Source organism: Semicossyphus pulcher, unplaced genomic scaffold, assembly GCF_022749685.1.
Source record: "Semicossyphus pulcher isolate SPU_LCO1_2020_fin unplaced genomic scaffold, fSemPul1.0.p SCAF_2, whole genome shotgun sequence".
Classification (NCBI taxonomy): Eukaryota; Metazoa; Chordata; class Actinopteri; order Labriformes; family Labridae; genus Semicossyphus; species Semicossyphus pulcher.
This window is the reverse complement of record NW_027211693.1, coordinates 9230037-9518394: the sequence shown is the minus strand read 5'-3', so window position 1 is coordinate 9518394 and position 288358 is coordinate 9230037. Positions and strand designations below refer to the sequence as shown.

Here is a 288358-nt window from a genome sequence, read left to right as displayed (position 1 = left end):
AGTTGCTCTTTGTCAGTGTTTTTCACACATGCTGCTATTAAAAAAAAAAACATCCAGTACTGACACATCTGTGTACTTGTCCTCCTACAAACATAATTTATGTTGATGTATGATTTAAGATCAGGTGTGCAGTATTTAGGTCTAACACTCGGGTTGTGTTTTTTTTTTTCTCGCCTGCCGTTTTCTCCCCGTGGAGCCCAGTGTGTGCTGAGTTGTAATGGTGTGCTCTTGATTGGTGCACATGGAGAATATAGATGAAAGAAGTAGTTGACAGCAGTGTCCTCTCTGAATACATAAATGAGGCTATTATCACATAGAAGATGGAGGAGGAGGTGTTACTGGGATTTTATGTTACACTGTTTATAAGTTTGACAAGATATATCATTAAACAAAAAAACACTTCTGCATGTTAATTGGATGCTTGATGCTGACATGACACTGGTGCCCGTTCTGTTTGAAAGGTTGGGTTCATCAAAAGATAAAAATAAACACTTCTTGGGAGAACTTTACTGCACATTGTGGCAACTTTAGGTTTCAGTATCGACAGAGAAGCAGACATGATTCTGGAGCCCACATTAATTTTTCACTTCTTTTACTTGAAGCAATACAAAGATGGAGGTTAAAAATGGTGCAGAACTCGCTTTTTTTCTGTTCGAAAGGTTTACCTTCCTGTGATGGGCTCAGTATTATCGGTATTATGTGAACTTGTTTGGCAAGTTAATTTCTATGTAAAAAGTGCAGCACTCAAGCTTCAATGCTTCTGTTAGTATAATGTGAAAATGTCCAACTTTGATGCCCCCTAGTGGTATATTCTCCAAGAAGTCAAGGTGGTACAGTAACCTGGTGGTTCAGCTTAGCTAAACTTTGGTTTAAAGGGTTAGACCATCACAGATAATCCAGAAAGATTGATCTTGTTTTCACTGAATTTATTAATACGTTTCTTCTCAATAAACAAATGATTTGAGGTGTGTTTTACCTTGACATGTTTCAGCTGCAGTCTTCCTCAGAAGAGTCGCTTGATGTTACTGTATCCACTGAACCTCGAATTGCTCCCAAAGGCTTAGCCATCGGTGTGAGTGGGCATAGATCCTGATTGGAGATTGGCACCTAGGCCGTTGCCATCAGCGTGCGTGAATGTGACATGTAGTGTAAAAGCACTTTTTGTGGTCGGAAGACTAGACAGGCGTTTTATAAGTACAGTCCATTTACCATTCCCAGTTCATGACACGATTTTCCCTTTTGCAGTGGTCCGATATCGCTGATTTTAGGTTCTCCTGTTCTGCTTTGCAAGATCAAATATGACAGGATGACCAAACCTGCATAAACAACAGCTAATAAGACACGTCACAGCAACATCACGTGAATCTTCTGAGGAAGACAGCAGTCGAAACATGTCAAGGTAAAAAACACCTTATCATTTGTCTATTGAGAAGAAAAGTATTGATACCATCACAAATATGTGGTGACCGTGAGAGGTAATTGAAAGACTGAGTCAATCATGTTTGTAATTATTTATCTTTATGAATGAGATTAAGGAAACTGTTTTTATAGCACTATATCCCGTGTAAAACTAAATCCAAAAAGCAAGTGGACTCGGTTGAAGTTTCACCTCTCATCAGAAAGGCTTCCTCACTTCTGAAGAAGCTTACACTCTGAAGAGAGGTGAAACGTCTTCAAGAACTTCAACCAGGTCCAGCTGCCTTCTGGATTAAGCCTCGAATAACCGTGACCTGGATGACGGAGAACCTTCAGACGTGCTGTATCCTCAGATTCCCCTTCCATTCTTGAGCTGCCCTTTTTCGAGAAAATATCTTGGCATTTATGCTTCAGTAGACTTGCCACTGTGACAAAAGACTGACATAATAGAAATGAGAAATGACAAGTTCCCCAGACAAGATGCGTTTTCACAGGAGACGACATTTGGCTGGAACTTTGTCATGCCTTTGTCTTTCGTATATTAAAAGATGAACATAGTTTGAAACTGCTCATCTGTTGCTCCGCAGCAGCAGATAAAATGTTACAGAATGTCCTTATTTCAGTCGTGCCCAAAGACAGTTCTGCATGACTCCTGATCCTTAAATTCAGTCAAAGAAAAAAAGGACAATCCAAGGTTTTATTTGACACTAAATGAAACAGCAGCAGATATCATGTGCAAAACTTTGCATTCATTTCAACAGCATTAAACACAGTATTCATAATCAATGATTACATATATTATTATATATAATATATTAGTATTAAATGTTTCCTTGAGGTCTTACCAGGAGACTAGAGTCCTGTGGGTTTGAACAAATCTCTTATCTCGCACAAAATGAATTTTTAATTATAGTGAAAATTATCTGAAATAGAACTGTTTATGCTTTGTGAAATATTTCTGCGTGACGCATCCAGCGACGCACATCGCCGTGAAATGAAATGTTGTCACAAGCAGGGAGTGAGTTCTGAGCTGCTATTGTCAGTTGTATTCATCCAAGTTAATCCAGATCCCATTAGAAGGCAAACACAAGTAAAGTGAAACAGCTCCTCCAATGGGAGTGAGGCATGAAATCAAAACACTGTCCTTAAAACCAACCAGCCGTAATTACCAAGCTGCGGGATTTTTCAGCGCAGAGCTTTAGGTTGAAAGGAAGATCTGTCATAATGGTCTTATTCTCTACAACAGGATTATCACACAGAGAGAATGCTGACCCATTAGTTATGTAAATCTGTCAGAGAGGAGGTAAAATGCTTTGTCGGCTTGTAAAGGCACCTTCATCTCCACACACAATGAAAGCGTGCAGGAGGCATGATGCAACAAGGACTCTGATTATAAATTAGTCACATTGAATTTAAGGGCTGTTAACCAGGTCCAAGTAGTGGTACCAGAGCGGCTTCCATGTTTTGAAAACACATTTGGCATTTAAAAACTCGCACCTGCAAATCCGTCCAACCTGATGCTGCTCTGTGTATTAAGACCAAAAATATTTCTCTGTAATCAAGATGGTTACATATTTTGGATAAAGAAAACCATCCGACTGACTTTTGTAATGTACTTAAATGTGAATGTTAGGATATTAACAAGCATGCAAATTAAAACATTAAAGAATTTGCTTAAAGAAGACTAGCCTACCACCCACTCTCATGTTGACACAGTACACTTGAACCTGCAATCATCAGCTGGTTAGCTTAGCTCAGGATAAATGCTGGTGAGAGGTAGCCTAAAGGAAACGGCTAGCATGGCTTTGTCCAAAGCTAACATCCACCTATTAGCTCATACAAAGCTCAGTCATATCTTAACCACAATGTAAAATGAACTAGTTTTGGTTTTACTGGGGGTTATTTGACAGGCTAATGTTCTGATGTTTTTTTAGGCTTGTAATCACTGTTGTTCCATATAACTGGCTTAAACTAAAGGAAGTCTTAAGTTTTAACCTTGTTTTTTGCAATAATAAACAAATAAATGAGCAAATAAACAAAAAATAAATTGTTCATAACTTTGAAGCTGCTAAAAGATGTATTCTGTTATCTTTAGACGGTAACAGGCTGGTTGGTCCCCATGTATCCAGTTTTTACGCTAGGCTAGGCTGACCAGCTGCTAGCTGTAGCTTTATCTAACAGAGAGATATAATGTAGGGGTCAGTCTTCTCATCTGACTCTTAACAAAAAGGCAAACACACACAAACGTACAAAATTACAGTTAAAGAGAATGGCCTCATCTTGCGGTCTGACAGCATTACAGAAGAAGAAGTAGGTCAAGAAGAAGAAAGGATGGTGTCAGGAACAGATGCAGGAAAAGCATATGTGTCAGCCAAGATGGCTTTTGAAGATCAGACCGCAGATCAGAGCCTGATAATGTTCTTTGCTGCTTACTGCATGCCACTCCATTCAACTGGTGTAGAAAATGAATCAGAGGTTGAAGCAAAATTGTAAAAATGTCACGACTTTTGTAGCGGCTGTGTGTAGTTCGGATGTCTCAAAATGATCTTTTTTATCTTTCTTCGTGACTCTCAATATCCCGTAGGTGTGAGCGTTAAAGGTCGTCTTAACAAAGGTTGTTGTTTGGCGATCAGTATGATTGACAAGTCCTTCAACCCTGAATAGGATAGGCAGTATAAATAATGGATGGATGGATCTTTCTTTGTGATGTGAAAACTTAAGAATAAATGCAGACAGCAGGATTATTTGATGTTTTCAGCTAGCAGTACACTCAGCATAATGTGATTTGTTTCATTGTGGCACCAGAGTACAGCAAAGTACATGAAAATAGCCTCTATATGGTTAAAATAATGATGGCTGAATACAGAGTCAGGCACACAAATCATGACAATAGCCAAAAGGCACGATGATGGGTGGATAGACATCCTGGCAGGACGTGACTGATGGCTGTCCTCTATACCTACAGAAGCTGGACACAACTGAGGAGAAGAGGGGGACGCAGCAGCTGTCACTGTGGCATAAGGAAATGTAGACATGCTTGGATCATTCACTGTAAAATTGGGATAATTACGCACTCTAGCTACAGCAGGCACAGGGACATTTTAACATATGAACCCATTCCCACTAACCTGGGAAGACCCACTGTCCATTTTCCCATTGCCAGTGAAGTATAGTCCTGTCTGTCTCTTTTTCAGCATCAAATTTCAATCAATCAATCAAATTTATTTGTATAGCTTCAAATCATAACCAGAGTTATCTCGAGACACTTTACAAAAAGAGCAGGTCTAGACCGACTCTTTGTTATGTTATTTAAAGAGAGGCCCAACATGAATCACCATGAGTAGCACTTAGCAACATTCAGCACATTGGCAAGGAAAAACATCTGCCTCGACTGGATGGGCCGAAAATGGGATAGAAGGAGATGCAGGATAGAGACAGGCAAAGAGAGCAACAACAACATATGTCCTTGTTACAACAACAACATATGTCCTTGTTACAACAACAACATATGTCCTTGTTACATGAACAACAACAGACACATACTTATGGTTACAATGCCAATAATAGTGGTACACTAGTGTGAAGATTAGCAAAATAAATAAATTAGCGAGAGAAGCAGAGTAATGATAAAGGCTGAGGTAACTGTAATTGTAACAGTTGAAGTCAACAGGTCTACTATTAGCATTAGCAGCAACAATAATGATACTATGGGGAAGGCTGATATTAGTAGTTGTTGCAGTCGAGCAGGTCCACAGCAGCAGGTTGAAAGCAGAGATGAGCGTGTCGACGCAGGTTTTGTGTTCCCATCAATGCCGATCGGAGCCGAGGCGATAATTACCCGGGTCCACTGCAGAGTCATTTGACCCGGGTCAGAAAGCCGATTGTAGACTCTCCCACTGAGCAAAATGCCGGCTGTGAGCGGGTCTTCTGACCCGGAAAATGTGGAAATAACTCAAAAATAGATCCACACATGAAGTTTTATGGTTCTCAATCTCTATATGTTTTTTTTTGCTTTCTATGAGGTCTAGATTAAAGCTACACAGAACCAACAGTATAATTAAGATGCAGTTCTGTAAGAGGAAAGCATAAGTGTAACACAGTGTCCCCCACACATCATGGCCTCTGTACACGACAAAAATAACATGAGTCGTGTAATTAAGGTGAAAAGCCATGTGCTTTTAAGGGACTATCATCCTCATTGTACACCGCAATTCTAGTAGTAATTGCGCTATTTTTTATTTCAAAGGCTTGTTCTATCTATTTATGACTGTCTTTTATGTGAAATTGATAGGAAGAAAAAAAAAACACCCTTTCAAAGAACTGACTCAATGTTGGTCTTTGTGCTTAATCGCTGTAATATAGTACTTATATATAATTTGAATTCACATTTTATCAACCCTAAACACATGTCGGGCTCATCCCAGATCAGGAGGCCATAAAAAGCATAGTGTCGTCGAGTCTTAATGCAGATACCGAATCCACCCAGGCTCGTTACTATCTAATAGAAGCACATGCCTGAAATAAATAGACTGTTGGTGCATAATAAAGAATTTAGTGTCCTTAATTAGGCCCTGTGCTTGCTATAGATCTAGAAGCTTCTTCAAGCATACTTAAATGTAATTCATTGCATATATAACTGCTTTTAAAGACCTCATGAATTCATCTTAATACATTTAAATTAGTTTAGTGAAGTTAGGTCAATTAAACTCAATAAATGTAACAAGGCTTTTATTAATGTTCTTAAGAAGTTTATTAGTGTTTGATATCAGTGCTTATAAAGGTTTTAATCAAACAAACATGTTTATGTTGCTAAAATCAAAACTTAGTCACACCATCTGGTGCATCCCTCGTGGTCCAACGTATCCAGAGATTCAATGTGTGCCAATTCAAACGAGATGGCAGACTCTTAAGCAGCCGAGGAGTAAACTTTAAATGTAAAAGTTTCTGGATTAAACCCAATCGAACAGCTAGCGATAGAAATGTTAAGCAAACGAAAAGGGCCTTGAAACAAATGATCCTGTAAATAATAGGTTAAAGTGATAATCTCAAAGATCTCTGTTTCCTTCTCTTTTGCGGCACCTATGGGTGGCACCTAGGTAATCGTGCACACTTCCCAGGTTCCCAGCACACTTCCCAGATATCCAGACAGTGTTGCATGTGCGACGTCCACGGTTGGCTCCGGTTGTAACTCTTGCTTTTCCTCGCTGACAGTCGCTTTCCTTTTCAGACTGTTTGCCTTCATCTGAGCGTCAAATTTGTTTCTTTTCTTTGGATTTTCACTTATTTTTGAAATTGTATCTGTAGTCATCCATCTTTTCTTTGTTTGTTCAGCCATAGTAGATTACTGTTTACTCGCAACACTTGCAGAGACTGGCTGGAAAAGCAGTCACTCCGTGTACCCTCTCTGGCAGACCAACCACTGTGGGTGATGGAAAACGCGTCACTAACTGGGCGCCACCTGTGATTTTTTCCGCTAAAGTCGCCATAGACACCCAGTCTGTAATACTGTAAAACAAAGGCTTTCATCAGTGGGCCACAGGCTCAATCACCATTGTGTTACCTCATTTGGTGATAGATAGTGACTTAACAGACATTTATTAAAATGAAAATCTTCCAAATTATCACTTTAAGTTACCTGACCTTAGTTAGCCCGCTAGCTACCTGTTGCTAGGCGACAGTAGCCACGTTTGGTGACGCAAGGCGGGAAAAGCTGGTGACGCAAACAGGAAATCCTCCGTTGAGCAGACCGTGTCATCTGAGTTCAGCTTTAGCAGTCTACGCAGGATACGAATGAATCATCCTCCTGAGACCACGTCCTTCGAAGGATGCAGCCTCTGAATTCAGACACAGCTATAATAAGCATCTAACACAGACTTATTAACCTTGAACGAGTGCTTATTACTAGGGCCTGAAAAGAAAATGTACACTTTCTTTGTATTTACTTATTTACTACAGAAATCCTTTATGATTACGATTTGGAAATTCATGTTTTATGCCTCAAACAAAACAAAAAAAGAGTTGTGTTATTTTAAATTACATAAGCAAGTTGTCTCATGGTCTCTAATATTTCACAAACTCTGCGTCACACAGGACAGAAATCTGTGCAGCGCTGCTCTCTGCGTGTAGCTTTTTAACATTTCTGGCAGGTCTCCAGCCAGTGGATTACTGTTGGCAGCTGATGGATAAATATTTGTTTTCACATCACTGCACTGGTCATAAGTGCCTCATTCATGGGAATTTCACCACCTCCAGTCAAGTGAAACAGCTTTTTACTTCAGTGTGAAGAAAATCACGGCTCCTATTTTCAACTGCCAACACTTTTATTATGACATTCCTCCAAGAACGTTTGATTGGTCAGCCGGCTTATTCACAGTCTCTGATTTTGTATAGAATAATAATGGTTTGAAGTTGAGGTGTGAAAGGACATCTCTATGCTTTGCAATTATCACAGCAAGCGGGCAGATTGTTTTATTGGTCACATTTGGGCAAACTTCAAAAAGGTGCAGTTCAGAGAGAGTCTTGATTAAACAGCCTCCAAGCTTCTCGTGTTCTCTTTAATGTGACTTTACAGCACTTTGAGGTATATTTTCTGGCAGTGAATCAAACCAACAGAGAGAAGCAGCTTTGTTCTCCTCCGTTTATTTCATGAGGATCCGAAGCCATCCTTTTCAAGTCGCCACAGGACTTCAAGCTGTTGCTAAATCTGCTTCTGAGTGTGTCTCAGCGGAAGCCGCGACTGTTCCCGGGGTTAGATTAAAATTATTACGATTTTATTCCTCTCCCCTCAGCTCCTGCTCTCTTCCTTAATTTCTCAGATAAGACCAGACTCCACTCCCCTCCTGTGCTTTTAATTAGGCCACTTAAGTGGGCAGGACATTATTTCTGAACTGTAGTCGTAGTGTGAGAATTGTTGTACCCTCATTTCTGCACAGCGGCTGGTCATTGGGGTCAGTTTTTTTAATTAGGATGACTTAAAATGATGGTGACGTAAAAGCTAACAGCGGCTTTAATTCCCTGATCGACTATTTCTCTGCATAAAGCCTTCAGGTGGATATTTTAGCATAAAGTGCCTTGTTATGGTGGGACACAAATGAGGATTAAGTTTTTAATTGGACTAAAAGTGTTATGTGGGTTTGGGGTTTGACTTCCTCTGTCTATGTTTCTGCTTCCCTCTTAGTCTGTTGAATGCTCAGAGGATTTGACGATGTAGGTAAAGAGCTGTAATCCCTGTGTTTGTAATGAACCAATCTCGGATCCCATCAGCTATAGTCTGACGACGATATAGCCTCTGGGAGGTGAACATGCCGGGGCGTGTCGCCAGCGGTAAGCAAAAACGTTTTTTTCCGTGCGCTGCATTATGCATGCATGCTGCATTACGTGTAAAAGAAGGAACCGTTTTTCTTGTGATTTACTTTAATTAACGTGCCGAAATTTCAACATCACGATGCAGATCTGTAAGAAGTAAAAATGAAGCTTTGTCAGGTCTGTCCTCGAGGAGAAGGAAACTACATTTAAAATGCTCATTTGTTGAATGGAGGTCGGATCGATCATTTCTGATGCATTTGAGGAAGTCGGGAAATCTGAACGCTGAACGGCTTTCGTGACGCAGCGTCAAGCAATTTATCTAAAGTTACATTTTTGACCGAGAACAGATTGTGAGCTGAACTTGCTGTAGACGTCTGTTTATAGAGATTAATGAGAAGCTAAATCGTCGTCAGATAGCCGCTGATGTGAGCCGGGGTGTTATTACGGCGCGTTACATTCCGCCCGCTTTTGCTCTCCTCACGGACTATTTTTCCTGCATACGCCGCAGCCTGCTGAAATTACTCAGTCTACAAGCTTAGTACAAACGGAAACCATAACACTTGCCATCCCTAAAATCCACGTCCCTGCCTCCATCTCTATGTAGAATCTGTAAATAGAGATGGAGGCAGGGACAAGGCAATTGCCCCTAGAGGGATGAATAAAGTTGTACGATCAGAGGATGGAGGTCTTAAGTCAAGTGTCCTTTTACCATGTTTTGTAAAATGGTACATTACTATTGGCTGAATAGCTCACATACAACGTTTACAGTTTGTGATCTCTCTGCCCAATCTTTGTTTTACCAACATAACGGTAGGTCTATCTGGTGGTCTGTCTTCTGGGGCGACACCACACCATTCATCAAAGAAGTAGAAAGAACAACTAACATCAGATGACATCATATTTTGGTGCAAAGCGAAAGGCAATTTCACTGGACAGCTGGACTTGACGTGCAGAAGGCAGAAGGCAGCATTCAGCGTGGTTTTTAGTCCTTTGAGGAGACAACCAATCACTGCTTTTCTATTCACTGAGGCTGCGACTGACCTGGTTAAAGTTCACTAAAGTGCTTACTAAATTTGCTTTGCCACTGGAAACATGCTTTATTCACCCCCTTCACTTGCATAGAATTTAAATGAACAGGAAGGGAACATCACCAATGTGTCCCCTGATGCATAACCCCCTTTTTTGTTAAGAGTACAACCTTAGCAGTCTTCAGACCCACAAAGAAACGCAACAAACTTCATATTTGAAAAGTACAGCAGAAGCAGGAAGTGTACGAGGTTGAATGGACCCGTCAGGTCCGAACCACATTGATAGCAAACATTTCATACAGCGTCTCAGTTTGACAAAAGCAGCAGTCGTGTACGCAGACTTGCAGGATGTAATCACTCAGAGCAATAACAGCACAGCAAAGTGCAGTCCCTAAAAATACTCATGAACAAAGAATGATAACAACATGGTGCTTTCAAAAAGGACGGACCTTATCTGATCCTGTTCTCCTGGGAAATTCTCTCAGCACACATAGAAAGAGTACAAGCTCTGTAGACAGTTTATTGGAGAATAACATCAACTTTGCAATTCGTGGTTTGAATAAGACACTCGCTACAAAAGTGAATTTTGTTTTTCCTAAACCAAAGCCTGATATCATGTTATGTTACATCATTGAAACAATATTAGCTGTTAATGTACAAAAAAACATAAAATGTGCAACCTGTTTGTCCAGCTGTCTGCATGTTGGCATAAAAGCTCTCAGGTCCAAAGGTTATTCTTGAGGTTGGAATCGTGTCACTATGAGGCCAGTTAGCTGAGCTTTTGTTTGCTGCATATGATCTTTATTAGCAACTTAGGTTAAAGAAAATTGCTCTGAAAAAGAATATTACAGCCACCCCCGCTCAGCACCGTGAGAGTAGTGCATCCTCTGGGGTGGAAGCCTCATGCACCTGGCGCTGCCGCCTGGAGGAGACGGGTTGGTGTCTGCTCAGAGCGACGCCCACACTGCACTGTCGACTTATGGCCAGCTCGTCATTCGGGGCACAGCTTTTGACTGAGTTCAACTCACCACTGTGCGTCTCATTTATTTAGCTTCACTTTTGTTAGATTACTGTGTATTTGTTTAAAAGCACATTTGTTGTTGTTCTGAGGCACTTTATGTGCCTGGACTGGGTCAGGGATTTGATTCGTTTAGTTATCACACTCACACTCACGTTAGGATTCATTTGTTAGGCACACTGGGTGCAGCGGTGCTGTTTCACTTGTTTGATTAGTCTAGTTTAGTTAGTTTTCTTTTTCTGTTGTGTTCACCTTAAGAAAGATTAGTATAGGTCTAGTTTAGAGCCCTCTTTTGGTTCTTAATGTTTACTGATTTGAGCAACACCCACAGAGATTATACATTATCACACTTTGTTATGTTGCTTTTACCAAGAACAACTGGTTTCATGTTACTTCCCTTTCCCCTCACGAGACAGGCCGTAACATAACTTTTAATTTGAGGATACTGGGCATCAGTCCACCTGCTCATGAAGATCACGAGACATAATCAAAACCTCAAGAACAGCTACTTAATGGACCTCATGGTTATTTTCAATAGTTGTTTCAAGGTCAAGAATGAACTTTGCATATTAGTGTGCCTCACAACCCTCCTGTCGTGTTCGTTTCTACCCCCTTGCTTTGGTGTTGCTGGTCTGTTTTATCTGCTCTTACATGAACACAAAAACCATTAATCATCAACAAATACCTTTTTAAGCTGTCATAATGTCTCAGACGAGTGGTTGACATGAATTAAATGTATTCCAAAATACATGGTCGTGTCTTCCATGTCTGAGACTTCCTCCTCTGTCTCTGCTTCAACTTCAATCTCCTCTTCATCTGGTTCAAATAATCGGTCCAATTGTTCAGTCTGAAATGTGTGGTTCATGTGGGGGCATGTGTGGGTGTGAATGGTGATGTTTTCCATCTGATGGATGATAGTCTGGTAGTTAGTCTAGTGTTACCCATTTCCTATATAATAACAATAATAATAACTTTATTTATATAGCACCTTTAAAAACAGAATGTTTACAAAGTGCTTTGACAGACAAAGCAAAGGCAGGAACTCAGGAGGATTACGGAATACAAAACAGATTAAAGGAACTTTCAACAATGAGGCAAAACCGAGGGTAATTGACAAAACAGGAACAGAGGCATTTCGAGGAATAAGGAAAGCAAATTAAGAGAAAAATAAATGAAATAAATAAATAAAAAATAAAAATAAAAGCAATGACCATAAAGACCATAAAAGGTTATAGAAAATAAATAAATAAAAAGCTGACATCACATCAGAGGAAGAGAGATAAAAAAAAAAAGCGTTGGGATCAATAAAATGAAAAAGAAAAAAAGTAGAAAAATTAATAAAATAATTAAAATTAAATTAAAGCCATAATGATGGTAGGAATAGGAACAGATGATTGCATATGAAACATTTTCAAAATGTATTTATAAAGGTAAACATCACATTAAAGGAAGTCTCTAAAAACAAGTGATTTAAAAGAAGTCACCGACTCTGCACGCCTCATCTCCTCAGGCAGGACGATCCGTAGCCAAAGGGCTCTGACGGCAAAAGCACGGTCACCTTTAGATTTGAGCCTCGACTTTGGAACGACCAGAAGGCCCCCATCTGAGGATCTAAGGGCGCGAGATGGCTCATAAGGGGTCAGCATTTCTAAAATGTGAATCGGGGCAAGACCCAAAGGAGCTTTAAAAGTGATCAGTAAAATCTTAAAATCATATATGGTGGTCATTTTTGACCAGGAACACCACAGATGTTACAAAGTTGACTAAACCACTGAAATATCAATGAAAGGGGTGATCAGCAATTTTATGTGTTCAAATGCCTCGTGTGGAGGATATAAGACCTTGATCATTTAATAAAAATAAACGTGGTCAGATTGTGTCGAGAAGTAGTGGAGTGGTATCACTGGACATGTTGTCTCATTTTTAAACAACCATCATCACCAATGAAAATCAATCAGACGTGACTTAGACAAGAATCATGTTCATGCTCATGTATGTTTCATTCATGTGTCGTTTATACATGTTTTGATGCTAATGGAACAGCAGCAAGCTACGTCAGCTAGCGTTAAAAGTTACTTCCTACCTCTTTAATGTATCCTGTGGTGTCGCCCCACAGTTTTTTTAGACCTTTTAATGTGGAAGTAGTTTACCTTTAACTGCAAAAACTTCAAACTTCACTTTTTGAAGCCCAATGCTTGAAATAAATCAGATATGTCCCAGCTCACTTCTGGTACAGAGATAAAGTTAATTAAATTGTCTGCCTCCTGAGCACCTCTGTTTCTGTCAAGCTCCAATCTGCTTTACAAGCTGCCACTGCGTCACAGAATGATGCCACAAATGTTTTATGCATTAGATGTTTTCAGTTTGTACTCAAAATGCGTGCTTGTGACGGAAATGGGGACTAAATAGGGACCGCAGCCTGAGGCAAATGAATGAGGTCTGATACTGACAGTCTGAGAGAATAGTAATGAGTAAGCTTGTCACAGATTGAAAGCTTAATGCTCGAAGCTTCAGAGAAAGTTACACACCACCAGCACTGAGTGTTCCTGTTTGAGAAGTGAGGCTCTCTCAGGGGATTTCACTGGGCAGTTTATGCTACTGTATTGTATTTCATAACGCATCCATCTGCTGAAGCTTTTTATCTGTCTCAACAGAGAGACAGAAGGAGAAAGCCGGAGTCAGTTGCTCAGCAAACACTTTGGATTTGAATAAGCTGAGTTGACAGCCTTCATCCGTCAGCTCTTAATAGAATGTAAACAGTTATTCAGAGTAGTCGGCAGCGCTGCTTTACACATTTAGAAGCATTTTAATTTAAGCATGAAGCATTCTTACAACCGTGTGCTTTCTTGGACCGATGTCAAACCTCCCATTTAGCTCGCTACAATTAACTGAATGCTGTTCGGATGGTGAGGAAGCAGTGGGGCGTAATGAGCTGACTGCAGAGAACAGGAGATGAAGATACAACACAAAGCAACGCAAACCTGGTGTATTGATTTGTGAAGTTAGAGGATGTTTTTATAATTGGATTGCGAGAGTGAGCTGAATGTCTGCTCATTTACTCGCTCACTATATTATGGTGGGCCCTGTTGTTTTCTAAATCAAGACTTTCCCCTGTGCTTTCAGCAGAATGCTAACAAACTAATTTGCATGTTAACAAGTTAAAGAACTTTTAGGACATCAGAGCAATGTTAGTTTCTGAACACTGCATTTATTTGTATTTTTCATGTTACTATTTTCTTACAGGCTTCAGGGAGGTTGGGGGTTGGGTTGACTGATGTGTGATTTCATGTCTTGTAAGCTACTGGATGCCTAAATTTCCCTCTGGATCAATAAAGTATCCATCCATCCATCCACCCACCTACCTACCTACCTACCTACCTGAATTGCACAAACGTTGTTCTCTGGTAATATAAATTAGGTGCTGGCAAAGTAAATTACATGCCCAACAGTTGTAACAAACACAAAAAATGCTCTCATGTCCCCATCGTGTTCGCATGTGGCAAATGAAGTACAAGGGCTGCAGGTTTGTTGGTTTCCCCAGGAAATTGGGCTTTGTTTGGGTTTGATTTTTAATCCACAGGTTGGGAAGAAATGCCATACATCCATTATCTACCGAGGCACCTCCTGACAGGATGCTTCACCACCTGGTACATCAGCTGCACCAGCATGGACCTTAAGGCTCTGGAGAGGGTGGTGCACACGGCCAAACACATCCAGTGGGTTGTGAGCTGCCCAGCCTGCAGGAGCTGTACGCCCAGCGCTGCCTCAGGAAGTCCCTGAGGGTCACAGCCTGTTGTCCCTGCTGCCCTCAGGTCAGAGGTACAGGTCCCTCAAAGCACACACCAGCAGACTGAGAGACGGCTTCTTCCACCAGGCCATACGGCTTTTAAATAGATAATACTTCATAAACACAGAAGTGCAATTATACCTCCTTTGTCGAATGTATATTTTGACCATTTAATGTATATTTTTATATTTCCACCTTCTGCCTTAGTTGTTTATATTTAGCTCTACATGTTCATCTTTTTAAAAGAAAGGGTAAGAGGTGAGGTACACCCTGGACAGGTTGCCAGTCAATCACAGGGCTGACACACAAAGACAGACACCCATTAATACTCACATTCACACCTACAGGCAATTTTAGAGGCACCAATTAACCTAATGAGCATGTCTTTGGATGGGAGGAAGCCGGAGTATGCAGAGGGAACCCACGCATGCACGGGGAGATCATGCAGACTCCACACAGAAAGGCCTCAGGTGGCCGGAACATCAGAACCAGGAACATTCTTGCTTTGAGGTGACAGTGCCATCCACCGCTGCCCCCAGGGAAGCAATTACATGAATAAAGAGAATCTCTCTCCATCAAAGACTCTGTATAATTTTGTCACATTAGATGTCTTCTGCATAAGTTGTGATTGCTGGATGTCTCGTGTCTGTTACTGAACACACACAACCATGCACTCTGTCATTTTGACCGTACCATTTTGATAATAAAAACATTCAAATTATGTTTTTTATCATCAAAGTGTAAATCAAATATTTATGAATAGACATTAAATATGTGGCTGAGTGGACTTGAAGTTTATGATATATTTAAATATTCTTCTTTTCACAGATATAGATGATAAAGTGTCGACTGAAGGTCCAATCTAGCCCAGTTTTTAACACTTATTACTTTAAGATATATTCTTGAAGTTTTTAATGTAAATAAATGTCTGTTAAGTCACTATTTATCGCCGAATGAGGAAACACAATCGTGTTTGAGCCTATGGCCCACTGATGAAAGCCTTTGCATTTGCAGTATCACAGTCTGGGTGTCTGTGGCGACAAAAAATCACAAGCGGCGCCCAGTTAGTGACGCGTTTTCCATCAGCCAGCAGTGGTTGGTCTGCCAGAGAGGGTAGGCGGAGCTAAGCGGCTGCTTTTCCGGTCTCTGCAAGTGTTGCGAGTAAACAGTAATCTACTATGGCTGAACAAAGAAAGAAAAGATCGATGACTACAGATACAACTTCAAAAAAAAGTGAAAATCCAAAGAAAAAGAAACAAATTCGACGTTCAGATCCCTTTAAGTTTATGCTTAAATCTTAAAAATGAGGTGTGTAAAAGCATAAAAGTTACACTTTTCTTCACTTTTCTTTTTGGGACATCATTTATTTCTCATGATGTTTTTCTTTTTAAGTCTACATAACACATTTTAAAGTGCGTATAATAATGGGTAATGTCAAATATGTAGCCTACATAACTAAAAAGTCAAGTTAAAAAGGCAATATTTTGCACAGTATGCCTTTTTATTTTTGACGTCTCCCTTCTCTCCAAATTGCAGTCAGATTTGTTTATTTGCTCTCAAGCTGTGCTGCATGACTGTTTGTTATTTGTGATTGAAAGCTGAGAGGAAATAAACTCGAGGGCGGTAGCTCATCCGTCCCTCATCACACTTCCTGTGCTGTGCTCATTTGCCCTTGTGGACATATTTTAATATTAAGCTGTTAGTGTTTTGCTGCCATTTTGTTACTGTACACAACCAACAGTGCACAAAGAGCTGCTGGGTACAGCGTGTGAGCCATGATGAGTCTGCCTTGAGTGAAGAGGCAGAAGGTCGGTGTTTCCTCCCACATACTGTGTGTGGACTGATTGATTTTACGTTTCACCCTGAAGGCCATACTCCTTTAATTTAGCTTCAGCTTCTGCACAACAAGTGAATTATATATTTTTTGTTGCTTGTTAGATTTATGTAAGTTTACCGAGTTACACAATGGTGATACTGATAAATAAACTGCAGCTTGGGCTACTCTGTCAGATCTTGGTGCCTGGAGGAGTTTGTTTGAATGAAATGAATATAAAACATTGGATGCATGTAAAATGAAGATACAATTGGGCTGTAGGTGGCACCAAGGCCCTGTTGTTAGCTAAATCAAAAGGGTTTATGCCATACACAAAAGATGGACGACATGACAGCTCCCTAAAAGTGAAGCCAAAACGTCTCTATCGCCCCCTGCTGACTGGCTGCAGTATAGGTCAAAACCTCCTCCATGTTAACAGACGGGACGTGAGTCAAAGTCTATGCTTCAGACCAATGCAAGAAGCTGCTCTGTTAAACATGCTTGCGTGCGGGATCCTTGCTGTTTTTTCCAGTAAGTTAACTCTGTGTTTTGTTTAGCAGAAGTGGCTCCATCCGCCGATCTCTACTGCACAACTGTGGCTCCAAATGACGTCACTAGCACAAGATGGCAGCGCTTGTCAAGGGGGCTAATTTGGCTTCAATCTAGTACAATGAGAGTAGCGTCTGCTTTCCTTTGGTTTATACTGTGCTTTCAGCTAAATGCTAACTTACTAATTAGCATGTTAACAAAATGATTAGCTTTTTTACACATGTATATAAAGTAATGTAAAGCTCCTTTAGACATTAGCAAATCAAATGTAGCTCCTAGCATGTTAGCTTGCCATTCCTCTGGCTTTGGGTCATTACCTTGAGGCTAAAAGACTTGCAACTCTGGTTCACGATGATGGAAGCTAAAGTGAGTCAGCCTTTCTGTAACAGTGTTTAGATATCACACAATATGACTGAGCTGCAGACCTGAAGCTGGTCAATCAAAAGAAAGAAACCAAGAGTCACTTTGTCTGAACAAACCTTACCAAAGCAAGCAAAACATAAAACAGTCAGAAAGAACCAGAGATGCTAACGGTCAGGTCAGTTCAAGCTGTGTTTTTGCCGCCTGCTGCGACACCTGCTTTGTACATGATTGATTACTCTCTGTACTACAAATTAAAATATCTTGGAGATGTACAATGATAGAATACATATGAGGCAGGTGTTCATTCATTCTGGGAGGCGATTCAAATCAAACATTACCAGAAAGAAACAGGATGTCATAACATTCAGCGTTAAACTGCAGTTACACAACCTCTGATGAACACAGTATTATTTATGCATCATGTCATATATGTTTTTTGTACACTCACACAAAAAGAAATCTCTATGAAGACGGATGCAACCTTAATGCATGCAGCTGCAGGTTTCCTGTTTATATCCTCTGTACTCAATAATCCTGAACGGGGTTATTCAGCACGTAGTAAAGATGGCAAAGATGGAGCTGTATCCAGTGCTGGGTAGTGATTTGCTCCATTGCTTTGCTTTCTGTTGATACAAAGAACACCTGCAGACAGATCCTTACTAACTGCACCCAACATTATCTCCCTTTAACTCCTTTAACATTTAATTTCCTCTCAAAGAACTTTAATATTTAAATAATCTTCTTCTGCATTGTCTGGCAGTAATGTATATTGTGTATCAGCTTATTCCAGCCCAGAAAATATATGATGTGTATTCTGGGGATATAATTTAAATCCTGATCCTGATAGTTCCAGTGAAAAACTCAGGAAATCAGCTCTCACTTCTATTTTAAAAAAGGTCTTAAAGTTTACCAGATATTTTTACTGGAGAAAAAAAGCTTTTAGTGGGACAAAACAAAACAAAATATATAGATTACAAACTATTAAGTGTGTTTTCAAGTGTTAAAATAAGCTTATTGTCCTAGCCCTGTCCAGGGTCGCCCAAAGACAGCTGGGATAGGCTCCAGCCCCCCACCAACCCTGAACAGGATACGCGGTGTATAGATAATGGATGGATGGATTCCCCATGTGGCCATGTGGGGGAAATAAACTTCTCACCAGTGGTTGTCTTCTGCCCTCCGGCCTAAGGGGGCAGTAATGTGTGCGTTATGGTTTGGCCTACAACAATAAAGCAAAGAGGAAGCTGCACAGGGAAGTTCAGTTGGACAAGAGAGACTAAAGGTAAGATTTATGTTTGATCAGAGGTGTTTTCCATCAGTATTTTTCAGTTTTAAAAGAGGAAAGACTTCAAGGATAAAGACTTTTCCCTGAGCCATTTCAAAAACCAAAAGTACCTGCCTTTGACATTATTTTAAAAACACCTCCCAAAAGTCTGCCTGGTAATGTGTGTTTCTGCTGACTAGGATCTTTACAAGAGTTCAAAGTGAAGTTCTGTCGCTTTGAGCAATGTTTGGTTGCACAGCATGAGCGCGTAATGACTCTACTTGTGTGCGTGTTACAGAGACTGACAGAACATATATAACCCAATATTGTGATGATAAATTGACTGATAAAGTTCTTTTTAGAGAAGCGTTGATGATTTTCTGTCTTATGTGAATGCAAATAAGGTTTTGAACCATTTGTTGATCAAAAGACGCAATTGTTTGAAATCAATTCTGACAGCTTTTTCCACACTTTTCTGACTCTTCATAGGCTGAACAATTACTCCAATTTATGATAAAAAATGAAGTTGAAAATAATCAGAAGTTGCAGCTCTTGTCTGATGGTTACAATGACGAGAAAGAACAGAATGACCCAATAAGAAAAGTCATGGCATATCATAACTTCCTGCTCAGGAAGCGAGGCAGCACAGTTTCCCTCTCACTTTGTACCAGCCACGAGCAGAACACAGTTACATGTGTATTTTTGGTTGCTCTCACACCCTTCTGTCACAACCTAACCTTAGTGTAATTGGCTTATACAAAAGGGCGGATTGTCTATTATGTTTTTGCTGTGTGCCTTTTCTTTTGAGAACGAGCTCTTTGCCAGCACTGTCCTGAGGACTCGGATGACCTTCTCTGCAACCTCTCACAAGACTGTTAACATTTCAGTACAGAGAGGCTGACACAAAAAAAATGCTGAAATAGGTTTTAGAATGGCTATTTTGTATTTTGGCTAAATTGTATGGGACAATTGGTTTCTTGTATTTCAAAAGGGCCCCATTCACTCTATACAGAACAGTGACAGCTCAACCTTAAAAGATATAAATATGAACAACACACACAATGTCTCCAGGGAAATAGAGGTCTAAAATATTGTTTGAGCAATGTCCCAAAAATAATGGGACATGGGCCTGTGGCTCAGCAAATAGAGAAGGCAATTTACAAGTAGTAGCATCGTTGCTTTGTTCCCGGGGCTACTGTAGTGTTTGAGAGTGTGGTAGAGCACTGTCTACTGCCAAACCCGTGGCTTCAACTTCAAATAACAAACGCAGTGAATGCCTATAGCTCGTGGTGGCTGCAGGTGGTTTCCTACTTTGTTCAGAGAGGGAAAGAGACACAGTGTAACTGCTAAGATGTTGGAGTTAAAAAGTCCTGACTCTGTAATATGAAGAGGAGGAATAAGGACCGTGACTTTGCTCTCAAAAGCTGCTTACACACATTATCTGTGATTAAAGGAACAGTTCACCCAAAAAGGCAACTCTCATTATCACTGTATCAGCTAAACCTCAACAAGCAAAGAAAACTGTTTACTAGCTCCAGGTTTTCTTCAGTCGACTCATCCTGTAGCATTGTACCGTGACGCTCTGTTCGCTTGCTGCAGGCTGGATGACCTTTTTTCTGTAACTCAAAACAAAGAGACTCCCTTCTTGTTTGAGATAGAGCCTAAGGTGGATTTGCGGGGGTGAGTTGTGACTGGAGGTGAATGTATAAATACTCAAAAACTTTTAAAAGAATACTTTGCCATTTTTGGAAGTACGCTACTCGGTTTCCTTTCCAAGAGTAAACATAAGAAAATCGATAAAGAGGTACAAAGCTTGGGCAAGGAAAAGATATGCTAAGCTCAACAGAAAAGAACGGAAACAGGAGGGAACAGCACGTCAAGCTTTGTCCACTCATGATCACAAAAATCTCCAAGATAACTTATGTATATGTCTTGGGGTTTATTTAAAACATACACGACTAAAAATGTAAAAAGGGTTGAGGACATCCAGGGAGTTGTATCGCCGTGTTTTCAATATATAGACAGAGCCAGGAAAGATTATAAAAGCTCCACCCCTCTCCTAATGCTAAGCTAACTGCTGCTGGAAAAGCTTCATACTTAACAGAAAGATATGAGAGTGTTGTTAATCTTTCCATCCAACTCCCAGAACAAATGGAAATTTCCCAAGATGTTAAGCTAGTTCTTTAAATTACCATCTCAACACAGAGCTCTAAGCTTATAGAAGATCTCTAACAGCTTCTTGTTGAACACACTTGTCATTAACTAATTTTGTGTCTCTAAGCTCAAATCAATCTCCCATCCTGACATCTCACTCACACATGTATTAATGAAAGATATAATCTCGAAATTGTTATGTAGATAAATGTCTGTTAAGTCACTTTCTATCATTGAAAGAGGTAACACAATGGTGATTGAGCCTATGGCCCACTGATGAAAGCCTTTGCATTTGCAGTATTATGGACTGGGTGTCTGTGGCACCATTTGCCAGAGAGGGTAGGTGGAGCTAAGCCACTGCTTTTCCGGTCTCTGCAAGTGTTGCGAGTAAACAGTAATCTTCTATGGCTGAACAAGCAAAGAAAAGACCGATGACTACAGATACAACTTAAAAAAAAAGTGAAAAGCCAAAGGAACAGAAATTTGAAGCTTAGATGAAGACAAACAGTCCGTGAAGGAAAGCTGCCGTCAGCGTGGAGAATCAAGAGTTACAACCATAACAAAGGGAGCCAACCGTGGACGTCTGGTTAAATTAGGAAGAGTGCTCGCATAATTACCGATTATCGCCAGTTGGAGGCGCTCAAGAGCACAATAATTTCAATCTTCGAGATTGTACCTCTAAGAGTAGCATTTTAAGCTAGTTAATTGTCAGGAATCAGTGCATTCATACCACACAGTTAAAGTAAAAGGTGAAAAAAAAAAAAAATCTGATACTGTCCACTGAGAAGTTGGGGGATTCAGAACAAGCTGACCTGAGCTGGGTCCCTCTGGAGTTGGTTGCAGAGCTTGAGGCAATCACATCAGAGAAAGTTCCCACAACTTTATCCTCCACTGATTCCTGTCAACTTGTGACAGGAATTAAAGTGAGGTCGCCAGTAACGGTGGAAGACGTTAGAAATAACACTCCACCAGGACCTTCAGGTCAGGATGGACATCTTGCACCTTTGCTGGTACCCCTTGATGGGTGGTGTCTCGATACTGTCCACTGAGAAGTTGGAGGATTCAAAACAAGCTGACCTGAGCTGGGTCCCTCTGGAGTTGCTTGCGGAGCTTGAGGCAATCACATCAGAGAAAGTTCCCACAACTTTATCCTCCACTGATTCCTGTCAACTTGTGACCAGTACCAGCCAACCATCCCCAAGCTTTAGCTTTCTAGAAGTGGTGGACGTAGAGGATAAGGACTTCACACCAGAGAAAAGGGAAGGTGATGCCTTAAAACCATCTACCAGCAGCTCACCACCAGCAACAGAACATCAAAAAGAGATGTATTCTGTCACAGAGAAAGAGCTGGTCCTGTACAGGAAATCAACCCCAGTACCTTCAGGACATGTGATATTATAGAACCCAAAGAGGACGATCTAGCAAAAGCAGCCGCCCAGCTCAAGGTCCTGAAAAATAATTTCTACGACATAATCCAGGGATTCTTCGACTGCCTTACTGAAGGGTATGCTATTTAGTTTCCTCACTCAAACTACAGCAACTACATACAATTTTGACATTTGTTGTATTTATTATTTTCTTTTTGGCTAATACCATTTTTTCTATGATTCTTTTCCTCAGGCAAAGGATGGATTTAAGCAGTGGTGTACATGATGTGGATGTAGAGGAAATGCTGACCAACTTGTACACAGACGTGCTCAGGCTTGCAATAGAGACATTAACTGATGTTCTGTCACAAGCCGACAATCATCTCTTTCCCCAATATAGTGCTCTGCCAACAAGAAGTCCCTCTTTCCAGTTCTGCCAGAAAGATATGGTTGACAAGGAGTTGCTCACAGAGCTTATCAGAAAGGCCATTTACATCAGCGAAGACAATATCCACCAGGGTTTGAAAGAGTCCTTCGGCGAGACCTTCTGTGACGTGTTTGCTGCTGACACATCTATCAGCATTACACCTCTATTCACTGCGTACATCGAGGATATGTTCAACTGTGAGATCAACTCAATTATTTCAAGGACAATCGAAGCTTCACTGGATACAGGATCACCCATTGTCTATGCTGAGACCTGCAGCAAAGTCATTCAGACAATGAAAGACGTTCTCACAACCCTTGTTAAACAAAGAATCAACCCTGCCAGGATGCAGAAAAATACCATCAAAGTCCAAGTGAAGAAGACAAAGTGCTGGAGCTTCTTCAGCAAAATGAGGAAGACGAAGGTCCAGCCAAGTTCCAGTGAACAAGTGGAGCAGGCTGTTAGCCCGTCATCCATGAATTCATCAACTGAAACATCTCCTCGTGATATACTTAACACCTCCTCCGAGTGCACCAGTAAGAAGAACCACATCCCTCTGGTGTTAGTTGAAGTTGAAGGAGACCCCACATCAAACGACCCAGCCTCACACTCCAACCTCATCAGCTCAATCCCTTGTCCGGCTTGGATTGACTCTGGCAATGGGTACATTCAGATAAATGTGAAGGCGAAAGAGGTGGTCCTGGCTGCTACTGAAACTGATGTCAATGAGACCCAGGCAAAGACACAGAAAGGACTCTGCTACATCTTTAGAAAGGTATGGATGATCTCACCTGAGAAACCAAATCTATTAGACCAGATTTAGAGATCAAAGTTAGAGAGGACGACTAGTTTAAACAAGACAAAACACAAAATATATATATCATAAAATATATTTCCTTTACTTTAATAGTGCAAGAAGAAGCGGGAGAAGACCACCCTGCGAGAGAAATTCAGGAATTTCTTCTGTTGTTTTAGTTGCTCTAACTGCGACGATGTCGTAGAATGAGCTTCTAATCCCCCTACTTTACCCCCCCTTTCCTCCCCCCCTCTTACCCCCACCCCTCCTCCTCCTCCTCCTTCCACCCCCCCCTCCGCCTTTTTCTTTTTCCTCCCCCCTATGTATTTCTTCAAAAATATAAAATAAATTAAACTTGCAAACAAATGTTACTTGCATGTATTTTGACCGTCTGGTCAATGGTAATTGATGCCGTGTAAGGTACTGGTGGTATGTAAATATCTGTCATAATGATGTTAACTTGACTTTCTGTTAACGCTTTTCTATTACAATATACTCATGCGCCCGCAATTGCCTTTTATCGCCATAAGGTGTCGCCAAATAGATGCTTAACACATTAGATAAAAAGATTTGGATAAGCCATGGCAGCATGATAGTTTTAGCTTGTCTCCAAATTTTAGAACCCATTGGCCATTCTCGGACGAGGATATAGCCTGGCCTCTATCAGAAAGGGTATAGCCTCTATCAGTGACTGCCATGGTCCTTCTTTACAGAGAAGCAACAGGAGATGCAAATTTGAGTTGGAGTTTAAGGCTGTTTCACCCAGGTTCAAATCCAGTTGTTGCATGCCGTCCCCTCCCTTCCCTGCATTTCCTGTCAAGTTCAGCCATTACTAGCCATTTAAGGCGAGTATCCCCAAACAATATGAATCTTGGAATGGGATAAATGGCATGTGAAAGGTGCTTTGAATGGTTGAATGTCTAGAAGGACACTGCAGTTCATCCATTTACTTTACTCTCACATGACTCTTATATTAACCAAAAGTAGATGAATTTGGTATTTGTGGTATTTTTTGGTATCCACCCCGCCTCTCGCCAGGTGACAGCTGGGATAGGCTCCAGCCCCCCCTGGGATAAGCAGTATAGATAATGGATGGATGGATGGATGACAAAGCCTGCTTATCCTCTCGTTGAATGCTATTTCTTGTTCTCAGTCTTAGCTTGCTAGCGTTGCAGCATAGCTCTGTATGCACTGAAAGGGTTTCGCGCATACATGCAAGTGGCTGTAAGACTGTTTATAGCAATATATTGACAGCAGTGTGCGTGAATCAAATCTGACCTCCAGGATTGTTACATGCACGGATCTGCTACGCTCCAATTGTCTTGTTTTCTTAATAAGCAAAGCACAAATAGCAGCTTCGTGTTTGTTATCTGCCTTCAACAATTTAAACATGCACAGTAGCTAGATAGGAGGCAGATTTTATCAGCTGATGATTCATGTCGGGTGTTTACCACACTAAATAGGACATACTGCTGCAGTGTCTCTTCATCTGGATCTTGCATGAGAATGAATAGTGATGGCTGGATACAGAGGACTTTTCTGTTTTTGTCTGCTTCAAAAATGTCAGTATTTTTAAGGCTTACAGAATGCTGGCCTCGTCTCTCACTCACACAGGTAAAGTTCAGCATTCAGACACGATCCATTAACGGGTTGTTTATTTGGTTGGTGGGAACATAGCCTTCAGATGAATGACTCGGCTTTAAGCTTTATGGAAATGTCCTTGGTTTTATTTTTCTTATTTTAATGTTTATTTGTATAGGGACAAGTATGAAGCAAGTAAACCGATGCCACACACGACAGCATTTATAGCCTTGGCTAATTTGCAATGCCCGTCAACAACAAATACACAAGAGACAATACAAAACAGACTCAACAGCAATAAGACAGATAAAACAATACAGGATACAAAATACACTCCTCCAAATCCAAATGTAAAACAGGGAGCACAAGATCATACATGATTACAAGACTGAGCCCTCTTCAAAAACTGTTTCAGTTTGAGTTTAAAATGCTCCAAGTCAGGATCCAGTTTCAGCTCTGCAGGTAACACATTCCACATATTGATCCCCTGAACAGAAAAAAACGCTTCGTCCAAGTGATAACTTACGAAAGGGCACCTTACGATCTCCATTAGATGCTCCACGTGTTATAGAGCCTGATAGTCTCAGTGGCACCACGAGGTCACTGAGCACCTGAGGAGCCTGATGATGTAAGCATTTATGGAGGAGTTTTAGATGAGCAAATTTTATACAATTATCAAAACTTAACATGTTTAATTTAAAATGCTGCTGGCTCTGGCCTCCCATGGCCAGGCGTGAAGTTGCAAGTTTATTCTGTACACCTCGCTTAAACTAGTGCAGTTCAATACAACAGACAGCCTCTAAATGCACAGACTCTAAAATGACCATTATAGTCCTTATTGGTAGTGCAGGCAGGAGCTCCGGACCCAATTGTGCCGCGATTGGCCTTGAAATCCGTGCTTCTTAGGCTATTAAGTTAAGCTGATGATGTAGAAACGGGTGGGCGGGGAAGGTCAGAAAGCTTCAGATGGAGAAGGGGAGAAAGGCAAGGGACTCGGATGGATGAGCAGGGACATGAATACCTTTTCAATCACATTCAGAAAAAGATGAACATGACTTTGCTGCAGGACTGATGTATTAGACTGCATTTGGTTAGCTTGGTTGAGAGTTGTTTATTTACATGGATCAACAAGTGAATTTTTCAGCGGCTGTTCCAATTTTCCAAAAATCACTTAGCATACAGATTCAGTAGAGCAGGGCTGTGTGCTGGAGGAGCAATGTTTCCATAGTTATAAATCACCAAGTAGCTTCCAGGTGTGTTGTTATACAGAGCAGCAGGCACTGGGTATTCATTATCTGTGCCCTCTGCTCTGCAAACTGCTCACATACATGAAGAAACCATTCCCTGAAGAGGCACTTTTATCATCAATTAAGAGTGAGATTGTTTAATTATACAAGGAGTTGATTTAGCTTCCTCCTGATGCCCCTCAGCAAACACGACATGTAATGACATCTTTTATGCATTTTGTGACTTATTTATACTCGTGCTACATTCCATCTGGGTACGAGTTGTCTCGTTAGCCTGCCTTCCCAGAACATTGCAGATCCACATCTTAATGAGGTGTTTGCTTTAACACGCCGTACAGCCTGAGGGTGAGGCAAACAGCAATAGAAGGGCTGAGGGAGCAGATGGTTAATGTCGGGGAATCTGTGATGGATGCCATTATGCATGGGGATGTTTTGAGGGAGTCTCATCGGCTGCGTGTTCTTTGTCTCTGATGTCTTCCCACAAGTTTTGCTCCCAAAGCCTCGCTGTGTGTTTTATGCGCTGATCTGAGTGTGAAAGATCTAAACATTTTACATTCATAGCTCCTCTGGGTAATTTCACACTTATGTGCCCTCCAAAGGCAGAAAGTATGAAATGTTTGAATTGACTGTATTACCTAGAAATCTTTACAGAAAAGCACTTAAATGTGCATTCACAGGAACTATAATTGACTAGTGGGGATGGATTGGTTGAAGCACTCACATGCCACAGTGAGTTCCTATTTTATTTTCAAGTTGTTATTCATGACTCCTGTGTGACAAGTGGGTTCTCCAGTAATGATTACATTCCCAAATAGCACAAATAAATAATTAATGTACATTGAACTCAAAGCAGGCCAGTCACATGAGACAGGATGTGCAACACTTTTGCAGTCGATTTCCTTGCTGGGCAGGCTTTTGGTTCAGGCCTTTGCCCCATAAACACATCGTGTGTGCAGATTTAAACGCATCTTCTTGGGAAAACAAATGTAAACATTTATATGCAAATATCTTTTATGGCCTTTTTTGGGACTGAAAGTGGATTGTGATGGTTGCATGTTTTTTGTCAAATCAAATGGGCTTATTTACATTTTCATTCATATCAAAGCTGAATATTTTTGTCTTCTGCTATCGTAATAGAAAAGTCCAGATACGTCACGTTTTTTGTAAGATTGAAGTTTGGAAAAGGCTCATCGATGCGCGTGGGGAGGCTGGCCCGTGTGGTCCGATCCAACAGAAGAGCTGCTGTAGCTCAATTTGCTGAAAAAGTTGGTGCTGGTTCAAATAGAATGATGTCAGAACACACAGAGCATTGCAGTTTGTTGGGTATGAGGCTGCGTAGCCGCAGACCGGTCAGGATGCCCATGCTGACCCCTGTCCACCACTGAAAGCGCCAACAATGGGCACGTGAGCATCAAAACTGGACCACAGAGCAATGGAAGAAGGCGGCCTGGTCTTATGATCCTGTTTTCTTTGCATCCTGGTGACATGACACCAGGATGCACTATGGGAAGAAGGTGAGACGGCAGAGGCAGTGTGATGCTCTCTTTGCCTGTCTCTATCCTGCATATCCTTCTATCCCCCTTTGTGGCCCATCCAGGCGAGGCAGACGGCTGTTCAACATGAGTCTGGTTCTGCTCGAGGTTTCTGCCTGGTAAAAGGAAGTTTTTTCTGCCAATGTGCTGAATGTTGCTAAGTGCTACTCATGGTGATTCATGTTGGGCCTCTCTTTAAATAACATAACAAAGAGTCGGTCTAGACCTGCTCTTTTTGTGTGTCTCGTGATAACTTTGGTTATGATTTGGCGCTATACAAATACAATTTGATTGATATGGAGCAAGGAGGGAAACAATGAGGAGGAAGATTAAAGGGAGGATCGTGTTCTCCATATTTCAACATAAATACACGTAGATTACTTTTGCAACAAAAAAAATGCAACATGATGCAGAATGTTATTGCAAACTGCACGGCTTCGTATCCTGTCTTCACTAATGAAATGTTAAGGTTCAACACGTTTGCATAATGTAATGTCCTTTTTCTGTGGAAAGTCGCTCATAGATAATATAATCAGGGAAGAATGAGTGCTTATGTAACTCTGAAACTCTGAACATAACTCCAGAGCATGTTATGTGATCATCTTAAATTAGAACTGAGAGCGAGGCAAGCTATTAAATAGCTACTTCCGTGACATTGAAAACTCTGGCTTTAGTCTCTATATACCTCACTAACCCATTAATCCATCCAATCACCATTAACTATGCAGCTTATCCTGTTCAGGGTCACGGGGTGGATCGGAGCCTATCCCAGCTGTCATTAGGCGAGAGGCGAGGTTCCACTCTGAACACCAGGTCACCAGGAATTCAGGAGCCAATCTGTCAGGCAATTTTAGAGTCACCAATTAACCTTTAGACCAGAGGTGTCAATCTCATATTAGGTAGTAGGCGGGATTTGTTCAGATGAGACCTCATAGGGGCCAGACTATTTCATGCCAACATCATGATGTCTTAACACATAGATATACAGGCTACTAGCAGTTTTATTATTTGAAATCATTCAACAAGAGCCAACAGATACTTGTACCAATTAGTGAGCATTTCATGCTGTTGCATAAACAACAAAAATCCAGCGTGTCGTGAGAAGAGAGAGAGAGAGAGAGAGGAAGAGAGAGGGAGGGATTTTGCAGGTTTGTGGCCGGCAGTATATGTGACACTGATGGAGGAAAAGGAACACTCACATTTTCACTTGCTGGTCAGCACCCGACACTTTTTGACTTTTACCAGCCTGTCAACATCAGTGAGTGACTCTGTTGCCCAGCCCATTCTGTGCATCATCACCCAGCGATGTTTGGAGTCCACGCACAGCCGAGAGTCCAGAGGTATCGAATGTGGGGGGCTTATATAGAGGAGATTAACTACTTTCAGTTTTGGAAGAAATAGTTAAATTAAGTTGAAAGTTTCGGACAAAGGAGTCGTCCACGCCGGAACTGAAGACAATAGCTCTTTTTGCTCCCATTCTTGCGCTCTGACAAACCTCACAATCAGAGCCCGAAAGACGCACTCAGCCCTCCATCCAGCTCTGGTCACAACACGGAGTGACCTGCACATCGTCGTTAAGAGAGCTTGAACTGGGTGTGTGGTGCTTACCCGGGGTCAAAGCCCAGGGCACCAGAAGCTCCAGACCACGCTGGTCCGACGTCCTCCGCTTGCCTCACCTGCACCTGTTGACACTCTCTCCCTCATAGTAGGTTTAACTTTGATTTTACTGTATATCGGGGTTGATGCGGTAGTTATAAGGATTAGGGATTTTAGTGATATACCTCCCAATATCTCAGCAGCTGCACCGTGCTCCCCTAACAGGTTTCATTTTCAGACCATCTTTCCATCATAGTCATCCTGTGTTATTCATTGTTTTCATGCTAATCACAGTCATGCATTTATCCCATGTGTATTTGTAAAGCAGACTTTGACACCCGAAAATATTTTATATACACCTTTTAAACTGAACTATAAAAAAGGGGACTGGTCAACTGGACCGATGGAACTCGGCCCAGAGTCGCCCGGGCCGAGGGAGCTGGTTGCGGGGAATATGAACGGGGGGCCTGGCGGTGAGTCAACTGCAAATAACCCCAGATAGGAAAGCTTGCATTCACCAAGGGAATTGTAGGTCACATCTCCAAGTCTAATGCAATATGTAGGGAGACGCACTCGGAGAGGCAGTCTATAGGATTTACCACAAGCCTGGTTTAATGTAGTCGTGGAGCAACATCTTTCATCTTCAGTTGGGTCCAATGCCTGTTTATCAGCTCACACAAAAATATTCACTTCATTGCATTTTTACTTTGTAAATAAAGTTGATGATGATGCTATCCCTTCCCAAGTAACATCAACATCAGCAGCTGCTTCTTTCACAAACTTCACACCAACAGCGGGGTCCTTGAACTTGTTCCTCAAAAAGGACAGACGTCGGCTCCCCTTTAGTGCAAAGTCAGCTTATCTCCCAGGAGGGAGACGCAGACACAGATGGTGAGGGAGCACATAATGAGCAGCAGGAATTAGAGACGGACGGCCTTCCCCAATATAACGAATCACAAAGACAGCCGGAAAACTTGAAAGGACGGGCTTTGGTGGAAGCTGGAAGAAGATCAGTCCCCTCAGTTTTGATAAATCTAACCCTCTGTCGACGTGAAATATTCACGACTGCTCCTGGAATGGGTTGTATTTACATATTCACTTATGGAGTCTTTATTAAACATAATGATCAGCAGCGCGGGGGAGGTTTTCTCAGAAGAATCAATCATGTTGGGTTTTTTAAGCAACTTGTAGTTTGAGTTTCTTCCTTTCAGTGTCTCTGACTCGACTAGCATATCGATGCAGCAGAAGATATTTCACTGCTGAAACATCACCATCTGTAGGTCCACTATCACTGCAGGCAAGGGGCTTGTGTTGTTAGGGTTGTTGTCTCATGGACTACGTTGCATGATACACACAGCACATGAGGAGTAACCTTCAGCCACCTTCCCCGGAAAGTGGTTAGCCTTAGCATTAGACGTACAATAGACTGTATGAAAGAAGTGGTCATAGCCACCATGATGGCACCCATTGGTTCTTTTAAGCTTTGAGTTTGGCACTTTGGCCATCACCATCTTGTTTTTTGGAGCCAGGAGTGCCTGTATTTGGACCACAAATTGGATATTTATTGCTATAGCCCCTTTTGCACTGCAAAGCTCTGCCGTCATGCAGCCTTCGCCATTTTACATTGAGCCAAGCAACACTGGCGTAAAGCAGCCCCAGTGTGTGTTTTTACGTAGTGCTCCAGTGTTGCAGGAGCTAAATGTGCACAAGGTGTAAACAAACAGCACATGCTTCAAATACACACACAGCGCTGCTCCGCCCTGCCGGCTCTGCTGTTTACACAGACGCAGTTTCGCCTCTGTTACACCTCTGATGCTGGCTCAGAAGCGGAAGTTGACTTGTGGCAACTTATTTTCTAAAAAGCAATTAGCAACAACTTTAGCGACTTTTTCTGACCAGTGAAATATATTATATTGTACTTCATTCCCATGCATGCGGCTCAGAGTACATGCAGTTCCTCTGCCACCTGCTTCGAGTTGCTCTCTCATCTTGTACCATGCGCAGCAGCACTGCGCAGGCAGTCGGGGACGATGTTCTGACAACCAATAAATGTTATGCAAATGAATACGTGATGACGTCACCTATATGTAAAAAGGCGTATGACGTCATCTGGCGACTTCTAATGACTTCTTTCATTGGAAAGCAGTTGGCAACTCTGGGAACGACTTCACCCCGCCATTCCGCCTCCCTGCATTCTACATAGGAGACGTAACGTAACGGAGGCGTAATAATCCCGCCTTGAACTGGCAGTGGAAAAAGGGCTTGTGTCTCTGTCCTGGCTGACAGGAGGCAATGGTTGCAACTTGTCAATCCCAGGTAACTACGGTAGCCGACAAGGGCAATCACGCTGCAATGGCCCAAACGGTTAATATTAGAAAAAACAGGCTGTAAACAGAAACACGATGTAAATGGAAAAAAACGTGCTGCAAAGCCTGAAAGAAATGCATTAACATCAAATGCACAGCAAATACAGCAACAATGCCACCATCGTGCACGCCCTAAAACATTCACCGCTCTATCACCAGTTTTACTTTTAATGGGAGCAAAATTTAAAACAAAATGATGCTCTGTTGGAGGAGACTGGGAACTTTTAATTGAGATCATAACTGATGAATCAACTTCGAATTAAGCTCATTTTCTCATGTGGTTTTACCCCCTGCTGGCCATCAGAAACAAGGCATGTTTCGGCACTTCCACATTTACCTTTTGAAACCAGAAGGCTCAACCACATTTTACATACAGTCTTTGCTGCCTGCCTCTGCTTGGCGTGAATTGTCCTAGCCTTTTCTGCACTCTTCTTCTCTTTTACTTTTCTTTCCTTTCTGCCATAGTACTAACTGGCTGATGGTAAATTTACCTGACTTCTTTCTGCAGATAGCTATGATTGGATGTGAACCTCCACAGTCTGCATGTTCTGCTATTCAGATCAAATAGCAGGCCATGATTATTTTTAGATAACAGTTTGGTGAGCGTCTTTTAAAGGAACTGAATTTCATTAACGTAAGATCGATTGAGCACATATTGTTTGTGACACGTCCAGTGTGTTTGTGCGTCTGGGAGCTGCCGTGATGTATCGTGACTGTCTGTTTACATTCATTTCAATGCAGCTTCCTTTGTCTGACAGCAATGATTACACAACTGTTAGAGTTTCACAGCAGTTACCGTCAGAGTTTGACACAGAGTTCAATACATTTTAACTTCTGCTGGGTGATCGACCTGACATCTGAAACTCACAGCTGTTTGTTTTATCCGAGTTAAGGCCTAAACTACGGAAGCCCTAAGCGGACATACATCCATACATTTGATTTTTTCCATTTTCCCATCATAACGAGTCATTTCCGGTTGTTTTCTCAACTTATTTTTCACGTTATCTCAGGATAACAATGCTGGTTTTCTCATGATAATTTTCTGCCGATCTAAAAAACAAAACAATAGGCTGCTCACTGTGATATTACAGAGCAGGACATGCCATGCTGCCATTGCCCACACTAATGAGGTAAGCTCAGCCTGCTTCTATATTTGTTCTGCAGCTCTGGGGATACGAGTTATGATCATCTGATGTTATATTGGTGCAAGTGAATCAACAACAAATAAATAAGTCGAGATTTCCGTCAACTGGAAATTGCTCGTTATCTCGGGAAAACTCAATAATACAATGTATGGATGCATGTCCGCTTGCGTCAGAAGCACTGTGACGATTAGGCATGACTGCTTTCAGAATCAAATTTATTACCAAGTAGGGTTACACATTCAAGGAATTTGACTTGGTGTTTAGGTGCAGAACAATTACAACAGAACTAGAATAAAAATAAGTAGAAAAAAACTAAACTATTAAGCTATTTAACAGTAGTACTTCTACTGTCCTACTTGAATAGAATAAGACAAAAATAGACAATAAGAAATGATTTATAAAAAAACAATATAATACAAAATATGAACAACCGGTATAATTAAAGAGCTGTACAGATGTGCAGGTTTGTGCATGATGATGGTAATGTAAATAAACATCAAGGCTTAAAAAAGACCAAAAAAAAGTGCTTAAATAGAATAAGCACAAGAAAGCAGAAATGTTTGCAGCCTTTATTCGTCGGTCTTTCAATCTGTAAGCCTGTTTTGTGGATCAAAGTCTTTCTTCACGCAAACAACTGCATTTGCACCGATACATAAAACTAGTCCTGTATCTGCATGCAGCATGAAAAAGTGCTGACTGTGCAAGTGTGAACTGCACTTGGCCTAGTTTGCACAATGCATGGAGAACAATACAGCACATAAACACTGACATGCATATTCAAATACATCAATGTTATTTAACAAAAAATAAATCAGGTTTTTCTCTGAGATGCCCTTCAAGTGGAGAAAATGTGATGCCTGCATTAAGAGATTTGGTTATATTCTTTAATAACGTCTGCACAAACATTTACAAAGATTAAATTGCCTTTGTGCAACATGTAGACGCTCAGACACACATCACCATTCAAAATCATCTTACCAGTCTCATTAATAAGATCCAGTAAAAATTTCATATTTCCAATAAAAAGCTCCGGGCACATTTAAAGGGAACCTTGTTGTTTTCATAATCAGGATTTCATTTTCATCCTAAATTAAGTATTGGTTCGGTTTTCCTTCCATTTCACCGAACAGATTCTGCTTCATGTTTGAGTATCTATGTCCAGGATGCCTCGGTGCTTGTCCATGCAGTTCATATCATTCTGCATAACACCGAAAGATTATTTCAAACAGGAAGTTCATCAGTCCTCCCTCATCGCTTGTATCTGCCCTGCCTGCTCTGACCGCAGCGGCTCCATTGAAGCACATCATTAGAGTCTCCTCGCTGCCTGCCGTCTCACACACATGCCGCCTGGTGTTGTCAGATATCTTTTGGGACGTCTCTTATCATCTCAGAACAGAATCATGTGTAGGCTGATGTAAGCTCATAGATACGCTGGGTTTCCCCTCGTGTTTGAAGTCTGCTGCAAGATGGGAATAAAAAGCTTTCATTCTTTCACAGTTTGTATTCAGAACGATCCCACACGCACACACAGCTCGCTTATTTGTTACAACTAATGTCTCGAGTCGTGATTCCAAACGTTTGCCGCTTTTGTGCATGTGATTGGTTCAGCAAACTGCTGCTGTTGACTGTATTGATTTATCACTGACTGCAGCTCACACTGAAAACAAGGCACCTTGTCAAAGAATCCACACTTAACCCTGGCCACTTTTGGAGAAAAAATCCCAAGCGGCGCCCAGTTAGTGACGCGTTTTCCATCAGCCAGCAGTGGTTGGTCTGTCAGAGAGGGAAGGCGGAACTAAGTGGCTGCTTTTCCGGGCTCTGCAAGTGTTGTGAGTAAACAGTAATCTACTATGGCTGAACAAACAAAGAAAAGATCGGTGACTACAAATACAACTTCAAAAAGAAGTGAAAATCCAAAGAAAAACAAACAAATTTGACTCTCAGATGAAGCAAACAGTCTAAAAAGGAAAGCGACTGTCAGCGAGGAAAATCAAGAGTTACAACCGGAGCCAACCGTGGACGTCACACATGCAACACTGTCTGGATATCTGGGAAGCGTGCTCCCGCAATTACCGTTCATCACCATAGGTTTTTCTAGCAGAGTTTTCAGCAGTTGTGTTTTGCTTCAGAGTAGGAGTTGTGCTCCGTCTTTTTTACCTCTGATAGGTTGCACAGAGCGTGTATTGAGGTGAAAGTGCACTTTAAAGCGATGTCGGATGAGCTCCACAAATTACATTCAAACCCAAAAATCGCTTCACTTCTACAAAGGTCACTAATATCCTTTTTTAAACCCGTCCGTCTACACACAGTTTTCCTCGCCTTACATCAACATCTGTTTTCAATGACGGAGATGTTCTCAGGTCATTCTTCTTGTGGAGGTTAGACCACTGTGTGTTAAGTGCATGCAGCGGCTCTCTTCTCAAGAACACTTCTCTTCACATAAAAAAAAAACACTTTCAGTTTGATGGTTGATATTGTGTCTGACAGAAACACTGAACAAACTCAGAGCAGCCTGCTGCCTTTATCTTGAGGGTACTTGGCCATAGAGGAGATATTTTATTCATGGAACAAGTTAGGATTTCTGCAATTAAACACCTCTTTGTGTATTCTCTTCTCTCTCCTCTTTTTGTATTTTTCTTTCATATTTATAGAGTGTTCTTTTCATTAGAGCATCTTATTCTGATTTTTCTGATGCAACAATGTCATCTAAAACAGTCTTAAAACTGAAATCAGCAAGTGCATTCTAAGTAAACATGATGGCCATCAGATTATTTAGGTAGAGGATGGTGAGGGAGGTTCATTTATATATCCTTGTAGAAATGTGTTTTTGTGCTTCAAACCCTTCACTGTCATGAGCTGTTCTTGTTTTCGTTGTATCATTTTACTGTTTTATTTTGTCATTTATTACCCATGTTATGTTCTACTTCCTGTCTGACTTGATTTTGTACCCTGCCCTTTTTGTTTTCACCTGCCCCTTGCCTGTCGCCCCTTGCCTGTCTCACCTCACCTGTGCCTGATTAGCCTCACCTTCCCAGTGTATTTAGTCTGTCTTCCCCTAATCTCTATTTGTAGGCAGGGACGTGGATTTTAGGGATGGCAAGTGTTCTGGTTTCCGTTTGTACTACGCTTGTAGTCCCAGTAATATTGACCAATCGCGTATCAGCAGGCTGCAGCGTATGCAGGAAATACAGTTTGTGAGGAGAGCAAAAGAAGGCGGAGCGTAATGTGCCGTAATTATATCCCAGCTCACATCAGCGTCTTTTTAGCTTCTTATTAATCTCTATAAACAGACATCTGCATGCTAACAGCTAACAATCTGCTCTAGATCTAAAATTAAACTTGAGATAAATTCCCTTAACACTGTCACGAAAGACGTTCAGCGTTCAGATTTCTCGGCTTCCTCGAATGCATCAGAAGTGATGGATCTGGCAAACGAGCATTTTAAGTAGTTTTTAGTAGTTCTTTTTCTGTAAATAATTATTTTTCTGTAAATAATTCAGCACGCGGAAAAGGAAGTCTTGATTGTCGTCAGACTATAGCTGATGGGATCAGGGATTGGTCTCTGTGCCAGTTCGTCATCGTCTTTCTTAGTGAAACCTTTGTCAAACCCATCGTCTAGTCACCCGTGTTTTCTCCTGTGGACTTAGTTTGATACCCCCTCATGGCTCATTGTGTTTCCTCCCCCCCTTGTTGGATTTTTGATTGAACCGTATGTTGGATTTCTTTGATTCCCTGGACTCTAAAAAGGTAAGCCTTTTGTTTAGTATTTTTGGGTTATCATCTGGGCCCTCCCCCTTTTTGTCAAACCCGAAACCTGACATGCATTTTCTGTCTCTTGTTTTGTATTGTTAAATTATTGTGCCGGCTCGATAGAAGGCAAAACCAACATTTCGTTCACAATAACTGAGAGATAAAACAAAAGTCCTAAAAACAGGAAGTCTACTTGTGAAAAGCTGAACAACGCCACGATCATTTGTTTCTTTGTGTCCCTATTGTAGTATAACTCATTTCCTGATAGCTAGATAAACTATTATGCAAGCTTAGAATAGCACTGCCAAATAAAGGGTTCTTTTCCCTGTGGTTGTTTGGGTTGTGATAAAAATTGAACCCAAAAGCAGAACTGACCAGAGGCCAGTTAACAATTTGACAAAAGGAGATTTACTGTACAAAGAAAATGTTGAGAGCTGAAGAGCTGACGGGCAGGTCTGGAGTCGTGGTGAGAGCAGGGCTGAAGGCAGGCAAGCAGGCAGGCTGGAAAAGCACCGAACAGACTGAGCACACGGGATGTTGCACCTGAAGCACAGGATAAAAAGCAAGGTCAAAATAACTGGAACAAGCAAAAATACAAGACCAAAATACTTGTATCAGGATTAGTAGGCCGTAGCGCTGGTACCACGTAGGTGACGGTACGATCTTGCGATGAGTGGAAGGAGCGCCGGAGTTCATATACTGCAGTGTTGATGAGATGATGAAAAACAGGTGTGCCAGGCAGGTGGAGCAGGAGGGAGAGTAGCCATGTCCACAGACACACACAGCACAGAGAGAGACAGACAGGACCACCTAAACGGTGACAGTAGTAGTTTATTGGTTTCACACAGCAAACAGCTTCAATACAGCCATTACTTCTGAACAACAACAACAACATGATAGCCAATGAAATCCTTTAATGTGAAACTTTCATACCTTGATGCTCGCTGTCAAACATTGATCCTGCAGCAGCACGTTGGAGGAGGGAGACACACAAAGACAAGTTATTACATTACTTATGATTTCACTGTGTGCACTGAAGTCTTTTGATAGAGATGAATCTCATTTTTATTTCTTAAAGCAGGTTTGAAAAGTGATTCAGAAATCAGCTAAAATGAGACATTTCTACAATTCATCATCATAATCTTCATTTCATTTCATAATCGTTTTGCATATTGGGACGTTATTTCCATCTCTTTCTCCAACTCTATGCGTAAATCTAAATTTGTCATTTATATATCACTTTAATTTGAATGCAAAGTAAATGGGATTTAATGTATTTGAAAATATATATGTGGTTAGAGCTGTCGCCCCACAGCTAGAAGGTTCCTCCTTGAATCTTGGGTCAGAAGAAGTAGGCCTTTCTTTGTGGAGTTTGCATGTTCTCCCAGCCAACGTGCTCGTTAGGTTCACTGGCGACTCTAAAACTGGCCGTAGGTGTGAAAGTGAGCGTGAAAGGTTGCCTGTCTGCATGCTGTTTCAGCCCTGTTATTGACGGCGATCAGTTTAGGGTGTACCCAGCCTCTCGGCTAGGCTACAGCCCCCCTGCGACGCTGAACAGATGAGCGGTATAGAATGGATGGATGCGTGTATCTTCTCAGACATTATCTCAGGTTTTATAATATATGAAAGTACTTTTTTCCATGAGAGCGCTCCCTCTGAAATGTCTCTGTTTGCCTTAAACTCTTTATGATTTCTCGTTCAGTCGTGTTGCACATTTACCCTTAAAAGGGCTTAATCAAATACTAACTTCAACAGTCCTTATTCTTGTACATCCTGCCTTGGCCTTTATGAACTTCTGTAATCGGAGTGCTTCATTACGTAAATGTAATCTGTCTGTCAGCTCTGCTGCAATGCTCTGGATCACTGCGTAAAGATAATGATACAACTGCAACGATTCGGGTTGTTTCAATGAACTCCAGTCGCCTCCGTTCGATTTAGACACTTCCTTTTCTCTGCAGTGATTAAGACATTGATCTCCCTGTGTTTATGTTCCAGCTGAAATATTCACTATGTTCATACATTTACATATGTCTGCATAGAAATGATCTGTGCATCTGTGGGAACAGATATGCAAAACTTCCATGGATAAAACATGTAGGCCTCTAGTTGTGCATTAATAACTCCTTCACATTTACTCCAGTTTTCATTACGCATAATACACAGTGAGAATGTGCTTTCATAAAGCTCTTTTTAAGGAGGGGGTATTATGCTGTTTCAAACATATATTACATTTTAAAACATATAATGTTACAATGTTGGATGTCCAGACTAAACATGGGTGAAGTTTCAAATCTGTAGGTAAAAGTATGTTGGAGTAACCCCCAGGCTTTTCAGCTCAGTCTGCAGGCTGCTGCAAACGCCAGGTTTCCCACAGTTTTTTTCTACATGCTCACAAACTGCAGCCTTAGCAGGCTTCAGAGAGCTGGCCAATCAGAGGAAGGTGGGCTTGTAGGGGCGGGGTTTCTTAAAGGGACAGAGCTGACTGAGTCGTTTCAGGCAGAGGCCGTATGAGGGCCTGCACAGAGCACCAGTGTGGGAAACATTATGCTGAGCTACTCCACAGGTATCACAGAGTGAAATGTGAAGCTTGAAATTAGCCCACCTTTAAGGGTTAGAAATTAAGAAGCAAAGAGGATATGACTCAAACCCCTTACCATAACCCGTGTGGTCAAAATATGTACAACTGCAGTCATTAAGAAAATGTACTGATTATAAAAAAAGAGGCAAAAAGAGATGAGAAAGAACAGGACAGTGTCAAATCAATCCAAAGTGACTTCACAAATATGACACAATAAGTAAACCAGCATAATAATGACTTAACACATTCATTTCTACCCATTATAAATGTGTTCCAGCTAACATCGGTTTAGTTATCTTGTCAGACTCTGAAGCCCTTACAACAATCACCTGCGAGGATTCACCCAGCTTTCTCTCTTCCCCTCCCTTTCTACTATATGCTGTGTGTCGTTCTGTCTGTCAGTCTGTATCACATGTGGGATTAGACGAGAAGGGCGAGCTAATTAAACAACAGAACATACATTATATGTATGACAAAAGAACCTTACCCTCTCTTTGAAAAGATCGAGTTTTGAGTTTTTCCAACTGGACCTGAACGCACCTCTCCTCTCTTGTGTCATGAAGTGCGCACTTAGTGAGTGGTCGAGGAAGTAATAGAGAGAGAGAGAGCGGCAGAGCGACGGGTTAATGTGAGCGAAGCAGCGATAAAGGTTGTGAGTGAAGGTGTGAATCGTGCAGTAGACTTTAATTTAACATTGAGGCTTCATTCCAAATGTTTGAGTCTCAGACCTGCGCCCCCCAGAAGGTGGCGCCCCAGGCGACCGCTTATATTGCCTATGCCTTGGGCAGGCCCTGCTGGGAAATAAACACATAGGTAACAGATTGAAGCTTGGTAATATTCTCCCCTGGACAGTGTTATGAAATCCAATACAACCATCCTGCAATGAAAACGACCTTTATGAAACAAAATTGAACTGACGTTCGGTCTGAGATGTCAACATTCAGGAGAGCTGGAAGCAGAAAGCAACCATCCATATTTAGAATCTGCAAATGTGGCAGGTATAGTGAAAGGTCAGAGGTCGGGCTGCTGCACAGGCAGGAGTGGAGAGACAGAGAAAACATGTCGGTACAGGCATCAGCACAGGGGATAATCAGATACGACAAGAGAAAAGCAGCCACATCAATATCATCAAAAAGCACAGTTACACCCTGGTCGAATAAGCTTGCATGAAATGACGATGGCTTTAGAACATGTCTGTCTTACAAATACAGCCTCAAAACTAGGTGTGCACCGCCTCTGATTCTGAAACAAAATGTAATAAAGCGAGCTTTAAGTTTTGATCTTCTGAAATAAAACGAGGAATACAGCTGTATGAAACGTCACAAAAGAATATACCAGAGCAAAATCAATTTGATGACGCAAGAGAGACTTCAACTGGAGAAATATCAACTTGACCTTTTCTTTTTCTAGTTTTGATCCTGTCCGTCTCAGACATCTGTTGGAATTTTCTCTGTTAGGTAGGAAATATGCTCCATCAAAGCCTGCACTGACATCAACTTAGATATCATTGGTCAAAATGTTTGCAAACTTCTTCCTTTTTACTCATCCTGCAGATTAGAGCAACATTACCGTTTATTCTGATTCTTGTGTATGCCCAGCAGAAGTCTAATATTTAATCCTCGTATTTATTCTCCTTTTAGCTCCAGTTTGGTCTCCACCAATTGCCTAGGGAAAACCATCGCTCTTTATCTGATAAAAGTTCCACAAGTTCATGATCGAGTCACTGATCTTGACACCTATGTCAAGTATAAAACATTTGCTTTTTGCCTTTACAGGACAGCTGAAGATAGACAGGATATATTGGTAGGAGAGAGAGTGGGGAATTACATGCAGCAACCTGCGGCTGTTGCATCGAGGGCTGTAGCCTCTGCCCACTGAGCTAATCCAGCACCCCGCAGTTACTTTTCCTACCTGTAGGGGCAAAGGTTGCACTGTTTGCCTGTTTAAATCAGAAGGTCAAGAATTGCTGAAGGAGCAGACAGACTGTATTTGATGACTGATGTCAAGTTCAGAAGTTTTATCCCTTTTCTATGGAACCAATGGTGAGGCCACAAAGTGCACGATGAATACGACTCAACTATTTGCATAAACATAATTCCGTGTTTTTCCAGAACGACATTTTTAAAAAGGTTGCCTCTGAAATGGGCCGTTCAGAACAACTGCAGGTTTCTACGTAGAACCTTGCTTTCGCTGAAATCGACCAATCGTCCTTCACCGTCATTCACCTCAGGCTGCCTTCTTGTGCTAGCTTGTAGTCAAGTCGAAAGATTTCAACTTAGCGTTCTGATACCTCCTGGTGATTCGGGCTCGAACTTATAAGGCAGAATAACCAATCCTAGAGCATCCATGTTTTATACAACTTTGGAGTGACAGTGCAGTGCAGCCGCTCCCCCACGTGTGCGATCCCACGTGAGGGGCTATGCGGTCACTGCAAATACTGTCAGCCAATCGTGGCTAAGGTCTGACCTTTGAATGGCAAAACGTTTCAGGAGGAAGGAGAGGCTCCGAAAAATAATGAAATAAAAATACCAACGTGATTCAAAAACACTACAACAATAGGTATAGGCCACCAGCATTGAGTGTCCAGTGCATCCAGATGCGTCCTTTATTGTGCTATTTTAACAACCCTACATTTCTCTTTTTGCCCTTAAACAGTGGGAGGAAAGAGGAAAGAGGTTGTGCAAGCTCTAGCCTACTCCCTCTGCTGCCACTCAAACATCAGTGTCTTAGTGTAAAGCTGCAATAATCAGAGCCACACTACTGCAGTTACATTCCTGCTATTTCTGTGACCTTAAAGTAATCATTATCAACCCGGAGAAGGTGAGAAATATGAGCCCTGGTGGGACTAACTCTTCTGTACACCTGTCTTTACAATTGTTCTTTAAGTAGCAGGATGTTACAGTTCAGTCAACACAATGCAGCTGTCCAAGATAAAGACATTGTCTATTTATTTTTAATAGAGGAGAAGAAAAGCATATAACGACTTCATCTAGATTCGCTGCAGTTACACAAAAGATAAACTGTCTGTGCACGTGGACAGTTTAAAGCACAATGGGTCTCATTCATGAAACGTGAGCAGAACGAATTTGTGTGTAAACTGTTCGCAGTTCCGATCTTTTCGGAGCTACTAACAAAATCTACACATGCTGCTGACCACGCGTAGTGCTTGTGTAAATTTAAGAATGCACATAAATAATGCTTGTCACTATTGGAAATTACAATTTTAATTCATATTGCGCTCTGTTATGTACACAATATGCAGATGCCTTTGAAACACGTGATATAGCCTAAACATGACAAACGATTAAAATATAACACATTTAGAAAATTATTTGAGACAACACGTTTGTTTTTTTGTGTGGCTCTTTGATCATTTGAAAAAAACCTTTAATAAATCTGATTTGAAAAATGTTTAATTTATGTTGGCTGCAGACTGACTTATTTGGAGCTGTATAAAACAGAGCTTTAGGCTATAAAGATTCAAATCATTTGTCAGGTATGATTCAGGTATAATTCCTGACAGAGAGGTCTCCCCAATTATGCCAGCGAAGCGCTCGTCTGCAGCTGATAGTTGTGACTGTGAGCCTCCTCCTCCTATGGCTGATGTATTTTTTTTTGTGGGCGCTTATGCGTTTCTTTGCCTCCAGTTTCATGTCAAACCATTTACGCTTCACCTCGGACATGGTTCTTTGGACTACAGAGACAACATTAACGGCATCTGTCACCTCCCTCCAGGCCTTCGCTTTGCCTGTCCCTGTCACACCACTGCTAACAGATGAAAATAAAATGTGTTTTCTTAACTCCACTTCACCCAAAATTATTTCTATCTCCGCTTCGGAAAAATTCTTTTTTCTTTCTCTCTCTTTCTTTGTGTGCGCCATGACTGACAGGTCGACTGGATGCATCTACACCTCCTTATATGTTGGTCATTGGCAATTCATGGGCATGGATTCATGCTAATAGCTGATTATCGGGAGCGCGCTGTCACTTTACGATGGATTGGAAGTTAAGGAGCAAAGAGGATATGACTCAAACCCCTTACCATAACCAGTGTGGTAAAAATATGTACAACTGCAGTCATTAAGAAAAAGTACTGATAATAAAAAAAGAGGCAAAAAGAGATGAGAAAGAACAGGACAGTGTCAAATGAAAGTGACTTCACAAATATGACACAATAAGTAAACCAGCATAATAATGACTTAACACATTAACTTCTACCCATTATAAATGGTCAGTGTTACAGCTAACATCGATTTAGTTTAGTTAAGAAATAAACGGTTCTTTGGACTACAGAGACAACATTTACGGCATCTGTCACCTCCCTCCAGGCCTTCGCTTTGCCTGTCCCTGTCACACCACTGCTAACAGATGAAAATAAAATGTGTTTTCTTAACTCCACTTCACCCAAAATTATTTCTGTCTCCGCTTCGGAAAAATTCTTTTTTCTTTCTCTCTCTTTCTTTGTGTGCGCCATGACTGACAGGTCGACTGGATGCATCTACACCTCCTTATATGCTGGTCATTGGCAATTCATGGGCGTGGATTTATGCTAATAGCTGATTACCAGGAGCGCGCTGTCACTTTACGATGGATTGGCATTCATGATCATACACGTGTTCACGAGCAGATCTGAGTTTCCCGCAGTGTTCATGAATCCGGAGTAGGTTTTTAGTAGCGTAGGCTTTTATGTGCAAATCTACGCACACATTTACTAACGTTTCATGAATGAGACCCATTGTCTATTTGTTTTTAATAGAGGAGAAGAAAAGCATATAATGACTTCATCTAGATTCCCTGCAGTAACACAAAAGATAGTCTGTGATAAAAGACTGTCTGTGCACGTGGACAGTTTAAAGCACAATGTCTGCAGCGTTTATCTCCACTCTTATGTGTCTTTCCAATTTTCATATTACAAAAAAACGTGACACAAAAGGCCCAAAGTGACTTCAGATTGCCACCAATCATAACAGATTAGCCCTGACCCAGGTGGAAGGTTATATTCAGACAGCCGTACGCTTTCAGCACAATAAGTGCTGTAACCCAGTGAGGCCGCCCACATTACTCTACATCTCCATGGAACATTAACTGGTGTGAAACAAGGCCTCCAGGCTTATGACCTTGTCTATATATTAGTGCACTTAGATTGTACGGCTTTCTAATGGAGCAGCAATGACATTTTCTTTATGCTATATATGACCTCCCTCTCTTTGCTTACTGCTCTCTCTATTCATATCTTACACAGCTTATCTAAGTGTTATTTTCATCTCTAGCACACTGGAAGAATTCGCAGGGATTTTTCGTGATAATGTTTCACTTTTGCATGGAGATTTTTCTTTCTGTGCTGTAAAGTCTTTTATATTTTTTGAAAGAAAGTCAAATGTTTTTAAAGGGATTTTAGGGCACGCCTACATTATATCTCTTTACAGCACACGTGCATTTGTTGATCCAGGTTGATGCTACTTTTTTAATTCCAAATGATCCTACCTTTTACTGAATCAGGGTGTGTGGTCTGACGTTTATTCGTGTCGTAAGCTCAGATTTGTGGCTATTTTTACATGCACACAAACAGAAAAATGAGGGAACATCGACTGCCTGATCACTGAAAGATCCATGTTTAGATGTAGCTGATCTCTTATAAGACAAAACCAAATAAATAACTTGTTGTTACTTATTCTTATTAGATTATTGTGCAAACTCTTCTATGTGCTACTTTTCCTCGTTTTTCTCGTCTAATTTATTGATTTAAGTTTAAATTTAATTTAATTCTCTTGAGTAAAATGGTGAACCTCTCATATTCATCTTATCTCTCACCCCAGTTTTCTTGTTTGAAGTCTGTTTCATGCTTGTGCACATGCACTATAAGTGTGGCTAAACGCGTAAAGAACCCTGTTTCACCTGCAGAAATCTCAATGTGTTCACTAAGTTTTCTTAAATTTGAAACCCAGCTACAGAAAACTGCTTTAATCTTTATGTTCGTGTGTATGTAGCTGCACTGACTGAGATTTTCGGTATTTACACATGTTGATCTACAGCTCCAGAAAAAACGTTCTTCTCTTGTTCTACTCTTTATAGGTTTGTGTTTGTGTAAAATGAACTTTCGTTTTATTGTAAACAACACTTTTACTTCCAAATAAAATAATCTCATTTCGGTCTTTTATGAGCAGAAAATGATGACTGGTTAAGAAAACCACAAGACCTTGAATAATGCAAAGAAAAGTTCATGTTCATGTTTGTTTTTTAAAGACATAATCTTGAAGTTCTCAGTTTTGTTCTATTTGGCGCCACCTATGGTGATAAAAAGTAATTGCGAGCGCATACATCACATCATCCATCTTTTCTTTGTTTGTTCAACCATAGTAGATTACTGTTTACTCGCAACACTTGCAGAGAGCAGAAAAACAGCCACTTAGCTCTGCCTACCCTCTCTGGCAGACCAACCACTGCTGGCTGATGGAAGCGCTTCACTAACTGGGCGCCGCTTGTGATTTTTTCTGTGAAAGTCGCCACAGACACCCAGTCTGTAATACTGCAAATGCAAAGGCTTTCATCAGTGGGCCACAGGCTCAATCACCATTGTGTTACCTCATTCGGCGATAGATAGAGACTTAACAGACATTTATTTAAACAATCTCAAGATTATCACTTTAATAACAGCCTTCATGCATCTTGGCATGCTCTCCACCAGTCTTTCGTTGAGTGACGTTAGGCAGCTCTTGGCACAAAAATTCAAGCAGCTCGGCTTTGTTCGACGGCTTATACCTTCAATCTTCCTCTTGATCACATTCGGGAGTTTTTCGACGGGGGTTCAGATGTGGATTGGTTCTGGCCGTGACATGAAGAGAGAGATACTGATTTAAGGGAAAATTGGAGTGGTCTCTTAATTCTTCCCGGAGCTGTTTGTCAGAAGTTGATACGTTTCTTCACAAGTTTCTGACAAAAACTTGTAAGTGAACTTTAAGTTAGTTTGTTTTGCTTATCAAACGTCCATGGTTGAAAATGAGAGAGAGAGGAACTGTTGCATTGCCAGTTTTGGATTAGTTGACAATAACAAAAACGTAAAATCATTCCAGCCTTATCCTTATTGTTCAATAAATATTATTGCTATTTTTACTTCCTTTACAAAGCTATTTCTTTCTGTTTCCCTTTTTATTAAGAGTATGATGGCTGGACGACACATTTTTGAAAGTGCTATGCGAAAAGAAAAAATACAACGATTGCATTTTTGATTGAGTCCCACTCACTGACTGAGAACCTTGAACACAAACACTCCACCCAGACTGTGAGGCGATGTTTTAGCTTTAAATCCCTGCTTAGAAAGTTTCTTACCCACGGACATTTCAGCAGCGACTGCCTGCACCACACGAGCTTCAGCCTGCATCTTCCAGTCGATAAACTTTTCATGGCAACGCACAGCTTGGTTTTTTATTCTCAAATACTGTTCGGGTTCACACTCTTGCATATAGCCGACCTTTCCTTTACCTCCAAGTGTCATGTAGTGATACTTTATATCAGTCATAAATGTCAAAGTAGCTTCTACTTTCTGGTTAATGCAGTTTATAAACCTGAAGTTCTTTCATGACATTTAACATAATGAGAGTATTTATTCAGACGTTAAAGGCTTCCCTGTGAGGAATCTTTATGCAGCAACTAAAATCTGAAGTAAAGGATTACTGAGGCCTAAGAAGAACACAGGCGTCAGCAAAGTCTCATTATTTTTAAAAACCCCTCTTCAAATGAAAAAATAAGAAGATTACAGAGTCTTGTCCGCTGCCTTTGTGTGTGTGTGTGTGTGTGTGTGGGTGTGTGGGTGGATGGGTGTAAGGGCTGGTTTTAAAGACACTGACAGTTACGGGGTGCTTCAGAGAGTTTACTGAGACACTGATGCAAACAGTTTTTTTCTGTGTGCAATTGAGGTTAAGTTATACATTCAATAACCTGCATACAACATTAACAATAACTGACACAAGCTGTGTCTCAATTCAGGGGCTGAAACCTTCGAAGGAGGCGGTCTACGGAGGATGAGTCATTTATAGCCTGTGTTGACGCTAAAGCCGAACTGAAATGAGACGGTCTACGGAGGATTTCCTGTTTATGTCACCAGCTACTCCCGCCCTTACCTTTGTGTCACCAAATGCCGCTCCTGTTACCTAGCAACAGGTAGCCAGCTGGCTAACTAGCCAGCATAACTAACGTCTCGTAACCTAACCTTTTATTTTAAAGATAATTTGTTTTGAGGGCCTTTTCGGTTTTTCAACATTTGTATCGCTAGCTGTTCGATTGAGTTGAAACCAAAAACTTTGACATTTAAAAGTGTATTTCTCGGCCGATTAAGAGTCTGCCATTTCGTTTGAATTGGTGCACAATGCATGGATATGTTGGGCTGCGAAGGATGCACCTGATGGATCCTTCGTGCCCCGGGAAAAGCGTTAATTGTCCGCATCTGAAGGAGCCTTCGAATTGAGACATCCTTTTACGCGCCGCTGTGACACAATCAGCCTTCAAATACGTCCTTCCCAGGATGCAGCCCCTGAATTGGGACACAACTAATAAAAAAATGCCCCCTGAAATAGTAAACACTGCTTAGTGACAGCTGTGTATGTGCCTGGGGATAATTTATTGTTAGTACCTACTTGTTACACATGTGGACAGCTCTGATCAAAATATTAGTACAAGCACAATAACTGATTTATAAGGAAGAGGGTGCACACCAAAACTGCCGTATAGCTGTATAACCTAAAATAAGACTGTATGAGTTTTGATTGTGCCTAACACAGGCTGGCGGTTATGTAAGAACAAAAGTCTGCAGTGTACCAAAGTGTGCATGACGTACTGACAAGACAGATTAATATTGAGGTCGACCACAGACGACTTCATTGCTTTCAATTTGTCCTCCCTCACTGCCCTGTCTGCCTTTTGTGTTTGCTTCTTTTCTGCAGACTTTTGAAGGGTCTTACATAACCAAAACCACTCACTTTGATAATTTGATTTGTCACCATGTGAAGTCGAATGGAAAAGCAGTTGTCCAACATTGCAATAAAGTAGTGAAGAAGTAGACAGGCAGAGAGATGTGAAGAGTGATTATCAGAGCACATCAGAGGCGCACTCTTAGATATTAGGGGTACAGTGCTTCATACGCTGTTAGACGACTTATTTTTCCAAATCCTCAGACTACTTTAAAAGTGGGCCTGACACTTGTAAGATTTGTGCAATGAATTCTCATCCCAGGTCCTCAAACACAATTGCTTTGTCACAATCATTTGGAGTCACACAGATGTACATGTCTGCATCTGTTTTCTTTCCATCTGAGATGTGGTTAACATCTGTATGGTTGGTTTAGGGCTGACACAGTGCAGTTAGTGCTGTCGCCTCACGGCAAGAAGGTTCCTGGTTTGAATCCTGGGGCTTTCTGTGTGGAGTTTGCATGTTCTCCCTGTGCATGCGTGGAAGCGTCTCTCCGCGTACTCCTCCCACAGTCCAAAGACATGCTCGTTAGGTTAATTGGTGAATCTAAAATTGCCCATAGGTGTGAATGTGAAAGGTCATCTGTCTCTATGTGTCAGCCCTGTGATTGACTGGCAATCAGTCCAGGGTGTGCCCCGCCTCTCGCCAAATGACAGCTGGGATAGTCTCCAGCCCCTTGACCCTTAAAGTGCTAATCTCGAAGATCTCAGTTTCATTCTCTCTGGTGGCACCTATGGCGATAAACGGTAATTGCAGGAGCAAACTTCCCAGATATCCAGACAGTGTTGCATGTGTGACGTCCACGGTTGGCTCCGGTTGTAACTCTTGATTTTCTTGGCTGACGGTCGCTTTCCTTTTTAGACTGTTTGTCTTCATCTGAGCGTCGAGTTTGTTTTTTTTCTTTGGATTTTCACTTATTTTTGAAGTTGTATCTGTAGTCATCCATCTTTTCTTTGTTTGTTCAGCCATAGTAGATTACTGTTTACTCGCAACACTTGCAGAGAGCGGAAAAGCAGCCGCTTAGCTCCGCCTACCCTCTCTGGCAGACCAACCACAGCTGGGTGTTGGAAACGCGTCACTAACTGAGCGCTGCTTGTGATTTTTTCAGCGAAAGTCGCCATCGACACCCAGTCTGTAATACTGCAAATGCAAAGGCTTTCATCAGTGGGCCACAGGCTCAATCACCGTTGTGTTACCTCACTCAGCGATAGATAGTGGCATAACAGACATTTATTTAAATGAAAATCTTCGAGATTATCACTTTAAAGACTAATTTACATTTGCCGGTTGGTCAAGTGATGCCAGGCTCTGCTGCATGTAGGGCCAATAATGATTGATGATGAATGATGAGAAGCCTGCCCTGATGAGTCCTTTTATTTTGAAATAAATCAATGTCCATACATAACCATGAACAGAGAAGTGGCTGACAATCTAAATATTATGTGTGGTCAGTTCATTTGCATAAATAGAGCAACATCACTTCCATGGATGAGGAATTGTTTTCTGTAGAGCCATTTGCTCCATCACTGCAGTTTGAGTGAATCTTTTTAAAGTCTGGTGGGGAAATTGCCGCTCACAGTCTTCAGGGTGCCCTTCTTTGCAAATGTCTGTATCTGCGCATGTGGGGGCCCCATGGAACACCAAAGTGTGGGTAGTTTTATAAGTTATATAAGCGTCAGTATTGATCCATGCTGCACCATCTAGCAAACACAAGTGTGTTAACCACAGCAGGCATGATCAATACCTGTGATGATTTTATTCAGCAGGTTATCATCGATCAAATTATTAGACGTGGCAGCAGAAAAATTGAATTTTCTTTTTTTTTAGATTTTAAACAGTTTTGTGTTTTCTGTTATAAGGTAAATGCATGATGTTAACCTATTAGGCTATAAACCTGACATTGTTGTGGAGATATAGCTACTCCTAAAAATTCAATAAAAAATGTCCAGTTCTTTCCCCCAAATAAATTAATTTTAGAAACAAAAAGGTTTCATATTAGATTTGAACCAATCTCTGATCCCATCGGCTATAGTCTGACGACCATATAGCCTCTGGGCGGTGAACATGCCGGGGCATGTCAGGTCTGTCCTCAAGAGGAGAAGATTTTAAAATGCTCATTTGTTGAACAAACAGAAACCAGAACACTTGCACCGTCTGAAATCCACATCCCTGCCTACAGATTCTACATTTCTATGTAGAAAATGGAGCATTAGTTGTTAAGGTGCTGTCTGACATGACCACAAGTAGACAGAAGAGCTACAGAGCTGTTCCCTGGTAGTCTGCGCTAACCTAATTAAGCTAACCCAGATAAGTTGCTCTCTGTCCTTATTTTGACAAAAAAATATTTAGATATATATTTCCCTCTTGCAGTTAAACTGTCATAGTGTCTTTTGAATGCTAATTTTGACATAAGGAAAGTACACAAATACAAAATGCATGACGGTTTACCAGATGTCCGAAAAGGCTAACTCTTGATGTTAGCCAGAATACTAAAGTTAGCTGTCTTTTTACTGATTCAAACTCCTTAGAATTGTAGATAAACCAGGCAGCATATGTTCAATCGAATCATGAAAAAATAGTTCCATGAATTCCTTGTCTCTTTATAAAAATATATATCAAGACAGAAGCTTGGCTAATAGTTATGCTAGCTAGCATTACCCATCCCAGTAAGCCACAGAAGCTGTGTATCATGTGTGCGTTCACAAAACTTACAGGTTTTTTTATTGTGACTAAATTAAGACGCATTTGGAAAATACTCTTTAAAAATATGCTTAGCATGAAATTTAGCTTGTGTAAGATCTGGCTACATAGCTTTTAGTCAGAGGTTGACAAAATGTAGGCTACCGTTTCAGTCAATAAACGCATGTGTCTTGGTTTTAGCCTTCTCCATGCATCACTTCTTCAGTGTCCTTGTTTGGAGTTCAGATTTAGTTTAAGCTTCAAAGAAAAAACATGTACAGTCTAACTACATTTCCTTTTAGGGCAAACAATGTTGGGCTTTATGTGTGTTTGCCGCATACCAAGTTTAAGCACTGGATGAGCAAGTTGTGTATCGTTGAGTATAAAAATTATGACTGTTTGTGTGTATCAAAGATTGCCAAGAATAAGGAATTTTTCTTCAAAGCATGACACACAAATTTACATTTACAGCTATTTGTTTAAACCTTTTATGTACTACATTCATTACATTCAGGAACAAGAGCCTGCTGGTTCATCACAGGCGACAAGCCAACAAAGACTTGAAGCAAATACTGCGCTTAACATACATTAAAATGCAAATTACTGTGCATCAGATTAAGATCGTATACTGTCGCTCTTGCTTGAGGTTTTCCACATAAAACAGAGAGAACAAAAACATACAGAAATTAATATGGATAACCTCAGATGTTTGCGATGACAGCTGAACAGCAGTAAAGTTCATGACCACAATTAAAAAAACGACACCACAGAGACTGAAATACCGAGGAGCTCTGCTGTTTACGGGACGATCATGACAATCCTCCCACACAGAGCGGCCCTGCCTCGACGCTTTTGCTCCCACTCAACACTTACATACTATTTTTGCTATACATCAGTTTAATATTCACAAAACCTCGAAACCTTCCATCATTTATGGATTTAGAGGTAGCTGAAATATAGAATGTATCATTTAAAAGTAGGCTATGTTGATGGGTTTTCAGAATCACTGCTTGTCCAATCAGTAATTAGATTTAAGGCCGTTCAAGCTCTTCTTACTCCTGCAGAATGTATATGCAGGCAAGTGGAAAAACAATTAAATTCACAGCTTCAACTTCAGCCAGCCTGATATCTTACAAAACTGCATTACTTTAATTCTTTAATAGAACTTTTAAAGCCATTAGATACATGATACTTGTGTGTTCTACTAACTATAATCATTTTCATCTGTAATAAAGGATTCAACTTAATTTGCATTCACATTCAGACGGCTTCTGAATATTTTCCAAATAATTAAAAAAGTCTCGTCTGTACAGAATGTCAGGGTCTGCTACTATTCTGCAAATTTTCCGGTGTGGTTTTTTTAACATTGAATTTTGTGCATCAAATACATTAATCAAATAAAAAGGTTACATTTTTTTTTACCCTCAAACAACTTTGTAAGCTACAAATGTTTATCAAGGAGAGGAAAGGAACCAAACAGGAGAGAATGAATAACTAAAGCTGCAGAAATAACGAGGTCGTGAGTCTCATTGCCACCGAACTCATTAGCTTTCAGTTACTTTGACTTTTTCATATATGATTAATCTCAACTCATTTAAAAATTCATTTCCCAACATGAAGTTGTACTTTCTGTTTCAAAGCATTTTCAAACCAGTAAATAAAATTGGGTCAAAAAAAAAGAAGCAGACTTTCAAAACTGAAGTCAAGTGCAATTAGAGCAATATATAAGGCCACCCACTTTAGATGTTATAAGACCATTAAATGGCTCATTACATTCGAATCCTTCAGATGAGGCCATCTGCAGCTACACTAGAAAGTCAATAATCATCTACATAAAGCATTATCAGTGACATTCAAAGCCTCATGCCTTATTAATCATGGTTACATTAACGAAGACGTTCATGTCGTGAAATGGCCGCAGTTTGGTTAGGATAGGCACCAAAACTACTTGGTTAGAATCAAGGAAACTATGAAAGAAGTAACCGTGCTTTAGACTTCACGTCGATTTTGACTTTAGTCACACACTGGACATGAACCTCGTTGGTAACAGTCCTGTATTTGGTTGCCCCATTCATCTACACCAATGACCTCCTAATGCACACTTTCTTTCTCTTTACCACGTCACCTGTCTATATGTACGATGGCCAATAGGCATCACTTAAGTAGTCAGGCCTAGTCAGCAGAATTGGAGGTACAGTGGGGCCACTTACAATCTTAGTTGACAACTGATTATGGCCATTTAACAAACTGTTAACAATGGATTATGCTCAAAAGGTGTTTCGGATCTGCTTCCCCAACGGACATTAAAATCAGTTTGATGACGCAACATCCCACGACTTGGTTTGTTTTTGGGAAAGATCATGGTTTGAGTTAAAATAAGTATTTTTTCTAGGTCAGGGAAACAGCTGGGTTTTGGTTAATTTCATTACTTTGTTAAGGTTAGGGGACCTTCAAGGATCTATCCATGATGACTGTCATGATTTTAAGGACCCAACTGACAAGAAACAATCAGCAGGCTCCCATATTATTTCCAATATTTGGTTGAACCCTTCCATCATGATCTCCGATAACTATGGTCTTTTTTCTTTATATCATCCTACTCTGTCCTGACATCCTATTTTACATGGAAATAAGTCAATTTGGGGCGGTTTCTGAAACAACAGATTCTGTACATTTTGGGTGGACAATCCCCAAAAATGGTATCAAAGTTGGCCTGTAATGTTTGATTACATTTTTGGGCTTATTATTGGATCAGCGACCATGGTCTTGGTTCAATGTTGTAAAGGCCATCAGGACACAAATTAATCCAAGTCTGTAAATGTCTTGCACTTTTTGCAGCCATCAAGCACACAAACCACCTCCAAACAACACCCATACAGTGTGGAAACACAAGAAGTGTATTTGGCTCAGCCCACACTGCTTGCTTGTCTTCCCTCCCTTTTTATCCCTCTGTATTTAAATCTGAGCTGTAACAGGCATCCATCAAAACAACTGACAGAAATGTATTTATTTTCTAAAGCAGCAAAAGCCTAAAATAAACATGTAATCCCCTTTTTCAAAAACAGGGAAAAGATTTAAAGATGTGTTGGAGGTTGCCTTGAGTTGTATTCAAGTCATTTACTGACTGCCAAAACATTGCAAGCTTGCCAAGCACTGACAGGGCTTGCTTGTATCTATGATGTATCAACCCCAGGCTTGTCAGAGACTCCCCTCTGCTAAAAAACACACAAAGATTAAGTGGTCTTTACTTTTGTAAGTCTCCACCATCTCCTGATAGAAATATGAGGCTCTGGAGCTGCTTTGTTTGACTGTTGTTTGGCACTTTGAGATATTGAACTGCTTTTGTTGGTGCCAGCGGCTGCAATGAGAGCAGTAAGTGTGAACCAATACGGTCAAATTACAGGCTGTAAAACCAACAGCTGAAAGATGCTATGCTCTGTACAGCGCTGTGCGTATGTTACTATCAGTTACTCCTTCTTGTTTACAATATTAAATATAAACCTTAAATCAATCTTCACTTTTTCAGGACAGTAACAAATCAGTAAAAAGCTTTAAGGCAGGGATGTGTAGAAACATTTTATGGACATGGGCTCAAATTAAAGAGTCTCTGTTACCACCCTAATGTTGCCACATTGTCGTTCATAAGGACACACTATTCATAACATATCAAACCCTTTATTACTTGAAAGAACCACCAATTTGTCATGTTTAGTTGTTTAAAGCTGCTGTGAGGAGTGTTTCCCTGGTTATGACACGGACTGAAATTAATTCTGATGACTCTCTATGAGCTACAAAAGCAAACCAGACCATCAGCAACAAGATTGATTATTTCTATATAGTTCTTTTTAATGCCCGAAACTGCTGACGGGGGGTAGGTGTCAGACGAAGTGATTAACTGCATGCTGCCTTTGTTTACATTTTCCAGGGCAGAAATTTAAAGTGAGTGATACATATGACTGTTAAAGAAAGCAGAATGGGATTCTTTTGTTAAAAACCACCACTTAAGCATGTACAGGACAAAATCAGCAAAAAGATCAGGGGTAGGGCTTTGTCCACAGGGGGCGCCAAAACAAACCGACCGTTCCTCACAGCAGCTTTAAAACAGTTTAGTCACGCTACATAATGTCTCCTGTCAGATGGAAAATTGATTTTTTTTAAATGAAAGCCAACATGAAACAGATTTTAGGGGAGAACAATATAACTTTTCACATATGGAGGAAGTAAATTTCTGAGCTGGAATGAAAAGAAAATAGACCTATTCTATATTATGCATGGCTTTTGCACACTATGCACAATATGACTATACAAAAGTATAGTCATACATTTGTTGTGCTCTCCCATCTCAGCACCAGTGCAATGCAAAATAGAGCCACAGTTCTGCATGAGCCCCTGTTTGAGTCTGAAGGTAAAAAGGTAAAGAGACTTCTGCTCTCTTTAAAGGTGTATCTGTGCACTTGCCTGATTTAGAAGCTATAAGATGCAGGCATACAGGCTGAGTGAATCGATATTGTTAAAGTAGGGAGGAGAAGATACAATGAGCCACTACAGAGGGAGCTAGTAGATTGCAGACATGAATCTCAATCTGTCAGACCAAAGCCTCTGCCTGCCACTGATCTTTTCTGTGAACCCGTACGTAACTCTACGTAAACTGGGACAGAGGATAAAAGCTAAACACACAACATGCCCTGGAAAAAGTCCGCTCTGAGAACTTTTCAGATTTATCATTTATAGCACAGAAGATAAATCCCTCAAGTAATCAAGGATTGTTTTATAGTGTTTGGAAAAAATCGTGAAAGCTGTCTCGGTCTAAATGCAACTGATGAGATTTTTCGCCATGCTCCTAAACGCACCAGTCCTGTGATCCCATTAACAACACACAGTGGGAGAAGTGCTTCTGTGCAGCATGTTCAGGGTTGACACTACCCCGTGGAGAGGTGACACCAACAAAATAGCATTTAATGAGTATAAATCGGTGAGGACAATGTGTGCATGTCTCCTCGAGGCTGGATTTCCCTCCTCTGGTGCAGAGCTCCAGAGAGACACCTAACCCCTCCCTCGAACCCGCCCACCGCTCTGCACGCTGCACCTGTGCTGCTGCCGCTCGTGCGTCAGCTGGTGATGGCAACTGAATCTTTACCCCTTTCTCCATCTCTCAGTCAAGCTGGCTGCAGACCGAGTCGACCTTCCGTAGCGGATACAGGCTTTGCTCGTGCATGCACTCCGCTCCTCCACTCGCGTGTCTTCTCTGCACGGACAACAATCCGCGCGCGAAGAAACTTTTGGTGCTTTATTTTCCCCCCCCCCGCACACTTTTTTCCAATTTGGACAAGCAGCCGAGATGAACGCTGTGCTTTTCGAACAAAAACTTCAGCTTCCAAAAGGAACAATGCAACTTTATGTGGCTGTGATATTCGCCTATGGAGTGTCAGGTGAGTTCAGGAACTTCTCTTTTTGACGTAATTCTCGAAAGCACAATCTGTGCACAAAACGTGCACAATATCTGTCTTCACATATGCCCTGTTTGCACGAAAATATTAGACTGCAACGACGATTTACAGAAAGAGGAGACTCTGATACAGATTGTAAGATTAAGATACTTTGAGATGGTGTTTTTTGCACTGTTTCAGCAGGATGAGACGCGCGCTGTATACTCCTGGTAGTGGTTTTGAAACACGAGGGAGCTATATTAATTTTATAAAGTAGTTATGCCACCCACGATGTCATAACTGCCTCGGTGTTGTCAAATAATCCCGAAGTTTAAGATATTGTAATAAGTGGGAGTCACTTCACAGCATATGTTATTTTTCATGAATGAAAATATACTAATTTCTAGCTTCTCTGTGTGTGTTTTAGTTGTGTTTTTTTCCATACTGTGTGCAGCCTTATCGGGATGATTATCTTTGAGTTTTAGTCTTTGTCAGTAATAGATTCCCTGCCCTTTTGGAGCTCGTATTAAAAGCGATTGCGTTGTATGAGCAATTCAAAGCTGCATCCATCGCTCTATGTGGGAGCTATTGTCAGTCAGTGTCCAGCAGCTCTGTGCAGCATCATGTATTGAGGGCGAGTTTAGAGTGTAGACACACTGATTTCAAAGTGCCAATTCTGTGTTCACTAAAAATACACCAACACTCTGTTGGGTCATAATGGCTTACTAAGAGCCTGTCAGGTCGAAGTATTGCTCTCTAACTGTAGAGTAGAAGCTGTAATTAATTCAGCACACAGCCAGGTAGATGGGTCGATCCATAAATAGATCCTTTACTGTCCTATCAAGGTAAATGTGTTCCCATGGTCTGTTAAAAGCATCCCATAGCCTTAATACAAAGTGGCATAAAAACAACACAACATAACCGCGTGAAAGACATCAGATACTTCCACATTTATACACACACCTATACACCTAGCTTGCTTGCATTACAGCTAATGGTGTGTTTTGTTAAGAGCCATAATTTGCCCCTTTTCAGGTGAGATCCAGTTTTTGCATATACTTTGAAGGATATAATTTGCAGTGGTTCTGCGGAGGATTTCAAAGATAAAGTCACATTAGACTTTAAAATGTTTGGAGCATTGGAGGCTGATGTTTACTTTGAGCATCTTAAGTGGTAATTTCACCCTTTAGTTGGGCTGTGGAGCAGTTTAGTAATTGGATTTGAGTTTCTCAAAGTTTCTAGTTTGGTGCACTCCTGATTAACATTTTCATACTGCTTATACCCTCTTAAATCTTTAAGACAGTGGTTAAGGTGTTGGAATCTGTTGCATACTGTAGCTCTGTTTGCTTGCCCTTTATGGTAGCTAAAGTCACGCAGCTGCATCCAAAATCAGAAGGGGGAAAAAGTAATGTAAAGTCTTAACTGGCCGTGCTGTGTGCTGGGAAAATGGATCTTCTGCTGAAATAAACACACCATGTGTATTTTCATGTTGTCAACCAGGAGAGGATAGTATGCTCTTTAGAGGATCGCAGAGTAATACCATGAGTAATACTGTTGGACCGTGATGTACACTGCTGGCTCACTAATGTCTGCGGTTTTTGTGATTCCCTCGGGCACAGCTGCTTAGCCGGTCCTTATCATCTTCTGTTTGGCTGACGTTGAATCTGTGCTGGAGGCAGTCAGTGAGAGAAATATCAGTGTCTGTCCAGCCTGGAGAATCAATGTTTCCGATTAATGTGCTCTATCTCGTATTTTCCTTTTTTCTCCACAAGCAAAAGACCACATGGGCTGACTATCTAAGCAAACTTTACACGCCTAGTTTGAGCATTTTATCATATTCTGTTTCATACGCCAAGAGAAAATGTTGAAAATTTATGGACGATCTTCAGTGCTAAAGATGTTTACCCAAGTGGGTAATAAAGTGAACTAAAATAGCTTGTTTTATGTGTTTTTCCATGATGTTATGGGGTTATGATTAGGACAAGATATTTCCTCTCACGCAGGCATACAACACATATTTGACTTTGATTGCAACTTTTAAATAAGATGCCAATCGTTTGATTTCCAGTCTGGTGACCCCACAGCTCCTGAATGCCACATCAGCATGTCAGCTGGGTGTGTCATGATATTTAGTTTTTTCTTTAACAAACTTTAAAGCAGGAACAGTCAAAATGTCCAGAAACTAGTGTCTTGCCCATGGACAGGATCAAACTCACAACATCATAATCAGTGGACAATCAGCCACACTATCCCTATTTTTAGTCACAAGTCACCTCTGCCCCTCTTAACTCTGACGATGTAAAGTAGCTGGCTGAGAGTGGAGGCGTTTGTGGCATTGTTAGACAGCTCTCCTGCTGAAAAGGATCAACTTTGATTGGCAAGCTTTAAAAGGAATGTATCCACAGCCGTGGTTGTATTCAAAGCACACCCGCAGGCTAAACTACAGGAAAAGATCTAAATGTTTTCTGGCTACCCTTCCCGTGATGGACTACCGATTTTTAATTAACAATTATTTTGGTTATAGCTGTTATTTTTTGGAACTTAACTTAAATTAAAAGTATCAACTGTTTTTTACTTAAACCAAGAACTATCCGCGTTCTTAAGACTGAAATCATTTGTCTTGCCGATGTAATGGCATGCATTGTAAACCCCACACGTTAGAGCACATCTCACACTGAAATAATTGCATATAATGGTTGACGATTCTTCCAGAGGGAACGGTGATTTATTTGGCATTTCTTTTAGAAAACAGACATCCTTAGGCCTTCTTCCATCTGGCTTGGAGTCATGGTGTGATTCACTCACACTGATCCTGCCAGGCGGGAATTTTACCCTTTAGTACCAGCACTGTAACCCAACTGTTACCTCACCATCGCAAATGTGAAGCATGTCAAACAACGAAAACATTTTCTTTGGCATTGAAAGTGGTTATAAACTGTTAGCCTACTCCTCTTTCATTAATCACAAGTATATTATTAATGCGCTTTAATTGCTTTGCTTCAGACGCTACTGTAGGTAGGAAACAGACCTCCTGACCATCAGATATCAAGCTAGGCTAATCCTGTTAATGCCCGACTGATTTATTGGTCAGCCATTGTTATCAGTTGATGGGGGCTTACAATTATATTTCTGTATCAGCGTTTTACTTTTTTTTAATTTTACAGTAAATATAAAGCAGTAAACAATGCTTGGGGTGATTTTAAAATGCTGTCATCACGTTTGTCCAGCAGAGTGTCAATACTGCCTGTGTCCCAATTCAGGGGCTACATCCTTCATCCTACTACGTCACAGCGGTGCATCAAAGGTGGTCTCATTTTAAAGGCTCCTCCAGATGCGGCTGACAAATGCGTCCTCCTTTTCAGGGGCTGCATAGGATCCATCTGGTGCAGCCTTCGCCAGCCCAACGTATCCCGAGATTCATTGCGCACCAATACAAACGAGATGGCGGACTCTTAAATGGCCTTAAACGTTTAAACTCAATCGAACAGCTCGCGATACACATGTTAAAAATAACAAAAGGGCCCTTGAAACAAATTACCTTTAAAATAATAGGTTATGGTACGTGACATACGTTATGCTAGCCTGCTAGCTACCTGTTGCTAGGCGACGTTTGAGTAAGGGCGAGAGTAAGGGCTGGATCAGGAAATTCTCCATAGACCAGACCGTCTCATCTCAGTTCGGCCTTAGCGGTCTACGCAGGCTACGAATGACTCATCCTCCATAACCCGCATCCTTCGAAGGATGCAGCCCCTGGATTGAGACACAGCTACTGTCTACAAAGAGACCAGCATGTTCTTTGTGAAAAAAGCAACATGAACATGTGGCTGCAGTTACTGATAGTGATTTTTGACATTTGTTATTGTTCTTGAAAACTCACCAGTTACTTTAACAACACAATCAATAATAATTGAAACCTTCCACTTTAGGCAGGTCATAGTTTAAGTACAGTATTGCCCCATCTAATAATAGTTAAACTGAGAATTTGGCCAAGAACGGAAGCCAATACTTACACTGTCTGTGGACATGTGGGCAGAGAGTAAGTAGAGAGCACAATTTAAAATTGGCACGGACCTCCTCTGGTTTCACTTTGTGAAATATTATGCTCCGAGCATGGCAGATCATGCTGAGTGTTGATTATGTGGTACCTCAGCAGCGCTTCATTAGGAGCCTGGAACATGGGTCAAAATTACCTGAAGGGATTACTCTGTGCTGCTAACACGATGAGCCATCTTAAATTACCGTGGGCCAACATGTCCTGTGGCTGCACATAATTGTGGAGTAACAGCTGCTGGAGGTGGTGCACCTCTTCAATGATGGATTTCTCATTATAGCACTGTTTGTAGTAGAAGCTGAAGTAGATTGATTTTAATACAAAGAGCGCACCTCGAAAACGTAATGTTTTTGACCCAAGAGGATCCTTCTGAATTTTTTTGTGTATCCAACTTTTATTGTTCAGGATGTGGTGGTTTAAGTCCCTGACCACGATCCTCAACATTCCCAGTTTGAGTCCGGGCAGAGATCTCTTTCCTCATTTCCTGTCGTCCCTTCACTGCTGTCTCTAGAGGATAAAAATCTTAAAATATATATATATATATATTGTTGATTCTGGAAATATTTCAGCCTGTGTTACATCATAGATGTTTGACTTAAAAAAATCATGAGAGACATAACTTTACGGTGTTTGATGCGTAGTAGAAAGTAGAAAGGACAGGAGTGCTTCATATATGTGGAGCTTTACCATGATGGAAGCAATCAGTTGGTTGCCATTAAATCTGTAATTTTATTGGATTGTATCTGTACATCTGCCCCCAAGGGACGGATGCACCGCTGAGGGAATACCATTCCACAGATGATAAACGTGTGGTATTTTGATTTAAAAATATTTTGAAATGCATGTGTTATGGGTATTTCTTGCAGAGTAACACACATTGCATAACTGGAGACAGAAGTAAACAGCACAGAAAAATATTTTTGATAGGATTAAATCTTTACTGTTTGAAGTGCTTTAATACACAGAGGTCAAATGCAGCCATCACATGTTTGAACTCCGTCAGGATTTCAGGGCCCTGCAGGACGATTAATTTTTAATTCACTTTTAACATATGTTGTATAAAGATGATCTTGAATTTATGTAGCGAAACTCGTAGTTAGTAACTTAGTTTCGAAGAGGTCATTCGATGGACAAGAGGTGTGTGCTGATATAGACAACAGTACTGGGACTTTAAACCATATACTCAGCGTCAGGTGTTCTGAATGCTGTTATTTGACATTACAGCTCTTTGTCGATTTAGCTGTTACTAAGCAACTATCAAAGCAACTATCAACAGACGTATTTCACAGGTTGTATAATAAGTGGAAAAATGTCAAAATGTCATTATATGATTGTCTTGCCTTATATCAATTATCGCCGTATCGTGATATATTCGTTATCGTGGGCCACGTTTCACTTATTGCAGTGGTTCCCAACCTGGGGTCCTGGCCCCCCTTAGTGGGGCGCCAAAGAACGCTGGGGGGGCACGAGGGTTTGTCTGCACTGCGAATGTCAAGATTAGATCTGCACATGTTAAATTAAATCATAAAAAAAACACTTACTTGAAAATCAAAAGTCTGTTCAACTATTAAAATATATATTTTTTTGGTCCTCATGCAAATATAGTAGCTACTTTGTAGGCCACACCTCAGCGAACTGTCGGCTGATTGGTGTTAATTTCTGCCAAAAAAGATTTTGCATGAATCACTTTATTGTTTTGGTGTACGTGTGTGCGGGCTAGGGGGGCTCAGCAGATACAAGCAGAGGGGGCTCCAAGGAAAAGAGGTTGGGAACCACTTGGGTATCGTATCGTAAGTCATCCCTGCTATTCCCACCCCGAGTGTTTAGTGTAGACTTTTAGAAGATTTTTACCTTCTAGTTAGCTACTATGCTATGTTTTAATGGTCAATGTAACCACTTAGGTGGTATCCCAAGATCTTTGTGATCATTTCTTGACACAGTTTCTTTATAAAAGGCAAATATATTGTGAAGAATAATCATGATATTTATTCTTATTTATATAATTGAAGAAGAAGGCACTGTTCTCTCGGGTTTCTAATGAGGTGGCAAAAGGTTTTAAAAAGTCTTGTTGGGTACATAATAACATGATGAATTCAGTAATTTAACATGAAGCGATGTGGAGAAATTAATTGGGTTTCAGTGTAGGGATGCCCATCAGGGTCTGTGTATGTGTAATCTGCAGCTCATTGTCCTGTCTGCTGTTTGTTTGAACTAGAGGCGTGATATGGCAGACTCCCTATGGCACGTTAACAAGCAATTAAAATATCAAGGCAGCATGAGATAAAGGAATGACTAATTGTGTCTCCCAGCTTGCATGGCATGTGAAGTTTTCACCTGTACTGTTTGTCCTGTGTCTCTGCATAAATTAGACTCCAACAGTAACAGTGTAACAGTAGCCTCATCAGCAACTCAACGTGAACTGCACAACAGAAGTGGCCTGAAGCACAGAAAAGCCCACTGACACTTTGGACCAATGCATACAAAAGCTTCCTTAATGAGATGCTTACTGAGGACAAGGGCTCTCAATACATCAGAAATTTGACATGCATATTTATATCAAGGAGTTTCTGCTTTGTTTGCAGCACTCAACATCACCGAGGAGAAGGCACCGTGCCCTCTTGGATATTTCCCCTGTGGCAACCTGACTGTGTGCCTCCCTCAGCTCCTGCACTGCAACGGCATCGATGACTGTGGAAATCAGGCGGATGAGGAGAACTGTGGTGAGTCGTTGTTTCCACTTGAGCTTATGCTAATATGACCACGTACTTTATAACCCACAGCTACCGTGTTCCAGCTCTGTGGGGCGCCTACAGTTGACACAAACACTGAAGTTTCATAATAGCCCCATCTAATTTTAAGTAGCGTTACACAAAATCGAAATATGATTGGCCTTGCTCCTTTATTTGATAGTACAGTGAAGAGTGACAGGAAATGAGGGGAGGAGAGAGAGGGGATGACATGCATCAAGGGGCCACGGTTTGAGTTTAACCAGCTGCCGGTGCGTGGAGGACTTTGCTCGGTATGTGGGCCACCTGCTCTACAGACTGAGCTAAACCAGCGGCCCTTACTGTCATTTTTATTGTTTGATCAGTGAATTCCGATCCCTGGTTTTGTGGTCATGACCATAATAGTTATTCCCTTGGCAGTACATATGCTGTAGCAGAGCATCACATTTGAGCAGATGGTGGTGTGCGCTAGAAATTGAAAACGTATAATAAAGTTTCATACTCTTTATTGACGTTATCTGTTTAAGAAAGCGTCCTTCTGGGTACCTTAGCATAGTCATATCAGTGTAAAATCCTCAAATTCAAAGGAAAACTTCCTTCTTGGGGATTTAATTGTCCTTAAAAATCTGTATCATAATTGGTCAGTACAGTATAAGTAAGGACATCTTCTATGTAAAATGCGCAGAGGCGGAATGGTGGGGCAAAGTCGTTCCGCCTCTGAGCAAAACAGCGTCTGTGTAAACAGCAGAGCTGCCAGGGCAGAACAGCGCAGTGTGTACTTGAAGCATGCACTGTTTGTTTAAACCTTGCGCACGTCCAGACCGGACTTGCATTCATCAGGGGCTCATAAACAAAGCTTCAAAGAAATGCTAGTGTTGCTTCATATCTTCATAACGTTTGGTAACACATTCACCATTTAACTAATCTCTATTTACAGATTCTACAAAGAAATGTAGAATCTGTAGGCAGGGATGTGGACAGCAAGTGTTCTGGTTTCTGTCTGTAGAACGCTTGTAGTCTGAGTAACATTGACCAATCACGTATCAGCAGGCTGCGGCGTATGCAGCACAAACAGTCCGTGCGGAGAGTAAAAGCAGGCGGTGCATGTAGCCGGCATCCTATAGCCGATGGGATCCGAGATTGCCGTTTAACTGACCATAACTCTAACGGTGAATAAAGCGTCAATGTTGTCTGCAGTTGTCAAGTTGTCCCCAAATGACGCCAAAATAAAGTAGCTACTGTCGCTTTAATCAACATAACTCTAGAGGTCAGATTTTCATAAAACTCTTCACAAGGTTTTATAACAACAAATACTTGTATTAAGCTGCTTTGGTAGCTCCTTTTTTGTTTGACAATGCTTTTCAGCTGAAGGTTGCTTCCTCACCTCATGTCCATCATCATTCACCTCTTCTGAAGTTTGCTTTTGTTCAGCTTTTAATCATTCCGTTATTCATTTTTTACTGCATTCATTAGCAGGAAAGACTTTTTCAAAATGAGAAATACTTGATCAAATGTCAACATTTCTTTTGGCAAGTTATGGGAGATGATCATTTGTCCTCACAAAATCATTTTTTAGATGTTTTCAGCATTTAAAAAGAGCATCACATGACTCCTAACTCCAGATCTGTCAGAAGGAACACATTGCCCACCTTAGACTTTGAGGGTCAATGATTCTCATAGAAAACTGTCACGCATTTTTTTAAGCATCCCTGAACAAAGAACCAAGCCTACGAATCCTTCTTGATGCATTCATCTCGTTAAGTACAACCAACTTCCTCCAACCCTTGAACCTACGGAAAGAAAAACTTGTTTTTGCTCCATTCTTCTAAGCTAAATTTTAGTTTCCGAATGAGGCAGCAGATTTTAAAAACAGAAGGAGAGGATAATTTTGTCATCATGAGCTCGTGCTGAAAATAGCAGCCTTCCCCAGGGCTCTGAGAGGCACAAAACAGTCATCCCACTTGAAGACTGTGTGATAAGCGGCATGCATATGGTAGAAAGTTTACAGAGAACAAGTACAAGAGCCAAGGGTTTGCCTGAAATCACGACTGAACTGCCATTTCATTACCTTTCCAGTATTCAGTCTGACAGCACTTTTGCTCGCTGTTTTTGGGGATAAGGATTTGATGTCCAACTGGTCTGATGCGGAACTTCCTGCTGTCCTGACAGATGATTATTCTGAAATCCCAATAGTTACAAAAAACGTCCCACTGGACCCGAACCCGTTTCTCCAACGCTAAATTGTCCTGAAAACAAATCATCTTTATTCTAAAACCCCAGTTAGAGACATTTCCCTTTGGAGTTGTTAATCAGTAGTTCGTATCGGGTCCTAGAGATCAAGAGATCAAGAGAGACTTGTTTTGAATTGGTGCTAGCCCCACAGTTTCAGCACCACGGACAGTGCCGACAGCCACCTGCACAAACAGTGTATTTCCAGCAACGTGGCTTCATTCCATTCAATTTTTGGACTGTTGGTGTTTTGAAGTATTTGCGTTTTTGTCTTCCAAAATAAAAGGTTGTTGGATAAATGGGCTCTTCTGCCACCAATAGAGTTTGAGATTTCGTAATGAATGGGGTTGATATTGTGAAACAATGGCTTGACACATCTCATGGATGAGAGATGTTGCGATGATGATCACTATCGGCCGCTGATACTACCTAAAATGCAGGGATCGGCCAGTATGCCAGTGAATGCAGTTGTGTTGGTCTGTTTGCAAAGCATGCTAAAAATATAATGGTAACTATTCGCTGCTATAGGCTTTAGATTTAAATCCTGATTCCTTGCCTCACAAGCTGATTGCTTAAGGAACAAGAAAGTCAACAGACAGTTTCAGCTCTGCCGCAAAGGCTGACAAGATATTATGTCGGATGTTATAATGTAGCTAAAAATTCAAAAATCTAGTAAAAAACTAAAGTATCCCCTCCTCTTCTTTGTGCCATATGAAAAAATTCCACTTATCCATAACATTTAAGGACATAATGTCATGAATGGCGACTTTTTCGCCACTAGAAGTCCTTAGATTACCTTGACTCTGGATGTATTATCCTCAACTGATAAATAACTAAAGGCCAACTGACCTTTAGAATCAGGAAGAGGCAGAGAGAGGTGAGAGTTTGAATTGGATGGCAAAGGATAAAGAATAAAGCTCCTATTTTGTCTTTTTATTTTTGAGAAAAATAAGGAAGCAGATTGTCATCAGAAAGAAACCCAAGCTGATCTGGCCTCTGGCTGAAAAGATCTTCATAAGCATTTAAAAGGACTTTAAAAGGAAAACTCCATGAACATCACAGATTGTCTAAACAGCAGGGGGCCGGAGTGGCATATTTCACTCAGAGGGAGGGAGGCGTGTGTGTGTGGGAGTAGTCAGTGTTTACATGTGTAAGGGATGGAGGTGGATTGTAATTTCCAAGCTTTTATGAAGAGAATAAACAAAGTCTCACAAAAGGAGGAGGGGGAGAAAAAAGCTCCTATTGGTTTAATGAATTCAGAGGGATCACTTCATAAAACAAGACAGGTAACATCTTAGTCATCAGTGCAGCTTAATTATTGCTAATGGCATTTTCTCTGTTCAAGAGACACAGGGACTCTTGGTTTATGGTGTGACCCAGTTCAATAACGTAGTTGCTTTTCTAATAAAGTTAAAAGATCCACAAGCAGGTAGTCATTAAAAAAAACACTTTTTATTGTTGCAAAGTCCACCTTAAGTGAGCCGTGTGTTAACAAACACTGTATGGTGTTACTGAATTTATGTTGTGAAAAGACACTTATCAAAGGAAACCTCCTGTCACACAGTAAGATGCTCTTTCTATGCCGGGGGCGTTATGTTTTCAGGTCTTCTGATCTGCCCATCCATCCACACATTCTTCCTACTACAGTGTGTACATACGCAAGTCTATCCTTTTCTTGTGAGCGAGATATCTCAGGAACGCTTTGAGGGAATGTGGCACAAACCTCCACTTGGACTTTAGGATGAGCTTACAACATTTTGACAGTCAAAGTGTGAAGGTCAGGTTAAGTGTAATCTCTCACTCAAATATGTACCAGGAGGAAATTATGAAGTCAGGTAAGGTAAAATGTGTCATCATAACATCATAGTTAACACTTTTCTGTCCGTTCTTTCGTCCTTTGTAATATCTCAGGAACGCTTTGAGCAAATATCTTCAAATGTGGCTCAAAACTCTGCTTGGACTTTAGGATGATCTTACAAATTTTGGTTTTTTCAAAGTTCAAGTTAAGTGTGATCTCTCACATGTGTTTCCCTCAAATATGTAGGATGAAAAAATGAGAGCAATGGCATTTTCTTACCAAGAAGGTCAGAGGTCAAATTTGACATCGTAATGTAGTAAACATTTTTCGGTCCCTTCTTTCGTCTATTTCCGTCCTATCCGGTTCTATCTCAGGAAGCGCTCAAGGGAATATCTTCAAATTTGCCACAAATGTCCTCTTGGACTCACGGATAAACCGATAAGATTTTGGTGTTCAAAGGTCAAAGTCACTGTCACCTCAAATCCGTCGCCTTCCTGTGAACCCAATATCTCAGAAACACCTGGGTGAATTTTATCACCTCTGGTTCATTTTTTTCCTTTTGATGAATCGGAGAGAACACAATTTTAAATGGCACCAGGTTCATATTTATCTTTAAATCTGAACTATTTATCTTTCGGTGACCTCTGGGTACTCCCGCTTCCTCCCACAGCCCAAAGACATGCTCGTTGACTGATGACTTGTGACTCTAAATTGCACGTAGGTGTGAATGTGAGCGTGAAAGGTTGTCTGTATCTACATGTCAGCCCTGTGATTGACTGGCAATCTGGGATGAGCTCAGCTCCCCTACGACCCTGAACAGAATAAGCAGCATAGATAATGGATGGATGGATGGAACAGTTCCTTATGTGTTTTGTAAGCCAGACTTAACCCTATGATCTACCATATGTTTTCTACAGAGTTAAGCCTTTGTAAAGGAACAAAACTGTTAAGTCAAACTGTCATGCATAAAACATGCAAAGATAGCTACCAGGCGCAGACGACTTCTGCAACCATCAATCATCTAATGACACTTCTCACAGAAGGTTTCCTTCCCCGCACATCCTCCCCACCATGTGTGAAACCGGCATATGCATCTGTGTTTGGCCTACGCTTCGTCGCCGCCGCCCCCTGACCTCCACAGGCTGATATCCTGTCAGCTTCGCTTTCATTGAGCTGACGTAAGTGAGAAACTGACAGAATGTATCTCAGGGCGCATCTGATATGGTTTCCATCTTCTTTTTGTTTTTTCACAGCTCCTACCTGACAGCGTTTCTCTCCAGGTGCTTGTTAGCGAGGTGAGGCGAGGTGCAATAACGTAGTTCTTACTGCTTACATTTTCACTTCTTCCCGTCCGAGGTTTAATCAAACATAGATGCGCCCTCTTCTGTGTTGTTGGCAGAGGATTCGTGTGATGTTTCACAGGATTTGGCCTTGCCGTTATCCTCTGCTGACTTCATTCGGTGTGAGGTTTTTGTAGTGTGTTTGGTGAAGGGGAACTATGATTTAAAGGGGTGGCAGCTGCTCAGTCACTATAATGTTGACATCTGGTTGGTTGGAGGAAATTACTTGCACAAGTTCCCAATTCCACACACATGAACGCAGAGTGTCATTTGATTGATGCGCTTACTTGCAGCGATTTTTCACAAGAATGAATGATTCTGACTGAGCTTCTTTCTTGCTCTCATCAAACAGAACAATTTCCTATTCCTAATCTTGTAAACTCTACACGCCTGTTATTTTCCTGCGTGTTCCTGCTTTAAAAGAGATAAGGATGGAGATTAAAGCCTTCAGCCTTGGTTCCTTCATGCTCCAGCTGCTGCTTTTCTTGAGCTACTGCAATTCGAGTTAACTCTTTTGTCCGTTTCCCTCTCCACTTGCATTGGCACAGTTGGTTTAAGAAAGAAAATAAGCTGTCCTGGGGATCCTGATTCCTTCAATCCTTGAGGGTAGCGACATAACAGAATAGATGAACAGTCAAAGAGGTATCCACTTTGTGATCGATCAGCTGAAAATGAAATACTGTATGACTGCAGGGAAAGACATGACCCTCTATGGAAGAGCACATTATTCTCTCACCACTTTTCTTCCTATTTTATATCTTTAGTAGAGACGAGTCTTTAATACATTTTTGGCGCGGCTGTGGCTCAGTGGAAGAGTTGGTCGTCGCTCGATCAGAAGGTTGGCAGTTAGATCCCTGACTGCTACAAGTGTCCTTGGGCAAGACACTGAACCCCAAATTGCTCTCAAGTTGAACCCCTAATTGTTTGAATGTGCATAGGTGCTGCTTGGAGATTGGTAGTATCCTCTGCCATCAGTGTGTGAATGTGAGTATGAATGGGTGAATGTGACATGTAGTGTAAAAGTGCTTTGAGTGGTCTGAAGACTAGAAAAGGGAAACTGGACTTGGTTGAAGTTCCTGAAGACCTTTCACCTCTCATCGAAAGGCTTCGTCAGTTCTAAACTGAGTGGTGGACGCAGCTAGAAATATAAGCCTCTGTAGGTCATATGATTAGTATGCTAATAGATGTGTAATCAAGGGAGAGTCGTTAAGCTGAGCTGTTGGCCTAATGGCAACGAGCGCTGTTAATACCCTCTGGCGTTGATGGGTCGTTAGGCTCACATGGTCCTGAGTGTGATCTCAGCTGTTTGGGCAGAGAATTCAACACTGCATCGTAAGTGGGTGATAGGTGGTGTCTTGCTTCCATGACGCCTCTTTCAAACCAGTCTTCGCTTGCCAGGATGTGAGCCTTGCTTTCTTCAAACGAGTGTCCTTTGTATAGCGCCTTTCTAGTCTTGCAGCCACTCAAAGCTGCTTTCACACTCTCATATACCTCAATACCATCTGACAGCCTCTCTTAAACACTGTGACATAAAACCGATACCTTAGAAACGTCTCTGCTGTATATAGCATCATTAAGATATTGATCCTTGCCCACTTCTTTGATATATCAACAATAACAAAGCATCAAAAACCACATAACACTATGATGTGTTTTAAGAAGAAGCTCAATCATACAACACTTAGAATGAGTTACAAAAAGACCTGGAACCTGTCGTATTCGATGCTTTTAAGAGGATCTTGAGTAACTTGGAGGCAGGCACATCTCGCGGTAGATGCTCTACCTGAAATGATTTAGACAGATTTTGATGGTTTTTCTTGTTATTTCATGTCTTGTATTATTTCATAGTCATGTATCCTGTATTACCTTTGTATGTATGGCTGCTCATGTTTGTCAGAAACCTTGTTAAATGTGCTGCTGCCTGTCTTGGCCAGGACTGCTAAAAAGAAGTTAAATAAAAAATAAAATACTTTTCTTTCACTTGTGCAGCACTGACACCCTTCATATACATTTTCTAAATCTTCTAAACCTTTCTATCTTTCCTCCTTATGCTCTGCACACTGTCTGATAAGTGAAGCCCTGTAGGTAGCAGCAGCTATTGTAACCAGTTTAATTCCCCGTTGAGCAAGCCTTTTTTTTTTTAACACTATACCATTCTACGCTGCTTTTATGAAAGCTTACCCAAAATAATAGATGAAGAAAAAGCTTTTAAGACGATTGGCTAAAACTGTGCCTGCCGGGAGATATTTAGTTGGAATCATTTGACACACTGGAAACAGTGAGGGAAGGAGTAAAATAAGGATAGGAGATCAGACATAAGACAAAAGGCTTATCTTTCCCCTTAAGGATTAACATGAGTTATGGAGCTGTCACCCTGTTAAGAGTTCAAACTTTTCTAAATATTTAAAAACTATATATAACATTCAAATCACTCTGCTTTGTTATCAGTTGGTCCTGGACTGCAACTGCATGCTGCTGTTTGAAGGGAAAAGACGATGTTTGTCACCTGGTAGTATGTGCCTCTGAATTCACAGTTCACCCCATCCCCATCTGATATATACGGAAACTGACATTAGCTGTTTGGGGTATGATTTGCACACAACCAAAGGTAGAAGCACACAAGTGTTTCTGGTTCTGACTGATTATCTGAATGTGTGAGGGTGTCATGTCATGCGTGTTAAATGTATGTAACAACCAGTAATGTTTTCCTATGAAGCTGTTTTGTCTGTAACGTGCACATGCATAAGGACATGCATGCTTGTTGACATGCAAGCCATGTTTCATAGTCTTCCACATGTCAACAGATGGTCAGAGTAACATGCACATGAACACAGCAGTGCAAAAAAATAAGCAAGGAGAGAAGAAGATGGCAAGCTAGTAAACACGAATATAAAAATGCGAAAAAAAAAGAATAGCCTTAGGGGCGTTGGTTTAGGTCAGCGGTTAAATCACATGCCCCATGAATAGAGGCACAGCCCTTGACGCAGCGGCCCTGGGATCAACTCCAACCCTCTGCCCTTTGCTGCATGTCATCCCCTCATTTACAGCTCTATACACGATCCTTACATGATAAAAGCCAAAAAATAATAATCTTTAAAAAAAGAAAAATTTTAGACCGTAAACCGGAGTCTGTTTATACTTTCCCAGGGTGCCTTTAATTTGCACTTCGATTAAAATGAATTTGGCAAGTGTAGTTTGTACCTCTCTCAAGGAAAACAGATTATGTGGAGCTTCTCTCCAGAGGTCAGAAACACACTTCCAAAAATGGATTAAGCTGCCAAAAAAAGATGTCACCCAAATATAAAAATGTGCCTCTGTAATTCAGGTTTTGAGCATCAAGCCTCCTAACCAAAGCATAAGCTTTATCAGGCGTGGCGTCGTAGGCGATACTTGTTAACTTTTTGTGGAGTACTTATTCCTATCAGCATTAGCCTTAAAGTGGTGAAATGAATTGGGAGAAATGACTATCCAGGTTGTGAATCCTGCAGGTTCACTTCTTACAGATATATGTTAAGCCTGTGTCTGTGTCGAAGTATCTGTCATACAGCCTCAAGTGAGAGTTTTTTTCCCCCTCAATTGAATTCCACTCTCCTGCAGGAAATTACCTGGAGCAGACTGTCAGGCTATTTATTGTGTTTAATAAGATTTTCCCCAAATAGACTGATGCAAGCCACACAGGCTGTCTGAGCAATGAGGTGACTGTCAGGGATGTCTGTAAAGTTTGCATGTCCTCCTGGTGTGATGAGGTTTCACACTGGAAATATTGAAGTTGTTTCTAACCCCTCCTTTCGGTATGGGCTTTACGTGTCTTTTGTGAAAACTGTGTGATAAATTTCATTTTGTCTTTTTCATTATACTGAAACAGTAAAAACCTGTTTACTTTTTGTTTCTCCTCCTTTACTGGGGCCCTTTCTCAAACATTCTGCTCTGTATGATTAATGTTAGCTGTGAGTTTATGTGCTTTAATGAGACATCTGTTCCTGCAAGAAAAATTGCACCAGTCGCAAACAAAAGATATGAACACATAGTAAATAAGTATGTAGTCCCAGAACAAATTACTGTAGAAAAAGGGATAAATCATTACACTGAACCCTGGATGTATGAGGCCGTCCAGTTCAGCCCTGCAGGGTTTACATGACATTTCGATGCAGTGTGTTTGAATGTGCTCTGAATTTTCACTGCAGGACCTCCTGACTCTGTGCAAACAGCTGTGTTAAAGTTGCTGTTGAAGAAAGAAAGTTTCTCTAATTTTTACTTAACCACACATGAGCTCTAAACTTCCATTTGAAGGGTTTCGCGGCTGTTTGCAGAGTTTGCTCGACATCAAAGCCCAAAGATTCAGGCGTGAAAGATGAAATACCGCTTTCAGGCCGGAAATTGCTGAGCCAAGAGTGCTCCACATTGGCTCGAAGTGAGAAGGGATAAAAACAAGTTTGCATTGTCGTCTTTTTTTATGCGTTGACACAGAGATGGAAACACTTTGGAGGAAAGGAGCTGGGAGGGTTGTGTAAGAATCAGAGGGAACATCTTGTCACCAGCAGGCTCCGGGGTTGATTGTAGCAAACACAGATCTCTGCAGATTCCCTAAGAAGGACATTGAAGCCCTTTTCACTCAACATTGGGAAAACACTATATAATATAACACATAACAGTGTGTCAGGAGACCACTCTGCTAGATCAGATGTAATCAAGGTTACAGACACTCCATCACTGATACAGTCACTAAAGGGGAACTCAGATTACCATATCAGAAGAGCATGCTCTGAATGCCTTTTAGTGAGGTAAATTCTCCTTGACAGTTGCATTTCAAGCAGCTATAAAGCTACTGATTAGTTGAAGGGCCTTGCGTTGTCTCAGTAGTATGTATTTTTTCAAGCTAGAGCCAAAGAGTGGTTTTCCCGCCCCCGGAGAGTGCCATCACAAAGGCTGAAATAATATGTAAATTAAAGTCACTGCTGTTGTTGCTTAATCAAGTGTTTGTTCAGAGATTGCAAAATAATGAAAAGGCGATGCAAACATAAATAGTCTCTGAAGTCAGTCCTCCATTTCCATAAGCACTCATTACCCCACTTTCATACAAACGTGCAGACTGTAATTGCACTGATCCTTTAACCGACAGGCTCTACATAATGATTGCAGCTCATGTGAACAAATGTTGTTCTAACACTACATGAAAGTGCGCCGATTGATGATATTAAACCATGCTATTCAAATGTGAAAATTAAAATGAACCCCTGTTTAGACGTGCCAGAAAACACAGTGTACCGGCAGGAATCTGAGTTATTAAAAGGCCTTTATTTGACAAAGTTATGTTAGAATTAAAGATGCCTTGTGGAGTTTTTCATGCCAATAAAGAAAACTTGTGTTTACATTTGTTGTTACCCAGACTCATTAAGTGCATCCTTTTACAGTTTAAGAGCATTTGCTTCCTCAGAAAAGTTGCAAAGTCAATTTTTTAAATAATTTTGAATCCAGGATTGTTTTTATTCATGTAAATGAGCTTTTTGCCTCAGGTGACAAATTGGTTTTGTTTCTTGCCACAGCCACAAGTGGATCAGGGGAATAGTGTAAGACCATAGGCAGGAACAAGTTTTTTTGTGCATGTGCACAAGATAAATAAGTGGGTAAACGTCTCAATAGCGCAAGCAGAGGTCAAAAGCTCCACAGGGACTTTCATTCTCCATATCTGCTTTATTACAGTATTACAGCAAAGAACAGGTAAAGTCAAGTCATAGTGATTTGTTATTGTGTATAACATGTCATGAGCTTTGGGTAGTTCCTGAAATAAATTGCACAAGACACGTGAAGCGTCTGGGACTGGAGCAGCGGAAGAGCAGAGAAAACAGTGATCAGTAGCTGTATGAACAGAACTAATGTACAGTTTAGGCTGTGTGTGCTTAATAAAGCCTACGACTCCTCAAGACTCACGCCGCGCTCCCGTGTCTTCTTGCTGCTCGATTAAATCGTTACAGTTCGAATGATATATTGAATTTATATTGAAAAGTGGCAGCCCTGCAAGTAGCCGAAATGAGTGTTCTATGCAGGGTGTCTGGGCTCAGCCTTAGAGATAGGGTAAGGAGCTCAGACATCTGGAGGGAGCTTGAAGTAGTGCCGCTACTCCTTTGCAGCGAAAGGAGCCAGTTGAGGTGGTTCAAGCATCTGATTAGGATGCTTCCAGGACGCCTCCTTGTGGAGGTTTTCCAGGCACGTCCAACTGGAAGGACCCCCCCCGGGTAAACCCAGAGCCTGCTTGATTATATACCCAACCTGGCCTGGAAACACCTTGGGGTCCTAGATGTCGGGCTAATTTGCTTATCCTGCTGCCGGCGTGACCCGACAACGAATTAATGGAGGAAAATGGATGGATGGATGTTTTAGTTGCACTTAAGACATTTTTTTTGCTTCATTTATCAGTCCAGACATACTCTATCAGTCCAAATCAAGCTGACTGAAATTATATACATCTCAAAACACAAACATGTCACTACAACATGAAAGAGCTTCAATACTTAGACCCTCTATTTGGACAAGGAGACAAGTCCAAATGCTGAGTGCTGCACAGCATCTGAATGCATTAAGAGCGACAGTGTAAGAGCCTCCATTATATTAAAGTGATACTGACCCAGCTGCATATAAAAAGGACAAACCAGGACAATGTAATATGTTGCTCTTGCCAAGCATTAGGAAGACAACCATGATAAGCCCAGTGACAAAGTCTGTCTCCACTATCACTTACATTCATCTCTGCCCTCAAGTCACAATCCTGCTTCTGCTGACAGATGTGTTGGATATGGAGCCAGATAAGGCAGTTAATTTAGGCAACTTCTTTTGTGCCCATCACTCCATGCTGGGGTGTATCAGCACTGTATCACTATAGATCTCCAATATATCCAGCGTGTGAGTCTAGCTTGTTCTGCCACTTGCTTTTCTTTGGTTGATCTGTGATGTATTTTGACTCACTGTTGTCAAAGTCCTGTTTCTGGCCTTCCAGTTACCAGCAGTTTAATAAGTAGGAGGTGTATCTATATTTTAATATTTATCATATAACTAGCTAGAGTTAGCCATGGCGTGGCATTAAAGGAAGGATGCAATGGGCGACTGAAGATTGAAGTCTTAGTGCAGTTGGTCTGTTTCTATTCTTTCCACATAACAGGAAATCTTGGAACAATCTCTAAAGTCCTCATTCAAAAACCAATCATTGCAGAGTTAAAGCCTTTCAGCTGTCCTATTTGTCTCTGATTACTCTATTAGCTGCACACCAGGGTAGTATAGCCAATGCCAAGGCCGACCTGCTGCACACTCACACAACCATCCACATTTATACCTGGGAGCTATGCAATAAAACGCAGCCTGATTTGTTGTCCACTTATTGGTAGAATTTCTGAGTATAATGTGCTCAGACATAATGACAGCATTAAACAGGTGAGCCGAGGCCACATTTTGCACTTGATGCTTTTATAGGCTGAATATCTCATCCTCAGTAGTTTGCTTGTTTTGAAAGCTGTAAACTCTCGAAGATCCGAAAAAGCATCCGTTTTCAAACTGAAGTACTGCTTCAGACAAAGAGTGTTCTGAGAGAAATTTGTCACACTTTGCCAAGAAGTTTCAGACCTGTATTTCCTCATATGTTGCACAGGATCAACCAGGGAAGGAGTCTGGTTGTTGCTTCTTGTGGTACATCAGCTCCAGTGTAGACACGACCCTGACATGCATAATTTCACTTAATTGTGAATCTTCTGTGAAAAGGGCAAACCTGAGCTCTTTAAGTCAACCTTTGCGACTGTATCATTTCCTCCAGATGCAAATCAAATGAATTTCTTTTTTGTACCAAACCCTAACTCCAGTGGATCAGTGTGCTGGTGTGACACTGGTCGTAACAGGTTAATCCTCTTAGAGAAGATCAAGTTCAGTGAAGAATGAGGAAAACCACGCAGAGTCGACTGCAAAGCAGCTACAATTTCTTCTTCTATGTTTGATCACAGTTGCATCATTTCATGCCCTCTGTGCAGCACAATAAAACTGCTTATGTGAACACTTTATTTTCTGAAAATTGATCCATCAACTGTCTCAGGTCAGTGTGTTCCAGTGAAGCATTTACAAAGGCGTACTCCTGCTGCTACAAGAGTGTGAATATAACAGTAAAGACAATCAGTACGAGTGCTTCATTCAAAAATACGTCTTTTAATACAATTTGCTGCTTATTTGACTACTACTGATGCTGAAGGTGAATAAAAAATCCATTATCAGGTTTTTGTCCATTTAAAACAAGGACAGACAAAGTGCTGATATAAAAAATACATCTGTTTATTCTGCAAACCAAGCACAGGCAAAGCAGCAGCATTAAAACCAAACAACAGCTCCTGTGTCAAACAAGGTCCGCTTTACAAATCCTGCATTCAATCCTTTTCTTTGCAGCATTGAGGGTGAAATGCTCCCAGACTTTTAAGGTTTTCAGACACAAGAGCGTTGCATCAGCCGCTGGCATTTTGCCATGTTTTGTTTACCGGTCACTTCCTGGTTGCTGTTTTGCATGCGTAACTCTCAATAGAGATAGTAAGGATGCGAGATGGCTCACCCCTCACCCTTATGTTTTGACCGCGCACAGCATGAAAGACAAGCACGTTGACGTAACCAACTAAATATCGACAATTAAATTTGTTTGCAACTAAATTTGTCATCGATTTTAATCGTTGCACCCCTAGTCCAAGTAGCGTTGTTCAGATACAGGTACCAGTATCGGAAATGCCTCACAAACCACCTCAAATGCAGTATGGTGGATGGGCAAGTCCTCCTTTCTATGCACCAATCTGATACCATGATTTATGAGCCAACCCAAAAGAATGCACTCTGCTATCACCATGGATGAAATATGGTTGCAACTGGAACATACTGCTCCATTCTGATTTCAGGTTATTTATCATGTGATGTTGGCAAGCAAGAACAGCACAGGGCTGTTGGAGAGTTTAACGTGAGTCAAAAGTAGCAAAATGTCAGCAATTAAAACAAGTCAAACACCAAATTAAGCAGTATAAGATTAAAAATCTTCGAGTCTCTCTTGTCTCAGAAAAAAGAGATAAAGAGATGTATGTTCTTTCCCTGTTATGACTGACTGTGAAACTACAGAAAAGTTACTTCTATTAATTCTCTGCATGTATTCGTTTTAGAAGTTTTACAAAGGGTTTAATCTGAGCCGTGTATTCATGTCCGGTACACGAGATAAGGTTTATAATCACACTGGGAAGGGAAAACAATGGTATCCAATCATCTCTAGTTGAAAGTTTCTTGGTTTAATAAAGATGTAAGTTTTCCCAGTTGCCCTGGAAATACAAGTTGTTCAAGTCCCCTGCAGAGGAAGTTACATTCTGTCTGCTGTAGAGAATTGAGCCTATATAACAACTCTCCATCCAATTACACTTGACATGTTTCTTCTTTAAGCTCCATGCTCCGAGCTCCATGCATGTCCCTTACGAAAACCCCAGAACCTTTCTCTACATCTTAATCATCTCAAACATACAATTACTATAAGAAATGGTTCCACAGAGCCTCTGTAGTAGCAGTAGTCAGCCGCAGCCCTGCAGGACACATTGTGCTGCCGCTGTTCTGTCCTGCCAACTACATAATTACATTTACTTGGCGCCCCAGGTAGCACCTGAACGGATGACTGGAATGAAAATCAGCAGGGCCTCAGATTGTACGAGCCTCAATTCAATATTGAGAGCGGCCTCTTCACTTTGTAATTGTTATTCAGGGCTGATGTCTGTTCAAAATGAGGTCAGATTTATTGTTAGAGATCATATTTTTGTGTTATTTTTATGGATCTGACGTTTGTTCCTTTTCACGCATTCAGAGCAAAGTGTTCCAGGCCACCGAGGAGTGTGTAGACTAATCCTACCGCGTTTGAGGCCATGGCAGATGAAATAAAGGAGGGGTTGTTATCAGAAAGAAATGTAATCAGTTTTCTTCTAAGTCCCGTCTGTGTAAAGTTCGAAAGTTCGACCTCAAATGGTATGCAGAGTGCATCCTCCTTCCCCTTTTGCATCACCGTGACTGTTGATCTCCGAGCCCTAATGGCGCCCTCATGTTTTCCAATTACTGGTTTGATTGAGCCTCAGTCTGTTTGTGCTTCCTAACTTGTGTCTGTCATCGTGATTATAAAATGAGTTAAAAGCTTATCAGCCTTTGAAGCCAAAGTTCAAAGCTACCAAGTGAAATTCTGTTCAAACATCAATGTTTCGTTTCCACTCTCATTAGACTGTTGACGCAATATAATATTGCAATGGATGGTGATGTCAGTCAAGTTTTCCTCTTTAGCAGTGTTGGGTAACGCTTCTTTTAACTTGTTACGTTACTGTGTTACCTAAAATAAAGATTCCGAAAATAAAAACCCCCTTTGCTTCTCTTTGGTTATATTATCAGGACGGCGTGTAGCCTACTGTACATCTACCTTTGAATGTGTTGACTCTACCATCACTGTATAGCCTCCCTTATGGCCCATAATCTGTAACTCTACAGCCTAATAACGGGTATGACTGACGCATATAACCTTTACAGCTCTTTATTATGCTAACAATCTGACAGGGAACTGGGCAAAGGCATGAAAACAATACAGCACAGGCTCTTAGTCCCACCAGTGTAGCGGAGCTGTGTTTAGCTGCCTAAGGAACTCTGACTCGCTACATCAGTATCATCTTTTAAATCACTTTTGAAGACATGTATTTCTTGTTTCTTCTTGTAATTTTTTTTCTGGGTGTTTTATTTATTAATATATTGCTTTTTTTTATTCAGCCATTGGTTAAAGTTGATCCTCCTTTACTTTTGTACTCAATCATTGGTTTTAAGTTGTTCCTCTTTTATTCACTGTGACTTCCTGTCTTATTGTTCTGTCTTTTATTGTTGGGCTTTTATGTTTTGTAAAGCCCTTTGTAACCTATGTTTTAATAAGTGCTGAACAAATAAACATTATTTATTATGGGGCTAATGCTAGCTTAAATAGCCACCAAGCTAGTTTAGAAAAAAGCTGCCAGCAAAGCTAATGTTATGATTAGCAAACGGTCAATTTACAACTGACAATTTAGTTACTTTTAGCATCTTTATTATCTCAAAAAACAACAACCTTATTGTTAGGTAGTAACATTTCAACCTCACTACAATAACTTTGTGCTCCGCATTGACCCAAAAGAGAAGAAACAGAGGAAGCCTAAGCTAACTCATGCTCAGAGCCATGCACTTGTTCAGCAGTCTGTTTTTTGTTTCTCTTTGCTTTAGAGAATTGTCATGTTTTGGGAGTTTGTGTTTTTTTTTTTGTATTGCTGCGTTTCAGGAACATTTCTGTCCTCTGACCTTTTCCCAGGGGTATCTTAGTCCTCTGTTTGAGCTGCTTTGAGTTTTAAGTGCTTAAAGGTCTTTTTCTTTTGCTTCAGTATTGTCTGGCACATTCTTGGCCAGATCAAAGGGTTCCTGTAACCCTCAGCTTGTGTTTTTTTCCCCAGTGCTTGGTGTGAGTCATATTCCTGTAAGCTTTGATAGCCAGGCTGCAAGTCTCCTTTGGTGTGCACTCCAGCAAACCACTCGTGTCCTGTTGTGCTATCATGATGTTGGTGTCCGCTGAGTTATTGTGTTCCAAGAGGATGTCAAGGATGTGATATTCACATATCACTTCTATTGGCTTAGTGCTGTTACCTGATGAGGAAATATGCACATTCCCTTTAAGAAGCAAACTGAACTACGAGGAAAATTGACTCTTCCTGTTAAACATTGATCTTCAGTGGTGAGAAAATGCTCCTCTAGTAGATGAAATAATCAATTTAAAGTCACAGTGATTAAACCTTTCTCTCTGCATGCCGTATCCAAACCTCGTTATCTCCATAAGTGTAAAAGATGGTTTACACCCTCACTGTCACATAAAGGAAGTAATCTCCGGATGCAATCTCACAGGTGAGCTCAGTGACTCATATGTGACATAAGGTGTAAACAACCCATTTAGGATTAAATAGAGGCCCTGTGGCAGTCTCCTCTGTACATATTTATTGCTTCCAAACACGGGACCGGCATGACACAGATTCCTTATGGACATTTAATCCTAAAGACTTTTCAGGTTCTGACAGAAGCAGGATGACAGAGACAACATCAGAGAGCCTCTGATGTATTTTCAGTGTTAGGTTTGTTTGAAGCTTGTGTATCATGTGTCCCCTGGCTCCTACCCTGTGCTCCCTCAGGAAAGAAAGTGCAAACACTGACTAAGGTGTAAATGAATGTAACAACTTTCTTGTTCAAAGAGAATGAAAAACATCACTCCTAAAGCTGAGACATTTTTTGAAGTGAAAAATGTTAACTTTTACATTAAACTTGATATAATTTTCTGAATCACAAAAAAATTCCAAGGCACGTCCTTTTTAAACAATTAAAAAACCTTGATTGTTTTATTTACGGTCCACTCATGCTGCAACACTCATTTAAATCCTGGAAGCGCTCCTTTATTTGCATTTCTTTATAGAATTCATTTTTGCGGTTACTCAGGTTCGGCAGAATCAAGTTGTGAGCACATTAAGCCAAACTGGTTCGCCAACAGGGACATTGTCTTACACATTCAGCTCTTACGAAGCAACACTGCCGTTCATACAGAGTGGGGATTTATGGCCACCTGTAGAAAAACTGATGTTAGCAATGTTTTTGGTCTCTGCACTTTCTGGAGGGAAAAATCTTGCTCTCTAGCTACTTCATGAAGGCAGTGATGACAACTGTTTTCTCTGTTTTAAAGTAGCTAGCACTAGTTCCAGAAGTCGCTAGAAGTTGCCAGATGACATCATACGCTAATTTGCATACTGGTGATGTCATCACGTATTCATTTGTACAATGCTTATTGGTTGTGAGCACATGCTTGTGTGGGGTGAAGCGAGGGAGAGCTTAAGAGATCAATATTTAAACAGGTACATCAAGAAATATTCAGCCAAAAGCTCACAAAATCCCCGGAGGGAATATATTTGAAGTAGGGATGTCGATGATAGAAACTCATTACAACTGAACTCCCTGTCCTCTTCCTGCCCGCTGCCACAGGCCAGCTCCTCCCGCTGTGCACGGGTCAAGAGGAGAGAGAGCAACTCAGAGCTGTTGGCAGAGGAGCTGTGAACTGCGATTACTCTGAGCAGCATACATGAATGAATTACAATATAATATATTTCACTGGTCTGAAAAAGACGCTTAATTTGTTGCTGGTCGCTTTTTAGAGTCAAAGTCGCCAAGAGGGCCATCAGCTAATTGTTTCTGTCGGCTGTTTGGTGCTGTGCTAATCTCTATTTACAGATTGTACATACATTTGCCAAATCTGTATGTGCAGGACTGAATTTTGGTATGGGAAGTGTTCTGTTTTGTTTGTTTTTTGTAGTGCATTTGTAGTGCGAGTTGCATTGACTAATCATGTATCAGGCTTTGCATGCAGGCAAAACAGCCCATGTGGAGAGCAAAATGGGTGGAACGCAATCCAACGTGATGCCAGCCCCACTCCCATCCGTGGTCAGCTAATGACGATGTATCGCTATAAACAGACATCTGCATTCAAGTGCAGCTAACAATCCATTGTTTGACATCGTATTTCAACTCCATTCTCAAGTTGCTAGTTGGACTGTAAAAATTGGAGTACACGGAAAGGAAGTCTTGGTCAGAAGTCCACCTTACTTTCTCTAAAACCGACCAATCATCATTCACCGTCATTCACCTCAGGCTGCCACTTGTAGTGAAGTCGTTGTCAAGATTTCAACTTACCATTCCGATACCTCCTGGCGATTCTGGCTCGTACATATAAGGCTGAATAACTGATCCTAGAGCAGCCATGTTTTCTACAACTTTGGAGTAACAGTGCAGTGAGGCCGCTCCCCCACGTGGGATCGCACATGTGGGGGAGGGGCTATGCGGTCGCTCCAAATTCTGTCAGCCAATCGTGGCTAAGGTCTAACCTTTGAATGGCAAAATGGCTTGTTTGTTTCAGGAGGAAGGAGAGGCTCCAAAAAATAATTAAATTAAAAGATTTTTTAAAACGAAACAAACTTTACCAACGTTATTCAAAAACACATTTGAATAATAGAAAATGATTGCACAGGTAAAATATGTCCCCTTTAACCGGTGGGTTCCAAGATTGGATTGAGGAAAGCCAGACGAACACTTGATATCACTCACACTATTCTTTCCCTTTTTGTACTCTTCTCCTTCCCATGTACTGTGTTGCTATAACCTTGTAACATGGATGTACACATGCACATCATATAGGGTTGGTCTGCTTTGCCTCAGTGCAGAATCCAGCTGGTATTTCTGGTACTACTTTGGGCATGTAAACCGCACGTAAACAAACGGCTTTAGCTACATCGCAACTAGGCAAGACAATCTCCCTTTCATGTTGCAACATAAAAATACGGCTTATAAACCAGTTATGGCATGTTGCATGAATGTTTTACATTTTTTCTGGACATATTTAATCTACTTTGATACTGTTAGATCTCTATGTACAGCAGGCGCTTTGTTGTGGTGCTGCATTGGATTGCATCATAAGGTGTTTTATTTATTCTTTAGGCAAAATAACAAACATGTCATCGCTGAGAAATCACAAAAATAATCTGCAAAGACAGGCAAGGTGTTACCTGCCTGTGAAACCAAACTGTAGTAATGCATACTGCTCTCGCCATATGAATCTTAGATTTGTTTTTCATGCAGCATTATGGTCCATTTGTCATAGCAGTCTCCAATGGAGATAAATGGAGAGTCCTTATTCACAACACCAGTCAAATATGAAAATCAATGCGTGTTCCAGAGCGCTATCTTGTCATGATCAAATGAAAAGTAATCATTAAAGGGAGAGGTGTTTTAAAGACATCAATCATCAGAAAAAAAGTTGAATCTAATTAGCCCTGTTTGAAAATCCTACATGATCAAATACCTGCCCAACGGGGGAGGGGAAGGCCGGGATAACACGGCATCACCAATTACGGGCTTACTAAATCAGTTAGTCAATTTAGTCAGAAATTCCCCTCTGAATGTAGGTAACATTTTCGATCAGAATTAGATTTGTGTGTGTGTGTGTGTGTGTGTGTGCGTGCGTGTGTGTGTGTTTGTAAGTGGGTGGATACGCTCTTATATTTCGGCACTTAGTAAGTAATTGCGCTGAACACAGTGGAGAGACAGACGGGGAAAAGTTTTCTCTCCAAGAACAAACACAAAGGTATCTCCCTTTGAAACTGATACGTTATCTGAATCTTAATTGGCTCTTCTTTGAGTTAGTCGTTCTGTATTTATGTCAGTGGGAGAATCTATTGGCAGGCGTTCATAGAGGGTCAAAGACATATGCTCATAAGTTAATTTGCCTAATTTTAATTCAGTATTTGTGTGCAAACACACTCACATTCATGAAAAGCTTATCACTTTATGCCAGGAGCTCTTTCCTTTCATCGTAGCCGCTCTTATCAAAGCTGATTGAATCGTACCAACTGAGCTGTGGGAGATTTGCATTTCACAACCAACCGGTGAATGTGAATGTGTGAGGAACCCCCGCACCGACCTCTATCTACGGATTTATAAGAGGAAGGGCATGTATCAATGCCCCAGGAGGCTCGGTGCCGTGGCTTTGATCGTAAACTGCAGGAAAATGTTAAGACCTCCTACATATTACTGATATGATAATGTGGTGAACACTGTGGGAATACATGTTCACAGATTGGTCTCCATGTGGGCAGAAAAACAGCAGATAAAAATAACTAAAGGAAGATTTACAAAGCAAAGATCAATGATTTAGAAATTAACCCCCCTTGTTGGTGTGAAAGGACGCTATATCTGTATTTTACTCAAATCTACATTCTAATATGATGTCAAGGCTCTGCGTAACATTCACTTCCCAAAGTTACTTTTATTCGACTCCAACATAATAGCTGTTAAATAATAGAAAGCAGTTCCTTACCTCACCTGCCATGCATATCATCAATCTAGTCATTTTGAGATCACTGTGCTGATTAGGCGTGGGAATCGTAGGCCAACTCATGTTACGATACGCGACACGTGGCACGCGATAATATCAGGATACAGAGATTCTGCGATAATCGATATATTGCAAGACAATCATGTAATGATACACAGAGATGTGGACTTGAGACTTGGTGACTTGGACTCGAGTCGACTTGAGTCACTGTTTTGATGACTTGCGAGTTGACAAAAAATAAATGACTTGAGATTTGACTTGAGGCATGATGACTCGGATGACTTGTGTGTTCATAAGTTTGAATGTTAGCTGTTAAATATAAAATGATAAAATTCTCTGTTGTCAAGTTTCTGTCTAACTATCAAGTTTGTACGCAGCACAAACTGGGAATCATGATTGGACGACTCAAAAAGCTCCCCGGTATGTGATTGTCATGATTGGATGACTGGCTGTCAGTCAAACTCCTTGCTATGGCAACACGCAACATCAAAGCCCCCAAAGAGAATCCTCATCAGTCGTACTCGTTACTACTCAACACGGTTTCAGAGCAGACCATCATCATGGCTGCGTCTGTGCCGAGATAATACAGATACAATTCATTGTCATACTTTTTGAACAGGTTATATAAATTGGCCAATAATATCATTATTAGACGGGCTGCTAACACCTTGTCTTTTCTCTTTATAAAGACCGGATACTACAGGTAAGAGTGTGCCATCCTGGAATGCAAATTCCTAATCCTTCATTATAGTGTATGCACATGCATGCTTTAAAGGGAGCCTGTGGAGAACAAACACTGCTTTGTTTACGTTCAAAATGTCCCACCATGCCACACTGTGTGGGTCCTAAAGACCAAACAAACACACTTAATGTGTTCTGTAGCCCATTAAATGTTTGAACAGAGGCGTTCTTCTGATCATGACTCATGCTTGAGGTATGGACATCCTCGTGTATTTATAGAAGCCTTGATACAAACAATACAGGGACCAACACGTCAAAACAGATCACCTCAAAAGTAGCGTTTAGCCCTAATCGTTAGACTGGTAGTACTTTGTGTGCTCTTGTGATTTGGAGTAAAAGTGTTGTCTGCTAAAGATACGCGCCGGGTCTATTTCTGACAGAGGCCGCTTCAAGCACGCATCAAGCTGAACAGAGCAGATTGGTCCAAACAGGAAGTCACACACGAAAACAGCTTACAGCATCCAGTCATTTAAAAAACACCATGTACAGACCAGCACAGACTCAACTGAAATCTTGAAAAAAAGAACACTTTTAATTAAGTAGTGTAATCAGCCATTGTAGAAGCACAAAAATCATGGAATGATGCCATGGGCCAGCTCTCCGCTGCAAGGCAGATCAGACACGCTTCCTGTGGGCGAGGGCTCGTGCCATCTGACCGACCAGAACCACGGCACAGACGGAACCCGCCGGACACGGATCCTGTGAGATCCAGGCGTCAGATGAGGGTCAAACAGTCTAAAAAGGAAAGCGACCGTCAGCGAGGAAAATCAAGAGTTACAACCGGAGCCAACCGTGGACGTCACACGTGCAACACCGTCTGGATATCTGGGAAGTGTGCTCCCGCAATTACCGTTTATCGCCGTAGGTGCCGCCAAAGAGAACGAAACTGAGATCTTCGGAATTTCCACTTTAATGTAGCCCGCTTTAATAACAATAATTATAATACGTTTTATTTCTATATCAACTTTCCTACAAGAAGTGCAGCTCAAACTGCTTCACAATAAGGACAATATGCCTCACATGGAAACAGACATAAAAGCATGGATAGAGTGGGACAATACAACTAAGATGGAAAATAAGAAACAAGTGATAGTTGTAGTACAGTTGATGTGAATAAATAAAGATAAAAATGATGCATAACATAAGTTTGGAGATGTAGATATACATGTAAATAAAATATTTTGACCCTTACACACTGAATACTGAACATGATATTAAAAATGAGTGTACATAAAGTGAGAAAACATTAGGAATAACGCAAATTTATAAAAAGCCTTTAACATGAAAGAAATTGCTCATGAAAGGCAGAAGAGAAGAGAAGTGTTGTAGCTTCTCTCTCATAAAGCTTCATCCCTGTGTAGGCAGAGTCCACATGAGCCGCCTGTCATTCAATGTTAATAAACCTGGAGGCTGCGGCAGAGACCTTTTTCACTCCATATTATCCACGTTCTTACTGCAGGCCTTGGATGACATTGACGTGCGGCTCGTGTGGACTCAGAGGGAAGAAGCTTTGTTCAAGGTCTGTTGTGTTTAAATCAACAGCCCCGCATTGATCCTTAGTAAATGTAAATGCTGTGATGATTCCTTTGTGTTTCACTGTGAGCTCTGAATGTGAGTGTTTCATTTATCGTACAGATGTGTAGATTCATTCAAATAAGTTAGACAAAGAGACAACAAAGAAGAAGAGGGAGCATTGTGTAGGCCACACAAGAATGATAAGAAGAGTGTCATCACCGCTGTACTCATGTCCTATTTCTTTTTACATTAATCAAAAGCAGAGGTTATGATTTAGAAATGGCTGACTTCAGTTACCTGAGAAACAGCAGCAGCAGTGTGACTTAAGGTTGCAAGTTGCTGGAAAGCACCAGGGTCAAGAAAGGTGATGGATAATTGGAAGAAATACTTGAAAGAAGTTATCAGATCTGTGCCTGGATGAGTGAGTCTGCCTGAGCAGGTTAAAGGATTTGTACTGGAGCTGATCTGACCATCTCAACCGCTGAGTCGAAGCCTCTTCAGGAGAGAAGTGGAGGCTGAGTTGCTTGTTACCTGTCCTTGGAGACGCACACCTCACATTAGAAACAGTTTTTATCTGCAGGAAGTTGTTTTCCTGATATTTCTGAGCGAGGGTCTGACATGTTACTCAGCATGTGAAGGTTGTTTTTCAGGACTTTGTTGCTTTTCTCAATTGTATATTTTTGCAAATGGGTATGTGTAGGATTTGGATTGTTGTCCAGACAAAACAAGACATTCAAAGTTACATTCAGTAAATGTTTTCTCAGACTATTTCCATTTTCTCTTACACAAGATGTCTTGAGCTTCAAGTTAGCAGAGCAGCAGCATCTTCTGTCACAGTTCAGACACAAAACCCAAGCGCACAACTCAGTAGGTAGAATAAACAAAGTCCAGGCAGGCAAACAAAGTAAAAGGGGTAAGGCTGAGGCAACATCCGAAAAATATAGCTGAAACACTTCCTGTTTGGAGACAACTTAAAGCTCCTGTGAGGAGTTTTTCGCTGGTTAGGAAAAAGACTGAAATTCATTCTTATACCTTTGTTTGTCCCTCAAAAACAAAGCAGACCATCAGCGACAAGATTGATTATTTCTATATAGTTATTTTAAATGCCTTAAACTGCTGGCGGGGGGGTAGGTGTCAGATGAAGTGATGAACTGCATGCTGCCTTTGTTTACATTTTCCAGGGCAGAATTTAAAGTGAGTGATACAGATGACTGTTAAAGAAAGCAGGATGAGATTTTTTGTTAAAAACCACCACTTCTGACAAAATCAGCAAAGAGGTGAGAGGTACGGCTTTGTCCACAGGGGGCGCCAAAATCAACACAAACTCACAGCAGCTTTAAGGCAACTTAAAACAACTTGTTTTGTCTGGTCGTTTATACACCAATCTGTTCATCAAGAAAATAATTTGCAGATCAATTAAAAATGAAAAAAGGTCTTATTTCCAGCTTGGTCAATAACCCTGAAACTTAAGGATTTATGATTGTTTAGTTCCTGATAATGTCCAGAAACAGAAGCTTTCTCTGTGCATTCACACAGGGTACACAACTGCCCTGCGGAAATACTATAAGTAACACTGCAACTGAATGTATGTGGCCCAGTGGAGAGTCTTGTGTACCTAGAGTACATGTAATTCTTTGCTCCTAATCTCTTCTGTGGGTGTCAGTGACTACGACTGACCAGTTTTTTGTTGCTGTTATCCTTGTGTACTTGAATGAGGTCATTTTTAACATCCGACATCAACATGGCCGCTGTCACCATCCCTCATGCCCTTGATCAAAAATGTTCAGACCATTTGTGTGTTTGTGCCAGCTGACCTGCATCTTATTGTTCCCAGGAGTTTTTGACAGTCAATGACGCACTGATGTTTCCCACGTCCCAGCATGCTGAGCAGCTCGCAGCAAGTGTCTTAACTGAGACGATTGAGGTCAAAAATCAGACGATACACCAACAGTCATTTTGATAAAAGCACTCTGCTGTGATGTGACCTCAAAACTATTTTTCTTTTGCCAAGGGAGGCACAGTAGACGTCGTGTTAGAGATTTAGTGTAGATTTGCACTCGAGTTTCACCTCTTTTACTTGCAAATTTAAAGTCCAGCAATCAGGGTTGTGGATTTGTTTGTCTGGGACCCAACTATAAACTTTAAAAAGTCCTTTAAGTAACTTTGTCACATTTTTCATCTAGAACACATTTAACAGGACATAAAAATGCCATGTTTAATGCAACAAAAGTCTGCTCTAGGCTACATTAATGAGTGAGTCTAAAAGGAAATGGCATTCACAGCCGCTTTAATAATGTCCGAGGCCGATTGCTTAATGTTTATTCAATATCTATAACCATCAGAGCAACAGGGATGACCTTGAGCTCGCCTATAATAACACAAAGGCACATCTGTCCATCACAAGAGATTGAGGAGCATTGTACTGTCTGCCCTGAGGTCTGACAGAAAAGAACATTGGACAACCTTACTTTAGAGAAGATTTTAATGGACAAATGACGGGTTGTAACCCTCTGTTTTCTTCTTTTCTCTGCAGGAGATAATAACGGATGGCCTCATCTTTTCGACAAGTATTTTGGAATGCCGAGCTCCAACACAGGAACCAAGTCTAATATATGCTGTAAGTACTGATACTCTGTTTCTCAACAGCAAAGGTAAAGATACTTTATGTGCTTTAGTGCTCATATACAGCCTCAGAAAAAATTACGCGACCACTGCGTTTGAGTAAAATGAACTTTTGTTTTATTGTTTACAACATTTCTCACTACTTCCAAACAAAATATTCTCATTTAGGTCTTTTAATTGCAGAAAATTACTTTCATACTGCCGTTGGGTGACGTTAGGCTGCTCTTGGTGCAGCTCTGCTCTGTTCGATGGCCTGTGACCATCCATCTTCCTCTTGATCACATTCAGGAGGTTTTCAATGGGGTTCAGATCTGGATAGGGCTAAATGTAACTATGTAAAGTCATAATCATGAGCAGACTTAACTTGAATCATAAAATAATGTTCACAAATAATGTTCACAGCCTATTTCACATGTTGTGTGCATGTGAAAAAAATGTGCATGTAAGTATCTGAATTTGTGAATGTGTAAAAAAACTTTGTCTTCTCACATTCAAGTTTGTGAATTTGTGCCACAATATTACAGACATTTGCCCATTTCTTTACGCCTCAGATAACCAGCCAATCAGCTCGTCTCCACATTGTACACGGACCATCTAATCAGAGGAAGCTCAACTGCCCAAATTGAAAATATTGTTGCACAAATTTGTAGTACACAAACACAAATAGTTTCTACAGCTACAAAAACTTTTTACACATTCGCAAATCTTATCTCTGAGCACAAAATGTTTCTACGCCTGCAACTTCACAAACTTGAATATGCGAGGACATTTTTTTTTTAAAAGCTCAACCTTCTGGATTCATAGCGTCAGCCAGCCACATAAAAGAATAGCTAAACTTATTAATTATTTAAATGATTATAACATGAACTTTATTGTCCCTGAGGCGAAACTTTTCTTACAGCCAGGTAAAAACAGAAAACATATAGAAAACATAGGCATGCAGACTCAGATACAAAAACATAGTAAGATAGATGAATTAATGTTTTAACATGTAATTGTTAAGCAATGCAAAAACGTAAAAAATGGTAGAATAAAGGACAATTCTAGTGAGATCACTTTTTTCGTCTTCAATCTCTAACCAGTCCTTTCATGCTCATCCTCCTACTTTAAATGCAAACAGCTGTGATACTAATGTTTTGCAGCGTAAAGGTAATTTGTCACTGCCAGAGAGGAGCCAACAATCACATTTTGCATCAAATAGATAGATTTTAATAATATCAGGTTAGGACTGAAGGGGATTGTTTTTTGTTGTGAAGAAAGGAAAAGTCAAATTTCAGCTGCCTACTTTTTCAAACCTATTTTTCCTCTCTGCTGATTATAAACGTTTGAGTTATAGAAGGCGCCGTAAATGAGTAAACGCCTACTGACAATCACAACCCAGTCAGTCGAAGCCACAAGTAACAGATGGGTTATACTGAAAAGAACTCATTTGAGCAACACTTTGTCAGACCAATGTTCCGAACGCTGCAGTCAAAGGCAGGGAGATTGGCCGACCATCATAGAGTGAAACGACATAACCACCTTACTGGAATGCATTCATGGTGCTGCACTGGTTTGTATGAATGAAAGTGCTGCAGAGAGTTGTATACCTCAGTAAAGAAATAAAAATAAAAAAGAGAGCGCAAGAGAGGGATTTAAATCCTGCCTCTTATCTCTCCTCTGCACAGCTGGTGAGTCACAGTGAAGTCAGGGTGGATCTGGATTATTGGTTTCATAAAATTGACACAAAGGAAAATAAAAAGCCCAGCGCTGAGGAAAGATTTCTGAAGGTGTACTTTGAGGGTTAGGATGAAATCTGTTTTTGTACTTTATAGTATTACCTACCTATAAAACTGCAGGTTATTTCTTACCCCACTGTACGGTGTTTTTGCAGTTAAAACACAACCATTTTATTTTCTTTTAACCAGTCCATCGTCTTTGTGTCTCCTATTTACTTATTTATTTACCTTTTTATTCATGCAAAAATGCTAAATAAATTATTATTGCTACCACCACAAGTTATGCTACCACCACACTACACCATTTTAATATAAACTACTCTTACTTCAATACATATTATTACTTACACACTGTATTCGTCACAATGTCTACATTGGATAAGCGCACATGTCCTTATTTGTTTGTCTGTTTATTATGTTGTTATGGGCACTATTATTCTTTGCACCTGGTTCATGAGTTCGTTTCACCTGTGTACCTTGTATGTGGACTAATGACAATAAAGTTGACTGGAAAAAGCAAATGTATCTGTTAATATTATAGTAAGTATGTATAAGGTATCAGTGTTATCACTTTGTTTTAAGTGAATGCTTTTTGTTAAGTAATTACAATTACATGCCTTTTATTTTGAAAGGTGTATATTAAGTTGGCCACTGGTTTGTCCGACCCTGTAAAGATGAATAATGCGTGAACGGCAGAATTGTTGACAAAATTATACTTTTATGTTGCTTCCTGTTCTTAAATACACAGTCCTGACCATGACACCCAAACAAGTCGGAGGGAATCAAACCAGGTTTTCTTAAAGCCCTGTGGGACACGTTTCTTTCAGAATAAGCACCTCTCTCATCTCCTGCTGCCTTCCACTGCCATATATCTGACAGCAGTTTGAAAGCTAACACCTTCACTTTGTTGACTGAGGATCTATAACATCCTCTGAATCTTTATTGTAAAAACAAAAAACATCCACCTTTTTATTTCCAAAAAATAAAGTCTAGCAGGTCCTGCCTGGTGTGCTTCTTAAAGACAAAGGATCAAAGATTTGCGTTCACGGGGATCTGAACATGACAGCCAATGACAGCTTTTGTGAGGGGAAAACTGTTTTCTCTTTATATATTGCAAGCATCTCCCATAAGCTGTATAAAAGACGTGGATGTAGCCGCTTGTTTCAAAAGTAAAGCCAATGTGGAAATGCCTCAAACATGCATTCTTTCCAATGGCCAGCAGGGGGCGACTCCACTGGTTGCAAAAAGAAGCGATTGTATTCAAATCGAAAATGACCCTAATTTTAAGATGATGATTTATTGAGTGTTTTCTTAATACATTTAAGGTCAATTGCAAGTTATGGTCCCATTTAGAGTAGAACAACTACCTGTCATTGTCATTAAAAAGTAGCAACCATGGCGCCTGTTCAACCAGGATAGATGTAAAGCAATGCATGTCCACCCCCTATCCACCCTAAACAATGTCACATCTGGCTCAGACAATCAAGTTGTTGACTGCCTAAATGACCCAAACTCAAGGCTTAAAACGGTAGTTCACAAACCGATGGGTGATCTCACAGTCGACTTATACAGAAATGTCAAATTGAAATTATATGTGCCGCAAATGTTAAATCATCTGTGCGAATGCAAATGTGTTTGTCTGTCAAAAGTGATCCTTTCATCAACTGCCCCTTGTGGATAATTCTGATCCTCAAATATAATTTGCTGTCATTGGAGCTCACTGGAGGGATGGCCTGGTTAAACAATCCCATCTGCTCCATTCCATCACATCTCGCATATTCAAACTGGGATTTAATGGAAGTTAATAACAATAATCAAAGCTGGCTTAGCTTAGGAATATTGAATGAGTAATCATGAAAGATCCAGTTCTGTTATTAACTAGTGCTAAGCTGTGTTGACCATCCAAGTCAGGTCAGGTTTCATCATCTGCTTTAATGTCACGACTTGCCTTCTTCCGAGTAGCTCCAGTCTTGACACTCCAAAGAATAACCTCTTGATTGACGTGTCCTCTGACTCCCCTTCATCTCCCCAGTGCTGGGGGTTGTTCCTGAGCTCTGCCAGTGCCGAGACCTGGAGCTGGACTGTGACGGCGCTCGGCTTCAAGACATCCCAGTGGTGGCTGTGAATGTGACCATGATGTGAGTGGAAAATAAAACCCCCTTTTTTTTTTTAATCTCATGCAGTCCACAGGAAGCCTTAAACCTGGCTGTGACTGTTATGAGAAGGGCTATGGAAGATAAGCTCACCCTGCCACTGTGAGCACCTGTCATGGCAACAAGTGAGTCACTTGAAGACAGAATTAAAGATGAAGGTCTGTTGAAGAGGAGGGGACTAATGCAACCCACATTCGCATGCGGCTGATGTGAATAACCTCTTTCATACATAAACTGCTCTCTTGAATACTTCCTGACATTGTCCGGGAGGGGTGTATGTGTGAATGCAAATGTCTGCATCTGTCGACCCAGACTTTAAGCAGACTGCCAGCACTTTGGTGTGAAGTTCGCACAATGTCGGGGTGGGACGATGTGTGAATGCAGCAGGTAATACTGTGGAACATTCAGGGCAAGCGAGTGGGCAGGGTGATGATATTCACGTTGGAGTTTCGCTGCTTATATTCTTTATTGCTCGTCTCAGTTGCCAGCAGAATCTTTTCTACTAATATATTTGTACTGCAAAAACGTCATCATATACAGAGCCCCTCTGGTGACGTATAAGGGAAAAAAAATAAGTCGTGGCCACGGGATAATAATGTGTGGCCACGGGATAGTAAGGCATGGAGGTGCAATCAGACTCAATGAAAGCAGAAACACTTTATGGTCTTGTTTGCGCTTCATTATCTTTAATACAATATGCTTTGGGAATCGGACCTTGAAGCATAGCAGATAACCGGAGTAATTGATGTGCAATTCGTGTTGCTATTAGTGGCCGCAATTAATTCTTAGTGAATTCATATTTACAGCATCTCGTACCTATTTTAGAACATTTTACACTTACACCACAAGTTCCCTCAGACGTAGCCTATGACCAGTTCTTAGTTTATAAATGACAGAGCAGTGAGGATACAAGCGAATGCGCCGACATCGATGCGTACTCAACCCACATTGGAACTGTTTGAATGAGACACAACGTGTAATCAGTGGCCACGCATTATTTTTTCCCCCTCAAATGTCACCAGAGGGGCTCTGTAATTATACATGTCATGGTGATGTAAAACCGTGTGTGAAGGACAATTTGAGAAAATATCAAGGCCTGAATGTCATGGCCTTTCATGTCTGAAAGGGGCATCTGTCCTAGATATTCTTGAAGCCATCATCACACAGACAAAAGAACTGGGTAGTTAAGTTTGTCAATGTTTGATTAACGCAAATTGCTTTGCTTTAAGGCTGTGATTGACCTAGACTATAAACGCAAGTACACGCTTGTTTGTCTGCCCTCATAATTTCCCACAAAGTGTCTGCTTTGTCACTAGCATGACATAATTTTCATGGCATTATTTGGGTTGTATGGTATTCTCTTGTTGTCCCACTTTTTTCTCCCTTCAGAGCCTCACTACCTCAACATTTTCACAGAGCCTGTCTCTCCTTGTGACTTGAAAGTACAGCCAACTAAAGCAAGAGGTTTATGTAATCCATCTCAATCTCAATTTAGAACAAAAGAGCTAAGTTCAGGCCTCCACCACTGACGGGTAATCCTTGCAGTTATTTGGTACTTTCCTACTTTGTAACACATGTTTTTACTATTTGAAATCAGTAGTCAGACAAAAGGTCTTGGAAATCAGTAGCTTCTCATCTTTTAGGGCCAGGTACTGGCTTCAAGGATACCGAAACAGCGTGTTGGATAGCTTGCAGCCTTGATGTTGCTCTTTAATGATTTGCAATCTGTTTGTCCAAGGTTTGTTTTGCTAGAGACAAATTCCCTGATGTGTTGGGTTCCATATTCTTGGAGGCATGAATTTCCACATCAAATCTTTTTGTCTGTCAGTCTGCTGGTGCAACACCTGGGTTAAGACTTAAATACTTCAACCACTGTCGGATGAATTGCCATGACATTTTGTGCAACCTTGAGGATGAATCTGTCTAAATGTGGTGACCACCTGCATATTCCTTCAGCGCCAACTTGAGCTTTGAGTGACCTGCATCCACCATCATTGAATGAATTGACATAGAAGTTTGCACACACACTGTATTAATGTCCTCCTCAGAATATATTGTAATACATTTGGTTTACACATGACAGTATTGGCCAAGGAGTTCAGTTTCCGATTGTATGTAAATGCAACATCACATTTAAATACAAAAAGCCTGTGTGCCTGTATGTCCCCTCTTATTGCACAAGCTGTAGTTAGATTGCAGTTTCTGTGTGACCTTTTGGCTTCATTGTGTTTACATCCTGACTAAAGTGGAATGAACTCAGTGGGTGGACAATGACACAAAATGATGTCCATTACAATAATGATGGACATTTTCACTGCTGCTCAGAAAAGACGCTGTGCTGTTTGACTGCAGCAGGTACAGGCTTCAAGGCTACAAGAACAGCATGTTGTGTTATAGATTGTCTGCAGCCTTGATGTTGCTCGTTAATGATTTGCAACCTGTTTGTCCAAGGTTTCTTTTAAATCAAATTAACTGATGTGTTAGTAGATAAAGACAACTAAAGAGAGCACAAGGTGAAGTAGCATGGCTGCCACAGTGTTGTCAGACACTTATTAAAACCATCTGAGCCTGTCAGTAGCAAAAACAAGCGCTTTTAGTGGCTGTATATTGGCGTATGCCCGGTGCCCTGTTAAGTTACATTTTATCTCATTTCTCGGCTGCCGGCCGGTGCTCCCTCCCTGAATACTGGATCGATTTCAATTAGGGATCGGCCGGTATTGGCTTAAAAATTGGCCAACACGCCGATATCCGCGGATATAATTAACCGATAAAATAATGGGCTGCTGCATACTTAAATTAAAATAAATTATACTTAGATTAAATGCCCGACCTTGGCGCAATGTCCCCAGCGCGAAGAAGACCTGCGCGGCGCAGCGTGATGACGTCACGTGTGTCTATCTGCAGCATGAGAGAGTTAGAAGCCAAAATGTCCGTGGTGTGGAAGTTTTTCAAAGTGTCCGAAATAGACAGCAAAACTGCTATTTGCAATGACTGCTCAGCTTCGGTGATGTGAGGAGGAGCCAAGGCAAAGTCTTTCAACACTACAAACTTGATTAACCATCTCAAGACCCGTCACCCCGACCGTTGTAACAAATGTGATAAGAGTATCACCATTATACTGTACGCTAATTCCAATACAGAAGAGAGTTGATGATCTCTGCAATTAGGTGTGCGGGAAAAAAATATCAGTATTGGTATCGGTTATCGGCTAAATGAGTTGTAAAATATCGGCATATCGGATATCGGCAAAAAATCCAATATCGTGCATCCCCAATTTCAATAATTGTTGTCTCCACTAGTCACTCACACAGAAACACATGGGAAAATCCCGAAGTTATCCTTTAATAATGACCATGTCCAGAAGTCAAAAGGGATGTCACTCCGTTTCATGCTGCTGTTCAGATCAACAGTTGCTTGTCTCTTGCCTCTTTAAGGACATCAGTGCACAGATAAAATAACAGATCTATGATGGCTACTGGTACAATGCAGGTTAAAATACATTGCTGGACATGAGCATATAAGTACATCTCATTCAAACACAGTCTTTCGTGAATAGAGACTATGTGAAAATCCACTGAAATGTAATATATGACCATGACAAATCTGTTCACCATCATCGTCATCATCATGGCTCGACATTTTATCCGGAGATATTGGGGAAGTCTCTCACACTGACAGCTGCTTCAGGATCTTTGTGCAGTGCGACAGTGTTAGACCCACTGTATGCCACAATATTATTCCATCAAATGTCTCCTTGATTGACACACGACTTCCTCTAATATTAGTCATGGCTGCTTTTTTTCTTAACTTTTTGTTAAACATTCACTATTGATTTCTAACATTGGATGCTGCTGATCTTTAGCAGTTGTACTTCTAATGTTGTCTAATTGTTCTGAGTCCCCTTTTAGGATAACTGACACTACTAAACTAGTTTTTGTCAGCTGTTATCCAAAGTACGGAAGCCCTAAGCGGACATGCATTTATACATTTTATTTATTCCCTTTTCCTGTGATAGCGAGTCATTTCTGTTTGTTTATTCGAGATCTCAACTTATTTTTCTCGTTATATCGAGATAACAAAGCTGGTTTTCTCGTGATAACGAGATCATTTTATGGCAATTTTCTAGAAAACAAAACAACAGGCTCGTCTCTATGATAGGCCAGACCAGGACATGCCATGCTGCCAGCTCTGGGGATACGAGTTATGATCATCTGATGCTACGGTGGTGCCGCTTTGTTATCTCAAGATAACCAGATGAATATATCAAGATCTTGGGGGAAAAAAACTTGTAAACAAAGGAAAACAGGAGAGTAAATAGAATGTATGGATGTATGTCCCCTTAGGGCTTCCATACAAAAGGCAGGAAATGGACTCTGTGGTTACAGTTATGTGAATGAAATTTCCCCAAAAGTCTGGAATGACATTTTTAGGAGTATTAATCATGCTGATGATCAAATCCCAGCTACTCCTGAACAGATGGTGTTCATCACTCTGAAACAATCTATGTAGGTCAAGTGTGTGCAGTTAAGAGAGTTTGTTTAACCCAAAGAATCCAGAAATAAAATTAGTGACATTTGGGATTAGAAAACTAAAAAGTTTTTAAATAAGCGAAACCTGTTTTGGTAAGAAAGCACTTTGTTTACTGGGAATACTCTTCAGCTTACATGTAGTGTCGGCATAGAAACAGACCCGAGTTCTTTTTGCAGTTGGGCAGTCCCACTTTTGGGTGCTAGAACGATGAGTATGTGAACAGAAGAGCCTTTAATCTTCAATATTCTTTAATCCATTAAAAGCTTTGGAAGCATCTGAGTCTCTTTGAGACGATCAAACAAGAACAACAAAGAACAGAAGGTTGTTGTTCATTTGCTGGTAAATACCTCAATATAAAAAGATGATTGTTCTTGTTTTATTTTTGCTTTGTTTCTCTTAAGGTGTGATAACTTTTTGATAGTTATGAATATTTAATATCCACCTACCTTATTTAATTACGTTTTGTGTAGCTCATCGTCTTGAATGTCAAACACTTAATTTCCTATTTTCAAACTCACAACTTAGTTGTTTTTAGAGTTTTAGGTCTGTCTCATAGACTGTATAAAATCATTATAAATATACAATATATATACATTTTTCCCTCTCGCCCTTCATGGTTATCAACCGTGCATAGGTGTACTTCTTATTTCTATTTCATGGCAAATTGCGACCATTACTTTTGAGGACTGCACCCTCCTGCTCATGCATTGCTGTGTCTATGAGTCACATTCTGGCAGTTAACCAAAATCAAAGTCCTCTGCTTCCTTTATGTTTTTATTGGCTGGGATGAATGCACATGGGACAAGTGTTGAAGTTGCCATGTCCCTTCACTGCGATAAAGTCCATGGAGAAGTAACTGCAGGTAAAACAACATTGGCCCCATCGCACACCCATCCTCACTACCCACAAGTGTCATTGCTATTTTCCACCCGGCTCAGCCGTCATTTTTACACCCAGTGCCCACGTTGTGTAAATAGCAAGTGATCTTGCGCCCACGTTAGTGCCCATGGCCGTGTCAGTCTAATGAGGTCTGGTCAGGAAAAACAGCTGGCGTGTTGCTATCTTGAGGATGCCGAAAGTGACTGCACCATAGACCAACAAAAACCTAGTTTCAAGTCTATGGCACAGTCTGTCTCTGCTATTTAAAGGGCACATCATGGGCTTACATCAGCCGGTTCACAACACGAGTCTCTGCTTGTCACTCACACAGGGACGCAGCAGTGCTTCTGCTTATTAGGAAAAAGCTGTGTGTTTGCTGATACAGTGAAATAACGTTGTTTATGGGACAGAGGAAGACGAGGACAAGCTCACCGCTGCCTACACACACGCCTGCTTCACTCCAGGGAGATTACTGCTCGAGCCACGCACGGGCCAAAAACTCAAGCCGACGCAACCACTGCCCTCCATCATTTTGATGCACGCTCCCTCTAATACATGCAGCAACACACACACACACACACACACTTACACACACACACGCAACTATGAGGTAAATGTATTATAATTCCACCTGTGGCACCGACAGTTGTGCCCACAGACATCAATACACTGCCCAGTCTCTATTGCGCACGCACTGGAGAATACAGCCGTGTGATCCGGTAACAACAATAAATAAACATTAACAGCCTTTCTTTGATGGTCAGCACACAGAACTTTAATAATAGTCTGGAGGTTGAAATAATTAATGAAGTTATGCTGCTGTGCCTCGTGCGTAAACGTACTCAGCGTCTCTCTTCATTTTCCTTTCTGCTGCACAGTGGGATTGCTTCAGTGATTTTAATATCAATCCGTAGGAAGGAAGAAAGGAAGTTTATTATGCCAGTTCAAGCCGGTTTATAAGAACAAAGGCTGAAATCCGCCATGTGTATAGCAACATGCGGCATGCGTTTTAGACCATGCACCGTCTAAATAGGGCCCTATAGGTTCTCGGTAAACACAAAACATAAAAGAAAGTTGTCACCACAGAGAGAGGGGTAAAAGTGTGTACAGTGTTTGGGTAGTTTTTTTATACATATAGAAAGATGACATGGTTGCTTTAGTGTTTAATAGGTCTTCTTATACTTGGTCCCGAAAACCCCCATTCATTCAGAGTTGTATAATTTGAACCCACATGAGCTGCTCACCTGTTCAACGCATGAATCCTGATGAGCTTTGGTCACGGTTTAAACCGTCATCTGTATTCAGAATTTGCTCCTCTTTTTTCCCTCCAGGTCCCTACAAAGGAACCGGCTTCAGAGACTGAAAGCAAACATATTCTATAAGTACCGGAGCCTACAGAAACTGTGAGTCCCCATGAATTATGGATTACATCTAATTTGAATATAGATTGTTTAATTTGATGTTACATGATGCTTTTTTGGTCCATTTTTATTATTTCTCCTTTATTATTTATCAATCTATCTGTCCTGTATTCACTCTTGTATCTTCTAAAAGCATCATATACTGTATGATAAAGGAGCGTTATCAACATGCAGGAGGGACTATGTTATACATTCAGTAAAGCATTGTGTCTTCATGATAGCAGAGAGCCGAGATCGTAACCTTCCTCTGAATGACAGCATACAACAAACTGGTTTCAGAAGTACACAGCTGATATGGTTAAGACGGCTGCTGGGAGCGCTGACGGAAGCGATTGTGGTTCGGCGTACGGATTCATTCACTGCCGACTTTTGCTGTTTATCTTCTCCACACAGCGACTCTGACTGTGCCACACAGAAAGCAGGTCTAATCCTCTGCCAGGAAACATCTGGTTGTGTCCAATTTTGGACACTGGTAACGTGCCGGGCGGTAAGCGATAAACAACTTCCCGTCAAGGCTTCCTTTTCCGCGTGCTGCACTGTTACAGAAAAACAAAAAGTTTTCTTGTGATTGGCTTTAATTAACGGGTCTTACCTTTGCCTTTAAACATCATGATGCAGATTTGTAAGAAGTAAAGATTCAAGCTTTGTCAGGTCTGTCCTCAAGAGGAGAAGAAAACTTTTAAAATGCTCGTTTGTTAAACGGAGGTCGGATCGATCTGATGCATTCGAGGAAGTTGGGAAATATGAACCCCGAACGGCTTTCGTGTCACAGCGTCAAGGGAATTCACCTCAAGTTAAATTTAAGATCTAGAACAGATTGTCAGCTGAACTTGTTGCAGATGTCTGTTTATAGAGATTAATAAGATGACGCTGATGGGAGCCGGGATGTCATTACGGCAGATTACGTTCCGACTGCATTTGCTCTCCTCACTGACACTGACAGTCCCTGCCTACAGAGTCTACATTTCTTTGGATTAGATTAGGTTGTGTCAGACTGTCAGCTTTCATTCGTTGCTCTGAAGGTGTGACTGTATAGTAAACCTCCCCTATAGAGATGCATCAATAACATGAGAACAAATCAGCAGGTGTGTAAAATACACAAAGGACTAAACACGGGTGTTAGGGGAGCTCTGTTGACCTGACAGCATGTGTTATTAAATGACAAAATCATTCTTCATCGTGTACTTTCACTCCTTGTGAAAATTGCCCCCTTACTAATACCCCCTTCCCATTTTCCCCCTTTTATTTCATTGAATTAATTGGTGATTTATTACCAACTATATGCATTAGTACTTTGTCACCTATACAGATACATTGTTTTGTTGATCTTGGGAATGTTCTTGTATTTCATAAAAAAGACAATGTCATTTTACACATCTTTATTGCTTTTGTATCCCAAATAAAGGCATTTGTATAGCATATATATACATGTAGAGTGACCCAGATGAAATAGTGTGACGTGTTAAAGTTGAGGTGGAATGAAATAAAATATAGAAATTAAAGGTACAACGCAGTTTTAAGTTTTAAGAAAACGAACAATAAGACACAGCTGAGCTTTAAATTGCATTTTAAACTGGCAATGGTTGGTGTGCAGTTTTGCCTCTGTGTGTTTGTTTCATTAAAAGAGATTAAAGGGTTTTTTTTCCCTCATTGTGCATTTTGAATTTTTTCCCTTCTCTGTAGATATCTCCAGCACAACAGAATTCGAGATGTGAGTCCTGACGCATTCAGAGGGCTGTACAATTTAACCAGACTGTAAGTTTGCCTCTCGCCTGGAGTTATAAAGGAAACAGCAGCTGTATGTGCTTTTCAGACCACCTCCAAATGTAGCTCAGATCCAGTTGCATTTGGTAAACGGTGAATGGACTGCACTTATACAGCACTTTTCTTTTCACAACATGTCACATTCACCCTTTCACACACACAGGCAGTGATGCCAGAGGCTGCTACTTAAAGTGCCCAATCTCAGACATTGATGGTTATGTCACCAGGAGCATGTCGGGGTTCAGTGTCTTTCCCAAGGACACTTCGACATGTGACTGTAGCAGTCAGGGATTGAACCACCAACCTTTCGATTGAGACGGCTGACTCTACCACCGAGTCACAGCCGCCCCACATTTCAAATGTTTTTTTAGCCGTCCGTCCGTCTGTCCTGTTCTTGTGAACACGATATCTCAGAAACGCCTTGAGGGAATTTCTTCAAATTTGGCACAATTGTCCACAATTGTCCACAAGGATGAACTGATTAGATTTTGGTGGTCAAAGGTCAAGGTCACTGTGACCTCACGTCCATCCCATTCTTGTAAACACAATATCTCAGGAGTGCCTTGAAGACATTACTTAACATTTTGCACAAACACCTACTTTGACTCGAGGATGAACTGAGTAGATTTTGGTGGTCAAAGGTCAAGGTCACTGTGACCTCACAAAACACGTTTGTGGCCATAACTCAAGAATTCATACGCTAATTATAAAATTATATATATATATATATATAAATTTCACACAAATTTCTAATAGGTTTAAAATGATGAAGTGATGACATTTTATACCCCAAAGATGAAAGGTCATGTTCACTGTGACAGCATCATGCTTCATATTGTCACTCCAATCCTATTCTTATCGATTTAAACCCCAAGGTACTTGTATGAATCCACCTTTTTCACTTCCTGTCACTGGATGACAACCACTAACCAACCTCTGGTAATCCACAACAAGCTCTTTGATCTCGCTAATATTGAATTTAAGATGTTGATAATTGTATCATGTGTCAAAGGTCTTTATCAGTACTCTCTCCTCCTCTGGAAAAATAGTGTCTAAGCGAGGGCAGCATATTTCTCACTGGAAACTATTCTTGATACAATCTGAATATAAACATTAAACCAGTTCTTAACTTATTAATCAAAAAACATCTTCTGTTTTGTGCTATAATAAAACCAGATAATAATAATTAATCAGCCTTCCCACTAATAAAGCTGTGTGGTCAATAAAGTTGTGGTCAAGGTTTCCCAATTTTCTTAAACCCCCAAAATAATAAATTTATGACATTAGTGGGTTTTTTTATTGGTAGAGTACATTTCTCTCAACCTTTTTAAATTGCTTCTGCTTGTTCAGACACTTTTCATTATTCAAGTTATCATTAAAACTGCTGCTCTTTACTTTGAAATTCTACTCTTTCAAATCATTATTTAGATATTACTTCAAATGAATAATGATGAATCCTCTGTACTCTGGCTGTGAGCCAGGCCTTATCGCACATCTATACTGGACTTCTTAAACTCTTGGGGCTGAATGGGAGTGAATCCCTGCAGTCAGGCTCCATAATGTGATGGAAAGCTGTGCCAGATGGATGAAGACTGTGACAGCAACAGATTATTACCTGTGGTTTCAAAATATCATGTTCAACAATAACACAATCAGAAACTCCATCATCATTTATTTGAAGTTGGAGTGAATCAAATAACCGGAAAAAACAGCAACATTTCTCACACGTGTTTCCTCTCTCAGATATCTGAGCTACAACAAGATATCCGTCCTGATGCCGGGCGTGTTCCAGGACCTGCACAAGCTGGAGTGGCTGTACGTTTCTTCTCTTGTAAAAGAATATAAACCGCTACATGCATACTTTATTAGGATGTTTCACATTTCCAGTTGTGTGATAAATAATTCCTACTCATGAAGTAGAACTTGTTTTCTTTTTGTTGCACGTTTGTCTTGTTATTGCATACAGATAATCCATCACAAAGAATGAATATACTACAAATGAGGCTTTAAATATAACTGGTTTTATTGTTACAGGATCCTGGAAAATAACAATATCCACCAGATCTCCTCTTTGACCTTTTCAGGACTGAACTCCCTCGTCTTACTGTGAGTTTTATTTAATTTTTTCTATATTCCTCGGCTCTGACGGCCTCTCAAACAATCAAAAGTTCTGTTTCTAAGAGCCTTTGTTTGTTAGTTTAGATTGAATGAGTGTTCCTCCTGTGAACGCTGAAGGAAAATGCACTGCACCTTGTTACATTGTGTCTCGCTGATTGACAGGGTTCTGTTGAACAACTCTTTGTCGAGGCTGGATGACATCTGTCAGGAAATGCCGAGATTGAACTGGCTGTAAGTAGGATGTCAACACATCAAATGCTTTTATGAAAGTGGCATGTCTTTTGATGAATATGTGTGCGTGTGTCAGTGGGTGGGCCTCTATTTATATACGTCTTTTTCCTGTGTGTGTGTGTGTGTGTGTGTGTGTGTGTGTGTGTGTGTGTGTGTGTGTGCATTTCATAACATGTTCTTGCAGCGATTTGGAGGGAAATGTCATTGAAGCCATTGGAAATGTGTCTTTACGCTCATGCAGTATGCTGACAGTTCTGTAAGTACATTTACATTATTTACACGATTGCAAAGGAAAAGTTTTAATTTTTTCACTTGAATTTCTGTGAGAGGCGTCCATATGAGCTTCTGTTTCTCAAAATTGGCTTGCAAATACAAGCCAATGCTTAGAATCAATGCTGGCAGTTTGATCAAAAGTCATAATATGATTATTTTTGTCTTATTTATTGTCTTCTCCAGGGTGTTACAGAGGAACAGGATCAGCCATATTCATGAACAGGCTTTCTCAGTCCTTCAAAAGCTCGGAGAATTGTAAGCTCATTTTGTTTCATTGTGCAAACAAACTGTATAATAAAAATATAGCATCCTTTCAGAGTGCAGAAACAGGCTGAATCCATGCAAATTAAATGTGGCTCATTCTGAAAATGTGTTGCATTACATATATTACTGGGACAAGTTTTAAGAATACACACACACTAAAAAGGTCCCTGAAGGCATCATTTTAAAATTTATGGCCCATGCTTGACAAAGTATTTGAACCTTTCTATTCACAGACTTCAAACTTCAAGTGTAGAAAGAAAAAATGACGCCGTTCAATGACATGAGTCTACTGATGTCACATTTAGAATAAAGGTGTCATTGAACACATTTCACTTTGTTATTCTAGACCTTTTATTTTTTCTTCCCCACTACCTGTGAGGCCTGCAGACGGTCTTTTGTGCCTTCGGTTTGTTCAGGTTTTTCCAGTTAGTCGGTGTGTTTGTCTCAAACTTGTCTCAAGCTCCAGAGCGACATATCTCTGAACCACTATAGATTCTCAATACATTTGCATTCCCAAGAGGATGATACTTAATTATTTGGTTGAGCCTCTTAATTTTTATAACTTCAAAATCATCCTGGATTGATGTTTTCATCATGTAGAGTTTCTCAAAATCTACAGGTTAGACTTCAGTTGGACGTTTACAGTTTCCTGTGGATGAATTCTGCTGCTTTTACGTAAGCCTGTGACTTTTGAACTAGTGCCTCTACTGCTACAAAGTGGTACCTCTTATCTCTTTGCTGATATTGTCCTGCATATCGTTGTCCTGAATATTTCCAGTGGGAAATATAGAAAAAAGGCTGATATTGCACTAAGTTAATTGCCTCACCATCAGCTACCAACTTGTCTATGATGGTCTTTTTTTTTAAGCTCATATAGAGGCAGCATGATTAAACAAATCCTCACAGGAGCTTTATGTCCATAGAGCACTTTGCATGCTTCACTGAGGAGGAGCCATGTCCAATTTGTACACTAATATAGCTTTCCTCTCATGTCATCAGAATGAGGATAAACTAACAAATGATGTAAGCAGTATCTCAGAAGCTTATAGACCAGAGCTGTCACTGCTTTGCTGCCAGTGACAGTTTAACATGATACTCACATCTTGCACATGTGCACCATATTTCAGGCACAATGAGCTATGGCTATCCTTTACTTTATAACCGCTAACATCCAGGCGGTTTTAGGCATGAAAAACAAATGAAGGGAGATGATGCAGAAGAAAACATTTAGAATATTTTTTCAAACCTTAAATAAACTAACATATACTAACTTAACCCAACCTACTTTTTTCCTCATTGTTATTCCTGGGATTTTCATGCCACAGCATTGCTACATTAATTGTGAATAATGTAACATTTATGCTTTGTTGTATGCTCATTGTTGATATATTTGAATGTTCCTAGCATATTCCCATTCTGCTTTCTTAGGCCTGTTTTGTTTTTCATTTGATTGTGTGGTTTTTATCACGCAATATCTGCACCAGGGTTTACATTAGCTTGTATCTACCGTCTGTGAAACTATCATCCAGGATTTCTGGGAAATCTACTCCTACTGGGAAAAGCTGGCAAAGATTGCCGGCACAATTCCCGTGTCGAGTGTGGCTGCAGAGCGTGGATTCTCGCTCCAGAACCGGATAAAAAAAAGCCCTGAGAAAAAGAATAATAACTTGTAAGTTGTCCCAATGGGTTGGATGGCTTCAACTTGGCGAAAGCAGCAGAGCAGCTGTGTTCAATGAAGCCCTGCCGCAAACTGACCTAAGCAGCTATTTGACAAATGCAAATTTGGACCGACAAGGCCACTTCTCTTTTCTTTTTTTAGATCTACATTGGCTTCTTCAAGTAGCTTATTTTGAAGCTATTTTATTCAAAGTTAATAGTATGCAAAGACATACATATAGGATGATGTCATGTCAAATTCATTAATGACTTAGCCATATATTGCTATTCAAAGTCTGATAGTTTTTCTGGCAGTGTAGCGTAAATATATAGATATCAATCAAATACTGATATTTTATTTTTTTATTTTTCTGCCAATTTAAGTCACCGCACCGTTGTTAATCTTAGTTTGTGTAAAAATCTGTGAAACTGACACCCGATTGCAGTGAATAATACATTAATCCTGCACTTTACCTTTTTAGGGGCATTTTGTATTCTTCAGTGAATCAGATATCGTGATGTATCGCTGTAACGTGATATTATCGTTATCGAGGGCCACGTATCGTGAGTTACCCTGATTCTCCCCCCTATTGTGAATCTTCTAGTTATGTTATTAATTGACATCTTTTCACCACCTTCTTCAGGACTTTTCTTACACTGATAAACCACAGTAGAAGAGGTTTTTAATTCACTTCTTTTCTCTTACCAATCTTTGTCGGACTCTTGAGTATTGCACACAACTGTCCCTTTCATCCTTGCTGAGTGTTTAGTCCATGTTTCTTTCCTTTTATGTGTCTTAATGCTGCCTGACAGGATTATTTGGGGTCCTTACAGACACAATTGTAGCTGTTAAAAGTCTCTTGAGTCTTAACTATTCTTGGTCTTCTAAAATCTCTATTGATTTTGGCCTTTTTGCCTCAGTTGTGTTGTCGGAGATCAGTTTTAAATTCACTTCTGCTACAATTTTTAACATCAATAAATATCTTAGAGGCTCATGTACTTAATAAGACAAGACCTAAACTGTTAATACTGAAACTATGCACATGAGGTGAGGCTTGTCATGGAAATGTCCTGTACCGTAATTGGATAATGATTGCACCCAATTATATTCTGTTACTGACAATTAATACCACATAGAGAAATTCATCAACACCCCATTGGTCTTTGTAACAAGTGTAGCTGAAGCCTGACATGTGTGATTCCTCTGTGCCACAGAGCACAGTGAGCACACTGGCTGACATGGCCCTGTATTACTGTGAACAATACACACTATAATTTAGGTCAATCTTACACGGACTGTCTTGCTGCTGTAAATACAAATTAGAGGTCATAATGTGCATTTCTGTCTTAGGCTGAAAATAGTCCCGAACAAACGCACAGCTTGCCTGTTAGTATAACATCAGGTCAGAAATGCAGTGGTCAGCTCTTCAGCCTGTCTTTAAACATTGAGCCGTACAGACACTTTTAAAGGTTAACTTCACCAGAGGGAATAAAGAGAGGCTCAGGTCTGAGGGCTACAGACAGGTTGGGGGTGTTGGAAAGTATTGAAAAATTTACCAATTTTGGAACCGATCGTGTGACAACAATATAGCCTTTGGGAGTGACGAGTAATAAAGGATGTCTGGCCATGACTTCCTTTTGGTGCGCTGCATTGTTGGAGTTGTGATTCGATATCTAATAAAGGATTGTAAGCTGCACTTCCAATTAGATAATGTACTTAACTTAAAGTACTTTACAATAAAGTGAAGAAACAGGAGAATAAAACAAAACAAAAAAGTACTGATCAGAGTTTACGCTACACTGCCAGGAAAACTATCTGACTTTGAATTGCAATATATGGCTAAGTCATTAATGAATTTGACATGACATCATCATATATGTGTGTCTTTGCATACTATTAACTTTGAATAAAATAGCTTCAAAATAAGCTACTTGAAGAAGCCAATGTAGATCTAAAAAAAGAAAAAAGAAGTGGCCTTGTCGGTCCAAATTTGCGTTTGTCAAATAGCTGTTTAGGTCAGTTTGCGGCAGGGCTTCATTGAACACAGCTGCTCCGCTGCTTTCGCCAAGTTGAAGCCATCCAACCCATTGGGACAACTTACAAGTTATTATTCTTTTTCTCAGGGCTTTTTTTTTATCCGGTTCTGGAGCGAGAATCCACGCTCTGCAGCCACACTCGACCCAGGAATTGTGCTGCCAATCTTTGCCAGTTTTTCCCAGTAGGAGTAGATTTCCCAGAAATCCCGGATGATAGTTTCACAGACGGTTGATACCGGCTAATGTAAACCCTGGTGCAGATACTGCGTGATAAAAACCACGCAATCAAATGAAAAACAAAACAGACCTAAGAAAGCAGAACAGGAATATGCTAGGAACATTCAAATATATCAATAATGAGCATACAACAAAGCGATAATGTTAAATAAATGCATATTTAATTAAATTTCATCGCTTATAGCTTTGTAAATTGAGTTCCATAGTTTTGGTGCATATTTATAAAAGGTTTAATTGCCAGTTTTCTAATTTGTGTGACAGTTTATATCAGCTTATTCTACTAACACTTTAAGTTGCACTCTGAATCAAGGCTTCCATTTCACTTAACTTTAATCAAAGAAACAATAACAGTTATTCAAATTCCCTTTCTGCTGTGACTGTAGTCGCTGATGAGTGAAATTAAGATTTTAACGAACATAAAAGTTGGCAGACGTCGTCACAAAACAATGTGAGTGTGCAGATAAGGAAGAAAAAAAGCTTTTAAAGCTACTGGATACTTTATCAGTGCAGGTTTAATTGTTTCTTTCAGGCTTTACCTCAGAAGTGATGAACTGTTTTCTTCGTGTATCCTCAGCAGACTTTCATGCCGTGCAGTCACGACACGTTTTCTAACAGCTGTGTGTCTCACTTGTTATTGCCTGTAAATACTCACTTTTCTGCAGCTGTGGTTGTTGTCTCTACAGAGGCCTTCATTTACACAGCTGAATATAGAGTTTGTGCATAGGATATTGGGACTAATTATTACACAAGTGTGAAATGCATCGTAAAGTTCTGAGGAAAGTAAGTTTATAAAGTAATTATTGCCGTGCTGATTTCAGTGTGTGTGCAACAATAAAGCATCTGTCAGGTAAAAAACTGTTGTAATTAACTGTTTGTGTATTGTTCTGTGTTTTTTGGGGAACCGATGTGGATTTGTCTCGGCGTGCAGAGATCTATCCAACAACAGACTGGTGGCTCTTCCTCCCAATCTCTTTGTCCTACTGGAGGATTTGCTCCAACTGTGAGTTCTGTTGCACTGAGATATCCAGCAAACAGATATGATATTAGAATCTGTCAGGCAGTTACAATAGAAACGTCACTACTGTTATTGCAGATATGATTTCAGTGCAATAAGTGACTCCAAAATATAATCCCATTCATTTCCTTTATCCCTGCTATATTATTGAATAATGCATTAACCTGATGTTTATGTAAATAACCTCAAACGTTATAATCCGTACAATTTAAGGCACCCTCGTAGCTCACCTGGTTCGCATGCACCCCATGCACCATAGGCTCTGTCTTTATAGCAGTGGTCCCGGTTTGATTGCAACCCTCTGCTGCATGTCATAACCGCTGTGTTCCCTGCATTTCCTGTCTATCTTCCTATGTGATAAAATGGAAAAAAAGGCCACCAAAAAATTCAGTTAAACAAGGCAGACTAAAGTTGTTTTATATTGTTGAGGAGTTGGAAGTGTGCAGCCTGTTGTATGTAACTCTTCATTAGCAGTTTATTATACCGACCCCCTCGAGATTCATTGCTCGATTGCACAAATAAAGAAGTCACTGTCAAAAGAACTTCCTAAAATCACAACTATCTTATTTTGTAGATACATATTTCTATTATATCAGTAATTATAGTCAGGACTAACCACGTTGCATTCCCTGTGGCTGCTTCATAATAAAAGATATCCTGTGATTCCCACTATGAAAGCTTTTATTGTGAAGGAGCTGTGTGATGTTTAAGAAATGACCTTTAAATGGTGTAAGGCTGAATGAAATTAAATTGTGTTGGATTACACTAACAAAAGAAAAGACTTAATAAAGACATCGCTACTGATTTTAGATATATTTAATGACTGTTGCAGAAAAACTGCCAACCATAAACGTTTCAAAACTAGCGAGATGAGGTTTGCACCTTATGGTAGTGTGCAGTGATTTTGCTGGATCTGCAACAGGAACAAACATTGTGGCAGATAGATAACAAGATTTTAAGTAAAGAAGAATGATGCAAGGACACATCGCCGAGGCATTCAGAGACAGGAAGGTCAGCCTGTGGGAGGCGAGATAAACAATCACATGTGTAACCACTAATGTCACCGATGTCACAGCTATTTAAAAGAAACATCAGTAGTGAATGTTTTCTATACTTTGACCTTTTCTTAAGCATATCTTCTAGTGTCCATTCTTGTTATTAATAAGTACAATTATTTCCATGTTTCTTCTCCAGGAACATATCGTACAACCCCATTGTGGAGCTCCAAGTAGACCACTTTGACAGGCTGCATAAACTGAAGTCATTGTAAGTAAACGCTGCTACATGCAGACTGACTCCTGTATAGGAACTAAACCTGATATGTGTTAAAGCCTATGACTGTATACAAAGATGGACGACGCATCTCCCTCTGCTCTCATTGTATGAAATTGATGCCAAAATAGCCCCCGTGACGGGCGCTGCCATCTTGCTCTGGTGATGTTATTTGAAGCCAGTGTCTGCGCTGTAGAGATCAGCGGGTGAAGCTGTGGTAACGATGTCCCGCCCCTTCCACTAACCAAGCACACACTTAACTTCCCGAAAATATAATGACAGATTTAACTGTTTTGTTCCTGTAGTGTATGTGGAGAGCAACAATATGATCAAAACAATGACTGTTTCGATGGACGACACGTCTCCATCTGCTCTCATTGTACAAAATTGAAGCCAAAATACCCCCCTGATAGCTGCCATCTTGTGATTGTGACATCATTTGGAGCCAGAGTCTGTGCAGTAGAGATCGGTAGGTGGAGCCGCTGTGGCCACTTCCGCTAACCAAAACACACACTTAAATTACCGGAAAAAAGCACATATCCTGTACGTTAGAGTGTTTAACAGCAGAATAGCTTCTTGTGTTGGTCTGAAGCAGACGTTCACAGATATGGAAACTTCAATGGCCGTAGTGTTAGGGTTAGTTTAAGTTCCTCTCGCCGATCCTCCTCTATTCTGCTACCCAGGAACAGATTAGCTGCAGGAGCCGTATCTGTCAACAGAGCTGTCAATCATCCTTTTGACAGCATCAAATAACTCATTAAAACTAAGCGTGTCAGAAAAATGAACACTTGGACATAAATCAGCATGATGAGAAATAACTATAATGACAGAAACCATGTTTGAGAAAAATGTATTTGACGTGTATTTTGATTTTATAATTTGACTCATGTCCCATCTGTTAACATGGAGGAGGCAGGCTTTATGACCTATACTGCAGCCAGTCAGTAGGGGGCGATAGAGAGGTTTTGGCTTCACTTTTAGGGAGCTGTTGTGTCCTCCATCTTTTTATACAGTCTATGGTTAAAACCAGCAAAGATCAACACAAACAGCATGTAATGAAAATACCTAGAAAAGCTAGAAAGACATCATTATTTTCTCAACATTCTACTTTTCAAGTGTGATATTATGTTACTTTTTCTTTTGAGACAGAATCATGATCTCACACAAAAGCTGAAATCTGCACCAACAAATGAAAGAAAACACATTTTGACTGGTAAAAACGTTACTAATTTAGTCCTTGAAAGGCTGTTTTGTGCAGAGAACCAAAAGTGAAAACCGTTTTAGTGCTTTTGAAGAGTCTTCCGATAGTAGGCAGGTATAAATCAATACACTCTTTTGTGTGTGGCATCTGACTAAGACAAAATCAATGTGTCTTTTTTTTTTTCAGGAGCATAGAAGGGATAGAAATTGAAAACATACAACGGAGGATGTTCGAGCCTCTCAAATACTTGACTCACATGTAAGTACTCCATTGTCATGTTCTGTGTTTACACTGTTAATCCTTAGCTTTAGATGTGGACTGTCATATTGACTGTAGGCCTTTCACAGGTATTTTAAAGCTCAGTAAGTCCCGAGCTAGCCTTATCGAGATTGTCAGGCTTCTTTTCCAGCTGGAAGAAGATGACGCCTGGCTTAGAGTAATCCATCTTCTCTGTGGGTATAATAGCTCAATATATAGGCTGCCCATGCAGGTACAAGAAGGGATGCAACACAGAGGAAATACATTACATTTCAACTAACAGTACAATCAAAGAAACTTTTCAAGATGCTTTAATCTGTAGTTTCTTAAAGGTTCCAGGAAGAGGCATAAATTCGACACAACCTCGAGCTACAGCCGATCCAGCCATGCAGACTTTTTGTGTTACTACAGATTGAGATTTTAGCCTCTGCACCAATGATTGAGGAGGATGGAAGATAATGTGTGGTGCTCACAGAATTAAAAAGGAACAACGTCCCTGTTACTCTCGAACAAGCCACAGATAAATGTAATAACTGTTGACACTGGGTGGGCTGCACGGGGGTGCAGTGGTTAGCACTGTCGCCTCACAGCTAGAAGCTCCCTTGGTCAAACCCCGGTTTGGATGTAGGAGGCCTTTCTGTGTGGAGTTTGCATGTTGTCCCTGTGCATGCGTGGGCTCCCTAAGGGTACTCCGGCTTCCTCCCACAGTCCAAAGACATGCTCATTAAGTTCACTGGTGACTGGTGACCTATTGCCCGTGGGTGTGAGTGGGTGTACCCCGCTTCTCTCCCAATGACAGCTGGGATTGGCTCCAGCCCCCCTGCGACGGATGGATGGATGCCATTGGGTGCATTTTAGTTTGGATACATAAGCATATAGCTCACAGCAACACTGAATTATGAACATGGCTGTAGACTTTTTGTCTTGTTTTGAAGGTCTTAAAATCCTTAGAGGGAATTTAATTTTTTTTTTTTGTACTGGGGTGGAGGTACTGATCTTAGCTATCAAAACAATGGGCAAAAATCACCGAAACTGTCCACACAACTGGAGCTCAGTAAGAGAATTTGGGTTTTTTATAACTTGGGTGAACTGATAATTAAATCTTGCCTTTGAGTGAACTTGACACTTTAGACATATCAAAAAGATTTCTAAGAGTTTCAAAACATCAACACCCCAATTCTGTCCTTATAGTTCAAATTAAAAATCCCCAAAACTTCCTGCTTTCCAACTGCCTAAACTTATAAAAAGACCCTGTAAAAACTCAAAACCCTGCAGCACTAATTAATTATACTCATTTATCTTTTGCTAAACTTAGTGCTCTTCTTTAATCTCTTCCCACAGCTACTTCAAGAAGTTCCAGTACTGCGGCTACGCCCCTCACGTGCGCAGCTGCAAGCCCAACACCGACGGCATCTCGTCCTTCGAGGACCTGCTGGCCAACATCGTGCTGAGGGTCTTCGTCTGGGTTGTCTCTGCCACCACCTGCTTCGGCAACATCTTCGTCATCTGCATGCGCTCGTACATCCGATCAGAGAACAAACTCCACGCCATGTGCATCATCTCCCTCTGCTGTGAGTCATATCGAGTTACCAACATTACCACATGTATAACCAACAGTATATCTAAGAAGTGAAAGTTACTCAGGGAAGGAGAGGTTGGTATTTGCTGCCTAGAGTAAGTTTAACCATATTTCTTGTAACCGCTTGATAGTTTTAAGATCTGATAAGAGTCTCTGGAATTATGCCAGATACAACCGCAGAAGTGGAAGTGAAAAATGATCCTGCTTGTGAAGTGAATAGACCTCCAACTTCAGTAGGAAAAGTTTCCAATGTGCTTATCAGTGTGTTTCAAGTTACACACTCTATTAAGCACCCTCATGAATTAGACGAAATGTGATCTCGTTTCAAAATGTGTTATTTGCTATCTGCCTAAAATGATTCACAAAGTCCAAGAAATGGCTCATAGCAGAAAATGTACACTAATTACGTTAACTGTTCAAGGAAAACAGTGCAGAGAAGTGGATGTTTGGTTAAATACCAGCACTTTCACTGACTTGTGTACAGATATAAAGATGTAAAGTTATCCCTGAGACACTTCAAATATACTGTGTCTAAATTTCATTTTGACTGTTGCTTCTTCTTCTTTGCTATTTCTTTGCAGTAGATGCAAGAGGGGGTTCCAAAAATGCTTCACATGAATGCAACGGCTTATATGAGACGCGTATCAGTGTGGTGTTTGGATATGCAGCCTTATCTACTGCTTAGATGTGTGATGGCATTCAGATAAGAGCTGTGAGAGCTTTTTGAAGGACTTTCTTTCACAGTAAGAAAAACGCTTTGCAGGGAGAGTGTTCCTTGAGCCTCGCCCACACTGAAAGATTTTTAAAATCTCAACAGATGCTGAAAATGTGAGAGACCCAACACATGACCACCAATACTGACAGATTTAACAGTTTTGTTCCTGTAGTGTGTGGAGAGAAACAATATGACCAAAACAGTGACTGTATATATAGATGGGAGATGCATCTCCTTCTACTCTCATTGTACGAAACTGAAGCCAAAATAGCCCCTGTGACATGTGCGCTCATCTTGTCGTGGTGACGTTATTTGGAGCCAGAGTCTGCGCAGTAGAGATCAGTGCGTGGAGCCGCTGTAGCCACTTCCGCTAACAAAACAGACACTTAAATTACCGGGAAAAACCCTGGTGTGTGTAACAGCTTCTTGTGTTGGTCTGAGGTTAACGTTCACAGATATGGAAACTTCAATGACTGTAGTGATTGTTGTAGTTACGTCTCCTCTCGCCGATCCTCCTCTACTCTGCTAATCAGGAACAGATCGGCTGCAGGAGCCGTATTTGTCAATCATCCTTTTGACAGCATCAAATAACAATTAAAACTTAAGGTGTCAGAAAAATGAACACTTGGACGTAAATCAGCATGATAAGAACTAACTATAATGACAGAAACCATGTTTGAGAAAAATGTATTTGACATGTATTTTGATTTTATAGTTTGACTCATGTCCCATCTGCTAACATGGAGGAGGCGGGCTTTATGACCTATACTGCAGCCAGTCAGCAGGGGGCAATAGAGAGGGTTTGGCTTCACTTATAGGGAGCTGTCATGTCGTCCATCTTTCTATACAGTCTACTGACCCAAACAGCACAACCACACACTAACAGATTAATTCACCAACAACCAGGGTCTCGAATTGTAAAACTGGAAATCTCGCAATATCTCGCGCAGCCAAATGAGACTTTAGAGTAAACAAACATGGCGGACGACATGCAGGAAGAATTGTTGAGAATAGTTTTTGGACTTTTTACTGAAAATTCATGAAGAAAATGATTCAGGATTCCTCCCGGACAACAGGATATCGGATCGTAAATATTGAACAGGTTTAATATTTATGATTTGAAATCTGTGTGGCAACAGCGTTCTTCCCGAGCAGATCGGGGGAAGTAAAATCACTCTTAACAAACCTCACACCACAGGAAACCATCAACTTACTTTTGTCGGAAGGGGGGAATCAGGCCCAAAATCATCTCGATAGTGTGTACCCTGCATTTGGAGATAAAGCAGAATTTATGAGGAGACTCTGGGCTTTGTTGGATTAAATGGTTGCTGTCCACTTACCTCAATCTGTCTACCAAGTGTGGTGTTTGAGATAAATAACAACTGTGTGTTCTCATGCAAAGACAGGAGATTATAGAAGACGAGGGGTTTGATATAAGATGCGGCCACTTGTGCTTAAAATCATGTAATGCATTTTTCCTCACATATTGCTGGTTAGCATCTGTTTGTTATTCAGTACTGGTGTCACTGTGATATTATTACTCACAGGTGGAAAATAAAAAGCAAACACCGACACAGCACAGATAAAAGTTTGAGATGAGCTGCAGCCACTCATGCTTCAAATCATTCAATTTCTTTTCCTTCATATTTGTTGGCATGCTGGCTTGACATTGGCGTTCAGTATGGGTTTCAAGAGTTATATTATCAGTCACAGGAGGAACATTGATTCATCACAATATGTTGTTAAAGACAGTAAAAAGCAAAAAATTCATCTTTTAAGGAAATTAGCTGGAATAGATGGATCTAAAACCAGATTGTGTGCACTATTTTTACATTTATTATTCCCAAAGAGAGAACTTTACCTGCACAGAGAGAAAAAGATCAACATTTGTCAGAAAAAATAATGCTGTTTCACATTTTAAGATATACTGTTCAATGTTCATACTAAACATGGGTGAAGTTTCAAATCTGTAGGTAAAAGTATGTTGGCGTAATCCCAAGGTTTCTCAGCTCAGTCTGCAGGCTGCTATGAATGCCAGGTTTCAGACAGACTTCTCCACTAGCTTCACTTTGTGATGTCACAAATTGCAGGAACTCTATATTTGGGCATCTGCTGAAGACACAGCAGACCTTCTTGCCCATGGCACAGTTCAAGGACACGCCCACCCAGCAGCTCAGTCTGCCATTTGTTGACGCAAGGGTATGGGCGGGAAAGGCTGAGGCAAACCTCCGTAGACCAGACCGTCTCATTTCAGTTCGGCTTTAGCGGTACACACAGGTGGACCTATGGATGGCACATCCTCTGTAGACTGCCTCCTTCAAAGGCCGCAGCCCCTGAATTGGGACAGAGCTGACTTTTTTCCGGCAGAGGCTGTATGAGGGCCTGCACAGACCACCAGTGTGAGAATCATGAGGATTGTAATTGTAAACTATGCTAAGATACTCCACAGGTTTCACCATCTTGAAATTAGCATAATATTCCCACCTTTAACAACACATTGTGTAGCTGAGATCAAAGAGTTCACAATATGCAGAGCAGAATTATTATGTTATGCAGCTCTCTTTCCTGGTACAATCACAAAGTAAGCCGTGGGGAGGACAATGGTTATTATGCATTATCATTCTGGGCTCACTTGGTTAATAACTTGACCTTTTCAAACGCATTACTATAATGTCAGTGGGGATTGTTTTTAGCATCACGCAGATTCCAAAAGGCTGAAAGCAGACAAAAACAGAGCTTAAGGTAATTAACAGAAGAGAAAAACTCTTGATAATATTCATGGTAGCCTAACAGTGTATAATGTCTTTGTGGAAGCGGTACGTGTCTGAATGTTGCCTGTAATCCAGTGATTAAAAGGTAAAAAGAGGTTGAGTCTGGAAAGAAAGAAGTTATTAACAAGTTAGACACATGCTGACTTTCACACATGAGTCACCCATTATTCTCTGCTTCTCTGTATCTAACCTTTTCTTTCTCAACACTAATTGTTTTTCTCCAATCATTTTTCTATTTTTGTAAGTTATTAAATCAGCTCAGTACTGGTCTCCTGTATCCTGCCTGCCCTGTGTCAGAGAGTACTTTGATCCCAGTTGAGTCAGCCAGAGGTCAGCTTTAAACTTTTTACACTTTGATGCACTCGTTGGGATTTCATATATAGCACTGCAGGTAGACCTTATAACTAAATAAGAGAAGGACAGCTACAAGGCAGCTGAGCAGGCACAAAGTATGGATCGGCATATGTCAACCCCAAATGTCAGAGAATATCATATCCACAACAAAGCTAAACCTCGGCTGTCCAATAAAATGTCCCATTACAAATCATAAAGGTAGTCCGTGATGACGATATACCGTGTGCTATCATCATCAGATATGTACCAATGTCAAAGGAATTACTCTCAGGAGGGTTTGTTATCAAAGAACGAAGCATTAAGTAGTGATTGAAGAAGAAATGTCGAGTTGTTCTGAGGGTGGAGGTTGTAAATTAGATTCCTGCTTTTGAAAAGTGTCAGAAAAACATTGCGATTAATCTGCAGAGGGCAGAGAAAGTAGGTGTTAAGAGAGAAAAACGTGTGGGTTTGAGATGTATTCATCATTTGTCTTATTTTTAGATCTTTGTAGGCAAGAGTTTTTAGTTTGAAATGTTTTATTCAAAGGGCTCGAGCTGGAGGAAAAAGGATCTGTTGATTAAAAGACGAAAAGAAGATCTATGCATACACGCAGAAATGTGGAGTCCTCTAGATGTACAGTCCAAGCCCCGATACAAGTATTACTCTCGTCATCTAAAGCACAAGTACAGTAGATCAAAGCTATCATGGGAAATGGAAAGCACTTCCAAACACTGAAAGTGCTTTACACTATGTGCCATTCACACACGAACACGTATAGCCTACAGTCTTTGGGAGCAATTAAGGGTTCAGTATCGTCCAAGGACACTTAAACTTTGCAGATCTTCTGACTAACTTTAAAGATGCTCTGCTTCCTGAGCCACAGACATTCAGCATGTTCCTGCTCATGTGTAAAGATATCCATTCCCTCCAGAGTACAGGCGTGCAATTTTAAAGGACTAGTTTGGCTTTTTTTACTGATCAAAAGAAGAGTTAGATGACAAGATCTATACCACTTTCAAGTCGGTCCTCTAAATATGAAGCTTCAGCCAGCAGCCAATTAGATAGATAGACCTTTGTTGTGTTGTTGTGCATGAGTACAGTACAATGAAATTAGATGGCTGTCCTTACCGATGCAGAAAATCCGATCAAAAAAGAACCACAATTAAAAACAATATTGCACTTTGTACACTCCTTAGTATTGCACACACCCTTGTATTTCACATTTGCTCGTGTGTTAATGTTCAGGTGTTCAAATGTTAATGTTGATTGCAGCTATGGCTCTGGCCTTTTTCAGCCTATTTGTTTGTGCTTTGATTGCCCTGAAACAAAAGTTCAAACAGGTGGTGCCCAGGGTGGGAAGAGTCCTCAAGGATGCTGTGCGCTCTTCTAAGGCAGCGCTGTAAATATCCTCAAGGGAGGGGAGAGGGCAGGTGATGATTTTTTTTAGCTTAGCTTAGCATAAAGACTAAAGTTAGATTGATCTGGAAATCAAGCAAAATACAAGGAAAGTTTTGTAGCATTTGTACCAAGCCAGGATGGTTGATAACACTTGTTTTTTACTTTTTAATAATAATAATAACACATTTTATTTGAAGGCGCCTTACTTGGCACTCAAGGACACCGTACATAGATATATATATATATATATATATACACACACACACAAAATACACATTAAAAGAGAGAGAAAAAACAATAAAAGTGACAAAGCAATTAGCGTCATGTGGAATAGGCAGATTTAAACAGATGTGTTTTGAGTTGTGATTTAAAATCGGGGAATGAATCGATGTTTCTGAGTTGGGGTGGTAATGAATTCCAGAGACGGGGAGCAGAGCGGCTGAATGCTCTGCTCCCCATAGTGGCGAGACGGGCGGAGGGGACAGACAGGTGTAAGGAGGAAGAGGATCTGAGGGAGCGGGAGGGAGTGGGAACATGGAGGAGGTCGGACAGATATGGGGGGGGCGAGGTTGTGGATGGCCTTGAATGTTAACAGGAGGTTGTTTATTCTCTCTATGTAACCAGAACATAAAGTACACAGAAAACCCGACACATACTGTACATACAAACATAAACAGAACAGGGACCCATCATATTTCCTTTTTTCCCCAGCATGGTCCTTGGGTCGGTCCTTAAATTAATCAGTCTTTCCAACCTTTACTATGTCCAACCACTGTGCAGGAGGGTCACTTCTTAGCCAGATCCTTGTGATTGCCTTTTTACATGCAAGTATCAGGATTTTGAGGAGGTAGATTTTCTTCTTTTGAATCATGTCACTGGGAATCAGGCCCAGGCACATAATCCTCCGTGGGTCCCTGGGAATCTTGTAACATAAAATCTCCTGAAGAATCTGAATAACCTTAACCCCGAATGTTTGTATTCTTATACATAGCCAGAAATATATGTGAGTGGTTGGCATGTTCCCTGTGTTTATGCTACATTAAGCCAACTGGCTGCTGGCTCTGACTACATACATATACCACATAGATTTGAGTTTGGTATCAATCTTCATGTAACTCTTGGCAAGAAATCAAAAATAAGTGCACTTACTAATTCCTGAGACACTAGTTAATTTAGCTTTGCTTTAAAGATACATGTTACAAACTGTAACATAAATCTCCCATTACTTCTCGTTCTCTTTGCCACACTATGTAACCTTCAGCTTACAAAAGTCTCTGTGTGCTTGCAGTAAATCTCTAAAGGGATTTGTATCTCTGGAGGTACAAATACAGTATACACACAACATTCAACAAGCAATTGTTTATTTAAATACAAGCCATATTTTTGTGTCAACCCACACATGCATTCCTTTTGTGCAAAACTCAATTTTATACACCGGAGTGTTGTGCAATCGGGAAATGACTGGCAGGTAACATCCCTTGATTAGAATTCTACATGCATATTGTCAGCAGGGCTTTTATTATTATTATGTTTGAGCCGTTCTGCAGGCGTCAGATCAAACACCCAGCTGTGCTTGAGTGAAACACTGCACAGTGTGACATAACGAATACTGATTTGAATTTCTGAACGCTTTCTCTACAGGTTTTATGCATCCCTATTGTACATATCAAGCTTGTAAAAGAGGCAGCACAGTACAGAAATATTTGATCTCATGCAAAGGTTGATTTTTCTGTCTTTTTCTGTCATTACAACAAAGATAGATGCTGCACTCTTTGCTGTAATTAATCACGACGTTATCTAGTTGTTTGGCCGTGGTTCCTTTTCATGGATTTCAGGTAATTGGCTACATCCAACTCCAGATCTAGTTTCAAGTAGTTTTCTCTTCTTGTTTTGATTCTTTTCTCAATTCGTAGAAATGTCATCACGACTTGCTTGATAGACAACAGCTTCGTCAGACGTCTGATCAGATCTTTGTGTCTTTATTTGGTGTTGAAGGTCGGGATGTAGAAAAGATTAGTTAGTTTAAACAGCTCATTGCATCTGTGAAGTTTTTCATGTTAACTTACAGCTCTCTTCCTTGCAGGTGCAGACGGGCTCATGGGCATCTACCTCTTCATGATCGGCGCGTACGATCTGAAGTTCCGCGGCGAGTACAACCGGCACGCTCAGGCCTGGATGGACAGCAGTCAGTGTCAGGTCATCGGCTCTCTGGCCATGCTGTCCACCGAGGTGTCAGTCCTTCTCCTCACGTACCTCACTCTGGAGAAATACATCTGCATCGTCTACCCTTTCAAGTACTTGACGCCTGGGTGGCGACGAACTGTCACCATCCTCCTCGGGATCTGGGTATTTGGCTTTATTGTTGCCTTCCTGCCGCTGGCCTGCAAGGGGCTTTTTCGGAACTTCTATGGGACCAATGGGGTTTGCTTCCCGCTGCACTCTGAGCAGCCAGAGACGCTTTGGGCTCATGTTTACTCTATCGTCATCTTCCTGGGTGAGATTTTGTTCTTACTATGAGCTGTACTGATTGTTTTCTTTGCTCACTTGTTCTCTTAAATCTTTGGTATATCTACCACTGTGCACAAATGAGCTATAGCTGTGGTATTGCAATGCAGAATCTGACCAAATATCTCTCTGCAGGTCTGAACTTGGTGGCTTTCCTCATCATTGTCCTATCCTATGCAAGCATGTTCTATAACATCCAGAGAACAGGCACTCAGACCACCAAATACAGCAACCATATCAAGAAAGAGGTGACCATCGCCAAAAGGTTCTTCTCCATCGTCATCACCGACTCCCTCTGCTGGATCCCCATTTTCGTCCTCAAGATCCTGTCACTGCTGCAGGTGGAGATTCCCGGTACAGTAGAAGTGCTATAACCCTGTAAAGGAAATATCGACTGATTTTCTACAGATTTAGAATGTGCACCCTCAGTGTGGCGCTAATAGGATACTCTTTTGTGAGAAAGTAGCGCTGTTTTGTGCTTGACATTCACATTCATAGAATTCAAACTCTTCCAAGGGTCACGTCAGACAAATACAATCAGAAATGGCAGAAGAAAGTTCTAGAAACAGCTTCTACATCTTAATCCACTTCCATCTGAACTTTTGACACAATAGCATGACAAAGGATTATATAAATAATTGGTAAAGAAACTTTCACTGTTAACATACAGATGATAAAGATCCCTCCCAGAGAGGCTGATTATGGTGCACATTTGGTATTATGTCGGTTTTAATGTGTTCTGACATCCTGTTTTTTTGCCCTGACTCTGGGGGCTAGTGGAGTCAATTAATTTTGACTGCTTGCACAGTCACCCTCTGACTTTCAGATCCGATTTTCAACCCATCAGAAAAATGACTGCACTGAAGAGTGATACTTCTGGAGTATTGCACTTTCTAAGCAGTATAGGTGGCGTTTTCCCACAAAGTTTTAATGGGTTGCTTAAGAGGTATTAATCACAGTATAAAGAACATTGAGCTGTAGCCAGTTTTTGGTGTTTAAAGCTTACAGTGTAAACCCCAATGACCATTTAGTGTTGTGCAGAATCCATTACAAACACAACCTGGTGAGCTTTGGCTGCCTAATTAGGTCCCCTGTGGGGATGAAAGGGATTTTCATTTATTATACAATTGGCTTTGATGAAAGAGGTTCCTGTTGAAGTTTTCTCCTAACTCATAACAGTGTTGAATTTAATAAAGTGCTCAGTTAGTTTACTAGGCTATTGATTTTATGCCTATGCACTGGTGAAAACCGTGCAAATTTACATCCATCCCATTCTTGTGACAACGTCTCAGGAAAACTTCAGATTTGTAAAAAGGACAAAGTGATTACAATTTGGTGATCAAAGGTCAAGGTCACTGTGACTTCATAAACTAACTGACAGGATTTTCAAAAATGTCTAATTCAATATTATGATGAAGTGATGACAATTTTATCCCGAGTGTCAAAGGTCAAGGAAAACTTTTTTTTAAGCCTTTATTCCCATCACATTGTTGTGAACACGACATGGCTGTAGAAAATATCTTCAAATTTGGCTCAAGCGTCCACTTGGAATGATAGAAGTGTTGTGATTTTGGTGATCAGACAGCAAAGTTCACTGACCTCATGGCCATCCCATTTTTTGTAAACTCGATATCTCAGTGATGCCTAGAGAAAATTTGAAAGACCAGCTCCAGTCATGTTTTAAAACATATAAAATGCTGATATGTTTTTTCTGCATAACACGTTTAATTACCTTGTAAAAGTCCTCCCAAGGCATCTCCTCCTTCTCCCTCATTAAAAATTCCAGAATTTGCATAGGCCCCGCCCACTATGCAGATTTCCAACCACCCCCTCTGTCGCGAAAACAAAACACGTTTCTGCCATTGTTGGTGGCAACTTGTTCAAACGTAGCTAGCTTGAAATGTAGTCATTAGGAGCAGTAACGTTAACGTTAGTAGTCAGTAGCGTCACCCTGTCCATTAACGGGATTGGCTCCTAAGGTATGTGACGTCTCAAACCTGCCAATCTGAAAACATGTTGTTCAGCCTGTCCTTGGTGCACTGCAGTTTTAAAGCAGACAGGCCCAGCCATGGAGATGACTGCTGATGTTGTCCCTGATATGTCTTGTAGCACATGAAAAACACCACATGGAGATGTTTACAAGGTTAAACACTTGATTCTCACTGGAGGGGGTCTTTAAGAAAGATTCTGAATGCAATATTAAATGCTACCTGAAGCGATTAAAATTTTGCGCCAAAAGTGGGCTTTATTTACAGTTTAAGAATATATCCCCCGTCATTTAAGGGGACACACATAGGAAGATGGTAATGCAACGATACTAGTTGTAGGAGGCATACAACCATGAGGCAGTAATTGTAGTTTTTCTCTCTTGGCAGGCACCATCAGCTCCTGGGTAGTCATATTTATTCTCCCCATCAACAGCGCCCTAAACCCCATCCTTTACACGCTAACAACTCGGCCTTTCAAAGAGACCATTCTGCAGGTGTGGGCCAACTACAGACAGAGACGACCTCTGCTCAGCGGTCACCCAGCTCAGCATCCGTCGCTCACCTGGCAGGAAATGTGGCCCCTGCAGGAGAACAGCCACGGCCTCACCATGGGGCACACGACTGAAACCACGGGCACGCTGGCAAAGCTCACTCCTGTGGAAATAACAAACGATGGATATAGCGACATTACTAAGGGCACACAGCAACAGAAACAACATATAGTGCTGTCAGTATGTTCACAGAAACAAATAAATCCAGTTACGGACACACACCACAACGCATATACACAAAACAAATGAACTCGTCTACGTTTGGGAAAGCAGATCTTCATGTTCTTATGTCGTTAAAGAGGCAACTCAACAGATTAAGAGTGTTAAACATGCACTTTTTAAAGGGACAGTCCATAATTTGTGCCCAGATTTCTCTTCGGGACTTACAAATGTTTGGTATTCATGTGTGTGTTTATAATCCTGTGTCTTGCCAAAGCAGCAGACATCAGCAGAGTCAGTGCAGAAACATAGCAAAAGTCCCACTCACGCCAGGAACACACCGGACGCGGAAGCGCCGCAAATAGCTGCGAAGCGGAGCCAGTTTCCTTTCGGCGCCCATGTTAATCGATTGTGTCGTTCACACCAGGCGCGACGCGGCGCGCACCTTCGCGGCCAGCTCGCGCCCTGCAGCGATTGTTTCGGCATCTGGTCTATTTTTTGCGCGAGCCGTGAGCAATCGCGTCAATCCTGGCAGGAAGTCACACATGAAACAACGAGAGAATCCGGTCAATTTTCAAAATTAAAACAATTTTCAAAATAAAACACTGCGATTGACAAATGCAATGTTATATTTGTGTGCTTTTATATATTTGTCAGTATCTAAACAGAGCACGAGAGAGATGAAGATACACACAGACAAAGACACACAGACACACAGACATAGACACACACACAGACACACGCACACACACACACACACAAGATGAGAGAGACACAAAGTGGACTGGCTATAGGGGGTGCCGACAGGGTGTCAAAACACACGCAAACAGAGAGAGATAGCACGGGAGAGGGAGAGCATGATGAAAAAACATTTCAGTAAACGGCCGCTGAGGAGTAGAGGCGCATGTCGACCGGCACGGAGACATGCGCATCTGGTGTGAACGGAAGTTCTCCGGCTTGCGCGCAATTTTCGTTGCACAGCGTTTCGCAGCGCTTCCTCGTCCGGTGCGTCCCCGGCGTTATAGGTCAGCTTTTGTTCCACTTTGTGCCAGTAAAATTAAGACATAATTTCTAGCTGTGATAAAAGAGAATATTTAGTTTGAATCCAATAACCACAGTACCAACTAAGATGCGGCTGTACCTCTGTGGCTAAGACTCATTATATATGTTGTTGTGTAATGCTGAAGTTCATTCTTGACTTTGAAAACAGCAGCTTGACAAAAAGTTTTTCCAAACCTTCCAAGATGATTTATCAGGTCAAAAAACTATTACTATTAAAATCATGTTATTATAATATTTACCTAATGCAAAGGGATCACGTGGGAGAGACAATTGTAGATTTTTACTGTAAACATCCAAAACAGGGACCACTTAGATATGTGGCACATGAGGAAGTAGATAGATAGACCTTTATTGTCATTGTAGTGCATAAGTACAGAACAAGGAAATTGGATGGCTGTCCTTACCGATGCAGAGATTAAATTAGAAAAAAAAAAACATTTTAAAAACCACAATTAGAAAAAATGTATGTTTGTTGGTCATTATGCTGATCAGGATTTGTCTAAATTATATAAAACAATAGGAAAACTCTTTAACACAGCATAAAGAACAACAACTTGCATTTGCTTTTCTACCGCGTTTGAAGTAAATAAGTTTTAGTTCTCAATGTCTTTCTCCAGGCTCTGAAGAAGGTTGATTTATGGTAACATTCTTTGACAAGAAAATTGTAAAATTTGACATCATAATTTGGCTCCGGACCCCCGCAACCTTCAACAGGACAAACAGTATGGATAATGGATGAATTTAGGTAATTGTGCAATTTAAAAAGAAAACATTTCACGATCAACTAATAATCAAGTTTTTCTTTTGCAATGAGTCACTGGTCAGTCCTACTGGCACACTTTGGAGAATTGTAGGCATTTCCCTTTTCAAGAATGAATGTACACATGAGAATTCATTCCATGATGTTCTTTGTTAGTTTCCTTTCATAAAGCATGCAACTACTTGCAGTTAAAAAACATTTTTTATGTAATGTGTATTACTCCAAGGAGGGGTTAAGTGCCCCTTTTTAAAATGAATATGTTTAAGGGAAATACTGAATGTAATGTAGTCTTTTATACGTCCTGTCTAAAGATTCCCCCAGCTGGTCTGGGGGTTTGAACTCTACATTGCCTCACTAACCACTACACCGCACATTTTTAACACTGTGATCAACAGACATTTGTACAAAGATCATAAACTCGTCTGTGCAAACGTTGTTCAATGAACTACTGATTCCTGTGGAAATTGACTTATTCAGACATTGTAAATGTATGAATGTAAAGTAAATCTGCTATAATGCAGAAGAGAAAAATTTGTTATTAAAGCTAAGATTTGTGAATACATTGTATGCTGTTTACATACATTGTATATGTACTGCTTGTGTTTGTTTACATTACCTTCTTATACAAGCCGAAAAAACAGAGAAGCCAGCAGTTTGCTTGAGATATATTCATAATATCTGCAGGCTTACATGTTTTTAAATGTGTGTTATCATTTAATTTGTTGTGCTGACTTGTGTCCTGCCATTTGTACTGACAAAGAAATAGTTTTTGTTGTTTTTCATTTGTTTGTTTTTACTTTATGTGGACAATAAATATTTGTGTGCCTAAAAATCTCATTATTTGGTTATTTGTTTTTATTAGTTCATAAGTCAATGAAACACTGGAAAACTGTGGGTCATAGGTTGTTTTTTTAAATATTGAGAATAGTGCACATTGCTATATAAGTACCCAAGTAATTAACTCAAGTAATAGTAGCAAATACCACTGTATTGCTACACAGGAATAACAAAAATAAGTCGTAGTAAGTAAAACATCTTAATAATTTCAGTAAACATACAAATGGAGTCCACAGGTACAAAAATGACCAGTAGCTAATATAATTGGTACCAGAGAAATAAAAGACATTAAAAATCTTAGAAATAAAATAGTCTAAACTAGTGTAACAGTTGGCTAGTTAAGCAGTGAACCGAGTACAGAAACTGTAAATTAACATGTTAAAAAATGAATAGTCCCTAAAAAGATAAAGAGATAAATTGTACGCAAAATCAGTACTTATCGTACCCTTGAAATGTCTTCGTTTTTCAATAGATTTTGTCAGAACTGTTGCACAATTTTTAATTTAATAGTTGTTCATTGTAAATTGATTTGGGTAGTCTAACCTTTAAATGACTGATCCCGGATTAGACAACGTGGACAGTTACCTTGGACGACTCCTTCAATACAATGCCTGATTCCTATACTGTACCAACACAGATTTACCCTACCTCTTACAGGGTGTGTAGTGTAGAGATCTGTATATGCGCAGTTACCATTCTGTTACGTTGCTTAAACGTCACCGCAGCTACGCAGCTTTTGACGCTGAGGAGTGTGTGCGTTATGAGACGTATTTTGTAAGGTACCGCGGCACAATATTTGTTTTCCCCAAGGGTGGGTTACACAAGCTTTGCATTGGCAGCGAAGTGAAGACAGTACAGCTTCACTTTGGCTTATTTTAATAAGAAAAGCCGCTGTCTGCTAGTGAGCTTACACTAGCTGACACATAATGTTTCCAGCCAGCAGATACTCAAGTAAAGGTACGTCCGCTAATGGCTAGTTAGCTAACATGTTGAGAGCTTGTTGTGTAGGACTTGAACAGAGCTAACAACTTATGTCAGAAGTCGCGACGCGATTTACACGCTTACTACAGCCACACAGACTACAGACAACTTTGTTTTAAGATTTATGTAACAAGTGTAGCATGATCCAAGACAGCCTAGCATGCTCGTGAAAGTTAGCATCAAGCTAAATGTAGGTTAAAGTTGAACCAATATCTGGGTCATATGAGTGTCCTTGTCGTGGGTTATAAGTCCAAATGTCGGTTTTTCACAAATGCACACGATTTGTTGGTAACTTGTCACTTTTTTTCAAAGTTATAATTAAGTGTTTGCTGATTCAGATGAAGCCTTGGACTTCGATTTTTACGTTAGCTTAGCTGTGGTTAAACTCTGCAAGCTAGCATGGTGCTACTGCTGCAGCAAAGTGTGACAGCTGCTTGGCTTTTCCTCTACATTGGCTACCAGAAAACCGTTTTCATTCTACGTCTTCTACTTGTTAAAGTGTTGTGTTTTCAAAAGCTGCTTTAGCTTGTAAGGCTTTATTTATTTGTCATCATTGTATTATTGTGTTACATAATTTGGGAACCAGATTGGCTTAACTGTACCATTGACCAGACCACACTATCTAGCTGGTACAGGCCCATGTCCACAAGTTTCAGCTGGTCTTGACTGGTGGTTTTTTCTCTCTCTCGTAGCACACAGGTGTATCAGGGCACTGAAGACAGTGCAAACAGAGTATGCTGCCCCTCAACTGTACACAACACTACACAGACGGACATGCTCTTCTGTGTCAACTCCCCGCATCACAACACACTACACCATCCACTCTCGAGATAAAGATCCAAGATGGGAAGGTAAGACACTGTGTTATCTAAAGGTACTAAAAAGTTTGAATTATATAGTGTTGTAAGTACCCACATCTTGTGATCAAGGTTAGACATCCACTGGCATCCTTGAAAGGTGTAATCATTCTGTAGCGTGATCTCTAGTGTGTTGTCAACATAGTTTATCAATGACCATCTTTACACACATTCCAATGTCTTTATCAGTCTTATCCTGGTTTTGTCCATATTTAGGACCTATTTTTTTACGCTGAATAAAAGTAATCAGGTTTCCATATAACTGTATAATCCATTATCAGTTTCAGAGAGATAAAGTCACATATTTCGCAACACATCACATCACGTCACATAGTTTGCAACTAGAACCCAGCTCATTCATATCTGTATTCACGAGAAATTGCAAACTGAACCAAAAATGCATTGCCTCACTCCACCTTCTATGTGCCTTTCTCATGGCCTTTTTGCAGGGATCGAAATGGAGAGGTTTGCCGATGAGGCAGATGTGGTGATAGTAGGTGGGGGCCCTGCTGGTCTTTCAGCGGCCATTCGTCTGAAGCAGCTAGCCAACGAACATGAGAAAGAGCTGCGAGTGTGCCTTGTGGAGAAGGCCTCCCAGATTGGAGCACACACCCTGTCAGGAGCCTGTCTGGAGCCATCTGCCCTTAACGAGCTATTTCCTGATTGGAAGGAACGAGGGGTGAGTGTAAAACATTCTTTCTGAACTTCGTTAGATGTCCTTCTTTTGTACTGTAAGGAATGATTACATCAGATGTTCTATGTGTAATATATTATGTGGCTGTCGGCAATGTTATATATATCATAGCTATACTTACATGCTAACATACTATTAATCAGAGTTCAGACATCAACTTTTGCATACACCTCTCAACAACACAAATTGTGCTCTTACCTCAGGCACCCCTGAATACTCCAGTGACTGAAGACGTGTTCAGCATTTTAACAGAGAAACACAGAATCCCTGTCCCCATTTTACCAGGTAAAAAGCCTGTTTCTTTCTATGCTCTATGGGTCTGAAAAGGTATAAACAGCTTCTGCCTGAGAGACAGGGTTTTATTGATATTTCTATGCTTTCAGTCAGAGATTTCTTTTTTAACTTAAATCGTGTGTCAGTTGCCATGGGGAGGATAGAGGCTCCAACAGCAGGATCGTTGGGTAGATTAAACATTCTTCAAAGGTGCACTCTGAATGTAATCATCAGGGTTGTCGCGCCACTTAAATTTCAAACAGATAAGGGCTATAGGGCAAATTGTTTGATGGTTTACATTGTAATCACCTAAGATAAGTCCAACTCTTAGATTCAGTGATGTGAGCATACTGTTTATGTAATCTTTATGGTCACAAATCCAAGAATGTATCCATATGCTTTATTTTACATTTTTGCAACAGGTGTGAGTTAAAAAAAAAAATTAAGGATATGCTGCGTACAAGAATATGGCAATGGTTTAATTAGATTTTATTATATAGTTTAGTTAGTTGGTGAAATTTAAAGCTCCTATGAGGTTTGTGTTAATTTTGGCGCCCCCTTTGGACAAAGCCGTATCTCTTATCTCTGTGCTGATTTTGTCCTGTGCTTGTTTAAGTGGTGGTTTTTAACAAAAAATCTCATCCTGCTTTCTTTAACAGTCATTTGTATCACTCACTTTAATTTTTTTCTCCCTGGAAATGTAAACAAAGGCAGCGTGCAGTTAATCTCTTCATCTGACACCTACCCCCCCACCAGCAGTTTCAGGCATTAAAAATAACTATATAGAAATAATCAATCTTGTTGCTGATGGTCTGGTTTGTTTTTGTAAGTCATATAGAGTCATCAGACTTAATATCAGTCTATTTCATAACCATCCCAAAACTCCTCACATGGGCTTTAGGTTGATAAATAAATTGATTTGGCCAAGTGTCGTGACCAAAGGCTGTATAAAATACCTCCTGGAATTATATTAAAATCTAAAGTTGTACTGATGTTATCTATTTGAAGGATGATCCTTCAAACCAATTGGCAAGCTTTTGACAACTTGATAAAATACAGGAACCTTTGCGAAGCTGATTTTAGGTTTATTTTTGTCTTCGTCTGTAGGTCTGCCTATGGGGAATCATGGTAACTATATTGTGCGGTTGGGGAACTTTGTGCGCTGGCTGGGGGAGCAGGCGGAGGAGCTTGGAGTGGAGATTTACCCTGGTTATGCCGCAGCTGAGGTGAGTCCTACTTTGAATTTCTACGATGTAGAATCTTCATGCAATACAAATTTGTGGAACTGTTTTTCCCTTGTCTTTATCAAAGTTAACTGTAGTTGGGTTGTGTTGATCATTCATCCATGAAACACAGCATCTCAGAGGCCAGTGGTCTGATTATAAACTTAGTTGGATCATTTGTTTGCCTGTTTTGTGGGTTTTTTGGCCAGTTGTTGGTTATGGTGCTATGATAAAGATCAAACCTAAACATACATCAGCTTACAACACTAGTCTTAGTTTGATGATTAATGCAAGAATGATGGAAAGTTGCTTTAAACTTACTTTGTCAGTAAAGCAATAAAGTCGACTATAAACTTGGCCCCTTTATTTTGTAAACATACTCCATACAGCCTAATATTCAATTTCCATGTGGCCAGCACAATCAATCATTTAACCACTGCCATTGCGATGTGAGATGTACAATAGTTACATCACAGGATGTGCGATTGTGAGGCAAATTGACTGCAACACATAATTTATCACTTATCTTAACAAAAGTCTGTCTGATATCACATTAGTGCAGCCCTTTATGAGAGCAACTGAACTGAACTGACCGCTGAGCTGCAGAGTCTGTGTGTCACCTGCCTGTAAACTGTAAACAAGCACGCAACGCTGCTGCAATCACAGATAATGTTAGCGGGATGCTCGAGGCAGACTTTTAGTCTGTCAGTGTGTTTATTGCCCATCAGCGGCACCTCGTCCCGGTGCTCGTAAACGCTACGCCACACGGCGTGAGGTTGTGTGTGCTGACAGGAAGTAGGAGATGTGAGCTTTTGTTTCAAAAAGTTACCATCACAGAGCTGGTCATGCTGATAAAACACACGTTTGAACACCGTTAGCAATGGTAGATGACATACCATATAAAAAATATAACTGCAGCCCAAAAGTCTGTTTGTGTTTATTTTACTTGTCGTTCCACCTGAACACTTTTTTCCTGGCCGTGTCAGAGTCGCAGAACCAAGACTGATAAGAGTAGGGGCGATTAGTTTTGTTCGAGGAAAATAGACTTAATAGTCCCAAATAATAAAAATAAATGAAACTTAATTGTATATATGCACATAAACACACTGCATTTATCTGGTAAAACTTTCTGTTTTTTTTTTTATATCACAGAAGAAAAAGTTATGGCAACGTCACTTTTTCTCAATATCGTGCATAATATCCATCCATGGCTGGACAAAAATGTCTCCGCTCTCAGCTCCAATTGTTAACCTCTTTGCCTGTTTTACTATCCTGTAGGTTTTGTTTCATGAAGATGGAAGCGTAAAAGGAATTGCCACCAATGATGTAGGCATCGCCAAGGATGGTTCCCCTAAGGTATTGTGCAGTGAAATAATTTATTATCAATACAGCCCACTTGAAGTCCCTTTGAATTCTTCTATTTATAGAAATGTATAAAAAATATGTTATACAGGCCATTCTTTACAATATTATACACACATTACAATATTATACACATGAAAAGCTTGAATACATACAAACACTTTTAAAGGATTTAAAGGGGAGACAAACCAACGGGAGCTTCCGCTCTTAACTGACCTCCTTCACTTCTTTCACAAAACATTTTTCATAAAGGAAATTGTATGAGACTGTCCCTCCAAGGTGAAGTCTTTTGAAAAACAATGTTTTGTTTGTTCATGTACGAGTACAGTGTATAGACATCTTTTGTACATCATTTAGAACATAAGAAATGCTATGTAGACAATTATTTTCTTCTCCTTTTGGTCCAAGAATCTTTTGCTTGTTTTCATGTATTTTTTTCCACTTTCTGTCTGGTTATACCAAAGGTTAATGTCCTGAGTTATATTCATTGTATTCAGTTGCTTTTCATTCATTGAATTAATTTGCGTCCTCATCCGCTCTTGCTTCAGGATGTTTTTGAGCGAGGGATGGAGCTCCATGCTAAAGTCACAGTGTTCGGAGAGGGTTGTCACGGCCACTTGGCCAAGCAGCTTTACAAGCAATTCAACCTGCGTGAGAACTGTGAGCCCCAGACCTACGCCATTGGCCTGAAGGAGGTAAATAACACATACTGCCCACATAGATCCAATGCTAATTGGAGGGTTGCACACTCTTGTTTGTGGCCTTTAATTTGGTTTTTCCCTTGATATGGTTTGGCTGATTGTTCCAAATGAATAAAGTCCATCCAGGGATTCAACACTGTGGACACAATCTGGTGTAAACCTATTAGTTTACTTCAGTCACAGTACAGATGACGCAGTAATACTGTCTGCCGGAGGTTTTCCAGAGCCCATTGGAGACAAGGATAGCCATAATGGCATTAGCTCCCCATAATAGCATTATAGGACTGAGGTTGAAAATTTGCAAACTGGCCCTTTAAGAATATACATGTTTGAAACACCTGATTACATTATATATTTACCATATTAACGTTTTTAGACATTAGTAAATCTTAATTACCGTTTGTAGTAGAAAAGTATGCTCACCCTTTCATAGCAAACCAAATGAAGTTGGTGTTGATCTGAAAGAAGTGAAAGATTTAAAGGAATCCTGTGCTAACTTTTGTCCCCTCCAATTTTTAAGGTGTGGACGATTGACGAGAAGAAATGGAGACCGGGCAGAGTGGAGCATTCTGTGGGCTGGCCGCTGAACAGAAACACATATGGAGGCTCCTTCCTGTATCACCTGAATGAAGGAGAGCCACTAGTGGCCTTGGGCTTTGTGGTGAGTGGCTCTGAAAATGTTCTGACAATCCTGTAAACAGATGTGACAGCTGGATGTCATGCAGGCAGAAAAATATCCGCTGGATCATTCTTGAGCTTCTAAATAAGTTGTCAAGCCTCGGGCTGTCCTGCATTATTATCCGATTTTTATTTATCCTGCAGAGGAAAAGTAAACAAAAGCTTGAATCGATAATAGAGAAATCTATAGTGCGAATACACTGTAATTATCATATTTATATTATCGTTGTGAGAAAAGTGTGTCTGTGCTTGAAGTATTCAAACCCTGTTATCTGCTATGGATTCAATATTGAATAAGCTATTTACTTTAAAGCAATCTTCTTGCCGGACAACTAGGAAACAAAACATGATTTAGAACAGATTAAGAATGAAAATTTATTAGACAGTGGAAATCATTCACATCATTAACATACCTTTAAATCGTCTTCATTATTCCTTTGCCTTTCTGCTAATTTGGACTCGGACAGATGACACTCGTGAAAAATGTGAAAAGCACTAAATGACATACAGTTCCGGAAAAAAATAAGAGACCACTGCAAAAAAATTCCATGGTTCGACTATTTATAGGTTTGTGTTTTTATAAAATGAACTTTTCTTTTATTGTAAACAACATTTCTCCTACTTCCAAATCAAATTGAGGTCTTATATTTGCAGAAAATGACGCCTGGTTAAGAAAACCAAAAGATGTTTTTCAGACCTCGAATAATGCAAAGAAAACAAGTTCATGTTCAAACACCAGAATACTAATGTTTTAACTCGGGAAGAGGTTTTTTAATTACAGCTTTCATGCATCTCAGCATGCTCTCCACCAGTCTGTCACATTGCTGTGGGGTGACGTTAGGCCGCTCTTGGAGCAGCTCGGCTTTGTTCGATGGCTTGTAACCATCCATCTCCCTCTTGATCACATTCAGGAGGTTAAGTGGGGTTCAGATAAGGACTGGGCTGGCCATGACATGAAGAGAGAGATGCTGATTTAAGGAACATTTAGAGTGGTCTCTTAAAGTTTTGCGGAGCTGTATCTGGAATGTATACAGATTGGTTTTAGAAAGTGTCAACAGCAATAAAGCAAAAAACAAAAATAAAAGATGATCGAAGCTGCATTTGGTCTGAACCAATTCGTGTTCCACAGATGCATCACAGTCCAGAACCTTTGGCCACTCAAATATAATTCTGAAGTGTCTTTTGGATCAATGCAACCCACACGGTGACATCAAAACCAGAATGAAAGAAGTGCATCAGAGCAGCTGAGCAGAATCCATGTTGCTATTAGTAGTTGAAAGCTACGTTAGTCTGGTGCTGCAGGAGTTCTGCACTGCAATTTAACAGCATGGTTCTTTATAGGGCCACATTCTGAATCTCCTGTGTTTCCATGTTGGAAAGCTGTGTCACCAGAATAGATACATTCTGACAGTGTATATTGTTATCCCAGCAACCCATGCACAAGTTGGCTCTGATTACTCACAAATATCAGTGTGGAAAGTTTGTCATGAAAATCTGATTTGACTGCAGTCTAAACAAAGCCCAAAGCTCCTGCCACTTAAATATAATCCACATCCCCAAAGCATGTGTCATTGGCCAGGTGATGAGTCTTTGAAATTTTCTTCAGACATTTTATTTTGTGTTGGTTTTGGTTCATTGGACTAATCGATTCAGGGTCATAAGCATCATGACTCACTGGGAGTGTTCACCCCTCTGTCCAAGAGCTTTCTCATCAGGTCAGTGACTTTGGCCAGGCATTAAGCTGAGCAGGATGTTGCTTGGATGTTGGTTGTCTTCCAGTCTTACTTTAGATTTATGACTCATGACAATGTAACCCAAGTGCAATATAAAGGTCCTTGACCTGGTTTTCCCTCTGACAGCATTGTAAACTTTGGTCGCTACATAAAGATAGGTTACTGCATTTGAAAATGAAGTCCTTTCATTTTAATTTTATGTAAATGACCAGTCATAGAGAGACCAAAGACAATTAAAGCTTGATTTACAGTTATACCAAGAGTCTGAAAATATATTTTAATAAGGTATTTCTTTAATTGTTGCGTTTGTTTAAGTCTGCTAGACTGATTGCAAATATGCAACATCAGCTCCAGAAAAACAAAAACACAGCCTACATTCTTTTACTTAAACTTTTGTTATACTTGTTTTTCTAATCCAGCTTTTTGTCTCCCACTCCAGGTCGGTCTAGACTACACCAACCCTTACCTGAGCCCTTTCAGAGAGTTCCAGCGCTGGAAGCATCATCCCTTTGTAGCTCCCACACTCGAAGGAGGCACCAGGATAGCATACGGAGCCAGGGCACTGAACGAGGGAGGATTGCAGGTACTTGTTTACATTACATGATTTATGTTGTAAAACACTATGTTAACAACATGGAAGTTTGAGTCAACAAGTTTTATGCCAGACATTTGTTACATCATGTATACAGAAAACAAACCCTAAACTGTCACCTGAGAAATCACAAGATGTAATTACAGTCTCGAGGTTCTATTTAACCAGCAGTTATAATTAAACACATCAAACCCATCATTAAAATGTATACTCCAATTAAATCAGCAAACACATCAATCTTGTTTCAGCAGAATGACAACACTAACGATCTAATTTGTATCTGTTGTAGTGAAAACAAATAACTGATTCATCAGTTAGATTAATTACCTATCTGTGTTGGTTTTTGCTTCCTCAGACAGCCTCAATTAATTATTATTATACTTTAATAATGCAAATAACATCCTCTGATCAGTCAGACATGAGATATTGGTCATAATGGGTTTAGATCATGGATAAGATGATGATAGCATTGACCTTCCAGAGCTAATATTCGGGTACAGACTCAGTCGTTTGAGTCCCTAGCTTCTCCGCTGTAGTTTGGACCACATCCATGCCAGATTTGAGTCCACTCATATCAGTCGCAATACGTTGTAGCAGCATTCAGGGTTTCAGTTATCCGGTAATTGCCGTGTTTTTACCGGTAAAATCTGTTGAAGTCCGACATATTAAAAACCACCATTCATAATGTCCGGTGAAAATAACATATGTTAAAAAAATATATATATCAGATTCATTATAACTCCGTCCCCTGAGCGCTTCAGGAATCTGCTAAACCAGCCATCAAAACCATTAATGGTCATTTTGGAAAAGGAGCTACCGGCAAGTACGAGTGAGCAGCGCCAGCCCCGCTCAGCGATGCCACAAGTGCACGAGATGCCAGCACTGTGATGACAGCGCTCCGCGACTGTGGAGGCTGGAGTTTCACCACGGCCTGCGAAGTCCTCATCAGGGACTTCAGTGAAATATATCCTCAATAATATAGGCTATATTGATTAATATTAGTATGTATAACAAACTGCACTCCCTTAGGGAGAGAGAAAGTGCGCATGCATAAGGACGGCGCGGCGCAGAAAGTGGTCATTTGAGCACGAGACATGTTGTTCCGCTGTGTAAAATTCAGTTCAGTGAAGTGTATGAACTGAACTGTAGACGGGAGTCCTTGTTTACAGTGACAGAGTGATGGGTGTCTCATGCACGACTCCTATGCAGGTTGAAAGTGCAACAAAATGATTGTAGGGACGTTTCAGTAATTTCCCTACCCAATTCTACGCCCTTCATATAGCCTGCCTTTCAATTGTATTTAAGCTAAATAAATGCAGATAATATTTGACCGTAATTTCACCCACGTGTTCGTAATATTGAAAGCTTCCACAAGTGCACCGGCACAGATTTTTTTTAGCAGAAACCCTGGCATTGACTGCTAGCTAAACCTGCTGCAGAGTCTGTGTCTATGACACCGATGTCTGAGCAGACGCCATGTTTTCCTCCGTGTCTTCGGTAGTCGCATGTGTACTTTGACTTCTCAACCCGTATTGTGGAAGGGTTTTCTGAACTGTCTGCATTCTCGTTCATAATCTCTGACCGTCACGCCCCTATTTTCTGTATTTAAGATGTTTGAGTCACTATTTTAGGAGGGGGTAAGGTGAACAACTTAGCAGAGGGTTCCATCTTGGGCTGTTTGCTCAACCGGTTCCATAAGATAATGATAGTAAATACGATTTAAATAATAAAATGTAATATGAAGTATTCTATGTATTAATCACTTATGACAAAATTCACAGCCAGGCAATATAGACAACTTATTAAATTTTGTTATTTTATAAGTGTCTAGCTAGCCACTTGGGAATATGTCAAGTTTTTCCATTAAGATGTTATCTGATATATGACACTTATATCAGTTTAATTGTTTTAATAATAACAAATTAATCTTCTTATATAAATAGCTTCTCATGCAAATATGTATTTGTTAGTAACAGAAATATTGAAAGTCAGCACAGCGCTGCTCATTCACATTTTAAAGGTCAGTTAAGGTTGTTGGGACATCTGCTGGTTTCCTCTCTTTGGAGGTTTTCCAGACATGTCGAACTTGGAAAAGACCCAAAACATACTTTAGAGATCATATGTCCTTCATGGCCTGGGAAGACCTTAGGATGAGCTGCCTATTTTCTAAGGATGCATCACATTAAACGGTGACCACATATATAAAAATCCAGTTAAGAGTTTATAGTTTCTGAAAGTAGAGAGAAAATGTGCTTGAACCCTCTCTTCTGCCTCTCCAGTCAATCCCAAAGCTGACGTTCCCTGGAGGCCTGCTGATAGGCTGCAGCCCCGGCTTCATGAACGTCCCAAAGATTAAAGGCACCCACACGGCTATGAAGAGCGGCATGCTGGCTGCTGAGGTCATTTTCCCCAAAGTCACAGCAGAGAGTCCGGAGTCGGAGACGACAGGTACTGAATTTAACACCTACTGATGATAAAGTAGTGCCAGTAGCTTTAGTTTGTTTTGCAGTCCAGTCACATCATGATGGGCCACAGCTGGTTAGAGTTTACTCTACTCAGAATCCATGCTGTACAGGGCGGAGAAATTGGGCCAAAAATGGGACGAATATTTTGGGTATCAATCAAAAAAAGCAAATCTATCTTTTGTATGCATCACATTCTTTATCACAAGTAAGACTTCTCTTATAAAATACACATTTCCTCGTGTAAGATTGACTCCAAACACCAAGCTGCTGCCCTGGAAAACCTAAACAAGTCTCTGTTAGCAGACCTTAAAGCTCACTTTGAGGTACATAAGTTGTCCATTTGTACAGTTGTATCTTTGCTGAGCACTTTACCATTTGTATAGCACCCTTTAATCAAATCAAGTGCAATCTTAAAGGGTTCATTCGTCCAAATGACTTCATTACCCTATAGCGGTTTATTGCCGTGCAGATAGCTCTGCTTTTTATGTGCACAAGTTTTGAAGTGATTCCACTCTGAAACTTCTGCTGCCTCCTCAATGTGATTGAGGCGAATGTAATTTAATTTGTGCCACTCAAAACGTTGCTGTCACCGTTTCAGCTGTAGTTTTTCCAACAGCCTGTGTGTCCCAGTTGATAAGGAAAGTCCACTGACCAGACTGTGAAATGTTTTTATAGGGATGATGTCTTCAGTCAGTATTCCTGGAAATGTGTTGAAACGTTGTGTGAAAGTAAACAAGACCTCTGCACAGCAGAAACTGAATTACAATACTTCAATTAATACGTTTTTTAATCCTCTAGGACTCCATATACCTGAGTACGCTGATAACTTGAAGAACTCATGGGTGTGGAAAGAGCTGCATGCAGTCAGAAACATCAGACCGTCCTTCCACAATTACTTCGGCCTGTACGGAGGAATGATCTACACCGGGGTTTTCTACTGGATCTTCAGAGGGAAAGAGCCCTGGACCCTCAAACACTGTGGTGAGTAACATGACGCAGAATACATACACAGCTTCTGTTTTCTTAAACTTGCACTGCAAGAAACTATTCCACCCATGAAAACTATGTGGTTGTAAACAAACTATAAAACTAATATAGTGAGGAAAATCAGTGTGACCTTTAGCTTCACTTATGAATAATATTACACACACAGTGCAGCACTACAGCACCCAGCAGTGGTTTCTCTTTAGGTCAGGTTTGAGGTCATCTTATCTCAGCACAGAAAATCAACATTTCATAACCAGACGTGCTCTATCTGTCTCAGGCCTCGATGCAAACCAGCTGAAACCGGCCAAAGAATGTACACCCATCGAATACCCCAAGCCAGACGGCAAATTAAGCTTCGACCTGCTCTCCTCTGTGGCCCTGAGCGGCACCAACCACGAGGGGGACCAGCCCGCCCATCTGACCCTGAGAGATGACAGCGTGCCGGTCAACAGGAACCTGGCCGTATTCGATGGGCCTGAGCAGCGCTTCTGCCCTGCAGGTACCTCCATCATGACCTCTGAAGAGAATCCATCACACTATTATCATCTATCAGGGTGCAGATAGCAGTTAATCTTTTCCACATACTGTAGTGAGAAAGTAAATTCTCTGGTTTGTTGCATTTCGTCCCACAGTAACGTGCCAAGTGAGTCAGAATACATGCACTGATGAGATTTGTATGTAGGAGCTAGAGTTTACTTCGTTTCCTGCAATGTTCAAGATTTATCAAGCTGAAAACCACGTTAATGAGAGACTCAACGATTTCTCATAAGACAGTAATTCAATCAGACTTTATTTTTATCATGACTATGCGTCTTTTCAAGCTAAAAAACCTCATTATGTTTTGGACCGCTTGTCAACCTAAATAATCTATTTAAATATGTCAACTTGTACTATAAGAAATTGATTATTCTGATGTATTATAGACCAAACAATCAAGGAAATTATCAGCATGTTAAAAGATAATGAAAAATAAATGAGGTGCAGCTCTAAATCGGATCTAATGCCTGAAATAAAAAATACACTATATGGTAATCTGTGCTAGTTGTTAAAATGTACTTTGTGGTGCTCATGCCAGGCAGATAGGGCTGCAGTTCACTACTTAACTACACTACTTCACAGGCATTAAAAATAACTATATAGAAATAATCAATCTTGTCGCTGATCTTGTTTGCTTTTGTAGCTCATATAGAGGCATCTTTATTCATTTCAGTCTATTTCATAACCAGCTAAAAAATCCTCTTTAACAAAATCCTGATCAAAATCACAGTTTCCCTGAACTCTGGGTCAGATCCTCACAATTCTTATTTTGTCAAAAGAAAACTATATTCAGTGAACTTTGCAGCAACTTCTCACATTTCAGAAACTACAACCAGAGACAAATGTAGCTTGCTTGATGAGGAAATGAAATAATGTATTGATTATAAGAAAGATTGACACTTAACTTTTAAGTTGACCCTATAATGACTGACCAAATGTTTTAGCACTGCAGTAAACTAATTAAGAAGTAGTTAACTGACCCAAGAATCAACAACAGTTTTGATTCATGTTCACTGTCTAGAACTTCTGAACTTGAACAGCTGCTGTTTCTTGAAGTCTTTGAAAATGCAAAGCAAAAAGTTTGCTATAGAAATAAGTTGCAGTGATTTGTTTCGGGTCATCTGGTGGACTTCGAACAGCTTTTGAGTGGGGGGCTCTGGGTGCATGCAACATTGACTGGAGATGAACATTAGTCATTTGCATAAACTGCCCACATTATGACACAAAGTTGGTTAAACACTGGAAAACTTTTCCTTGGTATACAATATAGTTTAGCGTCTGAGGAACATGTTTTCTCCTCTAAGTGGGTGTTCACAGGAATGTAAAAGCTAAGTTGACTGAGTTTCAAAGCTCATAGTCTTAAGAAACTGGCATCTTATTGTAACTAAAGTTATTAGTCACTTGCGCCCCTGATTATTTAAACCCAAGTGGTTAAGACTGTGATGTGTGAACCTTTTTCGAAAGTTTAAGATCAAAAAGATGTCTGTAAGTTCTCAGTCATTCAGGTCATGGTAAATCAAGTGTTATCCCAAAGGCAACTGGACTGATTTCTTGAAGTTAGTCGTTAGCACCCTCTGTTGTTGATGGGGCGTTTGGCTCGCATGATCCTGAGTGGGACAGTTAAGAACTGAAGAAACCTTTCAGGTCAACAACTTCAACCAAGTCCAGTTGCCCTTTTGGATTACGTTTCGAAAGATCAGAAAGTTAGACAAAATAATGAAAAAATTTCACATCCTAAGTGTTCTCACTAGATTATTCTCTCTTGCGACCCTCCCAGGTGTGTACGAGTACGTTCCCTTGGAAACTGGAGAGGGCATGAGATTGCAGATAAACGCTCAGAACTGTGTCCACTGTAAGACCTGCGACATCAAGGACCCGAGCCAAAACATCAACTGGGTTGTGCCTGAAGGCGGCGGCGGACCAGCCTATAATGGAATGTGAACATCTTGTTTTTTTGTTTTTAACTTTTTGTCTCAAAAGACGACTGTAAAGTATGGTACATTCAGGGCTACAGTACTGGCCAGTGTATGGCAATTGTGCCTAAGTATGGATCTGACAATAACTACATAGCTGTAAAGAATTACATCGTCAAAAGCAAGGATAATAGAACTGCATTTTGAGATTGATTCTTAATTTATAAAGTGGATAAGTAAGTTAAACATGTTTGAAATACAGGACCATATAAAACTGACTATTAAAACAGATGTCACAATTTACAGTTTTGTAGTTTTTTGCGCCATGAAATCCACAATATGAGCATTAAAAATAGTGTGACTTTTGTTAAAAAATATACAGACTAGTAATTAATATATTTCCTCTAAACTGTAGCTGAAGGAACAAACAAACAAACTGTTCTCAAATTAAGGTTTATTGCAGGTATATTGACAGCGTTTGATGTACATATCAGATGATAATCACAGTAATTAATAAAGAACACTTGACTGATATCATTTGTTTTATTGACTTCTGTAAAAAACATAAATAAGAACAGATTTTTGCAAGGGTGCTGTATCAAAATCCCTACCATGAAACGATACACAACTTTTCTTTGCTGAACTACTTCAAATCCCCCGAGCAATTATAGTGTTTGAGGGTTAACCCAGTTTTTTAGAGCAGTGGACTCAGCTGTGCATCACACGAACGCTCAAACTATTACAGTGAAAATACTTGTCAGAATTAGACAGGTCCAAGCTTACAACACCTATTCCCTTGTAAGAATACAGACAGTGAGAAACATGTCACCGGTTTGCAGACTCCTTGTGTGCAGCGCAGCTTCCCACGTTGAGAGGACTTCAAATATTTATAACCGTTACATACAAGATTTCATTGCATCATTTTGGTGATTTGTTCACGCAAACATTTTGGCATAGATTTTCTTTTCTTTCTCCTTCTCCTCCTGGACTTTGAGCTGCACTCTCTTCATCTCGTTGCTGATAGCTGTCAATAGAAAACACTTTGAATGAGCTCAACAAGTGAATCAAATGCAATTATACGTCTACTCTTTGTACTGGGTATTGTTCAACATTGAATGCTTAGATTTCAAACATTGTTTTTGAAGATCATGTGTCCACACTGACACTTTCTGTATGCCTTTCAAGAAGAAGCATGTTTAATTTCACTTGAAAGAAGACGCGAGAGTATAAAGCCGTTGATAGCTCTTATCTCCTTGCCTGCAGCCAATTAACTGCTGCTTAAAATATATATCACAACAGGAGTTAAACACTGTCAAAAAGCAGAGAGGAGCTTGCTGAGCACAGTCCGCCCTGTGCTCTCACTTGAGTTTTAAAATACTTGAATTTCATAGGCACTAGACAGCATTTGGCTGAATAATTTTCTCACAAGTCACACTTAAAAAAAGAACGATAAAGTCTCTTCTTCGCTAAAATGGGAAGAAACTTAATCCTTTTCGTCATTTAATTTAGATGAAGTAGTAGCTAGTGGCTTCAAAATCATTGAGTAAAGGTTTGGTTTGAAAGCGGTCAGTAACCCAAACTCTTGTTTTTATGTCAGATTGGGCAGAGAATGAACATCAATAGTTGTCCTGCAGTTCTCTTTTCATGAGTTACTTATTTAATCGTTCTTAATTTCCCCCGAATTAAGTTCAAATAGGAGGCATGGGTAACATTAAAAAACAGTCTTTCCTGCAGTCCGGGACTATTTTCTTTTCATGCCAAGTTCAAATAATGCATGTGAATATGTGTGAAATGTTAACAAACACAAGAAGTTGCAAATATTCAGGAAGAGGAAGAAAAAAAAGTGGAATAACTTGGTCCAGGTAAATGCTGAACAAACAAAAAAGTTGATACCGCACCTTTGTCTTCTGGAGCTATTCCCTGAGCTTTCTTTAGATCAGTCTGGAAAAAAGGACAAACAGTTTGGTAAGTGCAACTGAGGTTTGACTGCTTCAAATACTGAACTTTTATGAATGCTTAACTACAACAGATCATTTGTTTCTCCCACATCCAAATTACTCTAATCCTGTGTAGAACCAGACTATTATCCATATACAGACAAATATGTACATTTTTAACTGTTGTTTCGTGTAGTATCTCATTGAAACGGTTCTCAGTCTTTGATATAAACAAGCTTTCATCAGCCTCTTAAAAGAGAGAGGATCTTGTGTAGACGTTACCATGGCTTTGCTGTATTCCTTTAACCCCTGCCAGGCCTGAGCCCTGCGGAAAAGTGCCTTAGTGTTGGCTTGGTCGAGCTCCAGAGCCTGTAAGACACAACAAGAATTACAGCCTCTGTGACTGTTTTTGTGAATGTATTATTTTCCAAAGGCCCACTATATCCCCTGCCCCACCACAGATTAGGTAAGGACGGGTCCAAACAAGAATTTATTTCAAGGCATTTGGTTAGCAATTATATTTCTAGGAGGATGGCTATATCCTGCCAAAAATCATATCTATTGTATATGTGAAGAGTTACTGATTCTTTTATTGTCAATGTTCAGCGATCAATAAGGAAACAAAAAAAACCTTACTTCATCAAGTAAAGCACATAACATTGGCAGGAGAGTTTAAATGCTAGCATGGGTAGCCTGGCCTGAGCTGTAAATGTCGACAGTTCAACACTAAACAGGACAAACAGACTTTTGTACCTCATTGCAGCTGTCCAGAGCGTCCTGCCACAGCTGCAGCTTCAGCTTACACGCAGCTGTGTTGAGGAAGCAGCTGAGGGCGATGGGCTCCAGCTTCTGCTGCGCCGCCTCCTCCAGCACCTCTCCACTCACCTCCAAGTACCTGCAGGAGTGCAAGGCAACTTTTTAGTGACAGGAGTGGATCAGAATGATTAATGATTGTGTCACTGAAAAACATCTGGCAATGGACCATCAAGTCTGAACTGATCACCGGTGGAATTTAGTCGGGATTTTTGCTCACTCAAGTAGACAGATGGATTGATGCTTTTGTGCCTGAAGTGGCTCTGATATCAAACGGACCATTCCTGTCTTGAGTCGGTCATTTCCAACACTATCATTTTTTGTGGGTTTAGGGTTCATTTTCCCAAACTGACATGCAGAGTTGTGTCTCTAACCATACAATAAAAAGTAATCTTAGACTCTCACTGGAAATATTGTATACAACATCAAGTTTACCACTGCCTTCTCATAAACATTGTTGCTTGATTGTCATTCGTTTGCTGCATTATTTTCTCTTTGATTTAACTGTTTTTATGGGGTCAATTCTTCAGTGGTAATACATTAGCTTGGGGTTGATTTTACACACAGGCTGGGGAAGGTATGCATCAGTAGATGGACAAAAGCCTTTCTGGTTTGGACTCACTGGATTAAATAAAGGCAGCTGTGACAGAATGAAAACCACACACATGTGAAACCGTACATTACCTGAGGGCTTTGCTGTATTTGTTGACGGCACCTTTCCAGTCTTGACCCTTAAAAAGACTGTTTCCAATGTTCTTAAGATCCTCAGCAACAGACAGAACTTTGTCAACCTGAAAGCAATGCAGATAAAAATTGTATGCGTTTTATTTTGAAAACATCAGTGGCATAGAAAAGAGAACTTTTTTTTGCAGTTTAACCATTTTTAGTTGTGATAACACTGTGCTCAGAGTACCAGCTTGAAACACTGAGACTTCGCGAAGACAAAGTTCACCTGGCAAGAAAATCAATCACACCGACAACCAGACAGGCTGTAAATAAAAACTTAGCCAGACTACGTCACCACTTGATTTTGGAGGTTAAATCGAAATTCAGCGTGCTCAAAATATTGATATCATCCATCATTTCGGGGTCGAGCTCTGCTGTCAGTGTTTGCTGTGCTGAACACGTCTTGAATTCTGATTTTGAGTTGATATTGATCTTCTCATCCAATTTTTGATGAGACAACAAATGGGAACAGAGTGGCCCTCTAACTGAGGCAGCAGAGCAGTCTGATTCTATCTGTAAAAGTTGTCCTGAGTCCTTGAAGATCAGAAACCTCACCGATACTTACATCTTTGAAGTCGACTTCTGAGTCCTCAGGGAAGTCTGGGTAGGCATCACCTGATCCATCATTTGGTGCAGCGCTCCAGTTATCCCCTTCTTTATGCTCACCACAGTCTGCTATGACACATGGCTGCAAAAGTAGAAAGCAGGAGACATTTTAGACACGATACAGGATGATTTGATCTACATCCAGCAGACTGCAGATTTTTAATGTACAGCTGAAAGATGTACTCGTCTTGAAGAATAAAGAGGACAAAAAAACCTAGAATAATCACTATAGTGGTTAGAGAAGTATTATTAACACTTACTCTTGGAAAAAACAGATGCTGATGTTATGTCATGTTGTACTTTTGAATTAAACTTGAAATTAATGTAAAGCAACAACGTATACCTTTACAGGAGCATCCTCGTTAGTGTCAATGGTCTCCAGCATTTTTATGACCCCCATCCCTTTTAGCAGCTGTCCAAAGACTACGTGCTTGCCGTCTAAGTGTGGCGTTGGGACGGTGGTGATGAAGAACTGGGAGCCGTTGGTGTTTGGCCCGGCGTTGGCCATGCTGAGGAGGCCCACTTTGTCATGCTGCATGGAGAAGGACATACATTAGTAAAATAGATAAGCCATGGCAGTACTAGCACACAGAAACTGTAAACACTAGTATGTATTACAAGCTGGTTTGATTATTTGTTTATTTAAAATTTTAAAAAAGTGTTTCAATTTGTATGCCTTTTTTTCCCCAACAAACCAAACAGAGGGTGGTAGGGGTACTAACAGTACTGCAATGGGGAAATCCAGGAGGAATATGTCCATTTCTTGATGCACTTAAAAAAAAGGCTATTTTTAAAGATGAGAATGCTTATGTCTTCTTTAGTTAGTCAAACATTAACAAAGGATTACCTTGTAGTGGAAGTTTTCATCCTCAAACTTCTCCCCGTAGATGCTCTCACCACCGGTGCCGTTATGGTTGGAGAAGTCACCTCCTTGGATCATGAACTGTTTGATGACTGCATGAAAGAAATGAGAACATTTACAAACAGATTACTTCTGAGTTCAACCAGCCTGAATATCAACAGTACTTTAGACTCCCTAATTAAAACACCCAAAGGCTCAATAAACGAATAAAACCCAGTAAGTTACTTTTCATATTAAAAACTATATCATGTAATGGATGTTGAGAAAGCATGAACAAGTGCAGATTACACTTACAATTATAGGTTGACCTCCTCTGTGTTTCAATATTCGTTGTTGTGACTGTTTTCTATGTATTTTTATTTTATATTTTAAGTTGACACCTATAAAAACCACATTTCCATTACAGTCATCTATTTCTATAAAGACCCCTTCCAGTGAAAATCAAGTAAACCTTGTAAACATCTCCATGTGTTGTTCTTCATGTGCTACAAGGCATATCAGGGACAACATAAGCAGTCATCTCCATGGCTGGGCCTGTCTGCTTTTAAACTGCAGTGTACCAAGGACAGGCTGAACAACACGTTTTCAGATTGGCAGGTTTGAGACGTCACAAACCTAAGGAGCCAATCCCGTTAATGGATGGGGAGACGCTATGCATATCATTATGTGTAACCTATGGCAACCACTTTGGCAATGTGCGAGCCAGCTGTAACAGTCATTGTAATTTTTGCAAACTCACAACTGACAACTGACTACTAACGTTAATGTTACTATTACTAATTACTACATTTCAAGCTAGCTAAGTTTCAACAAGTTGGCACTAAACGGTGGCAGAGACCCGTTTTGTGTTCGGCTGTAATTTTTACGAAAGGAGAAACATAGTGCATAGTGGGCGGGGCCTATGCAGATTCATGAATTTTTAATGTGGGAAAAGGGGGAGATGCATTGGGAGGATTTTTACAAGGTAATTAAACGTATTTTGCAGAAAAAAACAGACACAATTTAATATTTCAGGAAGAGCATTTTATATGTCTTGACTGGAGCTGGTCTTTAAAGGAAACATTCTCCCATGTGTAGCTGCCGGTGTCTGGCCTTTGGGTTCTATGCATGTAGTTTAATTTGCTATGGATCTTGGAGAAATGATACCATTAATAGATGGCCTATTTTAAAAAGGAGATCAGTATATACGTATCTACAGATTCTCCAGATGCCTAACAGCCTTTGTGCTTTAAGCTATTTCTTCACATTTGTGTGCACATGTGTGTAATCTGCAAACATTATATGCAGATGTGAAAGATCTTTACTTCTGTGGAACGGGCATCCTTTGAAGTGCAGTGGTTTCCCAGTCGATTTGCCGGTGCCTTTCTCTCCAGTGCAGAGTGCCCGGAAGTTTTCAGCAGTCTTGGGGGTGATATCAGCAAACAGCTCCAGAACTATTCGGCCAGCTGTGGACAGAAAAATGAAATTTTTTTTTAAAAAGTAATACACAAGTATAGTCACATTGTTTGGCTGTCTTAATGACCTAGGGCTCTTGATGATTTTAATAATTCAATATGTGGGCGATAAATTTAATTAATGTCAACCATCCTACATTTTTGCAGCTTTTAAATTACCTTAAATTAACAGTCTATGTGGGGGAAGCCTGGAAAGTGTTATTACTTTCAACATGGAACAAATCCTTATTGATCTCTCAAGTTCAAGTACTTAAGCAAGTTATTTAACGACTATAAACAACCTGACACAGTTGTATCTATTATACACAAAAGGCTATTTCACGCAACAATACATTTTTAGTGATTTTAAATTTGTTAAAGCCATTTAAATTATCATTAAACTATTTGAGCTAATAATAGGACCTACACATATGATTAATATAACAATCGCTATGACTACAGCTCTAATATTACATTACAATGGTTTGAAAGTAATGATACGGTTGATGACAGCTAAATACAGGTCTTACTACACAACACAACTACACGTGGTTCAGTCACTCGCTAGACAAGAGACAAGCTCACTAAATGATCATTTCTCTTACTAAAAGCAAGATTATATCAACCATTAGCGAGCTGCTAACTAAACTAGCATATTTGTCAGTTGAAACATAAACGACCGTTACTAACGTTGATTGAATCAGTTTCTGGAAGTCACAAGAACGAGCTATGGTTGTGCTAAGCTAACAAGGGTAACGGTCAAACCGGCCCCCCAAAAAGCTGTTAAAATATAAATATTCTGACCTCTTTCTGCTCCAATGTCTACATCAAAGAAGACGCGAGGGTTTTCGGGGTTTGTAGGCTTGTCAGACGGTGTTGGGTGAGACATTTTAAGGGTAAGACGACTAAAGACACTTGTTTCTGCTAAGCTAGCTAGACCCGGCCGGTTAATCGGAGAATGATGAAGTCATTGATTTCCGGTAAGAAGTTTCAAAATAAAACCTTTCTGTTGAGAACATAGTGGAGAATTTCATGATATAACAATATAGTAACAGATATTTTGTGCGTTTAGTTTTCAGATATAAAATTAAACATATTAAATAACATACATAATATAATTTTGCTCAAAATGTTTTTACACTAAATGCATCCTTATAACTAATGGTGCGTTCGATTTGTACTCGGAAGTCGGAATTCCTAGTTCCCAGTCGGAAATTTCAACTGGAACGCCCCGTGAGGTAGGATTTCCGACTCGGAAAGTCGGAGGAACCTCACCAACCCAGACTGTACGCTAATTTTGATTGTTCGCTTCAATGACACTTCCGTGCTTGCAAAATAAAATTAACATAAATTAGCATAAAGTATTTTTATGTTCACTGTACACTTTTACTGTGCTAGTGTAAGTAGGAGGGTGGACAAAATGGATAAACCCTTTATTCATGTTAAACTTTGATATTTATTTTAAAATATCAACATACAGCATATCATAACATATAACATATAGTAGCCTATATTTTCATGAAAATCGATTGAGAAAGTATTTTTGGACAAGTAATATTTTGATTGTGGCTATTTCAACAAATTTCACACTTAACAAATAACAGTACATCAAAAAGTTGCTTTTTAAACTCTATAGAAATCTTTCTTTTTTTGCAATAATGATGAGAAACCTTGATGGATGTCAAACTCTATAAGCTTAAAATTCTCACTGAATTCTCGAGCCATGGACTCTATATTTATCCATTCCAAATGGGCCCTTGTTTGAAAATATTTTGACCCAAGTGACCCCTTTGAAAGATGTTGTAATACTTTATTTAAGGAGGGTAAGCATTTAGAAAACTGGACCCCTCCAAGGGTTTAACAAGATACATCTGAGGGGCTTTAAGATTATCACAAAACTGCATTTTTTTCAGAATGTCTTGTTTGCTTTTTCTATATAAATTCTGGATTACTACTTGTTCAGGCCTCAAATTGAACAGGAGGGAAAAACAAGTTAATACATACAATGTTCTGTCTCGACACAAAATGCCTGCAGGTGGATGTCAGATTGAGAGCAGCCTTTTGTAGAGAGGATGATACTAGCAAATTACAGCTGACCTCGAGAAATGGGTGTCTGTGTGACTCATTATTTGAAAATTGGTTGGTTTTTCTTTTGGTATATCCGTACTGTTATCTATAAGTGGGTGTGATTGCTACAGCTTTGGGGATGGATTACTTGGTGCCTCTCATTCAGGAACCAAACAACAATATGTGACCCTGTTAGAGGGGAAAGTGACCTCTTATAAACAATACCAAGTTGGTTATTGCTTTTATTTTGAAGATGATCTTCAGTTTAATGAATCAGTGCCATATCTGACATGTTACACTGCCCCGAGTAGATTGTGAAAACTTTAACGAGGACAAAACTCATTTTAGTTTGTCAACTGTATAATTTGCCATCATCTTTCACAAGTATTGTGTAAGAAAAAGTCTTTATTTGATATCAAAAAATGTGTGAACATTTCTTGAATGATTTGGGCTTGAGGGAGTAAAAAGTAAAACAAATTAAAATGTGTTTAATTAAAGGAAAAAGTTCTCATTAACAGTCAGGATCTCCAGGCGCTGTGGGTAGTAGAAGTCATCTGCTGTTAGCTCTGACTCTCTCTGTCTCTGTGATGCTTTGTGTTGACTTGGAGCGAGTCATCAGTCATGTTGTTTCTGTGACAAGCAAAAGAGAAACGATGAGAGAGCATGATCTGATTCATAACCTAACGCATGTTTACTGCATGTTTAACTACATGGTGGGTTATTTGTGATTGGTTAAACGTATATTTAATGAGTCACTTTACAAAGTCAGTTATTTGTTACCTTCACAATCTCTCGCTTGTCTTTAGTTATATCAACCCATTGAGTTAGTTTATTATTGGGTTCCAATGTATTTGCTAAGTGGTCTTATTTGGAGGAAAAGTTAAAAAAGGTTCAATTTCACATCCACAGACATTTAGTTTTCATCATTTAACTCAGGGACTTTAATTTACAAAAAAGTTTAGTTTCGAAAAAAGGACAAATAATTGAACAAAAAATGATGTTCACTTCCTTAGCAGACGTCTTACTTCTGCTGCTGTGTTTCATTAGATACATACTAAACACTATTTCCATTAAAGGTGTGGCATTGAATAAATGCAACAACTGTAACTGCGACCTGGGTTTGATTTAAGCTCTCCAATATATGAGATTTTACACATTTCACGGTGCTATATACAGTAGACATCTTCTCCCCATGTCAGTCTATTGTTTGCCCCTTTCTGTTCTTTGTGTTTCTGTCAGAGGTTTTCACTGCGTCCTCGTCCCCTGGACAGATATACTTTATTGATTCATCTATTGTTATGCTGTTGTATTGTGTTATGACTGAATGACTATGGAAGAGGCCAATTCCAGGAGAGCGCTCTTGAGTTATTATGGGCCTAAAAGCAACCCATCTCTGGGTGACCTGGTCGCTCACCTGCTAGCGAGCTTTTTATTTCGAGTCTTTTTATTGCAGTGGCCCAGGATAAATTTAAATCTTGTTCCTCCCCTTTTTAATTTTCTCTTGATTGTTATTGTTTTCCATTGTTTCACTGCTGGCGTCACAGTCTTGTCAGCTAAGGCCTCCTGCATGTGTGCCTTAACAACAACTGGCTGTTTGGCTAACACTGAGACATAGATGAATGTGCACTGTCACCCTAACAGAAATATAGATCCATAACCGGGCCTCCATAAATTCCATAACCTCTGAGAGACAAAAACCCAGGTGGCAAATTGAAGAAAAAACAAGCCTAGAATATCTTATTAAGTTGTCAAAAGACCACCAGGACAGCTTCAGTGTTCCTTAAAAATAGAAACTACAAATCTGTGGACCAAACCGGGCAGATACAGCAGGTCTTATATCAGGAGATCTAGGTTTAAAGACGTTAAGATAATTGTATATTCCACAGTTGCATGCAACATGCTCATGTTGGGTATTTAAGGCTAACTGGTGTCTAGTAAAAAAGAGAATATGTCAGTTGACCCCCTGACCTCATTATCTCTATAAATCTGGCTCTTGATGCCACTTGATACCATTCTTCAAAATTCTTTCTTTATGTGTTTGAATTATGTTGAGGAGAGTTATTCCAGATTCTCCCATGTTGTTAAAAGCTCCCCCTGCTGGTTCTAACGTGCAGGTGATTTTCCCTCCTCTGATGTCGTGTGTTCTTCCCCCAGGTGTGTCTGATCTCTCTGGATAGATGGAAAACTAATAAAGAAGGGGCAGGATGCTTGACATCTTTCTCTTCTCATCCTTCCGGTGCTAGCAGGAGCTGTTTGTGCAGCTTTTGTTGGTTCCTGTTTTTCCTGGCTTTATTTCTTTTTAGTTTAGTTTTGATATGTGCTGAAGTTAGAGGGTAGAACCCACATCCTGTGACGGGTTTTTGGGAGGTTTGTCTTCATGATTTTTCCTTTCCTTTTGTGAATCTTGGCCGGCACTCCATCCTTCTGCTATTTGTTGTTACTAGTGGTGGTTAAAGGTCCCTTTTTATCTTTTATTAATATGTGCAGTATTTCTCTGCAGCTAGACTCTTATCAGTATATTGACTCATCTGTTTCAAAGAGCTTTCCTGGAGGTTGTAACGCTGTTTGATTAGGTTGATATCTGGTTATAAAATTGATTCTCCTAATAAATTCTGTGGCACTACATGGAAACCTTTGAACTTGTTATGTTTCTCCACTTATTTGTTCAGGTTTTTGCTTTAAATGTCGTCCCATCTGAAGTTTACAATCCTAAATACTTAGAACTAGAGGGGGGACATTCTTCAAGTTTGGCCTGGGGGTGGTGCAAAAGCAAAATTCATGATGTTACAGAAGTTAAAAGGCTTTATCGTTGGTACAGGGGCCTGTTTAGGACATTTGAAACTCAACTTGTCAGGATCAGCTTTGGATTGAAGATGAAGTCAGGGAACAGACGATAGCTGACAGGTGTCACAGGAGGGAAATGGGAATCACATATTTGAAGTCACATCTTGTAAGGCAGTACAAACATTGTTGTTTATTGTACAATTTGTGTAACATGAACCGTACAGAGTGTTTGTTTAGGTCAGTGTTTGTGTCAGACAATGTCACTGTGTCCATGTGTGTCTGGCTGTGTCCTTAGCTGCGGCTCAAGGCGGTGTGTGTTCCTGCTAAAGTGGAAGTGTTGCATTATAAATGGAGGGTGCAGATAACCTGCAATGCAGTCACTCAACACTGTGCACACCTGAGATGTTCTCACTTATCCATTTGACACAGCACATACCCGCATGTAATACAATTCTGAGGAGACGGAAACAAAATACATCCAACACACACGTCCAACATGAGGGTTAAAATGCCGTCTTACTGTTTGTCCTGGAACCTGTGAGTCACTCGGTCCTCCAGCGCTGTCCGTATGTCAGTTTTCTGTCAACAAATAGGACCGTTTAATGCGTTTCTCTGTCATTCATGCAGCCTTTAACATTATTATAACTATATTCATGAGAAAAAACATGAAAACTTAAATTCCTGGTTAAAAATGTGCCTTTTTAAAAAATAAAAAAAAACACTTAAAAACAATATTTTTGATATCCCGACTCAAGAATAATGAAGAAAAAATGTTATTGAACAAAAAACGACACATAAAAGTCAACAAAAATCCATAAATCTGCTCCAAATGTTGATAATTGTCCACAAATTACATCAATAACGTTTCTTTATATTGCATCATATCCAGATTTTTCTCAAAGTCATTCTCAGTGTACGTTTTTTGCACATTAACAGAAGGATAAGGCTTCTTAATTCTCATTTGCATAAGACGTACACGTTAGTACCTTAATTTGCATATTGCTGAGCAGCGTCCCACTGTTCAGCAGCTGGTTGTGCTGCCAGCCCCAGCCCACCTCCCCCACACAGCTCTGCCTGGGCGCAGGAGGGGGGGCGTGAGGCGCGGCTCGGCACAAGTAACTGAGATCACCTGTGGCCTCAGGTGATGAGGTGCCCACTCTGATGTACCGGGGGAAATAATTTGATCTGGGCCTGTAGTCTCCAATTCCATCTGGGCCTGGTTAGAAACAGTGGATGTGTGAAAAAGGAAGGTAAAAACACAACCTGATTTTTAAAATTACACTCATACACATTTAAATATAAGAGAAGGAGATAAAGTAATGTCTCTACATTGTTGCTTATTCTTATTTTGTTTATTCAATTTCAAATAGGAGACATGCAATACTGATCCTAAGAATACATTCAAGTGTGCTGTGATATTATATGACAATAACATCACAGCACACATTTTCCTGAACACTGACATGTCATTATGCATACAAAATAACATACAGCAAAATTAGACAAACTCCCACAGGCGCACACAGGCGCTCAAGCCGTTTGTCAATTTGCACTTAGCCCTGGTTACAGTGCCATCATGTGTTCAATTACTGTTATATTTGCTTGGACACGGACCATATGCTTGGATGTCATGTAGCTGTTAATCAATACTTTGGGGTCTTTTGCATTATCTCGAAGGTAGGCAGTCTGAATATACACACGTTCCCATCAATTAACCATTTTGCAAGCAATAAATATTCCAACATTTTGTAAACTCAGCAACCAATAGATTGCTTTATCTCAATTTTAAAGCTTCTTAGACCCCTTTAATTTTCACTCAGACACATTAGAAGAACATCCTGTCCATGCTTCTCCTACCTGTAAAAATCATCCTCTGTCCATGCCGAGGCCCTCCTGCAGCAGCTTCATCTTTTTTCATCATCTTTTTCCACCGTTATGTTTGGCTAAGTTGCAGGCTGGAGACCCCCCTGGGTGTAAACTTGAGCCCGGCGGTCTGCTCTGTCCATAGGGCCATGGTTGGTTGTCATGGTGTCAGTGGATGTGTCCTAGTTACATTGTAAAAACAAGGGATGCTGCTATTGAAGCATGTCCACTGCATGTCATTGCACATATTATTAATACTAATGCCTATATACTTATACCGTATAAAGCACATACATGATGGGTGTTGGAGTTGCTCTACTCTGCAAAATGATTTGCATAATTCACTCATGCTGCATTAGATTTTGTAAATTATTTCATGTCTATTTGTATAGGGACAAGTAGCTATGAAGCATGTAAACTGATGCCACGCACTAAAGCTTTTATAGCCTCAGCTAATTTGCATGCCCATCCCTAGATGGGCCTTTAAAATACATAAAAATCAACAACAAATATACAAGAGTTAGCACAAAGCCAACTCAACAATAACACAGAAAGAACAGTACAAAATACAAGCTATCATACATAAAATTCCATAAAACAGGAAGCTAAAGATCATTCATGACTACATGACTGAGCCCTCTTCAAAAACTGATTGAAGCTGGCTTTTTCAAATGTCAGCGACCAGATTTCTTCAAGTTCCCTTTAAAGTTCCCTATCTGTTTTAGTGTCAGTGCTGCTGTTACATGTGAATTTCCCCTGGGGGATCAATAAAGACTTATCTTAGCTGACCTTATCCGACATTTAACACCCTATGCAGACACTGGGTGAATGAGTCACTGACCTGCAGGATCATGTGGAGTTTTATAGTGATTGTTGCAGCCCAAAACAATTAGATTTAGTGTGCCATTTAAAGTGGACTCTCACAGTGTTGTGCTCCTCTTGGGAAATTTGTATGTCTATGGCACATCATAGATATTTTACATTACCTGTTCTTTGCAATATTCTGTCATAGTCTGCTTATATTGTTTTGGGACATGTATGCTTTAGTGTTTATTCCTTTTCTTGATTTAATTTATATCTATAACCAGTGATATTACAATTTTAATCAGAAATGTACTTTAAGTAAATTATAATGCCAATACTATGCACTTAATTAGGATTTTAAATACAGGACTTATACTTTAGTATTTTACAGTGTGGTTTTGTAGATCCGTGTACGTCTTCCACTATTGAGGTTACCTCGGTTTTAGTAACACCGGTAATCATACAGTTTCTTCCAATTTTGTATTCGCGAAAACATGTAGTACCCTATAATGTCACTAGGTGGCCCCAAAGCATCACTTTGCCACATGGCATCCCCTCCTCCCCATTTCTACTTTTTTTGTTAAATGGACTCGCCCATGAGCCGCCCCTTGTGAATAAATATCTGTCAAGTCAAACACAGGAAACAACAGTTAGAAAGGAAATGCAAAGTTATTGCCTTCGAAATAAGAGCAGATTTAAAACAACTAACGAACCCAATTAAGCAAGCATTACAACATTAAGGTTCTACCATCATCAGTAAATTAAAATTACAGATTAGAGGTATAAATGTCGTAATCAGGTATGAGAATGTTCTGTTTTGTTCCGTTCTATTTTTTTGATTTTGTAATAATGATCGGTAGAACGTGCATTGCATGTGGTTTATTTAATAATGGTCACTCACCCTAAGGTTATTTAGACACGTTCGAGGTGACAGCTCAATTCATATGTAAATAGAAAACGTGTTGTGTATTCAAAATACCTCCATTTGCATTGACATTTTGCATATGAATCCTTGTTGATAGCGTAACGGTGAGATACGTGCTGATAAATTGACACATTGGGGGACTTAATACGTTTACAATTAATTTGCCGCAGACTCCTCCCTAAATAAACCGCAGCATTCATTGTTTCTTTGTATTAATGCGTTGCTGTCTAAGACTTTTATTTAGAAAATCTCTCACGGAAGTACAACGGTTAGCTCCGGTTGACTTGACTCTGCTGTGTCAGTCACCATGGTGGCATACAACAGAGCACAGCGGCGGCGGACCTGTCTCCACTTTTAGACCCAGTAAAAATGTTAATATAGGAAACATTTTTCAGTGAGTGTACTCGGGTCTACCTCTCATTATGGACGCCAGGTTGTTGTTGACGGGATAACCGTTAGCCGTTACTTTTTTTGGTGTGCGCTCGTGGACCCTGCACGGAATTTCTTCTTCGTCGGTGGCAGAATGCTGAAGACACAAGGAATGGCTCTGATGAACGTTGGCTTGTATAAAGGAACATTTTTTACGCTGAGAAAACAACTCTAAGAGATAGTTTGCGCCACGCGTTTTTAAAGAAAGTTCCCGTAGACGGTTTTGGCTCGGGTTAAACACAGAGAGAGACAGACACCCCGAGGAGACTGCTCGGCTGTCTGGCTCCAGTCGTGGCCTGGCTCCGGGCACTCCCAGCTTATCCGCTAGCATCGGAGCTCAGGCGACGGGAATAAAGCGAAGACAGCAGGGGGGGTTCTTTTGTTTGTATCCGGGGTTTTGGATATTTACAAACATTTTTTAGGATAAGACATTCAATATCCTCCAGACGGCGTCTTCCAAAACAATGGCGTCTTATGTGGATAACAGCTTTCGGCAGGCTGTGATGATGAATCCGGCTGAAAGGACGCAACAGGTCAGAAGAGATATTTTAATATATGCAACTACTATTGGTATTAAAAAGTGGTGATTTCCGCTATGATTGCCACTCTTTAACATTGCAACATCCACTACTTAAACTGCAACAGTGTTTCTGTGCATGCAACTGTTGCCACTCAGCTTGTCCCAGTGTTTCGTGTGGCTACATCCCGCTAAGCCCTCTATCAGCAGAGATAATCAAGGCTACTTAACATAACAGGAGCTGCAGCCTTGGTGGGAGTCTAACCTTAAACAGCCTCACTATGTGTCTCTTGTTTTTGCATGGGAGACTTTTTTTTGCAGACTCTGTCTCCGGTAAAACCGACTTTTCCATTTTGCAAATATCATCTTAGGAAAAGGCAAAACAAAGAGTATATGACAGGCACAAGCTGCTGCTAATCCCAACCTAGCTATTGGCTAATATTAGCCTACCAAAACAAACGTTACCCCTCATGGTTGCTTGGTTTTCTTATAATTTTCTTGTAGACTGTGACACAATTCAAGCATAAATAGCACTGACCTAGGTCTGTTATTGTTGTTATGTTCTTTTTAAAAATCTTTGTTGAGATTTAGGACATTACCAGTGGCCTAATGTTTTTTCTTCTATCTGTCTTTGTGGATGAGGTCAGTGGGTGTAAATCACAAGTTTCATCACATTACAATACTATACTGTTTCTTTGAAACACAATATGACATTTTCTGGTATCTCAAAGTCTGCAACAATATCATGTTGATTCTATTCAGTTCAATGGCATGCCAGCTACATTAAACTATCTCATAGGCCCATTTAATACAATCATTTACATTGATATAAAACCACAAATCTGATTTGACAATTTTATTGCTGAACACTTCCAGAGTAAAAAAAAATAAATATATATATATATATTTAAATTGACGTAAAGAAATATATATCAGTCAGTCCATATTTTGGTTGGGCTATCTTCAAAATGATGAGATCGATATCCCCTCATATCGACAGTTCATCAGTACAAGCAGGAAGGTTTGCAGTGCCTCTGCTTTGGCTTTTGAACATGCAAATGCAGTGTGCAGGGTTATCATCACCCTAGAGCCACACGCACATCAAGGCTTGCACGGCTTCAGACATGAGCAGTAATGTTTTGCAGATACACAAACAATAAATCAGCTATATGGCTCTGATAATCGTATTTCATGGTCATTTCATTTGAGCACTGCTTCCACTGCAAATGGACGCTGCTTCAGCAAAAGCTCTCACACAACGGACAATCAATAAGCCACCACTTAAAACCAGTGGGCTACAGTTTGTGGCACAGCCGTCTGCCTGTCTATCTGACATTGAGGAAGCAATTATGGTGTCATTGACCGCTTGTTAACTGTACTAGGCTCATGGTCTTTACAGCTTTATGCAGGCTATAATTTGTGCAAGTGACAGATGCCATTATGGTTATGAAAACAAAGACTTGTATGCAGAATTTGGTTGGCATTAGTAGCGGCAATGTTCCTCAAAGACCGGATTTAACACGAGTCATTAATATTATCGCCACTACAAATGATTATTTTCATATTGATTGGTCTGCAGATTGGTTTCTTATGCCATTTTGTCCATGAAATTAAAAATAATCTCAAACATGCCTTCGTTGGGCCAATCTTGATGTCCTAAAATTGCTTGGTTTTTATGACGAGACTGAAGTTAATCTCTTATAAAAACATTTTCCAATTAATTTTCTGTTGGGATTGATTTAAACAATTTTTTCAGCTTTAGTTAAAAATGTTGGATTGAACGGTCCATCATTTACTTAAATTGCTTGTATTGTATCCCGCTGTGGTGCTCTAGTGTTTGCTTTCTTTCCAAGAAACCAAAGAAGATCTTGGGGAATAATTGTTGCTAAATTTTAAAAGATAAATAATAACTGGAAAGCTTTTTGTGGTGTGTCATATTGTTGCAATGGATTCTGATTTAAGCTGGCAGTCTCTAAAACCTGTGATATAACCTGTCTCATCCTGCTCTAACCCACCTGAAAGAATTTACATGAGCAGTGTCATATTAACGTCTGAATGCTTTCCAGCCCTGACAAGAATATGTGAGGGGGAATTAAGCCTCAGGCATTTCTGAGCTGGAAAATAGTCAGATTAAAAAGATACTGAGGCTTGCATAAACTATGTCCCACTAGGAGATCGAGTAAAAAAAAAAATACTGGTATGTCTGTGGTCCTTCAACACTCTGGAGCCTCGGTGTGAACCCTTGCTGTGTCAGTATGCAAACATTTCATTCAGGAGGCCTTTGAAGTGAAGAGAAATGAATGGAGAGGCGAAGTAGGGCAGTGAAAACAATGACTAAAAGAGGTAAAAGTGTGATGTCCTAACAGGATGTGGAAGTGTACAGAACCACGACTTCTATGCCATGTTGACGTTGCATCAGGGAGACATTCACACTTTTTTCACGTGAATAACTGCCTGAGGTTATTCTGCAGAAAAGCAAGAGACATTTTGACTTCATCTTCATGGTTTTATTGAATATGATGTGACTGTGTGGCTCTGTTGGTCCTCTCTCTTTGTTTTTCAATGGCAGCACCTTCGCCGGTGTTCTTTTCAAGTGTCTAGCGACTGAGACAGTTTATCCTAATGGTGTTGGCAGGGTCTCTCTGTCAGGATTAGCTAACGGTTACAGGGATCTGTCTCTATCGCTCAAGACTGACCACAGTGGGATTTGACCCTGTGCCTCACCCCCATTGTCACATGGCAGGTTAAATAACTGACCGCTTGACAGCTAGTGTTTGCAGCCGCTTTGTTTGCACGGTTTGGGACTGTAACTAGAAGTGCAAAGGAGACAGTTGAAAAGTGAAGAAAGAGGATGGAGGAGGAGACATTTTTCTGTGAAGCACAGCTGCACGCTTTTGCAGTAGTGATATGAATTAAGATAACATGACATGACTATTTGCGCTTTGATTTCATGTCCAAATTCAACATTGAAGGGGAGGATACATCCCGATGAGTACATTCTCTGAAACATGCACCTTGGTTGTCAATACCATCATGTTGCGTTGTTTCGATTAGTTGATGTTCTGCAGGGTTTGAACAGGTACCATTATATGGAGACTAACTATTAAAACACACATTCCAACATATTTCTCCCTATCTGACCCCACATTTTCTATTTTTAATGTAATCTAAATTGGGTTTTGCAGATAATGTATTTCATCATGAAGAGACTCAATCAAGTGGAGAACGGTTCATGGCGTGTTATCTTTAAAAAGCTTCTTCTCTGTCTCGCCAGAGGGATGTCTTTCTGCTCTGTGCACAGATGTCTGAAAGAGACCTCACCAGGACAGGCACATTATCAGATTTATAGACAGTGACGGCCTCAGCAGCGGGATGCATATTTAAGGCATCATACAGTCATTTTTAACAGGGTCTAGTTAAATGGTTATATGGCTTTAATTAAAGACATGTCAGTTGATTTTGTGGTATACCACATATTCTATGAACCCGTTGCACTGTCATTGAATTAGCTATTGGAAAACCCAAACATTTTGTTGATATACCAAATTTGATGCGGTTGCTTCTTATTGTTGTTTCATATAGCCTAATTTAAGTATGTTAATTTTGATGGTTGATCTGAAATTAATCGGCATAATCACTTCCTCGTCTTATAAAAGCAAAAACCTGAGCACTCTTGTCTCTGCATGATACACAGATTGATATTTCTGCTTTAGCTGGTTAGTTTATCTGCAGGTAGCTTGACTCACAGCTGACATCTCTGCTCTTGTTAAAGCTGCAGGTGGCAAAGCTAAAAGCCACAAACAAACAGTGACCCTGTTTCAGTGCCACATAGCTGGAGGGACAGGCTGCCTACTTTACATTGTTTCCACATATTCTGGCCAGCACAGGATGAAGAGAGTGGGGATATTCTTGACCTCAGTGGCTTGTAGCGTGAGCAGAATGAATCTTAATTCTCAGGCCTTTAGCTTGTCATTTCTCAATTAAAAACAGTAAACGGTCAAGCTAAAATTACAAATATTCAAAATATGAAATAATCCTCTGTTTGTAGAACAACCATGTTTACCATTATAGAGAAGTGATTTGTACATAAAGAAAATGGTCAAGAATAACAGACCAAGTAAAACCCATTTGTTTTTGGGATAATTAAAGGAAAACTGCTTTTTCTAAATTATGGTGAAACTACGGGCTGATTATTTGCTCAGACTTTCCATTTACATCACAGAAAGGAGACTGAAGCAGGTTCACGGCTGTGTTTTGTGTTTTCAGCCCTTAGATTTTAAAGAAACAATGCTCATGTTCTTACAAATTGAAGTATATCTATAAACCAGTAAAGGAAGTAGTTGCTACAGGTTGTGATTGATGGGCCCAATGCTGCCCTGTCTCTCAGCATCCTGCCCGGTAGCAGCAGCAGGATGAGGAAGAGAGTCAGGAAGCTTTTTCAACATTAGCCGGAAGAATGGTGAACCCCTTCCACCCAAAGCTGTTTTTTTATTTAATTAAGCTGGGTGTTGTTTTGTGACGGCCTTCCTATTCCTGTCAGTGCGTCACAAGCATGTGACTATCTATTTAAAAACCTTCCACCTCGCAGCCTCATAAGTGGGATTGACTTCTGCAGCTAGTTTGGCCGTTATAGTCTCATTTTCCCAGGCTACACACTCATGGTTTTGTAATTGTCCAAAAACTCCCATCCATTCTGTAAATTTAGGCACTGCGTTTTGCTCGTGCTGGAAGCAAAGTGATGTCACATGTTATTCTTGTGTTGGAAGTGGAGGCTGGAGTGGTTACACACACCGCGGTCGGTCACAGTGACGTATTCCTCCCAGTTTAAATACAGGGAGATGATTTCAGGAAACGAAGAGAGAAAAGAACGCACCAACGTACGAAACCCACGCAGAAGACCAGCACAGCTCCTGATTGGCTCATTTAAATCATGCTTTCAATTCCACATCCAATTTTTCCCATGATAATGCGAGGCCAGTAAAGCATAGCACTGCCTACTGGTCAGTGAGCCCATAAAAAGTATTGAATAATGTATTAAAAGTATTGATTCTTCAGTGTTATGACTGTTCAGGGAGCAGCAGATGAAAGTTGAATCTTAAATCATACTTATAAAGTCTATGCTGCACCAAGATGGCATTTATGGTTGTTTTACAGTTTAATTGTACAGATTAAATGTCTGATAACATGGTTGACTTCAAGCCAGAAAACATATGCATTCCAGAAACGGTTCCTTACTGGACTACAGCAGGATGTTTGTGAAGCTCTGAGCGACGGTTGCTCCCTAAAATCTAATAATGAAAAGACCAATCCTGTGTGGTTTGTGTTTGAATGCACCACTGAGATTGAAGAAAGTTAAACACACACAGGCCAGATTTAACACTAGTGGAGCACAACAACAAGGTCAAGCTCTTCGTGTCCGACTGCCTGCATTGATATATTTTGCCTGTGGAAGGTAGGTGGATATTTGGATTAAGATTAGATTTAATCCACAAGTTTTATTTCTTCTTCAGATACTCACTATCTTAATATCTGTGACAGTTTGTTTGTGTCAAGTAAATATCTTCCCTTTCCTCTACGTGAGACATGACTTCCAGTGCATGAGTTGCTCGAGTCTAAAGAATTAAACTTGAGAGAAGGCAGTGTCATGATGTTGCTGGCTTGAATATTGTTTGCATCTTTATTGCTCTGGAGATCTGCAAAGATGCTATATTTTGCTGCGAGTGTTGAGGCTATTGATAAGCAAGTGTGAAAGCTTTTTCTACTTCACAGCTGATTTCTTCCCTTGGTGACTGTTGCGGTCTTCAACTAATGATTATTTCCCTCCTTTGAAAAGAGTCGTGGCAAGAACATGTACGAAGAAAGCATCCCTCTGAGTACCCTATTGTTGGCAAATCTGTTTGCAAACCACGTTGTAAAGGTCAATTGTCATTCCAGCTCAAAAACACCTAATAGATATGGTTATCAGCCTGTAATAAACTTAGCAGTTGGACTGTTTAAGGTGGATACTTCCTCAGGAGGTGCACGTTAACAGTGTTCTTTTGCTAGAGTATCCTCAATATCCTTCAGCAGATTCATATCAGAGTTCCTTTTTAAACAATAGAGGGTGAGAGGAAGTTAAAGGAACCAGATTTCTAAAGTGTTTATCGTGAGACGACCCCATGCTGCGTCTGAGTTGCTTACTCTGCAGTCTTATCTCTGCTGTTGCTGCTTTCATATTCTGATCTTGAATGCTGGCATAATGAGGCCTCACTCCACGTTATGTCATTCATGCACTTGTTGCTTTGATCAGTTGGGTTGAACCTTTTCATTTCAAAACATAAAAGAAGGAAAATCGTGCCTTTTTGTTTTGACAGACTGCCTGCATTGTTCTGAAGCTGTAGTTCACAGCAATCACATACATTTCCTCTAAAACTTTCAGTGCTTTCAGTATTACTTTTAACGGCCGTGTGCAGTCCTGGGGTTGCAGTTTTTTGCATTGCCTCAGTTCTTCTATCAACATGTTGCTTTCAGGGTCACACTACATTTATTGCGACTGAATCACACACATCATAATGTCCAAGGCATGTTTCGGTTCCTTATGTTCACATTCCTTGAGATATTTTTAAAGCAAAGAAAAACAGCTCTGGAGTCGAGGCTTCAGAAATTCCATTGGCCTTCACAGCAGAAGGCAATAGACCTCATGCCACTCAGCGACCACAGTCTTTACATAACTTAGCCCGAGACCCACTTGGCTGCTGCGGGAGCTTAGAGAATAAACTGTTCCCTGACGTGCATTATGTACCACTGCTATTGAGTTACGCTACTAGCTTTGGCTGTCATTATGAGCCTCATTCTTAAATGGGATTTTGGAAATTCCAGCAGTTGGAAAAAGTGACACCAATGTTAAAAAAAGAGATTGATGGCAAAAGTGAAACGAATGTCAGTTCTTTTTAAAGTTCAATAGGCCATTATGCTAAAAATACATTTTTAGGAAATACTTTTTCTATCTGTCATGGTTGTGATGTTATTGATGTAAACAACAACCAGACTTCTTTGAGTGAATTTGCCCTTTAGCCTCGCCTGCCTCCCACACTGTACAGGCTCACTCTGGTGTATAATCTGCTCTATAATCCTCCCTCTTGGTGAACTGCTCAGACATGAAGTGGATCAGATTAATTTGTGTGATTAGAGATCTCTAAATCCCAGAATACGGGTTCGCCATGCAGCTAATACTTGTTTACAGTACTTGTAACAATGGCACGTAGAGATGGTTGCTGTTGCAGGAAGGGGGTCGAGATCAGGACAACGTTTTCTGTGCCGGGGGCGGGGTATAAACTAAATTATAATTCTATTGTATTTGGGGATTTTTATTAGAAGAGTTAGGCTTCACACGCTTGCAGCTTTTTCCACATCATTTATTTTTGCAGTGCTTAATCATTTGGAGGAAAAAGGATGAAATGAATGCTTTAATGCTTATGTTTGCGTAAGTTGAAATAAAAGATCTTCTCACTCACACACTATATTTGGCAGATCACAAGACTGATCCCAGTGCAGTCTGTAGACCTGTTTACTATTACACGTGTAAGCTTATGTCTCCATCCTAGCACTCTGCTGTGGAGCCCCAGCCAGGTTCATTAGCATTATGGCTCGATGTATCTCTCCACTTGCAGCAACTAGAGTCAGCTTCATTAACACTCTTCCCCTGGTGGATTCCTCACCTGCTTCACTTAAAGCTTTCAAATATTCATCAGTGAGGCACAGGTAGCTGCTCGCACTGCACTGAAAGCAGTCTAACATCATCTGCTGCACATTTTTTAGTCTATATATGCTTCCAATCTCCCCATAGCGCATTAATATTAACACATATGTATAACAGTGTTCAGGCAGGTTTCTTGTTTTTCATCACCCCTCTGATTTTTAATGTTACACCTAATTATTTTGCACTGCTGCAGGACATTTAGCTCATATGTATCCTGCTGCATGTGATTACGAGTGCTCGATCAACTGAATTTTTCCTGATGTAGAAATATTATAAGATTGATTATCTGGTTAAGCACAACAAGGGATGAAACTTTCATAGAATTAGTCATGATAATTAAGATCTAAAAAGCACCCACACAGCTGTTTTTATGGCTGCCTGGATGATACGGGAGGTTATTTGTTCAGCATTTGTTTTCATTTAGGGTTTCTTAGTCAAAGAAAAACCTGCTTAGCCTGCCTGTGTGGTGCCAACATTGTTATAACACAGAATAATTACCCTTGGTAAAAAAAAAATGTGCTTCTTGGTTGGGACTATGCACTGGCCTCGTGCATGGAGTGCCAAAAACATGACATCCTGCAAACGCATGTTGCATAGAGCAATTCTTCAGCTAGTGTTTCCACCTTTTTACAACTAACAGTTATCTTTCTTAGTGAAATGCATCCAGGCTTTGGACTGCTTCTTCCTCTACCCCATGACTCCTTCTTGTTGCAAGTTTAGTAGCTGTACATGTGTGACATCATCGTTTTGCAAAGCACAACTGTCAAATCATGCCAGCATTGATAAAGAAATATTGATAAGCTCAGAGGCATAATATTCAGATGAATAGTACAATTTGAAACCGGTTCTTGATTCTCATCTCTTATACAGCTCTTTAAACCAATCAGATTAAAGCGGTGAACTTAATCTCCTTCCAGCAACCAATTGTGTGTCTGTATGCAAAGGAAATCCACCCTCTTCCAGTGTAAACAAACACACCCCACAGAGTCGAGGAGGGCTGGGTTGTGAGGTGAAAGTGTGGCCTGATTGTTTAAAAAAAGGAGTTTTTCTGATGACGTTTTCAGTCACAACTTTCAGCCAAAGATATCTTTAACCCGAGTGCTAATTTGAGCCCTTTTAGTCTGTGTCAAGCTGTACTGTTGAATCATTAGAACACTGTTTGCTGGGTGTGCTTTTGATCCTAATGTGGCCCGTCACGCCTCATGCAAACTGTGGTTTATTAACAGCTGTGCTGGTGGTAGGCAGGTAATTACTTTGCCATGTGAGCTAAAAGAGGTGATTCATTACAACGCTAGTATGAGCAGAAACAGCTGTCTGTGCTAATGGATGCTGTTGTCAAATAGTGAAAACTGCTGCAGCAGCAGTCCTTGAGTTCTGCCAGTCGGAAAGTGATGCATAACGGACAACCCAAAAAGAAGGCAAAAAGGGGGAAAATAACCGAAGGAAAAGGGAGCGAAAACGCATTGTTTCCCCCTTTTTATAAATCGGTGATTACCAATACTGTTGTTCCACCTCCTGTGTGAAGTGGAGCACATTAATGTACAATATCTGTCTTGTTGAAACCTTATCTTTGTAATTGGTCCCTTGGGGTTTGTCTAACCTGTGGTTGGTCACGTTCCCAACTCTGCAGCCCTCCGTCCCTCTGCTGCCCATCAGGGGAAAATGTCCGTTCATTACCCGAGGCCTCGACGTAATCTGATTCTCACTGGAATGTTTGACAGTTTCTTCATGCTTCCTGCTTTTGGGACGAAGGGGATAATTATCTTAGCTTCCCTGAACCGAGCCACCGATTACATTTTCTTTCTCCCGAGTCCAGATCGCCTGGGTGCCAGTCTGAGATTATCAGGATGTTGTCTCCTTCTCGAAAGGGGAGAGTGTGTGTGTGCCCAGATTTTAAAGTATCCTACCTCTGGGACAAGTTTGTGGAAAAATTATTTATTGCCGTGATGCAACATTCCCCGTTCAGCCCAGACGACTTTTATTTCACTCTGTTGACATTGTGGTATGCTTTTCTCGCCCTTCGCAAGCAATAATTTCTCACTAAATGCTGTGATGTCATTTCAGCTAAGCATTATTTATTAAACTGCGTTCGTTCATCGGCGCCTCAGACCTTGACCTGGCTAATTGACACTTGCCTCGGTCGACCTCAAACAGCCATCCTCTGCCAGACGTTTTCCCATATGGCCCTATATTTCCTTTGCACTTAAAGTATTCCTGCCGAGAGCAAACCCTCTTCATTAATCATTCTTGCCACGATTAGTATGCAGATCTCCTTATGTGTTGTGCAGCCTTCTTCTTGTGAAAGGACCAAGTATCAAAAAATAGGCTTACATAACGCCACATTAGCAGTCCTTCTGAGAGGCTAATGCGTGTGAAATCTTCTTATAGGAGTATTTGCTTATTTGTGATAGAGGAATGTGGTAAGCTCCTCAGTTGTATTTGTAGGCAAACATCCAGAAGAAAAGGCTGCACAGTATTAAGAGTAAGGACCTTAGTGTGAACTATACGACACCATACAATGGGCAAGAATCAATGTCAGTAACAAAGAAGCTTTGGTTCTGTAGCTTTTATCCTGCACATTTAAGTGTATTTCTGCAATTACATCATGCATATTGTTAATGTGATGCTGTGTTGAGAGTGAAAAGTTGTGCAGTGTTGCTCTTCACTGTTAGTCATTTGTGCCTCATATGTGAAGTGACATCTCAAGGTGCTGAGCAATAAGTCAGCACAAGGACAGGGAGTAATAGCTGTTGCGGGGTAGATATTTCTCCTGCTTGAAGTAAAAAATCTACATATCTGGTTGTAGGGTCAGGTGAAGTGAGTTCAAACATTTGTCAATTCACAAATCGTGTCATTTACAGTAATATGACTGTGGCATTGTGTTGAGGTTTAATCAAATGCCTGAATTTAAGTTGTGAACCATTTCAGCTTGGAATTTTGCCTAAACTTAAGAGCTGCAAGAGTAATTGAATCAATTAAAAATATTCATCAGTTTGAGTAGTTTTAAGTAAGAGATCATAAATTATTTGATTCCAGCTTCTTAAAATATTAATACTTTCTGGTTTCTCCTCCAAAACCAAAAAATTATAAGTTTAATGTGACATTAAAACAATTTTCTCATATAGACCAAATAACTAGCTAATCAGTTTATTGACAATGGAAATTGTTAGTTGCAGACCTATTAAGCTTTTCTGCTTACTTATGTTTCTAATTAAACAGACTATAACTATCTTTATTAGATGTTGAGTTTATACGCGTTATTTCCTCTGTTTTCTTTATCTGTTTGTTAGTAACATATTTGATGCTTAGAGAACTACTAAAAGAACTGGTTTTGCTGTCAGTGGTAAAAATAAATATAATGCCCTTACACATTGTAAAAGAAACATGAAAAGTTGTATTAGTTTTTGTTGTGTAAGTGTTAGTTTTGAAAGATAATAGTTTGGCCACTGAATAATTTATGAAATATCACAGTGACAGAACTGACAAATATGAATGATAGGAGTGCTTGTTTTAACAGCTCTTGAGCAGTTTGATTATTAATTGCTATGTTGAATGCCTTTTGTGAAGATGACTTACTATGTGAGCATGTCCATTGTGCCATGTCCCAGAGTACATTTAGATCTGTACTGTGAGTTCTTGCCATTATGATCTAAGTGTCATGAAATATGTGACTCTCATCAGGACAGCGTTTTAATGCAATGTCCCACAATTTAAGGTCTGACTGCCTGCGGCTGTGTTATTATTGGGCTTAATGAAGACTGTATTTGATTATAATTGGCAAGCCATTCATGTGTGCTTCCCTATAGGATCGGGTGCTTTGAATCCACCAGTAAGTGTAGTATGGACCCAACACAATGACTCCCTGTTACAGCCAGCTTCTGCCTGTCAAAAACAGTTAAAATCACACCAATTATTTTGTCGCTGCACTGGGAGTAGCTGTTTTAACTAAATTGTACCAACTGTGGTTGTACAATGCCAAGCAGACTGAAACAAAGACTTGTGTTATAGCCCAGTACCCCATGGATTACAGGCTAACATCTAGAATGGTATATGAAAAGGTTAACTGCAGTAAGAAAACCAACCATTTTTAAGGACATTTATAGGATTTTCAATGAAGATGAATTCCATACATTAGAGAATTTAAGGGAAAGTATTTGAAGATATGAAAGGTATTTTTCTCAGAGGGGATTTTATTGGAAAAATGCATTTACAGCACAATAAAATGATAGAAATATGTTTAGTCGCTCAACTGTGAAAACCATTAATATCAACTGGGTAGACAAATCAGTACAAATGAAATGAAAATGAAATTAATCTGATATTAAACTAAACCTTTTCAAATGATAAAAAGATTAAATAAAAAGACAAAAAGATCTGTGGGACTTTTCCCTTCTGACTTTGAGTCGTTAAAGTGATACAAAGGAAAGGGAAAACCTTAACTTGTGAAGTCTCAAAAGATCACAATGGTTCGCCATGTTTCTTTTGTAAAACATCCTCAGGATATAGCCCGAAATCCCCGTCCTGCTGGAACTCAGGCCTATTTTAGTGTGAGTGAAGTGAAAGGTCTTGGGTGGGATCATAAGGCAACTCTGTAAACAGGAAACTTCCATCCAGGACGAGGCGAGGCAGTCGCACAAATAAGGTGCATATGCTTTACACAAGAAAACCATAATCAGTAACTTAGTAATGCATCTTTGTAATGCAGAGCAGGCCATTGAGAAGTGACACTTTCAACACCACTAATCCCTCCCAATAGGCATTAATGTTTGTTCCAAGTTATACATGATTTTCACGCAGAATACAATGTGGGTCTCTGTTGGGGTCTGAACTGGCAGCTCACCAGAAGCATCACTAGCTCACAAAGATAATTCTTCCTCTGGCTTTGAAGAACATCGTGTCCTTTGCCTTCTTTTGGTAAGTTTGCAGTGTAACAATCAGCCATTGAGATAAGAAGGTGAGGAGTCGCACCTAACACAGGCAGGCGATAGACCCCTGCTCTCTTGTGAAGGGACACGATGAAAGAGCATAGATGACAATGTCGTCTAGTTACAAACAAAGGCGTCGTGCTGGCTCAGTCCCAGCTCAGGGGGAACATGCTGTCCATGTGCTGATAGAGACCCTCTGGAAACGCTCCAAACAAGAGATCTGTGGCACTGCCAAGCTTGCATTTAAAAGTAATTCAGGAGGCGAGTGCGCCACATCCCTAATTAAAAACCGTCCTACATATGCACTCAGTATAATGCATGCACATGTTTTCATGTGAAAGATGATGTCTCCAATACATTTTGGTTGATTTGTTATGAGCAGCAGCCTCTGTTGTATGTTAAATCAGGCGATACTTCTGTTTATACCATGTTGGACTTATTGCATACATGTGTAATGCAGCATGACGGACTTTCCCAAAAGACTTGCAGAAATATATTGGCAATGTGTGGTAGCTTATTTCTGTAGTTGTAATGTTCTCCTATTTGCTTAAAGTGTAGGTAAAGATGTCACTCAGGGTTTGACATTAACCATGAAAAGTTTCTTTGTGGCCACCACATATTACACGTAGGTGGCCCGCTGTTGGCTACCAAGTTTTATTCCCATACTGCGAGCATACATAACAAATCATTACAATTTTGCAAACAATATGTTTCCTTGGCATTAGCGCTGGTAAAGGCCAATGCTTCAGTTCTCAAACTGCTCCAACTGCTTGAGAGGGTGTCGAACAAACACAATTAAAGTTTCCAATAAGTTCACATTTAGGCCACCAAAAATGATACATTGACCTCCAAATTTAGAGGCTTAGTGGGTAGTGGGGCCAATGCTAAAAATAACTAGCATCTACCAGTGTGTATGCTGTTCCTTTCTGACCAAAAATGGGTTGTCCAAGTGTACTGAAATATTATTTCATATATTAAAACAAAATTCATTTGATCGATAGACACATGTTTATTTGATTTGGTTGTTCCCTAGCAGCCACACTGGTCACTAGAGTAGCACTGCAATGCATGAATTCCTTTATGCAGAAGGGTGTAGGAGAAGCTGGCAAAGATTTAAAAAAGGGTTATTACATTTCATAAATGTTTCAGTGGGATTAATAGCTCTACAGTCTAGGTCTCACAGACAAAATGGCTGCAGTCACAGTAAAATATTGAACCCAGGCAGAGCTGGGAATCGGTGTTATTTTTCTCCCATTGTGGAACTCTGGGGGATTTCATTAGCAAACTCTGCTCCTGCCTTTGGCTTCTATTTGTGTCAAGTTAATTGGACAGAAGAAAGAGTTGGGGGGCTGGAACCATGCATTTTTGGACCATTTAGGCCACCAAGCAAGCCATTTGTCCCAGGAAGATTAAAGCACATCCCCATCCCCATTTTATCCTCCCTACCCTTCTCTCCCTGTTTTTTCGCTTTGAGCTCCCATGAATTGATCTTTATATGATGTTGCGTAACTTTGTGATGATTGCGCTGCACCTCTTTGAGGCCTTTGTTTGAGCGAGATGGAGCGGGTTTCATTTGGCCGGACACTTGGCTTTGTTCCCGGGAACGAACCTGCTACGATGAGGTTCAATGACAGAGCTGAGAGATCTCTTTGTGTCCAGTAGAGAGTCCACCGTTGAATCCACATGAAGCCATTGTTTGTTGTTAAGGCTGCATGTTTAAAGCTAAAATGAGTGAAGAATTTTAAACCCTAGATATCATGATGAAACATAGATATAAAAATGTGTTGTGCTTTTTACATAACTTATGTCCATAAGCTTTTTTGAATAGTATTTGTTATTAAAATAAATGCTGCTTATGCACCAGAATTCATCATTTGTAGACGTCTAAAATTGCGTCATTGTTTCATAAACTAACACATGATTTATCGTTATTATTATTAACTGTGCAGGCCTATTGTAGGTGCAGTAAGTGTAAAGCAGCTGTGTTTACAGCAGGGTACGGTGGTTGACTCTGAATTGGGCTGTGGTCAGAGTAGTGGTTGTCATGGTGCAACGCTGCGGTCACAAACTGTGTCAAGAAGCTGCACGTTGTTTGCTAATACTGAGTGTGTATTTTGTGTTAAATCAAGACTTGTCCTATTTTCCCTTGTGAAATAGGATTGGTGGGATTAGTGTTGAGCATTAACCTAACCCCTAATTTTTGAAGTCCAAAGAGTTAAAGGAACAAAGGCCGGTTGTATCTGAGCAGGTGTTTAACTTCTGTTCCTCATCACACACTTTCAGAGTTTGGCGGACAGAGTCTATTCCTAGATCTTTAATTTATTCCTGTGATGCTGTTGATAGCGTTGACTTCTTGCCCCGCGTGGCAGCACTTTGGTATTATGGGGCGAGACTGAGTCAGCAAATATCATACAGTGCTAATTAGATCGCTGTGAGATCCTGTGTTAGTGCAGCTTGACTAATAGCGTGTGGGTGATATTAATATGGCATCAGAAAACTTTATTCACCAGACAACTTAGCTTGTTTTACCCTCAAGGACAGCAGTGCAGTATTGTGTACTTTTACTGCATGTATTTGCTGCGGATTCTGCAGTAAATACTTGCTCAAAGTTAGAAATGAGCCTTTCTCACCTTTTGCACGTGTTTGTGCAAGTCTTTCTTATATTATTAAGTGACTTTGGAGAAGGTTCTGCACCTGTACTGCGAACAATGCAGCTCTTCCTTAATGCTGACCACAAACTCCTTCCTCATCCTCCTCATAAATTATTTCCTCTCTTACACCAAAACTTGGAACAACTTTCCTCCTAAGGTACAAAATGTTAACTCCAGTACATTTATTATTCTCGGAGAAATGAGAGCTTCTCCAAGTTTTTTACGTTATCATGCATATATAGATAAATGTCATGTCAGAGTCCAGGAAGTAGCATATACACAGAAATAACTATATTGTACTATTCGAATAATATCTGGAAGTTTTTGCTACATGCAGTCAGTGCAAGAAGAAATCAAAATTTCCTTCACTTTCTCACCTGAAAAGGTTGTTTTGTTATCACTTGTTGTGGTTTGCTATCATGCAGCCAACAGAGTGAGATAGTGAGCTGCAGATATAAGTTATTCTGAACGCATTTCCTAACACTGTAAGATATATTTGGACATGCCTCCATGATACTCAAGCTGACTCTTAATATATCATGATCTTTATCGAAGAAGAGGTTGCCTAAGGTTCGACTGATTAGTTCTATTAAAGAGACACAGACGCATCTCTAATCCAACATGTGTGTCGGCTGGCTGCAGCACTGATCAAAGCTGACAGGCTAGACAGGTCGGCTAACCCTTAGCATTCATTTACGGCTAAGACAAATTTGCTTTCTTTTGCACATTCCCCCTTTTCCCTTGAATTCCTGCAGGATTATTATCTATAAAAACACTAAAACTCGATCATCTGCTACAACTTGTGCAGCCTTGCATGAACCTAATTTGCATGCCCATAGAGACCGAGTGCATTTTAGTTCTTGAGGGTTTTATTCTGGCAGGCAGCTCAAGTAGGTGCTGTTAAGCTCATTCACATGCCTGCACTGATTCCCGTCCCAGCCAGTCACCATGTCCACGAGCTGCCTGACCATGGTGGGAAATAAACAGCAGCTCCCAAACGCCTTTTACATTTTCTCTTTGACTGCCCCAGCAGCCACTTCAGCCATAGAACATATGTCAGAGGTGTAATTGTACTCGATGAACTCAATCAAGCTCGCCTGAAAGTAAAAGTAGAGGATGTGTTTTAGCTGCTTCCTGTAGACAAAGAAGATCCTTGTTTGTTGTTGAACGCGCCTGAACAGGTGGCAGGGGGAAGTGCGATTGTTTGTCCACAACTTAATTCAGCTTCTAAGACGTGAGGAAGCGCGAGGATGGCCATGTGCTCTGCTAGCTTAACCTGTTGAGTTAACACCGAGTGCTTAATGTTAATAAGGCTGCTAATTAGCTTTGTGTAGTACATGCCAACTTCATTCAGGTGGCACAGGGTTATAATGCAAGACATTTGGACAGTTTTGAAGTGATACTTCTTCCCTTACTCTTGATATGTTTCTGTGGGGAAAAATAGTTGTTAAATTGCAGAATAATAGCTGCATTAATCCCTGCTCTTATACACATTATACTCTGTCTGAATCCTTTTATTTCTGTGGCCTTTTGATGACAGTTTGTCCCAAGGAATGAATGTGTTGTGTAGGAAATGAGCTCTTCCATTCCTCCAGTGAAGCTCTTTGCTGTCATCACATGCTGTGTCTTTGTAAAACCGAGCATTCAGACCTCGACGTTAGGCCAGAGCAGCCACAGATAGCACGGCGTAGCGGTGCTCGTCACTGTGTGACCTTGTTGTAGTCCACAAAGCCTCCACCTGCTCTCTCACGCAGGCTAATGGATAAAAATACCCAGCAGATCCCACACTCTCTGTCAATAGAGACTCAAGGACAGCTGCCTGGCCACCCTGTTAACACTGGGAATGTACAAACAAAGGCAAGGGAACACACACATGTTAACACAAACAGAGACAGACATGCACACACTGGCACCCAGTGGAACATCATACCGCTGCCCCCTGAGGTGTATGACGGACGTTGTGCACATTTTGAATAAACTGCCGTCGCTGCTGTTTTGTCTGCACCAGGAGGGCTGGGGGGTGGGGGGGGGGTCTTCTTTAGTCCCACTTGGCACACTGACACAGACACGCTGCGGCATTTGTGCTGAGATGACAATATAATGCAATATATTGCCATTAGCAGATACTGCACCGTAGGCAACATGACCTTCCAACCTTCAACACTGGCTGTCTGACTCCCAGTGGTCTGTTTACCTCGTTACTCTGCTACAGGCTGTTTATCTCCTCATACAGCAGCTCTGTCCTCTTCATTATACTCCAACACTCGCTTTAAATTTGTTATTCTGTCTCTGATGCAGCCGTATGCTTTTTATTAGACAGCCAGACATCAGTGAGACTGACATTTATTTTAACGAATGCTGCATTAATGTCCAGAGTGGAGAGTCTGAGAGGAATGCACCGAAGGATTTTGCTGCCTTGGTGGTTGTTTGAACTGACATTTAGCTGTTTAGCTAATGAACCCGGTAAGACCTGAGGGACAGTGTGTTGTGATGTGCTGTCAGGTAAATTATAACAATTATATTCCTTACAGTTTCATCTTGTGATTGACCTTTTAAAATGTCAGAAAATGGAGAATAGTGTAATTGCAATTTTTCAAAAACCCCATGGTATAACAAGCCAAACAGCAGTTAGACATAACATTTTTGCACATGTGAATATTTGTTCATTTATTGCAAGTATTATCAGACATGCTGTTGCACATTGCAGATATTCCTCACATCTTGCATGTCCACTTACCAACACCACAAAAAGTACTTAAATGTCCCTTACATACAACAAACGAAAGCATCAAGTTATCACAGTTAAGAAGCTAGTAACAAGGAGAAACTAATTAACTGGTTGACGAATCATTTCAACTCCAGTTAAAGCAGAAGCAGTCAAAGCTGTGATATTGAATTATTCATTTGATTCCTGCTGTCCTGAGGGAGGATTTTTATTCAAGGGGCTCTAATAAAAGATACAATGATGCAGCTGAGTCAGACACGCTCTTGCCTTCATCTTTTAGCTTAAGCTGTATTATTTTGTATCATTTTAACTGTTAGCAGAATAACTGAAGATTAAAATAGCAGGTAGTTGCAGCTTGTTTCTTTTAAAGCCTTGTCGTATCTCAGCAGGTCCCCACATATGCACGGTCCTAAACGGTTGACCCAGATGGCTCCTCCGCTTGGTATGCTATATGGTACCTTCCATAGGTTAGCGAGCGGCAGGGGGTTAGACCGAGATGGCCCCTTGCATGTGTCTGTTGGTGTGCAGACTGAGACATTATCTAGCCAGTGTCATCTGAGGAATGCAAGCCTCACCCCGGCCTGACACACAAGACGGCCCCTCCGCTGTCACAGTAACAGGATCCAGGAATACCGACGCGTCACAGAATGAGGGGTCGCTGGTGTAGAAAGGCAAAGCTGGAAAAGGTCAAATCTTCAAAAGGGGAATGCTCTGGATCATGGTGTAGCGCAGAGCTGCAATAAAATGAAGGCATGACTAAATAAATAATGAATACATTCTTATTACGACAGGCTTAATTTGTTTATATAGAAATATTTTGCTCCTTATTTGCTAAATGCAAAATAAGAAACTAATATAGAAAATCCTACGCCCACATGTTTTGCAGTTCAAACAGAAACTGTAATCCAGCTTCTTTAATCTTGGTTATGTCACCCTAATGAGCTGTTTTTGCATCACGCATGATTCCAACCTTGAAGCGTCCACAGTGAGGTTCAGGGGGTGAAGGTATGTGGAGTTTAAAGCTCACCCCGCAGTGACAAGTGAGCAATTGTTGTAGAACTAGGTCGTCCTCGCTCCAGAATCGCGGGGGATTAATTTGCTCTTTTCACAGCTATTTTCTGAAACAGAACGACAACAAATCCTCCCCGCGCAAAGTGCCATGATTAGAACGGCCATTCCTTCTTTGACTGCCAGGGATCAAGGTCGTAAGCATCTTAGACGGAGAGGCTGTAATGAGCCGACTGTTACAAAGATGCAGCTTCTCAAACACTGAAAACTGCTGTTGTCAAAATGCAATTTAAATATGATGTTTAATTGCTAATTTCTCAAGTTTAAGTCACTTCCAATGCTCTGTTACTTAATTATGGACCTTTTTTTTTTGCTCAAAAGGATCCAAAACATTGCTGATGATGGAAACTGTTTCACATGCTACAATTTGTCATATTTAAACCAACCACATGCCTGCCACGGTGAACAGAAGGAAGGATCACAATTGGCCGAATTTTCCAATTTGCTCTGTGAGATGTGACTCAGTGTGAAAACTCATTCAGACAAGTTGCCTGGCAGTGCTGACAAAAGTACATATGCCTCACAGTAGGTGGCCTGCCTGGTTTCTCTCTCACTCGCTTTCTGCCTTTCCAGTCATCTCCCCGTTGGCACTATAAGAATAGCATGAGAGCTGGTGGGCAGACTGTGGTACCAAGTGTAATGAGGGAAAATTAGTCATGAGTATTTTTTACTTCTTTTGGACAATTTAAATGGAGTGATATGATTGTAGTTTTTAATTGAAGCCCTAGGTAAACTGAATTAAAACTGTGGGATTTGAATTTACACAGTTTTGTAGTTTCCTCTAATATAACAAAGAGATGTGTCGGTCAATAAAAAAGGAATCGCAACAAGTAAGGATTGTTAATTTCACAGGTTAAGTTGTAATAAAGCAAAAAGGCGAACTTGTGAAATATTTTGCTGCTTTTTTTGTGGGTTGTGTCATTTACCCCTTTCCCACCTGAATGAGTGCGTTGATGCAGGTTTTTCACACCCAGGAAGACCCGCTGATAAATGGCGATTGTCTCTTTTCCCATTGCCAGTGGAGTATACTCCTTTCGGATTCTTTTCTGCTGCGTCACCGTCGCCGATTCCCCTCGGATCAGAAGAAGCTCTCTCAGCTCGTGTCGACCCAGGTTTTGTGTTGCCATCGTTGCCGAGCCGAGGCGATAATTACCCGGGTCTACTGCAGGGTCTGAATGCCGATTGTAACCTTTCCCTCTAAGCACAAAAGATAGGTGTTAGTGGGTGTTAGCGGGGTTTTTGACCAGTGGGAAAAGGGGCTATTGTAAATTTAATATCTCTTGTTTACAAAATAGTGTTTGCAAAATAGGACAATTAACCATGCCAACTTCGGCTCTCAGAAGTTGTAGTGGAAGTTTTTCCACTGTATTTCACCTTTCAGAAGCTGACAACATGTTGCAGTGTTATTAAAACAACAATTCTTACCTTATTTGCATTAGTAGGAAAGCTTTTTGTATCTAATACAGGCCTCCTTATTTATTGATTAGTCCAGCAAAGTAGTGTGTTATACCATCATTTAGCAGACAGGGCAGAAACAGGAGGAGGAAGAAGAAGATGTAAATTCTACCAAGCTGAGTTCTAAGAAAAACATTGTATTCATTTCAAAACAAGGGTGACATTTATTATGCATATCTAAAGAAGCACCTTTCTTTGCAAACAAGGTTTTGCATTGCAGGAAAATGCCACGAGTATCTGCTCCAGCACCTGAAACGTTGCCACAAAATGTAATATGAGGCTATCAAGTCCACAGAAAGTACTGGAAAATTCCTTCTCTCTGCCCACAAAAACATACAGTACATTACCATACTCAAAAAGCTCTCTTATAGGCACGAGGGTAGACAAGAAGAGGGGGCAAAATATACACTAAACAGGGTGTTTTAGTGAGAAAATACTCTATTTGTCTGGTATAATGCAGAGTCAGCTCCTGTACTTTAAAAAAACAGGAGGAGAAAGAAAGTGAAAGAACAACATGTTTTGCAGTTCAGACAAAGAGAAACAGACGTGCAATTAAGATCACGTGAAGGAAGGATTTCCTCGGCAGCAGTCAGACAAGCGCCAGGCTTGCATGCGCACATGCAGACGTCTGGAGATGCTAATGTTGTCAACAAGGGAGACACGATCATTGATTTACTCTGGATGACTCAGTGAGGGCAGAGCAGCACTGAAACAGCCATCGAGTCTGCCTTTATGGGTTTGTAACACTTAATCGGTCATTCCTGCACCAAATAAAACCATAACCTCATCATCTGTTTACTTTAATGCTCTCTTGACACACATTAACAGATCTGTTTTTCTACTGTGTTATTTAAATAAATTGTGTTAAGTTGTAATTAAACAGTGAGTGCATCAGAAGACAATGCTCAGACAGGATAGGTAAATGACACATGACATGTATAGTTGTCGAATTATAAACGGGTGATTGCTAATCAAAGTCATGTGTCGAAATATCTTCTCATCCATTAGATACCCAGGCTGCATAGGTCATCAGAAATGTCCTTCACCTCCCTACCTGAGCCTCTTTTGTTTGTCTCTCCCACATTGTGCCATTGTTTTTGAAAGGTTGCAGCCCCTCGCTTTGATGTTTGTCTGCAGTAGGTGATAGATGCGTGCAGAGGTCTGCTATCTGCACTCAGCCAGAGCCAAATGAATAAATGGATTGACCATTTGTGGCACAGTGAAAGGGCCTGAGCAGGGAAAGCTTCCTATCTGGCAAACAGTCACTGTGGTGTTAAGAGATAAGAAAAGCAGAGGTGTTTCGTAACCATAGCAGAGAATGACCTAGGCCTGTTGCATTGATTAAAACAGCTACTAGAACGACTGTATCTGCAACTATTTGACAATCGATCATCAAATTAAACCTATGATAATGAAACTCCTGCAGCTGGAGGTTGGATATTGATAGTTGCATAATCCTGTTTGAACCGATCCAACACTACAACTGTAATAGAGAGAGCATTCATTCTTTGTGCAATAGAAAGCCAAGGTTTGGCCTGTCACTTCAGCAAATTGTATGATATTGATTATGTCATTACAATAAGTTAAAGATCCCCTCCAGTGAAAATCAAGTGTTTAACCTTGTAAACATCTCCATGTGGTGTTCTTCATGTGCTATAAGACATATCAGGGACAACATGAGCAGTCATCTCCATGGCTGGGCCTGTCTGCTTTTAAACTGCAGTGTACCAAGGACAGGCTGAACAACACGTTTTCAGATTGGCAGGTTTGAGACGTCACAAACCTAAGGAGCCAATCCCATTAATGGACGGGGAGACGCTATGCATATCATTATGTGTAACCTATGGCAACCACCTTGGGGTTGCGCGAGCCAGCTGTAACCGTCATCGTAATTTTTGCAAACTCAATACTGACTACTAATGTTAACATTACTACTACAACTACTACAAATGACTCATTTCAAGCGAGCTAAGTTTTAACAAGTTGCCACTAAATGATGGCAGAGACATGTTTTGTTGTCATGGCAGAGGGGTCGGTTAGAAATTTGCATAGTGGGCGGGACCTATGCAGATTGGGGAATTTTTAATGAGGGAGAAGGAGGAGATGCCTTGGAAGGATTTTTACAAGGTAATTAAATGTATTTTGCAGAAAAACATATCAGACACAATTTATTATTTCAAGCAGAGAATTTTATATGTGTTATGACACGACTGGTGCTGGTCTTTAACATGCAGTATAAAACAGTGATAACATTCAGGGGACCAAAATCTGGCTGTGGGAGGTTGTTATGAGTATAATCCATAGACTGTTTAAAATATTGGACGTTGCCACTGTGACGTCAGGGCTGCGTACATGAAGCCTCGAGTTTGGCATTTGGATGTTGCCATATTTGGTAAAAAAAAAAAAGTAATTTGAAAGTAACTTGGGCTCAGGGACATTTTGATACGACAAGATCAATTAAGAAAATGTTGAAAATTATAGTTTTATAGTCACCCTTTATGTCAAGAACTATGCTACAGAACAAACAACAGTCTGACTTTGTTATGCTATCTTTCAGGTTAAGCTGTATTTGTTTTCCCTGCATCCTTAAGCTCGTTTCCCCTCCTAAGTCTCAATGAACACAATCAGTGCAGGAAAACATCACAACTTCCTTGACCTCCCTTTGCCCACTGAATGCTTTGCCACTCAACAGGCTGGCACTGTGCCAACACTGCACCCTCTCCCTGTGGGGCTGAACATAATAGGTGGGAAATGGAGGACGTCTTGGTCTGTTTGTGCGTGTCGGTGTGTGTGTGTTTGGGTACTAAATAAGGAAGACAAGGCGTACTATTGTTTCTTTTAAGAGAGGAAATGCCTCCACTGGTTTGGCTGCATTGCACCGCTACCATCTGTCTGACAAACTAAGGTGTAAAGCGATGACATATTGTGTTGCATCGAGGAAATAACAGAAGTTTATAAAGAGGTCATATGGACAGTATGTTACTGGAATTCAAGGAATGCAAGTGGTAGTTTTCCCACATGCAGCATTGAAGTATCCACAAGGTTTTATCAAGAACAGCATCTTGGTATGTTTTTCCTTCAGCGGGGGCCACCTGTGTTCCTGGAAGGATTAGTAAAGAATAGGAAGGAGGAGGGATTAGAGGGTGTTACTGCTGCAGCCTACATGGGGGTTTGAGCTACCCCCCAAAAGCCCAAAAGCCAGCAGTAAAAAAATAAATAAAAAATGAGCAAGCTTTGTCTTTATTCAGCATAAACAATGAGCAGAATTTTGGCTGGATGCAGCCTTCATCAGCTTGTCCTAGTTTCAGCTACCCGCTCCTCACGGTCTGATCTCCTTCCTGTTTCTGTGCTATGAGAGGCTGTTCTTGCTTTCAGGCAAACATGCGAATGAATGAGTGATGTTGAAAGCAAAGATCAAACCCCCTCTGCGTTTGATCTCTGGACAAAATCAGCTGATAGAACAATTCAACAGAATGAATTTCGATTGTTTAGAATAAAACAAATGACTCATAAGAACAGAAAGCCACTGAAACCCCCCCCCCACTGACGCTGAGGTTTTTTTGTTGTGATTTCGTGATTATTTCTCCCCTCACTGTGCTTTTTGTGGTGTTTATGTTTGGCTCTGTGTAAAAGAAGGGCAGACAGAGAAAAAGAAAGAAAATCAGACCGGAAAATGTAGGGCCCCGGGAGTGGAAAAGATGGGGTCCTTTACATTCTTTCCATACAGTCAATCTGAAATATTTGAGACTCAAGCCACAATTGATGGTTTTGCATATTTCTCCCTGTGAGGCTGCTGTTTGAGTGGCGCTGTGTTTTATTCGCCGTGATGTCACTGGGGAGAGAATAAACTTGCAGCACTGCCACCTAGTGGTGACCTTCTGTTTGAATTATTGGACAATTGGTTCCTCAAGAAGGCAGTTTCTTCCTTCTAGAGTCAATTCAGTCAGAATTGATGTTTTTAATAACACTCTGACTGTTTTTTCCTTTGGGTTTTTGCTCATATTCTGTGACCAAATCCCAAATAAAATGTAATAAAACTCCCGAGAAATTGATTTTTAGCGGATTTTGTTCATAATTTTTTTTCTGTTTAGCACAGCTGTGACTTACAGGTGGTAGCGACATGGTAAGGGTAAAGGGGATGTTGCAATCTTGTGATTTGTAGATCCAAAAATGATTAGCCTTGATTCAAAGTTTCCCATGATATGCAAACTGGTTGTCCCTCTCCTCTGCTGCATGCAATAACTGCTGCATTTTTCTGTTAAGCATTAAGTTTTAGGTTTGTCAGATTTTAAAGTCTAGAGTGACTTCATTATGATTTTGTCTTTTAAGACTCCCTAAAGGAAGGAACAATCTCACTGATTTTACAAAGTCGTTCCTTTCAAAAAACCAAGGCCCAAAAAACCAGGCCCCGTCCACAAAATTTAATTTGTTAATGTTATTTAACTAGGAAAAGCCTCATTGTGACTAAAAATCTCCTTCACAAGAGTGTCCTGGCCAAGACAGGCAGCAGCACATTAAATATTTTAATTTGATCATGGTGCTCTTGAAAATATGAGAAAGTGAAAAATGCCCAGACTAATTTCACGAAGCCCACTGAAATGTCTTTAAATTCATTGATTTGTACACTAACACAAGCAAGTGTTCAAATTTAAAAAGCCAGAAACAGTGATTTATGTAGCACTTTTGTTGTGTCAAAAACGTAATCAATTTATTAATCTATGTCAAATAAGTTGCTTGTTAATTTTAACTAATCATAATTGGCCTATCAACCAATTCCAACCGTTACCAGGCACAAAGACATTTCCACTGGTGCAGTATCCACAACATGCCCAGTTAATCAAGGTTGCAGTTCCTCCGTTCCCCAGTAGGTGGCAGTGTGTGTCTGAACATCACCTCTTGCTGAGCCGTTGCTTCTCTGCCTGCTGTCTCACTGACCACAGACACTTTGAGCATAAGGATCTGGTTAGTGAGGATATCACAGTGTGATGTAACAGGGCCCGGCTGCCCTGAGGACAGTCTCTCTCAGTGTCCGCCTCATAAAGGCCAAACCCAAATAACAAAAGAGGGTTTAATTCAAGGGACCAACACCCAGTTACATAACAGTTTGGATATTACGCCATAGTCTGGAGTATTATGTCACTTATTTGCTTGTTACAGGTGGCGACAAAAGATTTCTCTGACTATTAAGTGTAAGGTGTTTTCACTTTGTTGTTTGTAATAGGATTCTCTCAATTTAGCCTTTAAATTCAATGTTAATATTGAGCAAATAGGCAGAGCATTATAAGTGTATTTTCTGTGGATGTTTCATAATTACTTAGTTTTTTAGAATCTTGTTTATTTTGTTAATAATACGTCATGTGATGCTTAATATCGTGCATTCTTTGTAGGTTTTGACATCAGAAACGGTGTGTTTTTTGCAGTTGTTGGACTGAAAATATGATTGTTTAATTTTTCCTGACTACTCTCTATTTCTTAAATCGGCTTACCAAAGAAAAACTTCTTATACACTGGTGTGATTAATTCTCTTTCTCATCTGCAGACATGGTCATTGAAAACCCAAACCAACACAAACACAGTGATATTTGCCTTTTGTGGTCAACATTTCATAAAATTTCAATAAACTTATGATTGCTGCCCCCAGAAACATAATCCAAAGACAGGGTGGCCATTCTCTGTGGTTTCTTGTGTGTTTGCTTGTCTGTCGAGGTCCTAAAACAGAGTCTCTGTTGTCTCTTGGCTCTGCTGTCGCCACATCTACCTCCAGTTGCCGCCGACAAAGGCATCCCAGTAGCAGCAACCAGCAACACACACAAACACACACACAGACAGAGTCAGTGTGCCCCAGCAGACAGTGGAGTAGCTGTGCTGGCTGCCAGCTCTCAGAGAGGGCCACTTTGTTTCACCTCTGACTTGGATTCAGGCCAAACAATCTGAGAGTCGCTCACTGGGTCACTTGATGAAGTAATTGAATGGGGAGTTTATAGTTGTGCAGTGTACTTCCTTTATTTCTTCACTGCGAGGTGCTTTATTACTCTGATAATCAGTCGCACAAATCAACATCACTGTCCTTGTGAAAGGTTTTCTGTGGTATGAGCAGTAAGTTTGTCTATGACTGCAGAATGAATGAGCAGTATTTTAAGCTTCACTGTGACTACATAATTATTATGGCTATGTTTGAGTGTGTTTGTGGACACTTTATGTTAGGGATGCACGATATTGGATTTTTTGCCGATATTTTCCAACCCTTTTTGCCGATTGCTGATACCGATATATTAGGTACATGTTTTTTTTCCACCTCATTGCCGAGAACATTATGTCTCCCCTGTCGTGGAATTGATATCATGCCTACTCTTATTGTAGTGGCCAAAAACTGGCACACCACAGACATCTTGCACCTTTCTTCACGTTTGACAGAAGGGGCGTGGTGCTGGCTCGCGCCGAGTTAATGATGTAGCATTACGTCAAGCTATTTTAGGGAATCATCAAGCATTTAGGCAGAATTAAAGCGTTGTGTTATCGGCTCATCTATAGCTTTTTGTTTTGTTGTTACATTTCAAAAGGAATAAACTGACAAAAAGTTGGACTATAGTGAACTAAGAAACTGTTGAAAATATTGGCAACGCTTTTGAGTTTTCCATTTAAATGCATAATCAAAAACTGTAGAAAAAGGAAGTTTTAAAAGGAAGCAGTTTATATTTGGGCCTCTAAAACTCTTCCTTTGCCACACAATTTAGTGGTTTGGTAGCTTGTGGTGCCACTGCTGCTAAATACAAGCATCTGTCCCTGCAATGCTGGGCTAGTTGCTAATTTTGTCCACCTGCTTTTTGATGCTAAGCAGGTAGTTTCCTGCAGTTTTTTAAAGAGCTTTTCCACTGAAAACAGCTGCCTGCTGCAGCTGCAAAGAAGCTCATCAGAGTGGTTAATGTGAATCAAAACAGTAACAGCAAATGTTGTCGGCCGAAAAACCAAAATGAAAGCTAAAAGTTGCCGTTGGGTTCCATAGTACTGAGGGAGATTCAGGTGCTAATTCTCTGTGGGGTTGTCATTACAAGTGAATCATTCCATACATTGTTCATATAGATAATATTAATTGTAGCATCATTAAAGCGCTATAAGCTCCTGTGTCTAACAACATGTCTCCTCTGTTCCTCAGGACTTGGAGATCGTCTACTCGTATCTCCACGGGATGGAGGCCTTATCCAACCTGCGAGAGCACCAGCTGAGGTGAGTGTCTGTCAGCACACATTTCTCGTTCTTAATTAACACAACCTAGAGCTTGATCTTCTCATCACGTGAATTGCAAATGCAAATTGAAACACAGCGACAACTCCCCAGTGTCTGCTCCATAACGGCTGTAGTTAGCGGTGGAAAATTAACACCAAACCGGCTGCCAAAGGCTGGTGAAATCGTCTGGTTTTGTAATCCAGCAGCCACTCTGCCCTACAACCACTCACTGTCTGGAATTACTTCACTCTCTAAAAAGCAAATCTGGCTGCTAAAAAGCTCAAATTCAATGAATGCCAGCTTCTAATGTGACTTTCATGTAAAAATACTTTTTCCTTTTTGGTTTAAAAGGTCTAAAAACATGGTCAAGCAAGATGAATGTGTAGGTCTGTATTTTAGGTCTTGTTCAGCCTATTATTACTTCAGATTGCAACCTGATAACATCTTTTGTTTCTTTCAGGTTAAAACACATTAACATGATATGAATTTTAATAACTTCAAACTCCACTGAAAAGGATTTTGACCTTAAGCCAAATGAGAAGTATTCAGCTATATCAAACCCCAAAATCTGAATAATGAATAACAGAATTTAATTCCTATCATGACATACACTAACAAAGAGGGTTATAATTTCATCAGTGTTTTTCTGGGGGTTCTATTGTTATATAAGGGAACTTTACATGTGTAGAAATTGACACATACCCTCACATCAAGAGCTGTTAAAGAGAAACTCCACATGATATCTCATCCTCCTGAGACCCGAGCTTTTGTTTGGTATGCATTTTTAATTTCTCCTACCTTTTGGGGATTAATAGGACCTAATAAGTATAAAACCTAAGAATTGTCTTTGTGTTACACTAAAAAAGTCCCAATGTCCTCATGTGAGTACCTTGCTGTAACGGTGTTGTAGCTTGTTGCTATTCATAAAATTAGTCAAATTTGTCTGCCATATCTAGCTACAACTGTTAAAACGCATTAAATAAACAAGTTTCAATCATAAAATCTGAAGAGGTTTTGTACCTGGTTGAGTAGAGACCGACTGTAACACATTTTGGCCGGGATCACGGCCATCTTGAATGTACACTGATCAGTGTAATTTGCTTTTGTGACCACAGGTTGGTGGACAAAGTGTCCATGAATGAGACCAACGGGTCTAAGTTTGGCAGAATGAAATATTATGGTGCTGTGAAGCCAAAATGTAATGTCCCCGTATGAGGACGCAGGGTCTCAGGAGGTTAAATAGGCCTCCATTGAGGTCATTTCAGTCACCTTTTGTTCTGTTCATCATGAGCCAAATACAAGAGTGCACAATTTGTACACTACTTTTTGAATTTGTTGTTTTGACTGCCGAGGGCCTCAGTATGGTTCAACCCAACTACCTGTCAGACCTGCAATTTCTAATATCTGAGACAAGATGTGGCCTAACAGCATCTGATTTGGGGGCAGCTCTTTCTGAACAACAAAAGGCAGAACAAGTTTCCCCCCTACTCGTGGTTGCATCTTTTCTACAGCGAGGCAGAAGCGATGAGCACATTACCGCTTTTAACAGGCTATGTAAAAATGGGCTTGGGACCAGCTCGTCTCATTATCTATATTGGCTTTTTCCTTGGCAACTCTTGCGTCTTTTAATTTTGGACTGCTGGTGCCACAGAACAAGAGGAAAAATATCACATTGACCTTGACCTTTCGGAAACTCCACTGACCAAATGCTTCATCAGAAACTTAAATGCATATACTGTTCGGCTCTCAAAATTTGTGGTCCAAATCTGAAGCTAGACTTTCATTCGGACAATAAAAGTCATATTGATAGACTCCATATGGGGTATTTCTTTATTGAAGCAGACTTTATGATAGAGACTGAAAAACACAAGTATGCTCTTACATAAAAAGCTCATCCCGATGTGAACATATACGGTTCTGTTCTCCCTACATGACTCCGCTTTTTGCTCTCCTGTCACCACGTTAGCTTTCCAGTCTTTTCTCTCTAGCATTGACTTTCCAAACACTGCGTGTCAGAAGTCGGTTCCCAGCATGCCTTGTGTGCATACATGTGGATTATACTGGCGACGGAACAATGTAGCAGTACATGACCCGCGAGCTGGAACATTCCACCGTGTGACCCCTCCGAGGCCTCCCACCCCACAGTAACCTCTCTCCCCCCTCTCTGTGTGGATCCTGAGGAATGTCCCCGTGGTCCCACAGACCAACCCGACACTCCTGCCAACTTTGGTTTTCCTAACTTAAAAAAAAACAAAAAAAACTCCCAGCCAGCCAGACATCCCACTAACTATGGGATTATGTTATAGTTCTTTGTTTCTGCACTTTTCATCCGGGAGGAATGTGTTGTTTTTCTTCTGTACTTCTGTTTCACAGCCACTTGTTTTTTAAAGCCGGGATTGTTTTTTGGTCGTGATGCAATTGGCTTTGCAGCACGAAGGCCGCCCCCAGCTATTTTTGAAGCCCGTTGTGTTTTGATCAGCTTCTGTTTACTATGGCTGCCTGTCTGTAATGTTGAGGCGCACTTGTCTTCTCTGGAGGCATCTCGGGAAAGCCTGATGTGGATGGCTTTTTTTCACACTTCATGTTGGGGAAAAGAGGGTTTGATCCCAGAATCAGACATCTGTAATTTGCAAAACACGACCCAGTATTTACCCTTACAAAGAACATTGTGTGGAAAACAACGTTAAATCCTTGATTGAATAATGTACGTTTCAAAGACTTAATGTGTAACACTCTTAAAGTAAGGAAAACGAAACAACATTCTACTATTGTAGGAGCACAAAACGAGTCTATACCTAATTAAGAAGGGGAAACTACAGCACACAGCAGCTCCATCAGTTGTTAAAACTCTGTGTGCATCTGACCTGGAAAAACTGTTTTGGGGAGCAGACGCAGAAATAAGCCTTCTGACTTTTAATTGTTTTTATCCCTAAAGGAACCTTAAAAGTCCTTGATGCTGCAGTGGATGAGAAACTGTCTCTCATTGTTTCATCAGTTCTATCATCAACATTAAAAGACTAAAGCTACAAAGGCTGCAAAGTGACAGCTAGAAGGAGACCTCAGAGTGCAGACATATGCCAAGGCCGATAGTCAAGGCCAATAGTCACAAACACAATAAAGCAAATAGGAAAATAAATACTGTAAGATTGCCTAAAATTAATGCCTTATTATAACATAGCTGTGTGAAATACTTGATTCTGATTGGTTAATTACGGCATTTCGTTGCTATGAAGAACAGACTGGAGGACTAACTGTGATCATATCAATCTGGCAAAAGTAGTCTGGTAAATGTTAGGTAGGTGTGTTTACAGTGAGGAAAAAAGACAAGAGACGAAAACAGCGGAGAGAAAGCAATAAAGGTTAAAAGCAAAAACTGCAGGCTACGACCGAGAGATCTACAAAACTGAAGACGACACATGTATCAATGTCTATAACAACCTGCTCACGATTATCCCTTACTTATAGGATAGATCTTCTATTTTCCTACATGACAAAGTTTATGATTGCAATATAAGGAGGGAGGTCATTGTGCATAAAACATATCACAGCCTTGTTCAATTGTATTAGGAACAATTTAAAGGAAAGATGGTATAGACTTCTAGTTGGAACATAAAAATATATATCTTTTTTAAACATGTCACACCATATAAAACCCATAAAAAAGTACCGACTGTATGCGTAGTTACCAAACTGATTGAAGCCATATCAGAATATTACTAGCATAACAAGTCTAGAGGTTAAAACTGGTTAAAGGTTTTAAAATGTTGTTTTTATAGAAGTAGCTTTTGAAGCTACATCCTCATCGGAGTCTTGAGCTATTTCTTTTGTTTTTGTTTCTGTTTCATCACATTGCGTTCAAAGTTAATATTTCCTCTTATTGTTTCTGACTCCCTCTCTTCTCTGTCCCTGCAGGATAATGTGTGAGACGGTGCGTTATGAGAGGCACGAGGCCAATGAAGTGCTATACTAGTAAGTACCACAACGCCTGGAACTGCAGGGGCGTGGAGATGCCCTGTGTGTAAAATGGATATTGATGATGCTTGGTCAAATACTTACATCTCTACCAGCATATAAACACATAAAAAACAATCAGGGGCAGCCGATGTAACAATATTTCAATTTTGTGTGATCCAAACACACTTTGGCCGGGCCGTTACTCAGAGTTATTGATGAGCAGAGACATGCCGGGTCCACACAGCGAGCGACCTGGGTGCTCTTAAATGAAAATAAATGTGCGTGAAGCCCAGGAGCAGTCAGACGATGCCTATATGAAGGTGTGTGTGTGTTTCAGTGTCTCACCAAACTGTAATAGAGCACCAGTGAAAACATAGAACCAAGAGGGGATATCCACTTTAATTTCAGTTTGATTCAATAAGTCAGTGTGCACCGAATCGACACAGAAAACTGCAGCAGCAATCGCTCCTAAAAGGAGAGAAAGCTAGCCAGTTACTGGTGGTTATAGCTTACATGTTTCCTCCTTTCAGCTGGGTGCTGTATAGAGGGTTAAGATGATTGGAAAGCTGTATTGACAGCTTCCTGACAGCCTCTGAGTGTGTTTAGACCGGTTTAAGAAGGCTGCCACAACTGTAGTAAGCAGAGATCACACACTGTGTTTGACTTCTGTCACATGTTGACGTCTCCAGAACACCCATGGTGGGAATTAAGACGGTTAATTAACTCTATCAGGCTCTGAAGGGGTTAGAGAGGGCGCATTGTCCTTTTTCTGCCTCCTGATCCCCTGTATGGGTCCGTGTGTGTGTGTGTGTGTGTGTTGGGGGATGATGGGGGAAGAGTCAACACCTCATTAGAAGCCCACTCGGTGGTGTGGGAGCTGATTAAACAAAAGGAATGCAGATTATGTGGTGGTCGCATAATAGACTCCAGTTTCAGCAAGATTCCCTCAGGTCTCACACAGCAGTCAAAACACACACACACACACACACAGAGCCTAGCATATAGCTAAGATGCTCGCTTTGCATTTTTAGTGGTTAATAAAGAGCATTCTTTGATGTTATAGTAAAAAAATGTAAATATGCAGAAGCAGCAGCAATGTGTCAACACTAAGCTGCTTGTATTTTAAAGTCGAGCTGAAACAACATGTCGAGAGTATCTAGCTTCCGTATCGTGACGTATATCCGAGTGAAACAGGACGTGCAGGCGGGACATATCATTAGAGGGATTTGATTTGATCGTTGAGAAATGGGCGTAGACAGACGTTCTCCACAGCGCAGTAGCTAGCTAACTGACCGAGCGTTCTTGGTGCTCTGAGGCTAAATTTTGCAAATTGACTGGTTGAAATTGTTTGGCTCTAACTTACGTAAGCACGCGTGAAATTTAGTTTTCACGGAAGAAAAAATGATCGGATTTTGATACAAGAATACGAAGAAATTGATTTTCTGTATTTTTTTTGGCCTATATTGTCAAATAGATGCACAATATTACCGGGGATGTGATCTGAAAGGATTAAAATGACATTTTTCATTTCACCTCGAATTTAAAATATAAGGCAGCCTCTTCTCTCAGTTTCGGTCTCTGTCCACGTTTTCATCATAGCAGATTGTGGAAAAGGGTGAGGGAGGGAGAGTGCATTAATACGCATAAGATATACAGAAGATATTCTTGTCAAGACGTACAGATCCATTTTAATTGGTAATTTGCAATAATGTCATTTGATTTTGTGATATTCTATTGTTAATCAGTGAACACAGTACACACTGGAGTATCTTCTAACAGTGACAACTACCAATCATTCTGTGACAGCTGTCTCTCAACAATGAGATGCGGGTTGAAGACCGGTTCAGTGGCCCTCATGAGTGCTTCCTGTATAAAAGATTAGAGCGGAGTAAAACTCTCTGTACTTTTCTGACTTCACCTCCAGGCTACAGCATCCAAACACAGCGGGTTATTGTCTACTTGGTTTATTGGTTCATTTAATTTGCACAAGTGTCTAGTTTCTGTTTGTTCGCATGTATTTCCCTGTCTGTTTACAAGTGTTTGCGTGCATGCATGTGTGAACCTATAAAGAAAGCCTGTTGGGGCTCTCCCTGATAAGAGCTGCCTGTAAAACAGCAGCAGATCAGATTGACTTTCCTCCTCTGAGATCTTTATCAACCATCTCGTGTAAAAACACAAGCTTTTAACAGCCTGTCTTCATTTCCTGGTCTGTTTGTAACGACGGCAGTAATCTGCTGGGAAACGGGAGCTCTAAAAGTCAATGGGGGAATTTAATTGTGATAGTATCTCTATTAAGTTGTAAAAATTGCATGGTCTTCACATTGAGACATATTTCAAACAGCTGTAAAGATAGTTCACTTCCTTAAAGGGAAAATGCAGCTTCAAATGAAAGATACAGTGACGTTAGCCTTAAAAGACCTCCTGCAGCCGGCTGACACATCCATGATCAAGCTCACGTTTTAGTTCGAGTCCTCATCAAGTTCATTCACAAACTTTTAACTTCAAAATTCAGTATACATTTGAATTTATATTGAAGTCTTCCTCGCCATAGTACAGCTACAGTGTTTCCCTCCTCATTCGGTCTTGAAAAGCTGGAGCCTTATTCACTCACAGTCTGTAACCTACTCTGTACAATTACTGCTAATCTGACAACTTAATTGCTAACCTTTCACTCCGCCCTGCTCATATTCACTGTCACTCTCTGCCACTATCTTATTAGCCACACACACAGAGAATGCTCAATAGGTTGTCTGTAGTGCTTTAATGTCACCTTTTAGTATCAGCTCACCTAGCTTGTAACAAAGACTGACGTGATACCAAAAAAGTACCAGGTACTTTCAACACATTTTGACAACTGGATACCAAAAATGACCAAGTAGAGTTAAGTGGAGTCGACCCAAGCTGTACCACGGGTTGGAAAGGTGGCTTCATGTGTTGGCACACACCTAATTGCCAATTTAAAGATTACTTTTAGTTGATAAGATAATCAAATGAACTCCTTCTGACTCATATAGCAAATATACTTTACTATGTGCAATAACAAAAACTAGGACAAAACCAGGACAATAACACCAAACTAGGACAATGACTTTTTGGGAGGGCAGCAACAAATGATTATTTCCCTTCTTCTTTTCGTCTACGAAATGTCAGAAAAGGTTATTACAATTTCCTGAAGCCTAAGGCAAACACTCCCCAATTACTTTCTTGTCAAACCAGCTGTCAAAAACCCAAAGATACACGGTTTATCTACACACAAGACTCAATAATAACGTCAAATCTTTACAATTGAGAAGCTGGAGGCACAGTTTTTTGTAGAATTGTTTCAGCTTTGTTTCTGTTTATTTTATTGGAGATTTGCAGACTTTGGAATAAGCAGAAAGTTTCCCTTTTACACTGCCAGTTCAAGGCGGGATTATTACGCCTCTGTTACGCCTCATCATCTATCTAAAGCCATTTTCCCAATGGTCAAAAAACCCTCTAACACCCGCTAACATCCGTCTTTTTTGCTTAGTGGGAAAGGCTACAATCGGCATTCAGACCCAGTTCAAATGACTCTGCAGTAGACCCGGGTAATTATCGCCTGGGCTCCAATCAACATTGATGGGAACACAAAACCAGTGTCAACGTGCTAATCTCCGACCCCTTTCCGGTGCGATGCTATGCTCCTTCACTGTTTACTAACCCTGTTGCGGGCGCATTTGTGATGTCAGACGGTGACGCTGCAGAAAAGAGATCGAAAGGAGTATTCTTCACTGGCAATGGGAAAAATCAATCGGCATCTATAAGCGGGTCTTCACGGTTCTGAAAAACCCATGTCAATACGCTAAATTTAGTTGGGAAAGGTGTATCTAACACACAGAGGCGAAATGGTGGGGTGAAGTAGTTCCGCCTCTGAGCCGGCATCGGAGGTAGTAACACAGGCGGAACAGAGGCGAAACGTCAGTGGAGCTGGCGGGAGGGAACAGCGCTGTTTGTGTGTATTTGCAGCACGCCCTGCTACTGTTTGGCAGCCATATGTCTTCTGAACATCTCTTGATTTATGGGAAAATGAAAACATTTTACCTGGAACTTAATCCTGGCTACAGAATTATGTGTTTTCTGTTTTCTTTCAACATCTGTAATGTTGCATAAAAGCACTCAGATTCCCACGAAATGACCTAGTTAATGACCCGCACACTTCGGATCTGGCTCTGACTATCTCTAACAGTTGGCAGTCCTGGAGTAATGATAGGAGGATAAGGGTAATGGTTAGAAAAGTACTCATCTTTCCTGCCCGGGGCTCTAGATTGCTAGAGTGCTAGCACTTCATGCATGCTCACACTCACACACACAGTTACACACACACAGTCACACTCCATATCTCATGAAAACATCCCATACTGTGAGAGCCTGAACCTCTCAGGATTTACCGCCCAGAGATTATAGAGCTAAAGCCCTCCTGAGATGGAGGCTGACCTGGCACATTTTACAGTGGCTGCTGGAGAGGGTTCGTAGCTTCTAGTTGCTCTTTTAACCTCCTCCATGTCAGCTCTTTCAATGCAACCCTTGACCTTTGACCTTACTGTTCAGTGTGGCCCAACTGAGAACTCAATGCTTATGAATTAGCAATGCAGTCGTGTTTTGATGCTTTCTGTTGGGGTGGTAGGATCAGCACGTTGGAGACATGTTTTTCTGTGAACCTCAAACTTCGGCCATTAGAGTCATTGTGGATAAAAGAGAAATTACATTGTTTTTTAAAATGTAAATACAATTCAATGGCAATTTTTGACACTACCACTGGTTAACAAAAGTGAATATTTGCTGATACATTTAGGTTTTGATCTGTTGGACAAAACTAGACATCAAGACTCAAAGGAAATTGCAATTAAAAGATAAATAGATAATTCAGAAAACTATTTTCAGGTTAATTGATGGTGAAAGTAACTGTTAGTTTCCACCGTGCCTTTTACACTGCCCTTTACAAAAAGGAACTTTCTCATCAAACTCAACCGCATGTCAACGCCCTTGTCTGTTTTTATTTGTTGGATATAGTGTTGTCATGAAAACTGACATTTCTCGACACATCTGATGTTTCCATCCGTTGTGACTTTCAGTCTTAAATCCCATTTTTAACCTCTCAGTCAGAGAGCTGAACATTTTTACTGAAATGATCAAAAGAGGAAGATGCCTCTTGGCACTGGGTGGAATCAGTCCAAGGAAAACAACTGAATCCAAGGCAACAGTGTTAGTCAGTCTTAAAGGGAGTTCCTAAAAGAGAAATAAAATAACCTTTAAAGCCATCACTGCAACAATAAGGCGTGGCAGCCAGTGTTGTTTAAACAAACCTTTACTGGATAAAGAAAGCATTAGCATTAGTAATAAGTAAAATGACCGTACTACAGAAGAACACTTTGCAGTCCCCAGGTTGAGGTTTCGAAAGGGCGATGTTCCTGTGCAGTTGTTGGAAAGTTGTCCCCCTCATTCAGCACACGGTGACACTAGCCCTTTTTACACTGCGGTTCCACCTCAGCTCCGCAGTCATTTTACATTTGACCAAGCAATGCCGGCGTAAAGCAGCTCCAGTGTTTTTACAAAGGGTTCCGGCGTTGCGGAAGCAAAGCATGTGTGAGGTGTAAACAAACGTGCGTGCTTCACATCGGACATGTTGTGTTCCGCCCTGCCGGATTGAACCGAGCCGTAATAATCCCGCCTTGAACTGGCAGTGTATAAGGGGTGTATAAGGGGCTACTGTGACGAAGCTGCTGGCCCTCACAGGCATCCTTACAGGAGCTTAGATGACAAAACTCAGTGGAAGATTGACCTGAAAAACTCGTCATATACCAATGACCAGTCGGCTTATATAATTATACATTCCAGTACATACAGTGCAGACGTGGAGACATCAGTCATTTGAAAAGTATCTCAAATGACAGTTTATTGGATTTGTTTTAGAAAAGTGCTGAAAAGGGCAGAAATGAAAAAAGAGTCTTTGGATCGATGTGGTACAAAGAACACCATAGTCATAGCCATAGTTGGAGCTTTTAAATGTGACACAATAGAAGTTTAAAGTAGCTAAAAGTAATGGATTAGTAAGTGGTCGTAGTACGAATGCAAACCTGACCACACCTACTGAATACAAGTGACCAAATGACACATTTACAATTCCAGCATGCCTTGTATTAAACATATTTTATCCACTCGTATAAGTGTAAAATCCTTCACATTTGAAACATCACAGGTTGAGGTCAGTGAAGGGGTACATCAGACCAAACACCTTGGCTAGAATAAGGCAGTTTAAGACCAATCATAAGATGTTGGTCAGCAGTCTTTCCTTGTTTTCAAAATCCCTGACGTTAAAAAGTAAACTCTCCTTCCCCTTCCACTGCCTCTCAAACTATTTTTAGCCTTTCAAAACATTTAAACTATTGCAAAAGTGGCAAGAATGCTTTATTTCGTAATGTCATCACACTGTGGCATTGAGAGTCTCTTGAGATCTTCATGGGGAAAACATCACAACAATAGCTTTAATGGTCATATTGTGAGATGCTGGTTTTATTTTGAACCACTGAATGTGCTTGGCAGACACACCTCTTTTGTGTTGAAACTCCTGTTATCCAACAATCCTGTAAGTCCAAACCCTGTGGCCTCGTTTGACTTAATCCTGCTAAAAATTAAAGTGAGTTTCCGAGCCTAACGAAGAGTTTTGACGAGCAACTCTGACTCAGTTTCGTGTTTTCCAAAGGGGCATTTAAGTCCTGAATAAAACTCTGATTTTTGTAAAAGTAGATCCTAATTTCACACAAGTGTTGATGCTATATTCAGCCTCATTTTACCCTATTTCACCACCTCCATGGCACACAGATAACCCGAATCCACGCTGTGAAAGGCTCTCCCTAGGGGGTTTTGGTGGATGATGTTTAGCGCTTGACGATCGCTTCCAGTACCCATGACCCAGTTCAGTCAAGCTGTCTTGGCGCATAAGAGTCTCCTATCTCCTACTTTTTTGGTGTTGTATCTTCTCCTCCTCCTCCTCATCAGCCATGTGAGGTGCTCCCCTCGCTCGGTGCATCTGCGTGCCAGCAATTAATAATTGAGCATTTCATTCGTGTCATCTCTGAATGCGAGGAAGAGCCATTAAAAGGATGGAAGGAGCCTGGAGGGAGGCGGGTGGAGATCAGTAGGAGGAAAAGGAGAAGGAGAAGGAGAGTGGATGCTGTTGGAGGTTTTGCAGTGTGTCAGTAGGGTGTGCTGCTGTCTACAGCCTCATTAGCTCTGCAAGGAAAAATGTGGAGAAGAGGAGGTTGAGGAGGAGGAAGGAGGGGTTAGACTTTGTTCTCTATGATTAGAAAAAAAAAAACTCGGTCAGCACAGGATGCCGGGTGTGAATATGTGTGTCTGTGTGGGCAGGCATAATAACAGCCCCCATCCTTTACCTTTCTGTAAGCAAAAACCAGTCCCAGCATGCTGATGTGTGACGGTCATTGATTTAGTTTCTTTCCCCTCTGGTTTCAATTATAAAGTCTCACTCCGACCAGGTGAAAATGTTTGAAAAAGCGATAATCACACGAGCTGCTGCCTTATTAACACCAACACACCTTTAAGCACAAGGTTTAATTTCAGCCTGACGACGTCCGTGATGAGCAGACGCTTCAAGGAGCATGGTGGTAAACAGACGGGTCGAGGCTTCACACAGAGAAACATCCATTTCAATTTAAGTGAAGCTGATGCTTTGCATTCACTGCAAAGATAATTACAGCTTTTCACACCCTCAGGTGAAGCTTAACGGTAATACCTGAACTGATGACACAGCAGTAAACATTTCAAAATTATGTTATGACTCATCCTCTACTGTTTTGGGAAATTCATTTCAGATTAGTAATAGGGTTGCAACTAACAGATATTTCTATTGTCGATTAATCTGCTGATTATTTTCACAATTGCTCATTTACTTGTTTATAAAAATGCTCATCAAAATCTTACCAAAGCCCAAAGCAGCAAATTCTAAATACTTCTTTTGTCTAATCAAGGCAGAACCAGTCAATCAATCATCAAAATACATGTTTTTTTTCCCAATTAACTTATTGATTAGTCATTAAATGATTGCAGCTTTAATTGGCCCCAATCTCATGTCTGTACGGTAAATATGAAGTGGCCAGTCAGCCTAGCTTAGCACCTTGTCCTGTTTTTTGTCCCAAGTCAAAATTTGAGAAAGTAACTGCTCCCAGTTGAAAAATAGCCCCGCACATAATCCCTTGTAACACCAAAACCTCTTGTTTTCATTCTATATATTAAATTATTATTATTTTTTAACAGATGAAACAAATAGTATATAACTTTTTATTAAGTCTACTCAGGAGACGCTGATAGGGAGATTTTTGTTGCTTTAGAAATAAGTGAGGTCAGCTGTTTGGTCCCCGTTTTCAGGTGCTAGCTGTAGTTTAACATTCCCCTGTACAGACATGAAATGGTAAAAAGCAAATACATGTATTTCCCAAAATGTTGACCTATTCCTTTAAAGGGGCCATCTCTTTTGAGTGGATATGCTCATATTTTGCATGGGTTTTACAATTTTGGGTGTTTATTGTTCACAGTGAAAAAGTGAAAACTGCACAATTCTGTTTTTCCAGAATGACTTAAAAAGGTTGCCTCTGAAACCGAGCGTTTAGAACAGCTGCAGGTTTCTGTGTAGACCAATCGTCATTCACCGTCATTCACCTCAGGCTGCCTTCTTGCACGAGCTTGTAGTCAAGATTTCAACACATCATTCCGATACCTCCTGGCGATTCTGGCTCATACATACAAGGTCGAATAACCGACCCTAGAGCAGCCATGTTTTCTACAACTTTGGAGCGACAGTGCAGTGCAGCCGCAGTTTGTTCGGTTTGTGTTGATTTTGCGACCCCTGTGGACAAAGTGGTACCTCTATCTCTTTGCTGATCTTGTCCTGTACATGTGTAAGAAGTGTTTTTTAACAAAAAATCTCATCCTGCTTTCTTTTAGCATTCAAACATATCACTCTCTGTGAAGCTTTGCTGTGTAAAATATATAAAAAAGGCTGATTTGGCAGCACGACGTTAACCGCCTCGTTTGACACCTACCCCCTGGCAGTGGTTTCAGGCATTAAAAATAAGTATAAAGATATAATCAATCTTGTCGCTGATGGTCTTGTTTGCTTTTGTAACTCATAGAGAGGCATCAGTATTAATTTCAGTCAGTTTCATAACCAGTTAAAAACTCCTTACAGGAGCTTTAAGGGATAATTGGAATAAAATCATAATAGATATAGTTTTAGTAGCTTTAGTTCTTAAGAATCATCAGAACAAGAACATAGCAGGTTTGTTCAATGACATGCTTGTTTTTGTCCACGCCTGCCGTGACTTTGTCATGTCACATTCCGAGCTGTGAACGTGTTGTCAGTATAACGTGACATGAGAATACTTCCTTCTTGGTTTGTCTACATCCTCTTTACTGTCAGAAGGCTGTAGGCGGGGCAGGTTTGATGAGGGACTGTCAAACAAGGAATTTCTAAAACAAAACTACTCAACAAATTAAAGTGAAAGCATTTTCTGCTGCTTCATTTAATTGTGGAAAATAGATTCAGAAGAAGTCCTATTTTACCAAAACCCAGGTTTAAAATATGACCCAACATTGGAGCTGTTTCTCTGTGATATTAGCACTGACCCGCACAAGGATTGCATATGTTATGTTTAAGCTCTGTAAGCCCTCTGGCCCAGTGCATATAAATGAAAGCATGCATTTAATTTTTCATCCATCTCCAAAGTGTTTGTTTACATTCTGGGTACGTTAACATACACGGCCTCTTTGATAATCCTGCATGCCGAGCGTAAAACATTCAGTACATCTCAGCCTGGTGAGATTATCTTGTTGGAATCCCTCTGATGGCCATGAAAGTCCTGAGATAAGCTAGATGAGCGAGGAAGGCAAACTGATACATTTAGAAAAAATACTGTTATTAAAATATTCAGCACGGACGGTCCAAATTTAATTCCTCTATTTCATATTTAGTAAGTTGTTGAACTGAGGGCAAACTTTCCTCAGTAGAATCTTTAATGTTGCCTCGCAACGCCTCTGATTCACTTGTAAAGCCACATAATATGACAAACTATAAATGAAATGTCTAAAAGTGCCGTGTAAGTCTGGTGGAAGTGTGTATCTGTGTGTGGCTGTGCGTGTGCGTGTTGGTTTAGCAGTCATGTTGTAAGAACTTGACAGCCAGCAGCATCATCCAGAGGTCAGCCAGAGTTTACATCGTCTGTGCTGCCCAATTTCCTCGTCTGTGAGTTTCAGCAGGGCCATGGGTGTGGGTGGATGAGAGATGATTCCTCGGTTCATTCATAGTTCTCTCTGTCTCTCTCCTCTCTTTCTCTTGTTTTCCTCCTTTTTTCTTTCTTTTTTTTTAAGTCAGTGATCTTTATTTGGCTCAGGGAGCAGTCTTACTCTGCTGATGCATTAAATCACAGAACCAGTGTAGATCAAGCAAATGACAAAGCAAATAACAAGATTTAAGAAATAAGGACTACAACAAATGATGATGTTCTTTCTTGTTATTTCTTGGATGATTTTGATCAAAAATGACAACGTCTCATAGGCCCATATCTAGCCAATTATATGTACTTTTTCATACTCTATTCAAGATTTAGAGTCATTATATTTTGGCTATCTCCACTTTTTGTCTGTAGTAATTTGATCTAATCGTCTTTCTCTTTCTGTCTTTCAGCCCTGACGACATTGGAAGCTGCTGGTACATCCTGTTGTCCGGTTCAGTCTTCATCAAGGAGTCCATGTTCCTGCCCAGAAGCAGGTAAGATCATCGGCCATTTTTCTTCAGGGTCTTGGCCCTAATGTACAAGCAACTTCCTCTCATCAAAGTCAAATGAAAACATCCATAAAGGGAGATGAAAGCAAATCCTGTACTAACCAGGGAGAGACAATCTCAAAACAGTTTCCTCTCTTATCAACTCGCTCTTATCCAGAGAAGTAAACAGGAATGATTCCTTTTACCAAAGTTGGCTTTCTAAAACTGGATTGTCAAGTGGCTACTAAAGGTTACAAAGGAGACACATGGTTACTGGACTTCTGTGAGTTTAAACCTGATAATTACTTTGTCTCTCACAAAAATAGTTTTTTTAAAATGTTTCTTTAAAACATAAAAGTGTCACTCTGGAGAAAGTTACCACTGCTGCAAGTTCAGTGATTTTGAGACAATCAACAAAATGAAAATATGTTGATATCCTAAACATTTGGCTGCATGATTTCAGCTTGCTCTACTTGCTGGTATAATCCTAAAATAACCTAATATCCCAATGCTTCCCATACACAGTATATTTGCATCTTTCAGCTCATAGGATGGCTAAACGAATCCTGGAGATGGTGCAATGCATTTTATTTAAAGGCCACTGAGATTGAATCAGCTTAACTTTCCCACAACTCTAAAGAAACAAAGGCATCCACAGTGTCTCCCCTGAATAAATGCTGTCTGTGGCTTTCCAGGAAAAAGTCCTGAATGATAAGAGTCCTAATATGCCTCACCGATCTTGCAAAAAAAATTCAACTTATTTTATTTAATTTAACACATTAATTCTCATGAATAAAACAAAAGGTGTCTTTCTTTGCATACATATTCTGTGCATGTGTAACACCATAAAGTCACAAAATGCTTCACGTTATCCACCATGATATCAACAGTACACTCTGAGTACATCTCTGAGAATTCACAGTTTACCATACAAGATAAAAGAGACTTTTGCTACAAAGTGTAAAATATCCCAGTGCTCACTTTACATGTGTTTAGAATACCCTCAGTTCACATGAAAGCTAACACAGAAAGTAAACAGAGCAAAGAGGATGCATGCCTCCTCAGGAAGTATTTGAAAAAAGGAAGTGAAACGGTATCTCGTCCAGTTGTTATGTATCACAAAAACTACACTTAGGAAGCATCAGAAAATTAGGAAATATATCACCACCTCTACCCTTTAAGATAAAAGTCCCCACTTCAATTGATTATTTTTTTTGCTGACAAATAGTGGATTTTAAAAAACACTTATAATGGAATTTAAGCTCTTTAGAGCATCATTACAATGTGTTATTAACCATTTATTACAATGTTACAATTTCATTTAGCGGACGCTTGTGTCCAAAGCAACATACATCTGAATTAATACAACACAAGCAACGATCAAGACAGGAGGGAACAAAGTCAGTATGTGCCAACAAATCGCTTCAAGTGCGATCGGACACCTGTTTGTTTTTATAATAATTGTCATCAGCAACATCAACAAGGTCAATATAGTCATCATCATCACCATGAATATCCTAATTAACATAAACTACATCCTCGATGTCATCATCATCAATAGCATCAGGATCATAAGGGTCAGAGGTGTTCATAAAGAGCTGGGTCTTTAGCTTCTTCTTAAAGGTGAAAGGGACTCTGCGGACCGAATGGAGTTTGATAACTCATTCCATCACCTGGGGACTACTGAGGAGAAGAGTCTAGTTAGTGACTTAGGGCCCTGTTGTGATGGGAGTACCAGGCGCCTTTAATTGGCAGAGCGAAGGGGGCGGGACGGAGTGTAGACCTGGATGAGGGCGCTCAGGTAGGCAGGAGCCATTTTTGTCGCTGTTTTGTAAGCAAGCAACAGGGTTATATTATTAAATGCTTATTGGTATATATTTTAAATAGGGCTACTTAAGTCTAGTGTTATCCAGGAATTTATTGTGTCATGATCACAATTTACATTTAAAGATCAACATAAATCTCTCCATCTTAAATTTTTCGAGCAGGCACCAGATACTTTGAAGTATATTAGTCTTAATTTGTTGTCACCCCTCTGGCGTGGTTTAAAATAGTTTGAAGACACTTCTAAAATCTATGATTTATTCAATTTTCCCATAAATTTAATTGTTCTAATAAACAAGTATTTGTACGTTTTTAAAGAATAGGATGTTGGAGTATTATTTACGACACGCTCAGAGGACTTAAGATCCATGTTCCCCGCTCCATCTCTCAGCCGTCAGCTCACAGCAGCGATCCAGCACCTCTGAAGCCAAGACCCAAATGTTAAAAAGCTGTGATTTCACAAGCAGATCTGTTACATGAACCATCTCTGTGGGCGTCTAGAAAACAATGATCTTTTCATCCATTAGGCTTGCATAACACACACCTACGGCCACTCAGAGCTCCGGGCCGTCCCAGCAGCGCTCTGGGGGTCGGCCGCGGTCATTTTCCGGATTCAAATGAACGTGGGAGGCATTTAAAACGGAGGACTCGATCGGAAATGTGCCACAAAGCTGCTCCCCTCTTAAATATAACCTTCTCAGTTTTGACAAGGTGAAAGTGTGAGTGGGATGTCGGAGGGGGATTTGCAGGTATTGGCAGATTAAAGTTAATGCCCGGCTGCAGTCACTGGGGAAGACAGGGCTCTGGAAATGTTTACGAAGCATATGTTGTAAGAAAGCCCGTGTAAGGATCCACTCTGCTGCCTGAGACTCTGTTTTGTTTAGAGTGACACTAATGGCACTGCACAAGACTGTTGTTTCTGTCAACTGCGCTAAATTATACATAAGATACATAAACTGCACATTGAGCTTTTACATTCAGAATCACTTAACTCACGATACAAAGCAGAGGAATGTGTCAATTTGACAGTGCAAAGTGCAAACTGGCATTAAAGGCACAGAGACAACAGAGCATTTACATGTTTCATTCAGTACACTGTAAATTCTAATAAGTTAAGTTTAAAAGTTAAAAAAAATAGGAAACTGGTTACCCTTGGAAAAGTAAGTAAAAGAACTTATGTGTCGAGTCATGTGGATGCTTATGTGTTTAGAATGAAGCTGTACTTTTTGAAAGATTTGAGCACTAAATGTCTCCAAGTACACTGTAAAACCTGATCGGTTAGTTCAACTCAAACCCTTTGAGGAAACCTAACTCTATTATTTATTGTCTAGTTGAACTGGCCTAAACCTAACCCAACCCGAACCACAGAGGAGTGTTTTATAAAACAAACCGCTTGTGAATATAAGGCATTGTTAAAATGCACTGACTTGCAGAGTACCATTAGCACAAACATATCAAATAAGGGCCGTATTATGTGACCTGACAAATCCACAGGACGATACATAAGCACAATATTAAAATACATGTCTCAGTAGAAGACTTCAGACAAACTTTACTGAAAACTTACTGAAGCTTGTTTAATATTGCTATATTTGAAATATTCTGTTCAGTGTTAGCATGTTTTATAGTATTAGCATCCCCTACAGCCCTTTGGTTGCCATGACTGACATATAAAAAAAAGAGTTTCAGTGGAAATGGAACCAGACTCATTTCCCCAGTGACAAGAGAAGTCAGTTTTGGAAATGACACATATAATATGACACATTCTGATTCAAGTGTTCAAGGACGTCTAGTGTCATGAAACTCACTCAGCACTTCAGTTATGGTTTAGATTTTCAATTCAGGAAAACAGAAAAAAAATCCACTGTATTCCTGGAAACAGTGTCAGAGAAATTCTCTAGTGTAGATTCCATCAGTCTAAACTGAAGCAATCTGATGGCACAAGACAGTTGTTTTATGAGTTCAGCTATTATCTTCTTAGCATCCTTTGACGTCTAAACCATGTTATGTAATTTCAATCAGATCGGACTTTCTGTTTAGTCTAGTCATTTCAAACATGTTCTTCCTTCATACTTTGAATTGTTTCTCTCATTAGAGTATTTTTTTAATGTCCATGGTTGTAAGAATAGAATCGGTGAGGGCAAAATGACTCTGAGGGGAAATTGGTTGTGACATGAGGAACTGAACGGAGTCCAGCGGGACTTCCTGGAGCTTTTAAAGATGTGGGGGAATTGGGTTTCAGACAGGCTCTGCCCAGAAATGGCTGCTCCTATCTACCCTGGCAGCAAGGTTGAAAACCTGATATGCCTCCATCATCCTCTCGGTGCTTCTCTCTCCCCGCTCCCCTTCCCTCGCTGCTCGCTGTAGTGAGATGTGATCCGGGGGAAGAGGAGTGACTCAGTCGTTAAGTGAAAGAAGCTGCAGCACTGTGCTGTATTTAACCCAGCAGCCAGGGTGAAATCACATACAACCCAAATAAATAAATCTTACTTAACAGGTGGCACAGATTTAAAACAGAGAAGCATGTGCTACATAAAACAAGCAATTACAGGAAATCGGTAAACCAGGCCTTCTAACCGCAACATAATCGAGAGTCATACAGTGATTTATCTGCACTGAGACTTGGCATAGAGTCAACAGACTACGTGTTGGAATAAGATCAATCACAGATCACCATCTTTCATCTGGGTACTTGACCGTTCCACCTGTCAACACCAACAACCTACGTCTGTAACAGTTTAATGAATGAATGAGCGAATCTGAAAATCTGAATTATTTTGTTCTTTGGAAAAGGAGGCTCTGTCTTTGCCTTTCTATTTGATAGACAAGAAAAAGGTGAGCGTATGGGTTTTAGCTTACATATTTACAGTACGTATGCAGAGGGGGACGTTGCAGCCACAAGTACAGTTATTTGTCACGCTGCTGACTCGAATGTTACGATCAGGGGGTTTTCGGTTCACTGAATTTAAACATACCATCATTGTTCTCTCGCATTGCCATTTCTACAGTTGGAAGAGAAATCCTATTGGTCCACATCACAGATAAATGATGTAGTTGTCAAGCTTACTATCCTGGGTAAAGACACTTAAAGGGCCAGTTCGCCGATGTTCACCTCAGTCCTATAATGCTATTATGGGGAGCTAATGCAATTATGGTAGCAATTCGCTCTGTGTCTCTCTGTGTCTGTTTCTCCAATGGGCCCTGGAAAACCTCTGTCCGACTATGTAAAATATGTCACCTGGCGGAGGCCAGGGAGCTTGCTAAACTACACTTCCTCAATCTAGGACGCTCGCCTCTGAGGTCATGTCAAAATCGCCACGTTTGAAATGTATACTTTAGACGATCCACCGGTATATTCTCGTTGAATTTTGGATTCTGTACCGCCCTGAGCCATTGCCTGCAGCGATCAATGTCCAGCTGTCCCGCAATGTCCAAAGCTGGGTGTTGTAAGAATGTAGAATGGGCGACACCACAAGCTGTCTGTACAACATTCTCCACAGCTATGGCGCCAATTTCAAATATTATTGCTTCTATCGATTACAGAGAACACCAGCTTTGACTGACAGTGGCTTTTTCCAGGGGCGAATTGCTCCTTTAAAGGACTGTAAACAGTACAAACTCTTTATTATGATTTAATAAAATATTATGTCCTCATATGTTGGTAGTAATCACTATTTGTTTGGTTTGCTCAATGTCAGTTATCACACCCTGGTAGACCACTGCAATTCTTGTTGCAACAGTTGTCTTCCTCTGTAACACATTACACGGGATAAAAACAAACAAATGTCACACCTGATGTTCATTTTCTTTCCCGATGCACCACATCTGTCTGTAGGGACATTATCAGGCTGTTCATGTGTAGTCTGATTGTTTTTTTTACTGTTATGCGACGAAAGATTTAAAATTCCACTAACGTTCGACACAGAGTTGCTTTTCTTGGGGGGTAAAAGAGTTATTTATAGATGGATGTGTGGACGTGTTGACGCTGCAACTCTAGATTTCTGCAACTCTGCAACTTGTCCAAGCAATGGAACGAACACTTAAAATATATAAAATGCAAAACACAAACCCAAAAAATAATAGTTGTTTTAATAGTTTCCCGAAAACAGAGACAGTTATTAATGTGGATCTCCATTTTCAGATGTTATGTAACAATCATTTTCAAATGCATAGTTACAGCTCCATTGTGCAGATCTTCCACCCTGATATACTTTAATAACCTCGTACTGGTTTCACTTCCCCTCCTCCGCCTGCTGCCTACATGTATCATCACTATCAGCTGTCAGGACTCTGCCTCCGGTCAGAATCTCAACAGTTTCCTGATCGTCAGCCGTACAGTCACTAACCAGAACCACAGCACTTAACTGAATTAGCTCATATCAGCAGCCGGTTAGCGGAGGAATGTCAGCTTCATCGCTTTTCTTTGTGTGAACTGCGTAGAGAAAAGGTCAGTAGAGCTCAAATCATTTCTTGACAGCTGGCAGCAGCCCGGGCAGACTCATCTGTGACTGAAGCTGATGAAGTGATTCAGTGATAATTTATTCTTTAATTGCGCAAATACAGATCTGATTCATCTCTTTTCAATATTGCTTGTGTGCTGTATGTTCTGAGTAAGCTGACAGTAAGACGCCTGAAAGGTGATTTTTATACCTCGCAGCGATTAAAAGTTCATGTGGTTAGTTTCATGATCCTCAGGAACAAGACATTTACAAATGTCTGGTATTTGCCATTAGCAACTCACATGAGCGTCCAGGCTACTGAGTGTCTGTAAAGCACTTCGTCATAATGGCTTCACTGTATGAAAAACATCAGATTGTTTTGACATCAAAGTATGAGTGACTCGACTCATTTTAGTTTGAAAATTACTACTGGATATTTTGTAGAATTTACTCATGAGCTCACTCTTCTGATGGAAAACCCAGTTAACCACATTTCCAGGGGAGAATTGCTCCTTTCAGAGGAAATTTAAATTGGAGACATGGAGGTGTAGGTATTTACAGTACCAGGCAGGACGGTGTAATGTAGAGACACGGTCATTTTGCATTTTAATGATTGTAGCATCAAGCATTTATTCAATTTGATCCTTACCAGAGAGCAGAAGTCAGGGTGTCTCTCTCTCTGCTGCACTGATTTTAACCATGATACATTTTTTAAAGAATTTAATCTTTTCACTCTTGCAAGACCCTCACCTTTATAGAAAGTTCAACAGAAAACCCTCCAGTCGGGGTTAAATATTGACAAGAATTGCTAGTAGCCAATTATGTTTGTTTTTTCACCAGTAAAGCAGTTTTAAGACTAATCCTTCATCCGCTCGCTGTGCTGCCTACTCATTAAGTCCTGAGCTGTTTGTTAGCTCGCACATTCAGACGAGGATCAGCGCTGATCCATGAGTATGAAATCTGTGCCTGAAGTTAGAAAGTGGGGGGGACGTGGATGAAGTGGGAACACGAACATTACATTTCATCATTTATTAGACCTGCAATAAGTACAGTTGTTCCTTTATTAGTAAAAAGGCAATGTACATTAATTAACATTTAAACTGATCTAAGAGCACTTGAGCTGTTGTTGTTGATGTTAGGCATCCGGGACGCGATATAAACAGAAATAGAAATATATATATATATATATATAAGCTGTGTCCCAATCCAGGGGCTGCAGCCTTCGAAGGAGGCGGTCTACGAAGGATGAGTCATTTGTAGCCTGTGTAGACCGCTAAAGTCGAACTGAAATGAGACAGTCCGGTCTTGGGATGATTTCCTGTTTGCGTCACCAGCTGTTCCCACCCTTACCCTTGCTCCTCCAATGCCGCTCCTGACGCCTAGCAACAGGTAGCGAACTAGCCAGCATTACTAACGTCACATAACTTAACCTATTATTTTGAAGATGATTTGTTTCAAGGGCCCTTTCGTTTTTTTAAACGTTGAATGCTAGCTGTTCGATTGAGTTGAAACCAAAAACTTTTACATTTAAAACTTTATACTTGTCGCTTCAAAGTCTGAATGAATCTCGGGATACATTGGGCCGAGAAGGATATACCCGATGGATCCTTCATGGCTCGGGAAAAGGAGGATGCTTTTGTCGGCTGCATCTGAGGGAGCCTTCAGAATGGGACAGACTTTGACGCGCCGCCGTGACGCAACCGGCCTTCAAATACGCCTTCCGAAGGCTGCAGCCCCTGAATAAGGACACAGCTATAGCGTGTACTATACAGCATACAACTAACAGAAGACGCACAGCATTTGCAGCCTGTCAGCTAATTTGGATGACCTATTCCTAGATGGGCCTTTTCGATACATATACTCAAGAACAAATACACAAAGAGCCAGTACAAAGACAAACTTAATACATAAGAAAACAAAGCTCTGACTCAACAAGAAAAAACACACAGGACAAAAAAAGTTAGAAATATACACATAAGTAGACGCTCTGAATCTGAGAACAAAAGGTTTCTAACAGACTTTAACAAACTGGTCTAAGTCCGTTTGAATCTACAGATCAAATCATTTCAATTTATTAAATTGAATATGAAAGTTCATGAGCCAGCTTTACCGACAGGGGAGGAATTAAGTTGTCCACACTCAACCTCCCCACCCCTCCATACACATGAGCACACACACCCCTCCCTCTCACTCAGTGTAACTCTGTAACAGGAAGTGAGTCGTACGCTGGAATGCTGGCTGCAGTCAACTCACCACATTACACACAGCGAGACAGAGGGAGAGAGAGAGGGCAGAGCCATTGGACAGAGGCTGATCCACACTTACATACACACCCAGAAACGCACACCCGTTCTCACACACAAATCTCCGACAGCAGCACTGAGGTGTGCGCAGGACGATATGCCGCAGTCACACCAAAGTGTCAGGACTTGGAACATGCTTGTTGGACTTACTGTGGACTAACAGCGAGGGGATAACTTAGCCGGAGACATCCTCTTATCTTATCAGGCGCTGGTGTCACTCTGAGGGCAGTTTGGAGCGACAGGGGTGAGTGTCCACACTACAGCAGCGCTTCACTCCTCTGTATGACTCACCAGAGCTCTGCCTAGAAACTCCTGTGTTTCTTTTGCTGCCTCTAATTTAAAAATCTGACTCGTCTCCGAGCCGGGAGCTGGTTGCAGTAAAACCTTCAAGTCTGGAATGTGAAGCACGTCTTTGATGTTATTTTGGATTTGTCAGTGAGCAGTGTGTGCTGCCAGTTAAAAGGGGGTGTGCGCTCTTCATGTTTTGAGGGTTAGACAAGACTTTTGGCAACTTTGAAACCAAAACAAAGATGGAGCTCCGTCTGAGGGGAGACTGTGTGTAAAAACGGATGATAGCTGCAGAGATGACGGATTGATTCATGTCTAGGAAAAGTTTTCAGAGGCTAACGTAGCCGCTTTTTCACTCTTAACTTCAGTGCCCTTTTCTCTGTGCCATTACGATGTCAGTGAAGTCGTATTTTAAGAAGCAAAAGTCAATCCTACATTCTTGGCTTCTGTGTCAGCTTCTATTTCTGAAGTGGCGGGGCAAAGGTTCGGAGTATGTGTGTGGTGCGTCCACGCTGTTCCTCCAAGGTATTCTGTTTATGTTTGCAAGGCTGGATGGCCAACTGCGGCAGCTTTTAGGGGATGATTGTAAACCCCTCAAGCCCGGGTGCTGTTTTTATTTACTTAACATTCATGGACGATCACTCCTTCCTCTGACCTCCCTCTCCTTTCTTCTCTGCTGGGTCTCAACTCTTGCATAACTGGGAAGTTTAATCTTTGTCCTTCTTAAGGGTCTGGTGTGTTTAAAAAAAAGCTGGTGTGCCCTCTCACCACTTACTCAGTTAAACGGCTTAACAGTGTGAGGCCCCCACCCTCCTCCTCCTCCACCTCCAGCTCAGACCAGGGGTACAGATTAGGGATTGCACTGGTTCACTCAGACAGCAGAATGGATCTGAGGCTTTGGCGGTGGGCTGCCGGGCCTGCAGAGTGAAAGGCTGGTGATGCATGTGGAATGACATTCCAGACGCCCAGGCTTGTTGTATAACAGAGGAGGGGGTGCAAGGCCACTGAGGCAGGGGAGATGTCAGTCAGTCAGTCAGTAAACTGGGAGAGAGCCTCAGGGTTTCACTTGGAAAGGAGTTACTGGCTGCCTGATGAAACCAGGTCATGCAGAGTGTCTGAACATGTCTGAACTTTTAAAAAGGATTGGTGCAGAGGATTTTTAAAGTAATTATATTTATATGTTGCCTGTTCCAACTGCATTTAAATTGTAGTAACATGTATGAAAGATGCGATACAAATACATTTAAAAGTCGGTAACACACTAAATTTGAATAAAAACCAGGTCAAGCTCTTAAAACCACATTCCTTTCAAAATAAAACACTTTTAATAAACAAAATAATCAGGTCATGTTTTGTAAACCTTTCACTGAACCTGTGCTCCCATTTTTTCTTTCATTTCCTGTTTATGAATTGCAAATATAAAGGACAGAAAGAGAGACATGAAACGTTATGAGACAAGAAAGTAGGTTAGTGACCCAATGTTGTCATCTGGATGTCATCTTTACGCAACAGGTGCTTCACCATGCCAGCTGAAGTTTGGCCAGTATCGACCCTTTAAAGGGAGAGTTTACCTTTTTGAGAAGAAGGCCTATGTTAGGTTTTTTTATGGGATGGAAATAGATGGGAAAGTTATGTTTTTCTTTTGACTCTCTGGCCTTTTAAGGGTTACAAAGTACTGTGAAGTGTCAGTATATTAATAAAATGTGGGTTTTAATACTTAAAGACTTTGCTTGAGATGAATCGCCCCTGTTTGTTTGGATTTTGTGTTATAAAGTTTTAGTTTGAACGTATTAAGTTTTCTGAGAAGCTTCCCAGTCATAATTATAACTGGAATGTTCACATGATGCTATTTACAAGCCAGAAACTGCTAATTAAGCTAACTCCAGTATGATGTGAATGCAGCTTTAAGCTGCTGTATTTTGTATGTCACGTTTTTTGTGTTGTTGATTTAAAATTTCAAGGTTGTTTATATTTGTTTCAGTGTCTTTTGGGGTACGTCTGTCTATATATACTGTATGTTTTATGTATTTATACACTGTGCGCTGCAGGGAGAAATCTCCTCAGAGTAACATTGAAATGAAGTGAAGGATTGGTTTTAACGTTGTGCCCCATATAGCAGCATTTTTGCGTGGAAAGTATGTCACAGATAATCTTTGCTCGGTGCTGCGTTCTGTTAGAAATGAGTTACATACCTGCTCAAGCATCTGGCACCTTTCTTATCTATTCTTATCCTCTTATCTGGATTTGTAAGTTTGTCAGTCAGCACACACTCTAGTTCTCATGCTAGAAACCTCACATCAACTTATGGACCTGAGTTCCTCACTGCTGAATTATTCATAACAAGCAGATCGTGCACACTGCAGACACTTCTGCATCATTAGATGAGCTAATACAATTTAAATATTTGCACGGGTCAAACTTTGCAGTGTTGATTTCTTCAGAGATATCCACACCCCGATCCAACCAAACATCAGCCTGGAAGATCAAATGTTTGTCTTAGACTTATAATATTTGTTGTCTAATATGCGTTCGCCCACACGGCAGGTCTTGTACTTCATATTTGCTCAGGACTAGTCATACAGCAGTGGTAGCTTTAATCTCCAAACAAGACACTTTTGTGTGAGAAAAACCCTCCCACCCCCTCACTCTGCACTTCCATAATCCCCTCTTTAATATCTCACATTGCCAGTGGCGTTGGCCTCCTGCAAAATGGAGGATTGGATTACTCATGTTTGGAATGTAATGGAGGAACATGACAGAACATGTCACTGTGGTGTTTGCATTTGGTGGCCTAACGTGTTTTGTGATGCATTATGGGCGGAATCACTGCTCCCTTTTCCACTGAAGAGCCAGCCAACAGGATCAGAGCCGGTACAGACTCCAAAGCGCCCGTAAAACCAGATCAAAAGCACTCGTACGTTTCTCTGAAGCTGCTGCCCAGCTGACAAATCATCTTTGCTGGAAATAAGTTGCAGAAGAACTCACAGCGTTTGTGTTCTCGTGAAAATACCGAGTAAGCTCTCCGTACTTTGGCCCTGTGGTGGAATTCGGGCTTGTGCATGTCGGAGAGTTAAAACGCATTAAACTGAAGCTCAGGCAAAGCAAACAGCCACCATCAGCATTAACCCTCTCACTGCCTGTGTTCACACAGCTCGTTGTAGTCCGGCCAGTCGCTCGGTGTGTGCTTTGATTCCAGTTCAAACTTCTCAGCAGTAGTTAACAGTTCATCATGTGGAGTTATTTATCAGGAGGCATCAGAAAGTTGACAAATTAGTCAAGTAAAATTGCAGCGACGGCAGAGAAACAACAGAACGGCTGACAAAAGAGGAAAAAACAAAAAACCCAACAAAAGGCTCCTCCATGAAAGGAGGCAGAAAGAGAAAAGCAAAGCAAGCGAAATCTACTCTCCGAAAAATACAAAGCAACACAAAATTCATTATTTGCTCTTATAGCCAGTGAGCAGGCAGGTATCACCAGCGCTTTGCAGTCAGCTGGTGTTTATTCTCCAGCCTGACCAAGCTGTCAGCACACAACATGCAGCCACAAGCCCAGGGCTCCAAAGCATTTAGGCCATGCTGTGCCTGAGGTCTGCACCTGTCCGGGAGATTGATGAAAGCTGTCACCTCCACAGCCCCGGCCAGGTAGCCGAGTACCACCACTCACTGCTCACTTCAACTGTGAACACAGAGGAGAACCCTCTACTCCCAGAGTTACTCCCTCTGTATCAGACACACAAGGAAGATCGAGAAGAATTGTTTTAATGCTTCAAATGGCAAAGTTTAGAAAACAGCGGAACAGCAATCAAAAATGTTACGGCTGCATTATAGACTTTAATTTTTTCTTTTATATTCCACTTTTCTACTTTTTTAAGGTGGTAATCTGGCAGACCAACCACTGCTGGGTGATGGAAAACACGTCACTAACTGGCTTGTGATTTTTTCCGTGAATGTCGCACCAGACACCCAGTCTGTAATACTGCAAATGCAATCAGTGGGCCACAGGCTCAATCACCATTGTGTTACCTCATCCAGCGATAGACAGTGACTTAACAATTTAAATGAAAATCTTGGAGATTATCACTTTAAGATGTCAATAACTAGTTATAAACCCCGTCACAGGTTCCCTAAACATGAGAGGTCCACGCCTATCTTTTTTTGTTTAACCAACTGTCCAAAACCCCAAAATATTTGCTGAAGACGAGCAGCAAGATTTTTGGCACTTTCCTTTACAATAGTTGGCCCCTAAGTTTCTTTCTGTTGAGTAAAAGATTTTTTTACAAATTGGTTGAATATAACAAAAATGACAAGAATAAATGAAATTATCAATTAATTTGAATTACCAAATAATCTGTGCTTCTTTGTTTTGTCTCTGAAATGCCTCAGAAGTTTCTGTTACTAGAGCACATTGGGTCACCCTCAAATTGTTTGTACGTCCATCCGTCCAGAACTCTAGAAAAATAATTAGCTTTTGAGAAGTTGAATACATTTAAATGTGACATTTTCCCTTTAATTACAAATAATTATTATTATCATTCTTGCTATACATTTCCTGCCATGGATCTATTTGATTGTCAGCTCCAAAAAGTGACTGATATAATGGTTTGTTGTATGTACTGATTGTTGCTTCTTAAAATCAATTCAGCTCTAAAAATGATGAATAAATGAATGTTTAATCTTCCAGATCACCTTGACTGGATGTAAATTTAAACATCAATCTCTCACTTGCGGCTCGAAAAGCGAGTGAATCTTAATAATGCGAAGATGCATAACACGAGGCGGGAACACAAACCAGACAGCCCTCTGTTCTTTAGAAGTCACTTGAGTTTATCTTACAGTCAGCAAACGAAGGAGATGTGGGTCACATTCTGGATCGAAAGATGTTAAATATAACAAACAAGGAAGCCCTTGTGTGTCCGCATTGAGGTCAGGTGTTGGACAAAGGCGGCATTCTTCATCTAACCCACAAGTTGAATCTCCTCAAGCTCAGAATTTCCACGGCTGCTGCCCTTATATGAGACATTTTGGTATCTGCTGCCTTTAAAATCCCCCGGGTCCCCTTCCTCATTAGGAGCGAGGCATACTGTACAAAATTGTGACGTCATGAAAGTGGACTTTTCCAGAGGCGGGTGTTTCCCTTCAGGTGGGAGGGGTGACTGCTGAAAGGAGGAACTGTCCACTCAATGCTGCTCTGTGTGACATTTTAATACAGAAATTCCACACTGCATATTTAAAATGTTGGACAGAAGGTTACCTCAGTCTGCTTGGCCGTCAGTGTGAGAGGCACACAAGATTTAGATTTAGATTCAGATTGTAAAGGGTTGACTTTTTAATTCTTGCTTTCCTCATCATTTCAATTTTTTTTCTCCTCTCCAGTTTTGGGAAGCGATCAGCGGGCAGCCTGCGACGCGGATGTGAGTGCATCGTCCTGGAACCCTCAGAGATGATTGTGGTGAGTCCAATTTTTCTTTTAGACTTTTAGCATGCTTGTGTTAAAGGGCATTACCTCAAACACACAAATCCAAATTCACCACATTATATACACAAAATAGAGCTGTAACTTTTAATTTGAAAAGCTTTTCCTGTTGTACAACCACAGAGAAATGGAGGAAAATAACAAGATTGAGTTTATAATTCCTTCATGTAATAAGACTGAGCTGAACCCTGTGCACTAACATCCTTGAGAGTTGACCCTTTGATGTTTGGTACTAATCTGCGTAAGTGCCACCTATTGACATTTCATCACAGCTGTATTTAACCGTGTCTTTGCGGGAGTCCTTCCAGCGAGGTTGTTCGAGTTCAAGGCTGGTAGAAACTCTGACCTAGTTTTATGGTAAATCAAATTGTTGGCTCGCAGAAGAAGTTGCTTAGAACAAATCGTTCCTCTCTCAGAGGGGCGCAGACGCAAGAGGTAGCGGCACAATAAGATCATGTGTTGAAAAGAAGTCCTCTGAGGCCTGCAGGTCAGAACAGATGCAGTTCGGCTCATGACTTTGCACTAAAGAGCAGCAGTATGCAAAAGAAAAAAAAGATTTCGTCATGCAAAAACAGCTGTTGTTTTAAATGCTGCAGGCAGATGTAAGTACAGGATATTCGCTGTGACTGCAGGTCTGTTCATTTGTTTAAATACCACATTAACTCAAAGGAACTTTGAAAATGAGAGTCTGACAGATGGCAGGATAAGAGGTCTGAATAAACCAATCTAAACTGGACTGTAGTTGTGTTTTAGGATGTTTTTCTTTGTTCTAAAAGCCTTCAGTTGCAACTCTTCATGGGGAACAGTAGGTTTAGATAGATTAAAGTAAGTTTAGATAGATTGTGATAACCATTATTTTATCATCAAAATGTCGTAATAGTGAAGACATACCATCATGAGTCCCTAAAGCCTGTTTTGATTGACTTACAGTCAAAAGCTTTAAGCTATAATCTCGATGATCTCAATTTTTTCTCTTTGGCGGCACCTATGCCGATAAACAGTAATTGCTAGAGCACACTTCCCAGATATCCAGACAGTGTTGCATGTGTGACGTCTACGGTTGGCTCCGGTTGTAACTCTTGATTGTCCTTGCGGACGGTCACTTTTCTTTTCAGACTGTTTGCCTTCATCTGAGTGTCGAGTTTTTTTTCCCCTCTTCTTTGGATTTTCACTTATTGTTGAAGTTGTATCTGTAGTCATCGATCTTTTCTTTGTTTGTTCAGCCATAGTAGATTACTGTTTACTCGCAACACTTGCAGAGACCGGAAAAGCAGCCGCTTAGCTCCGCCTACCCTCTCTGGTAAACCAACCACTGCTGGGTGATGGGAAAGGCGGCCCAACTTGGCGCCACTTGTAATTTTTTCCGCGAATGTCGCACCAGGAACCCAGTCTGTAATACTGCAAATGCAAAGGCTTTCATCAGTGGGCCATAGGCTCAATCACCATTGTGTTACCTCATTCGGCGATAGATTGTGACTTAACAGACATTTATTTAAATGGAAATCTTCGAGATTATTCAATTTAGTATCTAAGAGAAAGCAACAGATCTTTACAATTGAGAAAAGGGAACTAGAGAATATTTTGTCGTTTTGCTTTTTATTACAACTCCTAGATTATAAAAACAGTTTTAAATTATTTTTCTACAGAATCAATAACTTAATCTCGAGCTCTAGGGACAAATATTTGTACTGTACCTGCCAGACAGTTAGAACTCTAGATGCATTTCTAATGATCAGGGAAACATTGAGCCTTACCTTAGACCCGTGGTGTGACTTCATCCTCATAACACTTTGTATAATAATTACTGAGATGAACCTTTGCAGGGTGTAAGTATCTATGCAGTATAAGATAAGAGGGAAAACATGTTCCATAATGTATTTTCACAGTTGTAAGTATGCATTTCCAATCAGCATAACTTCCACAAATCTGTCCCCAAACAATTTAATTATGAACAGAGACCCCAGGACACTCATGAAAAACATACTTGGTTGGTTATTAACATTAGGTTGACCAGTTGCAGACCACAGTGTGTTGGTGGGTATTAAACAAAGCTGTGCAAATATTTTGGCCACTTTAGCCAGCAAAACTGCACATACTGTGGCAAATGAAGCCAATAAAACACTCACCATTTGAACAGCAAACTGACCATTTGTTCTTAGATAAGATGCTAATTCTGATCTGTTTCCCAGCAAAAGATGCTGCCACTTCAAAGTCAGACATATGCATGCACCTACACACTCTCTCTCTCCACATTTTCTTGCACATTAAAACCGTCCTTTGCCATCTTTTTAAAGGAATGCATGAAACATAACCCACGTCTTTTCAGTGTATAATAACAGCTAGTTTGTGCTGCTGCTGCTGCTGCTGCAGTCAGAGAAGATCTCAGTAATCTCCCCTCTCTCATGTGCTGTAATTGCTGTGTCTCCGTGAATGTGCATCTTAGATGGGGAGGTCTCTGTAAACCGAGCCTGTATCAGCTCCACACAAACCCCTTGGTAATAACACCCTCTGCTCGCTGCAGACACTCTCCGGCCTTCTGCTGTAATAGGTGCCAACCCACCCTATAATTACTGAGGAGGGTTTTGTGCTGCTGGGACATAGATACATATAGATTAGCCCGTGCTACAAGTTTTAGCAGCACACGGAAAGATGCACACATGCAGTTACAAACATGAGCGTCAAAAGCGAGAAAAAATAAGCCTCTCACGTGTCCATACTGTACACACAAACATTAATGCATGCACACATTGCTCTGAGATTTGCAATTAGACACACAATCACACTTATGCTCTCACTCACTCACACACGCAGCTCCCCTGCAGTTGTCATGGCAGCACTTGGTACGGCAGAGGGAGATTTTAGTGGTGTAATCCCAAAGGCTGAGCGCTGTGAAATGTGAAGCCGCAGTGAAAGTAGCAAGCGAGAGGAGAGCAGGATTGGGTCCAAAAAGAGAAGAAAAAAACAAAACAAATAGAGGAAGAGAAACGTCAGTTTGTCGTTCCATCATGACCAGAGCATGCATGCAACAAAGTGGTCGTATTAAGTAACCAAAATTGTAAATATGACTTCACTGCCTGTAATGTTGAAGAGGGATTTTGTGCCAGTTTCCACTTGGAAAATGTTCCCTTTTCCTTCCTCCCTGCTCATTAAAAATGGAAACGTGGATTTTATCTTGTTTTAACATGTCATTTCATCGTGGTTAAAACGTCTCACGGAGACACAGAGACTGTTGAGAGTCTATTTCTCCTCCTCATCTTTCCCTCCATCAGACTCCATCTCTGTTTATCACCGCCTGTCAATCAATCCGCTCCCCATCCTCCTCCATCTCCCTCCCTTCCTGACTCCTGCTACTTCACTCAGCTGTGTGTTTCTTTCTCTCTCTATCTCTCTTTTTGTGTTTCGAGCACCCTTTGACGTAGGTGTGCACGGTGCAGCCCACACACACTTCTATTTTTACGCAACAAGAGGGGCAGGAGGCAGGGAGGAGGAGGAGGAGGTGGAGGAGGAGGAATCGTAGATGGAGTATAGGAGGGTGGGGTGTTTGGGATGAGTGTATATGTGTGTGTTTTGAAGGGGTAGGAGTGGGGAAGGGCGTGAATGAAGACGAAGACAGTCACTCCCCCCGTCTCTCCCTCCCTCTTCCTCCCTATCATTTGCAGGTGGACTATATGGATGAAAATGAGGAGTACTTTCAGCGACAAGCCTCGCACAGACAGTCCCGTCGGCGCTTTCGCAAGATCAACCAGAAAGGGGAGCGGCAGACAATCATCGACACGGTGGATCCGTACCCTACCGGAAAGCCGCCCATAGCCCGGGGATACCACACGGTGAGTTGCACTACAGTTCTGCGCTTAATCTCTGTGTTTACCCTCGCTGTGGTGGATCTCTGTGTGCTCCAGAGACGGCTCAGTGTTGCTCTGTTTGCTGTGTCGTGCACTGTTTGTGTGTCGTGCTCCTTCCTTCCGAATCTGCTGTGCAGTCTTGCTTCAGATCATAGGTTTGTAGTTGGGAAATTTGCGTGGCCTTGTCTGATCCTCTGTTGTAAGTTTTTGTGTTTTGATGTCTGGTGTCCTGGGGAAGAGCACCCTGATCCTAACAGGGTGCTCTTTGAGTTTGTGTCCCTAATCTTTACCCTGAATCTTCCTCCTGGTAGTGTTTAATTGTTGTTCTCCCCTTCCTTGCTAGATTAAAGTTGCTACACGTTTGTTTGTAGCTTCTGTCGGCTTCAGTGTGTTGATCTACCCTCTCCTTAATTCATGTTTTGTAGTTTGTTGAGCATCCTTAATGCTGTGTTTCTCTGTGCTTTACCTGCCTCCTTGTTTGTGCTTCTGGTTGTCAAATAGTCTTCTGGTGTGAGGTTTCACTTGTTTCATCACCATCCTCATCACTTCATCACTTAAGCACATGTCTACAATTGTCCCTGCAGTGACTGAGATGATTAAAATGCTTCTATATTCCAACGCACATTTAAGGTGCAAATAGTCATTAAGATGCCCTGGAGAATGAAACTTATCTCAAATGCATGTTGCTGTGATCACTGAACCAAAGAAAAGGGAGTATAGTGTAGTTCGAAAGTCTTCCCAACCTGCAGGTCGGGCCCCCAACACAAGATGATGTATTTTCTAGATGAATTCCTTCTTGTTTTTTAACTCTTCTCACATACTCCCTCTGTCTTGTGAAGAAGTAAGCCGCTTTACATTCTCTAGCTTGTAAAAATGTTCAAATGAAACAGCCTGTGAAAGGAAAGCCACTTTTATCTGCTCACGTCTCTTGGAAGCCACCAGTTTAAAAAACAGCACAGCACCATGTCTCCTGTTAGAGAGCACCCCGAACTGTTGCACATTTTAATGAAAATTGAAAAGATATCCATCAGTAGTGTCATTTTTAAAAGGCATTTATCTTCAGTTCAGTTTGAGGGGTCGGAAGAACAATCATTGCTTCTGGTCAAAGTTTTGTAGCGCCGGTCTATAGATGTATCATTTACATGAAGGAAATGTGTGAAACCAATGTATTTGCATTGATCAAAGGACAGCATTATCTTAGCTGTTTGACAGAAGTCCCATTGCCTGATATGATCCTGAAAGCCAGCAGTGTTCTAGCCATTTTTGTAACACATAAATGGGAAAGGACAGTAGATATAGAGAATATGCTATTATTTCCTGAGACTGCAGAGGGATAAAATAGATGAGTTTAGCAAAGGAGACGATTGTGAGGGTCAGATGTTGCCTACTTTAAAGAGTTACAGTTGTTCTATTCTTACTGACTCAATCACAACAGTCGTGCTGCTATTTGTAGACTTTTTTCAATTTCTGAATGCTTCATATTTGATTCAGCTCCTCGACAATACTCTTACAGTTTCATAATGCGAGAAGCAGGATAAATCATTGCATTTTGGAGGATAGTTTAAGAATGTAAGCAGAAATATGTTCTGGTTCTCTGACAGCGTGAAGTCTCGTGCAATCAGAGTGCCATATTTGTGGAAGAGTATTGACTTTATTCTTAAGCGGGGATTTGACTCCAGCAGAGGAAGAGTTTCCCCTCTGTGCTTTCTTTCCCTGGGAATAGGAAGCAAAGCATTTTCACACTAATGATGCAAATACCCAGCATGCAGTTGTTACACACAGCCTTTCCTTTTCTGCACAACATCACTGCATTCCCTTCATTCCTGACGCTCCCTAGGGGGTTCTGTCAGAGTACCCGGTTCGTCTTGGAACAATTACGCTAAAAAAAAAAAAAAAAGGAAAAATGCGGCAAACGTCATCTTCCTCCTGCCTCCCTTCATCCAGCCCCACCCTGTTTCCTAAATATAGACTCTGTGTTTTACTTTCAAAAGACCGCACTGAACTTTCTCATGGCCCGACATCTCCCGTCACACACTCGACTCTCCTCGCTCCGCTCTGCGTTCCTGTGGGAAGGGATGGAGCCGGTGCCATGGCAACCAGCAGTCCCAAATGGGCTCTGCTCGAGTGCACTTAGAAGTACAGTAGGGAAGGGAGCTAAGTTAGCACGAGCGCAGTATGCTGCTGCTGCTGCTGCTGCTGACGGAGGGGTGGAGGAGAGCAGAGCAACACAGAAGCTGAATCTGGGCGGATGCTAAGCTGACATAGCAAGCTAATCTCCAGCATTTAGAATGCCAGGCACCGCTCAGTCTTTCCTCCATCCTACCCCGAGGCATGTTTAGGAGGGGAGAAATGCACCGAGGAGAAACTTTGGATTGAAGGAAGGAAATCTCTCTAGCAGGCAAGGTTTTTTATTCAGCTTAGTCACTCCTATGAAGGCAAATGTGATGCTAGCTACCAAAACAGCAGGGAGCACCTGATCTGATGGTGTAAAGGTCTTTCAGTGTGGGAAAAACTGTAGAGAAATCTGTTTGTTGAGGCCTGAGATGATTATCACTATTGTTAAGTACTGTTTTTATAGATTTCTTTATTTGTCTATAAACATGACTAAAGACATTGAAAAAATAGCCAACACCAAGAGAGAGCAGAGCGTAGGGTATTTTGATTTGTTCAACCAACAGCCCAAAACACAAAGATATTCAGTGAACCGTTTTGTGGTGTTGTGGCCAGTGATTGTTTAGCATCGTTGCTTCATAAGTGATGAATCAGGCAGTTGTTTCAGGCATATCTGAAACATTTTGACTTAACTTTCATTACTGGGACAACGCTGGCAGGACAATGCTGGCAGAGTATGATACCTTTTCTAGTCTAAAGAAGAAACAGTGTTGGAGAAGATCTTTTTTCCAGGCTGTAAATACCACAGTCTAAGGGGACTCTGTTTAGAGTTCAAGTAGAGGAACACAAGTTTTATCAGCAAAATGTGCTAAAGTCTCAAAGATGAAAGTATTTTCTGTGTAAGAGTTAAATAGTTATACTTATTAATACTTTATCTGGGCGCATGTACACGCTGCGACTGGTAGGGAGATTTTGGCGTCCTCTTGTTGGCGTTTTATATTTAAATTTTAGCTGATGCATATGTTTGTGTAAGCAGCATTTTAATGTTACTCATAGAGTTCGTTTCAACTAGAACAATGGAACATGTTTTATATGATACTTTAACAATGCTGCATTTGAAAACTTTTATTACAACAAGTTATTGCCACCGCTGAGGCGAAGGCATAAAGCAAAACAGTTATATGGCTGCCTATTTGATTGTAAGGGTATTTAAGATTGGATTATAGCTGTAGTAAAACGTCAAGTGAAACTTTCAATGTTAATGGCTCAGCTTTGCTTTTGTGAGCGTGATGACAGTTGATGTATCAATGCCAGGCTGCCTCCTCAGAGCTGAATTAGGCCTTGAATTAGCTAATGCTTTGCCATAGGCCGTCATTGTTGGCAGGAGATTGTTCTGTAAGTCCAAGGTCTCATGTTGGATCCCTGCAGTGGGCAGAGTGTCTGTGAACAGCTGTTGTCCCTGAGCAACACACTGAGCACACTCAGTCATTGTACGTTCCTCTGGAGAGTGCCAGTTTAATACCTAAAATATAGAAGTAGTGCTAACCCAGGAGTAGAACTCCCACTGGGACTGCTGACACACAGACGCAGCGCTCCCCCTGGCCCCCGCGCTCCACCACCATCTGAAGCAGAGCTATTATCTTTATGAAGTGAGGATTATTGGGTGATCAGGGTTCAAACGTAATTCAAGTTATTTCTTGAGCATGTAAATACAGTTTGACCTTACAACATCATTCATGCAAATTAATGCTTCCTTTGGATCTGTTTGGACAACTACTCACTCGGAGGACTCAGAATTAGCAAGGCATAAATAGCATTTAGACTGCGCCATTTGCTAACTATATTTACTGTTGGCCTTCCAGTCTTGATTTATACAGCACCTTTCTATAAAATGCAGTGCAATGTGATTTACAATCAAACAAAAACTACTGAAAGGGCACTCAGGGAATGTAGACATTTGAGAAGGCTTAAAAAGGCTTAAAAATTGTGCTCAGTATTATTTCTCGTTTCCGAGTCAGATGCGATCAAGCTAAATGTAATAGTTTCTTCCTTGGCCTTTGTTTCACCCTTCCACCAAGTATCATGAAATTGGGGCCAGTAGTTTTCCCCTAATCCCGCTGACAAACAAACAAACAAACAAACAAACAAAAAGTTTATCATAGTAAGACTCAGACAATGTGAGATTAGAGATTAAGTTGGGCAATGAAATTATATGGGATTTTTTGGTAATCTTTTATGATCTGCCAGTGGTCTCATTGGTCCTCTGGTTGATTCACAGCCTGTGTTGCTCTAAGTTTAAGCTTTTGTTGTAGCCTTTGAGATGGATGAAAGAGAGTCGCCAGCAGATATGACGGCTGGGTCTGTCAGTAGCTATTCAATCCTAATTAATTGAGTTTATGTTTTTCACATTATATAATTAGTTAGTGGGCCATCTTTAATAATTACCGGGAACACAGAAGCGTTTCAGGGCTAGCACACAGAGCACTTACACAGAGAACATACTGCTAAAAAAAATATGTAGATTGAAAAGCCAGAATTTTCCGCTTGTATAGCAGCTTCAATATCATCAATTTCTTAAGCCATTTTTGGTTGCTTTTCTTCTAACTCTTGGACAGGAAGGTGACCTCTCCTGTTCTTTATTGTGCCATTAAAGTTTTGATTTACTTGCTTGTTTTTGCAACTGAGAGAGCAGCCACAACAGGCGCAGCACCCAGCCTATGTGCATCACTAAAAAGAGCAGAAACGTAGGATAATAGCAGAGATCAAAGTTGAATTTATGCCGATGATGGCAGAGTTGTACCTGAGTCTTTTTTTGTGCCTCGGACTTCATTACAATTCTGCCAGCTTCTGGTGTTATAGTCAGTGTTCCAGCTCCTTCCAAAGAGAGAGAGAACAGACTGACCTTTGCAGTATTTCTAAGGTGAAAGATGGCAGCTTTGGCTTCACCTCTAAGGCGCTGCTTGGATTTACTGTCAAAGTCAAAGACCACACCTACTATTAAAGATTAAAGCTCTTTTGATTTAAGGTATGATGTAAGATAGACTTATATCTCAGAGTACCATGAGTCAAGTTTGTATCTGAAGGACGTTATGCTTTTACCACATCGAAATGTAGCATATTATGGGAAATATTGTCACATTTTACAAGAGGTATAGCTGATTTTCTCGTCTAAAATGCCTAAGAACAGCTGTGATGTGTGCTGAAATGTGTATTTTGCCATAATTTAAAGCAAGAATCCAGGACTATAATTGTCAAAACATTGTAACACATATATAAAAATGCATTTGTGTTTCCGTAGATTTGTGCTGGATAAATCAGGGCAGTGAAAGAGGACAGTGTTTAGGATTCAACACATGTCTCCTGTGTGCTCAGAGCAGTGCGTTAACACTTGAATGCCTTGTTCAGAGTGGACGCTGGTTATTTCTAGCATCCCTCTTTCTCTCACTCAAACACAAACACACACTTGATCTTTCTATACTCTCCCTCGCTGAGGCTCATAATCCCCATTTCTCAGTTTCTCTCCATTTTGCACTTTATCTCACACTCTATCTCTGCCTCTAGTATCACCAGCACACAAACACACTCCGATTTGTTCTCTGATGTCTCGCTCAGCCACTCACTAAATGTCTTTGTGCAGATTCAGTCTGTCTCACTGTGATATGAAATTGATGTGGCTGCCGTGAGCGCTACACCCCGGATTTTATCAATAACACCTTATGATAATTTCCAACATCTCTTTTACTCTTTGCCCTTTTTTCTTCTTCTTGCCTTTTAACTCTCTCTGCTCCCGCACACCTCCTCAGACGCTCCAAACCCTCTGAGCAGATGAGTAATATTCCTCCTCTTGGTTTACTCAGTGGCCAGTAGAGCATCCAAGGCCCCAGACAGCTGTTCTATAATTATACAAGCAGCAGGAGGCAGACAATCAATACCCCTCTTACTCTCTCCCTCCACCCGGGCGGCCTGACGGTTAGCGAAGGCCGCCCTGTAATCAGAAGGTCGCAGGTTTAATTCCTGCTACAGCCAAAGTGTCCATCAGCGACCGTGCGCTCTGTTGGAGTGTCCTTGACAGTGACATTGCTCACTCATCTTCTGACTACTTTTAATTGCTTTAAGATACATATGGAAGCTATTGCAGATAAGGACACTTTCTCACATGAGTATTTATGTTTGAGAGCCCCTGAAGATCAAATGCTAAGTGCCTACAAGCTGTATGTAGGAGATGCTTTTGAGATAAGGTTTAATTACTTAAAATGAATGCAGAATTAACTGTCTCCATTTTGCTTTGCATATAAATTTAACATCATGTACCACAGGGTTGTAGATAGGTTAGGATACTGCTTACATTTTATTCATTGACGATACCACTACCTGGAATTTAGTCCCATTACCCAACAGTGCAATTTTCTGTGTTTTACGCTCACTTATAAAACAAAAATGTAAATTCAGTTGTAAAAATATGTTGTCACCAACTCTCTTTAATATTTCCAGATAAATTGTTTGCAATTCATGTACTGCTCACTTACTGTTTTAAGATACTTAACTGCATGTTGGCAAGGAATCTACAATGTAGCCACTGGTTGAGTGTTGGCGAACGCTATTAAAAAAATCTAAGCTAAGCTAATCAGTTAAATAAAGCCTAATTGTCTCCAACAACCTAAATGTCTACAACAAAAAATAGTTCATTAAGTACCAGAAAATGTCGATGAAGTTGTCAATGCCTTACTCGTAAGCCCTTTTTAAACTGCGGTTCCGCCTCAGCAACGTAACAAAGCTCCGTCGTCATCCACCTTTGTCATTTTACATTGAACCAAGCAACTCCGGCGTAAAGCTGCCCCAGTGTGTGTTTTTAAATAGTGCTCCGTTGTTTATAGGGCTCCACTGTTTACACAGACCGTTTCGCCAATGTTACTACCTCCGATTCTGGTTCAGAGGCGGAATGACTTCGCCCCACTATCACACCTTCGTGCGTCTTACACAGAAGTTTGAAAGGGGCTACAGTTTCCTGGTTTATGGAGGGTTCATGTTCCTCAGCGCTGGCTGCAGTTGTGCTGTTGACTTGGCTAACAGGTTGTCAAACATGGTATATCTTTCAGCTTGGCACCAATTAATTAATTGTGCATCAGGAACTCAGTTGTACCAATGTAATTCATTATGACCCAACAGTAGTACTGTATGTGGTAGCTCTATAGGACAGCTTTACTTCACATGAACATCAAATCTACTGTTTATTAAACTTCCTTTTCTTAGCTTTGAGAATTTAATTGCATCTCTGTCAAACTTGCAATTTTAAAGAGTTTTCTCAGAATTTACAAGAGCTGTTATTTTGATACCTTTTTATATATATTTTGTTAAAAATGGTTTGATGTTATGAATAACCAGAGACGGAGGGCAAAAGTTTGAAGTGTGGTCTTTAATTTGAGAGTAGCTAACGCTTTACCTGCTGAGAGGCTATAGAGGCTGAGCCTTCTGCACCATGCTCTCATGTGTCTGAGCTCTTTGTACCAAAGGGTTTAAAGTTAATTTGGAGAAAGATAACTGCTTTTTTTAAACCACTTCACATACCACCTCATAATTGGAGTCTTATTGTGTCTTTAGAGGCCGAAAACGTCCTGCAGTGGTGATGAGAAGGTTCAGAAGGTAACGTGATCTGTTCAGTAATCTGCAGACACGCTCAATGGAAAGTTGTGTGTGCAAGGCAGAATAATAATGCGTGTCTGTGTTCTTCTACCTGTCCTTGAATAACAGCTCTGAGGAAGTTTAATTTTCACCTTGAAAATTCATTAATGTGCTGAGTCTTAGAACAATGAAAAAGATTTTGCCAGTGTGTTGAAATAATCTTTGTTTTAGACCAAAATACGTTTGTTAAGCACCTTAAAGAGTAAAGCTGTCTGCCTAAACACGTGAAGTCACTTTCAAAGAAAAGCGCTAAGCATCAAAAAACAAGGCAAACTAATTGTAATTTTATTCTCACTTGGAAACGGTTAGTTTTACAAAGTAAAAAAAAGTTGCAGTCACATTCAGTGTCTGTCTAACATGACCATTTTCTCTCAGTTTGGTGCAGAACGCTGCATTTTAACACGTCACTGCAGCTTTCACTCACTTTTTCTCTCATCCTCAACTCAAGAGTGGCATGTTTGATAACTTTCATCTCCTCTTCTTCTTCCCATTGCTCTCCCCTTTAACTCGGCTCCCAGGAATGCAATAAACCTCAGGTACCGTATCTCTTCTGTTGTGTTTCCTATATGTGAGTTTGTGTCTGTGTGTTCTGCTTTTTCTAGCTGTCTGTGTTTGTGTTTCTGCTGCAGGTTTTTTATCTGCGTCTGTTCCCCATTTGTCGTATCTGTAGCTGCTGCGAGACTTCCTTAATAAATACCTTCCTTTTGCTGATAAAGGCGCAGAGGGAAGCCTGCATTAGCTCCAATTGTATTACCACAACATCAACAGCAACGTGAATTGAATCCTCTCTTGAATGCCCCTGATAAAAATGCTCTGTCTCATGCGTCTGTGCATATTATCCTGCTTTTGATCTTGAAAATAAGCATGCTTGGATGAGAATGGACCTCATCACGTCGCTAGGTGATGACAGAGAGACGATAAACATCACTCTGGTACAGCTTACGGGCCTGTAAACTGAGATAATGGCGACAATTTAGCTGATTGAGGTGCGCGGTATCTCAAACTCTGTGCCTCTCTGCTGATGCGCTTGATAATGGTATTGACTGTCTTTAGGCTCTATGGATTATTATTATCCCTGCTGTGTGTGTGTGGGTGTGGTTCTGGGGGGCCTTGCCTCACTGTTGAGACGATTTACTGATGTTAATGTGGGAAGTGTTTGATTATGATGGCTTTGGAAAACATTTATCCAATGATACGTGAATCTACCATATGTGCTGTGTAGATATAAAGCATTTAAACATGGCGCCATTCCCTGACATGTCTAGAACCAGTAAGTGTAAATCAAAGCTCAGTATTTTTCCTCATGGCGTCCTGCAGAGTCTGAGCAGCAGAAATATATTGCAAGAAAGAGGTTGAAAAGATCAGAGCTCAAGGTGTGTTGAGCAGTCAGACCCGCCGCTGAGAAACGAGAGAGCGGGGAGAACAAACCTGCCACTCTTCAGCCGCAGAAAAAAACGCCAAGCTCCTATTTTTAGAGCTGTCCTTTGTGACAACCTGCTCTGCTTCAGCTGTGCAGGGATACAAAAGCCTCCGTTTGAATAGACATTGTGTAGGAACTGCTGCGGTGAACCAAGAAACGCTTCATTGTACATTTTTCTTTTCCTCCTCTCGCTCTTCTCGCCTCCTGCATTCCTTCATCTTAGGGTGTCTGTTCAAAATTATGCGGAGGAGCTTTTTGAGGCTGCAAATAATTTAAGTAATCTGTCAAAAAATATCTATACATTGTTGTTTGATTAAATAGAAAGGCTCAACACAGTGTCGAAAGGCCAATATTTAAAGTTGTAATCTGGAAGATCTCAGTTTCGTTCTCTTTGGCGGCACCTATGGCGATAAACGGTAATTGCGGGAGCACACTTCCCAGATATCCAGACAGTGTTGCATGTGTGACGTCCGTTATCACTTTGAGTGGCTTGATTTGTCTGATAAAAAGTCCAAATCCCAAAGATGTTTAATGTACTCTGATTTGAGAAGCTTTAAACCTTTGAATAATTAGCATTTTCTGTTGCCCAACCTGTCGATACATTTTTTTTTAAGCTTCAGAGTCAATCAAAACTGACAATAATGGCTGAGATTATACAGGAGAAGAGGTAATTTTTTATCTTGCGTTCAGTTATAATTCGTCTTTTGTTTATTGAATTGAGCACCCAAGTTTCACGCCCCGCACCAAACACCAAAAGCAAACTCAGTGTTTCTAGTTATAAATAGCCAAATGTCAGACGTTCAGCTCTGATGGAAATAGAACAGATATTTCGGGAGTGTGAACAGTTGATAGTCCATCATTAACGTCTCCGTCCATCTGAAATCGTTCCTCGTGCAAAGTGAGTAAAGTGAGCTACTCATTTACAACTGGCTGTGGTTAATTTCCCAACCAGAGTTACAGAACACGCTTCCTGACATTTGATGTGCTTTTCATGTCAGTTCTGACATTCAAAGACCTTTTTGGAAGTTGAGTATTTTTCAAAAGGCTCGACAGATGACATTTATATCGATGCTAATGAGCCTGTGTGGTGAGGATAACAAAGCGCCCTGTTTTTGTTGTTTGTGTGTCACTTAAATTTGATCAAAATCTCTCCAAACCATTCACAGCAGGTCTGTTTGATCCGTTTAGCGTGGAGCTGGTGTTAGACAATGCTGGAGGCTGCAGGAGATACTTGAGATATTAATAACAAAGCTTATTGTGCTTGGCGGTTTAGGTAAGGGTTAAAATGTGTTTTGTGTGAGTCTAAAAATATAATTTGTAGAGCTGTCTTGCTGCATGTTGGGAGCACAGTCCCCAGGATGCATCTTAATGTTGAAATACGGATGATAAGAGCATGGTGAAAGACTCTGACGAATAGTAGACATTAAAACGACACTTTCATTAAACCTTCACATAATATTGTTGTATTAAACTGTGTTATAACTGATATCATCCATCAGCATACCTGAGTAAAATGAAGAGATGTTCTCTCACATTGTGATGAACTGTTAGGCTATAAAGATGAGATCAATTAACTTATGAGATTCTACGAGAGCAATTATTCCTCACCCAGAGATCCATTTGTATTTGGCTTTTAACACCTTCCAACAAATTGCGCTATAAAAGCAGTTTTAAATCCTGACATAACGACCTCTTGTCTAATCAAACAGATATTCTCTGTGCGCTCTGGACTCTTCCCCGTCACACATCAACACTTTGTGATTATAGTACAATTTGTTCTGATTACCATTGAACCTTTCTCTTTGTAGAGAGGCCTTATTCCCTCGTGGTTGAATATATTTATAGGTAGCGAGCCAAGTTTGTGGATATGTGAGCGGTAGTTGAACAGCTCTGTGTTGCAACTGCATTTCGTGCTTGTTGATTGAGGCTGTTTTTTGCAGGAAATGTGTCTTTCTGCCTCTTGTGTGATGGATTCCATTCTGTATGGCTTTTCAGAGGCAGTGCAAATTAAAATCATTAAAGACTCCCTCCTGTGAAAATCAAGTGTTTCACCTAGTAAACATCTCCATGTGGTGTTCTCCATGCGCTACAAGACATATCAGGGACAACATGAGCAGTCATCTCCATGGCTGGGTCTGTCTGCTTTTAAACTGCAGTGTACCAAGGACAGGCTGAACAACACGTTTTCAGATTGGCAGGTTTGAGACGTCACATTCCTAAGGAGCCAATCCTGTTAATGGATGGGGTGTTGTATGCATATCATTATGTGTATCCTATGGCAACCACTTTGAGGATGCACGAGCCAGCTGTAACCGTCATCATAATTTTTGCAACTACTACTAATTCCTACATTTCAAGCTAGCTAAGTTTCAACAAGTTGGCACTAAACGATGGCAGAGACGTGTTTTGTTTATTATCGTTATTATTTTTGTTTATTATTTCAAGCAGAGCATTGTATATGCCTTAAAACATGACTGGAGCTGGTCTTTAAGTAAACAATGATGTTACTATTCAACCAGTTATTTAAACATATATGATCATTTAAGTCCTATAGTGCATTAAGAACGTATAGAAAGCTATTTTTAGCCATGCTAGAGGTGTGGTTTCATGGATGGCCCTGTTGGTTTGTCTTTCTGTCCAACACATCTGACCTGGCTTGAATATCTCAACAGCATTTGTTGTTTTTTAAAACATTTTGTATGGACAATCATGGTGCATGGATGATGAATCCTGCTTATTTTGTTTTTTTTTGTTGCCACCATGAGGTTTTTGTTTTGAGTGAAATATCCCAACAACTCTAAGATGGATGGATGTTAAATTTGCTAAAGATTGATAGTGTCTGTCAAAATAATTGCAATGACGGTAATAATGGCACCGGTTTATCCCAGTCGGTAGGGCAGGCACCCATATACAGAGGCCAAAGTCCTCGATGCAGCAGCCGCAGGTTGGACTCCCACCCTCGGCCCATTGCTGCATGTCATCTCCTGTCCCTCTCCAGCTGTCCTATCAATAAAGGGGAAAAAAAGGGGGAAAAAATTGCCAATATTTTTATATTGCAGCATCCAATACTTTGGTTTATAACAAATACCTGCAAAACTAATAACATTCCCATCAGCCTCAGGTCTGCTCGGTCCTAATCACCAAAGGGTTGAAAGCTTACACACTAAGCTGAGATGGAGAGCAAATGATACCAGCTTAATGTTAGCATGCTGAGGAATCCTCCTGATGTTAAAATTTAGCTCAGATGTCCGCTCTCTCTCCGGATATTTTCTAAGTGGAATGGAAAAAAACAGAAAGGACACAGAACCTGACGCAGCAAGACCGCTTCTTTCCACCCCCTCCTCCACCATCACTGTAAAGTTAAACACTTCCAGTTCATAACCTTCCAGTTAGTTTATAACCTCATCCGGAAACCTTGAGCTACTGTTCAACGTCTCACTCCCTTGCCAACCATCTCACTCTGCCACTTATTCTCCAGGAGCTTCTCTTTTCATTCTCTTGTGTGATTAATGCACCTGGCAGCAGGTGCAGGGGCATGACAGATGTTTTGCCCCTGTGAACCTACAAGTGTAATCTTTTCAACGTGCCTGGCTGCCTGTGTTTCTCTCACAATTATTTTCAGAGCAGCGTGCAGGTGACAGGAACAGCTTGATAAATGAAATAATCCCTTGGGCTGCAGCAACTATGAAAATGTAGTCTCTTTATTAGATCATCTTTCTCGTTCTAACAATGCTATTTAGAGCCGTCGTAATGGGACAGACGTCAAGGATTAATGCACCGAGCTGGCAGTCAGGAGAGCTCTCTACATGAGCCCTTCTGCCGGCTTACCAACACATTCAGTGCACAAGGATAGACACGGATCAATGAATCAGACTATGTTGAGTTTGAGCCTTTTAATAGACATTGTTTGTCCCTGAGAAGTCATGCTTCCTGTCTTTCTGAGCAAGATACTGCAAAGCTACCTTGTCTCACATTGCAAGAGAAGCTACGTTATTTTTTCTTTTGTCTAGTCGTCTATGATGTAGTTGTTTGTTCAGACCTTGGCTGTAGATTCTATAGCCTCTCAGATGTTCAGAGTACAGTTATTTTTCTGCCATCTTTCATGCCATCATGGTTTACTCAGTTTGAAAATTGTGGTTGTTAAATTTTATGCATAAGCCTTGTAAGACTTTTTGTTTTTCTTATTGACCAAAGATCCTCTGAAAAGACCAAATCATACTAAAAAGTATTGTCTGTTTATTCAAACTGAGGCAGGATGTAGCACTGATGTTTTTCACTGCCATCAACGTGGACCGTGTATGTTTTCCTCACATCGTTATGCAGTCCTGTGTATTAAGCCTGTCCTAGACGTTACATTTGTATGTTTTTAGCGACTTTACTGTCATTTTTGTGACGTGTTATCTGTTTATCAACAACTTTTTTTCAGTATGCTAACGGAAAACATTATTTGGTAGGCATTCAATTTCCCCGAAAACATATAAGCTGTTGCAAATAGGTTGTACATGATTGCAGTTTCTATTGTTGTTACAAGCTCTGAAAGGCATCCATCTTCAGTGACTCGCTGTGCCAGAGACAGGGAGAAGAAGTGAAGAGTTGTTGAGGTAGACAACCACATTGTTGGATTTTGCCTTTTCAATAATTTTCTTCAACAGATAGCTGAAGCATCTCTCCAACCTGTCTATTCTACCACTGCATCGTTTAACCCCACCTAAAGTCTCTTGCTCTTCTGCCCTGAATACGAGGCACATTAAAGTCCCACGGCACAAGGCGTGGTCTGGATGTGTCAAGAGTTTGTTTATGTTTTAAGGGCTGCTTGAGAGTATGCATCTGACTTTGAAGCTTTTGTGCTCATGTTTTACCATGCTGAAAGACTGCTGTGTAATGGTTTTAATGCCGAACAATCTCACCTTGCTCTTGCTGTTTGTATGCTCTGTAAGATGTCGACTAGAATCATCTGCAAAATGCTTTAAATGGGATCTGGTGCCTTATTGTTCTGTATTGCAAAGAGCTGAATTAAGGAGTTAACGGAGGTTGATGGCAGATGTTTGCATGCAATGATCAGTTTTTCTTTATCACCCTTGAAGGCTGTGTGTGCCTGTGTGTGCGTGCGTGTGTCATGTGTTTGTGCTCTGGTGTGTCATCCCGCGGTGTAATGAGGTTTTTATTGCTCTAATGCTACGCACCAGCAAGCAAAACACCATCACATGGTCTCCCTGATAAATGCATGAAACAATTGCCTCCACGCCGGGTTCGCAGACTGTTTACAAATGGCAGATGAGGCCCCGCCCCCTCCCCCTCCCACTCATGCATTTAGCACAGTCTGCAATTGAGCACGAGTGCATTATGTTATTCTCATGTGGTGCTTTTCACGTCATTGTCACACTCCTCTAAGATCAATGCTCTCCTGCCTCTCTGCCTTTACATTTAGCTTGTGATTAGTCAGTAAAAAAAATGATTAATTAGCTTGTTTGTTCCTAGAAAGCTTTAAGCAATGGGGGTTGGGCAGGAAGGGCTGAAATTCCCCAGACGCGACCCCCGTTGCTGCGCTGATGTAATGATGCCCCGGTCCTTTCCCCCCGGCGATTTGACGGAGACGTTAATGATCGGGCCGTACAGCAAAGCACCTGAGCTTTTTTGTTGTTGTGATACATTACATCATGGCTCAGGGCAGGAGAGGTGATGTCATACCGGGTCTCCAGCTTCCCTCCCCCTCGCCTCCTCCCACTCAGCCTCCCCCTGTCTCTGACTGGAGCAGCTCCAAAACCAGCAAGTAGTACTACGCTGCTTTCTAGGCATTGTCTTTTTGAGGCAGAGCAGCCCGGCTCTCATGACAAAAAGGGCTGTAGCTTCAGCTGTCTAAACACAAATAATGTGTTGAATGTTTTTATTGGAAACTAATTTTATCTGTGATGTTTGGACAATTTTTGCAGAATTTTATTGAAGAACAAGAAGTACAAAGATCACATTTAGCACTAAGATCATTTTATACAAGTAAAAATATTGTGAAACTGGAGCTAATCATTTTCATTATCAGTTGACTATTTTTAGCGATTCTTTTTCTGAGAACAGAGAAAAATGACGGCTTGTTTTGTTCAACCTTCAGTCCCAAACTACAAAATATCAAATATCTGATAAAATACAGTCGAGGAAATAACAGATCTTCAAATTTGTGTCATTTTTACTCAATTAATTTTTAAAAATCTCTTTTGATAGTGCTGCCGTAAAATGACAGGACGCTTCAGTGCAGAAGCTCTGGTTTAATATTCAACATATTTCAGTTGTATAGCCGACTGTTACATTGTGCTAAAAGGAATTGACTTCCTGTCTATTATATTTCAAACATCAAAACATGAGAAAATGGAGCAAGATGCCAGCAAATGATTGACATGTCAAAATGTCAAGACAATTGTGTCACAATATGACAAGTGAAATACATGTTCATGTCTGCTTATTGAGGTGTGTGACACTTCTTGGTGTGCTTCTTCATCTGCTGGAGTTAAAGGGGTGATAATGGCAGCTCTAGTCGGTGATATGGAGCCCTTTGTGTCTTGGTTGTGATCTGAATTGCTGATTATCTCTATGAACTGTAGCAGCCTGGTTGTTTATTCTGTCTGTCGGCCTTTAAACCTCCATTGTTCTCTGTGACGTGTTGTCATTTAAAGTGCCATGCTCATATCTCTGTCTGTCAGGAGACCTTCATATAGGGACTATGTATGTATCCGACATCCTGAGTCTCATACACACACACACACACACACACACACACGCATAAAACACATACATGTATTTTCCCTCTCGCTCTTGAGGGGTGTATGCATGTTGTGTATTCGCTGCTGACGCTTCTGCTCATTGTAGTACAGCTGAGTGAAGGTGAAGTGGCAGTCTATTGCCACTTTTACACACACACACACACACACACACACACACACACACACATCCCCCCTCCTTCCTCCATTTCGCCGTGTCTCGCTGCTTTCGTCGCCACAGCAACTAAAAGCCCTGGAGGGTGTATAGGGGGTTGGATGGCGGGGTGGGTGTGGGTGTGGGGGGCTCGTGCTCATCCAGTTGCCATTGCTATTCCAGCTGAGTGACAGTGACAGAGTGACATCACTGCTGCTAGTCTCGCTGCCTTTTTTTCCTCCCTCCCCTTTCTTCCTCCATCCTTCTCCCCAAATATGATGCTCCCCTCTCTCTCTTTTCTGCTCCTTTTCTCAAGAAACGGTGCACCTCTTTCCCTCCGTCTGTGTGTCTTTTACTCTCACTCCTCTCAAGAGGAAGTGCTGCTGTCTCCGTCTCTGTCTCCCCGCCCAGGAAATCGCTTTCCTCCATTCTGTTACTATGCCAACCGGCTCCAGCCTCGCTCTCGGTGCTGAAGTGAGCGTGATAATGGCATTACTCCCACTGTGCTCCTCTCCTCTCTGCATCCCTCCATCCCTCCATCCATCTATCTATCTACCTTTTTGTTTATTTTTGTCTTCCTCCCACCATTGTGTCATCGCTTCATCTCTCATCCTCTCTTTCATTTTCTCCTCCACCCTCCTCCTCTTTTCTGCTTTGGGGGTGTTGTAACCCCTCCAGAGGAGCACAGCCATAGTGGCTCTGTTCTTACAACATCACTGTCTGGCAGGGAGGAGGTCCTTACCCCCCCCCTACCGCCACCCCCACCTCCTCCAGCACCACCACCACCATCCCCCTCCCCTCCTCCACCCCCTGACACACATACACACATCCTCCCCCCTGCTCCCGTTACAAACAAACCGCTGGGTTTAACGTACAGTAGTATCTCGGTGGAGGCTGCAGGCGTCTCGGTCTTCAAATAACGTAATGGTGCATAAAGGCGTTTGTGCGCGCGTGTGTTGTCGTGTGTGTAGCTTTACTTTCGCGAAAGGGAGGGGAGAAAGCGAGAGAGAGAGCTAGAGAGGAGAGGCGGAGGGAGCAAACGTGAGTGAAAGTGTTGTCAGCCATTTTTTCTCATCTTTTTTTTTCACTGTTTTCTGCTTTATTATCGGCGCGCTGCTGTTCTCCGGCTGGAGATGTGATTGTCAAGCGCGCTGAGAGAAGACGCTTGCTCGGATAAAAGGATATTTTTTCCCTCTCTCCCTCCTTCCTCCTCCTCCTCTGTGGGTTTAAGATATTTCTGCGGGGAGGCAGGAATAAACGCAGAAGCTGATGTTGGTTTGGAGTGTCTAATCAGGCCAAGAAACAGCGGATACTCCCAAAACTGTCAAGCCGCCGCCTCCTGCCAGAGAGACGGCGCAGCTGAGGGAGGGGAGAGGAGGGCAGCCGGCTTGGATGAAGATGGGGGTCTTTGCTGTAGCTTAAAGCAGGTCCGGGGATGTTAGATTTTAACCCGGCGAACATTTTTTCATTATGAAACCATTAGCAGCATCAGACAGCAATGGAGTCCCGAGCCAGCAAGATAAAACCCCGGTAAGTAGCCCTATCGACGTGCAACGTTTTCTCTCCATCTTTCTTTTTTCCCCCCTCCCTGCCTCCTTTATGACCCATAGATATGATTACCGTCCGTATAATGGATGTGCATCGGATTTCTATCGAGCCTCTACAAGATGAATGAACGCAGGGCAAGCCAAGGACGAGACAGACACATGAACAGACCGACCAGGGGCTGGTTATTGCCCGGTGGAGCCTCCGATGTGTGTCAGTGTGTTGTACTAGAAACGGCCGCCATGTGCTTGCTGTCAGTCGCGCGCGCAGACACACGCACACTCGCGTGAAATATCAGGGCTCTTTTGATCTTGTCGGCCTTGTAAGTTTTTGTAAAATAATAGTGTTAATAAAATATCGCGAAATATGTCAGAACAAATGCAACGACTAGGTTAATATGTATACTTTTAATGCCTGTAGACATTAAACAGTGATTTTTCCTTTAAAGGCACACACACACTTCCAGCTGTGCAGATGTGTGTGCTTTTTACGACCGATGGCGCTGCCCTCATTATGTTTTACGACGCACTAAGGTGACAATACTTGATTGTAGGCCCATAAGATATGCCTGTGAAATTAAGTACCAGGTGTCATTTGCATTGGACAAAAATAATCTGTACAAGCAATAAATCAGGGTGGTTAGAGGGGAGGTGATGTCATGAGCTCGTGCCCTAAATTCAGACACCCCACCATCTAACCTAGGAGCTGTTAGCATCACGGTATGGGATGCAAAATGAGTTGCGTTAAAGCATAAAAGGGCCAAATTATCAGGGATATCTTGTGTGTTTTAAGCCTCACGATTAACACCAGCTGAGTACAAGTAGGACCCTCCAGTGTGTATAGTGCTGCTGCTGGTGGTGTCGCTGTCCGTGGTGCTGGAGGCAGCAGGCAGCTCGTGCAGACACTCTCGAGGCCCTAGCTGATCTGCACTTGAACGGTAAACGGATTGATCGGCTGTCAGCGCCGCTGGTATCACTCACACACCGGGACCACACACACACACACATAGACATACAGAGGCAGGGCTGTAAATCACACTGATGGACGGTTCGTGGATCGCAGAGCACATATGCCTGAACGAAAAATCACCGTAATATTCCTATAATAGTCTTAGATGTGTCACTGTTGATGACAGATCGCATCATCTCTTCATAGTCTATGCAGCTTCCCTCAGGGAGGCCTGACAGGATATATGGGCCCAAAAATCTCTTTCCAGCTGTTTCTTTCTTTTTTCTAATAAGATGAATTTTTAAAAAAGGGTCTACAATTATGTAATTGCTCTTTGAACGCATAAAAGGGATGTGTAGCCAAAGGTAGCCCTCCAGCATGTTTTCACCAACAATTCTGTGATTTAATTCACTTAAACAAACTACAAACAGTCTGTCCCTTAAATGTGTATTGTATGTACTTTAATACCTGCACTATTAGCTTTTCCTGCTAGCTCTAGACATGCTGCCCTCAATGTAATAGATCTTTTATCATTGATTTGCCTCGTTTTGCAGGAATCTGACAAAGGCACTTGGCCAAGTGAGTTGTAGCCACTCTGCACACTTAACTGTCTTTTAAATATTTATCATAGTGCAGTATCTTTGCATTGCAAGTCACTTTAAACAATGACAAGACTGTACAGTGTGCCGTCAACTATCACATTGTTAAAACTCAACAGTTGTAATTGGCAGGATGTTTAGTCTCCACAGCCAAAACATGATTGAAGCATATGCACCTCAAGTTAGACAAAACAAGCGGAAAAGCCAGCAAGTTAACACAACTGGCAATTATGTAAAACATAGACAAACATGAGTGCAATAATCAAAGTTTGGCTCATTTGGAAATTGGCTATCTTTCAGCTTGTGGGAGTTATTTACATATTCTACACTCGGGGTAGAAAGAAGTAGCATTTTCTCATAGATCTCTAGATTTCTATATGCTCATCTTCATTATCTCTTCTTTCTTCCCTCCCCGCCCCTTCATTAGATTTTTGTTTTCTCCTGCTTTTAGCATACAAATTAAAGCCTGTGTAAATATTCATTTAGCCCAGCAGGAAACCCACCACAGGTAGAGTCAATACCAGCCACCAGATCGTATTACAGTAATGACATCACCATGGTTGGCTGGAACCATTTGCTACTATATGTGTAATTCCCCAATTGGTTATTTTTCCTCTTGAGACCTGGGATTTCATTTCTTATGGCTGCATTTTATCTTTACTGCAACAAGGCACATGTTGACTTCTGCCATGGCACTACAATTCATCTGGATTTATTAGGTTGTTATGGACGTTTATGGCTTTATCTTGCAGTGATAGCTTGGCCATGAATGAAATGTCCTTATCTTAGAACATTTTATGGGGAAAATGATTTAGCCCTGCTGGGCTGGAAAGTAAATCAGATAGGAATTGTAACTGGGGACTAGGCACTGATAATCTTTTTTATATAACATGTTTAAGTTGTTCGTCATTTATCTGAAATCTTGCCGCTGTAATTCTTAATAGTTGTGTTAAAAGCTGGATGTGAAGGGAAAACTGTGTAAACAAACAAACTTGTGGGAGATTAATCGCTCAATTGGTCATATTTTAAGCAGTAGGGAGTTTACTTAGTTAAATAATGATCATAATAGCAGTATGGTGGACTGTTTTCCTCATTGTCATCTCTTCTTGTGTATCTGCTGGCTTGTGTGGCACTGGCTGTTGGAGCTGCAACCAGGGAGGGGAAACCCCAGAGAGCATATAAGGCCCATTTAATCGGACACCCTTACGAAAGGGTTTTAATCTCTTGATCCGCGAGGCTCAGGAAAGCGAGAAGCAGCCACCATGGACAGGGGAATCTCTGGGATGTGCCTGCTGTCCCTTGGCCTTCCAACATTGGCCGCTCTCTATTTTTTAACAAGTAGACAAAGTTAAAACCGCATGAGAAATGTTTAAAGGAGCGGCACAGCTTTAGGCGCTTTCAGCTGCTTGAATTCAAGAAGAAAATCTTTTTATTGTTGTGCTTTGCTCCATAATTTACACATACAAAACCAACAATGTTTCCTTTTAGAGACTGTTTTTTAAGACTTTGTAATGCTTTATACCCCATTGAGGGCATTATTTAGCTTGGCCACCCACAGGATTTGGACATCCAGTGCAGAAGCACAGATTCACCCCCAGCCACATATACAGGCGGTAAAGAGATTGAGAGGCAGCCAGCGCTTCCGCACAGGGCTTCCACCCAGCAATCTAGGTCATTAGGTCTACAGTGTAATTCAAGGAGCACCACATCTGCTCGCATGTAGGCAGAACTGGGTGTTGTGGCTCAAGCATTAGAGCGATGCATAATCCTCCGGTGACAGCTGATTGTTAGCATTTTGGGCTTGCGGTTCTGCAGAGCTCACCTCATTGTTTGCAACAGAGAATCTGAAGCGGAGAGCCGAGAGGCGTTGATAAGGTAGGAGAATAATCACACTTTCATGCTGTATCATGTACAGACAATAGGATGCTCGTACAGCTCATGCAGATCGATCGGGGGTTAACGATGCATTGCACATGTATTGGCGGGTCTCTGTGAAACTGATTGGTTAAAGCTTAATGAGTGCGTGTCGGTATCATTGTGCTGGCGTCCATCTTGGCCCAGTATCTTGCATGCCATCGGGCTGCAGAGGTCAATGGACCACATGCTTATAGACTGAATGGACCCTGGCTTATTGACCAACAGACGGATGACCCAAATGAGTGGAGAGAGAAAGGATTAAGTGTTTATTATCCTCTCCCTTTATCCCTGTTTCCCGCCCCTCCCTCTTTCTGGGGGGAGGGGCTTGTAGTTTGTGGGGGGTGCGCTTGGAGGAGGTGGGAGCTTTCTCGCTGGTTGTGGAAACCAGTTGGGATATTATTATTGACATTTAGACCACTAGGCTGTATCGACAAACTCCACATGACCTTCTTGTACTCTCTATAATGAGAATATTCAATTAATTTACCCTCAGTGTGCTTCCATTTATTGAATGTTAAGATTATATTAATAATTTAGGCATTCACTTGATTTCAAGACGTGCTTTGGTTCCTATATGGTAGGTTTTTTTTTCTTAAGTATCTTGTTCTATATTATATAATTATACGGCTAGTAATATTTTATATTTTAGTTTAACCCGATAGTTTCTTACTTTTCTTGGCTCCTATGCCCATTAATTTCTACTACAGCCATAGTTGGTAATACATTCTATTAAGGTACACATATTCACCATTTACTGTTTGCTTTATTAGCATGCATATCAGTAACAAACTTGCTATTATTAGCAATTAAAAAGCTTTTTTAGTGCCTTATTCTACATGACTATGCTAGAATTACTAGGCCAATAACAATTACATCCTTATTACTGCTTATTGATAGTAGGTAATACACTTGTTGTTCATGAATTAGGATCTTAATATGTGTTGTTCAATATTGTGGTATGGCAACCTTATTAGGTCCATACTCAGCAGTTTGTATTGAGATTGATTAGTAGGCAGATACTAGGGGTACTCATAAAGAGAAAAGAAGTTATTGTACTCAGTGAGGAAAACTCCCCAAAGACTGTCCTCATGAAAGAAAAATAATGTCCCTAAAACAGCTGGGCTGTGTGGTTTTCAGCAAATGCTACTCAAACAAAAGTAAATGGTACCTTCACTGAGCAGTATTTTTAGCCTTGGATGAATGCACATTTGATTCTTTGTTGAGTATTTTAGGCAGCAGGACTGCGTGTTTGAAATGGACTCAAAATAAACTACAGTGTCCATGTTTATTATGTTGGTGGAACATGTCACCCACCACAACAGAGGAGCTCATTCAGGCTGTATTAGGCTGTGGTAGCACAGACAGCACTTGTTTGTTTGATCAAGTAATTGGTTTTGGTCTTAGAGTTGTTGACAGTCGGATAAATATAGAACCAGTGTTGTCCTTTGATGTTAGTTTAGTTTAGTTAATACATTCATATTTTGTGAATAGATTGTTGTTGTTCGTTGCTATTGGTTCCCTTCTGTGATCTATATGTTCAATCTCTGGCTGGAAACCAAATTTCCCCCAAGATAACAATAAAGGTGAATCCACTACGCTCTTTGGACAGATGTCCGGTAATAAACATAAATGGTCGTAGTGGAAGCTCCAACATAACTTCACTTCCGAGGTTTGTATTACATCAGAGTGATTTACTGCGCCATAATCTCCTTTGGTCCCAGGTCATCAGAAGGAAATGTGATGAGGCTTTATCACTGCAGCTACAAAAAGACAAAGAGATTCGTCACACTAACACAATAACGTCTGGCCGGTAATAATGATATCGTGGAAGTCAGAGTGAAGTCCACCAGATGAGGGGATGGGAAATAGCAGCCCTGAGGGGGGTTAGTGACTGACTGGGCCCTCCGGTCAACCATTTTAGTTAGTGCAGTCATCCAGATAATTAAACGTGATGGCAATCTTTGACACAGTGCAGTCACATCACACCTCAGTGCCACAGGAGCCGTACAGTCTCGCTCTCGGTTATTGACACATAAAGGCTTTTTTCTGAATAGATATGTCGTATTCTCACATTTTCCCCCAACCAACCACTCAGAAAGACCTCTAAATGACTCTCCACACCTTCTGCTAAATCACTTCATCGCCACATCACCTTCAAGCTCTTCAATTTTATTGTGGCTCCGTCTCAAAGGGCAGATCATGAATATTGAGAAGAAATTCAGTCAAAAGTAGTTTCCAATATTCCACAGTGATAACTCTGGCAACTAAAACACTTTTGATCCCATTTCCAAAACTCTTTAATTAAGTCGTAATGCAGATGAGCGCTTCAGAAGCCGTGATGACAAGCATTTTCTTAGAGCACGTTTAAGAGCAGATGACGGCTCAAACCCATTTACTTGCAAATGAACTTCCCAAACTGTATTTCTATCCAATCTATTCCATTTGTCATCCAAGTGGGACTTCACAGTGTTGCCGCTGTTGAGGCTGATTTCCCAAATCTTTCCAAGGCAGTGTAGTTATTTACAGCCCAAAGAGCGTTTTGAGGCAGATGACTCTGACACCCAGACTTACTGCTATACTTCAGAGACCATTTTACCTTTTAACTCTCAGAAGAGAAAAGCTAAAAGCCTGGTAAGTGGCTGCACCACTATCTGTCCGATGTCACACCTACATCAGGATTTACATCGGGACAAACATGCATCTTCTCCCTTCACAGCCAGTCTGACCTTTATTTACAGGCACTTACTGAAAGTGGGTTAAAAGTTTTCACCGTCTGAAAGAAACATTTAAAATGACTGGACATGTATACGATTCACATCTGAAATGTTACAGCACTTAAAACATGTAAACTCTCTACAAGTTTAGGTTTAGCTGTGATTAAGGCAACCTAGTTAAATCAGCACCATTTGACTTTTAGGTGTAGAAATGTAATATTTATGATGATCTGCCACAGCCAGATATGGAGGTTGGAAGCGGCTCAGAGCGCTCTCCCTGCTGAGTATCAAATATATATTGGTAAATAAAACATTCAGCCATTAAATATTCACATCTACAGACCCCGTGAACCAGTTTACGCTGTTTGATTACATTTATAATTCACCCCTGTGGTGTTCCACTCAGATATGGTGGGTTTTATTTGAAAACATGATATATCGTACATTTAAAACAATATTTAAAATGTCAGTTGAAAGAAATGGCTTAGATTTTCTTGACATTTAACAGGTAAATTAACTGTATCTTGATATATCTGAAGTAAAGTGCTTAAGATTGCTGGACATTTATTGCCAGTGTAGATATAATTTCATCAGAGACTCGCAGATTTCTGACTGTTTATACCTTAGCTTGAAACCAAAGTTTTGATGCCAAATACAGTACTTTAAATCATCATTCATGTGGTGATTATTTTCTTAGTTGAACAATAGTCATTGGTCTACAATATGTCAGAAAAAAGAAAAACATTTAAGAGCATTTAAGAACCTAGCACCAGCAAATATCACATTTATGCTTCAACTCAAACTGTTGTATTGTCTATATTGCCTAGTTATTCAGCTATAACTCCCTTCATATAGATACAGAGCAGCATTTTGCTTAAACAATCCACGAAGCTGTTGCTGTACTAACCGCTCAACTTGTTTTTTTACAATTCGGGGTCATCTCCATAGAGAAGTGGGTTGGCTCATTTACGATATGTTTAATTACAGCGGGGCTTCCTGCTACTTTATACAGTATGAATTACTCAGAGGGGTTTCCCCCCATTACTGCCTGGTGTTCATTTAGGTTATGCGAGTTTCATGCTTTAATTAGGGAGTTTCCTTGATGTATGCAGCTCTTCTTGTTGGTTTTCTCAGTTCATAAGAAGAAGTCCCAGCGCAGTTAACAGCTAGCAGCTAATATCTGGAGCTGCATGAGTGTAAACAATATGTCACTAAAGATTAAGACTCTTCAATATGTCACTGTCACATTGTCAGTTAGACACTTTGAGGTTCATACACCTGTCATACTCCCCAGAAACTGAGACATTTAGGAAGGGAGACATATTTTGTAGCCCTTTGGTGTGTTGAAATGTATTTGACTAATTCTTTGGAAGTTGGATGGTTTAATTAACATCTTTATTTCTGCCTTCTTGCTTTGATAAGAAATTATGTGTAAGTTGAGCTCTGGCAGTGGGACTAATTAATAGTTTTTGTTCTGTTAACAATATATTATCACAGCTGTGGAATGAAGACAAAGATAATCTCTAGTATTCATAAAGAGAAAATAATTGATGAGTTTTTTAGTTCAGTTCATCATTAACAAATACGACAAGGATTACTCTGTTTACACTATAAAAAGATAAAATCTGAAAGAAATACCATAAAACCCCAGTAGAAAAGACCATATTTCCAGACAAATTGAAGGACAACATGCAGCTAAGCGTGTTTCCATACGGCTGGCAGTCAGCATGAGTGTCAGTGTGAGTGACCAGTGGTGGTGGCTGAGCTGGCTGATACTGACCATCTGTGTGTATGTTGTGTGTGTGTATGTGCAGCTCCCCGCAGACTTCAGCAGACTTCACCTGGCCGACGGCTTGCACCCACAGGTGACCCACGTCTCCTCCAGCCACTCAGGATGTAGTATCACCAGTGACTCTGGAAGCAGCAGCCTGTCAGACATTTACCAGGTAAGGATCTGCCACAACTGGCACTGGACCCCCAGCTTGGACTTCCCTGGATAGTTCAGTAGGTGTGATAGTAGTCATTAGCTCCCCACCCTAGCATGGCTAGACTTGTCGTTCATTAGCAAATGTCTATTTTTACTTTTCAAACATTAAATAATTTGCCAAGAGTGTTCCATCATTTTTGGAGGTGGCATATTCCCCTTTTTGCTCAGTTAGTTAAGAAAAATTATACCGTTCTCATGTCTGTTAGGTAAATATAATAAATCAAATAGCAAAATAGATTATCTTAGCATAGCTAAAAGATTGAATTTGTAGTTTTAATGAGTTTTTTGTACAAATGAAACAAACAAGATATAACATTTTATTATATATTTTTACAGGTGCTGGTAGAAGATTTTGTCGCTCTTTTAATAGAGGTATTTCAAGTCTTTGTGCTAAGCTAACTGTGTGCTAACTGTAGCTAGCTGTAGCTTCATATTAACTGTATATAGGCACGAATGATATCAATCTACTCGTCTAAGTATCAGCAGCAAAGCAAAAATAAACGTATTTCCTTAAATGTCCAACATTTTCTCTAAGGAGACCAAAGATGATTTTTTTCTCGTGTCCTCCTTTAAAATTCAAATAACATAAATCTGTCTTTCAGGAACAACAAAAATCAGAGGAAGAGTTGTAACCAATTTGATTAATTGGCTTGCTTTGACAATGGAGTGTGTTTGTGTACTGCCTAGGTTTAACTGACATGACATCCTAACTAATGATAGTTTAAAATAAACTGTAAGCTAATGTTTCTAACCCAATCCAATGATAATGCAATGGGTATAAATTATGTGAGAGGGTTGAACTGAAACCCAGCTCATATTATTCCAGGTTGGTAAAACTCTTCTCAGTGAAATGACAAATATGCCTCTGGGACTGCAGGTTAGTCTCATTAAGGAGGCCCAGAAAATTGGCGAAAGAAAAAAGCTTGGCACACAAACAGGCTAAAAGACACACTAATAGGACACTGTCACTGCTCAGCGGGGGACGGGCAGACAGGCTGGTGGCTGCGAGCAGGTGGTCCAGCCTACTTCCTGACTCCAGCTTGGCGTCTCATCACCTCAAAGCAGAAGTGCAGAACTCCCAGGGAGCTGTGACGTACAGGCTGGTGTGATAAAGAGCTTTATGAATAGTTTTTATGCTTAAATATTACATAGAGCAGCAGTAGACTTTATTGAATCCTTTTTGTCGTGGTTCGAGTGTGACTAAGGTAATAAATAAGTCCCTGACTAAAGTAGGAGAGAATAAAGAATGGGAAAATATTTTTTTTCCGGTAACCTTACCCCCCCAGAGGTAAATAAAACACAATTCTGCTTGAAAGGACACACTCACACACACAATCTCGTGACTGTGGACGTGCCCCAAACCCTGCAACTAATCCTCTTAACACAGAGCACCCATCCTATTGGCTCCTAATACTGCCACCTGCTGTGTGCCTATTTGTGTGTGTATGTTTGTAAGTGTGCTTGTGACTGTGCTCAAGGGGCATCAGTCAGAGTCACTATGTTTAGTACGGAGCTTTACTTCTTGGCTTGTGCTTGTGCTTGTGTGTGTTGGGGCATTAGATAAAAGTGTTTGAATATGGCTTTTTAAGTGCGTGTTAAGGCCTGTGTGAGAGTGTGTTATCGCAGAGACAATTGTGTCTGTGTGTTTGTGTATGTTTGGCCATGCTGTGGCTGGCTGGGGCAGGTTGAACAGGCTCTACTGTCCCCAGTCAGTGATCCTGGTCTTAGAGCCATCTGCTTGCAGCTCTGTGTCTCTGTGTCTGGGTTTCTCTCCCTCTCTCTGAAACACACTGGCCTGGTTTCTCTACTTTCTATCAACTATTTACTTGCTGCCTACTGTAACAGCTTTAATCTACCTGTAGCAGCAGCCGCTCTGTCTCTGGGTGCTACGTCTACACCTTTGTCTTGACTTGTTTTGTCCCAATCTCAGTGTCTTTGCTGTCTCTCTTGTAACATTTACTTAAACTTGTGATCTTTTATGGAAGCAGTTTTAAGTGCGCTTTTCTTCCACATCCCAAGTTTTTACCAAACAAGTATTTTCAAGATGCCACTTTTGGCTCAGGTAAAGAAATAAAATACATAATTGATTCTTTTTTGGACAGGACTTTATTGATAGGACAGCTGAAGAGATACAGGAAATACTGGGAGAAGAGTGGGGGGATGACATGCAGCAAAGGGCCAAGGGCAGGACTCAAACCTGCGGCCCCTGCATCGAGGACTGTAGCCTGTAGTATATAGAGTGCCTGCTCTAACCACTGAGCTAAACCGGGGCCTGTATTTCTCCACATTTTATAGACAAAATGATTAAATGGTTAATCATCACAAATAATAGATGTTTAAGCCAATAGAATTCCATATAGTTTGTAGTTGCAGCCCCCTCTAATTGCAGTTGTTCCCACTGGTCTTTGGTTGTGATTAGTTTCAATAAAAAAGCTTTTTCATAGTTTCAGAGGCTTGAAGAAGTAAAATGATCCAATAAATCCAGTATCCTGTAGAAATATTTATGCTTCTCTTTCCTCTGCATCATCTCCTGACCTTTTAGAATCATCTAAAGATTGCTTTGAGTTGTTACTGCACCACCTCTGCAATAAGGATTAAGTGACAGTTGTTAAACAAAGGAAATAGGTCATCTTTTACTTTTATCAGCCAGACTGCAGTGTTAAAATGATCACAAGCCTTCTTCTTTAACTTTTATACCACTCTCACTCAGCACACAAAACAAAAATGAAGCAGCATTACAAATAGGAAAACAGGATTAAAATCCATCTCGTGGTATCCTAGGGTGCCCTGCAGGACTCCCCAGACTGTTTGTTTTATGCAACATTACTTTTTTATAGTTTGCTAAAGTTGCTCCCTGCAGGTTTCAGAATTAATAATGTGCCGTATTCCAACACTAGCGATGTTTGTGGTCCTCACTTTGGGGTGTTTTTAAATAAAGGGATCATGGGAGGCCTGGTTCTTTACACTTGAGATCGAAGGAAGTTTATGGTACAAAGAAATATGACGGCGTTAATTTAAATCATAGCGTACATTAACATTTAGCTGATGCTGTTATAAAGATCTGAGGAGCAGATTGGGGTACAGATTTGTGGAGGGAAGCATGGAATAGTTTAACCACCGGTCCCCCCTGCAGCTTTAATCTCCTTAGCCCCCTTTGGTCTTTACAATAGAAGCACCCCGTGAAGAGTCCCACATCACTGTCACGTCACCGGCAACATGGCGCACTGTTTTGTGTCTGAATAAAACATGAAATTGGTCCTTCAGAAGGACTTTGAAAGCATTGATCCAAGAATAGCCCTGATGAAATATTAACAGCACCTGACTTGCCCACTGACTCTTAATGCTTACCGCACATTTATGGATTTTTGATGCACAGATGACACGAAAAAGAGCCTGTGCACGAATACAAAGGGGAACGGGAAACTTGTATTTCAATACAGCATGTTGGTGCAGTGATTTCAACAAGTTGTGACATGTTTAGAGTTTTTGTCGCCTGTTAAAATCAAATGAGGTCACTGCAGGAAGTGATCTGCATTTTCTCTTCTCATTTGCTGACTTTTGTTTGTTCCCTAATATATTTGCTGCAGATAACAAGTGTGGTAAACTTGTCTGGTGTGTCCTCTGTCCTTCTGTAGAAAATGGGCAACTGTCTGTGCTTTTAGGACAAAGAGTGCCAAGTGAGTCCTGTTCAAATTTATGAAGGAATTCCTTTTTATTTCCTGTTTTCAGCTCTGGAAAGGCAATATTCTTCATAGCCATTCTGAGAGTACTACTACTACTTCACCTTAAGATAGGAAATACTATGCTGCTTGTTTACAGTATATACTATTCCCTACTAAATCTGTGGCTCTCTCTGTCACCGTCAAAAGGCCTCACACACATACACCCAGATTATCAAGCCCCGCCCACCAGGGTGTGTGCACCGGTGATGCCCAAATGGCCACTCAGACACTGGCATGAATCATTAATGAGCCTTTTGCACATGGCGTTTGAGGAGAAATGACATAGGGCTTCTGTGAAAGACCTGGCAGGGGGACTCTGAGCCTTGAAAAATTAAAATCAGACTGACAGTCTGGAAGGTGAAGATGCGTCTGGCTCTGGGATTTTGCGGACAGTTTGCAAAAGCAACCCTTTCCTCTCTTTCTACTAAGAAGCTTGAGTTTGGGCAACATATTGAGGTAAGACGGTTCGTTTTCTGCTCTGTCGCGGTGCATCAGAGCTGATGCTTTGTGGTCCTATTTCTTCTGTCTGCTTTGGTTTGTTGAGTGAGATGGTTTCATGTCTTGAGTGCGTTCATCAGGCAGCATGGCCCCTCTTGTCATTTTTGAAATATTTTCTTTGATTATAGCAAAGGAACCACATAAGTATCACTCCTTCACAAGTAATTGCATTACTTTCGCTCCTCATTTCAGTTCATTTTCTCAGCTCCACACATATTTCATCTTGTGCTTTCAAAGAAGCGGATCTGACTGCGAGGCAGCCGCTGGAGTTTGCTGAGGGGGAGAGGAAAGTTGGGAGTTAATTAGCTTGTTACTATGCATAGCAGACTGTTTGGTATGCAGCGTTGACGCCTGTCTTTCTCTCACTGTTCTGCATGCCTCTAATCTATTTTATGAAATGGGTCAAATCTGCACAACAGTTATTTTACAAAGGCACTTTGTTTTTTCTCTTTTGGTTGGAAATGCGCCGCGCAGCAGCTGATATTTGTACTGTAAAATTATCTCAGAAGTGTGTATGCGCCGTGCAGCTCCCCCCTCTGTATCCTCATTATGCTGAATTTTTACTCTGGATGTTTACAAATGAGTTTACGCTGTCTGAGTTTTGACAGTTGAACATGAGTTTGGTCACTGGCTTGATAAGAAGCTGCCAACATTTTATTGGCTTCTCAGGCATGTAGCAGACAATCTAAAGTTTGTAATGAGGCTGCAGGTAGGTGGTTCGGTCTTGTGGCTCCGTCTGAGCTTTAACTTTTTTGGTCTCTGAGGATCAGCTGTAGATTGGAAACTGCTGGTGTTGGATGGGAACACCAATTCCCTCAGCCTATTTAGCTTTTAGCGCAGATAACTGACTCATTTGTTATCTGTTTACGCTTCTCAGGCCACAGAAAACGAACCAGGTGACATGGACCTGAGTGGCTTGCCAGAAACGGCCGTCGACTCTGAAGAGGACGACGATGAGGAGGACATCGAGCGAGCGTCGGACCCCCTGATGAGCCGGGACATTGTGCGGGACTGCCTGGAAAAGGACCCCATGGACAGAACCGACGATGACATAGGTGAGTGCCCAGTGTTTTTGTGTTTAAATGCAGCTTGTGAACAGAACTATTGCAAATAAAGTTATTTATGCCATGCAGTTTTTACCTTTAAAATGTACATCTATTTTAGTGCATGCCTGAGCGTGCTGCATATTGAAGACTTCTGCTTCAGAAAAGGGTGTGTTTTCATAGATAACAGCGAAAAGTGTTGCAGTGTTATTCCCGGTAGAGACGGTATTCTTGTCCCAATTTTAGAATAATTCAGTCTCTACGAAAGCCACACCCTCCTTTCTTATTCAAATCTCAAAGACATTTACATTTGCCTTTTTTTGCCTCGCTGCTCTCATTTGTGATGTAGACTTTCGAGTAATTCTAAAAGCCACATCAGGCTTGCAGTATCATATCCCTTAAAGCTATGACTCAACTCCAATGATAATGATAGGCATGTTAAAAAAAAAAAATAAGTCCACCCTGTCAGAGCTTAGCTACAGATGTGGACTGGGGGAGGATGATGCTCTGGATGCAGAGAACGAGTGCCAACCGTTCTCCCCCTCCCCCCATCGGCTGATTCCCCCCGCGGCACACCCCTCCCTCCGCCGGCAGGCTTTTCTAGGTCACTCCGGCACATCCTCTCGCCTCACCTCTCCCAGCACATTAAACTTTCAGTGCTTCCGCAGCTTCACACACGACGCTGTTGCCATGCCAAGCACAGGTCAGCCAGTGCGCCAGACTGCTGCCAGGACGGGAGAGCTGGTGGTAGATGGGGAGGAGAAGGGGGTGCTCTCTTACTTTGGTCCACAGAGTTTGGTGCTGCAGGATGTCACGGGCCCTGCATTGTACATGACATTTCCACTGACGACACACCCAGTTTAATGCACCCAGTATTAAAGCCCTTCACCCAAATAACAAGTTGAAATTTATAACTTAACTCTTTTCATGCACTAGCAGCAGTTTGGTTTGATGTGCCTTGCTTTAAAAATATCCTGCTTTGAAATGTCTGCCACCATCCCAGGAGTATTTTGTATCTAGGCTGTTTTAAACAATGAGAAACAACATTTGGGAAAAGAAGAGCAGCAACTTGTCTTAAGAAACAATGCCCTGGTTGCTCAGCATGATCCACAGACCTCACTGTGACCGTTTTTACTAATTTCCAATGAAGAAACTGTGGTAATAAAAAGTGCTCAGAGTGACGTCTGTACATTTTTTAGACTGATGGAGATTGTTTCTGAAAAGGCAGACGGCTTTAGCCCTTTCATATGGAGGAATAAGTAGATAATAGGCAGATGGATTGATAATTAAAATAAATGTTAATTACATTCCTAAATGTCATGCACTGTCAGTATAGTTGGATACCTACAGAGATGAGAAAGTGAGTAATTTTGGTGAACTGACCCTTAAAACTTGGTCGTCGTCGATGGAGCTCTAATTGAGATTCAGCTTCAGTGTCTGCAGTGAACTCAAACTGAGGTCAATGAGCAAAGTGTCAGCAATTATTCTTGGCTCGCCTTGAACGTTTATATCAATGGAATTGATATCTGGCTTTATGCTCTCAAGATAACGATTCCTCTGTTGGCTTTTCACTGTGGTGATGATCCGTTAAGATGCTCAGCCTGCAGCTCGTGCCTTCTTGGCTGGAAGCGAGGGCAGCGCCGGGTTGCCAACAACGCTGTCCTCCTTCTCTCCTCTGGGTGTCAAGACTCTGTTTTGCTCCTTTTTCTCATCATCCTCCACTTTCTCTCCTCTGTCCATCTCACAGAGCAATTACTGGAGTTCATGCATCAGCTGCCAGCATTCGCCAACATGACCATGTCAGTGAGGAGGGAACTCTGCGCCGTCATGGTCTTCGCTGTGGTCGAACGCGCCGGCACCATCGTCCTCAATGATGGAGAGGAGGTGTGTGATGGTTGCATGTTCGTGCACACATAAGCCCTGTCTTGTGACTTTGCCTTTAATTGTATTTGTATTCGTGTGTGTCTCTCTCTCGGGGAACTGAACCTTGGTTTCACCCCTTCACACCAATGAGTCTTTCTTCTTCCATTTGATGTTTTTTTCTGCTCTATTAACTCTGAATGGTGGACCGCCCTTATCACCGGGCCTTTCCAGGAGCCCTTAGGCAGCTAAAGCAAGCATCGCTTATTCCCTCTCGCTCTCTGCTGAAGACACGACATGAGTTTCAATGAAGACAATTTGGCTGGTTTTTGCTATAATGCACCCAAACAATAAAGTGCAGACCTTGCCTGTGAGGCCGGGTCGCTTTAGTAAATGTCCGGTCATTGAGAATTCAGGCTTCATCGGGCATATTGTTGCTGCCAGGGTAAAAGATGTGATTCTCAATAATGTCGGCTTTTCAGGTATTCTTGAAAAACACTTTTATTATAACCCTCAAAAGGATAAAAGATTTTTCTTAATTTCTATTAATCATGTTTTGTTACTATACTTGAATGTGTTGCAACTTCATATGCTATTTAGCTCTAATACTCCTGTGCTGTTGCTGTATCCCTCTGAGGAAAGCATAAACCCATCTGTTAGTGCAGCAGTCCCCTTGTAGTTCCTGCATATGCTTCTTTTTTGATAAATAACTTTGACTCATTAGGGGACACCAGCTGTTGGGAATATCACTAGACTGATGAACTGAAGTTATTTCTGTCGTAGTATTCTTTTTTTTCTCCTTCCTCTTTCTCCAACGTTTGTTTTCTTTTATATTTCGTTTCATTTTCCAACGTCTAACAAATATTTTTCTTGGCGCTAGCTCGACTCGTGGTCGGTGATCCTGAACGGGTCGGTGGAGGTGACGTACCCCGACAGCCGGACAGAGATCCTGTGTATGGGGAACAGTTTTGGGGTGTCACCAACCATGGAGAAGGAGTACATGAAGGGCGTCATGAAGACCAAGGTGGACGACTGCCAGGTAGGATCTTGTTCCTCTAAGCATCATCAGGTAACAATTATCCGGCCCATTTCATCTCCATCTCGGTGTGAAAAGCAAAGCTAGGAACCTTGACATTTGAGGGTATTAAATCCCACAGTGACCCCCTCCATTAAGATATTGCAAATGGCTTTTGGCGTAAGCATCCATTTAATTGTGAGAAACAACAGTTTTGAAAGAGAATAGGCCAGCTCATGTAAAGATCACATTATTTACATTGTGTCTTTTAATTGGAGCAAAATACTAAACAGTGAAAGTAAAGACCCAGATTTTTAGGCCTTTCATCACGAGCTGAGAAAATCTTTGCTCCTAATTAGTGAGAGCCCCTCTTTCATAATTTATTAGTGGAGATGGTTGTTTAGTTTCTTTGCAGACTTTCTTTCTAGTCAGTTGTATTGATTTAACTTTCACTCTGCCATTCATGTATGAGGTCCAATCAGATGCTCTGTTGGAGACTTTCTATCTCTGATGATTGGCACTGACAGATCAAGAATAACTGAGATCCAATAACAGAAATAGCATATATGTTTAATACTTTCACATAGGAAGAGTTTGTTTTTAAGTTAGCATTACAATGTATCATATCTGTCTCTAACCGTTGTCTTCTCTTGTGTCTTCCAGTTTGTGTGTATAGCCCAGCAGGACTACTGCTGCATCCTCAACCAGGTGGAGAAGAACATGCAGAAGGTGGAGGAGGAAGGAGAGATCGTTATGGTGAAGGAACACCGCGAACTGGACCGCACCGGCACCAGGAAAGGACACATCGTCATTAAGGTGATAAATCAACATTCAGTCGATTTACATTTAAAACTTGAAGCCAAAAACTAAACAAGGTGGCTGCAGAATAGAAAAGAGTCACTGAACAGCCATCCAAATAACGATCTCTAGATCATGGTATTTACTGCAAGCCAGTTATGTTGCATGAGTAACATCAATCACACCATAATCTCAAACCTCAGGGCACATCGGAGCGTCTCACCATGCACCTTGTGGAGGAACACTCAGTGGTGGACCCCACATACATCGAGGACTTCCTGTTGACCTACAGGACCTTCCTCTCCAGCCCCATGGTCGTGGGCAAGAAGCTCCTGGAGTGGTTCCACGACCCCAGTCTCAGGGACAAGGTACGGGAGGAGGAGCCCCTTACACCTGCATGAAAATGATCAGAGATGTCAATAATAATAGAAGAGCATGCTAGCATGACACTACAACATGTACTTTGTACCTTTTTCAATGAGGACACAGACATTTTTAGGTCAGGTTGTAACCTACATAATACAAACACCACGAGTCAACCAGTAAACTGTGTGTTGACCTGTGCTGATCATGTGATTGCTCCAGGTTACACGGGTAGTCTTGCTGTGGGTAAACAATCACTTCAATGACTTTGAGGGTGACCCCGCCATGACTCACTTTCTGGAAGAGTTTGAAAACAATCTGGAGAAAGAAGTAAATATTCCAACACCAGATGCAAACATTTTATGTACCCGGTTTATTGCACATTCCTCACACCTGTGTTTTATTTGCTCTAGAAAATGTGTGGGCACCTCAGACTGTTAAATATAGCGTGTGCTGCTAAAGCCAAGCCGCGGCTGGTGACACTGACCAAGCCGGGCAGGGACTCTCCGCTGGCCTTCACTCTTCTTGGAGGTCAGGAGAAAGGTTTCCGCATCTTCATCGATGCCGTGGAGGCTGGGAGCAAGGCAGCAGAAGTCGGCCTTAAGCGTGGAGATCAGGTAAGAAATCTTCATCTTTACCACGTCTACTGTTTTTGCATTATATACATTCTCTTTATCACCATGCACTTTCTACTTATGTAGCTGTCAGACAGCACACTTCCTCCTGACCTGTAGGGAGGAAAACTAAAAATGCAGCTACACAAGTTCCTTTTTTCTGTAGGCCACAATTGTGAGGAGAATCCCTCCTGTCACACAGACCAGCACTTGAATTGATCCTTTTTCCCCGTGTTGGACTTCATTTTTGTTGTGAAATTGGTTTTGAATTTTCCTCTAACTAGCATTACAAGGGTTTTTAAGAAAGCCTTAAATTGAACTCCCAAGTAGCTACGGGCATCCTGTGTTGGCTTTCTCCCCGCAAGTTGACTTCTCAACAATTTTCACACTCGGCAGTCCTCAGAGCTTTAGGCAAAGTCCCTTAATCCTTGAAACCATCTTGAGAGTGTCTGGATGTGAGTTAAGCCCTCTTGACTCCAAACATCCCCTGCAGCTGTTTCCCCCAAAAGGAAGCGGAGACGCTGACATCCTTGGAAGCATTCACTCTCTCAAACTCGCTCGCACCTTCCATTCAGTCCCATTTGTTTGGTCATGTGGCAGTTAGCATTAGCGCTTTAGCAGTAAACTCCCAGCAAAGTCTCAATGATCGCTGCTGATCCCATAACAGACATTTGGTCTTGTTAGTCAGTGTTTACAGGCGTCACATCAGCAGGGGATGACTTCCCCTTCCGGCTGGTTAGCAGATTGTGTTTAAATGCAAATATCCGGCCCATAGATAAAGGTCAAGCTGTTAGGACTCACGTTAATGTCAAAACCATGTGCTGGACTTACTGAGGTATAACATGACAGAGGATATGAGTTACTGCCTCTTTGTTCACTGGAGGAAATATGAAGTTCAGAGGTCATCACCTGTAACATATTGTTCATTTTAAGCTTCTAGACTTTTCTGCACAGATTGAATATGGCCGGCACTTTGACATGACATGGTGACAACTGTGGCAGAACACACTGACAGGTTTTTGTGCCCTGCAGTCCTGAAATTTGACTCTTAATTTACATGCATAACTTTGAATCAGGAACAGTTAAAACCGGAGCCAACCGTGGACATCACACATGCAACACTGTCTGGATATCTGGGAAGTGTGCTCCGGCAGTTCGAAATTACAACTTTAAGACGCAGATATACAAAAGCCGAGTGTCACATTGTTGTAAAAGCAAAGAAAGCAAACTCCAGGCGATTTTGCCCAACTAACCACTCCATCAGCCCAATGTTAATAATGCATGCTGTCCATCTTAATGCTAATATGATAAAATGCACCTTATTGATTTCTTCTTTCTTCTTTCTGCAGATCTTGGAGGTCAACGGGCAGAACTTTGAGAATGTCCAGCTCAACAAAGCCAACGAGATCCTGAAGAACAACACCCACTTGTCAATAACTGTGAAAACAAACCTTTTAGGTAAAACTTCATTGTATTTATGAGACTGAGCTTGTCAGCATTTTCTGAGATATGGGTTATCCTTTGTCATTTGTTCCTTTAATTGGAGGATTAATATCCATTTAATGTTTCCCAATCTACAGGAGAGGGAAACAAGAAAAAACCATTGCTACTAACCTGACTTTTTGTGTCAAATTGCAGATAATTCAAATAACGCAAAAAGACTCTATGGCTGAGTTTTTAGATTCATAGAACCTGTGAAGGTAGACGTTGTTTCCTTTAAAGAGGTCACAGACTTCAGGTTGGGGAATTTGTGTGTTAATTCAATTATGACTTAAACTCAATAATTTAAATTAAGAGAGGCCCAGAGTCCTTTTATTGAATAATAGAGAGGAGTGCTTAAAAATTAAAACAAAAGGGCAACATTGGCTGGGAGGATTCCTTTGGTACAGTTGTTTTCAGTATTTTCACTAATACAAAGAGGACAGCTCACCCCTCACACTATTTTCTCTCTTTCGTCCAGTGTTTAAAGAGCTGCTAACCAGGCCAGAACAAGACCACGATTTGGACGGTGAGGAGGAACATGACAGAAAAAACGGAGCGCCCCACCTCCCAAAGATCGGAGACATCAAGAAGGCGAGCCGCTACTCCATCCCCGACCTGGCGGTGGACGTGGAGCAGGTCATGGGCCTGGAGAAGGTCAGCAAGAAGGCAAAGACCAACACGGTGGGAGGACGCAACAAGCTGAAGAAGATCTTCGACAAGACGCTCACCAGCATCCTGCCTCCGAAACCGTACAAGTAATAACAGATACTTACTTTCATTGTCAAGGGTGTAATTGTGCTTAATTGTAAAAGCTGCACAAGAAAGTGTCCATTTTGACAGCTCTAGATGGCACTGAAAGATCAATCTTGGATGTATTTAGTAAACCTCACAGAGCATGCTTACTTACCAGGGCGGTGATTGTTTTTTATCAGGAAGATACTAAAGGCAAAAGAGCAAAATGTGGTGTTGGCAATTCAAATACAGTCTGGAAGTTATAATTTTTCACCATCTGATTGTGACTGATTGGGCTGATTGCCTCTACTTCTCTGAAATTGTAAAAACTCTTCACTTTTGTTGCACTGATGGATGGAAAGTGAACATACACACAGTTGATCAATCAATCACTCTGAGCTGAGTCAGACAGATCTCATTGGTTCTCATTATCAGTGTTGTTAGTGCATGAAGGTTTAAACCTGGAGAGCTACCTTCCTGCATGTTTTAGGTTTCTCCCCACCCTTACACATCTGGTTCTTATGTTTTGCTCATTATCAATCCCCTGAGAAGCTTCAGTCGATTGATAATGAGCAGATCATTCAAATCAGATGTGTTAGAAACCTAAAACATGCAGGAAGGTAGCTCTCCAGGAGCAGGATTGGGCACCCCTGGTTTAAACAATCACCATGCTAATAAAACATGTGGCTGTGTGTGCTAATGCTCAAACTTGTGGCTCTTTTAATTTTTAAAGGTATGAAGGTAGTATTGCTTTAAAACCTGGCATAAATGTTGGTAGGGAAAGTGCATATGTTTAGCTTTTTTACATAAAAAAACACAGATGCTATTGCAGCCCAACATCTGATAATGACTCAAAAGGATACAAAGTGTTAACTCAAATTATAGTAAGAAAACAGGGATAAATAATCATTTAAAAGTTAGTTTGTAAAAAGTTAATGTGAGTTTTTGTAACTAGTTTCTAAGACAGTGGGAGTCTTCCTCAGTTTGTTATTGTAATGATTTACCACCGGCTGCAGCCCTCAAATTACTACTTCTGCTCTCTGACGCAAATGTGATCCTGTCAGAGACCCAGTCACCCATTATTAGGTTTACATCTGGGGTATATATCTTGCATGCAGACTGTATTCTGTAGATTGGACAGCAAGAGGTGTCACAACTGCCAACTCTTGCCAACGCTAACATCGCCCCCTGCCTGTTGTTGACAGAACTGCTCTCTAACCCCTCCCATGCTCTCCCTCCTGTTTCCATAGCGACGTTTGCGTGGGCCAATCACAGGACGACAGCATTGTGGGGATGAAGCAGTCCAAACAGATCCCACCGCCTCTGCCCGTCAGTGGAAACCTGTCGTCGTCAAACCCAGACCTTCTGCAGTCTCACCACCGCATCCTCGACTTCAACAACCAGCCTGGTGTGTATCAGACCGTAGTTCTCTCTGAATATGTTACGTCATCAATGGCCTGAGCTGGAAAACAGAAGGAATCCTAGTCCTTTCAGGAAGTAATATAGATAAAATCATGTATCCTGGTATATGCTATGTTGAAACGCAATCAAGAAACTAGTTGACAAAACAGTCTCACTGTAAGGTCTGTTTAGTTGCTGTTATTATCTTCAACAGCAGATCCATTTCACAAATAAGTATGTTTGTTAAACTCCAAGTTATCCGTATTATTTAAGGACTTTTTATCCACATGGGCTCCAGTTTAGTAAACTCCATCTGCCTTATGATCATGAGAACAAAAGATCCAAAAACAGCAACTACACAGACGTTAAACTGAAATTGTTTGTCGGCTTATCTTTAAGAGCTTAAAACTGAAAGGAGACACAGTTTGCTAATTAAATAACAGAGTATAAATGATTTTAGGGGGCTCGTAAAGTAACTAGTATATAAAGGCCACCAACCACATAAATGCACAATCAGGCATATTTTTATTGCCAATAAAAAGGACACTTCATTGGCCCCAGTGGTCTTATACAACAAAAGATATTAAAGGGATAGCTACTGAAACAGTGGGCTGAATTTCTGTCCTATCACAGTATACATAGCCACATCATTCAACCCCACTAAGGGCCCGATCAGACGGAGCGCGTTTTGCTGGCTGCAAAATGCGAGGCGCACCGCACTGCCTTTTCTATTGAAGCCTACGGCTAAAAAAAGAGCAGCTCGCTCACCGGATCATGAGCTGTCATTAACCTAACCGTTATATTGTAAACTGACAGAAGGCCCGCCTCTACATTCATCCGATTGGACAATGAGAAAAACGCCAATGAGCGCTTTTCTGCTTGGAGTTGAAGTTTGTTTAATTAAAAAATGCGAGGCGCACAGAGCGGAGAACACAAAAGCAGCACGCTAAAAGCTTCCCTCTCATTGAAAACAACTACAAAGAAGCCGCCCCCAGCTGCTAAAACGCGTTCTGTCTGATCGGGCCCTAAGAGTTCTGTTATGGTAGAAATATGGTCCCTATACTTCCATCATCATTAACAGTCCATCACATGTTTGTCTTCTTCCAGTCACAGTCGTACTGAGTGAGTATGCTCTCTTCCCATGATCCTGCTTCTCCCAGCACAGTCACGTCTTTGTGAACGCTGTCGGACTTACAGATATTAATCAGCTGCTGTTCTGCAGTTTGTACATGTAACATGAACTTGGTTAATCTGCATTCATGCTTGTGGACGCTGCTGATTCAGTAAAGCTAACAGCAATGCATTGACTGCTGACCTTTACATTTTCTGTGGGCACATGGGTGTTGATTTTTGATTGACGTTTTGGGTCATATGATCTACACATTCGTGGTTCTGATCAAACTAATGAATGATGGGAACGGGGGTTTCAGGGTGAGGGGTGTTTTTGCACCAAGGGCAATCTGGGAAATTTAAATGGCTCTTAAACAAAACTTTTTTTTTCATAATAAGATTTTAACGGCTGATACAATAAAGTAAAAACCATCTTGATAAAGGAGCCATTATCCTCATCATGTGCTCTGTTCCTCCACAGATATGTCGGACCAGGTGTTACGAGTCTTCAAGGCCGACCAGCAGTCTCGATACATCATGATCGGGAAGGACACGACGGCTAAAGAGGTGGTGGCGCAGGCTATCAGGGAGTTCGCCCTGACTGCAGCAGCAGAGGCGTATTCGCTGTGTGAAGTGTCCGTCACACCGGAGGGCGTCATCAAACAGAGGCGGTTACCGGACCAGCTGTCGAAACTAGCCGACAGGATTCAACTGAGCGGCAGGTAAGGACATGTTTAGTCACATGGGTTTAATGCCATGATAGTTGTTTTCCCTCCTCCTCTTTTTCCACACATTATTGTTTACGTTGATTGTTTAACATTATTTTCATTGTCCATTAACCTCAATTGATCAATAAGTCAATAAAGTGACAGAAAGGTCTTCAAGAACATAAAGTGATGCTTCAGTTTAGAAAGACACCAAATAAAGAAAACAAATAAAAAACCAGCAAGTGTTTTCTATCTTTACTTTATTTAAGTGATTAAAATGTTGTCAAACACGTCCTCATCTTTCATCAGATACTACCTGAAGAGCAACATGGAGACAGAGACGTTATGTTCAGACGAGGACGCTCAGGACCTCCTGCGAGAAGGCCAGATCTCTTTGCTACAGCTCAGCACAGTGGAGGTTGCCACTCAGCTCTCCATGCGGGCCTTTGAACTTTTCTGTGCCATCGAGCCCACTGAGTACATCGACGACCTGTTCAAGCTGCGCTCCAAGACTGGCTCGGCCAGCTTGAAGCGCTTCGAGGAGGCGATTAACCACGAGACCTTCTGGGTAGCCACGGAGGTGACGCGGGAGCCAAACCAGCTCAAACGCATGAAGACCGTGAAACACTTCATCAAGATCGCACTGCACTGCCGCGAGTGCAAGAACTTCAACTCCATGTTCGCCATCATCAGGTGAGACAAGGAATAATTTTAGCTGTCAAATAAGTTAAGTGATTAAAGAAACTAGTCCTAATCAAGTAACTAGGGACCATTACTCTGTGCAGATGCTTAATATGTTTCCCTCCACAGTGGTCTGAACCTTGCTCCAGTGTCCAGACTACGGGGAACCTGGGAGAAGCTTCCAAGCAAGTATGAGAAGCTGTTCTCGGATCTGCAGGATCTCTTCGACCCCTCGAGAAACATGGCCAAGTACAGGAACGTCCTCAACAATCAGAACCTCCAGCCACCGATCATCCCCCTGTTCCCCGTCATCAAGAAGGACCTCACCTTCCTACATGAAGGTAGATGACGTGATAGTTACATAAAATACTGAGTTAATACCAAACTAACCAGTTACTCAAAGTCTATTTTTATGTGTTCTATTTAGTTGCTTACTTACTTAGTCAGTCAGTCAGTCAGTCAGTCAGTTAGTTAGTTAGTTAGTTAGTTATGTAAAAACAAGTTTGTGATGTAAGGTGGTAGCGTAAACAATAAGGGTCTTGAAATTGTACAAGTACCAGTGTTTATTGCGCCTCTCTTCAAGAGAGAGGACCAACCAACCTTCTCATAAAGGACACAATGATGAGTTCCATATCTATCATCAGTTATGAATCTTAGGCAATGATAGACAGAGTCCAGGGGCTTAAGAGTTGAAACTGCAGCATGCCTTTAAATTACATCACCGTAATCTGTAAATAAAAGGAATACTGCTTTAAGATTCGGGAAACTCTTCCTCCTAGACAAAGGAAACCTGGATTTGTTTCTGTAAAGGAAGCCAACTTTTTGTCGCAACTTGGAGACGAGAGTTCACGTGGAATTTAAATGTAAATTCGTCATCTTAGCCACATGCCAAGATAATTATACTCAGTGACTCTCTCAATTTTAGAACCATTAACAGAAGATATATGAACCCTTCACTTACACATAATCAACGTGTCTGGCTCTAGAGAACAGCATGAACTTTGTTTCACTCACATTAAGTAGCAGTTTAAGGTTGGTAAGAGCTTCTTGAAGAGCCTTAAAAGCAAGTTGCAAGTTCTTTTTGAAACGAACATGGTTTTATCTGCTACTTTTTAGTAACACAGTAAGTAAACTACATTAAAGTGTTATAGGAAACAGGTAGGGTAGAGTAGGTATATGAACATTTAGCTAATGCTAGCTGTGTCATCTGACCAGAAAGCTTTAGCCTAAACATTGCAATATAATGCTTTACTAATTTTCATTTGATACAATAAAAATGTCAGATTAAGGTCCACAATTTGTAGTTGTATGGCACTAGTACATGTTAATTTCTGCAGTCCTTCTGATCGTTATTAGTTTTGTCAGCTGTTTAACAAGCGATTAATCGACATTCGCTTTCTTTCTCCGCTTGGATTTTAGGCAATGACTCTAAAGTGGACGGCCTGGTGAACTTTGAGAAGCTGAGGATGATTGCCAAAGAAATTCGCCATGTCGGTCGCATGGCCTCCGTCAACATGGACCCTGCTCTAATGTTCCGGACCAGGTAAGACACCGTTCAAAAGCGAGGGCGGATTTCCGATGAATAATCCATCCTTCACCCTCTCTGTAGGACCAGTCAGCTCTCCACTGACTAACCAAGCTCTGCGGGGTTAGCAGGTTCACATAGACTCAGTAAAGATTTCCGCATCACGCTTTTCTTTTAAGCAGCTGTTCCCTCTGGCAATGTTTCCTCTGGCAACTGTTTCCCTTTACACATTGTTGGCATAAGATGTGCACAGTGCTTCCTCTGTGAAAGTGTGTCTGTGTCTAATGATGTCACTTCTAAGCGGTGTTACCATTTGATTTCCTCTTTGTTTGACTTTCACGTGGGTCTGTGGTGAAATTCTCTTTTGTGATCTTGGTGGTCTTTCCTGTCCTAAGCTTTGTCTCCTTCTCTCTTTTCTCTTAATTGTCCACCCTTTGCCCTCCATGCTTCTCTGTTCATGGCACCCGCCCACTAGGAAGAAGAAATGGAGAAGTTTAGGGTAAGTGTGGTGACCCTACGACCTTTTGCACTTCTTGCACCGCCTGGCCCTTTTTTTCTGCCAATTTGTGTGCTTCTCTTCCTCTTTCCATTAACCAGTTTGAGTTGAATCCTCCCACTAACACTGCCTGAACCTAAACAAAATGCACTGAATTATAAAGGTCACTTATGCTAACATTAGGCTACACTGGACTATTTTTTTAATTTAAATTAAACACGAAAGCAGCTGTTGTGCGTACATTAAGAACAAATTATTGGAAAATTGAATACATATATCCAAAATGTACAACCTATTAGTGTTATTAATGTTGGATTGTAGCCTTATTTTAGCAAGCGTGACCTTTTTTGACATGTCGTTTTAACTAACAAAGTGCACGCAGCTTCAGTTTCAGAATTGTATCTGTCTTTGAGGTTTCATCTGTATATCAAACCTCCAAACAGCAACAGATTCTGTATGAATATGTTATCATTTTTATCATGATTTACATTCTTGTGGTGAATTGGGGCATCTTTGTGCATACAGCATTAACTTGGACATAATATTGAAAACACATGGAAGTTCACAAAAGTGTTTTCTGCTTACTTTGACTTCTGTATCAAGAAATTTCGACTTAAAGTGGTAATCTGGAAGATCTCGGTTTCGTTCTCTTTTGCGGCACCTATGGAGATAAACAGTAATTGTGGGAGCACACTTCCCAGATATCCAGACAGTGTTGCATGTGTGACGTCCACGGTTGGCTCCGGTTGTAACTCTTGATTTTCCTCGCTGACGGTCGCTTTCCTTTTTAGACTGTTTGCTTCATCTGAGCGTCGAGTTTGTTTCCTTTTCTTTGGATTTTCACTTATTTTTGAAGTTGGATCTGTAGTCTATCCAGATTACTGTTTACTCGCAACACTTGCCGATGCTTAGCTCCGCCTACCCTCTCTGACAGACCAACCACTGCTGGGTGATGGAAAACGCGTCACTAACTGGGCGCCGCTTGTGATTTTTTCGTCACAGACACCCGGTCTGTAATACTGCAAATGCAAAGACTTCATCAGTGGGCCATAGGCTCAATCACCATTGTGTTCCCTCATTCGGCGATAGATAGCGACTTAAGAGACATTTATTTAAATGAAAATCTTCAAGATTATATCTTTAACTAGGACATTTAAACATGTAGAAATATAGTAAATTCACTAAAGAATAAAAAAAAAATGGTCTGGCAATTATGACTTCTGCATCAAGTAGTTACGACTTGTTGTAATTATGAGAATACTATCTTGGAATTACAAGATCTGTATCTCCATCTCTGTAATTATGAGATCTTAATCACAGAAGTACAAGGTGCAAAGTTATTATTACAGCATATGCAAGTAGTTGTCACGAGAACATGTTTTTCTGCCGAATCAAATGTGCATCCATATATGTATAACAGAAACTGTATATTTTTAAAGTTAGTGTCTTAGAGAAGCTTTTATAGCTCATCCATATTCGGAAAACTGTGGAAATGAAAGCTCCACTGATAAGAACAACCGTGACTTATCATTGACTCACACTTGCGCCTTTTGTTCTGTGTACTATGTGACTAAGACCATGTGCAAGTTACTACTACTTCTATCAGCTCTGACTCAAGCCACAGAAATGTAAACTATGACCGTGCTACTCTAGAAGAACTCCCCTTTTTTACTCCCCTGTTGTTTTACTCCAGTCATCACTCACCCCCCCTCTGCTGCCTGGAATGTCTGGAATGTTTTGGAGTTGAGAGAAATACCTAAAGCTGCTCTGTGCATGTCTGAGTTTAAACACCATGCTAGCATAGTATAAGATGCTAAAATGTTGACACACTTAAGCAACATATTAATTAGCTTCTCTCTATTCTGTCTATTTGTATTTGTCCGTCTTTGTCTGCATTTGTGCCTCTCTGTGTCTGTGTTCATGTTTGGTGTGCGAGCAGGTCACTAAGTCAGGGTAGTGCCAATGCGGCAGTGCTCGACGTCACTCAGACTGGCGGGCACAAGAAGAGGGTGCGACGCAGCTCCTTCCTGAACGCCAAAAAGCTTTACGAGGACGCCCAGATGGCCAGGAAGGTCAAACAGTACCTGTCCAACCTCAGCCTGGAGACGAACGAGGAGAGTCTGCAGACGCTCTCCATGCAGTGCGAACCCTCCATTAGTACATGTGAGTGAGAGAAAAATGCACAAAAGATACAGGCATTCATACAATACTAATAGGAAATAAGAACACAGTCTCATCTCCCTGCACAGCAATCCCATTGAGAATATATTTCAGAATTACGATGACATCTCGACTTTGTTTAAATGCATAATTCTCACAAATGTTCCCAGGATTTATAGCAGAGACAGACAGGGTGGGAACACAAAGGAAGCAAGACACTCAGTCTAGCTTAAGGACTAATTGGCAGAGAATACAAATAACTGAACAACTAGGCCAGTTTCCCATTGTTAATGCCAACTCCACTTGCTGCTAATGCATTGATAAACAGAGGGAGAAACAAGTGATATTACACACTCTCTCAGGCTGGAAAACGCACCCTTTTGTAGCTTGTAACAACTCCAAACATCCATCACCAGCAAATTCCTGTCTTCTCATGTGTCCTTCTTCAAAAACATTTTAATTAAAAGCCTGAAATTGAAATCTAACTCCATAATGGATATTTGTTTTCCCTTTCTGCCGCTATCAGTGCCCAAAAATGCCAGTGGGAAACGACCAGACACCTCGCCAGTTGTGTCCAGAGCAGCCAGCCAGCAGAGGGGCCAGTTGGCCAAAGGAAGCCAGGCCCTCCAGGTCCCTGCCGTCGCCCTTTACCCATCCCGAAAGAAAGTGCCAGTCAAGGATCTGCCGCCTTTCGGTAAGAGAAAGATTCAGCTGTATGAACTCAGTATAATGAGATTTGTAGGTTTCAATCTAAACCCACTCCCAGCGATTTACGTTCGCTAATACATTTTTGTATTCATCAGTTTCAATGTATGTAAGTTATATTTCAGGAATGTATTTTCTTTCCATTAAGGGGTATATTTTGTAAATCTATTTAGCTAAGCACAATGTATGTGACAATTGACCCTTTGCTAAGTCCCTCCCCCCTTGGTTACTGTTGCTATGTCAAGCTTTCGCATGTAAATATTACAGCATTTTCAAAAGTGAGAGATGTTCCAAGGGAAATAATTGCAAATTTCGGGGAAAAATACTTCCCAAATATCAGAGAGAAGTAGACAGATAGCACGACAACACGCTTTTGAAAACTACATCAAGGATATAATTTGCAAGCGGAGTGTTGAGAATGAAGAGGACATAAAAATCGAGGCAAAAGCTCACCGGTGCAAGCGTCAGGCACCCCATGTATTGACAATTCATGTTAAGGACAATCATATACAGGAACAACAATGTTCTCACACAGCAGGGTCAGTCAATATATTGTTTTATTTTAAGCTAACGTTTAGTTATGACTCCCTATAACGTTGACTCGCTATAACCACCTTGGTGGAAGCGAAGGACAGACTGAGGGGTACTTGGCGATTTCTAATCCATGTCCGACATCTCTCCTCTTCAGTTTTTGGCTTCAGATAATATGACACCCCCCTCTAAACTTTGAGGATATCTGCTGTCGGACTTGCAGATTCCATATGCACACCGGTTAGGCGTGTCTCCTTGTTCTGAAAGATTGACAGGCCTCTCGCGCCTAGTTACGGTTGCTAACATAGGAAGATAACGTGTTATTCTTTTATTCTTAATATCCTTTAACAGTGCTTTTCACTTGTCTGCAAGCCACCATTGCCTTGTCTCCTCTCCCTCATGTCGTTATTTGCAGACAATAGCCCAGTCAGCCTTTCTCTGCTTCTGCATGACAGTGCTGCCACCCAGAGGCCGTCTGATAAACAAGCAAATGGCAAAAAAAAAATCCCAGACAATGCAGTTTGGCATCCAAGCCCCCTCGGGGGAATGGCCGTGTTCCTGATGCTAATGCTGCTCATCTTCTTGCAAATGTCCACAGGCACCAGTTCCCCCCAGTCTCTGAAGAAGATCCTGTCTCTGTCAGAGGAGGGGAACGAAAGGCACCGCAGGCAGCCAGAGGACACCGTGTCCAACGCCTCCTCCCAGCTCTCCTCCCCTCCCACCTCCCCCCAGAGCTCACCCAAGAAGGGTAAGCCAATAATCCCCCCTCCCTCCCACACCAATCTCAAGGCTCCTTCTGGCTGTCATATAATGGGCCACACATGCCTCCTGGTGGCTGAAATGACACAGTGCACTATGTGTTGTAGGATACTTGGGTTTTTCCTCCATAATTAGACTCCCCTTATTTCTCCTTTATTACAAACCTTGATTTTAACTGCCAATGTTGATACCTTTGAGATTCCTTCAGATTAGCAATTGAAACATTATCTGTAATTAGCAGCAGGAGAAAGGCAGCAGAATGTGTTTTAAAGGATATAATGACTTTTACGAGTACAACATAGACTAATTAAGTAGGACTTGCTACAGGATACCTGAAACCAAGACAAAGACTCTTGAAGGTGTTTTGTGGTTTGTTTTGTTGTTGTTGTGATGTGTTTACCTTGATCAGAGGGGGCTGTAGCTGGCCACAAAAACAGAAACATGTTTTCCCATTTTCAACAACTGCAGCCTAAGGTGAACTGGCACCGGCACTAACCTTTCAGTAGTCCTGGTGTTTAGATCAATCTTAGGTTTTAGACTTGTATTTTATGTGATAAAAAGTTATATGACATACAATACAAGGTTGTAAAGGTTATACTTAAACTGATCTTCTTCTGTAACACTTTATTGTAGCAATGGCTGGAAAATTGTCTTAAGATAGGGTTTTCTTTAGTGCCATTACAGCACATGTTGTTAGAAGCTTGTCTTTGTAAGCTCACAAGACAGACAGGGCAATTATTAACAACAATAATACCAACATATAAATAACAGACATGTTGAAATACCATAGATCCTTCCATCTATTATCTATACCGCTTATCCTGTTCAGGGTGGCGAGGGGGCTGGAGCCTATTCCAGCTGTCATTGTGCGAGAGGTGGGGCACACCCTGGACATGTCGCCAGTCAATCACATAGAGACAGACAACCATTAACCCTCACATTCACACCTACGGGCAATTTTTGAGTCACCAATGACCTTTACGAGCATGTATTTAGACTGTGGGAGAAAGAGTATCCGGAGGGGAACCCACGCATGCACGGAGAGAACATGCAAACTCCTCACAGAAAGGCCCACTTCGCCCGAACCGGGGTTCAAACTAGTAACTTTCCAGCTGTGAGGCAACAACTCTAACCACTGCTTACACTATCACTGTGCAGACCAGTACAGTATATATAAAAACTAAAAACAGTGTATTGGAAAGTTTCCTCGGCTAGAAAAATAATGAAACTTCGTACAGCAGTTCACATTTTCTTCCTGCAGCGAGCTCTGGCTGTAGTAGCTGGACAATTCAACTGCAGACCACAGGACTGCTGGTCTAAATACTCTGACTTTATGGAAAGATGTCTGTTAGAAACTGTTTGTCATTGCTTGAACTTTAAAGGCCCTGAGCTTAATTGTTATGTCACCTAATAGTGGCTTATCCTGATCAGTCTGCACTTCCTCTAACTCGTGTTTTCTCCACACCTCTTTCTTTCTTCACCCTCTCTCCTGTCTTCAGACTCAAAAGTATGGACATTAGCATTATAAGAGGGAATTTTTGCTGATAGCAGCAGGGGAATATGACCGGCAGGCCTTCAGCTCTATAGCTGAGCTGCTGTGAATGCCTCAGTGACAGTCGCCTATAACTAGAAAATATGTACTTACATGTGTCAGCAGTCAGCACCAGTGATTTCTCCATACTTAACCAGACTTTGTTGTGTAATTCCCAGTCCCTTTGCGCTTATTATCTAACTTTTCCACACTGTTCAGCACTGTGCTGAAGCCCTGAACGACGTGTTAAACTGCTGTTTCAGTAAGAATCTCGTGCATTCATCCCCAAAGAGCTGCCTGGCTTACTTGGAAATGGCACTCTACAATTACCCCTGCAGCCTGTGCGATGCCTCGTTTAAACAGACTGACGGAGACGAGATGTGAATTAGAGAGGATTTATGATGACTGTTAAAAAAAAGTTGACCAGATATAAGTTATTTTGATGTCTGGAGCTTTGTTTTGGATCCCACTCAGCGTGTAGGAGGCCGTGATAGGGCTTTATCATCCTTTTCTTTTTTGGGACTTGCTTGTCTGAAGCTCTATCTCAAGACATGAAGGTTTTAACATTATTTTAAAGTACTTGACCGAGGTATTCATGCAACATTTTCAGCTCCTTTTCTCTATATGTGACCATTTCTTAAACATCAGAATTCATTTGCTGTGTCTTCCACTCTCCAGGTTACAACAGGGGAGACGCCTACTCGGACTCCGGGCACAGTGAGATCTCCTCTCGCTCCAGCCTCGTCAGTAACTCCTCTTTCGACATGGCCCAGGACGAGCGGCGACTCCGTCACTCTGGAGGAGTCGGGGATTCGCACATTGGGGGAGCAAGGCTGGAACGAAGAGCCACCACCGACCCAGACCAGTACAGCCTCGGGTAGGGACACTTTGAACTTAAGTATAATATTTCTTTCAATGACAGATTCTAGTAAAACATATCTTGACTAATGGCCTGGGAATGACTGAAACAAACCTCAATGCAGGCTGAGGGAAAACAAGGGTGGATAAACTTCAGATGGTTATGATCTGTTTTATTTATCATTTAAACTTTTATCTTATCACAGGTCGTATTCGTCGATGCAGGACTGTCGGGGGATTTACACCGGCTGTCCTACAGTGCTCTCCTCCCCCAGTTCAGAGGAGCTGACTCAGGATCAGGGCGATCGCGTTTCCCTCGATGCTGCAGACAGCGGCCGCGGCTCCTGGACTTCCTGCTCCTCTGGATCACACGACAACATCCAGACGATGCAGCAGGGGCGCAGCTGGGAGACTCTGGCCTTCGGTGGCGGAGGTGGCATCGGAGGCCTCCCTCCTGGAGGACCGGAGGCCTTATTAGGGGGGCCTGCCGCACTGTGGGCAGCCCAGGCCAGGGGGAGCTGGGCGTCTGCCAGCTCCTCCTCATCCTCAGCTGCGTATTGGGGCGAGGACTCTGAGGGAGACACTGGCACCATTAAGAGGAGAGGAGGGAAGGACGTGAACGCCGACCCTGAAACAAGTAGCATCACATCCACCGGGTCAGAGGAGGCCAAGCAGCTCGGCCGGCCGACTCCATCACCCATCACCGCTGGGGGTAAAGGACTCCTTTGTGAGTGACTGCAGCTCACAGATCTGTTCATTCAAACACTGATGGTTTACGTTTTTAATGGAAACATATTCAGTTACTTCTGATTTTTTTATCACAGGCAAAAACAACAACTTGTCACTTTTACACTCCAGGTTTTGTATGGATTAAACTGATGAGAAATAACATGTAAATCATAAGCTTCAGGCCGGACTCAGACTACAGGAGTTTTGTTCTGATTTATACCCCCTCTGTCCCTCCCTACAGAGAAATGTGATTATTACATTATTCGTCCTAGATTATCTTTTAAAGAGGTTTACAGATCCAGTCTTAAATGTTGTGAACTGATCACAGGCTCGTAATTGCGTTCAGACAATATCAAACATGTTTGAAATTTTGGATTTATAATCTGGATGATTACATCAGTACTTTTTAAGCCGGACCACAATAGCCAATAAGCGAGATGTCTACAAGGAACTGTGTTTCCAAATAAACATTCTCGCCCCAGAAGCTAATGTTACCTGGTTGACAGAAAACTACGACGTAAAATCTCACCTCCATTTCACACTGTAGAATAGAATTGTCTGCGTCTCCCCAGACAGTTTTATCAAATCTTTCGTGTGTTTACGTCCAATCCAATTTTAAAATATGATTTATAAACTCCTGTATTCTGACTCAAGCCTTAGAGGTGCTGGTAGGTGGACTTGGTTACCTTTGGGCATAGCCAGGCTAGCTGTTTCCCCCTGTTTTAAGTCAATATACTAAGCTAAACTAACCGGCCTCTGGCCAATGCTTCAGATTGTACAAACATGAGAGTGGTACGTTTTTCATCTGGTGGCCCATGGGTACAAATGCTGACGATGTAATAGCAGCATTTCTACCTCTGGACCTTCTCTCCTCTCATTTCCAGTAATCTCTCTGCTTCTCCTATTAAAGAAAAGGGAATATTGTTTTAAAAATGTTTCTTAGTTCCTTCCTCATATTTATCTCTTTTTTTCTTTAGCCCGGAAAGAAAGTCGTTACCGTGAGCCTCCCCCGACTCCCCCCGGCTACACCGCCCTGACCATCTCCGACCTCGCCGAAGGGCAGCACCCCACCACACCTGTTCCCACGTCCACAATGACGCACACAGGCCGCCGGCCGCCAGACTACACCACGGCCCTGCAGCGCTCGCGCATGGTCACCCAGTCGCCCGACTCCCACCAGGCCCACCAGGGGGCCAAACAGCGGGCCAGCGGCCTCCATCGCACACGCTCACCGGCAGAGGAGCAAGAGGATGAGGAGGAAGAGGAGGGTGAGTCCTTGTCTCCCAAACTAATCGCTCTGAGGAAGCCAAAGCCAGTGGCTCAGCATACACCTGAGACTCCCAGACCATGAGAGTGTGTGTACGGGGGTTAACAGGCAGGGCCCCTCTCCCCAAGGCAGGTAAAAACTAATTTATCAGGTTGCCCCCTCCAATGAACCTGCATGTGAACAGGAACACACACCTGGACTGAGACTGATCATTTCCTCACACTGCCTCACACAGCACCAGGAGGACCGGTCCCACTCTGAAGCACAATTCTCCATCAGTGTTCCTAATCAGAAAGTGAAACTCACACATTCACTATTTATGATGTGGGAATTGTTGATTTGGAGTGGGACCCTCACCTTTAACCCACAATATGTCATCATGCATGAGTCATTCTGGTTGGACCAGAAACACTTCTCTGCCACCACACATTCTGCTCCTCTCTCTCACTGTCTCTCGCACTGTGCTGAACAGCATCCATCAGCAGGCACAGTGCTGGTAGGACCCTCTCACCCATGCATTCAGACTCAGTGCCTGAAAACATGCACCTCCATCCTCCTGCACCAGCACGCACCTGGCTCGCCCACAGTCACTCTGGATGAATTCTGTATCATTGTAGAAGCACTTTATCTAGCTGTTACCCAATGTTTCAAAGGTTTTTCTGATTCTAATCAAGTTTTATTTTCAGTTTTGAATATTCATGGATCAAAAATCTGTGCTGTGAATGTGCCTGAGTTAACAACAAGGCTGTTTTTCATCTTTTGTCCGTTGGAAGACATTGGAAAAAGCACATAAAGCTTCACTAGCCAGCAGAGTAATGAGGAAATGTTTTGTGTTCATGTCAGTATAAGATAAAAATCAACTCAGAACAAACTTAAAATTGACTTTAGAGGCAATGAACCAACACGTTGGGGAACATGGATTTTGTTTGGCTGTTTCTTATACTAAAAATGATGCCAGAACATAGCAGACTCTGACCACCAACGTGCAGTAGTTAAGGCTTTGTTACGTTTAGGCTCAATCCCTTCTGCCGGAGGCTATATGCATTCACTGCCATTCTCTCCACTGTGCCACTGTAAACAGCTCATGTGAGCGAGCGTCACAACGGGGCCTCACACTCTCACGCCTCTTATCTCTACTCGGCTATCATCTCTTTGGGGCTACAAACTTACTCTGTGAAATGTTCAATATTATTGTGAATGAAAAACAAATCACAGTACAATAATTATTGACAATCAGTGCATTTTAATTGTTACTAATATTGAACAGAAACAGCAGTTTCTTATTCGTAAGTAGGGAGAGAGTGAGAAGGTAAAAGATAGGGTCATGGAGGGAGGTAGAAAAAATTGTATAATTTACTGTAAATATGTTAGTCTGCTGTTAAAGTCATTTAAATACATGTCTGTTGAGTCACTATCACTCGCTGAATGAGGCAACACAATGTTGATTGAGCCTATGGCCCACTGATGAAAGCCTTTGCATATGCAGTATTACAGACCGGGCTCCCAGTTAGTGACGCGTTTTCCATCAGCCAACAGTGGTTGGTCTGCCAGAGAGGGTAGGCGGAGCTAAGCGGCTGCTTTTCCGGTCTCTGCAAGTGTTACAAGTAAACAGTAATCTACTATGGCTGAACAAACAAAGAAAAGATCGATGACAACAGATGCAACTTCAAAAATAAGTGAAAATCCAAAGAAAAAGAAACTCGACGCTCAGATGAAGCAAACAGTCTAAAAAGGAAAGCGACCGTCAGAGAGGAAAATCAGGAGTTACAACCGGAGCCAACCGTGGACGTCACACATGCAACACTGTCTGGATATCTGGGAAGTGTGCTCCCGCAATAGTTTATCGCAATAGGTGCCGCCGAAGAAAACAAAACTGAAATCTTTGAAAGATGCAGGAAAACAAAATATAATACAGTTAGAAATTAAGCAAAGTAGGGACGCTCCAGAAGCTCACATGGTAGAGCACATACCATTAACTAAAGCTGAGTCCTTGATTCTAGCCTGGACCCTTTGATCTCTCGCCTTTCCTCACTTTTGGCTTTCACTATTGAATACTTTATATGATAATTTGGTGAATGTTGCTGCTAAATATAAGGAGGTTGAGGTCAGTACTAGAGGACACTTCAACTGCCCCTAGAATTTGACAATTAAGCTCAAGGGTAGTAAAACAGCCTCTGCTCACAGCTTGTCAATAACACACTGTAAGAAATAATAAAACTGACAAACTGTGCATTTGTCACTGTCATTTTCAAGTCGCTGCAAGTTGATTTTCACCTCGTTCTGACATGAATTGAAGGCAGGAAATCAATCTGACAAATGATGTTGCGCTCTGAGAAAATGTTTGGCAGTAAAGTGAACGTGATTCATGGTTTGTGACCGATGAGAAGGCAGCTTTTCATCCTGACTAAACACTGCTGCTCTTTTCAGCTTTCAATTGAGTACACACTTCTCACTACTTAAAAATAGACGGCACATCCGCACCGATAGTAACGTTTCTTTTCTCTCTCTTCTCACAGAGGATGAACAGGTGTCAGCGGTCTGAGGGACAACAGTGGACGACGTCTTTTTTGCAGTAACTTGAAGTCCCTTTGGTTTGAGGCGGGCAGGATTAAAGAGACTGACAGACAGACAGACAGACAGACAGACCAATGGACTAATCATCATCAGTTACATACGTGCCTGCCTCCTCCACTCGGCTCTCCCTCCTGATCGGTGGACTCCTCTGCTCGTCTCCCTCCCCTGCCTTAAAGCATCATAAGGGGGTTTAATGACCCTGCATGCAAAAAAATACTGTGAAGAAGAGATGGAGAGAAGGTCAAAGACGATGAAACAATGCCTGGCACTTTGGATAAAAGACCGCAGAAACCTAACTGGTGCCGGGAGGGGGTCGACCTGGCCTCATACACACGAAACCACATAGATGTTGCTGTTAGAATACTGGGGCCGGTTCTTTACAATCAGCCCCCAAATCCAGTGACAACACCTGTTAACACAACGGCATCATGACGTGTTGACCTTCATCTGCACTTTCTCATTTTCTACTTTCTAAAAAACTGAACAAATAAAATCAAGAAAACAGACTTTGGTTTGAGGACGGAGAGAAACAACGGTTGACTTGACTCTGAATTTCCCACTACTTTCATTTGTTTTTCATTTTCTTTGACTGATTGCACTCTGGGGGCCGAAAAAGAGACGCCCAAGTCAGCCCATTTCTCTGCCTGGACTGAAACAACCCGCCTGTTGTCGAGTGTTTGAACTCTAAATCCAGTATTAGCTCATGTGTCACATGTGAAAGATTATCAAGTGTTGGTTCAAACAAAGCTACATGTAGGAGGAGAGCCGACACACACACACACACACACACACACACACACAGAGTACATCCTATGTACCAGGACGAACAGAAAAACACAATTTATTTCTAAGAATAGCACTTTCAGCACAATCCTAGATGTTACCAGACATTTGGCCTGGATACCAGGGTATGAGTGAACCATATCTGACTGTCATCCCACCTCGGAGCTCGTCTGGTTGTGCCAGAGTCTCTTCATCATCCTGTTGCTTACTGTTACATTGAGAGTATAATGTTTTGTACCTGGCCTGTAGGCGATATCAAAAAGCACAGAGGTGATCGACCACCCGCTGAAAACTGAGCAAGGCGTGTCCATCATGTTGGTCTCTGCAGAGCACCAGAAGTACACGAGCTAACTAAAGCTAACTAAAGCTAACTAAATCACAAAGTGCAGCTGCAGGAAGGAAGATCGAATCCCGGAGGTTCATCCTTTTATTTCCCAAAATAAAAGCCGGGTAACACGTAATATAAAAGCACACATATTCACTATAATTCAGCAACTAATTAGCATGCATAGCAGTAGCATATTGCCTCATTATAAAGCACTTATCATAGCGTATTCTGGGTGACCACGTTCTACAGCTACTAGAGCATTTACTTAGGGTTTTCCCTTAATAACCACCTCATTATTGCCATTTCGACTAAGTAAGGAAGTGTACGTGAACTACAATCAATACTTTTTTATGTAGTATAATAAGCAGTAATAAGGACAATATTGAGGGACACTCCTATTTAAAATTCCAGTCGCTGTCAGATATTGACCTGCAGAATGAAGCATTAATAAATGTTATTATAAGACAATATGGTGCTAAAATGCTTGCTAATAAGCAACTAGTTAATAGTGAATATGTGTTCACCAAAAGCTGATTCCAGGTCTGGACATTGGCCGAAAATGTTACAATTACACAGGGATTTATGATTCAATATGTAAGTTACCTCATGTGCTTTTATTTTGGTAAGAAAGGAAGTAAACATCAGCATATTTCAGAACCTGCAAACGTGTAAATTGTGAGTGTACCCCTTAACTATTGCTACCTTTACAGGTTATCTTGTACAGAGTCTTACACACATGTCCCCTTCAAAATAAAAGCATCCACAAATTCAGATTTGGCTCCCCCCTCCCCCCCAAACTTGAACGTACGCCACATTTTTCGTGAATGTCCAAAGCGCCTTACGATGCCATGAGTGCATCCCTTTCTTTGCATGGTCGTTCCCATCACAAATCACCTTGCTTCAAGAGCAGTCTTGAATCAAACATAGCGGAGTGAAATGCCTTATTCAAGATACTTCCCCCAGACTCTTTTTTAAAAGAAATTAAGACTCAGTACAAGATGAAGCCGAGCTTTTTGTTTGTCTTGTTTGAGCTTCATGTTACAGTCGACCCTGCACCTCTCTCCTCTGCTATCTCTCACCTGTTACAAACATCAGTGGATGTATCACTGACTCCTGCATCCAGTTTTCCTCCATATCGCGCCATCAATGGAAGTGACTGACCTTTTTTTGACTCCGGTGGGAAGTTGACATATGAAGAAACATTTTTTTTTCAAGGCTGCCAATCAGAACAATTAGAAATCCAATTGTGAAAAGACGCTTTTTTGTTTTTTTGTTTTCTTCGATCACTGAGTCGCGCTGATCACATTGATCAGTCTCGGAAACTACAGACTGAGAAAACGATGAATGAGTGCAGTGTTTTTTCCACTGTGTTCTGTGACTACACACTAATGATTTCATGTATTTTTTTTTTTTGTTATTGTAATTTTTTTGTAATGGCTGCAGATAGATTGTTAATAATAATTTGTTTGTAATACAGTGGTGACATGCATCATTCACTCTCATTCAAACTCTGAAGATAATGTGCATATTAGCAGGCCGAGTCCTTTTTCCGAAAAACAAAAAGTTGCACAAAAATGTACAAGCGTAAAGATAAGTGTAGTAGGTAGAACTGCTACTCCGTTTGATGTGTGATGTCAGTGAGAAGTGTACATTTAGCTGGTGATGACCTTCTTTTCTTCATTCTTTCTTGTACTACTTTGACCTGTATGTCTTTTAAAAAGACAATTGGTGGAGTATGTATCAGTTGTTTTTGTATTTTTAATACAATAATTGTAAATATTGGTTATATTTTTGTTCAAATGTACTATGTTTATGCCTCAACATCCAGTTTATATGAAGCTGGGAATCAATAAATACAGCATAAAGAATCAACACCTAGGTTTAAATGCACTTATTCATTTCTTCTGCATTTCGATGTCTTTTTTTTTTCTCAAATTGTTTTTTTTTTTTTTTTCAATCAGACGATTCCCCCCCCCGATACCGTCTAGTGTTTGCACAAGTCATGGAAGCAACTTGAAAAGTGTAACTCTCATACTTTTCTATCTGACCGCGGTGTGTCAGAATTAATAAAAAACAGATATTGAAGTCTCCCCTCGCTTTCATTTACTTGTTCTGTATTGTCTGTGGGAATAGTGCAAGTCCCAACTCTAATACACTTCTCTTATTTCTTAAATTAACTCTTCATTTTTATAATATATCTCCAACTCACCGTGACAAAATATCACCTCAGATGAGGGTTTTGGGGAAAGATGCTGTTATAAGTATTCCACCTGCAAGGTAGACATTTAATTTGTGCATCATTTCTCACTGTGATTACAAACATTTACTTATTTTTAATAACTTTTAAGACATTTGAGAAACGTTTTCATTTATACAATTAAAGCTGTAATTAAAATAATAAAATAAGCACACTGACATAATAAAATAAAGAAGTGAACATACATTTTGATTTTAAATATGTTTAAGTACCCAACATCTGAACTACTTCAATGATGTAGTGTACACTTCAATTCATGCAGTATGCTAGGTTCTGAACATCCATCCATCCGTATCGCTTCTCCTGTTCTGGGTCGCGGGGGCCGGAGCCTATCCCAGCTGTCATTGGGCGAGAGGCGGGGTTCACCCTGGACTGATCGTCAGTCAATCACAGGGCTGACACACAGAGACAGACAACCTTTCACGCTCACATAACGAGCATGTCTTTGGACTGTGGGAGGAAGCCGGGGTACCATGCACAGGGGGAACATGCAAACTCCACACAGAAAGGCCCACTTCCTCCAAACTGGGATACAAACTAGGAACCTTCTAGCTGTGCTGTGACGCAACAGCGCTTCACCATCGTGCAGCCTGGTTCAGAACATATGTGGGTCAAAATGTATATAGATTGTGTTTAAATGCCTCTAATTCATCTGAACACACTCAATATTTATAACTACTTGTCTCTCTTCTGGGCTGCACGATCGTGCAGTGGTTAGCACTGTTGCCTCACAGCTAGAAGGTTCCTGGTTTGGACGTGGGCCTTTCTGTGTGGAGTTTGCATGTTCTCCCCTTGCATGCTGCTTCCTCCCACAGTCTAAAGACATGCTCGGTTCATTGGTGACTCTAAATTGCCCGAGAGTGTGAATGTGAGTGTGAAAGGTTGCCTGTCTCTGTGTCAGCCCTGTGATTGACTGGCAAACAGTCCAGGATGTACCCCGCCAATAACAGCTGGAATAGGCTTCAGCCCCCTGCGACCCTGAACAGTATGAGCGGTATAGATAATGGATGGACGGATCTATGGTACTTCAACATGTCTGTTATTTATATGTTGGTATTATTGTTGTTGTAATTGCCCTGTCTGTCTTGTGAGCTTCCAAAGACAAGCTTCTAACGGTATATATAATGGATGGATATCTCTCTTCTTCTCTTCACTACAGAAGTGAGAAAGCTCACCCACTGCCTGTAAAAGAAAACACATCTTAAATATTTGGTGCCATCATACAGTATTTTCCTGTTTCTGGGAGTGTCTGAGTTCACACTGGGGTATATGTAAGCGCACACAATTTGACATTCTGTCTGTAGCTTTGTAAAGCATGTAGGCACCATATCACAGCTCAACATACCCACTCCTCATGAATAATGCAGCCAAGCTGGTCCCGGTTCCCTCTATCACAGAGCCGAGGGCCCCAATTTGTCACACTCTCCAAAAAAAAATCATACACACTTCTAACCTCCTCTCATACACGCGCACACTCCTACACTAACTTTCAGCCGGGTAAATAAGGTAAAAAGATGTGTCACTGTCTCTGTTTCTGTCTCTATCCCCTGTCAGAGAGAGAGGAACAGGAGGATTTGTTTTTGGATTGAACATGCAGGAAATTGGTGACAATATGCAGCATTTTTGTCAGTACAAGTACAGGGATAGTGATGTTGCCTTTTGCATTTTATCTATTTTATTACTTTGTATATATTCAAAGAAGAACAAGAAAAACTTCAAGCAGCGTTAAGCCCCACTTATGGGCCTCTATACGTGTGTTGGTAAGTGTGTGTGCAGACCCTTGTGAGACCCTTCCCTCTGCATCTATTCTGTTGTTTCGCTTTGCACAGGACTTTTTCAGGAGGTGTGCTGTCGTGGTTCCCTGAGCCAATCACAGCGTATAGGTGAGTGTGGGAGTGGTTCAAATTAGCAACTGGACCCAATTCAGACCTGCGAACATGGCGAAAGAGCGATGCAGAGTTGGACAGGTAGGTGCCTCAAACCGGGTAGGACAAGCTAACCGGCGGTTAGCATGCTAGCGCAAAAGTAACTGTGATGCTGTCTGTGTTAGCTTGGTGGGATGGGCGTGTTCTCGCAGTGAGAGCGAACTTCTGGTGACGAAGAGCCCAGGAGGAGGGGCCCAGTTTGAATGTGAAAAATCCTACTTATTATGCCTTTATATGTAGAGCTGCTTCCATAACAATGCCTCTGATATTGCCTTGACTATGCACCGATGCAGTATCATAATCAATTAACATTGAAAAAAAGACGTGTTCACTAGAAGTATTTTCCTCTTTATAGCTCCAAAACAGTAGCCTATAGAACAAGCTGTGCTGTGCTGCAAGCCTAAATGTATTATGGCTGCCACGTGCAACTGCTGTATCACAGGATTAAAGAAAGAACTAATTTCAGGTCATTAATCACAAGATGACCCAGTAGACTGAGCATTTCCCTGTGCACCTCCGGTAACTATTTATGGTTTTAATAGTGGTTTAATAATGGCTTTTCATGCTCTTGTGTTTGTGTTTTAATGTTTTTAGTAACCGAGTAGGCTGCATGTGTCTGTGTTCTCTAAATGTTTAATGGTTTGAGCTGCCTGCAAAACAAATTTCCCCTTAGGGACAATAAAGTTGCAGTTGAAGTAATGTCGACATGTAGACAGTAGCAGTCAGGGATTGAACCACCAACCTTCAACCTTGGTAGACGGTGGCTCAGTCTGTTGGGACTTGGCATGGGAACAGGAGGGTGGCTGGTTCAAGTCCCTGTACGGACCAAATGTGGAATTGGGGCTGGTAGCTGGAGAGATGGCAGTTCCTTTCTTGGGTACTGTAGAGGTGCCCTTGAGCAAGGCACCGAATCCCACAACTGCAATCGGGGCGCATGTCCATGTGCAGCCCCCTCACTCTGACATCCCTCCATTCGTGCATGTGTGAATTTTGGGCCTATGTTTGTTATAACAGTGTGAAAACATTGAGTTTCCCCTTGAGGATAAATAAAGTATCTCTTCTTCTTCAACTGAGAGACGACCGACTCTACCACCGAGCCACAGCCGATGATATCAAACAACAGAAGCATGCTGCTAGCAGAGAATGTAACTGTGTTTCTCTGTAAGTCACAGAAAGCAAATGTCAGCAATAATTTCACTCGGCTACGTGTTCAGTAGGTAAGGCTTCAGTTTTGAGGTGCCATACAGGGTTAGAAATGTAGGCTAGGGGTGCAGGTTTAGCTCAGTTGGTAGAGCAGGCGCTTCATATACAGCATCGGCCACGGGCTTCACTCGGTCATGCAAGCCTTTGGTGCATGTCATCCCCCACTCTCTACTCCTCATATTTCCTGTCCATCTATCTTGTATAGGCTGTTAGTGCAGCTGTTAAAGGTTCAATCTCGAAGATTTCAGTTTCGTTCTCTTTGGCGGCACCTTTGTCGGGAGGACACTTCCCAATTTAACCAGACGTCCACGGTTGGCTCCTGTTGTAAGTCTTGATTTCCCTCGCTTTCCTTTTCAGACTGTTTGCCTTCATCTGAGCGTCGAGTTTGTTTCTTTTTCTTTGGATTTTCACTTATTGTTGAAGTTGTATCTGTAGTCATCCATCTTGTCTTTGTTTGTTCAGCCATAGTAGATTACCGTTTACTTCCATGCTTGCAGAGACCAGAAAAGCAGCCGCTTAGCTCCGCCTACCCTCTCTGGCAGACCAACCTCTGCTGGCTGAAAATGCGTCACTAACTGGGCGCCGCTTTTGATTTTTTCCGCAAACATCACCACAGACACCTAGTCCATAAAAATATGATATACTGCATATGCAAAGGCTTTCATCACCGTGTTACCTCATTCGGCGATAGATGGTGACTTAACAGACATTTATTTACATGAAAATCTTCGAGATTATCACTTTAAATAACAAAATGTAGATCCTCGGATTGTTATTTGTTAACAGCCAATACATAAGTTCAGGTATCAGAAGTATCCGGAGGGAAAAAGAGGAATGGGAACATTTATACTTAAAGCAGCTATGAGGAACTTTCATATTGTGTCAGCTTTGGCTGCTGCCCCTGAGGACAAAGCAGTGCGTTGTATCTCTTTTGTGATCCTGTCCTGTGCATGTTTGTGTTGTATACCAAAAGACAAATCGCATGTACTCTTACATACTCAGTGTGAAACTCTGCCGGCAAAGCTGTAAACAAAGACTCTTTTGGTGCCGATGCAGTGCATAGTGCTGATGGTCTGTTTTGCCTCGGAAGGTCTTATAGAGGAATCGGTACTAAGTTGCGACTGTTTCTGTGAGTCTTTTGTCTCTGCTGAGAGAGGGAACGGAGAGTACATTTGTCCAGCTCTGACTTGAAAAGTTTTGAGTTCTTTCCGTTCTCTCAGAAACTAAGGGTTGAAAAGAAATAGCAGCATAGTTTTGATTTCTCATTATCATTCAGAAGGAGTAGCCTCACAGCAGGAAAATCAAAACACAACAGCAATAAGAAAGTGACATTAAACAGCTCTCTACATATATATATATATTCTTTTGTCGACTTTCCTCTCTAATACAAACAAAGGTACAAGCCTTGTGCTGACAAATCATGTTTTCATTGTGATAAAATATTCTCACTGCAGTCGCCTGCATTAGAAAGATAACTGTGACTGACACCGGGATGGAAGCGGAACCAAAACAACACAGAACTACCCCGAGCACCGCTGCTGCATGAAATTAGAGAGGTAATCTGTGTCCGACAGCGAAACCTCCCCGACTGCAGTTACAGGCTATTTGTTTACTACTCACTTGGCTGTGTGGCTGTGCTGCGCCCTCAGAGCCACCAGGGGGCACTCTTCGATATGAAATGCCGCCAGATGGACTTGTCCACTCTTTCCCTGGGCAATGGGCCTTATCAAGGGGTAGCAGGCAGCCAGTGGTCCTCTGTAGATAGCCGTCCGGTTATACGTGTGAAGCCCGGGCCCGGAGTCGTCGACCGTGTTCAATCGAGGCAGCCGTGGGTCATATTATGGGACTGTCTGGATTCCTTTCATGGTAAATTGGATGAAGGCTGCAGCGCTGAAGCTGAGGGGGAGTGGAGATGTCACAGCGTTCAGCGGCCTGTGTCTGCGGCTGCACACGGGGCCCGGGCAGACAATTCAGTTAAAAGCTGTCAAGAGTGGAAGAATTGAGAGAAAGAAAGATTAATAAAAGCTGCGCGCCGCTCTGCCCAGGTGCTTTCCTGTGCAATTTGGTCTTCTGAAATCCAGTCAAGGTTGAGGGACTGAAACAGGAGGGCTGGAGAGCAGTATGGAGCGCTACTTTTTGTTTTGATTGAGAAAAATGTTCCTCATTCAGCATAGCTCATACAGGCAGGGATGCTGTTTTACTCCCACAACCCTGCAGAGAGCCTGTAATGGGATATCAGCATGAAGTTCTTTAATTACTGTAAATTCTAACCCTGGATTATTACACTTTAGGACTCCCTCCGATACTTTATATGTATGTAGATATAATCTCTATTAAACCACAGATGTCTCATGTAAGTGCATTATGCTATCACATTTTATAGCACTGAATAAGAGCCCATTTCTTCACACAAAGGAGACTCATTCCTCTGTTCTCGCCGCCTTTTCAAACCACACTCCCACCTTGCAAAAACACATTTGCAAGAGGCAATTGCTGCTGTTAAAATTTTCTGAGAAACATCAATGCATTTTATATCTCATAAAAAAAATCAATACTTCAAATCAGCCCGACACCTCCAGTATTTTAGGATAAGCAGCTCCTAAGAATTCAGGTGTCTTATTATCTCTGATCGACTGTTTGGTTATTTGTCAGAGAGGGGAACTGTTTCCTTCTGGTCTGATCTCGGTGCTGCTGTTCTTTCGACTCTGCTGCCCCGACTCTCGAGTCACGACCGTGGTAGATTTCCTGATAGTGAGATCTACCTCTGACAGAGCACCTGCAAATATACAGAGATAAGAGGAGGGAGCAAAACCGGCAGCGAGCACCGTAGCAGCTAAATCACTCCTTGAACCTGTTTTCTGCCTCTAATGACAATGCTGGTGTTTCTATCTATCTGTCTGTCTGTCTGTAACCCTCCCACAGCTCCCAGTGTCTCTCACACACTCCTCCCAGTAATGAATCCGTGCCTCCTGCTCCCTCTGAGATGTGACTTACTGGAACCCGTCGCCTCCTGCAGTAATGACTCTCTTGTCATTCACGGTGCTCGCAGAAGAAATCACAGAGCGGGAAAACATCCTCCGTGCATCTGCTGTGCAGGAGAATAAAGATCAGAGGCAGGCATTATGTAAATGTTTACAGACAGTATAGCATGCTACCTCTGTTTGACAATTAGAATTACAGGAGCATTTTTACATAGACTTTCTTTTGTGTGTGAGATGACAAGAATAACACAACTCTCACTGTGTGCTTCAGGAAATATGTAGCCTAATTATATAGCACGGTTAGCTGAGGTTAGCATAAAGACTGAATATGGGAAAACAGCTAGCCTAGCTCAGTCAAGAAATATTCATGTACATAGCCAACTGTAAAAACACAACACTTATTATTTATTTCTTTTTCTTTTTACAGCTAGCAACCTGACATCTTAGCTTAGCATGAAGACTGAAAAAAGGAAACAGCTAGCAAGTCAACCAATATATCACTGACATTTTCACACAGCTCTTAGACAGCTAGCAACCTGTTAGCTTAGCTAGGTATAAAGTCTGGGAACAGCTAGCTGGTTTTATCCGAGGGTGCTGCCATCTAGCATTTAAACTGATCTTTTTGATTTATTCTGTACAAAAAACATCTTAACATTAGGTGTTATACAGAAACATTGTGATATTACAGGTATCACGCTATCTGTTGGGTTAGCCTCTGTTTCCAGTCTTTGAGCTACACTAAGCTAGGCTAAGCTAACCGGCTGCTCGCAAAAGTTTTGTATGTGTCAGAATAATCAGGAAGAGTTTCCCACTAGGAAAACTCACCTTAAGGCTTTTTTAACATCAGGACAAGAACTCAGTAAGTCAGAGAACATTTTGTTACCTGACTTGGTGAGCTGACAGATTTGATGTCTTATGAAGAAACATGGAGGACCAAGCTAAATACGAGCTTGATGTTTAGAAACTTTATTATCTTAAAGTTGTAATCGCCAAGATCTCTGTTTCGTTCTCTTTGGCGGCACTTATGGCGATAAAAAGTAATTGCAGGAGCACACTGCAGGATGTTTGCCTTCATCTGAGCGTCGAGTTTGTTTTTTTTTCTTTGTATTTTCACTTCTTTTTGAAGTTGTATCTGTAGTCATCCATCTTTTCTTTGTTTGTTCAGCCATAGTAGATTACTGTTTACTTGAAACACTTGCAGAGACCGGAAAAGCAGCCGCTTAGCTCCGCCTACCCTCTCTGGCAGACCAACCACCGCTAGGTGATGGGAAACGCGTCACTAACTGGGCGCCGCTTGTTATTTTTTCCGCGAATGTTGCCACCGACACCCAGTCTGTAATACTGCAAATGCAAAGGCTTTCATCAGTGGGCCATAGGCTCAGTCTTCATTGTGTTACCTCATTTGGCGATAGATAGAGACTTAACAGACATTTATTTAAATTAAAATCTTTGAGAATAATACTTTAAGGCTCGTGAACACACCAAAGTTTATTTTTAACTAAAGCCATGAAAGTGATTTTGTCAACTAAAGACAAAAAACAAATGTTTCTGGCAACATTCAAACTGTCGCTCTGTTGTCTGTATTTTTAGATTGTAAAAAAAACCCTGTTTGTTGGCTCGTTGTTCAGCACGTATTTTGGATGTGAGAATGTGTTTTGAAGGTATAAACAGAAGATTAATTCATGTTCAAAGACAGATGAACATTATTCTCAACTGTGTTCAGTCATATATTGTGTACTGTACACTTATGTCATTACCATCTTCAGTACAAACACAAAAGCTTTACATCCAGCAAGAAATTAAGTGCTGGAGGGAAGTGAATGTGTAGGAAGCATGAAACTCAATAAGTGACTCATTCCCTTGTGTGTTTTCAAATGCTGTGTTCTGCTCCTTTTCATCCAGCCTGAAGGATCCCATTTGATCGCTATCCAAGCTGTAAATATAGCTGTGAGCGATGCTTTGAGATGCTTTGAATTCAAATGGTTCTTTTAAGGGAACCACCGCCCATGGATCTGCTCACAAACCTGACTCACAATAAGGCTCGTTGGCATGCAGAGGGAAGAGGAAGGCCCTCCATTTAACAGCCTGCACTGGCTGAGTGTGTTAGCGTTCTATTAAAAGCTCTCCACATACTGATGGGGGGATATTTTTTAAATGTTTAGGGAGCCTTTTATAAAGTAATTAGCCATGATTTATCAGGCAAAATCTGTGAGTCTTTTAGCATTGTTTAAAAAATATGAATATTACAATAATACCAAGGGATGATCGTTGAAAATGTCAAAGTAAAACTGCTAATGTCACAATATCCGACGTCTCCCTGGGGATCATTAAATCTCCATTCTTCCTCTGCTAGAATCGGACTGCAGAGTAAGCAACGACATTTAATATATTAATAACTTCACTTTAATCCATAGTGACATTTACAATCAGCCAGGCAATTTTAAGCAGGGATAAGGAAAGCAAAAATTGCCACATTTATTGTTAGATTTTGCCGTCTGATATTTCACTGGAGTGTTTGGAACACATGAAACTGCTGATCCATTTTTACCAGATGAAATTCACAGTCAGAGTTTCAACCTGGTGTGACTTGGAAAAGGTTTCGGGATTCAGAGTTTGAATTGTCATGATTATGATGGCTAAAAATGGTCCTACCATTGTCCAAGCTGCTTTTTATTTTCATTTTTTTACTCACATTAATGTTAACTTGTTCAAGTAGAGGGTCATAATTAGGGACATTATTGTTGGCTAATGAGCAGCCTGATTCAGTAGTTGAAGACATGAAGCACTAGAAGAAAATTACTACTTAAAAAAATTAGAAAAATAAATTGGCCAGTCCATTATCAATCAATAATATAATAATATAAAAGATTAATTGCTTTTAACATATTTTATGTAAACAACCAAGATGGCTGCCACTGATGTGGAACCACATGTTGTGTTCAAAATGCCATACTATACTAGCGGTACTGATTTGGCTTAAATGTAGTATGTAGAATGCAAACTAAAGCAAAACGTGCAGTATGCCAAAAATGCCCGGATGTTGAAAATCTCCAGTGTGCATCGGACCAGTCTACCTCGCCTCAATGGAAAGCACTGGAACGTCACGGCGGCAGTAGAAATGACGGACAGCAGCAGCATTCCAGCAGAAGGGGGCGCTATAGCTAAAGAAGCAGCGGTTATTGTTTACATCCGCCTGGCGTCGCATACTGCAAAATTAATTTAAAAAGCTCCTCCGTACTGCATACTACCGCCGAACGCAGTATGCATAGTGTAGTATGTAGTACGGCATTTCGAACACAGCAATAGACTGTATAAAAAGATGGACGACATGACAGCTCCCTAAAAGTGAAGCCAAACCCTCTCCATCGCCCCCTGCTGACTGGCTGCAGTATAGGTCATAAAGTCGCCTCCTCCATGTTAACAGATGGGTCAAACTATAAAATCAAAATACACGTCAAATTAATCTTTCTCAAACATGGTTTCTCTCATTATAGTTAGTTCTTATCATGCTGATTTGCGAAGTGTTCATTATTCTGACATGTTTATTTTTAATGAGTTATTTGAAGCTGTCAAAAGGATGATTGACAGCTCTGTTGACAAATCCGGCTCCTGCAGCCGATCCGTTCTGGATTAGCAGACTAGAGGAGGAACAGCAGGAGGACACATAACTAAAATAATCACTACAGTCATTGAAGTTTCCATATCTGTGAACGTCTGCTTCAGACCAACACAAGAAGCTGCTCTGCTGTTAAACACGCCGGCGTGTGGGATCCTTGATGGGGTTTTTTCCCCTGTAATTTAAGTGTGTGTTTTGGTTGGCGGAAGTGGCTACAGCGGCTCCACCCGCCGGTCTCTACTGCGCAGCTCTGGCTCCAAATTACATCAACAGCTTAAGATGGCAGCGCCTGTCATGGGGGCTATTTTGGCAGCTTACCAGACCTGCTCTGATTGGGTGTAGCGTCTAGAGGCACTCTGGTCTGCGCCTGTTGATAACGCTGCTTAGAACAAACTGAGAGACTCCAGACTAATTTCTATTTGTGAATTGTTCTGGAGACGTCAGGCTACATACATGCCTTAAACTCAATTAAACACAAACCCAACAAAACTTGTAAAAGGTCCTTGGCCTTTGAGGTTTTTACTAATTGGCTTCTCTGACAGTTTTTGAAATGGTTAAAATGTTATTTTTGTACATATTGGATTAGAGAAGTGCGAGAGGTGCAATTAGGTGTTTTTTTTCTTCCATTGGGTAAAGACAGGCTGGCTGTTCCCCCGTTAAGTTTAAGCTAAGATAAGTTAACTTGCAGCTGCATGGCCAAGGTGTCTGTCACTCCTACAGGGTTTCCATGACAAAGACAATATGGGTTCACAATTATAAATGGTTCTTCCTGCACTGCAAATACAAGCAGTCATAATTTTTGGTTAACAACACCATGTAAAGTCAGCTCAGGGCCTCATACCTATTTTATTATCCTTTTGTAAATGCAAATTATAAAATTCAAGATCAAAATCACAACCAGTGGATTTCTCTTTGTGCCTGATTGATGGCAGCTTCCTGAGTAGATGCCATAACATATGAAATCCAATATTCAGTGTTTCTCCCCTCAGGCTGCTGGCTGTATAATCCAGCTGCTGTGACAGTCATCAAAACAGCGAGCTGACATTCACCTCCCTTCTGAACCACTAATTGGCTATTAGGCCTAACTGGGTTTGAAGGGCCACAGACACTTTCCTCTCGCATCACGTCCGACCTCTGATGGGCTCACCTCCACACCGCTCTGCCAAGTGGCTCACATAAGGGGGGGGTCACTCCTGCTGGTCATTATCTGGAGCACAAGTGATATGAGGATAAGCAGGGAGACATGTCAGACCTCAGGTGCTTGTTTTCTGTCGCTCTGTGGCTACACTGAGTTTGATTGATTATTCACTTTACAGGACATGTTAATCAATTAGTTATTTAAGTTGTTTGACTAGTAAAATGTCAAGATTATCCTGGCTGCAGCATCTCAAATGAGAATGTAAAAAGTTAGGACTTGTGGCTTTTCTCCATTTTATATTATGGTAAATTTGATATGTTTGGGTTTTGGACAATTTGTTTTTATAAAACAAGCAACTTGAAGCATCAGTCTGGGCTCTTGGAACTGTTATCGGTTCCTTTTTCAACAATATTGTAGTTTTTTGGGACTAAACCAATAATTGATTAATCAGTCCCGCCAGGGAGTTGTGATGTTGAATTCACGCAAAATTCAACTAATTGAGACAACTTTTTTTCAAATCATCCAACTAATTTTACCAATCATCCAATTTCTACACGCGTCAGTCATGACCACACGTCGGTTTCATCACTCTTTGATATTCAAAATATTGATCCCCTTGTTTTGTTTGGAGTGCCTTGTAAGCCCCTTTTCGGCCCATCTAGTCGAGGCAGGGCTGTTCAACATGAGTCTGGTTCTGCTTGAGGTTTCTGCCTGTTAAAAGGAAGTTTTTCTGCCAATGTGCCGAATATTGCTGTAAGTGCTGCTCATGGTGATTCATGTTGGGCTTCTCTTTAAATAACATAACAAAGAGTCGGTCTAGACCAGGGGTCCGTTTCACAAAGAAGGTTCAACAAACTCTGAATCTAACCCTGA

At 41.0% G+C, this 288358-nt stretch overlaps 5 protein-coding genes across 14 annotated transcripts; 3 read left to right on the top strand and 2 right to left on the bottom strand.

Annotated features, from left to right (window-relative positions):
• Positions 1 to 56105: 56105 nt before the first annotated feature.
• On the top strand, positions 56106 to 124238 carry rxfp1 (relaxin family peptide receptor 1). The gene is made up of 18 exons (XM_069670260.1): positions 56106 to 56148; positions 62779 to 62916; positions 89034 to 89117; positions 92873 to 92978; positions 99734 to 99805; positions 101507 to 101578; positions 103331 to 103402; positions 103622 to 103693; positions 103868 to 103936; positions 104121 to 104192; positions 104393 to 104464; positions 109332 to 109403; positions 110613 to 110684; positions 112078 to 112149; positions 113491 to 113720; positions 121029 to 121439; positions 121586 to 121804; positions 123826 to 124238. Exons 1-18 carry the CDS (start codon positions 56106 to 56108, stop codon positions 124236 to 124238), a joined length of 2361 nt encoding a protein of 786 aa, XP_069526361.1.
• Positions 124239 to 127570: 3332 nt separating this feature from the next.
• On the top strand, positions 127571 to 142331 carry etfdh (electron transfer flavoprotein dehydrogenase). The gene is made up of 13 exons (XM_069669443.1): positions 127571 to 127764; positions 128481 to 128639; positions 129095 to 129324; positions 129543 to 129624; positions 130720 to 130838; positions 132114 to 132191; positions 132746 to 132892; positions 133419 to 133559; positions 135749 to 135892; positions 138181 to 138349; positions 139165 to 139347; positions 139631 to 139852; positions 141668 to 142331. Exons 1-13 carry the CDS (start codon positions 127734 to 127736, stop codon positions 141829 to 141831), a joined length of 1869 nt encoding a protein of 622 aa, XP_069525544.1. The 5' UTR covers positions 127571 to 127733; the 3' UTR covers positions 141832 to 142331.
• ppid (peptidylprolyl isomerase D) lies at positions 142241 to 149121 on the bottom strand. Its single transcript, XM_069669444.1, has 10 exons — positions 148985 to 149121; positions 148052 to 148192; positions 146733 to 146839; positions 146229 to 146417; positions 145845 to 145967; positions 145238 to 145344; positions 144494 to 144635; positions 144023 to 144109; positions 143702 to 143744; positions 142241 to 142827 (listed from the first exon to the last, which is right to left on the bottom strand). Exons 1-10 carry the CDS (start codon positions 149067 to 149069, stop codon positions 142739 to 142741), a joined length of 1113 nt encoding a protein of 370 aa, XP_069525545.1. The 5' UTR covers positions 149070 to 149121; the 3' UTR covers positions 142241 to 142738.
• Positions 149122 to 150807: 1686 nt separating this feature from the next.
• On the bottom strand, positions 150808 to 154953 carry LOC138598467 (protein SPMIP2). The gene is made up of 4 exons (XM_069670257.1): positions 154889 to 154953; positions 154018 to 154247; positions 153552 to 153610; positions 150808 to 150877 (listed from the first exon to the last, which is right to left on the bottom strand). The coding sequence occupies exons 1-4, from the start codon at positions 154950 to 154952 to the stop codon at positions 150808 to 150810; spliced, it is 423 nt and encodes a 140-aa protein (XP_069526358.1). The 5' UTR covers position 154953.
• A 2515-nt stretch (positions 154954 to 157468) lies between these two features.
• On the top strand, positions 157469 to 276453 carry rapgef2b (Rap guanine nucleotide exchange factor 2b). 10 transcript variants are annotated; one of them, XM_069669257.1, is made up of 30 exons: positions 157469 to 157585; positions 185285 to 185355; positions 189268 to 189324; positions 200027 to 200110; positions 214331 to 214406; positions 218090 to 218257; positions 243921 to 244052; positions 249191 to 249368; positions 251104 to 251240; positions 252097 to 252255; positions 252895 to 253047; positions 253233 to 253397; positions 253615 to 253722; positions 253806 to 254009; positions 255356 to 255464; positions 255967 to 256243; positions 257471 to 257628; positions 258729 to 258743; positions 259213 to 259453; positions 259748 to 260131; positions 260249 to 260460; positions 261539 to 261662; positions 262120 to 262143; positions 264080 to 264303; positions 264827 to 264994; positions 266135 to 266284; positions 268505 to 268703; positions 268891 to 269396; positions 270391 to 270681; positions 273197 to 276453. In XM_069669257.1, the coding sequence occupies exons 1-30, from the start codon at positions 157517 to 157519 to the stop codon at positions 273220 to 273222; spliced, it is 4869 nt and encodes a 1622-aa protein (XP_069525358.1). In that variant the 5' UTR covers positions 157469 to 157516; the 3' UTR covers positions 273223 to 276453. The 10 variants fall into 10 exon arrangements, with proteins under 10 accessions (XP_069525358.1, XP_069525357.1, XP_069525355.1 ...); XM_069669256.1 differs by having other exon boundaries at positions 268891 to 269411; XM_069669254.1 differs by having other exon boundaries at positions 268891 to 269411; positions 270391 to 270812.
• The last annotated feature ends 11905 nt before the right edge of the window (positions 276454 to 288358 follow it).

Excerpts from the sequence above, each read along its gene's own strand:
- rxfp1 (XM_069670260.1), top strand. The coding sequence starts at position 56,106 with ATGCAACTTTATGTGGCTGTGATATTCGCCTATGGAGTGTCAG. Across the intron at positions 101,579-103,330 it reads CTGTACAATTTAACCAGACT|ATATCTGAGCTACAACAAGA; the intron begins GTAAGTTTGCCT and ends TTCCTCTCTCAG. Across the intron at positions 103,694-103,867 it reads CTGAACTCCCTCGTCTTACT|GGTTCTGTTGAACAACTCTT; the intron begins GTGAGTTTTATT and ends GCTGATTGACAG.
- etfdh (XM_069669443.1), top strand. The coding sequence starts at position 127,734 with ATGTTTCCAGCCAGCAGATACTCAAGTAAAG. Across the intron at positions 127,765-128,480 it reads CAGCAGATACTCAAGTAAAG|CACACAGGTGTATCAGGGCA; the intron begins GTACGTCCGCTA and ends TCTCTCTCGTAG. Across the intron at positions 133,560-135,748 it reads TAGTGGCCTTGGGCTTTGTG|GTCGGTCTAGACTACACCAA; the intron begins GTGAGTGGCTCT and ends CTCCCACTCCAG.
- ppid (XM_069669444.1), bottom strand. The coding sequence starts at position 149,069 with ATGTCTCACCCAACACCGTCTGACAAGCCTACAAACCCCGAAAACCCT. Across the intron at positions 144,636-145,237 it reads AAATACAGCAAAGCCCTCAG|GTACTTGGAGGTGAGTGGAG; the intron begins GTAATGTACGGT and ends GCACTCCTGCAG. Across the intron at positions 142,828-143,701 it reads AATAGCTCCAGAAGACAAAG|CTATCAGCAACGAGATGAAG; the intron begins GTGCGGTATCAA and ends TTCTATTGACAG.
- LOC138598467 (XM_069670257.1), bottom strand. The coding sequence starts at position 154,952 with ATGATGAAAAAAGATGAAGCTGCTGCAGGAGGGCCTCGGCATGGACAG. Across the intron at positions 153,611-154,017 it reads TCAGCAATATGCAAATTAAG|AAAACTGACATACGGACAGC; the intron begins GTACTAACGTGT and ends ATTTGTTGACAG. Across the intron at positions 150,878-153,551 it reads CACAGGTTCCAGGACAAACA|AAACAACATGACTGATGACT; the intron begins GTAAGACGGCAT and ends TGCTTGTCACAG.
- rapgef2b (XM_069669254.1), top strand. The coding sequence starts at position 157,517 with ATGGCGTCTTATGTGGATAACAGCTTTCGGCAGGCTGTGATGATGAAT. Across the intron at positions 200,111-214,330 it reads ATGTTCCTGCCCAGAAGCAG|TTTTGGGAAGCGATCAGCGG; the intron begins GTAAGATCATCG and ends TCTCCTCTCCAG. Across the intron at positions 251,241-252,096 it reads TCCTCAATGATGGAGAGGAG|CTCGACTCGTGGTCGGTGAT; the intron begins GTGTGTGATGGT and ends TCTTGGCGCTAG.